The sequence below is a fragment of the Maylandia zebra genome, linkage group LG1, assembly GCF_041146795.1.
Source record: "Maylandia zebra isolate NMK-2024a linkage group LG1, Mzebra_GT3a, whole genome shotgun sequence".
Classification (NCBI taxonomy): domain Eukaryota; kingdom Metazoa; phylum Chordata; class Actinopteri; order Cichliformes; family Cichlidae; genus Maylandia; species Maylandia zebra.
Window position 1 is genome coordinate 39113795 of NC_135167.1, and position 285437 is coordinate 39399231.

General features: G+C 41.2%; 16 protein-coding genes and 2 long non-coding RNA genes across 29 annotated transcripts; 9 read left to right on the forward strand and 9 right to left on the reverse strand.

Moving 5' to 3' along the window:
- Positions 1–12284: 12284 nt before the first annotated feature.
- On the reverse strand, positions 12285–21167 carry LOC143419401 (uncharacterized). Of its 4 annotated transcripts, none has more exons than XM_076885952.1 (8): positions 21067–21167; positions 18033–18188; positions 17991–18002; positions 17764–17877; positions 17111–17167; positions 14979–15290; positions 14736–14858; positions 12285–14014 (listed from the first exon to the last, which is right to left on the reverse strand). In XM_076885952.1, exons 2-8 carry the CDS (start codon positions 18165–18167, stop codon positions 13949–13951), a joined length of 819 nt encoding a protein of 272 aa, XP_076742067.1. In that variant the 5' UTR covers positions 18168–18188; positions 21067–21167; the 3' UTR covers positions 12285–13948. The 4 variants fall into 4 exon arrangements, with proteins under 4 accessions (XP_076742067.1, XP_076742060.1, XP_076742057.1 ...); XM_076885945.1 differs by adding an exon at positions 18347–19124 and having other exon boundaries at positions 17991–18188; positions 21067–21158; XM_076885942.1 differs by having other exon boundaries at positions 17991–18188.
- Positions 21168–29110: 7943 nt separating this feature from the next.
- LOC143421787 (1-phosphatidylinositol phosphodiesterase-like) lies at positions 29111–30503 on the reverse strand. Its single transcript, XM_076891751.1, has 3 exons — positions 30419–30503; positions 30202–30274; positions 29111–30109 (listed from the first exon to the last, which is right to left on the reverse strand). Exons 1-3 carry the CDS (start codon positions 30447–30449, stop codon positions 29263–29265), a joined length of 951 nt encoding a protein of 316 aa, XP_076747866.1. The 5' UTR covers positions 30450–30503; the 3' UTR covers positions 29111–29262.
- A 1906-nt stretch (positions 30504–32409) lies between these two features.
- Positions 32410–36361, forward strand: LOC101464976 (ragulator complex protein LAMTOR2). Its single transcript, XM_004573542.4, has 4 exons — positions 32410–32632; positions 33764–33926; positions 34072–34161; positions 35818–36361. The coding sequence occupies exons 1-4, from the start codon at positions 32565–32567 to the stop codon at positions 35872–35874; spliced, it is 378 nt and encodes a 125-aa protein (XP_004573599.1). The 5' UTR covers positions 32410–32564; the 3' UTR covers positions 35875–36361.
- Positions 36362–36723: 362 nt separating this feature from the next.
- Positions 36724–49040, forward strand: LOC143419406 (ras-related protein Rab-25-like). Its single transcript, XM_076885973.1, has 6 exons — positions 36724–36835; positions 36927–37029; positions 43887–44082; positions 46148–46341; positions 47077–47157; positions 48410–49040. Exons 2-6 carry the CDS (start codon positions 36993–36995, stop codon positions 48523–48525), a joined length of 624 nt encoding a protein of 207 aa, XP_076742088.1. The 5' UTR covers positions 36724–36835; positions 36927–36992; the 3' UTR covers positions 48526–49040.
- A 3581-nt stretch (positions 49041–52621) lies between these two features.
- Positions 52622–67301, forward strand: rab11al (RAB11a, member RAS oncogene family, like). The gene is made up of 5 exons (XM_004573545.4): positions 52622–52912; positions 58215–58410; positions 60222–60415; positions 62231–62311; positions 65583–67301. The coding sequence occupies exons 1-5, from the start codon at positions 52873–52875 to the stop codon at positions 65720–65722; spliced, it is 651 nt and encodes a 216-aa protein (XP_004573602.1). The 5' UTR covers positions 52622–52872; the 3' UTR covers positions 65723–67301.
- A 526-nt stretch (positions 67302–67827) lies between these two features.
- On the reverse strand, positions 67828–80262 carry LOC101466035 (RNA-binding protein MEX3A). Its single transcript, XM_004573546.5, has 2 exons — positions 79751–80262; positions 67828–76596 (listed from the first exon to the last, which is right to left on the reverse strand). Exons 1-2 carry the CDS (start codon positions 80160–80162, stop codon positions 75446–75448), a joined length of 1563 nt encoding a protein of 520 aa, XP_004573603.1. The 5' UTR covers positions 80163–80262; the 3' UTR covers positions 67828–75445.
- A 3886-nt stretch (positions 80263–84148) lies between these two features.
- Positions 84149–87822, reverse strand: LOC143419408 (uncharacterized). Its single transcript, XR_013099366.1, has 3 exons — positions 87610–87822; positions 86681–86721; positions 84149–84294 (listed from the first exon to the last, which is right to left on the reverse strand). It is a non-coding gene; the product is annotated as an uncharacterized LOC143419408 (long non-coding RNA).
- A 57-nt stretch (positions 87823–87879) lies between these two features.
- Positions 87880–127499, forward strand: LOC101466330 (lamin-A). 3 transcript variants are annotated; one of them, XM_004573549.6, is made up of 14 exons: positions 87880–88058; positions 93801–94015; positions 95484–95863; positions 115712–115868; positions 116718–116843; positions 117416–117586; positions 119155–119280; positions 119401–119621; positions 121527–121839; positions 122117–122224; positions 122920–123039; positions 123127–123189; positions 123507–123671; positions 124996–127499. In XM_004573549.6, the coding sequence occupies exons 3-14, from the start codon at positions 95529–95531 to the stop codon at positions 125029–125031; spliced, it is 1941 nt and encodes a 646-aa protein (XP_004573606.2). In that variant the 5' UTR covers positions 87880–88058; positions 93801–94015; positions 95484–95528; the 3' UTR covers positions 125032–127499. The 3 variants fall into 3 exon arrangements, with proteins under 3 accessions (XP_004573606.2, XP_004573605.2, XP_004573607.2); XM_004573548.5 differs by lacking the exon at positions 87880–88058 and adding an exon at positions 93178–93614; XM_004573550.5 differs by lacking the exons at positions 87880–88058; positions 93801–94015 and adding an exon at positions 95126–95222.
- A 48-nt stretch (positions 127500–127547) lies between these two features.
- LOC143419407 (uncharacterized) lies at positions 127548–187608 on the reverse strand. Its single transcript, XM_076885994.1, has 23 exons — positions 187367–187608; positions 163083–163193; positions 162377–162478; positions 162182–162282; positions 154065–154157; positions 147127–147373; positions 144353–144455; positions 143893–144029; positions 143246–143458; positions 142160–142334; positions 141951–142071; positions 141706–141869; positions 140740–140842; positions 139092–139244; positions 138868–138999; positions 138636–138767; positions 137947–138069; positions 137505–137723; positions 135685–135794; positions 135328–135454; positions 133589–133651; positions 131614–131817; positions 127548–129734 (listed from the first exon to the last, which is right to left on the reverse strand). Exons 1-23 carry the CDS (start codon positions 187372–187374, stop codon positions 129583–129585), a joined length of 3093 nt encoding a protein of 1030 aa, XP_076742109.1. The 5' UTR covers positions 187375–187608; the 3' UTR covers positions 127548–129582.
- Positions 187609–191966: 4358 nt separating this feature from the next.
- LOC143419409 (G patch domain-containing protein 4-like) lies at positions 191967–197230 on the forward strand. The gene is made up of 8 exons (XM_076886010.1): positions 191967–192102; positions 194150–194228; positions 194326–194399; positions 194490–194582; positions 194858–194968; positions 195545–195660; positions 195773–195823; positions 196020–197230. Exons 2-8 carry the CDS (start codon positions 194150–194152, stop codon positions 196675–196677), a joined length of 1182 nt encoding a protein of 393 aa, XP_076742125.1. The 5' UTR covers positions 191967–192102; the 3' UTR covers positions 196678–197230.
- Positions 197231–197362: 132 nt separating this feature from the next.
- LOC143419410 (uncharacterized) lies at positions 197363–203809 on the reverse strand. 3 transcript variants are annotated; one of them, XM_076886028.1, is made up of 8 exons: positions 203560–203809; positions 203130–203201; positions 202229–202300; positions 201860–201964; positions 200073–200267; positions 199230–199384; positions 199007–199056; positions 197363–198788 (listed from the first exon to the last, which is right to left on the reverse strand). In XM_076886028.1, exons 1-8 carry the CDS (start codon positions 203621–203623, stop codon positions 198641–198643), a joined length of 861 nt encoding a protein of 286 aa, XP_076742143.1. In that variant the 5' UTR covers positions 203624–203809; the 3' UTR covers positions 197363–198640. The 3 variants fall into 3 exon arrangements, with proteins under 3 accessions (XP_076742143.1, XP_076742141.1, XP_076742136.1); XM_076886026.1 differs by having other exon boundaries at positions 199007–199122; positions 201860–201961; positions 203560–203806; XM_076886021.1 differs by having other exon boundaries at positions 199007–199122; positions 203560–203805.
- A 606-nt stretch (positions 203810–204415) lies between these two features.
- LOC101468290 (CD209 antigen-like protein C) lies at positions 204416–210543 on the reverse strand. 2 transcript variants are annotated; one of them, XM_004573555.5, is made up of 7 exons: positions 210289–210543; positions 209972–210052; positions 209785–209892; positions 209510–209704; positions 209146–209306; positions 207932–208056; positions 204416–206781 (listed from the first exon to the last, which is right to left on the reverse strand). In XM_004573555.5, the coding sequence occupies exons 1-7, from the start codon at positions 210347–210349 to the stop codon at positions 206634–206636; spliced, it is 879 nt and encodes a 292-aa protein (XP_004573612.3). In that variant the 5' UTR covers positions 210350–210543; the 3' UTR covers positions 204416–206633. The 2 variants fall into 2 exon arrangements, with proteins under 2 accessions (XP_004573612.3, XP_004573613.3); XM_004573556.5 differs by having other exon boundaries at positions 204417–206781; positions 210388–210543.
- A 3741-nt stretch (positions 210544–214284) lies between these two features.
- On the forward strand, positions 214285–219338 carry LOC143419411 (tetraspanin-13-like). Of its 2 annotated transcripts, none has more exons than XM_076886045.1 (7): positions 214285–214634; positions 216007–216174; positions 216286–216366; positions 217446–217556; positions 217650–217760; positions 217889–217973; positions 218682–219338. In XM_076886045.1, the coding sequence occupies exons 1-6, from the start codon at positions 214572–214574 to the stop codon at positions 217961–217963; spliced, it is 609 nt and encodes a 202-aa protein (XP_076742160.1). In that variant the 5' UTR covers positions 214285–214571; the 3' UTR covers positions 217964–217973; positions 218682–219338. The 2 variants fall into 2 exon arrangements, with proteins under 2 accessions (XP_076742160.1, XP_076742159.1); XM_076886044.1 differs by having other exon boundaries at positions 214291–214634; positions 217889–217989.
- A 3285-nt stretch (positions 219339–222623) lies between these two features.
- Positions 222624–247668, reverse strand: LOC143419415 (large proline-rich protein BAG6-like). 3 transcript variants are annotated; one of them, XM_076886051.1, is made up of 25 exons: positions 247538–247668; positions 238456–238543; positions 238245–238362; positions 237050–237264; positions 236720–236791; positions 235483–235605; positions 235189–235394; positions 234934–235066; positions 233737–233937; positions 233432–233654; positions 233128–233178; positions 230486–230832; positions 230338–230410; positions 229366–229712; positions 228678–228945; positions 228398–228567; positions 228149–228202; positions 227230–227338; positions 226967–227091; positions 226216–226350; positions 225157–225213; positions 224832–225056; positions 224487–224594; positions 224248–224394; positions 222624–223155 (listed from the first exon to the last, which is right to left on the reverse strand). In XM_076886051.1, the coding sequence occupies exons 2-25, from the start codon at positions 238534–238536 to the stop codon at positions 223060–223062; spliced, it is 3684 nt and encodes a 1227-aa protein (XP_076742166.1). In that variant the 5' UTR covers positions 238537–238543; positions 247538–247668; the 3' UTR covers positions 222624–223059. The 3 variants fall into 3 exon arrangements, with proteins under 3 accessions (XP_076742166.1, XP_076742171.1, XP_076742162.1); XM_076886056.1 differs by lacking the exon at positions 247538–247668 and adding an exon at positions 241444–241591 and having other exon boundaries at positions 233564–233654; XM_076886047.1 differs by lacking the exon at positions 247538–247668 and adding an exon at positions 241444–241591.
- LOC143419421 (glutaredoxin 3-like) lies at positions 241626–243128 on the forward strand. Its single transcript, XM_076886058.1, has one exon. The coding sequence runs from the start codon at positions 241626–241628 to the stop codon at positions 242598–242600; it is 975 nt and encodes a 324-aa protein (XP_076742173.1). The 3' UTR covers positions 242601–243128.
- Positions 245505–258313, forward strand: LOC143419422 (apolipoprotein M-like). Its single transcript, XM_076886063.1, has 7 exons — positions 245505–245833; positions 246195–246334; positions 248811–248881; positions 257495–257632; positions 257915–258010; positions 258111–258138; positions 258220–258313. Exons 1-6 carry the CDS (start codon positions 245720–245722, stop codon positions 258122–258124), a joined length of 573 nt encoding a protein of 190 aa, XP_076742178.1. The 5' UTR covers positions 245505–245719; the 3' UTR covers positions 258125–258138; positions 258220–258313.
- A 10037-nt stretch (positions 258314–268350) lies between these two features.
- Positions 268351–276071, forward strand: LOC143421910 (uncharacterized). The gene is made up of 5 exons (XM_076892115.1): positions 268351–268430; positions 269981–270104; positions 271636–271717; positions 271807–271860; positions 274870–276071. Exons 1-5 carry the CDS (start codon positions 268372–268374, stop codon positions 275190–275192), a joined length of 642 nt encoding a protein of 213 aa, XP_076748230.1. The 5' UTR covers positions 268351–268371; the 3' UTR covers positions 275193–276071.
- On the reverse strand, positions 269735–271961 carry LOC143412459 (uncharacterized). Its single transcript, XR_013092975.1, has 3 exons — positions 271818–271961; positions 269970–270078; positions 269735–269842 (listed from the first exon to the last, which is right to left on the reverse strand). It is a non-coding gene; the product is annotated as an uncharacterized LOC143412459 (long non-coding RNA).
- Positions 276072–285437: the final 9366 nt, after the last annotated feature.

The following is a 285437-nucleotide window of genomic DNA, read 5'->3' on the forward strand; positions in this document are numbered from 1 at the left end:
ATACAGAGTCAGACTGATACACACAGTAGCTTGTTTACATGTTTACTTCTTCTCTTTATTAACATAACACAGAAGTTACACACACACATAACTGGGCGTGGTGCCCCCTACTGTTGATAGCTTGTACAGCATACCATAAATCTTGGTTCATACATAATATCTCAAACCCAAAATACAGGCAGTTGACTGGTGATGAGCGTGACGTTTATTTACAGAAGTGGCAGTGACAGAACAGGCAGTGAGGAATGACAGATGACTGGAGAAACCTAAACTGGGAGAACTAAATGACAAACCTGAGAGCAAAAGAAACAGGGTGCGGGGCAGAGAGACGCAGACAGAGGAACTGAACACAGATGAACCAGCAACAGGCAGGAGAACACACAGGGCTTAAATACACACAGCAGTAATCAGGGGACGAGAGACAGGAGGGCAACACACCTGTGAGAAATCAGAGCTGACGGGACAGGGGAAACGTAAAGTGAACACACTCACATGAGACGGGGACCTTCAGAATAAAGCCGAAACTCAGACACCGAGAACCAGACAAGACACTGAACTAAACAGACAGATTCACAAACAGACAGTGTGACACCATAGACAGACAGAACACAGAAGTGGGACCAGGGCAGGCACAGCACACAAACCTAACAAATGGCAAATTATAAAAGAATATATACTCAGAATAAACAAAAGCATAAAGAAACACAAAACACTGAGTCTGCAGACTCAGGACCATGACAATGTGACCGTGGCACATGACGTTTCCACACTCCTTGTGCTCCCACATTCACCACTGGCCCAGTCTTCTCCAGTACGACACCGTGCGTCCACTTGTCCTCTCCCTTCCTATAGTCACACACTAGGACAGGCTCGCCAACAGTGAACCATCTGTCCCTGGAGTGTTGCTGTCGACGCACTGCTCCGACCACACTGGGCTTCAGAAAATCCAGCCGAGAGCGCAGCTTGCGTCCAATGAACAAGATAGCTGGCGTTTCTCTAGTCATTGCATGGGGAGTGTTGCGATATGTCAAGAGGAACGCATCAAGGTGCTGCTGCTGCACAGGTGCTGTACCCCTGGAAGCTTTCAATGCATGCTTGAATGTCTGCACAAAACGCTCAGCAAAACCATTAGTGGCAGGATGGTATGGCACGGAGTGGATGTGTTTGACTCCATTAGCTTTCAGGAACACCCTGAATTCCTCAAAACAGAACTGCGGTCCATTATCACTCACCAGGACGTGAGGGATGCCATGGCGACTAAAGAGACCCTGTAGCACTTGTATGGTTTTACCAGCTGTGGTGCCATCCATAATATGCACCTCAGGCCACTTGGAATATGCGTCTACCACCACCAGGTACATGTGACCTTCGAATGGACCCGCAAAATCCACATGGATCCGTTCCCACGGACAGGAAGGCTACAGCCAAGGGTGCAAAGGTGCTAACCCAGGCTCTTTTTGCACACGCTGACAAGAGTAGCAGGCTTTAGCTTGAAGCTCAATTTGTGACTCAATGCCAGGCCACCAAACATAGCTGCGAGCTAAGTTCTTCATCCTTACTATCCCTGGATGTGCTGTGTGGAGCTCTTCAGGACACGAGAGCGCAGCTTAGGTGGCACAACCACCCTTATGCCCCACATGAGGTATCCCTGCTGTATTGTGAGTTCTTGCAGCAGATAAGGTGACAGGTCTTGATCTGTGTCCTTTGCTGCTGGGAAACGTCCAGTTGTTACCATTTTCAGGACATGAGACAAAGTCACATCAGACACAGTGTCACATCTGATCTCTGTAACACTGACCGGTAATGTGTCCAGTTGAGATGCGTAGAATACCTCAACCGCTCCCGGTTTCTCTTTTTGTGCAAGGGGCAGAGGTAAACGTGACAGTCCGTCAGCATTGGCATGATGTGCACCCTTCCGGTACTGCAAGGTTCAAATTCAAATTCAAATTTTTATTTGTCACGTACACAGTCATACACAGTACGATATGCAGTGAAATGCTTAGACAACTGCTCGTGACCTAAAGAGAAAAAAAAAAGAAAAAAGGGCTATGAATAAGATAGGAAATAAATATGAAAAATTAAAGTGTAAATTTAACTAGGAAGGAATAAAATATAAAAAATTAAGGTTAAAAATGAAATAACTGTACAACACAAATTAGAATGAAGGGTAAATTTAACTGGGAAAGAATAAGATAAAATATATAAATTAAAGTTGAAAATAAAATAACTGTACAACAAAATACACAATACACAGTATAGAACTATATAAGAATGTATGAGGAAATATAAATAAATAAATATATGCACACACACACACACACAATAACAGCAGCTGTACAAGTATTAACTGGAAATGAGGAATATAGTGACCAGTGTTGTGCAATCCACATTATGTCTTGTGCAGTGCAAATATGCTTAAAGTGATTTAAGTGATAACAATGTCCAGAATGTCCAGTGTGTGTGTAAGAACTATATGTGTGGGTCAGTACTGTGTAGGGGTGTGTATTGGCAAGAATCTGGCGATACAATATGTATCATAATACAGGGTAGACGATACGATATATTGCAATACTAAAAGCCAGACGATATTTGTGTTTAGTAGGACTAAATTTAATTAGGAAAACTCAAGTAAACAGTCCAAACTGTTTAATGCTTGACATGAAACATCTGAAACAAAAACACTCTAAGTTCAAAATGAATGGAGAAATTAACATCTGCCTTATTAGAAGTCATGTCAAATAAACAAACAAAAACTACTTTACTGAAATATCAAGTATTTTTTAACATGAAAAAAGTAAACATGTAACACTGAAGTCTTTCTAAGTACTATGATTGTAAAATACTTATCCAAAAACTGCTCTATGGAGCATCAAAACAAAGCACTTTTTATGTGACCTTAACATAAACAAATATAAATCAAAAATGAAATTGCTTGAAGAATCCATCCAAGTAAACATTAACAAAAAATGTAAAGTGCTATTACAATTAAGTGTTAATAAAATAAAGTACAGCTCTGCAGTGTCCATCAATGGAACACTTTTAGTACAACCTGAAAAAAGGAATTTACTCATCTAAATAAGTGCTTATGAGACTCAACCAAAATGTCAAACATTCTCATATCAGAGATTTTACATGTGTAGTGTTTTCTCAGTGTTTATTTTTCAATTTCCAGATTTTTGTGCAGGAATACAAGCTGATCAACATGGTCAGCTCTCAGGACACTTCTCTGTGCATTTACTATGTCTCCTGCAGAGGAGAAAACTCTCTCTGCAGAGACACTTGTTCCAGGAATGCATAGGAAACTCCTTGCTACTTTGGATAGCTGAGGGTATTCCTGTTCATGGTCCTTCCACCAACTGAGAGGATTTCCTGTGAGAGGCAAAGGGGTCTCATCTCTATACCTCTTGATCTCAGCTGCAGCAACATCATGTTCTGATTTTGGTGCAGTATTGTCACTAGTAGAGGCAAACGTAGCTCCGAGCAAGTCCACCAATGCACATGAGGTCCTCTGTCTTTTTAGGGGTGGCCGAGGGATGGAGTCAAACTTGTCTTTGATATGTGGGTGATGAGCCTCCTCTGTGGCATTCTCTTCCTCCACCTGTTTGTCAGTCTCCTCATTCTTTTGCTGCTGAAAAACATTAAATTCAAATAGTATTAATGTCAGAAAGTCAAAATTCAAACCCAAGATTCACCCTGTTTTTCACTAATATTTGATGACAAATGTCATCAATATGCTTTTTTTTTTTTTTTTTGCTTTTTACTCTATTCACTTGCTTATAACTTCAGTTGAATTTTTCCAAATAAACTAATTTATTTACTTACATTTTCTTCCTTCTTTATCACAGTCACCACAGTGTCCAACAGTCTGGAATAGGTCTCACTGGTCTCTGCTTCAGACAGGAAGGGCAGGTCCTTAAACCGAGGATCAACAGTTGATGCCATCCATAGTGTCTCCCTCTCATTTACATATCTCTTTCCCAGATCTTCTGCTATGGCAGTCTTAATGTCCCTTACTGTCGGTGTATCATCAACACTTTCTTGTGCACCCATCACAAGCTTGGCATGAAGAGGAGCAATGATGGACAGGGTTGGCATACTCTCCTCTGACATCACCAGGGTGGCGTCCTTCATAGGCTTGAGTGCCCTGACAACTTCTTCTGCACATGTGATGTCAGACTCACTTAATGTGAAAATTTCTTTTTCACTCTTCCTAACTTCTGCAGAAAGCAGAGCTGCACAGATGGCTGGTTGCTGTTCTAAAAATCGTTCTATCATATCATAGGAGCTGTTCCATCTTGTAATTATGTCCGTGATCAATCTGTGAGCTGGTAGCTGAAGGAGGCACTGTTTCTGCTTCAACTGGTTGCTGGCTGTGGTGCTGCGCCTGAAAAAGGCTGTTACACGTCGGATCCTCCCGAGAAGTCGCACCACGGATTGTATTTTCAGTGCTTTCTGTGAGGCGAGATTCAGACTGTGTGCAAAACATTGTATGTGCGTTATGCCTGCAAGTCTAGCCGCGAGAGCCATGTTTGGTGCATTATCGGTAACAACAACAAGGTCCTTTGCGTTCAATCCCCATTCAGCCACAGCGTCAGTTAGTAACGCTGCAATGTGCTCACCTGTGTGACTGTCATGCATGGCTCGGGTTTGTAGTACATGAGACTGAAGGTTCCACTGGTCTGTTATGTGATGTGCTGTAACAGTTACGTACGATTCAGTGGCTCTCGAAGTCCAAGCGTCGCATGTCAGAGCAACTGTCTCAGCCGAGTTGAGAGAGTCCAGCACTGTCGCTTTGACTTCTTGGTACAACTTTGGCAGAGCGATGTCCGTGATGTGTTGTCGAGAAGGAACGGTGTAACGGGGCTCCAGCGTTTTAATCATATTACGAAATCCTTTATTCTCCACAACACTCAGGGGGCGCATGTCTTTGCAAATAAAAACAAGTACTGACTGCGTTATTTTTGTTGCACGAGTTGAAGTTGCTGGTAGTTTCGAAAAGTTAACTTCTTCAATTGTCCGTTGAGAGGAATCACCTCGTTTTGTTTTAAAATTAGCATTTGACGCTACGTCGCTATGGTGTCTAGACACGTGTGTTCGTAAATTTGTTGTGTTACCGGAATATTTGACTCTGGCGGTGCAGATTTTACAGACTGCATAGCTCTTGTCATAGTCTTTACTGCCTTCTTTTGTCCTAAATCCAAAATAAGTCCACACATCAGCTTTGAAAGCTGCGGGGGCCGGCTGTATCCTCTCCTCTTCAGTCATCAGTTAGCTAGCATCACACACGTCCACTGACTGTTCTACTTCGTTCTTTTGGCAAACTAGACGCTTCTACAGTTATCGCGAGACCTCGTTTTTACGTCATAGTAAAGGCGGTGAAAACTGCAAACCAGTGGCCGGAGTTTGAATTCCAACATACAAAAGAAATAAACAGTAAATGCATGTCATTTTTCAATTAAAAAATCGATAACAGTGATTTTAAATATCGATTCAGTATCATTGCGCGAAATATCGCGATATTTCGTTGTATCGATATTTTCTTACATCCCTAGTACTGTGTGGTGGTGTGATTGAGAGACCCTATCGCCTGCGGGAAGAAGCTCCTCCTCAGTCTCTCTGTGTTGGTCTTCAGGGAGCGGAATCGCTTTCCTGACCTCAACAGAGAGAACAGTCTGTTGTTGGGATGGCTGAGGTCCTTCACGATCTTCCTGGCCTTGGTCCAGCACCGCCTGCTGTAGATTGAGTGCAGGTCAGGGAGCTCGGAGCGGATGGTGCGCTCAGCTGACCGCACAACCCTCTGTAGAGCTCGTCTGTCCTGTATGGTGCTGTTCCCGAACCAGGTTAAGATGTTTCCCGTCAGGATGTTCTCTATGGTGCACGAGTAAAAGTTCCTGAGCACCTTGGAGGGCAGTTGGAAGTCTCTCAAGCGTCTGAGGTGGTAGAGACGCTGACGGGCCTTTTTCACCACGGTGTTGATGTGACAGGACCATGACAGGTCCTGCGTGATGTGAACTCCGAGGTATTTGAAGCTGTCCACTCTCTCCACTGGGCACTCGTTGATGACGGGGGTCTGGTAGTTCCTCTCCTGCTTAGTGCTGAAGTCCACTATCAGCTCCTTTGTCTTACTGACGTTTAGAAGGAGGTTGTTCCTCTGGCACCAGTTCTCCAGATTCTTAATCTCCTTCAGGTAGGCCGTCTCGTTGTCATCAGAGATCAGGCCCACCACGACGGTGTCGTCAGCAAACTTGATGATGGTGGTGGAGCTGGTAGTGGCCATGCAGTCATATGTGTACAGAGAGTACAGCAGGGGGCTCAGAACACACCCCTGGGGGGCTCCAGTGCTGAGAGTGGTGGAGGCTAAGACATGTCCGCCCATCCTTACTGCCTGTGGTCTGCCAGTTAGGAAGTTGGAGATCCACTGACACATAGATGAGCTGAGTCCCAGATGCTCCAGCTTGGTGGTGAGTGTGGAGGGAATTATGGTGTTAAATGCAGAGCTGTAGTCTATGAAGAGCATTTTAACATAATTCCCCCTTCTAGTGTCCAAGTGAGTGAGTGATGTGTGGAGGAGATGAGAGATGGCATCGTCTGTGGAACGATTTGGACGGTAAGCGAACTGTAGTGGGTCCAGTGTGTCTGGTAGTGAAGAAATGATGAAGTCTCTGACCAGGCGTTCAAAGCACTTCATCACTACTGAGGTGAGGGCTACAGGGCGATAGTCATTGAGAGAAGCAGGGTGGGGTTTCTTCGGGATAGGAACAATGATGGACTCTTTGAAGCATGTGGGGATCACCGACTGAGATAAAGAGATGTTGAATATCTCAGTGAACACAGGAGCTAGCTGGTATGCGCAGTCTCTGAGGATACGACCTGGGATGCCATCTGGTCCTGCTGCTTTCCTGGTGTTCACTCTCTTGAAGGCTCTCCTTACTTCATGCTCGGAGATGACGAGCACGTTTCCGGTGCTGGCAGTAAGGTGTAATTATGTGCTGACAGAAGGAGCACCCAACGCTGCATCCGCACAGCTGCCATTGACCTTGTGTGTACCTTTCACTGGACTCAGAATGGAGGTCAGTGGGCGATGATCAGTGAGCAAGGTGAACTTGTTACCATGGAGATACTGGAGAAACTTGCACACTCCAAAAACAATTGCCAACGCCTCCCTCTCGATCTGAGCATAGTTTCGTTCTGCTTTACTGAGAGTTCGTGAAGCATAAGAAATTGGCCGTTCGTGGCCATCTGGCTTGACATGTGAGAGCACGGCTCCAACTCCATATGGTGAAGTGTCACACGCCAAACAGAGGCAGTTAAGGATTGTAGTGGGTGAGTATTTCTTGTGAGGCCAGACGTTCTTTAGCTTTTTGGAAAGCTGACTCACAGGCTGATGTCCACTGCCATTTCTTCTCTTTACTGAGCAGCTAATTCAGCGGCTTCAGGACCGTAGCTAAATCAGGTATGAAACGTCCGTAATAGTTGAGCATTCCAGGAAAGGATGTTACTGGCTGACATCATCTGGTGCTGGAGCTTCCATAACAGCACGCACCTTTTCTGGTGATTTGTGTAACCCTGCCGCATCAATTATGTGGCCCAGGTATTCCACTGATTCCTGGAAAAACAGGCACTTCTCCTGTTTGAGATGCAGGCCATAGTCCTCCAGCCTGCTTAAAACTGCCTCAAGGGTTCTCAGGTGTGTCTGTTTGTCAGGACCACTGACGAGGATGTCATCCAGATAACAATGGGTGTATGGCAGGCCGAGAAGCACTTGATCCATAGCCTTCTGAAACAATGCAGGTGATGACGCTACTACAAAAGGTAAGCGATTGAAACAGAAAAGCCCCATTTGAGTCGAAATAGTCAACAGCTTCTTAGACTCCTCTTCTACCTCCATCTGTAGATAGGCATTTGCTAAGTCTTGCTTACTGAAATGCTGACCCCCTGCTAGAGAAGCAAACAGGTCCTCAATGCGTCGAAGTGGGTACTTATCCACACCGAGCTGCGAATTAAGAGTGACCTCGAAATCGCCACAGAGTCTCACTGAGCCATGCTTTTTGTTGACAGGGACCACGGGCGTAGCCCAATCACTATGCTCCACTGGTGTGATCACCCCAAGCTCAGTCAGGCGTTTCAGTTCTGCCTCCACCTGAGGGCGGAGGGCATAAGGCACGTTGCGTGGTGGACAGAATTTGGGGACACTATCAGGCCTAAGAGTCAATCTGGCTTTAATTCCTTTCATTGTGCCCAGCTCCTTAGAGAAAACGGCAGAGTGTTTCTTTAACACAGCCTCCAGATTGCCATATCCACTTTGCTCTCTGGCATGAACCATCTTTAAGTCTTTCCAGTTCAGCCTGAGTACTCTCAACCACTCCCTACCAAACAGTGGTGGAGCATCCACCTTTACCACGTACAAGGGTAGTGTTGCACACTGCTTATTCAGTTCAACTTGCACCTTGATGACCCCTTCTGGTGCCAGCTGTTCCCCAGTGTATGTTTTCAGCATGATGTCATTGGATTTCATGTCATTGGAGCGGCAACTGACTCAGCATACTTTTGTATTGTTCCCATGGGATCAAAGATACAGCAGCCCCTATATCCATCTCCATTTTCTTCCCGTTAACTACAGGAATTAGGGAGATACGTGAATATTTCTCTTTTGGAGACAAAGAATACAGCTCAAACTCACTATCAGTGTTGGGTCTGGTTCCTTCACTTTCACTCTCCTCTGCAGCAACATGATGAACTCTCCTCTTTTTGTCTTTTCCTCTGTTTTTAACTGCATTGCCTTTCAGCTCAGGTTTTCCCTCTTTCGCTTTCCTGTTCCAATCTTGGCTGCTTCTGGCTCTACCTTTACACATGCATTTCATGTGGCCCTTCCTCCCACACTGGTGACAGTCACGGTCTTTGTACCAGCAGTCATCATCAGTATGATTCATTTTCCCGCAGCGGTGGCATTTATGACCTTTTTGTGACAGCACCGCATTCAATGCTCAAAACGTTCAATATATGTTGCCCATTGCTCACCAACATCATCAAAGGGGTCAATCTGCCCAATCATTCCAGCCATGATGTATCCGCTGTCCACAGCCAACACTGTCGCTTCTGACTCGTCGGAGAAAAAGCAGCTAGCTGCATCCACAGCTCCGATGCTAATTCACCACGCGATCGTCCATTTTCCGTCCAAACTCAGCCACGCAGTCAAAACATGCTCAGTAGACGGCCAAGTCTTCCAGACGTCACAACTCGTCGCCAATTTATGTTATATTCCCTCTATGGTGTCAATACACTATTAGGGCTTATACAGAGTCAGACTGATACACACGGTAGCTTGTTTACATGTTGACTTCTTCTTATTATTATTATTAACATAACACAGAAGTTACACACACACACACACACATAACTGGGCGTGGTGCCCCCTACTGGCGATAGCTTGTACAGCACACCATTAATCTTGGTTCATACATAACAATTTTATAACAATTAATTAATTAGGACAATCAGTCAAACATAATTAAAAGAATCACCTGTTAACAAACTTGGTGCGTTTGCTGCACAGTTTGGAAAACGTAAACAGGAAAGAAATACAACAGCACTCTCTGGTTGTCACTGCGACACTCTTACACCTTTATTGTACAATTACAAGAACAAAGGTTATGAGCTGTGTCCACTTCTCCACAGGCAACTAGTGATGGGAATAACAGCGTTAGAAGTAACGGTGTTACTAATGCCGTTACTTTTTTCAGTAAGGAGAATACTGTAGACTCTCGCTCACGCTTGCCTGGGATAAAGTAGATAAGAGGGGACCATCTCTAGTGGAAAGTTACTGAGACACTGTTGTTTAGACTAGAATGAGAGAGCTTCTGTAATAAAACTGTTAGGGGCACACCACCATTTTGAGATCCGCGGCACCATGTCATGCAGGACGCATCTCCCTTCTAGTAATTGTGTAAGAAAATAAAGTGTGAAATGGTGTACTGAGCAGGTCTTCCATTGGATGCCTTTAAGAAATCAAAAGAACTCAGTGAAGTGTTGATATTTAACAGTAACTAATTACTATCTCTATCGTTACAATGTCGTTACCGTTACCAACAAGAAAATGCGGGGCGGTCACGTTACTATTTTTCAGCAAACAGACGGTTAACCTGAGTAGCGAAAGACCGCGAGGGTTTGAAAACGATGTGCCGGGAGTTTGCTCTTCTCGTCGGCTCACATATTTGAAGTTTGAACAGCTACATTCTCGCCTGAAAATATGTTATAGGTTTATTTTGTGACCCAGAAAGAGTAATAAGAGTAATATTAAAACTAAGTAGCTGCAGTAATAGTAGCCATTGTTGGAAACTGGAATTGGCTGGGCCAATCTGGGATATGGTTTTTCATTTTTGTTGTCCGGGTGAAAAATCGGGAGAAATTCGGGAGAATGGTGACTCCGGGAGATTTTCGGAGGGGCACTGAAATTCGGGATTCCCCCAGAAAAATCGGGAGTGTTGGCATGTATGAGTGGAAGTCACTGAGTGACTGCTGTTCACTGGAGGAAATTTCTTCAACGCTGTTCTACACAATGTGGGTGCATATATTGTATAGGGCTATCTACTGCTACACATATCATGTACAGAATTATGCTGTGATATCTACACCAACATTTTCGCAACAGGTCCATTAAGGTCCTGTAAGTTGTGAGGTGTGGCTTCCATGAATTGGAATTATTTGGCCCGTAAATCCCACAGATGCTCGACTGGTTTGAGATCTGGAGAATTTGGAGGCCAAGCCAACATCTCAAAGTCATTTTTGTGTGGCAAACCATCCCTCAACCATTTCTGCTTTGTGGCAGGGTGCTTTATTCTGCTAAAAGTGGCCACAACCACCAGGGAGCACCGTTTCTATGAAAGAGTGTACATGGTCTGGGGCTTGGGTAAGTGGTCTGTGTCAAAGTATCATCAACATGGATGGCAAGGCCCAAAACATAACACTACACCCACAGCATTGCTTTCTTCCCATAGTGCATCCTGGTCCTACATGTTCCCCAGGTAAGCACACGCACCTGGCCATCCATGTGATGTAAAAGAAAATGTGAAGATTATCTGGTTCCACCTGATTAGTACTCTAAGCGACCGGCATGAGTAATGGCCTTTTGTCAAACTCACTCAAATCCTATTTTTGCAGCTAAACACAAATTCAAATCCATTCTTGAGTTTTCCTCCATACTTAGAAACAATAACACCATGCAACAGCTAAAGATGGCATCAATTTTGTGCTACATGTTCCAATTTTAAATCATTTTTAATAAAAAACCTCACAATATATGACACATATTTGTGACCTTCACGAATAATTAATATAAAACACTACCCACAAAAAACCTCACTGTAGCGATAAAGAAGAACACCAACAATGATGGAAAACTGACTGTGTCAGAATCAATTAATGCAAAACGTCAGAAACACAAGACACAGCAGGAATGCACTCTTCAAGCAGTGCGGTGGCAGATTCCTTTTCTCATGTATTAATCACATATTTTCACTTTAGTACAGCAAGACCACTCCTGTCACCAGTTTGTATGCATGTGGAATGTGATCACAAGTAGGGCCCAAGTTTTATTGCACCTTCACAGCAGACTCATTTTCCTCTTGAGGGCTCTGGACATCCTGTTGCAGATGAGGTGACGGTTGGTTGGAGCTTTTCTTAGACTGAATAGTTAAGGATCTGCTAATAATTGATCTGCTGTGGAATGTTCTTTGTTTAAGAGTGTCTGCGTCTGCGTATATAGGATGTAAGGGCAACAATTCAGAGATGGTCCTAGTGTTTCAGTGGGATGCTCTCTCCACACTGCAATGTGTTTATTAAACCCACTTCAAATCAAGCTCACTGAGCGTGTTGCAGGTTATTGTTAGATTTTCCACAACAGCAGCACATCAAGAATACTGATACTAAGAAAACTTTGTTCAACTCAGTGACGTTAAAGGACAGAGGCCACACATTTAGGCTATAAGCTGTGCAGTGACTTTCTCCAGCAGTTCATGTATGTTTCCATGAGTCTTTTAATGAGTTTGAACTTAGAACACAGCATGTAGCTTATAATAAAAAGCTTCTAAACGAAACGAAACTAAACTCAGACTGGTTGCTTGCTGTGCAGTTAGAAAAACAGAAACCAGGAACTAAATGCAGACCTGTTACCAGGAGTGGCTCCTTGCATTTGGAAGAAATGAGAATGTGTTTTGGTCTCGATCTGATTCACAATTACAGGCAAACAATCTGAATTTAAAAGAAGAAGAAGAAAAAAAGATAACAGCTGAACTTTTCATGTTTTATTGAACACACCAAGAACTCATTTACAACACAGGCTGGGAACAGTAAAAACTGGAGTTTCTTAAAATTTCAAACCTCATTTAAAAGTAACAACCTCCACCTGACATTCCCTGTTTAAACACTTCTGTAAAAAAGAAAGAAAAGAGTTACTAGTTTTTATTTTGACTTAATAAACTTCAGGTTATTGCACAGCATCTGAGCTCAGGACTATGACTTGTAACAATTATTTTTTTCCTTTGTCAATCATTTTTTACATAACAGGTGGTGGGATCTAATTAAACATAAGATATACATCGCTGCGTCAACACACAGTCATAATTCGTATATTATCAGTCAGTTATTAGTAAGAATGTGTGTAAATCGTTGACATTTCAGTTCAGTTCAGTTCATTTTTATTTCAAACATATACATTCACCAACATTTCATAATATCATTCCATGCAGTTGTTTGAAAAGGAGTAGGCAGAAGTATATACTTATTTAGCTCTACCCCCTTAGGTTTACATCTTAATCATTTCCTCATCATCTAAATTTGAACAACAAAAACTTATACAATGGTTTCAACTTAGAACATGACGTCACAAAAAATATTTTCTCATATTCAACCAATACTATGTTTAGATTTACTCATTTGCAAAGGAAAGCAAACATCACTTTGACTGCTTTCTTGGGTTAATTGCGTTTTCTTCATTCTTATACTTATTTAAAATTTCTTTTTTGAGTTTTATTTTAAACTGGTTTATATCACTACTGACCTTTATTTCTTCTTCTAACTCGTTCCAGAATTTAACTCCCGCTATAGAAATAGACATTCTTTCCAAAGTTGTTCTTACTCTTTGTAATTTTAAATTCCACTTCCCTCTAAAATTATATCTCCCTTCTCTCTCTAAGAACCATTTACTTATTTCGATTGGGAGCATCCCTTTCCTTGCCTTATATATTATTTGCACTGTTTTGAACTTGACCAGATCCTGGAATTTTATAGCTTGCGTCCTAATAAAGAGTGCATTTGTGTGAGCCCTATACCCCTCCTGATTTATCAATCTAATAACCCTTTACTGCATTATGATTATAGTCTGAATATTACTTCTATATGTATTTCCTCAAACCTCTACACAATAACTCATGTACGCTAATAGTAAAGCACAATATAACATATACAATGTTTTCCTATCCAGAAATTGTTTTGCTTTCCCCAAGACAGCAATGCCCCGTGCTAACTCTCCCCTCAGTGATGTGTGATTTCCAACAGACCTTATGATCAATGATCACACCAAGAAATTTTATAGTATTAACTCTTTCTAGATATATATTATCAACACAAATTTCAATGTTAATGTTTTTTCTTATAATTTCCAAATAAAATAAATTTTGTTTTATTTAATGTTAATGACAATTTGTTTCTATCAAACCACTTCTTTAATATCTTTAACTCCTGTGCGATCACATCCAAAACCTGTTGCAATTTCACACCTGAACAAAGTATATTGGTATCATCTGCAAAAATTACTTTAGTATAAAACTTTAGTATCTTTGATACATTACAAATATCATTTATATACATAATAAACATTTTCGGACCCAATACTGATCCTTGAGGTACTCCACATTCAATATCCATCAATTTTCCATGCACAGAGTGAAGATGTTTATGCCACAGGCTGTGCAGCGTCTTCCTCCAGCAGAGGTTTGTAGAGCTCTGGGTCGTCAGTGCTCTAAAAGAGAAAAATAATATTTGTAAAGTGCATGAAGTGTCGACTCCCTCCAGTCACAAACCATGACTGCGCACACTTTGATGACAATTTCATGCAGGGATACAAAAAGGAATCAACATTTAAGGTGACGTTAAAAATAAAGTGCAATTACAATTTATTTTATTGTTATTAAAACAAACTGTGGTAAGCTGTTGTTGTCCACACTAACAGAAAGTTGGGCACAGCTGTTCAAACTTCCTCTGGTCTATTTTTTTATTAGTCCCAACAGCTCTTCTTCCTCATGGATCTCTCTCTCTCTCTGCAGCAGTTCCACCATGAAGCTCTGATTCACACAGTCTCTCCCTAAAATCTGCAGCCTGAACTCTGGACTTGCTGTCCTGGGCCGGTCCACGTGGGAGCCAGTTTCTACAAAGAGTTTGAAGTTCCACAAATATTCTGGACTGACTGAGCTTCATGCCTTAAAGTCATGATGGGCTGTTGTTTTGTTTTATGTTGTCATCCTGCTCTCTGTCTGTACATCAGATATAAACTTTAACTGACTCACTCAAACTGGTAGAGAGCATGAGAACACTGCACAGACTCACTGTTACCTGGTTTCACTGATATTCAGACAAAACAAACAGAATTCCTGCAAGAACACTTCATGTGTTCAGCCAACATCTTCTACTATTTAACATGTTTATCAGAATGTGTTTTAACCATTGTGTTGTCCATTATCTACCTTGTTTTGTCCTTTTTCTTTGTTCCTCAGAGCCTTGATTCCCAGGACAGCAGAGCTTATCACAACACAGAGCTCCAGAACAGACAAGGTGATCATCACAGCACTGATGCTTCTCAGGAGCATCTGATGGGATACAAACAACAGTGCTTCATCTAAAGTCTCAAAATGATATATACTGCAGTATATAAGATAGTATCATATAGTGTATATGTGCGATTTTTCTTTCTGCTCTCCCTAACTTACCACCAGCATTGCTCGGCCCTCCAAGCATTTCTCCTGAAGGAGTTTTTCCTCCAAAGATGGAGACCTTATCGTTTCCCTGCCATACCCGTAACCATTGTAGCCATTGTAACCATTGTAACCATTGTAGCCATTGTAACCATTGTAACCATTGTAGCCATTGTAACCATTGTAACCATTGTAGCCATTGTAACCATTGTAGTATTCATAACAGTTCCACCAAGAATCAATGTATCCTAAATTAATGCTGTACAAAGCAATGGCTGTGATGGCAAAAGCAACTCCAGTCAGATTCAGAATCACAGTAAGGATGACCTGAAAAACAAAAATGACCAGTTAATGTACAAGAAAATATCCAAACCATAAATGACACTTAGTGCATTCTTAGACTAAAGTATCATAGCCTCTGTGAGTACGCATGTTTTCATAGTCATGCCTGGATTCTTCATTAATCTAAACGTTGGTTTCTGTCTAGTTGCTGCTTTACGATATGATGGTTGTTATTTTCATGTTAAGTTTGGGTTTCTGTTTTTGGTTTGTTAATGTTATTCCTCACTTCAGATTAATGAAGTATCTGATTCTGTCTGTGAATGGAATTTTGTATTTTTAGTTTTGTGGGGGTTAACTTTGGCTAACTTTAATCTTAGCCAAACCGATCTATTCAGGAACAAACAAAACACTGAAAAAATTCAGTTCAGTTCAATTCAATTCAATTTTATTTATATAGCGCCAAATCACAACAAAAGTCGCCTCAAGGCGCAAAAAACAAACAATAATATTTTTAAGTTATCTAAATGATTTGTATATCATGTTTAGCGAAAGACCATGGGTGGGTTTAAAATGATGTGCCAGGAGTTCGCTGTTCTCGCCGGCTAACCCTAACCCCCGGCTAGCTGTCAAGCTGGTGGTAATATATGTCTTAAAAGTTTAAAACTAAGTGCTATGAATCCTGGGATAGGTTGGGCCACGAAGGATACACCCGACCCATCCTTCAAATCTGGGGAAAAGGAGGACGCATTTGGAGGAGTCTTTGAATTTGGACAGTTTTTGTTGCATCGCTGTAACGTAATCGGCCTACAAATGCAGCCTCTGAAGGATGTGGCCCCTAAATTTGGACACAGCTACTTCTTCTTGTTCTTCTTCTTTGGCATTTAATGGCAGCTGGCATCCTTGTACATACAGTGCTGCCATCTTCTGTTCCAGTCCATTATTACACTCTTAAATCCTACTACTTATTCCTACGTCTTTCAGGATCTTACAAAGTTTCAAACGACGTGCCCACTATTAAATTAGTTGACGTAATCATGACAACTCGACTAATCATGGCAGCCCTAATCTGGATAAATGTTTTTGTCATGTAATTGGATTGCACTTTTTAAGGCCTCTACCCTAAGACCTGGTGTCATGGTCCTGGTTCGGTGACCCAGTGTTTTGAGTTTTGTATCATTATTGAATTTTGATTTTGTCATAGTTTATCTTTTCTAGTCTTTTGGTTCCTCTGTTCTATGGTCTGCTGTATTCCCTAGTCAAGTGCGCATCTGTTATGTTTCCTATTTTACTTTGGAAGTCTGTGTCCAATGTCAGTGTATTTAGTTTCACTTCCCCTGTTCTGTCTTTAGGTTCATGTGTGTCAGCTGTGCTCCCATGTGTGGCCACTTCCCTTGATCATCCCTTATGTGTATTTAGTCTCTGGCTGTATCCCAATTCAGGGTCTGCAGCCTTAAAGGCCGCATTTTAAGGCCAATTACAGCACAGCGACGCGACAAAGGCTGTCCCAATTCGAAGGCTGCTTGAAATGCGGCCCTCAAATGCGTCCTTCATTTCACTGAATTTTAAGGATGTGGCGGTGTAGACTTCGTGGCCCAACATATCCCAGAATGCTTAGCGCGTCGGTGGGTGTGGATAATTTTGCCGGAAAAAAAAACGGCGGAAAAGGGGCGGCCGAAGAGTAAACTTTTAAAAGTAAGTACTGCATATTATGTTACTTATTTATGTGCGAATGTTTAATAACGAAGAACATTAAAACATTACTGCTGGCCACATGTCGGCAAAGTTATGTGACATTAGTGATGTCACATGACATCAAAAAGTCCTTTAGAGATCATATGAAAATGTTTTACAGCTGAAATACTCACCAAACATGGACTTGGATACTTCTCAGACAAAACGCACACAATGCCGAACATGATGAACTAGACAAAAGACAAAATAAATAAATACATAAATAAAAAGTTCATGTCCATCTTAAGAACAGGAGAGAAGTTTCTTCAGTTCCGGAACTGAAGAAACTTCTCGGATGAGAGGTGAAACGTCTTCAAGCAACCTAAAGAAGTCCAGATGCTTTTCTTTCCAAGTTGTAAATAAAACCTTTCATCATGAGAGAACAATTGTATAGTTTGTTTGTGTAAACTGCTATTTTGAACTATAGCTAATTTTTTAATGTAACCTAGCAAAACTATGAATCGGTGTTTGTAAATGTGCACTGGTGTCATCACATGTAGATATTACTTGGACATAACTTGGCATTTAACCTTTCTGTCACATATTTAACACTGTGGAAAGATATGTTTGAACCCCAAAATGATCTTCTCTTAAAGCTTTCCAAGTCTATTCAATGCCTAAAAGTAACCAATGAGTGAGCAAATAAAGAGGTTCAAAAATCATCCTAGCTGGAACTTGAAGATCAATCTAAGAGTTTCGATCATCCACAAACAGAGTACTGACACTTTTTTTTTTGTCTTCAGATTTTTTTTTTTATATATACATATACCCATGATTATTTACTTACCAATGCACCCAACCAAAATGGAAAGCCTAAGTAGTTTAAGTAAAAGGAGGTCCAAGTGCTATAGAGTATAGATCCCAATCCAATGTTGAGAAGCCCGATCATTATCTGCAGAGTCTGCGAAAAATGAAGTACAGTATGAACAGTGAACATTGTGCAGTTTAAGAAAAAACTACAAATTAAAAAATAGGCATAATATAAAATGTGATGTGTAGATGGTTGTAGCTCACCCCCAGCACTGTCTGAGAAGCTCTGTTGAGACTTCTCAGGCGCTGAGACACAGTGCAGCACACTGGACTGTAGCAAAGGTTCTTGAAGATCTGGCACAGAGGAGGCCAAGGACTTTGGGGGTCAGTGGTCAGAGTGAGTACAGTGACCCCATCAGCCTTGGACACAATCACTGACATCCTGTCTTGAGATCCTGGAGACTGAGAGACAAGAAAAAGCTGAAATAAGAATCAGATTAAAGTCTTAGTGGAAAAACAATTTGACCCAAACACCTCACTTCCCTTCACTTAACTTCACTTTCCACCAAAGGAGCTTTAAACAGAATTTTAAAAGTAATCTTTTAATTAATTAAACCGACTTGATGCTGGGAGGCTGTCACATCACTGGACGCTCTCAAGTTGGCTTTAACAGGTGACACTGGTTCTTCATATGGATAACACTGTGCTGATACTAGTTTACAAGAATGTTTTACATATATAGGCAACCTCCAGGTGCTGAAAATGGAATCCCGCAGTGATGTACCCAGTCACTTTACTGTGTCGGCTACAACAGCAGGTCACATGTCATAAACTTCTATGTTAAAATTTTCACTTCACAGCAGAAAAAAGTTTGTCGTGTGCTACAAAAATGGGTTTGGTCTCTATAGATAATTTCTGGCATAATAATGACAATCAGATTCATAGTAAAAGTGTGATGGTCCGTAGTCGGGTGACTTGGTTTTTGTTTATTCAATGTTCTCAGTTTATGTGGGATTTTCATGATTAGTTTTTTTTTTTTGTATTTATTTTTCCTTATTTATTCTTTAGCACCGCTGTGATTTTCCAGCCTTTAGGTTTTGTCTCTGTGCCTCCCTTGTGTTCCTTGTGTTGTGTCTTGTGGTCCTGGTTCATGTTCATTTTATTTCCTGTTTTACTTTGACAGTCCCATGTCCAATGTCAGTGTGTCTAGAGGGGTGTCCAAATTCATGGGCTGCATCCTCCTGAGGACCCGTCCTTCGCGGTCTTCGTGGGCCGGGTCCTCAGAAAGTCGGGTAGGCCGGAAGTAAACGGCTGTGAAATTGGACCGTCTAGCCTTCAGATTTACGTCACCGCTGTCTCGGTGGAGTTTAATAAACTCGGCCGTCTGCTCCTTGCTATCTAAAATATAACAGGACACTGGTGTAAATTCCCGACCATCTCACACTTCTGTTTAATCAGTTTTCTGTTTGACGTTTAGTCAGCTGTGTGAAAACCAAGGAGGAGGGGGATTAATAAAGTTTTATTTTATCTAATCTAATAACCTTAATCTCAGCCAAACCGATTTACTCACGAACAAATAAAACACTGAAAAAAGCCAAAAAATTACATTTTTAGGTTGTCTAAGTGACTTATATATTATGTTTAACCTGAGTAGCGAAAGACTGCGGTGATGTGAAAATGATGTGCCGGGAGTTGTGCCGTTCTCGGCGGCTCTAGTGACCCTCGAGCTCCCGACTAGCTATCGAGCTGGTGGGTAACAGATGTCTCCGAAAACGTCGAAGCACTTGTGCAAATATGTGATGTCTTGATAAATCGAGCAGATATTTGAAGTTCACACAGCTACATCCTCGCCTGAAAATATGTTAAACGTTTACTCTTTCTGGGTCACAAAATAATAAGAGTAATATTAAAACTTAGTAGTGGCCATTCTTGAAAACTGCAATTGGCTAGTTTTGTTTCCCCTTGTCTTGTTATGTCTAATTAATCCCAGATGTGCTTCCTTCTGGTTCCCCATTCCCTCATTATTCCCTTGTATATTTAAACCCTGTGTTTTCCTTTGCCTTTTGTCCTGTTGTACCTCCTTGTGTGTGCAAGTCTCTCCGTGTTTCCGGTTTCAGTCCTATGTTTCTAGTTTCCTGGAGATTTAATTTTAGTTTCCAGTGTTCTGTTCTTATTTATTCTCAAGGTTTTTTGGTTTGTTTTTCTGCGAGTTTATTTTTATGAAGGAGTTTCCCCACCAATAAACCTGCCGACCTAAGTTACTTTTTCGTGTTTGAGTCATGAGTTTGAGTCCACTTCCTGCCTCTGCCTCACATAAAGTTGTCATGATTATTTATTTAATCATTCATTTTTGCTGAATTGTTTCTCCTTGCTCCTTCAGTTTTTAAATTAAAATCTCTTTCTCTCTCTCTCTCTCTCTCTCAATAATTTTCACCACATTTATATCAGCAAAGCTAGATAATAGAAACTTTCTATTTAATGTAACACATTTTAAAAACTCCAGTGAAGTCAGCACCATCCCCCAGCTTTATTTACTGCACGCTCTTGTTCAGGAACAAGGAAGTAATGTTAAAATTGGCCAGTTGCCTCTTTTGTGTTGTTTTACATCCATAACCTGGAACACCTGTACCAATGGATAAATATATGTACTATATTTTATATTAATGATTAGACTAATATTAACTTTAGAAGTTGTATTTTTGTTACCCAGAAATCATAAAATTAGTTTCAACCTGTGTCTTTTCTGATGTTGTTTAAACTTACAACATGGAGATCGATGAAAAACGATTAGCTTAATCAACATTTTTTTACATAAAGACACAACTCTTAATTAGTCTGAATTACAAGCTGAATATTACCGCGGAAGCACCCGCTGCTAGTCAGACCGTACACGTGTTCTTGGGCAGTTGAAAAATAATCCACAAAGTCCGCTAGTTGAAAACAAGCATGCAAACATTTATTTCCAAAGTCTGGAATTCACCGTAATCACCCTGAATGTCCCTGTACACTCCCAAACACGGTGAGAAAACTGACTCCGAAGCAGTTTAACCCTCCATTACTACACTCCACAATGCCGTCGCCCTCTGCGCAATTAACATGTATTAACAGAACCATATGTAAAAAATTAAATAAGGCAAGAAAACACTACTTAACGGTAAATATTACACTAAACCGAATTGTAAAGTAAAAACTGAAAATCAGCATTATCTTACACTTTATCCTCATCCAAAATAATTCAAGTCAAAATATTACCAAATACACATTCTGCGAAATGCGAGTAAAGTAAGACAAAATTTGGACTTTTATCTTTTACTGAATCAAACATGACTACAAGACTTACCTGTTAGTGAAGAACAAAAACTTAAACAACTGCCTATGAAAAATAAACGAGTCTGATCGAGTAAGCGGTACACTGGAAAGAGGAAACCAGGAACTGGGCAACACCGCTACCAATAGCACCTCCTCTTTATGCTCTCCGTATATTTAAAAAAAAAAAAAGATGTATAAGATTAAACCTGCAGAAAAGGTAGCGGTGACATCGGAGGAGCCACAAGTTTACGTCAGTTCATTTCAAGAATCAAATATGTTCAGCAAACATGCCAAACTTAAACTTTAGACAGTCACCAAATAACAAACTTGACTAGTTTAAAACTGTAATTTTATGGTAAAGATTTAATAACAATTAATTAATTAGGGAAATCAGTCAAACATGACTAAAAGAATCACCTGTTAACAAACTTGGTGTGTTTGCTGCACAGTTTGGAAAAAAAATAAACCAGGAAAGAAATACGACTGCGCTCTATGGTTCTCACAGCAACACTCTTACTGTACCTTTATTGTACAATTATAAGTAAAAGCTTATGAGCTGTGTCCACTTCTCCACAGACAACACAAACAAATCTTTTGATGTTGATTTGATTTACGTTCATACACAAACACAATCTGACTCAAATAATGAAACATTTGTATTTTTAATGCTTTCTTGAACACGCCACGTTGTTTCTCTTTGTTCAGCCCAGGCTGGTCAAAGTAAAGGAACTCTTTGACTCTGCACTTCCAGATATCAACTATTCATTAGATACCCAGCAGATATCTTTTAAAGTTTTCTATAAAGTTCACTGGAAAAAAATCCAAGCATTAATGAATTATGTAAGAGTTACAGATGATTGCAGTTGAAGTGCTGGAGGCTGTACAGTCAGAATGTAAGAATGTAAATCGCTGATATTTCAGTACACAGAGTCAAGACGTTTATGCCACAGGCTGTGCAGTGACTTCCTCCAGCAGTGCTTTGCAGAAAAGATACTGAAAAACTTCCAAACCACAACCAGCATCCTTTGTCTTCATTGATGTTTTCATTATGAATGTCAGCTGATATTGAGCTCTATCTTCATCTTTAAGTCAAGTCAAGTGTTTTTATCGTCACTGCAGCCATGTAAAGTGATACAGTACGTTGTGAAACAAAACAACGCTCCTCCAAGACCACGGTGCTACAAATCACATATAACAGACAGTCAACACGGGACTACATAAAGTGTAATGTGCAAAAATTGCCAAAAATAAAACAATCAGTTCCTTTCCTGTGCTGGTCCACATGAGGGCAGGTCCCAGCAAGTTTGAAGTTTTTTCACTTCACCTAACTGAGTGCTACTCATGCTGTAATATGGATTACTTGATGTGCTGGACAGCTGACCACAACTCGGCTGTTGTCATGGCTGGGTAGCCAGTGTGTTGAAGTGTGGACTAAGAAGCAGACACACGAGAGGCAGGACTGAACTTGACAAAAAGTGAGCCTTTATTGTGGCCAAAAAAAAAATACATAAAATAAACGAAAACACAAACAGGACGAGAACTAAGAAAACCCTAAACACTGAGAAACTAAAACAATGAAACCTGGAAATATCTGAAAACATGAACCATGGAGACAGAGGGGAGGTTAGCAGATGAACCCAAAAAAAGAGGAAAACAAACTGGAGCACAAGAATCCATTAAAAACAAAGTTCTGGACAGCTGGGAGAGCAGTTCAGCCTCCGGACCTGCTCCGCCGCTGCTGCGGTCGCTCCCCTTAACTCTCTCCGTGTGCCTTCAACCTCCAACCTCATTACAATTGTGACAAGAGAACAGTGCTCCCTGGTGGACAAATTGTGTCACAGCAACAGTGTCGCAAAGGTTTGATCTCACATTCTCAGGCAAACATTGTTGTGTGTTTATGTCTTTACTGAACGGGTCGAGTAATTGATTACAATAAAAAGTAACTAAGTCTAAGTTCGTCAGTAACAGAGTAAATATACACAGTGCTATAATTCATATATTCTACACCATGACACCTAAAAATGTTAGTAACGGTAATCTTCAGACATGTTCCTGTTTTCACACAAAAAGCTTAATGTTGAAGTTTAATATAAAATTCTCTAAAAATAAAATTTCAAAAATACAAGCAAAATGAATTATATAACAGTTACAGGGGACTTCTTTAAAAAAATTAAATATGATTATTTTTAGGAACATTTAGAAAACTCTCAGAAGTTGGAGGCCGTACAGTCACAATTTTTGTTGATCGCTGATGTGACATTACACAGAGTCAAGATGTTCAGACCACAGGCAGCGCAGATACTTCTATCAGCACTGGTCTGTGGAGCTCTGGGTCATCAGTGCTCTAAAAGAGAAAAATAATGTGCGCTAAGTTCCTGACAAGGTGCTGACACACTCAAATCTCAAAGAGCAGTGACCACACAGACTTCATGTAGAGATACACACGTCACTGTTTGTTGTCCACTGTCCATATTCATTCAAAACTCAGTGAACTAGGCAAGGCAAGGCAAGTTTATTTGTATAGCACAATTAAACAACAAGGTGATTCAAAGTGCTTTACAGAGACATTAGAAACAAAAACAAAAATGAGATACAAAATCATGTTGAGTATGACCTAAAATACAAGACTTGTGTCACTTTATGCACAACAAAATATGCATTTAACACTCAGACAACTTAAAAAGCCAACAAATGCTTCAACTTTAACAGTTTGTCTCCACAGTGGAAGTCACTGTGTGACTCCTGTTCACTGGAGGAAATTTCTTCAACGCTGTTCAACACAATGTGGGTGCATATTTGGAGATATCTACTGCTACATGTATCATGTAGAAAAGATGATGGTGTAATATTTGCACCATCATTTTAGCCACAGGTCCCTTAAGGTCCTGTAAGTTGTGAGGTGCGGCTTCCATAGATCGGAATTGTTTGGCCAGCAAATCCCACAGACGCTCGACTGGATCGAGATCTGGGGAATTTGGAGACCAAGCCAACACCTCAAACTCATTTGTGCTCCCCAAACCATCCCTCAACCATTTTTCCTTTGTGGCAGGGTGCTTTATTCTGCTGAAAGTGGCCACAACCACCAGGGAGCACCATCTCCATGAAAGCATGTACATGGTCTGAAAGAATGCTTAGTTAAGTGGTCTGTGTCAAAGTATCATCCACATGCATGGCAAGACCCAACACAGAACAATGGCCAAAGCATCACACTGCATCCCCAGCATTGCTTTCTTCCCATAGTGAATCCTGGTGCTACGCGTTCCCCAGGTAAGCACACACACCCAGCCATCCATGTGATGTAAAAAAAAAGAAAAAAGATTCATCATACCAGACCACCTGTGCAGCCATGCAGCTCCATATGCAACAAACAGTGATGCACTGTGCATTCTGACACCTTTCTGTCACCTTTTGTAAACACAAATGTTATGCTTGCTCAGTATATGTATATATAATAAAGCTGAATTACTCACCCCAGTTGGGTGCTTATCAAACAAGAGGGCTTTGATGCCAAGCACAATGAACTAGAAACACACACACACAAAAATCAATATTTAATCAAGTTACATACTTCCGTTTAAATACTCTATACAAGTAATTCCTTTATTTTTCACTGAGTAAACAGCAACTTGCGCACCAACATGGCCCCCAGGAGGTACCGATGGAGGCAGATGGTGAACCTCAACTGCTGCCCTAATTGTGTGTGATTAAGTGTGTGTATAGTAAAATGATATGAATTTTAACTAGTTGATAACACTATGTAAATGCATTATCTTCCATGTTCTCATTATCCACTTGTCTCTAATGTTGCCTGAGAACTAAAAGATTTAGCTCAGTTAAAGGTGATTGACTCTGATTCGCATGTGAAAGAAAACACTGGCCAGGTAGGTTGACCTTTGTTTGATAAAGCGACATCTAAATGATTTTAATGACATCTGAAACTGCAAACTGAACCTAGACATGGAGAGTGATTTGTACAACTGGCTGTAAATTCTAAAAAGTTATTACAATACATTTTTACAGCCCTTGAGTTAAAATTGAATGTCTACACTTCACTGATTACAGAGGCAACATTACTGATTTTGTGCCTGTCCACATTCTTATGGTCCTCACTTTATGTTGTCAGTACTATGTTCCTGCATGAGAGGAGGAGTCAGATGTGATTTAACAAAACAGCCCCAAAAAGCTGTAGGGGTCTGGGAAGGAAATGCTGTTTGGTTTGATGGTCACACAAAGTTTCTGAAATAAATAAAACACTAATTAAACATTAGCTTTCTTACCATTGCTCCTGACCAATATGGGAAGCTAGAGAAACCAAGATAGTTTAGACTAGTACATGAAAAGATAACGCCGAGTCCAATACTGAGCAGCCCAATCCTAACCTGCAGAACCTGTGAAACAGGAAGTAAGATAACTGTTTATTGTCATTGAACAGTCATACATGGCATAATAGTACAATGAGCACTACTATTAGTAAACGTACAGAATGAACAGCAAACATAAGCATACTTCTTATGGCATGTTATTTTCTTATGTTTCCATGCTGTTTGTTAAGGTGGACCTATTACTTCCATCTTTGTTGGGACACCACTAGGGTAGCGTTGCAGGAGTCATGGTTCAGGCTAAAAAATGTTTATCTTATTGGCCTTTATTCAGTCCTTTGGTTAATCTGCTGTATAAAACAAACCATTTTAGCTCCCTTTAAGCTAGAATAAAGACCTGCAGGTGACTGCAGTTTCTGTGCTTACAGCCAGTATGTATGAAATGACCATATAAGTGATATCTATTAGAGACCAAAAGTAAAACAAAAAAGCGTAACATTAAATCACTCAAAGTTTTAAAAGTAAAAAATTTTACACAATAATTTGACTGTTTGAGGTTTTCTCACCCCCGACACTGTCTCAGAAGCTCTCTGGGCCCCCTCAGGTGCTTGGACACAGCGGAGAACAATGGCCTGTAGCAAGGGCTCTTGAGGATCTGGAACAGAGGACGGCAGGGACTTTGGGAGTTGGAGGTGAAAGTAAACATAGTGATCCCAGCAGCTTTGGGCGCAGACATCTTGCATAGAGATCCTGGAGACTGAAACTGAAAGACAGTGATAATCATTTGAATTTGAAAGTCAGCACAGCACAAACTTTAACTTTCTGTCCTTTCCTGTTTTACTCTGATCATCTTGTGTCCTGTGTTCAGTGTTTTGAGGTTTGCTTCCCCTTTGTCTCATTATGTCTGTGCTCTCCTCCTGTGTCTCATTCCCTCGTCATCCCTCTGTGTATTTAAGCCCCGTGTCTTCGTCTGTTTATCGCTGATCCATCTGCTTATTACCAACTGCATGTCCCATGTCTCAGGTTTTTATTTTCTTTGTTGTTGTTTTTTCAGGTTTCTCCCAGTTTAGGTTTGGCTTGTTTGGTCTCTGTCCCCTTTTGCTTTTGTTTGTATTCTGCTCCGCCGTAATAAAGGCTCACTCTCAGTTCCAGTCCATCTTCAGTGCATGCTGCAATCTGCTCTCCATGCCTCTGCCACAGCAGACGTGACAACTTTTGGCAATAAAGTGTAGATTTTGATTCGCTGCGTCACTTTACAAACAAAAATCTACTAAATTAGAATTAAGATTTTCAGTTATTGGTCAAAGTGCAGACTCCTTTAGATATAAAGAACAACAAGAAGGGATGTGTGTAATTTAGATTGCCTGCTATTTAATTGATTTGCATTGTAACCCAAAGTAAATATGAACACTTAGCTGTTAAAGTAGAAACAAAACAGAAACACAGTGAGGAAGGAGCTTAACAGGCCAAACCTGTTACCTGAAGTTTCCTCCTCTGTGGGAGTCATACAGAAACTTTATCAAGTTCAACTGAACATTCAGCTAAACACAAAGAAAAATAAACATAATAAATATCATGGCATAATGCATTTAGTCTTTATTTTTTACTAGTTTTTATTCGTTTTACAATACTTTTAATTATAAAATGGGCATATTTGGTGTGAGATTAGATGACAGCTTAGAGGCTAAAGTGCAAGATTCCTTTTGACAACTATCAGTATTTGAAAACTATAATCTCCGTATTAAATGTCACATAATAACTTTAAAAATATTTTAGTGCCCCATTAAATTTAGGATGCTGAAAAGAAAAACAGCAGCGCTCTCTGGTGGAAAGAAATATTACAGTTTTATTCAACTCAAAAAAAATTGAATACATTGATTGATTGATTGATATTGATTATTCTTAAATGTGTTTGAACTCAGTCTGATTAAACTCACAACACTCTGTTATTGTTGAACTTTTCAGGCTGATACTTTGAATTTATGCAGCAACATCCTCTGCCAGATATTTCCTGTTAATTATGAGAGTTGCACAATGAAAATACATGTTGGGCCATTGTTTTATAAAAAAAGATGGTTCACCTCATCAGTATTTTCATTCTGTCTCGATTGAAGATCTCGCTTCAGGTTATGCTACAGAATCTCAGCTGGGTTGTGGTAACCTGGGTAAAACTAGGACCATGTCAGGGACACAGCAATGACAGTGTCTACTTTCTACCTCGTTTCTTCTCTGCTGGAGAGCTTTGATTTCCAAAAATTAAGAGCTTACGGTAACACCCGTCACCAGATCTGAATCAGACACTCAATCTGTTCTATGCATGTGTATAAAACGACCTTCTCTTGTTCTTTTATTTCACACTGATATGAAGGACAGCGTGACCTGCACTCAGGCAGGAGTGGAGTGAACTCTGCTCAGTTGCTGATCAGAACCTAAATAAAATATCTCTGAGAAATTTAAAGCAGATTTGAGCATTTAGGTAGAATTTTTCTTTGGTTTTATTAGCTGTGATAAATGTAACTGTTTCCGTTTCCTAGACGATGTTTATAAGGTTTTGTTATTTTTGTGAACGTCTATAATAAAATAAAAGACTACATTAGTTTCCCTTTCGTATATGAAGATAACTTTGCATGAAGTTTCATGAAGAACTCCCCCCCCCCCCCCCCCCCCCCCCCCAAAGTAAAAATTACAATTAAAATGTTCAAAAAAAAAAAGAAAAAAATTATGAAACTAATTTATGTAATGGATATATGTTGTACAGTTGATTGAAAAACTCACACTGAACACTTTAGTAATATTTTTGTTTAATTTCCGATTATCAAAATAATTTGCAACTTTAATTCAAGCTTTTCCTTTTCCTCATCTTGTTCCTTTCTTTCACTCAAACACTAAATTAAAAGTAAAATATGTCATTTACGTCTGCTTAAGCTGCTTAAGCTGACCCAAGAGGGTCATTAGGAGGTACTTACAGAGGTAGAGTACGATGCTGAACCCCAAAAATTCCCTACTGTATCAAAAGTTTGTATTTTTGTGTGTCATTGTTAAAGGACTGTATGTTTATGGTAAAAGTGCTTCTGAAATTCTTTTTAATAATATCCCCAATTAAGTGTTAGCTTGCTTACTAATGATCCTGACCAAAATGTGAAGCCTGTGCAACCAATTTGCCACAAAAACCCTGATTCGGCACATGAGTGGATAACTCCAAGTCCAATACTGAGAAGCCCAACCATAATCTGCAGAGGGAGCACTAAATGAACAACAAACAGTACTTTATTCTACACCTCGTTCTCCTATGCTTTTAAAGAAGAGCGATTAAGCTCACTTCCAACTTCTTTTTAGTTTGGGGACTCTGCAAAGTAAGTTCATTTATCTTATGAACCTTTGTGCAGCCCCTCAGTTTATTCAGGCAGAAAATCTACAAATTTGCACTTTGAGCTGGTGTAAAGATTTAAACAGTAGGTGTGTGGGGCTTATATATATATATATATATGTGTGTGTATGTGTGTGTGTGTGTGTGTGTGTGTGTGTGTGTGTGTGTGTATGTATTTTTGCACTTTTGATCTTTGTATATACAATAGTTTGCAGATACCTTTACTGATTTTTGAACTATGCACTTTTCTTTACATTTATAGTGTTGCTTTTACCTACTATAAAAATCAGATTAAACCATATTCAACTGTCACTGAGATGAAACAGCCTGAAACAGGCTTCACTGAAAAACAGGCAACAAAATAAGATTGATTGATTTATTGATTTCACTTTCATCAAAGTTAACATCAGAGGTTGTTGTGCTGTTCAGGAAACACTGCCTTACAGTGAAGAATGACAGAAATGTCATAGGAACAATTTCATAGTAATGCATGTCATTTTAGCTCTCGATCTTTTGATTAGGAGTTAAAGCTACTTAACCTCTACCACCAGTTCAAATTGATAACAGTTTGAATGAGGTCAAAGCCAGGGAAGTCCATGGCAATAATCCCAAAGCATGGTCTGGGATGATTGGGATAAAACTGCCTGAGGTACTGATTGAGCCATGGGTTCACCTTTTCTGCCACTCTTTTTGGGGTCAGAAACATTCCTAGGAAAGTCCCAAAGCCAGTGCCACTTGTGTAAGTCAAAACAACGTTATCACCCCCACAAGCCTCAGTGGCTTGGGCCAGCTGTTTGATTAGTTTGTTGTCCTCTTCTTTAACTCTGCTAACCTTGTTGCTGCTATTCTCATCCGTCTCTGTGAGGGGAATTCCTAGTGTGAAGGTGCTTTTCTGCAAAAAGACCAATTTCCCCCTCACCTGGCCTATATTCGGCATGCCAGAGGTCACCCACACGTGCTGGTCATTGCTAATCAGATTCTGCACCATTTCATTTACCTTATTCTTGTTCAAAATCGCTGGCACCACTCTAATGAGCACAGCCTCACTGTTAAACTCAGACAAGAAAGCTTTAACAGTGTCCAGAACATCTCTGAATGTGCTGCGCTCATATATCACCCCATGCATGACGTAGAGGGTGCCTTCCAGTTCCAACACTTTGAGATCCAGGAAACGAATCCCAGCTCTGAGCTGGTCACTCAGAGACAGGACCTGGTATTCTGACTCAGGGCCTCCATGCCGAGCCATGCTGCTGTGACTGCCGGGGATGGTGATAAGAGACAGGGGGCGGAAATCCTCAATGCCAGCCATCCACGGAATATTGTAGGACGCCGGAAGTATGAGGTTTTTATTATCATTGAAGAAAGGATTGTTGCCATGGCATGAAACCCTGAAGATTTTGAAGATTTGTTGAAGTTACAATAAAGCCAATGCAAGTTAAAAATAATGTATTCCTGTTTTTATGATACATATGATACCTACATGGCAGACAGAAGAACACAATGAAAAAGAAGACGCTTGTCACCAGCACTCATCTTGAAGAAATGTGAGCCAACTGGAAAATTGCAGAAAATACAAGAATAAGTTATGCATTTTTTATGTTAACATCCCATTTTTTAAATAAAAAATACCTATGCAACCAAATTAATTGTGCAAGATAACTGAAAGATTTCAGTTATGTTACAGGTTTCAACTGTACCTTGTAGCCAGGGAAATTTCACAGCCAACATCCAGAGCAGCAAAAACCTGAGACTTATATGGTTCAGTTATCAGAAAAATTCTAGGTGTATGCCACAGATTGACTGATCTCGATAGGTCTTTAAATGTTTGTTCAGATTGTGATGTTTGAGAAGGTGTTCCCTAAAATCCAAGCAGTCATCTGAACAGATTGTTCTCTTCATAAAAACAGGGTTAAAACTGATAAGATTACAGGGCATTTTAGTGCAGATCGAGGATTTGAGTAACTCCAGTGAAGGTAGTGTTTGCAAAGTTTAATCAAAAGCGATACCAAGTCTGTTGTTCAGAGAGGGAGGTGGCTGATGACTAAACTTATCACTGACTGGGTGTAGCGCTGTTGACCGAGCTTACTGAGCAGATCTGTTGATAATCATCACCCACGCTTTGAAAATATAGAACTATTTACTGACCTTTTGCACTGTAAGTGAGTCCCTCTATATGGTCTCAGCTGCTTGAATGATCTTTAAATAGATATCTGGCAGTTCAAAGCATGTTGTTTTAAAGACATGTTTATTCAGTACGATTGAATGACTAAAATCAGTATCTCCTGTGAGAATATACAGAGGAAACTGCCCATAACAAAAACAAAATTCTAACAGGAAAAAAAACAAGAATGTTGAAGATCAGGGTGAAAATGATGTCGTAGCTATTTGGGCAGAGAAGAAAAATACAATAAATGTCAGCTCTTACAGGTTTCAGAGAGAACTTGTGCCAATAAAATGAAGACCTTATGGTAAATGTTGCTGTAGTCTGGCAGACTCGTTAGGTTGGCCTTGATTTAGAGTTGATGTTGCAGGAAAGTTGTCCTGACTGGACTCGACTGTTTATTCTTTCAGTTTAGTCTTCCTTTCTTTGTTCTGTTGATAGGAAAATGAACCCAAGAACAACTTGATTAGGTAAAATGTGTAGTAGCAGAACATGGGCAGGCTTTCTTTGTTCTTCAGATCAGGTGTAGAAGGTCACTACTGTGACAGGAACACCCAAGAATACCTCACCGGTTCCTGTCCTCTAAGAAGAGAAATAGTGTGTTACTAATGACATTCAGATTGATCCCAGTGTTTGTAATTTTCCATGAAGATGCAGAAATCCAAACTTTTAGCAGACACTGATTCTGAGAGCACTGTTGATGTTGACCAACCCAAGACTATTGGTGGATGCAAGCCAAGTCATACAGATTCAAGGAGCAGGTACCAGCTGGACCTCTAATGTGTATTATTATTTAAATCAGGAAAAGAAAAATGTTATGTATATACCACGATCTTTGTAATCTTATCAGTGTTAGACATGAAATTGTTAGAATCAAGGCTCTACATGTCAAAGTGAGTAATAAATAGGCAAATTAAGGGTCTCTTTAATATTGTAATGTTGGTAAACATGGGATAGCAAGCATGGTAAAAAAAAAAATGCATATTTTACAAGTGTGTAACAGGACACTGAAAAAACGGTTAAAACGCCATAAACACATACACATTTATGAGGGTCAAAGACAGCATAAAGGATATTACTGGACAGGACTATTGATGGTCTTCTAATTTTGTTTTCTTTGAAAATTGAATTGAGGTATTCAGTCTAGTGTCGGGGGGACGGTTCATGGGGCGAATGACAGGATACCCTTGGACAGATTGCAAAGCTCATCAAATAAAAAAAACAACACAATTTTCCATGTGTTTTTTCACAAATTTGCATCTGATCTAAAATCTGATTTTATGATATTTATATTTATCAGAATATTTGATATTTTGTTTAAAAGGTGTTTTAAAAAATTGTATTAAAAAAATGAAAAAATAATTTTCTTAATGATTTTGCTCCCTCACGACGTCCATCCACTCACTCCCTTTTTCCCTGGTCTTTTTTTAACCTTCACTGACCCTGACGCATGCGTTGTGGTCTGTGTGTGGTATTTATAAAAGAATTTAGGGGTGAAATAAGGTTTTGAAATACCTACATTTCCCGTGATGCATTGCGATCGGACCCGGAAATGAAAACCGAATCAGCTGACTTGGTTGTGTGTTTCTGAGCAGTTTGGGCACTTTAAAGCTCTTTGTCGCGTCCCGTAAATTCAATAAGTGTTATTATATTCGATCTCTTATATCAGAGGGTGCACAGCCATGTTACGGCCGAAGGCGCTGACGCAGGTTCTCAGCCAGGCGAACACAAACGGAGTCCAGAGCACTCTGTGAGTACGGCGAGCTAGCCGCAAGCTAGCCACATGCTAACTGCTGCTGGAGTTTCAGCGGTGCATTTTTTGACGATTACATATAAATTTAAAGGCAATACACATGATAAGTCTTCTGAATATTCGATAAAACTGAATATAACCCCTGCGGGGCGACTAAAACGTAATTATATGAAACAGTGTGCATCCTGCATAAAGGAGCTTCTAATGTTTCACGACCAGCACAGTCTGTTTGAAAGTGCTCAACGCAAACTTCAGGGTACTTTATTATATAGTCAGTGTATCGGATCATCATCTCCGTCTCAGTATAATGTCCCAAATAACTGATAAGGGTTCATGTCAGGCATTTTTCCCCACAGGGGTTTAATTTCCTTAAGCATAAAATAAACAGTTGTTTGTTTACCTACTTAGTTTTGTAAATTTGACAATGTTGTCCTAATTTTATATCAAAATAATACACAGTTACAAACTAAAATAACCGTTTATGTAATGATATTTTCCACTAAGAGGAAAAAGGGCATCAGATATGTACTAAAACGATTTTTTTGTGTAAGATAATACAGACGGAGACTATATGTTGATCAGTTGTGTTTACCTGAGTAGGTGTCACCAAAATTCCTCTTTGAAAACGAAAAAGAAATCACACCTATAGAATCAAGTAGTCATCACTATTTCTGTCATTAGTTGGTATATGACACCATTTATATACGCTTTTAATGGGGATAATAATAATTAAAAAAAACAAACTCTTGCCACTGCAGGGGTCCTTCAAGCTCCCAGACCTCTACCCTGGGAGGCCTGGGAGCTTTTAGGGTCCTGCACAGTATCTTTGCTGCCCCGAGGACTGTGCTCCTCTGGACAGAGATCTCCGTTGTTGTTCCTGGGATCTGCTCCGTTACCACTGGGACCACTGTACATATGGTGTTTTTGTCCTAACTTTCAAAGTAGTCCTAAACTACTTAAACAGACTTGCCTAGTAAAATGGTGTAGTAAGAAATCCTATACAAATAAAATACATTTTCGTGTAGTATACACCTTAGAGTATATATTCTGTTTAGTTGGTAACTTTGTGCTCTGAAAGTTATTATATTAATTTAATATTAATCTGCTGGTTATGTGGTTTCTCATCAGCTTACTGAATAATGAAGGCTCACTGCTGGCGTACTCTGGGTACGGGGACACCGACGCTCGAGTGACAGCTGCTATCGCCAGCAACATCTGGGCAGCTTATGACAAGAACGGCCATCAAGCCTTTAACGAAGACAAACTCAAATTCATTCTCATGGATTGTATGGTGAGGCATGCTGTTCCATCATCTTTTATTACTTTTTTTTCAGGTATATGTGAAAGATTTGTGTGATGTGAGAAAAAGTGGAGCGATCATTAAGTAATAAACTGAGATACTGTGGTCTTCTTCCCTTTAACATTGTCGTTCTCAGGAGGGAAGAGTGGCCATTACTCGTGTCGCCAACCTGCTGCTGTGCATGTACGCCAAAGAAACGGTGGGCTTCGGGATGCTTAAAGCCAAGGTTAGAGGTTAAACTCCGCCTTTTCATGAGATAATGTTTCATATCCTGAATGTGGATCATCAACAACTGTTACTGTTTCTATTAATGATTTAGGGCCAGGTTTGAAAATACTGGAAATTTACTCATATAAAGTAAAAGTTCTCTTTGTTGCCAATTTGTGAGTTGTTTTTTTTAAGTTAAAAAAAATCAGAAATGTAATTAATTAATATTAATATTTATTAAATCCATAAGTCGTTAATTATATTATTAAGCATCTGAGACAATAACTGATTTCCCAGCATGTTGTTTTACTATTTTAAGTGGACTTTACGCGCAGACTAAGTGTTCTAGTCAAATCTAAATGGACAGAAAAAATAGAAACCTTAACATCTGTAGCATATTGAATTTGGCAGCCGGCCGGTGTCTTTGACGCATTGAATCAACAGTTTAATATACTGATTCTGTAACTGGCAATTATTGCCTGTCATGCTTTTCTAAAGCCTGTGAGATGTCACTAAATACTTTTATTTTTTCCGACTGGCAGGTTTAAATTCAGTTTACTGTAAAGTTTAAAAGAAATCTTCTTAAATCAGCGTAAACATTGTAATAGTAATAAGCAGCTTCTTTCAGTAGCTGCTTATTACTCTTCTGCTATTGTCAGTACCTGTGACTGAACATGAATGATCGCAGTACTTTTATGTCTCTTTAAATCATATAGAAGCTCTCGCATGCAAAGACAAAATAATGAATAAAAACTCTTATTTTGAGCCTCCAGACCAGCTGAGAATGGATTTAATATAGAAACAGCTGAGGGTAAAGTGTGGCTCATTATTTGTTTGCACATAAATACATGAAACAACAAGGATTTTTATTTATTTTTAGCTTTTTGTGTTTTTAATTTTACCTCCGCTTTACTTCAGAGTTCTGTTACGGAGGCAGAGGATTTCTGCTAATGAAGGAAGTTCAGCAGTTTGATGTAATTTGGCAAAACATGCTTTTAGTTTAACAAAAGTCTGACTCAGAGGTAACAGTGAACTAGTGCCTCTTATAATGAGTTCAGTATTGTTTTTGTTTTTTTAAGACTATGTCCATCTTTTTGAATGTGCTTCCAATTTTTCTTAGTCAGAACTTTAGCCACTTTTCCCAGTCAGCTAATCTGCTGACACAGCCTCCGGAGGCTGACTAATCTCGTGTTGTATTCAGGACGTCCGGGTAACAGATAACAGATGTCTGAACAAGGCAAGGCTTTCTGTTCCATTTGTTTTCCATTGTGGATAGATTCAACCAAGCTGATTTATAAAAATTAATTAATTAATAAATACTACATCACTAAATTTTCTTCTTCCAAGAAAGCAAAATTTTCTTGCAAGTTCATGACATGTCACAAGAGACATTTAAAATTTAGTCTCAATCACATTCTCAATGATAATGATTAACATTTATAAGCATCATAAAACATGTCACCCGCTCATCATTTAACATTTATGTTGATCAAAATTAAAATTTAATGTATTGAGTCAAATATCATGTCACAACGAAATACAGGTTGTCCTGTTCACATCAGAAGGTTGTTATGCAAGTAGAATTTATATTGATTATTTATAATAATACTTTGTTATGCTGAAAAGATATGTATTTATTCCAAACATAACTGTGCTGTGTGTGTTGTGATTGTAGGCAGAAGCTCTGGTCCAGTATCTGGAGGAACCTTTAACTCAAGTGGCAGCGTCGTAGTCGAGATGTGACTCACGCTCTTCTGGATGCTTATGTCATGTGATCCATGTGATCCATTCATGGACTACTGTGCCACTCTGCTTGTTCACTAAATGCATAATGCATATATGTCAATGAACGGGCAAGCTTTTGTGTGTGTGCGCGTGTATATATGTATCTATGTGTGTTTGTACTAAAAAATTACCAGCTTGTATGGTGCGTAACTCTTTCCGCTCGCTTGTGAATACGTTCCCTTCAAAATTTGGCTAAATTTGTCTGTTGAAATGATTCCATTATCAAACGTTCCCACAGTCGAGTTGTTCATTTGCAGCTTTCGCTCAGGCATGCTGATCAAGGCTACACAGAAATTTGAGCATTTTGAAACTTGTCAGGAGCTCAAATCTCATGAAAAGAGAAATATGTGTGGAAACTTTGAACTTTCTTGAGCTGCAGTTAAGAATGATTGTATTATTTCAGAGGTGTTAAATAAAAGAAATGTACATTCAAATTTGCACAATCTTTGTTCTCTACGCTGACGTGACAGAGGAATGATGGAGGTGTAGATGTATATTAAAACTAACAGTGTGATGTACAGAGGGCTTTAGAAAATAAAAATGTGGTCACGACCTGGAAACAGCATGCCAAAAGAAAAAAAACTTTAAAAATTTCCCTGGAAAAAACTAAAACTAATCCCTGGAATTAGTTTTAATGACAAATTCTTAAAGGGCAGTTTTCGCTTCCTGGAGCCGTCTCCTCCACCAGGAGGCGTTTGAGAGTCCGCCTCTGCTGTACCTGCCACTGGCCCCACCTGTCCAACCTGCCCTGCAGTGACTCCATTATTTGGACACACCTCCACTGCTGCTCTGCCTTTTCCTGACTCAGGCCCCGCCTGCTGCAGGAGAACGACCTGGATACGCTCCACATGTCCTGTTTAAACAAGTCAGCCTTCTCTTAACTCACACGGGAGGGGAAGGATGTGAAGGTCAGGAAAGCTGTTGACTGCCACTCGTGTTAAAACCTTTTTTGCTGCCAGTTTCTTCCCTGAAGTCAAGCTGATTTTGGTCTCTGCTCAGTGTCATCTTACATCCTGTGATCAGACTGCTGTAAACTGGGAGGAGGCAACACTGAATGGACAAAACATGGGGTCAGATGAGGCTTACAACTTTGTCTTTAAGGGTGAGTAAATATCCTTCTGCACGCTTTAGTCAATCACCAGGCATATTCCCAAAGTGTCAGAAAGGTATCACACAGTAATGTCCAGTTGGACTCTAATTATACTTCCTTGTTTATGATTAACTTGGCAGTTTCCAGGAACAAGAGCAGAGGAGTATGCATGATTGTGTGTCAACAGAATGCCACAGATCAGTAATAAACGGTACACAGTGATGCACGACAGTGTGCACGTACAGTAGGTCTCTGGATGCAGCTCAGTCAGCTGTTTGAAATATTTGCTCCAGGTGAAATACAACAAAGCCGAGCAGTACTGTAGTGATATCATCATTTCAGCATATTGTTTCTGTGGGCGGACATGCATAATAGGGGCCATTGTTTAAATCAGGATGTGAACTTTCATTCCTGCTTGTCAAGCTAGAGTGTCAACAAGAGCCAGTCTGCAGATGTCACGTTAGTAAATCTTCACTGTAAACAAATTATTTTCTGTTATTAAAAAAATCACCCGCTTTAGCTTTGATAGCACATTTTAATAATTTTATTTAGAATTCAGTCTGCACAACAGAGGAAGTATTTGCTCTATCGTGCTTTTCCACATGGTAGCATTTAAGGACCAGCACGTTTCAACCAAGTGGACACAACCGGGGCTATAATAATAATATTAATAATAATGAAGACAACTAACAGCCAGACCAAAGCGCTAATGTAGAAGCTTGGAAAAGCAGAATGGAAAACCAGTGGGTGACCTCACCATGCCTGTAGCCATCTTTTATATACAGTCTGTGGATTCAAATTTACATTGAAAATTTACATTCAGGAAGTTGGGGCTGTTGCTATGGGCAGAGAACTTTTTCTCTTTTTTTTTTTGCTTAAGTCATTTCCATACACACTGACTTCATTTATTCCAACTTTTGATACCGTCTACTTTCACAGACTCCCAATTAATGGAAAAACTAATATCCTGCTGCTTAAGGTGCTGAATTTCTCTTAATGAGCTCATCTTTATTCTTGGAATTAAAGTAGCTTTGCATGAGTCATGCTTGGGCCTTGGATCAGCCCCTCAGTTTTAGCTTTAATACATTTTTTTCTGAACGTCTCCCCTCTCGGAGGAGGGTGGAACAGCACAGTGGGTCTCCTGCATCCACAGCCAGAAAGAGCAACCCACTCTCTGTGACATCATATCCAAAAAAAGAAAAAAAAAACCCAGTCTGAAACGTACTGTCATGCTAGTGTGAGTTTCCACTTCCATGAATGTGAGAGTCCGAATCAGCTAGTGAACACGAAGCCCTGCAGACGCCCACGCTTTTTGTGGCCAGATGGACACGACTGCAGAACACTACAGTGCAAAATATACTTCACCTTGTACTTCAGTATAATAGGCAGGACAAGTCATAATAGCAGGCTTTTTATTTATTTAGATGCTACAGCAACTATTCATTGTCCACACACCGACCCCCTACCTCAGGTCTACATTTGCCTCCAAAGGCACTGGGATCACACACAGACTCACCCAGCAAATGGTATTATTGTGGATTATAGAGCATTGTGGTGTATGTCCTAACGCTCTGTGTCCATATTCCCAGATAAAATCAGAACAACCGAAAAAGAATCTTAAAAATCACGACACAGCTTTGCCACAAAAACTCTGTCGGTATGATAAAGACTTTAATCTTTAAACACTTCACAGGACAAAGGGGGCTTTATTGTAACCAAAGCATGCAGGCGTGTGTTGGCTACTCCTTCCACAGTGTTTTCACACCAAACATTTTAATTTATCAGCACGCAGCCACAAGTGAATTCATCACATTAATGACTCCTGTCTTCTGCTTAAGGAGAGCCTCAGCACTGTGAATGCTGGCTCACTGGACCAGTTTACTGAAACACTTAATGAAGCTGGGGTCATTGTTGGTGTAGTGAAATCCATACCTGTGCTTTTCCTGCTTTGACAAGACAAATAATCTGTTGTGAAAAAGGCCTACAGGCAATGAGATGCAAATGTGACTCATAGTAACTCTTACAAAGGGGTAGCACGGTGGTTTGTGCTGCCGCCTGACTGCATCAGTGATCTGGGTGTGAACCTGCTGGTCTGTATTGAGATTTTTCCAGGTTCCCCAGATTTCTGCCAAAGTCCAAAGACATGTTAGTCAATTGGTTAATTGGCCTAAGGTGTTAGCAAACGTGGGTGTATCTTCAGATATTCACCAAGTATCATTATACCCTAAATAGTGCACTAAAAGTATCTAACTGTGCCTCATAATAAGTAGTGTGCAACCAGTGGTCACCATCCAGACACTGTAAACCATCATACATCCTGCTGTAGGACAAATTACTGCATGCACGAGGAGCGAGAGCAGCACATCACCACCAAGTTTTTGTGTTTCTGAAAAGAGCTCTCACCAAAATGAGGTTTTAAAAATCATTTTTCCCTGGAAGTTTTGCTTCTAATGGACACTCGTTATTGCAGTATTGATCTTGACAGTGAAGGGATGTTTCTCTGGCTGATAAACGTTAACAAACTTCCCAGGAAACCAAATCTACCAAACCAAAACTAGAGGCCTTTTTCAGCATGTGTGCAGGCCTCAATCCATCCAACGATAGCTCAAAGAAACTAATCAGTGAAATCAGTTTGAGCAGATTTTTGGAAAAGGAGGTATTGTATTAGTGTTCAATTCAATTCAGTTTTATTTATATAGCGCCAAATTTGGTGTTCCTGTCTCTTCATTTTGCCTAAAATGCTTTGCTGTATAAATTTAAATAAAATTGAATTGGTAATTAGATATTAAAATTAATTAGCAGGCTTATGTACATACTAATATTGACTCTTTCAAATGAACATGTAGGATGCCATTATGAACATTTAATGTGGTTTTGGTATTGTTAAGTATAACTGTAGATCTGAAGGCAGGGTTGAGGTGACACGCACACATTTGTCCCCCAGTAAAATTAAGAATTATGATTACAGAGGTGCAAAAGTAAATAAAACAATATACAAGAAAAGAACACTACATGCACTGTATACATGATATTTGGGTTACAGGAAACATTGTAGGGTGTGTACCATGGCATCTTAATAAAATATAATAAATAATGTGGTGGTGGAAGCGCTATTACTGAACCTTTTGTGGAAAATGTAGTTAGTAGAGTAAGTTATGCAATAGTTTTTTCTCTTTGTTCAGAAGTGTTTTTGCTAGGTTGCTGACTAATCTTAAGATAATGTTGCCTGTCCTCCTTAGATTTAAAGCCAGTTGAAATGTAAATGATTTATAAAAATCATCCAAAGCATTTGCAACTGCAGAGAGTTTTGAGCATGGACACAAATCCTGCAAAATCGTATTTGAGCTATAAAGTCCAGGTGTTTAGAAATGACAGCAGGTTTGGCTCTACGTGCATATTGAAACAGGCTGCTGCTCAAACAAAATAAAACTGATATCGGACAGAAGCCTCAGCTCTCACAGGGACCAAAGAGTTAATCATACCCACATGTGTGCTAACTCGGGAGGGACAATATTAAATAGAAAAGCTGAGAATAATTACTTGACAATGGTACAGAATGCCAGAGAGCTTCACGCCTGATTTTTATTTTTCTTAAAGAAAGAAACAAACAAAAAGAAGCCTTTCCACCATAAACATGTAAAAGGTCCTAACTGGTGTATAAAACTTCAGCAAAATTCCCCAAATGAAGTGTTTCCTGGGGGATGACCAGCAGACCACAAGCTCCTCCCACTGCTGTAAGTGAACCCTACATTCACCCGTTAAGGTGTTTAGTTTCAACCTGCAGCAGAACTGTGTACATTACACCAACTACATTTCCAGGCCTGAAGGTCATGACAGCAAAGTAAAGCAAAGAAAGTGAAAATTTAAGCTTTTGGCCTCCTGAGGATCAAACCAGACCGGCCACATGCTTGAAGGCCGCTTGTCCTGTGTTGCTATGGAAACATGAGGCATTGTTTGATTAGAAGTTACTCAGTAGACAAGGAGAAAAGGGGGGAGCAAAAGCAGCGCACTTATCTTGGTGAACAATAACCTAAAATATTCTTCAGCAGGACCTCAGACTTCAGGTCAAACATAGGCACAGCTTACTTATTTGTCTTTTTAGATTTTATGGGACTCAGCCGGTGTTAAGGTGCGGAAAATAGCACTTTTTATGTCCTGTGGCTCAGAGAGTTTAAAAAAAAGGAAAACAAATTATTTTCAAACCCTGACTGATGTTGATTCAAGGAAACAGCAGTGTGGAGAAAACAATCTCCCAGAATTTATTTGCTTTTCTGCAGCTTTCAATAAATCCAAAACAGCAGATGGAGTTTTGCTCAGTTGTTGTTTGGTTTTGTTGGAGTTCTTTTTCACATTTTTGAAAGCTGTTGGCCATGTTAGACAAGGTTCAAAGTTCCTTCGCAAGACTTAGAAAAGAAGATAAGTTAAAAAAAAAGTGTCACTCCACAGTTAAATTAGTAACTGCTCTGACATTGTAAATCACACCGGCTTTTTCAGCAGATGGAAGTGGAAAATTAACACGTTGCATTAATGGGCAACCCTGATGATGAAGAACAGTTACGAAGAACTAGATCTTATGGTGAGATTGTTTTCTCAGCATTTAGCGTGGTAATGGAACATTGCTACAGCTCCAATAGCGTGTTCATGCAGTCAACAATTTACTGCTATCAAGGTGAAGAACTGATCACGTCTTTACTTTAAATATCTTCAACCCTGCTGAGAGTCTGTCTCTAAAAATAACAGTTTTCAGCATATGTGAGTTTAAACTGGCAAATGCTGAATTTAGTCTCGTGATAAAAATCTTTAAGTACTTTAGATTTCCCGGTAACTGCACATATACACAAAAAAATTTATCTTTTGCTATTTGAGAATTCTTGATTTAAATTTTCCATGCAGTTGCAGGGAGAAATAAGCTCTTCACGTTTGTAATAGTTAGACTGATGAACGGGGGTGGGGAATTAATGTTTCCAAGGAGCCATATGAGAGCCTGGGACTGCTGTGGAGGGCTGCACCACTAAGCTGAACTCAATTCTGCCCAAATTTATTAAATTGAACTTGTATAAGCTTACTGGTATGGCCCTCCTGGGACAACAGTCCCAGTTTACTTCACATCCCTGTTTCCAAAGGCAGACTTACCACTCAGCAGCTGTCTGTGTAGAGCTCCATGGAACTTATTTGCGCAGTAATTTTAAAACATTATTAAAATGTAACTTTTACTTTAATATTCACTGGGACATCATAGACTCACTAGTTATTTATGTAATAAATAAATAATACTTTTGTAGAATCCTCTTATTCTTGGACATGTGTACACCCCGACATCACGCATTTCTTTGTTGTGGACGGCTGGTCACTATAGCGGTCGGTCCAGGCTCTGGTTGCCCAGGTAAACCATCTCTGTCATTGGTAGGGTTTTTAGCTCACCTCAAACTTAAAAGTTTCACTAAACCACTGAATAACTTCTTGCATTGATGTTTTTTTATAATGTGCATGGACAGAAATTGCTTGCCAGCTGACTCTATCCAAAAAATCTATTCACTACCACATCTAAAATTTCACTGATTTATCCCTTAAAACACCTTTAGAAACTCTTTACAAAATGACATTTGATGCACTGAGTAGGTTTAGTTTTATGGGACAACATTGCCAGGCTAGTTGTTTGCCTCTTCAGTATTTATTTACACTAATCTAGATAAAGATAAATACAGATAAAGATACAGAAAAACTACATTTTTTAGAGCCACATCCGGGCAGGAAGTATAGACATCAGGCTTGTATTTCCTCGTTAATAATGAGCTGAAGCTGAGATTAGGAACAAGATGGGGTTAACAAATATCAAAAACAGTATGTCATAATTAATGGCTTTGAAGATGTCATAACACCTTGGCTCACTGAATCTACAGCAGTTACATGTAACTTCATCTTATCCAGTTATTCACTGGTCTCATTTTTTCTGTTTTCTTTGTGTGGTCATACTTTTTTATCTTTGTCAATTAAGCCAAGCCTCTTTTTTCTCTCTGAGTCAGCTACTTAACAACTGAAACCCAAATATTAGTCACTGACATGTACACAGGGGGTGTCTGTGTTACTTCTCCTGTTTACTCAGTAGGTAGGTTGCTCTGGCAAAAAGGAAGTAGCAGTTGAACTCGTTCCACCTGATTTGGAATAACTTTGCAGATGGTTTTATTTCCAAAAACAACGGCTTGTTCGTGGAAAAGAGAAAAAGACCCCAAAGGCTTTCAGTTTTCCAGGAGGGAAACGTGTGTTTCACAGAATTTATAAATGAAGGAGAAAAAAACACAATCTGCAGCGCATTAAAAGAAAATACATTTTAAAAATATTAATCAGTCACACCAAGAACAATGAACGGCCCAGAAAAAGGTTAGGATCTGTGTGCTGCACAGCTTCACTCAGAAATAAAAACACTGCCTAAAGCCAAACTGTGAAAGAAAAAATAAACTGTCACACTTATTTACTGCTGTTAATAAATCAAATAAGCAGCTGATTGTACAGCCACCCTCTCGTCCAGTGTACACTGAGATATACTCAAACCCCACAAACTACAACTAAGCAGAGGCGTTTAACTCTGTTTGCCCTCTATCTGCATTCTTTCCTCTGCGTGCTTTAGCTCAAATAATTAACTCTTTCACCATGAAGTTATTTCCTGATTGTGCAATTAGCCCAATGTCAGACAGCAAATACTGTGGATTTATGGAGCAACTACAGGAGACACACCTAGGCATAAGACAAAAATGGTTGTAAAGGATGAAGTGGATCTCGGGGGATTGGCTTTGTTAGTTTTGCAATGGCTGAGTGCAGGCTTTCAACAAAAAAAGAAATGTCTAATTAAAATTTCTCTCTGTCCTCTGCAGTGGTTCTAATAGGAGAGTCTGGTGTAGGAAAGAGCAATTTGTTGTCCCGCTTCACCAAAAATGAATTTAACCATGACAGCCGCACAACCATCGGGGTGGAGTTCAGCACACGGACAGTGCTGCTCAACAACTTCACCATCAAAGCTCAGATCTGGGACACTGCTGGGCTGGAGCGATACCGGGCCATCACATCTGCGTGAGTATATACTACTAATATCCCACTAATAAATGAGAATAATTACAGAAGGTTATGGTAGCTCACTACCCAGTAATTATATTGTAATTATAAAATGCACATGCATAATAGGGGTTATTGTTCAAATCAGGATGTGAACTTTCATTCCTGCTTATCAAAATACAACGTCAACAAGAACCAGTCTGCAGATGTCGTGTTAGTAAAACTTCACTGTGAACAAGTTATGTTCTGTCATTTGTTAATTGACAGAAAATGTCCTTTTTTAAACTGTTGAGTTGTAAAAAAATCACAAATTTCTATAGTAGATAGTGAAAAGCACTTTCTTTAATTGTTTCTCTAATATTTAATTACTTTGGCATAGCCTAAATGGCTACAGGGGAAGTCTTTATCAGTAGGAAAATCTGCACAACTTATGAACATCCAGTGTGCCGGATCGAAGTCTGTGCCAGGCCAACTCCGACCCCCTGGCTTCATGTTTGCTTTACGTCATTTTGATCAGGTTCCTGTAGGAACTACTTTCTTTCTACTCAACTACGCATACCAACTGTGTCCTTGTGCAGGAGCAGGCGTGACAAAAATCCTGTGCTTAACAGGACACAAAGGCAACTCCCTCAGATGATCTGTATTGACAGTTTGCTTCCCACTTGGCCAGCGTAGTTGGGCTGAAACAGCTAAATTCACTAATGAATAACGCTACAGTCCAGAAAAAAATCATTACATTCTTTTTCCAGGATGTCACATAATGCCTTCTTGTCAGCTGTCACCACAGTCTCACCATTATGCACAAGGTGTCTGTCAACATCAGTGTTGTCATACAACAGTCCCATTTTATAGACCTACAAAGTCCACATTAGGAGGCTGTAACCTAGTCATGTCATCTTGCATGACCCTATTTTATCTAGGTCATTGTATCAGTCCATATGGGATAGGGGGAACTAGAGACTCCAGTTTTCATAGGTCAGGGCAGGTTGCCATTCTATCTGAATGCTAGCACATGCAGAAAACTCTGCTGCAATCAGTGTTTGTTAAAATCAACAATCAGTATGTGCAACTCTTGTCTTAAATCAAGTTTATTAATCTAAACTGGTGGGTATAAAATAATGGTTCACATTGCAATCTTCTTTTGTCACTAATATGTGTTCTTCATTAAGAATGCATCTTAAAAATGTGTGACTTTTATGCACACCTGCAAACCGACACGCACAATGCTTTTGCAGTCCACATGCCTGTTTTCCTGCTGCTTAGTTGTTGAGCAAACCTGTATGTCGACATCTTAAGGCGGTGCTGTTATCAGCCAAAACAGCCACGAGGACAGGTGCTGATCCTCGGTTACCTCCCGCATTACCTGAAAAACCACAAGCACATTCTTGTCTCCATTTTCTTTCCAACTGGCACATTTAAAATCCACTTGTTAGGACAGTGATGTTCCTTTGAACACTCAGTGCTTCTCTCTTCCAACTGATTCAGTATTTTTTTTCTTCCCTAATTAAACTAGAAGGATTAAGAGTGTGGAAACGGGTTTTAAAACAATAGAACCATGTCCGTTTTATTTTTAAGACACGGGGAAATCTGAGGATATGCTACACCACTGGATTAGCTCTTTTCTGACAGCGTGGCTTTTTGAGTAATTACTGGCCAACTTATTCCAGTATGCAAATTCTCACTCCCATGGAATTTCCCATTTGTGCTGTAACAAGCAGCTAAAACCTATTAAAGTGGAATTAATTATGCTGCTGGAAGAGGAGAGCAGAATTGTGATTGTCGGGGAAGTATTGACTGGTTCGTAACTTCAGAGCAATCAGAAGTCATTAATTAATTTTTTTCAATGGACGGCGGCAGGAGCTGCCTATTATGCTTCCATACTGGCGACAGCTGAAGCTAATACCATAAGCACTTGAGTACATATGTCCATCTACTCCCTCCTTATGAACACGATGTCACTCTGATGATTTTTAATCTGATTTTTTTTTTTTAAATCACTTCATAATTATCGCTGTCATTTAGCTGCTTAGTTCAAGCGTAAAGATTTCTGTGTGCAACTGTAAAGGCTGCCTCATCCTAACAGGTATTACAGAGGTGCTGTTGGAGCCCTGCTGGTCTATGACATCACCAAACACCTCACCTACAAGAGTGTGGAGCGCTGGCTAAAGGAGCTTTATGAACATGCTGACCCCCACATTGTGGTAATGCTGGTAGGCAACAAGACTGACCTGGAGTCAGAGAGATCAGTGCCTAATGAGGAGGCCAAAGACTTTGCAGGTACAAAGTCAACAAGTGCTAAACCTAGAAATTAGTGCATGTGTTCTGTTCTATTTACCGTTAATGGGAATTTTTTTGTGTTGCCCCAACAAAACTGAGAACAGCATTTCACTTGAGAGAAAAGGTACAGAAAGGATCTCTGTGATTTCACAGAACCTGTCAGCTGCATGTTTCCTGTTTTTAGCAACAACTAAAAGCAAAAATATGATTTTTGCAAGAAGAGGAGATTGAGATTTTAAAGAAGAACATGTTGATACAGAGTGAAATTCTATGTTTCCAACATATAATGATGTTCAAATGCAGCTTCAAACCCCAAGACGTATGTCAGAGAATTATAAAGACTAAGAAATGTTACTCAAAAATGTTGCGCCTGCATTTCATTTCCAAAGCAAAACATCTTTGATGTTTTTGAAATGTTATCAACTTTTGTGAAAAATGATTATGTTTTCACTTTTGTGCTTGCTTTATTCACATCCAGGACTGCAGCAGAATTTAATTTCTGATAATTATGGAGACTATTACTGTGTCTATGAAATCAAGTCAAATTCCTGTTCAATCATTCTTTGTGGCTCTAATTTCCTATTATTTGATTAAAGCTAGAGTATGCAATGTTATTACAGAGCGCATTTCAAACACCCCAATGTTAAAACTAGAGACACAATTTGATAAAAGTGAAAAATAAAATAAGCACAGATGTGAATTTAATCATGAATGTTTGTATCATTATTAATACAGAGAAGAAAGGCCTTTTCTTCCTGGAAACCTCAGCCTTGGATTCTACAAATGTAGAAGCAGCATTTACCACTGTCTTAGCAGGTAATATATATATTTATTTATGTTTACACATGCTTCATGTGTTTTTATATTGCTGATATAAATGAATGCCATTTCTCCTTGCCTTTCCTTTTCCTACATTTTGTGAATATTTACTATAAATTATGCATCTGTTACCCTTACTCTTACCAATTTTTCCACTCCTGTGGTCAGTTCCTCTTTCCAATATAGAATATGTTCCAGAAACAGCAGGAAATCCAGTGATATCTATTTATATCATGCTTTTCACAGGCAAATGTTTTACAGAAGACAAACGTAACAATAAAAATTTAATAAAGAAAAAGAAAAGCAGGAAGGTAAGGGATTAAATAATCTAAAAGAATACATTAAATATACAATAAAAAAAGGATGAAAATGATCCCAATTAGAAGAAAAGAGACACAGTAAACAAAAGCCAGTGAAGAACAATGATAGCATTATACGACAAAAGTGTAAATATAAGCAGAACTGACAAAACTTAACCCGTACTGCTTTTATAGGAATTAAGAGGTTGTTGCTACTCAAATGCACTTCAGCTGTCAGCTATCAGCTGATCATCGGCGAGTGTGAGCACCTGTATAAAAGGCTCGCAGGCCTGGAGCATTCAGCTGCCATGGAGGAAAGACATTTTGGAGAAGCAACTCCTGAGAAGGGCTATAAACCCGTTTACAAACAATTTAAAGTCCATCATTGTGCAGTGGAAATAATTCAAGGCAGTTACCAGATATCCCAGGAGGATAGGTCTCATCAAATTCACCCCAAGATCAGATCATGCAATGCTAAGAGAAACCACAAAGGACCAAAAGCTACCTCTGAGACTACAGGCCTCAGTTAGCATGTTAAAGGTTAAAGTTCATGACAGTACAATTAGAACAAGAGTGAATAAGTGTGTCTTGTTTGGAATAGTAATCAAAAGAAAGCCTCTTCTCTTGCATCTGGACAAACCACACATTTTCTGGATCAATGTGCTTTGGACAGACGACCCAAATCAAACTCAATATATGAGCACAAACACCTCCGACCAACTGTCAAGCACAGTGGTGGAGCCACATTTTTGAAAGGTTTGAGCGCTGCTTATTACATAGCATAGAAAATCATGGTGGACGTGCCAGTTATTAGTAAATTTCTAATCATAGCCTTCTATACTTTTGTGCGGCCCAGAACCATGGTATTACTGTGTTTTATTTTGTTAACCACTTTTCTACTTTTTCATTCTTTCTGCGCCATCATATATATATCAATTTCATGCCATTAGAGATTCACAAGAAGGTAAGCAGTAAGGAAGTGGTCCGAGGCCCCATGAGTGCAGTTACCCTGAACAGCCCTAAAGCAGAAGACACAGAGAAGAAGTCCTGCTGCAAGAACATCTGACCCCACCATCCTTCAGGACTCGGGCGTCACGGTGGGGAACTCCTCCTTTTGCCCCAAGCTGGAATTTGTTGGAGGCAACCTCAGGCACCAGTATAAATGGTTCTGGCTTGAATGCTGCAACTTTGAATTGACTGATTTAAGAGTGGTAGAGCCGGCATGGTGGTAAGATGCATTAAAACGACAGTTGAAAATGTGAACAGATGGAGCTGGAAACCACCAGCAGTCTTTTAAGTTACTTCTTCACTACTGAACAAAGGTCAAAGGTGAAACTAAATTGTGTTACCTGTCAGATTATTCATAATCCATTCAGGGAATTGAAAACACATCATAGTGTGTATGATGTCTAAAATATGAGGACGCATGTTTCAATGTTTTTTCTTATAATCAGCAGCTTGATTGGTGGAAATGTTTGTATTCATTGTGAGTGTTGCTGTCACTGCTGAGCGTGTGCTCCAGCTGGTTATCTATGATGAGACTGATTACATATCTGTTAAGAAATAAATGGAGACAAATTACCCACTGTGTATTTTTGTGTCTGTCCCTTTGTGGGTTTTGTGCACCCATCTTCTGATGTCTGCTTCCAGCAAGATAACCTGCCATGACACACAGCTCAAACCATCTCAAACTGGTTACGTGAACACTAAAGGAATTCACTGTACCCAAATCCCTCCACAGAGGAATGGGAGATTAACATCACTGCTGTGGAGCTGACAAATCTCTTGATGTTATCATGTCAATATGGATCAAAATCTGAGAAATGTTTGCAGTACCTTGATGAATCTCTGCCGCACCGAGGCAGTCCAAGCTAATACTCACAAGGTGCACCTAAAAATGTGTCCACTGAAGCTCTAAGCTCTGGAAACAATGAGTGAGCAGCTCTGAGGGCTTTACCGTATATGTAAATCAGCAAATGACAATAATTTACAGAAAGCACATTTACATTGTTTTCAGTTTAATTTCAACTTCAGCTCGAGACTGAGACCATAAAAGCATCACAGAAATGTTTAAGGTTGAACTAATAACCCAAGTGAGCAGCAGGACTATTTTCTTATAAAGGTTTTCTAACCAGAGGAGTTGCCTCCTGCTGGCCATTAGACAGAATGCAGGTTTAAGGACCCTCCATATTGACTTCACTGTTTAAATGCTGAGCCACATCAAATTTTTGTAAATGTTTGTAACATCTGTGGTTTTCCTTAACGTCTTCAGACTATATTGTGACTATCCAATTCAGCTTTGCCAGGGCGATGGAGCTTATTCCAATCAGGCATGAGTCAGGGTACATCCTGGACAGGTCACAAGTCTATTACAGGAGTAGCACAGAGGCAGACACCATTAACACCTACAGTCACTTTACCATCATCAGTTTACAGAATAGGCATGTCTTTGGGCTGTGGGAGAAAGCTGGACTACCTGGAGAGAACCTCAGAACAGAAAGGCCAGCCAGAGGATTTAAACACTTACTTTTTATTTATCATTGTAAAAAAAAAGAAGAAGAAATAAAAAAAATTTAAAATAAGATGAATGGAGCCACTGTGATGTCACCCACTAGTTGTGGACCTTGCATTTTAAGGTGCAAAGTATCCACAGAGACCCTGACTCCTTCTTGTACCGCTCTGTCAACAAGAGTTTTAATGCTGTTTAACAGGAATAACTGATGAGACTGTGGGGGCTGACCTGCTTTTGAACACAGAGGAACTGCAGTCATTGAATCTAAAGGTTGCCACTTGCAAAAGCATTAATAACATTTATAATTTCCCAATAAAACAGTAGTTTTTAAATCACAGAAGCACACTCCAGTAAAGTGAGATCATTCCTTGTAGTGAGCTCAGCTCTCTTGGAAACTCTGTGAGCTAGAGTACTAAAACATTTGGCTGAAGTCTGTGTCCGACTCGGACTTGCTCATTGCTCCACATGAAATGCTTAGCCGCACCAAGGGTCATAACCTCTGAGGAAATCTGTAATGAGGTCTGAAAATTTCAGAAACTTCAACACATTTGAAGACACTAACACGTGGAAAAAGTTCTGGGGGAAAAACTCAAATGAATTTTAGATGCACAGCAGCACGTCCGTCTAGCAGAGCAGGTCAGGGCAACCTTTTCAACCGTGACATCGTCTTTCCTCTCACTGGGTGCAGATAATTAACTGGCCCAATCAATGATGGTCAGATGATGATGCATGGAGATTAAAAGGTGATTTCTTTCCAGATCAGCTGTTGTATGGGAAGGTAGGGGATTGCCTGATAAACAATGAGCTGAACCAGCAATGACTCTTTATCAACCACCGAGTATCAGCTGATCTGTGCTGTTAATGTGTGGATTCATGTCTCTGACCACATTGTTGAAACAGTATGAATAAAAAACAATGCAGTGAAATCTTATCTGAACATATTGTTGATTAGTACACTGCGGAATTTCACAAGCTTTCTCAATCTGAGTGTTTCATTCTTTAACTGGTGGTTAATGTGCTTAGGCTATGTGGTCTGTTTATTATTATCAAGTCTCTTTTGGCACTGAAGTTTATACAGAAAATAAATGTGGAGCAAATCTTTATATCTTACACATGCAAGTGGATTGAGCTTTGTTAGATTAGGGGTTTGACGGGCCATCATAAAATCAGGATATTTGAGTAGAAATAGATTTAAAATGTGACTTTCAGTCTTATGAGTAGCCCCATACCCTAATATATAAGGAATTACATGAAAAAAGAGAGTTAAAATATTTTTGTCTATTGACTAACCATTTTTCAAAGTAGCAAAATAATGTATTTTTAAAGACCATAAAAACTTGAGAATAAGTAGAAAAGTCATGATTCTACTTGAATAGCCTAATTGGGTGAACATTTTAGCATCAAAAACTCCATACATACAGTAAAAATTTTCATTATGCAGAATGATATATAGTACCTAATCACAAGTACTGATTAATGTATGCAGCATATCATGTTAATATTGCAGCTGGAGATTATTTTAGTTACTTTTCTGTAGTTTTATCAATAATGATACCATATAAGGTATCTGTCGATTTGTATTTAACAAGTAAAGCTTTCAACTAACTTATACAGAGAACAAATTGCAATATTTGCAACCAAAAGGCTGTACCTGACTGGATCTCTGAAACATGAGGCTTGATTATCTTCCATATATAAAAATTTTTTTATTAAGAGTTAGTACCTGGTACCACGGACTTTTAGCACCTACTTGGCTTGGGTTCCAAGCAACCTGAGTCCGAAAATGTTACGTCTACAGACTGCACGCCTCCGATAGGCCAGTCAGTGTCGTTGTTGAATGAGTCATGAGACCGACTCTTTCACACAAGTCCAAACCATCATTTTTGACCCTACAAACAAGGGAAATGGTTGCACAAAAACCAATAAAAAAGCCATAGACTGAGCATCACCTCCACATCCTACATTGTTGTGTTTTTTGTCACATACAAATGACCCCACACAGATTGAGTTGGTAATGGGAAAACGATTGAAATCAAGCAGAGTCAAGTGGAATAGAGGCTTAAGATTTCATAATGCCATGGTGTATGTTGCAGGTGTTTTAGTGAACTGTAATAACCTTTCTCCATGCTCCCCCTTCATTTCTTCTCACTCATCAACCAACCCAGATAGCTGCCCCTCCCTCAGCCTGGTTCTGCTGGAGGTTTCTTCTTGTTAAAAGGGACTTCTTCCTTCCCACCATTGCCAGGAGAATGCTCATAGGGGATTATATGACTGTTAGAACTCTTTCTGTAGTATCATAGCATTTTAACCTTACAATATACAGGCATCTTGAGAAGACAGATGCTGATGTAAATAAAACAGGATTTAACTGAACTGGATTTGGTTATTTAAACTAACATTTTAAATACCTATTGGGGGAAAGGTTATTTTTGCAGGCTAAAACTTCAACTGTCAGTGCCTGCTTAAAAGTTACCTTTGTCTGGGGCTCGGTATTACCTGTTGAGGCTTGGGGCTGCAGACGTCATCCCAGTTAACGACCGGCAACTAAATCGTGAACGACAGCACAGCGGACCAATCACATCAACGGCCGTGACAGGTGTCGAGCAGCTATTGACCATTGGGAGAGAGCGGGGGGCGGGACTGATGACTCGACGTGACGTCACAGCTTCGGTTATGGCAAGTGACAGAGAGTGAGGAAGAGGAGGCGAAACTTTCCGAGCTCGGAGTTGTGCTCGCAGCTATTCATGTGTGACACGAATCGAGCCTCGCTGTCGTCGGAGTGACAACTAATCGCTGGTCGCGCGAGGTCGGAGTCGTGAGCGGGTGCTGGGTCGCTGTCGAAGTAAAAGTGAATACGCCAGAAGTTTGTTCGACTTCGAGTAAAACAGCAGAGGAGACACTATGACCAACAGAGAAGACGAGTATGACTACCTCTTCAAAGGTAAGCGGCCGCTAACCTGTAGCCTCCTGGCTCTGTTTTCGCGTCACCTGTGAGCGGCTGTCATTTGATGCCGAGCGGCGTGCCTAACAACAAGGTGAAAGGAGACGCAAGCCACACGTCGACTCGACGGCACCTGAATCGACCTGTAACTTCGAGTGCTTTTAGTTATAACCCAAGTTATGAAGTGGGCTTATAGCCTCACTCGTAGCCGTGGTATTGGAAGAATGGGAGGCAGCTCAGAGCTCTCATGTATGGCGTTAAGCAGCATCTGCCGGGGAGTCATCATCTTGCAGGCCTATGATGCAATCGTCTTGGGATGCGGCGTTGGTCAACAGGGGGATCGTACGATGTGGCTCGGAGGTCTCTTATAGTCAGGGCTGAATACTTGAGTCTGAATGTACACAAAGTTTCGGAAAATCTCACCAAACCGCTTTCTGTGACAATCACACCCTTTCTGTGATCACTAAAAGTTGCTAATATGCTCTGGTTCCTCCCTGGATACCTTGAAATTACAAGTCTTTGCTTCATTTGTTGTATTTGTTTTGCTCTGTCCGACTTCTGAAAGCCTTAATTAGGCACAGAGGACATGACTGAGACAGACAAGACAGTTTCATTTTCAAAGAGTACAATTTAGTTTTGTATATTGGAACAAAATGTCTACCCACCCCACCAAGGATGAGCAGGAAATGCTGATCCTGTATTTCCTGCAGGTGTACAGATAATATTTAAAGTGTATGTCACTGCTCTGCAGATGTCTGACAGACTTGATTAAAAACAGATTAACAACACATCCTTATTTTCATATATATGTGTATATATTGGCACAAAATGTCCGCCAACCTCTAGGAAGAGGAGGAAATATGACCCCTGTTTTATTGGCATGGCCTTCACTTCCTGCATGTGTGCTTATGCTGCTGTTCATAGGATTTTAAACATATATTTCTTAAAATGAAATAACCTTAGAAGTTGTCTGCCTGAAAGGCACCAAGGCCGTAACAAAGAAATCAATACAAACATTGATACTTGAGGATGGGACAAACGTTCATGTTTGCTGGCACATCATACAAAGCAAAATGTCACATTTTTAGATTTGATTTCTTGCTTTAAATGCCAGCAGAGCTGTTAAAAGGCGTGAAGAGTTAAAAGTACTCGCAGCTTATAAAACTGTAAGCTTATACACTTTCGTAGATCGTGTCACCAAAGTGCCAAATGCATTGTAACTGGAACCAATTGTTTAAAGTTGTCTTGTCATCGCCCGTGATAAACGACGCACTCGCAGGCTTATTTAAATATAGAAGACCAACCATGCACGTGTTGTCGAACTGGAAATACCTGCACGAGTGGGCCTCAGAGAAACTCCTCGTCAAGGACGAGGAAGCAAAGACTTGCGGGCTCACTCACCCTCCTCAGAGTAGCCGTGGTTTTTGGTGACCAAATTTATCTGAATAATGAGCAGCAGTGTGGGAACACTGATAAGTTTATCAGCCGCCACTTAAACCAGGGAAGGGTTTTTACTGCACTGCTTTCTTTTCTTCTTCCCCTTACAAGCTCCTGTTGCACCTTGCTGCTGGACAGCGTGAGTCAGGTTGGGTGAGCTCGCAGTGAGTCACATGAGCATTGTCATACTGACGGAGACATCGGCACAGGAAGTCGTCCTGCTGTCCTGCTGCACCTCATCCTTTCACAGACATTTTGACACGTATGAGTCTGAATTCTGGGGTTTTCTTTGCACCTCGTGCTACTTCACATCTTCACCTCATGTTCACGTTTCATATGTATTCTCTCTTTTTCTTATCTCATCCACTGATTTCTTAAAAATACTGATGAAAAAAGCAATTATCCTGCTGGCCTTCAGCATTAAACACTACATTAACTTCGTGTATGATAATCTAAGCAGGACTAGTTCACTTATGTAAGGTTAAGTTTGGGGTCTGTTATCATAAATGTAGGCCTTTCTTTCATATTTCCAGGCATTTAAAAACAATAAATTAACTTCTGTTTAAAAAAACAACAACAAAAAAGAAAAGTATTTTTAATACTATCATTTTATGGCAAGAACAAGCCTGGCAATCCTAATAATAGTCATTTTATTCTGTGTATTGGCGCTCGAGGGGATATCATTATATTCATTAATGTCTCTGAACAGACAGACTCGGGTTCTCAGTATTATTTTAGCTTCGTTCTTCACTCCCACATGTACTGGGTGCAGGATTGTACAGTATAATAGACGGCTGTCATATCTTTTTTTGGAGGAATTTGAGCTCAACAATAGGTGAGTGAATGGGTGTGTAACGCAGCCATGGAATTACCTGTCTGTTGGCAGAGAGAGGCCTTGAAAAGGTTGCATAATGATTTCTTGTCCTCCGCCCAAGATCCTTTGTGCAAGACAAAATGGAGTAACACCGTCATCTTTTTTTTATTTTTTTTATTTGGATGCCCGCACTGTTCTGATGCATAGTCCTTGTGTACTTCTGAAATTGTCATTATTCCCGAGTATCTAACTCAGGCAGGAAAACATGGAGCTGTTTCTACTTCTGCCTGTCACGTGCTGGTAAAACTTGAATACACGGTTTCATTTTTGAAAGAACAGCATCGCTTAAATGCGAGTGCAGATGCAGCGGTTGATTGGTTATTGCAGTTTGAACTTTCCAAACAAGTTCCTGTTACCTAAGAGTAGGAGTGGCGAGCTGGGGTGGTAGGTTCCTTTTGACAGAGTGACGCACCTGACAAATGTGGAAGTGACAAACAAACAAACATCCTGGTTCCACTTTTTTTTAAAGTATAAATGAAACCCTGTTTAGTGGGAAAGTTGATCTAATATGCTTTTCTTTATTTTCTGTCACGTGTCTGAAAACTGTAAGTCAGTAATCCTTGTGAGCCAAAGACTCGGGCTTCAAAACGCTCAGTTTCTCAGTTTTTTTTTTGTTTTTAACACTCTTCAATCTTCATGATGTCACAGAGAGGGTGTCCCGAATGGTGTGTTCACACCAAACATGAAGCCTTGTGTTATTCACACAAGTACAGTCACTGGAGGGTTTTTGGAGACGATCAAATATTTACCCGTAACAGCCAACAAGAGGAGGAGGAGAGTACTGCCAGTAGCTGGAGTGGAGTTACAGTAGACTTTCACTTTTCACCAACATCTGCTACAATTTTGATAATTTTTTTGTCTTTCCTGTGCAGCATGAAGCATTTTTTTTTAAACTTTTGTTGGTTTGCCTCCGTTCGTGTTCTTGTTTGGTGTAAACACATCATTAAGACTCCACCTGAGACTCGCTTGTTTTCAGTTCCTAATTTTCTCCAACGAGACATTGAAGTTAAAAGCAGTTTTCACACCTGCACTGCACCACTTCTGAACTTTTCTAGATATCACCAGAGACCGATGCATAAGAATGTGCTAGATCTGACATTAACCACTCTATAACCTGCCAGCTCGCTAGTACAAAGTCTCAGATGTGCGAGTAGTAGAGCAGATACTGTGGTGCAGTTATCATATAGCAAGTCAGCATCATGTGTGGTGCCTTCTGCACACCCTACTGTCTACTGATGTGTGCGGCATGTGAGAAAGGACCACTGTGGGAAATTCTGATAGATCATCTGCAAGCGCTCCCGTCTCTGCTTTCTCTACAGCACAGACACGGAGGAAAGCTTCACTTTCAGCTTCACCTTGAAAAAGACAAGAGGAGATGAATGAATGTTGGAAAGGTGTTCAGCTGACTTTAAGATTTAACTCTTTAGTTTCAACTGTTGACAGTTTTGCTTTAACTGTAGTTTATAATGTTTGACTTGAGCAGCGATTCCCAACGTACGGGCAGTGAAGGTACTGCAGGTGGGCCTCAAGAAGCCATTCGCCAAAAATACACTTTACCTTTAAAAAGAAACAGAGCCATGAAATTGAAACATCAAATCATATATCGTAAATGTTTCCTTTGACTCTGATCTTATCTTGTATATTAGTATGAAGATTTTCATATTTTCAGTCATAAGTTTTGTAGTGGCTCAGTGAAGAGGTCTCTTTCTTCACGTTTTCATTCTGATTGTTTGGCACAGATTTGATTTGTCAATGTTTGGGTTTTGTAGTGTTCACGCTGTGTCCATTAGTTTATTTGGGATATTATTGCACCGTCTTCAAGGCTCAGAGACACAGAGGGGAAGGTAAAGGACAGAAAACCTACTTTCTTGTCTTAAGTGGCTCATTTCTTTGCTTTTGTTATGTGTTGTAATTGTCAGTTTAACTTCTGTTGTTATGTACTTATCTTCTTGTTCATCTATTTAGGATGCACCAGCCACCAAAATTTGTTCTACATCTCTTATGTCTAAACGTTTACTTTGCAATAATACTATTAAAGACGATCGGGACAGCTTACTGATGCAGTGAATGCTACACATGTGTGCTGTAACGCATGTTTCAGCTCTGTATGTTTAAATGGTAAATATGGTAAATGGCCTGTATTTATATAGCGCTTTTACTAGTCCCTAAGGACCCCAAAGCGCTTTACATATCCAGTCATCCACCCATTCACACACACATTCACACACTGGTGATGGCAAGCTACATTGTAGCCACAGCCACCCTGGGGCGCACTGACAGAGGCGAGGCTGCCGGACACTGGCGCCACCGGGCCCTCTGACCACCACCAGTAGGCAATGGGTGAAGTGTCTTGCCCAAGGACACAACGACCGAGACTGTCCGAGCCGGGGCTCGAACAGGCAACCTTCCGATTACAAGGCGAACTCCCAACTCTTGAGCCACGATCGCCCCAAAGTGTTAAAAGTGTTCTTCTGCCCTTCAGTCTAATGCTGCTGTGCCTGACGTGTATTTGATGAGTGCACGTCAGCGGTTTCACCTGGATTTCTGTGCTCAGCCTGCGTGCATTTCCTGAAAAGAGCAGGTGGTTCTGATATTTTGTGTACTCAGTGGGAGTCCCCTGAGTTTCTGCTGTGCTTTGCCTGGGAGCCACACATGTGCGTCACTGGCGAGGAAGGCCATCTAACAGAAATGAGGATCAAATGTAATTAAGAAATGAAAAAGAATCACTCCATCTTGTTCAGTTTAACGTCTTTATGGCATAATGGACTGTTGGCCTTCTGAACTTTTGCTTTTCCAGCTGCAGCTGTAAAGTGAGCTGTGGTGCTAAAACACGCCCACCTAATATCCACTTATAGAGTAGTGTAGTTTATTTTCCTTATGCATTTTTTTACTGTAGCATTAAGACGAGCACAAACAACCCCCTGCAGGCAGACTTAACAGTACACGTTGTGACTCTGCTGACTGTTCCTCTTGTTCTTTATTTCCCTGCAGTGGTGCTGATTGGAGATTCGGGCGTAGGGAAGAGTAACCTGCTGTCCCGCTTCACCCGAAATGAGTTCAACCTGGAGAGCAAGAGCACCATTGGTGTGGAGTTTGCCACACGTAGCATCCAAGTAGAGGGAAAGACCGTAAAGGCTCAGATTTGGGACACAGCTGGACAGGAGCGATACCGGGCTATCACTTCAGCGTGAGTTCATCACACACACATGCAGAGATGCACACTTCACACAAGTAAAAACCTTTTTCTTTTTACCTGTACACACACAGGTCCACATGCATCAGTTAGAAGAATCATATAGAATTAAGTGGCACAGGAAAGAAAAAGGCTTTTTTAAATGTTTCCTTCCTTTTAACTAGGAAAACATGATCTCTTCACAGCAAGTGTCTCTGTCTAATCAAGTGGTTACTTAGACCAGTGTCTCCCAAAGGGTGTGTCCTGAGACGAGTCTAAATGTGCTGTAGCATTTTGTGACACCTGCAGTTTATTATTGCAATAAACAACTGCACAAAACATTATAACTGAAGGGTTGATTTATTTTATTGGTACTGTGAATGCACTTGTTTCCCATACAGAGGCAGAATCTTATACCCTTGAACAATGATTTTTGCTTACCAGTTGCTGAATAGTAGGAACCTAAATAGGCACTGGGAAACAAAGCGGCTCTTCTGAGGGAAACTTGTCTAATTTAAGAGCGTTGGATCTGAATCAGAAGCAGAAAACCATTTAGGAGATTTGAAGTATCTGAGAAGGCGACAGAGACGAGGTGCGCGGTACAGGAGTGTGGAAAACCTCGCTGAATAACTGCAGCAGTCCAGAAACAATCGCATGTTCATGCTTTGTCCAGATGCTGCAACTAGGCTTTAAAAAGTGCTTTTGTGTTATGATAATCTGAGAGCATGTCAGGTGATGTGAAGGCTATTTTGGGCAGATGTTACTACAGGTGTGCCTTAATATTTTGGGTTTGATGCAGGGTGTGTCCTAGACGCACAAAGTCAGACAAAGTGATTATACACATGAGTGCACACGCAAATGCATGTGCACAAGAAAGTGTGATGCACCGAATCTGTAGTAGTTCCCTAAGATTTATTTAATTTTACTGCTACTTTCAGGTTTTTTTTCTTTTCTCTAAATTACAAGCTACAGAGCTCAAAGTCTGTAAAGACAGAGTGAATAATTCTTGGGACCAAACATCACAACTTCTCATACTTTGATGGCTGTAGGGGAGTAAGAGAGACGGGAGCAGATCAAGAATAGCCTTTTAAATAAGAATATAGCAGCGGTTGAGCCCATGGAAGGACATTGAACCCAAATATATAAAGTAAAGTGGTGAGTAAGTAGGTTTAACTTTAGTGCCCCACTTTTTTTCTTTTTTTTAATAACATTCTCAAAATCCTGAACATTCGTAAAGAGATGGTGACAAGAGTGTTTCTTGCCTCATTAGAAATGCAGGGCTGGGCTCTAGAATACAAACGTTAAAAGTTTTAACTTGTGACTGAACTTTTTTTCTCGAAACCATCATCTACAGCTGCATGACACTGGACTGCATTACGAGTGTGTTATCAGGGCCATCCATGAATTCTGTTTAGTCCATTTCTCAATTTTAAAATGGCTAGAAAGTGATTATCAGAAGTAATTAAAACTCCAAAATGTACCTTTGTTTGCCTTCAGACAGGAAGCCTGTAGCTCGTCATCTCTGTTCCTAGTGGGGTTTTTTAAAGTTATCTTCCTTGATGCTGCGCTCTTTACCAGCATGAACTTTGTGAAGACCCCACAGGCTGTGAGGAATCGAGCGCACTGAGTCTTTTAAAACAAGAAGTCAGTGCTCATTTGCATTATGGGCTTTGTGTGCAGTCGCTGTAGCTTCACAGCTTATTTCTTTGTTCAGAGCTGGCTGAGTCAGTGTGACACACACAGTGAATCCTGATAGCTACAGGCTGCTGCGACAGCGAGTCGCGTCCTGAGTTTCTAACTTGTTTGTCTGATCTCACGTTGTCCAGGTACTACCGTGGAGCCGTCGGAGCTCTGTTGGTTTATGACATTGCCAAGCACCTGACGTACGAAAACGCAGAGCGCTGGCTGAAGGAGCTGCAGGACCACGCAGACAGTAACATAGTTATCATGCTAGTGGGTAACAAGAGCGATCTTCGCCACCTGAGAGCGGTGCCCACGGACGAGGCCAAGGCCTTTGCAGGTAACGTAACTGTAACAGCGCTGCAGTGTTTCTCCCAGATTCTGTTTGCAGAAGTCATCTGTAAATATTTTCCAGGATACTTAAAACACGAGAACCAGCTGAAATCCACAGGATGTTCACAGATGCAGATCAGCTTCAGCTCCATGTGTCAGGACACCTGTCAGTCTAGGTGGTAACTCCACCTAAGTTCCCCCATCATATAGTTGTTATGAAGGGGACTGTCCATAGGGGGTAAAAGTGTTTTGTAGCAGGGTTTAAATATATTTTTTCTAATGTAAAGTTGAGGAAAATCTGCATTGTTGGCACTTTACTCAGAAAGCAGCTCAATGATATCCATCACTTCCAACAGTCATCTGGTCAGTGAGCTATGTCTCTTCAGGTGTCTGCACTTTCAAAATAAGAGTGAGAGGTTTGTCCACTAGTAATTGAATAATGCTGCTAAAAATAAATTTCCAGTATTTCTAGGAGGTCATTAATAAATGGCAGGCTGCACTAGTGAAGTGTTTGTGTGGGGAAATGCTACACCTTGTGTGCACAGAGCGTGTGCTGTATTGATTTGTGAGGTTCTAGGACACGGCCTCATTAGATTATTATCAGGTTAAAGCTGCGATAATGAATGCATGGGATGAAGTGATCTCTAGCTGCTTTAATTGGGTCCTTAAGTACTTTTCAACATGCCGTCTGTGTTCCTGACGGTTAATATTTTTACATCTGTCAAAGGTTTTATTTCAGTTCTGTTTACACTGTTTGTGTTTTCTTTTTTTTCTTTTTTTTTTTTAAACCCGCTCTGCCTTTCAGTGCACACGTTTGTTTTTGCCCATGTCTGCAATGCTTCTGATGCTGTAAATTCTTTTACTTGGATGTGTTTAAGTACTTTAATGAAAGAACACAAAAAGGATTTGTTAACACTGAAAATGTAAAGGCTTCTGTTTGCTTTTGACATGCTGATTGGTTTTCAGCAGCTGGAGGTTTCTTTACTTCTGAACTTGAACTTGATGAATTTTTTTTTAACCTGTGTTGCTGCTTTCACTGAAGACACTAATCCTGTTCCTGTCTGTAGTCACGTAAAGAGTGTGATTGTTGCTGTGAGAGTTTTAACAGTCAGTGCTGCTACTTTTGTATGCAACTCTGACCTAATTTATGATGCCTCGTTTACATGAAGACCATGTGGTTTACACATGCATGCAAAGTGTGATAGTAAAGGCTTCTCTCAAAAGAAGACAACACACAGACTAGGTTGCCTCTTATTATTATTTAACTATGTGTTTTATATCTGTAGCTGATCAGATTGGCAGTTGATTTACCCAGTAAACCACTTTGCATGTTAGCTGACATGATTCATTTCACTTTTTATAATGTAAATTCAACTTATTTATAGAGGCTAACATTTTACCACATGTACAACATTCAACACCCTCTGTTCTTAACTGGAAGGAAAACTGGAAGAAGACTTGGAAAGGACTGAATGTACCGTGTGCTCACGCACAGAAAACAGATTTGTGTCATAGACAAGCTGGATTACAGTTACAGAATTTATCTGACATATTCTATGTATCACCAAATGTTGGATAAACGGTTATCAAAATAGTTAATTAATATTCGTCAACTAATAAATTTAATCAAAAACATCAAACTACGACGTGAGCCGTCAAACAGGAAGTGGCTGAAAGAACTGCAGAGGCCCTGTAGTGAGCACATAATGCAGGGGAAAAAATCAGTCCCAGTAAAATAAACCTAAGCTCAGTGACGATGTTGAAGCTAGAATGGTGTTGGCCTTTAACACTAATTGGTCTTTTGTACATGTTTGTTTTCCAGAGAAGCACGGCTTGTCTTTCCTGGAAACGTCAGCGTTAGACTCGTCTAATGTGGAGCTGGCTTTCCAGACGATCCTCACAGGTGAGTGTCACGTTTGTGGATATTTTCTACTGCATTTACCTCATATCAAAATGTGTTCTGGTACTTAAGAGAAGCACCGTTTAATAAAAGGTTTTGTATGCAATATACGAGAATACGTAAATATTCTCGTCTTTGAGTTTATCTAACAATACCTTACCTTTGCCACTAGATGGCAGCAAAATCCATCTAATCAGTCCTTGGCATCCACGCCTGTGTGCAGAAATACCACCTTGATCGTTTTTTAAGGTCAAAAACAGGAATAATTGCTACACTGAAAGACCAGTCGGTTTTGAGAGATGGCACAAATGCGCCTTACCAGATGCATCTACAACTTGTTCAAGAAAGAAAATGTGATGTGGGTTCGCAAATGTTTCCCTAAGTGAATGTCTATGAGCCGTTTCCCTAGGAGGCATATGGCCACACTAACAAGTGTAAGATTGGATAACATGGAGAAAAACAGCAATTGTTGTGACTCAGTCAACCCCTGGAGTGCCTAAAGGGACAATCCAACAGTGAGTGGTGCTTCCACTTGAATTGCCCCAAGGGCTATCAGCCTGCACGTATGCGCCTCTTCCAGTTTGTATTCTTACTCTGCTCAGGCAGTTTGAGCCTTTCTTCCGCTTTATCAGTAATTTCTAGTTCACGTAAACTTCAAACCAACAAGCCCCATTTAGGTAACATTGGTAACTGGCTCATTAAGAGAGAAGAGTAACCGTGCATCAGCAAGCTAGTAAGAACTGAAGTTTAGACCCACTGGAGCAAAGAAGTCATCGCTCATGTAGCAGAGGATAGTTCTTGGGTCATCATGTGTATATGCACTGCAGCTGGGGCTGTGTATGGTTCGTAGTAATCAGTTGTGTTTTTGCCACCTGACACGTCACATCAGAGCGCCGAGCCTTGCTTTGCTTTAAATGTTCTTGCTTCATAGGCAGTTTTTATTTCAGGACCATTTTGTTCCACATCTGGGTGCAGTTTAGTTAAAGAGGGAGTATGCAACAGCAAGCCAGAGGTGTTTGCACAAGTCCTGACCACTCCAGTGACATCCAAGTCAATGTTTGGTTGAAATATTTTCACGTAGGCTTGATTGATTGTGTTCAGAAACCATAACTATGATGCTTTTGGTCAATAATTGTTATTGTGATTATTCAACACAGTGATTCATAAATTAAACAAATGTCTTACATTCATTGAACTTTAAAAGCATGGGACTTTTTGCACGAGTTTTCCTTGGAAATGAAAATGAGGGGGACGTGATATGGGGGTTATCTGGTAGGGAGTAAGTTTTGACTAAGCCCGTGTTGTAAGAGCACTCACTGTTCCCTTGCAGCCTCTGTAGAGAGATATCTGTGGGTACCAATGGGACAAGAGGCCCACGTGCTAACAAACTATGTAGAGCCTATTATATAGCCTGTGTATACTTTAATTCAAATGTATGGGGGGGAAAAATGGGAGGTGAATCCTGTAGGAAGTTGGATCCAAACTTGCAAGGCCCACTCCCTTCTGGTCCTCTGCCTCCATGATCCGCGCACATGGGGAGAGCCAGCAGCCGACCAACACCTGAGTTCCACACTGGTGAAAGTGGACCACATTAAAAACCCTCGATAATCAGACAAAGAAAGCTGCAACCATTAATGATCTCTCCATAGCTTCACATACGGAAACCAGACTGAAAGACCACTCAGCCAAACAACATTAACTTCTTTAAGAAGGATCTTTTTGTCCAAACATTCCCTTCCATCATATTGGTTCACGATGAACAAAGTGAGCGTTTAGGAAGGACACACCAAAATGAGGCCTTTTCTTAACGGCTTATTTAGGTTTTTGGCCCTGGAGCCTAAAGGTGCCAATATACCCTCTGCAGTGGTCACTTCACTCGTTGCTGTGCCATCGTCACAAAGATTCAGCCATGTGTACCCACGTTAAGGCACAAGAAGCCGCTCCCTCCTAAACGATAGGCGTCGCGTCTCAGACAGTATCGCATCACACACGCTGATAAAGAGGACAATGTTTTTTTGCAAAGTTCTTTTTACAAACTCAGGTTTCCAAAGAGTTGCAAAATCTCCCTCTGTGTGTCAGTGTGTCTCTGAGCTTCTCTGCAGGAGTATCATTAAAATCATGGTAAAAACCTGCACCATTGTAGAGGCGCGCCACAAAGATTGTGCCTCACAACACAGGATATGACGTGAAAATCATCACGAGACAAGCATGAAAACGGCCTAACCCAGCTGTCACGGGGTGAAAGACAGTTCACTAGTCCTTCACACTCATGCAGTGACAAGAAAACCACTCACACCCACATCCACACCTGTGGCCGATTACCCTAGCTAACATACACATTAGCTACAAGAAGAACAAATAAACGCAACAAAGAAAGGGTCTGGGTGGTAGGAAGGTTTAAAACCAGGAAGATGAGGTGACCACTAAACCACTTGAGCCTTTAAAAGGATAAATGAACTGCTATAAAGATTTGTTACTGCTCTTTAGGAAACCTGCCCCCCCAAAACATTTCTAGTTTAAACTATTCATCCATCATCTTCCCCTTATCCGATTCAGAGTCGCTGGGAGGCCTAGAGCCTATCCCAGCCGTGAGGCGAGAGGTGGGGCGCACTCTGGACAAGTTACCAGTCTGTCACAGGGCTAACACAGGAAGACTGGCAACCATTCACACTCACATTCACACTTATGAACAAATTAGATTCACCTCTTAACCTAACCCCACTACCTGCATGTCTTCGGACTGTGGGAGGGAAGATGGAAACCTGGAGAGAACCCACGCAGACAAAAAAAATCTGAATCAATTATCTGTTAACTTAAACACATAAAGTTAGTAACTGAAATTAAAATCTGATTACTCTCACAGCCCTGTTTTGAAGTGTAGTAGAAGCAGATGGATGAGGAGAAGAACCGATGCTCGCTGTGTGTTGGAACGCTTCTTGTGTATCGCCTGTGAAACTTGGTTGCATTCTCTGCTTCTCAGCATGAGCATGCAGGATCAGAGGAGCAGATCACAGTTCTTGCAATTTTAATATAAAATGTATTGCATCTTGCAGCTTTGGGGAATGCCTAAATTGAGACTTGATTCTGCCACATGACATAACGATGCCAGTTTAGGATGGAAAGAATCCGTCAGTGCTGCCAGGAGTCTGGATAGAGCAGTTGTTGTTCAGTTTGCCATGCTGCTTGTCCTTATCACAATATGTCCCACTGTTGGCTGGATTTATAGGCATCTACACGTAACTTACTCCCTCTCGCTCTCTCTCTCCCATCACAGCCATCTACAACATCGTGTCACAGAGGCAGATGTCAGGACGCAGCGACTCAGACTTCTCACCAGCCTCCAACGTAGTGCCCATCACCGTTGAGCCCACCCAAAACTCATCCAACAAGGGCGCTTGCTGCCAGTCTAACTGAGACTTTCCCGCTGACCTCCTCCTCCTTCACCTCCAGGCAAATGGGGGAAACAGCCAGATAGGAAAGACAGGCAGATGGACAGGGAAAATGGAGACAGGTAGAGAGAGTCACACGAGGACACTTGGGTCTGATTTGTCTGTTTGATACAGTGAAGAGGAGGGGATGGTGAAGTTTAAATAAGCAAGCGGGACGTTTTCTGAGGGAGGATTGGTGTCGATGGAAAGAAAACGGGTGACTTGCACTGTTCATTAAAGACGCACATGATCAGAATTGATTTGCAATCTAAGAAAAAAAATTTATTAAGGTTCCTTTCGTGTCCTTCCTTTGAAAGCTCTATTTTACAAGCTAGTAAATGGTTCCTTTCAGTTTCACTCTAGCGGGATATTGGGCTGTAAAAATCCTCTTCCAAGAGACTGAATTGCAACCACTGTCCTTCCCATTTTTGCAAAATGTAGATTCTTCCGAAAAGAATGTCCCCTTCTAATATTTATTGAACACTAGATTGATGTCTTGTTTGGCCAAAGGGTTTAGTTGGTTTATAGTTTTCACTCTGATTTCTTCATAGCAAGGGGAGCTCGCTCGTTTTATATATGTTTTGTTTTTTTAATGCTTTTGCCTACAATCCTATTTGCGTATGTTTAAGGGTAATGCTCCCTCACTGATGTAGGGGCAAGGGGCTCAGGCCGTTTTTCCTAAGTGCACACGCTGGAATTTGGTTGTGTTCCACCAGGCCTCTCAGAGCAATAACATCCCTTCCCAACACTGACATGCAATTTCTTTTTTGATTGCTTTTGATCTTTGTTTGGAAGGCTTTCCTGCTCTGTGCACACTTTGTACTCCACAGATGAGTCATGCTCCAAGCTTTGCTAAGCGTTAACTCTAAATGAGATGGGATAGCTGCGTCGCTAGTGGACGGGTTAACTTCCTCACACGGCACTGGCTCTGCCCGTGACCATTTCACCCCTGCCCTGAACCCGTGGAGAGGGAGAGATCAAGGAATTGGTTTTAAATGCACGGACAGCCCTGTGCTACCGCTGCCTGCTAGCTAGGATAGATGGCTGGATAATATTTCAGGGGATGAGGTAGTGAGGGCACTCAGCCCTGCCCTGCTCCCTTGGTCTCTGATGTACCCGAGATGGCTTGTTTTACTGTAAATGAAATCCTCCACTGCCTGCTCACCTACTCCTTTCCATCTCTCCCTGTACACTGTATGTAACTGGAACAGGACTCTGCCTTCTGGGATCTCCCCGAGGTCTGCCCTCACTTTCACTCGTCTTTATTTCCTGTGGAAGGGTGGGGCGGGGGGTTGTATCGGGAGTCAGGATTGGGTTTGTTAGTATCTAATAGTTTAATAGATGAGAAAAGGGAGAAAGGACGGTAGCGTTTGGAGGGGCTTGATTAAATCCAAAGGTTATGGACACAGATGGTGTTTATCCTGCTGATGTGTTTCCACATCAACACAGACTTCTGTTGAATTCACAGGTCTTAAACTGGGTGGTGTTAGGTTAGGGCTTTTAAAACATTTATTCTAATATGTATATTTGGACTGCATATGTATAAATAAATCTCATTTCTTATAGCCTTTGTCTTCTCGTGTCTTCTCGGGATTTTGTTAAACACGGACAGGTTGAAGCAGCTGGCTTCTTTATTGACAGAAAGGCAGAATTCATTGAGTGAGTCATGTAGGCCGGGATAGCTCTGTAGGTAGAGTGGTGGCCCCATGAATCAGAAGGTCAGGGGTTCGAATCCACCGAACAGCTACCCTGAGGTACCCCTGAGCAAGGTACCGTCCCCACACACTGCTCCCCGGGCACCCAATGGCTGCCCACTGCTTCAGAGTGACTGGGTTAAATGCAGAGAGAAATTTCCCCACAGGGATCAATAAAGTATACATTATTATGATTTTAGCTACTGTGTGATTGCTTTGTGCAGATACATTAACAGGGCTATATTTTAGTAACCTAATCCTTAATGTACGCTCTAATTTAATACGACATTTGCACAGTGCTCTAGAATGACACGTTCCTCTGATCGCTGAAATTAAAATGTGACAATTGAGAACTCCCGTTTCAAAGGGGGGAAAAAACGACTGGTATCGATTGGAGGTCATTTCATTTTTGTTTTATTAGAAACATTTACAATACATCTTGAATCTTGAAAAAATAACAAAGAACCAGAACTAACATGGCGCAGATACAATAATAATAATAATTATAATAATAAAAATGTCTCCAAAAAATGTAATTCACAAAAAAACATGTGCTATAAGAAATAAACCTGCAATATCACATGCCTTGTAGGGCATGGCACACTGTAACAGAGTTCAAAGACTTCTTTATTATTATTTTTTATTTATTTTTTTTCCCATCCATCAAAGTTGACGGTCAGCCACAGAGGGCCGCAGTGGCAGCCCTCCTTCACTGTTCACAGAGAAACCAGAAACTATTGCCAGCTGATGCTGGCCCAAAAACTAATGCACTACAACCACTATTAGACCGGTATGAAACACTTCTACTGTGCTGGAAAAATTGGAAACGCTACCAAAGACAAACTGTCAGACTGCATCGGCCTCTCTGGAAACGGTTGCGAGTTTCACCAGCGAGCGCCACTTCAGTCCCCGACCTCTACATGCAGCAGAAAACGTGCATCATTTTTGCCAAGTTTTTAAAACTATCGTGTCTTTTACAAACCAAGAACTTTGAGTTAATTCCTGCGTGTCACAAGCAATCTTTCATCACTAAACGGGGAACCCGGAACGTTGACGTGGGGACTGAAATGGACTTTGTCTGGCTCCAAACTCAAGTCAACTTTCCACTTTCCAAAGAGGCTCCAACTATGAAAATCTACAGAGGAGAAATGGCCCAAGTGTTAGTCAGGCCTGCACCATTTCTCCCATCTAAGTGACCATACAACATACATGCAAACTAGCACGGTAATGAATCTGTTGTGTGTGTGTGTGTGTGTGTGTGTGTGTGTGTGTGTGTGTATATGTGTGCATCTAGTTACATAGATCTACTACACAGTGCACTGTTGTCCCCTCCTAGATGCTGCCACTTGAACTTCACCTAGTTAACCCATAAGAGAAAGCTTTGCTCCTTCGTCGTTGATCTCAAACTGTCTGAGTAGCAGATGTAGAAAAAGTATGAATGAAAGTGTGTACAAGTTGTGTGTGGCCCTATTGGCGAGAGGGTCACAGCTGCTCATTCATCCCAAGCGCTGCAGTTGTAACGTGTTTTTTTTTTTTTTTTTTTTTTTTTGGTTTTTTTTTTTAAACATTTGATAAGTAAAAGCGAGTTTAGATTACAGAGGAAATGAGTAATGTGTTTCAGTCAGTAACATGGGGTTAGTTGAAGAGGGGAGAAGGGGGTTACAGCAAGCAGCACCACACAAAGAATGCTGATGCAGGAAAAATATAGAATTGAGGCACAAAATTGATGCTCTGTGACTAAAATATCTCCAAATTCTAAAAAATATTATATTATTTTCTGTAATTATTCCATTGTGAATGCACTGGTGTTGAAATAGTGCATGTCTGAAGTTAAAATTTAAGCTACGGAGAACTCTCGCTCCATTCACGTCATTCACCACGAAGTAAACGGACGAAACGCATTCCCGTAACTTTCATAAATAAAACTTCTAAACATCTTTTCTCATTTTTACTTATTAGTAGAAACTGACTTCCCTGTGTTTAGAAATATATTAACTTCTTGTAATTTTAATTAAAAAACAAAATGTCTTGAGGTTACTCATAAATATGTTGCTTCATTTTTTTTTTTTTTTACTTTTCATAAATAACATCCAGATACTGACTTTTTTCCTCTGCTTTCTATGAAATAATAACCCATGTTAGCAAAATAGATTTGAGAAACTGTAATATGTTTTTTTATTCATTTTAAGTTACTTTCTATAAATGTATGTGGAAGAACTCAAATATAGTCTACGTTGAAAAAAAGCTGTTGCAAATTCTGTCCAAAAAACAAACAAACTTAAAGCTCACTTGCAAAACTGACTAAGAGATAAGGAGTGCATTAAGGTTTTTTTGTTCCTTTTTTTTGTTGTTTTTTTTCGTTTACATTCAAATGCATTGCTTGCTCAATGTGTGATTTAGACAGGTTGGTACAACTGTTTAAGTGCATCCATTGAAAATAAGGATTTCCTATCACTCCTTAAAAGGGATTCTACATAAATGCATAAAGACCTTTTTATATCAAGAGAAGAAAAACATCAACAGTTTCTACCATTACTATAATAGTAAGCTTAATACAATATTGTAAATAATACTAACAAGAACTTAATGAATCAAATCTCACGGGAGTCGCCCCCACCCCTCTGTACCTCCGCTTGGCTAAAATGTCTTTCATACTGGGTGAGCTGGACAAATGAAACTTACACTTTAGCATAATCTTAAGAATCATAATTAAACTATGTATCACTTAGTTAAACTACACGGTAAATATACGACTTTAAACCAATGCTCACTTTAAGGTCTTAAAGCTTTTTATACACTCCAGGTATCAGGCTGATGAATCCTTTATCTTAACTTTTCCTTTCTGATAAATCTTACCTATTGTACTATATTTTTACTAGCATGCAGTTAAACTTCAGGATACGGCGAATGGCTCTCTGAACTAACGCGTAATCCCGTACGCTGTGAATTTCTGCTGGTTTGTCAGTGTCCGCACGATTCTTTCCATCTACTTGAATTTTCTTTTTTACCTTTTTGTCACAAGATTGGCAAAGTTTTGTTTAGTTTTTTTCAGAAAGATTAAGAAAATCCCTGAACTGGGTTTTTTTTTCCTCTTCCCAACAACCAAACTCATAGAAAAACTACACAAAAGACTGAGGAAGTGCCAGGATGTGCTTTAAGCTGCTCTCTTTGGGGAGAAGTAAGTCTCTTAGTGGTGTCTCTGTAGTATTAATCCAACGACACTGAAACACGATATGCCTTCGTTTTCACCGATATCGATTAATTGGGCTTTTGGGTAAACTAACTAGAGATTATTCTTCATTTAGTAAACTCTTATTCTAAAATAAGTTAAATGATAAGTTAGCTCTCCTTGTATTTTTGTTCTTTGGCTATGTCTGACCCTCTTTTTTTTTTTTTCCTTTCAAAAATAATGCAAATGAAAAGCGGGCGGTGCAAAACAAACAGAGCCAGAACTTATTACAATGTAAACAAAAGTCATCTCAGGATATGCTGTGAGTTCTACGCCTGCCCCGTATAGACTTTAAAAAAGAGCATCAAGTGTAAAAAATCTAAACGTGTAGACAGCGTGTCCCGTCTCACTGCCGTTTGTTCATTCGCTCTGTTTGCGACCAAAGCCCTCACACACGAGCCTGTCCCAAGTTCAGCCAGCAGCTGCTGCTCTTTCACTAACAGGTCAGACCTCGTGCTGTTCGTGCTCCGGACGCTTTTGTCATTTTTACACACAGTGAGATTTCCTCCACGTTGCAGAATCTACAGTTTTCAGTGCTTCTGAGGATTGATTGATTATCCAAATAACAAATGACCCTGATGATGAACACAACAAGAGCAATTACTTATTCCGAAGCTGTCACCAATTCATCACGCCTGTGTTTCTACACTGACATTAATCTATAAGGAGATTGAAGCAAATATAAGACAGAATATACTGTTATTATCCTAATTTTATTTTATTTTTTTTAAAGAACTGAGCCGGCTCCTCTTGTTTATTGTCCCAGTATAGTCCTATTATTGCTTTTCGTCCTAATATACATACAGATTTCTTTCTTCATTAGGGGTTAGCTTAATACACATACTATTCATTTGAGTTTTTATTGGAGATTGGATTTATACATCAGCGACTTCATAATAACGTAGTGTCTGGTTAACTTTTCATCTATATATTTGGATGAAATACTAAGTTTAAATAATATTCTTACACGTATGTATGGATCTATCTAATATACTATTATAGTAAATGGGATGATGGGACGCATATATAAAAGATTTACTCTCCCTAAACTCAAACGTTTTGAATTCCTTACGCTAAAACATCGACACTTTGTAAAAAATAATCCAAAGCTCACTCGAAGCAGGCTTTTGTCTGGATGTTTGTAACTGATACACATACTGTATTTACATAGATGCTCAGAGCGCCTTCCCATTTAAAAGTACTCATTAAGTTGTACAGCGTCTAAACTGGGAGAATCTCCAATAAGCCCTCTCTTCATTAAACCAGTGCAAAACTCGAAACAAAAGTCAACAGCATTGACTGAATGGATGAGAGGTCTCCCAAATTGCCACTAAGTACTACTGTAGTATTAAGAATAACAAGAACCACCATAACACAATGAACAAAAATGATAGGGAATCCTTATGTGCATGTCTTTCAGATTCTATGAAATATATTTCACCATCAGCGGTCGGTTTGGTATTAATCAGATGCGTGTGTTTTGTAATAAGGTGCTTTACTCTGTATTTGATGTAATGTGTTTAAAAAGCCTAATTTCCTGAATCCCTTTAATCCCCCACCCAAGCAGTTTGATTCACATTCTTATTTTTTTCTCCAAAAATAAGTACTTTAAAGGTTGTTTTAGGGAGTAGCAGTAGTATCAAATGTAGGGGTGTAACAATTCTCCAAAATCACGGTTCGGTTCGAGGGCAGATGCCAAAAAACGGGGGGAGGGGGATGGGTTTTTTTCTTTTTGCTAGTGACCATTGGATCACAAAAAACGAAACTAGGCGTTATCAGCTCCACGTGGGCATCACAGTATGGGAAGATGGAGCTGCGACGCGATACTCGTTTGTATCGCACTCTCAGAATTATTACACCCCTAATCAAAGGCCAAAGTTGCTACCTTGTACGCCAAAGTAATGGCAATATTTCATAAAAAATATTAAGGCAGAAAATAAAACATTTTTAAAAAACAGAATACGAAGTTCAAAGAACAGTGTCATACTGCTTTGAATGTGACGTTGAAAGCTTAGGCCAAACCACTGTGCAACTTGTCCATCCATAAAATCCTAACTATTCTTTGTTCCTACGTCTGACAGATTTCAGGGTTTCCCCCGAGTACAGTGCTTTCCCTGCAGTCCACACCTCATGCGAGTGGTCTGCCTTGTGTGTTGTTCTTTGTTTGTTTTTAAAGGAAAGGCCTTCTGTGGCCTGAAGACACAATTTGATATTTTTAATCGGGTTTTTCTTTTTATTTGAGACGGAAGCCGAGTTTTAATTGTTCTCCGGTGCGATCTGAGAGAGGCCTGCTGAATCACCGTCGTCACCACGCATGGCGCACATGTGACAACAGCTCGCTGAAAGAGTCGAACGATCAATAAAACAGCACGATCTGCAGGGTCTCGTGTTTTTTGGAGCCTACTTCTCTCCTTCTCCAACCAAAATGAAACCCCTCCACCCCCATCATTCAACAGCTTTAATCCCTACCCCCCATCCGCTCTCCTCTAGCCCTCCGAAATCCCCAGGCTGGGGCTAAGGCAGACGCAGAGGGTGTGTAATTTGATTCAGCATGAGTGCTAGTTAAATGGGGCGTTTCCTCTGCTTTTCTGTCAATTACAATTGTCTGATTTCATTCTGGAAGCTTAACACAAGTGAGGGGGGGAGGGGGGCTGAAATCTCGGTGTCCATAGTGAAGGGGCAGTTGCAGGATGTCCCATACAGTAGCGAGCTGACATGGGGAGGGAGCCCAGAGGTAAAGGGGGCGGGGGAGCTTTGTGGAAATTTCGATTTGGACTGGTGCCGTCACACAAACAGGACCCCATCCAAAATTCAGGGAGCTGCAGCTGGATAATGAAGGCAAGGGTGGGGGGTAAAATCTGTGTTTTGCAGGTGAACATTTTCAAATTGTGTCACATCAACAGTAAAAACGTGTTACTGTCGTGTCTCCCGATAACTGTAGATTTTTTTTTTATTTCTCTCCTTAGCCTCCCCTTATTTCACAGGCGCTGCCAGATTCAGCATTCAAATTTTGTGTGTGTGTGTTTTGGGACAAAAGAGTCCCCCCTTTTCCTCACTGGGGATGGCTCGGAGCAGCAGAAACGGAGAGGAAAAGGGGGGCGGAATGGGCAAGGGGGAGTGGAAGACGGGGGGCCCTCTTCACCCAGCTGCACGCGGACCGTCCAGCCCCCTCTGTGCTGGCTAACATCGGGGTGGGGTGGTAAGGGGCTTGCCGCGGGACCCTGCCACACGGTCCGCACCTTGTCCAGCCCATTTGCCTAATTATGAATGAGTGGTTCCAGGCCGTGTCCGAGCTTTCTGCAGCCCACGCTGTTACCGGGCCCAGACAATACACCTCGCTCAGAGAGACGCCTTCGAAAGCAAGCGATCGAACTGTAAAAAGGGGGAGACATGAAAGCCACTCCCAAAGAAAAGGGAGAAAGAAAAGGGGGCTAGGCGAGGCCTCGAACTCGGGGTCACAGCCACAGTGTGTCATGAAACACCTGCTCCTGTACAGCTTTGCTAATTACAGGGGAGACAGCAGGCCCCTCAGAGCTCGCACATAATGCTGTTAGCGGAGGGCACGAAGAGTGGGGATTACTGACTCGGGACTCTGTATTTTACAGTGTCAACTATTTTAATGTGCTGCTGATTAAGGGAACACTTTTACAATTTTTACTCGGCTTCTGTCCACATGCTAATTCTCTTCCTTATTTACAGTGAAACGCTCGTTGACTGGAGCTCGTGTTTTGTCCTACATTGTTCGGCCAAATGACCACCACAAAACAAAGCGCGGTTAAGGTGGCTTTGAGACAAGTCCATCGGGGAGACGGATATCGAGAAGCAGCCAACTGGATGAATTCCAAGGCTTTCCGCCTCACAAATTAAATCAGTGCTTTAAGCCAACCAAGGAACCACATGCTTTTCAAGTGCCACGAGGAGCAAGCATTACTGAATCTTTTCAACAAACTGCAGTGGCCAAAGTTTAATCAATGGCTACTGGAAAGAGACTTTTACTGATACTTTGTACAGCCTTCATCCATCTCTGTGATTAATGACGCCGATAAAATTCCACCAATTAGTATAAATAAATCATGTAACGAGCTATCCCTTTTTTTTAGGATTATCTGGTTTCTAAGACTCTAAAATAAAAGTCTGCTTTTTGTTTCTTTTGACTAGAACCAATCTATTCACATTTTCATTTTTGCCAAAATATTTTGGACCAATTATATCAAATCACAATCACAGTTCGAGGCTGAATTCACCTTCACATCTGCTCCAGAAATTTCAAGGTATGATTGACAATCCTATTTTAGACCAAGATGATTGTAAGGTGCAATGAGAAATCTTTTTTTTTTTTCCTTCTAATAACAACAGTGAGTTTCTGGGTTAGTCGGGTGCAGACTGGGTACCTCAACAATCATCTTCCTCCTTCAATATAAACCCACTTCACGGTAAAATAAAAAATTTGAATAATAAAATGTTCACATTACTGTCTACCTCTGCCTTCACTGTGATTCATGAATGAAAAACAGCAGCAGTCAAAAAACTGAAAATGCAAGGTACTATACTTCTCTTATAAACAAAACTTTTATAAAATATATATGCATATATATATATAAAAGAAAAACTTAAAAATATTTCTTATACTTTTTAGTAAAGCAAGCAGTGCCTTCTAAAATATCTGCTTGATTGTTTTTAAATTTTCTGAAAAACCAAAATGTGTATTATAATAATAATCATAATAACAGTAAATAATTATTGAACAAACACTGACAAAACTAATGATAAAAACTGACATGGTTCCTTAAGAGAATATCCGGATGGCCTGTGTGACCTGGGTGTGGCACACTGGGCACTCCGGGTGGTTGAGCTCACAGATTCGGATGGCACACTCCATGCAGAAGAGGTTGTGGCCACAGGGCACCAAGGCAGCCGTCACTTTGCTCTCAAAGCAGGTCATGCAGTCCCGCACAGTGGCCGGCGGCGAGTCCGGCACTGGCAGACGGCCTGGAAAGCCTTCGCCGGCTGAGGTGGGCTCGCTGTGGGCGCGGCGGGCCTGGGCGTGAGGTGAGCCGGATATGGGCACAATGCTGGTGACTGAAGAGTTGTTGGTGGTTCCGCCTCCACAGGACTCGGGTAAGCCAGGGGAGAGTCTGGTTAGGGGCAGCGGGAGGCCTCCGAAGCTTTTGGAGCGCTGCTGGGCGTAGAAGGCCACCTGTTTGGGGTAGTCGGGGTCACCCCAGCTCTGGGTACCGTCAGATCCAAAATAAGAGCAGGGCTTCTCTCCAGAGCTGGAGAAGTTGCCTTTGTTGTAGATCCCCCCTCCCTCGCTACCTCCTCCCCCTCCTCCAACCATGGCATCTGAGAAGTTTTGGCGGTAGCTGCTGGTGAGTGGCTTGCGCTGGCCCCCCTGCAGCCCCCACACCTGCTGTAGCCGGCTCTCCAGACCACCGCTGCTGCCCGCCGGGCTGCTTCCACCATTCGGGCCCAGACAGTCATTCTCGTTGTTGTGGTCGTGCAGGCCTCCCGTTCGAAAGGCGATATGTGCTTCGATCTCCTCGCGGGCCCGCTCGGCGTTACTCGGGGAGCCTGTGATCTCAAAGACCGGGTCGCGGTCTCGACTCGGAGTGACAATGTAAGTGCAGGTCTGCTGCTGGATGCGTTTTATGGTGGAGCCTTTAGGCCCCACCACCAGCCCGACAACACGGTATGGCACTCTCACCTGAATGGTGGTCTGACCTGGCAAAGGTGTGGGCGGGGAGCCGCTAAAAGACACTCCCAGCTTGTTGCGGGACGCCCGCAGCATGGAGAAGTGCTCTGCAGCAGAGATGATTTCACGACGGGCCAGAGCAACGTCCTCCTTGCGGCCAGTGATTAAGAACACAGGTTCCTCTCCTCTGACGGGGGTTTTGATGTAGGTGTTGGTCTTGGCCCGCAAGGCTTTGATCTTGCAACCTGCAGAGACACCAACATACATTTTAAAATGAGTAAAGACACGCCGGCTCAATTCGGGGACACAAATCAAGTTAAAAGGGTTACAACCAGGAACACACTTGATCAGCCTGAGCTGAAAGAAATGCTCGTCTCTGCTATGTCCAGTGAAAATTCTGATGTTTGAGCTGCTTATGACCACTTTAACCTAATGTCTTGCTGAGTAATTACCAGGATTTATGAGAGTTCAAGGGTGTAATCATTAGTGTCTTTATTGAGAGGGCCATTTTATTTGCACTACAACAAAACTTACTAAGACGCATGGTGCAGGCACCGGCCAGCGTGGACACGGCTGTGGCAGATGCCATGTGTTTTCACTGTACTGGTGAGCAATTACTTTCTGACCTCTCCTTGAACTTGTTTCCAGACAATACAGACAACCCACATATGCTTCATTTTTGGGCCACTTATTGCTCTGCATTGGTCCTGTTTCTGATCAGCGTGGAATAGTTTACTCTGTTAAATGCTTTTAAGGCAGACTCTTAATGTGAAAGAGTGCAGGTTAATGTCATTTCAGGACGAATCACCTGACAATGTAATGGGACAGAGGAGGATACAGGCATATAATAAATCAGTAATTATTTAGGAGGATTGCCAGGAACACCTGAGGTCAAGAAGACAATGGTAAGAGAAGACACAGCAGTTCTGTTTGGATTACACCTCATTAACCTCACACAGGTTTGTATTCAAACTCTGCCAGCTTCCTCATTAAGATTTCTTCCTTTATTGACACATTAAATGTGCTTTCCTTGTGTCACTGTGGCTCTCTGGACAACATCATATTTAAAAAAGAAAAAACGCCCTGATCTCACTGTAACAGAGTCCAGGTGCTTCAGAGCTCGCAGCGTGTCATAACCAGCTGAATAGCACAGCAGCAGGTATCAAAAGGTTTAAAGACACCTGAAGGTGAAGCAGAGTATCTCCCTAATGCTACTACACTGACCCACTTTGTTCAGGGGCACTGGCTTCCCAGGAACCGCTGGTACACGCAGAAGTGTGGTGATAACATTCCTCATGCCCCAAATTTGAACATGCACTCTGCGGTCATTGCCCGGCGTTGGCCTAACAGACCTGCTCCTGGCACGAAAGGCTCAAAGAACAATTCTTTCTCTCAAACTAGATTTTAAATTTTAATTAGCTGAAATTGATGTCTCGATGAAAGAAACGTATGTAAACAAAGAAGGCAAAAGCCATCACACCCAGAAATTAAGGTCGCTGTGAAGAAACGTAATTTTCAGCTGCATTAGCAGTGAAGTGTGATTCAAAACAAAGCCACCCGTGATCTGACGAGCTCCAGCGTAAGGTGGAGAATCAATGCCTGCGCCTCTGACAGGAGAAAACAATCATACCCACCCCTTTCTCCAAGACAGGATGCTTCGTTTGCCAGATTCACCAGACGGGCTCTGAGCGGAAGGGGATGTGTATGTAGTGCCAGCTAACGAAGGGCCCAGATCAAAAGCAGCTCATCTCAAATTCCCCCCACCCCAAATCAGCACTTCTTCCTGGTCTAGGCTAAAGGGCCCTCTTGCTGCACTTGTGCACACTGGATCCACCCTCTGTCTGTCTTCGGTTAGCCCATTAAAATTCAAAACTTACACTTCAGGGTAAAGAATGGGAGCCGACATGGGAGATGTGGGGGGGCTCAGCAGCACACACTAAAGCCACGTTACTACAGCAGCGAAGCAAGAAAGGGGAGTGTCAGTGAAAGGAGCTATCACAACTCCTGTTTGTTTTTGTTGGCAGATAAATCGGGATTTGCTGATGGGACCTCACCCACCCTGCAGTCATTGTGCTCCTCTCTCCATCCAACCCCCTGATTTCTCCCCTATCCTGACAGACAACCATGTGGCATTGAGAGTGTGCAGTGAAGTGGGGCTCATGAGGAGTCCCTTGTGTTGAGCTCCAAGGCGTGACTCCCATTCAGCTTTCAGACGCCGTACCCCCACCCCCCCACTCCTTGTTTCTCCCTGCCCCTCTCACCCATGGGTTCATCACAGCAGTTACCAATGAGTGCTCCATATGAACACCAGGGTCCCTCCTTTTTTTCCTTTGTTTTTTAAACTTAAGTTCAGGCTTGTTTGCAACTACACAATGAAAAAAGCATGTATGCAACCAAACAACCGCACAACTGCAAATAACCACAAACAATATCAATATTCTGCTTTTTCCCCCTCCAAAAAACAAAGAAGGATTCCCACCTTCGGGTGCAACTTCTCGCTGAGTCACCCCTTTAAGACGATCCCGTGTGCCAAGCAGCAACACTGTGTTAATGCGCCCCTCCCCTCATCCCCCGACTCACACCTTTGTTTGACAGCTGCTGTCATTCAACTTCAGCTCTTTGTTCAAGAAAAAACCTCCAACTGTAAGAAAAAAAACCTGCAACGTGTCTGGAATTGAACTTTCCAACTCCCTCATCTGAGGAAAAAGAAAACCCAAAAAACAAAAACGGTGACCACGCTTCGCTCTATTGTCCAATTGTGTCACTGGGGCAGTGCGCAACATAAACAACGAGCAGAATAAATTTAGAAAGGAAGAGGGGGGAAAACATCCACTCGATTTTTGAGGCCAGATGTGTAATTTCGCTGATTTTCCTGGCCATCGGCTCGCGCCGAGAGACATTCTTGTGTACACCAGGCGCACGTTGCCTTTTTGAACAGTCTGGCGCGTCTCAGACGACAAAGGAAGCAAGTGCTCTCCCTGCTCCAGTGTGTGTCTGTGCGCTGACATTGATGGCGTGGATGTAGAATAATTCGCCCGGGAGGGAACGGGTCTCTCTCCTGCTCTCTCCCTCTCGTGCAAATTTAGTCCAGAAAAACGAGGCTAAAGCTGCGAAACGCCTCGTTTCCGACTCTAATCATGAGTGCACGAGAACTTGTAACAATATAAGCAGGAAAAGTGGGAGGCTGGCTGATGTCTCGGGGGAGTAGGGAAAAAACACACACGCACACACACACACACACACACAGACACACCACTCCCTTTTCTTTGTCAAATAACACCAGGTAACAGTTGGAGAACAAACAACAAAGCACACGGGGACGCACGGCGGGGCGCATGCACTGCTGTCTGATAAAAGCTCAAGTTTGGAGGGAAAATGACCCGCGAGCCAGCGGTTTACCTTGTCTCCCCACTATCTCGGCCACATGTTCAGAGCTGGGCACTGGGACGCATTCTGTTATGTTGCAGCCTCGTCCTTTCGTCTCACTTGAGGAGCTCTCGTACAGGGCGCACAACTTGCTCTTGCCTTGCAGAATCGCCGTGTCCCCGCCGCTGTTCGTGTGGTTGTGGTGGTTGTTGTTATTGTTGCTCCGGTCCTGTACTCCTGTTGTTGGGGCTCCGCCGCCGTCCTCGCCTTCCCCGAGCCCCAGCAGAGACAGCTGGCCCAGCGCGACCCTGAGGGCACGGGAGTCGTCTTCCTCCTCGTCGGGCGGCACAAGGAGACCCTCGCTTCCGAAGCCGGAGCCGGCCAGATCCCTGCCGTAGCCCCCATTTTTCTCCATGATCCCTGCTAGAACCAGCAGGCTAGGCATGGCTAACAAAAGAGTGTGTGAGACAAAGACAGGGGAAAGAGACTGGAGAAACAGCACCCGTGCCGCCTCCTCCTCCTCGCCCCCTCCTCCTCTCGATTCCCCCCTTTGCGCTAGCCCCTCCCATAGACCGGCCCCCTCTCTCTCTATCCGCCAGACTCTCGGTACAGTAGTCTCTCTCCGAGCTCCGGGCAAACGGGACACAAGGCCGTCTGCACACAGATGGGGCTGGGCGATGCTTTGCTCCACCCAGTCTGGTTTACACAGCTTCCCCTCCTCGCCGAGACAAAACGAGCCGCCCTCCCGTTGTACCATTCAGTCTCAGGTTCACGAACATGTGGCAGCTCGCGTTCCACGCAGAAAGCAGAAAGAAAGAGACTCGGCTCCTCATTGCCTCACAACCCCGCACTGCAATCACATGAGCGGAAAGGTACGGCTCCGGAGCCGCAGTGTAGCCCGAGAGCCGCATTTTTGTTTGGCCACTTATGTAAGGACGGGCAGCCGGGATGTAAACAGTTGCGTATTAAAAGGTGCGGGCACAGTGCGCACATGGCGCTCAACGGATGATGTCAACTTTATGATGAGGAGGTTTTAGAAAAAAGCGGCGGCATCTGAGATGAATTTAAGGAGTTGGTGGCATTTTTCTTTTCTTTTTGGGGGGGGAGGGGGTCCGCCCACCTCGGTGTAGCCGTGCTTTGCGGCAGGTCACCGCGCTGTTGTCTCCGGCGCCGTTGCGCATGAGGATGTTATGTAGGCTATATAGGAGGCGCGGGGGGGTGGGGGGGGGGGCGTCTGTTGGGGGGTGAGGAGAGGGAGTTGTCAGACAGGCGTTGCAGACCCTATGCAGTGGGGGGAACATGAGAACAGCATTTCCCCTTGTGTTGTTTTTAAAGCACGGAGCCGCCGCGAACAAAGAACCGCGCCGACTCCCCAAGATGTCCTCGACTGAAGCCACGCCGACGGCTCGCTTGTAGCTCGGCGCAGCACAAAGATCCCAACTGCAGCGATAGGAAATCAAATCATTATCCTGAAACTGAAATCACAGCCCACGTGATCGGTTTCCTCCCTCCTTTGTGAAGGTTTCATGTTTCACTCAAGGTTCAGCAAAGTACCTGCAACTTCAGTTAATTCGATTGAGGCTGAAAGCAGATTTTTTTTTTTTTTTTTACAGATATCCACAGTAAACAAGCCAATGAGATGAGTGGGAACCCGTTTAGATTTATAATTATTTTATTGCAAAGTTCTACGTTGCTGTTTAAGTTGTGTCAGTTGTTGGTGTCTGAATCGCGGTACAGTGCTGAGCAGCAACTGATGTCCATGTTTTCAGCTTCCTCAGAGTGTCAGTCTAACTCAGGCTGTCCTTACCATCTGTGCATATATGGGCTGTACAGTGAGGATGTGTTGCGTAAGGCTACCTGAATGACAAAGCGAACTATGGGGATGTTTGCTCTTCTGCTTTATTTCCACTCCACAATAATTTATTTGTAATTCAGATCTTTGGCCTGTGGGTTCATGGCAAGTTCAGGTTCAGCACTTGAAAATACAAGAAACAGCTGATGGGTAAAATTCCAGTGAAGTCTGTTGATGTGTCTAATAGTTTTCCCACTGTGGAGATTATTCTGCATTTAACCCCAACCATTAATGTACTGTTTTCTTATTCTCCATCGTTCATGGTGTTTTCCCAGACTGCAACTGGGCTGCAGCTGTAATGAAATAAACAGTCTTAAGTGACAGGCTGAGCATGGCATGTGACTCTTCAGCATGAATATTTTTGCATCTCTAGTGAGAATGCCTTCTGCCTTTTAATAACACGTAGAACAGAGCAATAATATAATCACAAATATCCAAACAACAGGTCTGAGAATAGAAACAATATCTGTGTCGTGATAAGACTCTGTCACACTGATACGGCAGGTGTATTTACATGTGTAATCATAGTCTAGACGCGCTCTCTGGGTGCCAATCAGGAAGGGGTTTGTTCCCTAAGGACGTGTTGCAGATGAGAACTCACAGGACAACTCCTGGTATGAGGCCAGGATTAAAACATCCCCCACTCCAGCCAACGACGTGGTTAGAGAAAAGGGGAAAAAACAACAAAAAAACAGCACCAGCAGGAGGAGGAGGAGAGCATGATGGCGTGATCTATGAAGGACCACAGTGTAGGCCCAGGGGGTCTGCTCCCAATCCCCACCCTTTGGAGAACGCTGAGGATTGGGTGAGAACGAGGCTGTGATGGAGAAAAGCACCCACACGAGGACCAGCCTTTCAATGAGCGTCCAGGAGGTCGTCTGGCTCCATTAAAAGGGGTCTGCTGGGAGTCCAGAGCCCCAATCAATAAAAAGCATGGATCTGGGATAGTGTTTCCCCCCCCCAACATCCACACACCCCGTCTCTGCCTGAATGTGTGAGTCTGGGTGTTGCCCACTGGTGATGCTGTTGTATCACATAATCTTTATGACCCTAAACGAAATCTTCTCTGGCTCTGAATGGACCGCAGCAGGTCGAGATTTCATTCACATCTTTCAGCTGTAGGCTACAATTGTCATTTGTCCTTTTGTGCTTGCGTGTGTGTGTGTGTGCATTTGCTACAGGATACTTGTGAAACCCAGAGTGCTGAGGTCATGTTACTTGCACATAAAAAAACTCAGTGATTTTGACCATCTGTTCGTCACAGTAGTGCTGTTTCTCCTTTTTCCTTTTTTCCTCCCTGTGCTTAATGAAAGGCTGACTGGCATGTTTGGGGAGATGCTGTGGTTTTGTGTGCTGCACACCCATCTCTTTGTCCAAGAGCTCATGCAAATATTGCTTTCACCTATGGACAGTATCTGTCTCTCTCGGAGGACGAGCTTAAAAGGCTGTAAAGACATGTCCGAGAATCCCTAAAGGACATCCCTTTGACTTCCACGGCCAGATGTCCTTTTCAAGACTTTTCTGGTGCCCCGCTGTCACTTGAATGAGGCTTCTGCGAGCACAAAGGGACATGTTGGCTAAGCACCACGTGCTGATGCCACAGTGAACGGGCACTCTGAGATGATGTAAGACCTCATGCAAATGATACCACATCTTGTGTTCATAAGCCAACGAGAGCCCTGAAGACGATCAGCTGAATAAATAACATGCTAAATGTAGAGGCTACTCTTCCCTGCTTTATTCTTTTTTTGTAAGTTTTCTTTACGCGTCTGCTAATTTGTGTGTTTTTTTTGAGAGCAGGCAATGCTGCAGCAGGTCTGTACGTGTAGCATTGAAATACTGGTGTCCAATAAATCCAAACAAACCAAGACAACCAAAACAACTCTGAGGAGGCTTGAGTTCTTTGAAGATAATTACTGTAAAATTCCCTTATAGAGAAATAGTTTAAAACCTTTCAAAATTGACTAAACCGATTTACAGAGGCGACAGCTGCGACCTCAGAAATATCTGCGTTACTGCTGCAACACCACTTTATACCAAAAGATGGCGCAGTGAGTCAGTTTAGACTTTTTTTTAAACACAAACAGTCATAAAGAGCACATTATTTTTTTAACACCTGGGAAAAGAAAAAGCATGTTGATGAAATTGGGGCAGCTCAAAGGAAACGTCAACAATTAAACAGCAGCACGCAGACAGACTTCTGAAGGCACCTGCTACTAACACGCTGCCACCTGGTGGTGAGAAATAGAACATTTTGTAGAGGGTAACTACAAAAAGTAGCTTTGTGTTCATAAATATTGGTTTATTTAGTTTCTTTAATTTATTTAGAATAAAATAATATTATGACCCTCCCACTTAAAAAATGAGTCTGTGATGCATCTTTGGACGTTTGTGGTAATTTAGCTGTAAAATTGTGTGGTTGCTGCTCAGGACTTGAACTTGAAATCACTCTCATTTAAATTGGATCAAGTTAAAATGGCAGTTTTTATTTGTTCTTTTGTGCTACTTTTTATTTTTTGCAGTGCTCTGGGATTTATTCAGTGAGCAGTGTGACACACAAGTAGCCAACAAAATTATTATTGATTCATATGTCAGTTATTTTTATTACCAGTTAATCATTTAGCCTTCCACAGCTTCACTAAAAGTGTTTGTTTTGTCCAACAAATTGTCCAGAACCCAACGAGTGTTTCAGCCTTCCCGTGTACACAGCAGACTTTATTTCTATCTGCAATCACAAAAGTGCAAATCAATCACAAAAGTATTGTACAGTCATCTCACCTGCTGTGAAAAGCTTACATGCATAATGAAGCTGTTGACCGGCACACACATACACACCTCTGTCAACGAACACACTGGGGATGCTGTGATTGGGAGAGCTGGTGTCAGCTGGGAATATGAGTCAGGTTAGTATGACTTCATTTCTTTTTACGGGTATTAGGTCATCTCTCTGCCTCACTTTCCCCTATTTCCACCCCCTTCCCTCTTGCCTCTCCCCTCCCCCCGTCTGTGTGTCTAATCATATTGATGCTGTACAGCTAGTGACACGCCTAGTGATGAGTAAGGCTCACCTCACCGCTCGCTTCCCGTATGGCAGTGATCTCACAGAGCGCTTTGAACTCAGGAGCCCTGCTTGGCCTTCTTGTGATTCTTGGCATTAATGTCTCATTTTATTGAATGTATTGCAGACAGCTGGGTGATTTGGATATTGCTTTTACTGTTCACAATGAAAGATTGTACTTTTTAATCTGCAGAAGGGCAGAATCACAAACTGGGTCAAATTTCATTAAAAATGATGATGGCTTGATACAAATAAAATGTCTCACGTCGGATGGCTCTCAAGTTGAAGCTTGAATGCACTTTAACATTTATTCAAGGGTAAAATGAAAAGTCTATGAATTGTAAAGGGATCTATTATGCATTTCCTTATTTTCTGTCGCATAGATACTGATATAAGGAGGATGCTCATATTCAGTTTTATTTATATAACACCAAATTATGACAATGGTTGCCTTCATATTGCAAGGTATGTAAGCCATGTTTCATATCTACAGTAATAGATATGAAGAATAGTTAAATGTGAGGATAAATCATCCCTGTGAGCCCAAAGCTCAGACTGCTCTACACACTCACTTTCAGATATTTTCTCCATTCTTTCATTTCAGGTCTCAGAGAGTGAATACCCCCGTCAGGCAGGTAGCTCAGGCGGTGAGCACAGAAGCCCAAATCACCTGATGTTTGCTTTATTTTTTTGAGAGTGGCAGCCAATCAGAAGAAAATGAGCTTAGAGGAAGCATGAAGGAAGCTGCAACACAGGATGAGACGAGTGACTGCATGAGTGGCACAGTACAAGAAAATAAAGGATCATACAAAGTAACTCACTGGCTTCCATCTTCTTAACTGCTGGTTTTTCTTACGGATCTTTGATAGTTAACAGAGGTGATCAAGCCTTTGTCATTAATCAAAGAAAAACTTGAACTTGAACAGAAGACATTTATGGATGTTTGATATGTGGCAGTTTTTTTTATGATCTCCTGTTGAGCAGTTTTTTAATGATCTTATTTTGGACGTATTTAATTATGGAGCAGTCTGATTATGGTGTGGTTAACGCTGTCATCTCGTCTGTCCCCGTGTGAACCTCCCGGTTGGGTGGGGCCTTTCTGTGTACAGTTTGCATGTCCGCCTTGTTGCTGCAGGAGTTTCCTTCCTCAGTCCAAAGACGTGCTTTGCAGGTTTGCTGATGAGTCTAACGTGGACGCGCAGGTGTGTGTTTTGTCTGCGATGGACTGATGACCTGCCCAGGATGCACCCCACCTTTTGCCCCCCCCACCTGAATTCTTGTTAATCTTATTAATAAAAGTGTCGTAACTCTTCCATTTAATACTTCCATTTAACCTAACAAGTACTTTTAAACTGGAAATTGTTGAATATTTTATTAATAAAAATGATTTTCAGTGCTTTCTGGATTCAACTATATTATTTATAAATAATTTATTTGAATTAATATAACTAATATGCCACCCATAAGGTACAGCATTAAGACCAGAGGAGTCTACATCACAGTGTCACGATGCGTTCGAGTGACCCAGAGTCCTATTCCATCATTTATGAACGTTACAGATGTAAACAAACCATTTACAGCTCAGTAACATAGGTCATGTAAAATTCATGCTCAGCCGTTACATAATGATAAGCAAACCCACCAAGAGCTCTGTAGAATATCTTTCGGCAGTACACTCGAGTTGTTTTTAATTTGTGTTTTTTTGTTTGTATTTAGAACAAGTTTGGGATCGCAGGGAATTAAACTGACTGCAACATTCAACTGGGCCATCTGTACAGCTTGATGATGGCAGTCGTGCTGCTATAGTCGGCTTGAGGAAGGCTTGTATGATGCTCCCTGGATGCCACTTTAATTAAATTATCAATTCATGGAAAGCCCGGCACAGGTCAGTGTATCAATCACTAGCAAAGTGGGGTCCATGGAGCTGGGGGGTCCCTGAGGGCTCTCCGGGGGTCCCAAGTGAAATGAAAACCACAGTTATTTAATTCATTAAAAGTGTATTGCTAACCGCTGTAGTAACAGGTGTATGAAGTGTGATGTGAAGTAATTTTACCTGAGCATCAGCTTCAGTCCAAAACAAGCTTCAGTGGGATCCTGTGTGGAAAAAGAATCAGGGCCATTTCAAGTTTTGAAAAAAAAAAGAGATTTTGAGGTATTAAAGATTTGTTTTGCCATCTAATATTTTACTTTAAACTTATAGCAACGTAATCTTGGCTTTTTGGGTCTAAACAGGCCTAATATGATGCCTGACAGTAAAAATGTGAACGACACAAAAAAGTAACATGTTCAGATACACAGCAGCAAAGTGATTACTTTAAAGTGTACGTTTATTTGAAAACCACTGGGTTAACTTGTTTTTTCACTGGCACTCCAACCATCTGGCCTCTTGCAGTAAATTGAGTTTACATCACTCTCATATCACAGCATAACTAAAGTACAAGCACTTTCTATTTTGCTTGTGTCACTGTTGGAGATGAATTCAGAAATTAAGGCAGCACTTAAACACAAACATAAAGCACAACATCCTGCAGACTCTCATTAATCTTTAAAACCTGAACTCAGTGGTGCTATCATCAGCTGTTCAGCAGGAGGAGAAGAAAAAAGCCATCCGTGCTCTGGGAGCGATGTTTGCATGGGCTATTCCAGGAACAAGAAACATGACTCGAGTAAAAGTCATGTCCTCATTTAAATACTAGCATACACATCATTTCAAAATGTACTTAAAGTACTTAAAATAAAACCATGTATATCACTTTGTTGTTGCAGCTTGACTGTTTTAATCACATACAACGCTCAGTAGCTTTGTCTACAATAACCCAGCATCATGTATTAGCAGAATCATAGTTTAAAATCATTAAAATACATGGCAGGGAGTACACAGTGCAAGGAATTCATCCAAAATATATTGGATTAGAGGAGGATAGCAGCATAATATACAGAAACAGAGTAGCCATGCTCTCAGCACTACTCTGCTCTAGTTACCTTAGTGGGGGGCACCATGAGGGGGCTGTGCCACCCCTCATGCCGGCCCTCTGGACACACCCCTGTTCCGTACCCCCAGTATTAGTCACCCCTTACACACATGTGGTTTATTTTCTCCAAACATTCCTCGCTCGATTGAAGCCCTCACCAGCTAAAAATACTGTCACTACCGAAGCGTTAATCATGGTCGCCAGGTGGCGCCTGCAGGCTGCATTGTAATTAGCGGAGATTGGCAGCCTAATCAAGTGTGTGGATCTGCAGGTGGCTGCTGGCCCGGGTCGACTCGACTCGGAGCTCCGCGGCTCTCCGATTTGTTCAAAGGAAACGCGTCCCAGCGGATGATATCGCGATTAACTGGGACTGGCGACATTTGGAAAGGTCACCCGTGAGCGCAGAGACAGGAGACGCGTTTTAAAGCGCTGCAGAAGAAAAGGCAGAAGAAGACGAAGGTAGGACGGAGAGCTGAATGTGTTTCAGCTGGAAGATGAAATGCATTTATTCTGCTTCTTATAGTTTCTAACAGGGAGCAGGCAGAGAGTTCAATCAGTGCATGAACTCCGTGACCCATGCTGACAGTTTCCATTCAGTGTGTCAGCCAGTGGATGGCGTGGATGTGCTGTGCTTGTGAATGACTTCAGTGGAAGGCTGTGGGGTTCTATTTATGTCATATGTACTAAGTGGTAGCAGGGGGCGCCAGAGAGGCACAGAGTGAGAGCGTCCTCATAACTCGTGACGAAAGCATGCATGTACACCGAGTGAGCGCTTTGTTAGAAACCACATTAGAATCAGCCAATCACGCGGCAGCAGAGCGGTGCGCGACACCCGCTTCGCCCAATGATGACATCATACTCCAGAAAATAGGAATAAATGTGAGGTTTGTGTCAGCTGTCCTGGTTTGAGTTTTCCTGAACCTGTTGATCACCCGGGACTTCCGGAAAATCTGCACTCATACTGATGCTCAGAAAACAGAAGCCACATAGGTTTAACGGTAACCGAAGTCAATATCGATTGTTCAGTTTTGTTATTTGTTTCTCGACGTGAACCGGGGAAATCCCAAAGAAATCCACGCTGTGAAATCAGTCAGAATCAGAATACTTTATTAATCACGGTGTGTGGGTGAGGTGGAGGGATAAATGAAAATATCAATATGATGTAAAATATGAAGCTAGAAAAATGTAAGCAACATATATGAAAATACGTTTAAAAAGGGCCACATTCAAGGTACAGTAAGTTAAAATAAATACTCCAAAGTTTAATGATACTACAGACAATAAACACAAGATATGGCGAGTCTAAACAGTCCAGATGTCATAGTGGGTAGTTGTAACGTTTGATGGCTCCTGGCAGGAATGAGTTCCTGTGCCATTCTCTGCATCAGGATGAACACAGAGTACTTGTAAGCCTCCGGTGTCTGCACATGGAAACGGTGCCAATAGAGCTGTAATTCTCTTAATGTCCACAAACAGCTGAAGACTGTTCTGGTTGTACTATGTATTACAGTTACCCACCACAGCCCCGTGCTCCTTGCTTCTGATACGTAACACTGCTGCAGAGTTCAGGAGACTGCTGAAGATGTAGCTGAAGTCTGCAATGTAGAGGCTGAAGAGGAAGGGGGGGATGAAGACCTCAGTCAACTCCAACTCAGGGTCGGCAGGTGAACTGGTCCAGGATGAGGCTCTGCAGGGTCTTCATGATGTGTGATATTGTGTTTGGGCCGATTCCTGATTTTTAAAAAGACGGCTTGTCAGAGACAAATATCAACTCTATTTTAGAAGCAGCTCATTGCACAGTCTGTTTGGAGAGAGTTTAATCCAGGACATTTTGTTACAGCTATAATTTACAGATTTTTCCTGAATGACTCACACAGGCAGTCGCAAAGAGGCTATTTTGAAAAGCAGACAGCTAAAAAGATATATTGTGTTTGTGAGAGCGAGTGTGTGTGCGCGGACTTGTTTTTGTGGCTGTGCAGCACAGGGAGTGTGTTGCAGCTTTCTTGAGAATCATTCCTCCGTGAAATTAAATAGAAACTTGTTCTGTCATCTTTGTGAGAGCCAGTTTAAGTCTTAGACCGTGAGAGAGATTACATATTGTAAAACTGACAACTTTTTGTCCAGCTCTCGTTTTTCCACATCCATTCAAACACCTGTTTGAGGCTTAACGCTTCATTTTAGGGTTATATTTGAGGTTGGGATAAGCGTTTGGAAGCTAAATGAGACGGTGAAACCTTGAGTTGAGAGGCAGTCCAACAAGCCCGGCTGTATTTTAAACGAGTCCTTCTTTCTACACAGAGTGGAGCAGGCTGGACTCATTGTAGGAGAAACACTGGTAACAGAGAACAAATTCAGGATAAAATGCTGAAAACACTGTTGTGGAAACACTTCTGTGCACATTTCATGATGAATATACAGAGCGACAAGAAGGCAGTGTATATTGAAAACAGCTCTTTCATTTGTCTGACTGAATTTGAATCTGTTTTCAGTGAACATACAGATGCTTTTTCTGCTGCATCATGAACGTGCACTCTTTTCATTGAAACCATGTTACAATGGGATCTTTCGTGGCAGGAGGATGGAGGGGATCATGGCCCTCGTAGTTTACTGTACATGCAGGCATGTGATTATTTAAGTACGTCTGATTACGTTTACATCAGCTTAACTAAAAGAACGATTTATGTGTTCTACGTTGTTAAAAGTGTAGAACATAAAATTAATGAAATGATGGTACATCTGTACTGTAAGAACAGTGAAGTATGGGACTAATTCTGCTGGTAACAGGAGACACTGTTGTAAAGCTGTTGGTGGAAACACATGTGACTCCATAGCAAGATTTTCTGTTGTTGTTGTTCCCACGGTGACAGAAATGTCCATTGTAGACATCAGGTTGTTAAGTCTGCAGTAGTTGAGGATTATTCAGCCTCCAAGCGACTTGTGTGTCATCTGCAGTTTCCCCGGTGGAGTTTTACTTCCTCATGTTGCTGATTGAAATAATGAGTCAAGCTTTTGATCTTCCTGGTGGTTTCTATCTGTTTAGAATACTCCCTCATCAGAGATGGCGCATCGTGTTTCCCGTCTCGGCAATATTTTTTTCACATCTCCAGCACACTGTGAAAAATCACGAGGCGAATTTACATAAGACTGAAGGCTTTCAGATAATTTGCACGCTAAGCAAAACAGAGGCTCATAAAGAAACAACTGTTTGACATGACGCTGATGTTGCACTGTAGTTGTAAACAAAATGTCAAACTAACGTTCAGCTTTGCCTTAAAAGATTTGAAAAAATGAATTTAGATAAATATTATTCTATTTCCAGGCTCGTCTACGCTGGATAGAAACATTAGGCACCAGTCTTCTGTTAATGATTCAGGCAAAAATAGGAAGATGAACAATGATCTCTTAAGCAGCAGAGATGACGTCAGACTGTATGTAAAAGATGGACACGATGCTGGTCCTTAAAGCACTGAGTGAGAATTTGTCTTCGTTTTCTTTTTAATGTGTCCAAATGTGGTTTGACCACATTTAAAAACAAATGTAGCGTCATCAGCCGAGTCAGCAAGCTCAGTTACTGAGGTGCATCCTAGACTGTGTGGGTGCGTATAGTTGCCAATTAGCCTTAACGTGCTAATAAATGCTAGAATTTTACAAGCACAGGTGCTTTGTACAATTTTCAAGTATTTCAATCAAAATGCTGTAAAATGTAGCAAACATGTCCCTGAAAATGCAAACTTTCAGCTTCAAAATGATGTAACCAGGTTATGAAAATGAAGCGTACAGTCAAGGATATTTTCTGGGTGAGGGATTTTTGGCTAAAAAAACAAACAATATAAAATATGTGTGGTTATTTTTCATTATCTTAAACGTGCACAATCCAAGATGTGCTCCGCAGGTAGTGCAATTTAAAAAAAAAACCCAGGAAGCATTAGTGTGTACTGCTGTGCATGTTTTATGCGTTCCTCAGTTGGAGGAACAGGAATGAAAACGATCTAGTAGCTTTCCTTTCGTTCCCATGCCAGATTTTCTCTGGTTCAAATTCTTCTTCATTGCTGCTCTTTTCTCCTAGCAGAGCAGTAAGTCAGTAGCTCAGGATGGGGAAATATAATGTCAGGATTGCACAATGGGACGGCACGCCTTGTGGGTTTCTTTCTGTCTTTGTGTGTGCGCCTGCATGGAATGCGGTGAGGGTAGAAAAGGAGAGCGCGAGTGAGTAAAGTCTGGGGGGGAAAGCTGACTGATAACATATTGTTCTGTACTTGTTTTGGCTGCTGAGTTGCATCCCAGTCTGTCATGCTAGCTCCTGTTTTTGGACTTGATGAATGCATCTGGGAATCAAACTGTGCACCAGTCAGCGGCTGAGGGGATGAAGGCTTAAATGCTTTGGGTGTGCTTTACTGGGCGTAAACATGATGGTTTGTCCAAACCACATTTATAAAAGAATAGTGTCATCTGTTTGTATTACATAGACTGTATATGTAAGATGGAGGCACTTAATTACTGTGACATAACTGAAATAGATAAAAAGCTAAAATTACCAGAGATGGGGCTCAGACTTCAGGGTGGTCTGTGAGTACAATTAACTACTAAGTGAGTCATGTATTTTTTTTCTTCATACATTAAAAATTCTCCTAAATGTCCTGACACCACATTTACTTAAGAAATTAACTCATAGCCCCATAAATAAGATATTTAACAATGTCCGCTGTACCATTAATGAGTTTTGAGGCTTGTTCACACACACACGGGGTTAAATCTGATCCAGTGCTGGTACCTGCACATGTGCAAAGGAGCACATTACACAGTTATTTTTGACTTGCTCATAGACGCTGAAAAGAAGTTGATGAAATTGCTACATGTGAACTTTCACTTAGAAAACATTAGGTTTGTTTTCAAGTATTAACAAGCTGAGAATTTTGTAAGATTTTGAAATTGTAAGTGCTTATCAGTCACCCATCTCCAGATTTGTTCTGGTATGGTGAAAAGAAATTCCAGTTAGGACCTTTTTCTGCTTCGGGGTGCTTTGCTGTCATCATGTTTCCATGTGATGGCATTTTAAATGAGAAATGCTATTATTGTTTGTGCCCTTGAGAAAAGAGTCTTACTGAAAAGCTATCTGGGCTGCCAACCATGCATTCCTATCTTTGTGTGACTTCCATGGAAACATGAGAGCTGAAAAACTTGAAATGTGGACATGATGATGAAGAGAAAGAGAAAGAAAAAGGGTTAAAGGAAAGAAGGGCTAAAAATGTGAGCTGTTTGTAGCAGGGACGTGTGACTCAGACTCTGACGGCTGCTTTCCACTGGAAGGCCGCGCTGTAGCCGGGATACTCCCTTAGCTACTGGACCTGCCCCATGCCCAAAAACAGAGGTGCTGTCTTGCCCCCGTCTAACCACATGCGCATACACAGACGCACACATGAATGGACAAACGTTTATTTCCATGGTGAGAAGATGTGTGCACCCACAGAGACACACAGAAAATATCAGAGCTTGATTGGACCTGTGGTACCATTAACTCCACCCCGCCGAAACAAATATAAGTCCAGATGAGCTCCGGATTGAGTGTCAGACTTTTAGCTTGTCAAGATGCCTTTTGGGAATTATTCTCTTATCATCTGGGGTTATAATATGAGAATTCCCTGGACGTTTTCCTCCTTTAATCCTTTGGATAACCTTGCTGAAAGGCTATTTTTCTGCCATGGGTAAAACGAGAACTGTGGACAAAGGTGATGAATCATATGCATGTACTCTGGATTAGTTTCATTGCCTGTGTTTATGGTGCGTTACAAGGGCTCAAGGTCACCTCTGCGTCGTTCTGCAGCAGGATTTCTTGATGGAACTGGAATTCTTCATTCATGTCTTTGGCCTTTCAGCTTGAAAGAATGTGTTCTTCAAATCAGCAGGGAGGAGCAGGGTGTAATCCGCACATTCACACACTTTCACCCACCTGGGAGCTGCTCGGTATCATCAGTGTCGCAGCGTTTTATTGACAGACCACTTGCACCAACTGCTGAGGTCAGTGTGTCTGCGAGGGCTCAGTGTGAGGGGAAAAGAGAAAGGAAAAGATAGGGCCAGTGCAGAGCGAGATAAAGCTCAGCAGCTGCTTTCTGCATGCACACACACACAGTCTGTCCTAGCCTGACTCCTCCTCGCTACCCCACCCTCTTCTCTCTTGTGCTCCCGCCCCGTCTCCCTCTTCAGCGGTAGGTACATGTGCAGTGAGCTTCGGCTACGAAAGCAGTCCAGGGCACGAGCCAAAGGAGCACACACCCACCAGCAGACAGCATTCTTCAACAGATCTGGGACTGCGATCATCTGAGGCACTGAAACCAGCAGATAAACTTCCAGAAAGATCCTGTGCTCGCACTTTTACACCCTTCAGCAGGCTGCAGTCAAAAGGCTCTCACACAGCTAAGGTAAGCTTCAGAGAGTTTCCTCATGTTTGTCTCCTGTGAGGCTTTTTCTTTATGTCTCACTGACACTGCTGCTGTCTGTGCTTCTAGTATACTTGTCATTTTGAGCTGGTTAAACTCGTTCAGTCAGCTGAAAGCTGCTTTCATTTTCCTTTTCTGAGGCATAACTTTGTCAAAGTTGTAGCTCGTTTCAGTGGCTGAAGAGCTGAACATCAGACAGCACCTGTTAATGCTCAGGAGCTGCTTTTGGAAGCTGAAATGATGCTTCATTTATTCAAAGTCAGTCCAGAGAGAGTACTCGTAAGTGTGTGCTCCTGTGGGCGTGTGCATGCATCCCACCCACGTGCATGTTCTCGCGTGCACTTTTGGTAATGAGCGAGAGGGGATGGATGGAAGAGTTTGGTGTGTCCACCCACTCCAATCTGGAGAGCCCATTCCCGCCATTTGGTGGGACAGGCTTGTTAGGCTGTGAGTGGAGCAACTGCTGACAAGTAGAGTAGTTTTCAGTCTCACCTGTTTGGCCACAGTTACTGATAACAGTGCTGATAAGTCTCGTTGAGAAGTTTCGTCAAAGCCTCATAATTTGATTTGTAGAGCTTCTCCCTTTGCGTGTTTCGTTTGTAAAATTCTCTTATATATGTATGTATTTATTTGTGTGTGGGTGTGGCTTGCTTCCATGCATTTTTATTTTAATTCATTTTGTATACTTTTCCAGTGAACTGTAAGCTCTGAAGCTTTTAAGGTTTCGATGTAACACTCCTCATATTAGGATGGATACTTGTCCATATCAGGGCATCCTGCAGCAATCGTTTAGATTATGAGTCAACACTTTGGAATTATATTGAGCGCTGTTGCTAGTGGCTGTGGGCAAAATGATCACCACTGAACATTCTGATCTCTAAACAAATAAAAGCATTTTTTACCAGAGTCTCTGTGGATGGCAGAGCAGCATGGTAATGCCTTGTTTTAGTGTCCCTGGTTACAACTGCATATTTTCACTGTAATTATGAGAGTGTTTACAGCCTTGCAAAAGGTATGTGGGTTGGTCTTTGTGGGAAATGTGTTGAGCAAGCTGCGTAAAGTGGTTTAACAGCACCTACAGCAGTTTAATGTAGCTGAAGCAGAGCGGACGGTGAGGTTATCACAGTGGGTTAGTTTGTTTTGGAAATATCGACATGAATGTAAAAGGGAGCAGGAAACAAGTGAAAAGGTAGCTGTGATAAGTTCAGCATTATCTTTTTTAGCATATGCTTCCCAAAAAAATCAAAACGAGTTAATAAAACAAATCTGTGAGCAGACGGAGGACTGGAGGCGGACAGATAAGAATCACTGTGGTGCAAGACTGGAGCCTTTCTTCGCTTTCACCTCAGTTAAAGTTTAACTTGTGATTCAGCCATTAAATCAGTGCAGTGTGTTTCTGTGGAAGGCAACCTTGATACTCTTCTCATTAAGTCTTCCTCCTCTCCCACAGCCAGTGACTCACCCCATCTGCGTCTCTTGCTGAGCCATTATTACCATGGAAACCCCGAGCCAAAAACGCACCAGCCGCAGCGCCGTCTCTCCGGCCCGCATCACCAGGCTGCAGGAGAAGGAGGAGCTGTGCAACCTCAACGACCGGCTGGCCGTGTACATCGACAAGGTGCGCTCCTTGGAGTCGGAGAACGCCGGGCTGCGGTTGCGCATCAGCGAGTCTGAGTCCTCGGTCACCCGTGATCTGTCGGGCATCAAGACGGCCTATGAGACTGAGCTGGCGGATGCCCGCAAGACTCTCGACCAGGTGGCCAAGGAGCGAGCACGCCTGCAGCTGGAGCTCAGCAAGATCAAGGAGGAGCACAAAGAGCTCAAAGCCAGGTAAGAAGAGCAAATGGGCGTGGACTTTCTTCCTAATAGCCAGGAGGGGGCGACTGCCCTGGTTTCAAGAATTGGTCCAGTTGTATAGAAGTCTATGAGAACATGCCCTCACTTTTTTCCCTGTTGTTTATGTTCCCAGTCGCTGATTTTAAGTCCTATTTGATACAGCATCACGCTTGTTGTGGGAATAAATGCCTACTTTGTTACTAACATCTGAGCATGCAGAGTCCTTGTTAGTCAGATCCAAGAAGGACCAAAAATAAATGCTAAAATGCAACCTTCAAAACAAATGTTCAAAAACCAGCTGGTCGGGATAGCTACACCCATTTATCAGACAGTTGCTATTGTACTGACATCACATTGTGGATGTAAACTACACTGTAACTTATTTCATGTGTAAATAAGTTAACATATCAGAAGCACACACTGATGATTTTGTGCATGTGTCATTTCTCTTCAGAGGACAGATGAAAACAAACACTGATGCAGTTTTGCTTCAGAGTCAGGGGAACCACTGGGAATGATCCATAAATCTTTCAAGCAGCAGCACACTGATGATGTAACGTTTATCTGCCGTTGTGTGGGATCTGTGTGGGGGAATTCCCTGACTTTCTGCCAAGTGATTCCACAGTAACTTTGATATGTTCTCGTATTCCTCCTGCTGCATAAGAATGATGCTTTTCAGATTATAGGTCAGCAATTTTTACTTTGTGGTGCTGTAAAAAACGATGAACCAGATTGTTATATGGGGACGCGTTAAGGATTCCCTGGCGTTGTTACTGCTGAGCGTCAGCCAGCGCAGGTTTGTCTTCTTTTAAAATATGTCTTCAAACCCTGTCGGTGTGTCTCGTAGCAGCTGGTTAAACTACAGTGAATGTGATGTGAACGTGTGGATGCAGCTGCTGTGATTTTAACTTTTGTGCTGCAATACTTTGAATTCACACCCTGTGTTGCATGAACAGCTGAGGAGGTGCAACACCCTGTCGTCTGTGGAATGCGGTGTGAGATGTGCAGCCAGATCCAACATCAGGGTTGTAAATGTCATTCCTGAGTTTGTCAGTTTTCAGGTGCAGTCATGTCACTTCAGTCCCCGTTGAAGGAAAGGACACACCTCCAGGCAAACAGGCTGAACACAGCCTGCTCTGCTGAGCTGGAATCACTGTCCCCGTGACAGAATGTCGACTCACAGCTTTACACACGGCGAGATTACTTTGCACAGGTGCATGAAGACTTTAGAGTTTTGGCATTTGTGAATTGAGTTCGTACTGAAGCATGAAATTGAATGAAAATGCAGTCTAATTTTACTGTTTTTGTTTTGTTTTGTTAAATTCTGTTGCGTGGTGGAAGTGAAGAACACGCATGTCTGTCATTCATCCTTTATTTGAAACTTTCAAAGCACAGGAGGAATGGTGGACAATGAACCAAACCACTGTGAGGCACATGAGAGGGAGTCATTATTTCAAAACTTACACAACTCTGTACTAAAATGAAGAGTTTTCTGTACATATTGGTATATTATTTAGCATTGTGTCATATTTACAATGATGCATTGAGCAAACGGTATCCATGGCTGCTTGTTCCCAGATACTAATCAAGCTAGGCTACAGCATTCGTCACTACATCTAAATGAGGTTAGGAAGCGGAATGGAAACGGTTCCATTACAGTAGGTGGTTGACGCTGCATTCATTATTTGAAAACAACATTTAGAGGAAACCCTGTGTGTAGCTTGGCATGCAGGCTGGTGTTATTGGAGGAGTGTTGGAGCCGAGGCCACATTATCAAGCAGCTCTAACAGCTTCAGCTAGCTGAGGAGCTATTAGGATTGTGAGCAGATTTTTTCCCCCTGTAAGTCGCCCGAGTCCACAAAATTTCCGACTCGGTGCCTTACTGAATGTCTGCGCGTCTTCAGATGTTGGGGGAGTCTGTCGGCAGATCAGACTCGGCCAGCAGTGCTGCCCAGGAATGTGTTGGCAGCAAAGTTCATGTTAGAGAAAGAGAAAATGCAAAATACCGACTCGCTGCACTCTAATTCTTTACAGTCAGCACTTTGTTTCCTGATTGTTCCTCAAACCAAAATCATTTTTTCAGGAATAAAATAGGTGTGTGTGTGTGTGAGTGTGTGTGTGAGTGAGTCCACAAATTTAATGACTCTTTGATCTGATTAGTTGCTAATTGCTTCCTTTTCAAAGACTTGACGTTTTATTGCATCTGAACCAGAGATGTAATCAGATTACTTTTTCAAGTAACGAGTAAAGTAAGGGATTACTATTGGGGAAAAAAAAAGGTAATTGGATTACTGTTACTTTCCTGTAAGCACGCTGCGTTACTGTGTTACTAAAGCCGTGGGTTTTGTTTGTTTTTTTTTTTTTGCGAGAATGTCTCATGACAGTGACGTAAGCGAGTGCGACGTTCGTGGCAACAGCTGTGTGCAGATCAACAATGGATAATATATGGAGTGCGGGAGAGCGTATGAGCGTGCAACATTTAAAGCGTGGAAGTACTGACCTTACTTTGAGTTTGAGTCCATAAAAAGTGACAAAAACATTAGCGTCAAAAGTAACTAATTACTTTTGAAAATAAGTAATCAGAAAAGTAACGGGATTGCTTTTTCAGGGAAGTAATTAGTTACTGATTACTTTTTCCAAGTAACTTGACCAACACTGATCTGAACTATGAAACAGTGTGACTGTGGGTGTGGCCTGAGCTGCCGGCTCACTGCAAAGAGAAACAAGAACAAGGCTGAAAGTTTCCTCCACACCATGCGTGACTGGTGTCCTTGAGTCTAGTAGAATATCTACATCAATGATTTTCTGATGTGTGTCTCCCTTTTTTCCCTTATTTTTATTTGATGTATGTTTGTAGAAATATGTCTACAAATGCAAGTTTTTCTGAATCCAGTTCCATATAAACTCCCAAAGTTTGGGAGCACATCAGGTCTCGGCTGGGTCCTGTTGAAACGTTTCACACAAGTCCCTTCTTAAGTTTTTAAAAAATCCTGCTAAAAGGAAAAATAAGCACACAAATCAATCGGCTAACCTCCACAGCAGCGGTAATATAAGATCCATAACTCTGCGAGAAATGCGTCTTTAGTGTGGCTTACCTTTCTTTGAGTGGTCCTAAGCTCATCAGCTTAATACATATTGCATTCAGCAGTCTTTGCCTTATCACGGTGCTTCTTGCCTGCAGGAGCAACCACGGCTCCCACAGCAGTTTTACTTTCCTAAGGAGGCAGATTATTTTGATGCATGTGTGCTGGAGTCACTCAGTCCGGCTTGAGCTGCCTTTATCTGCTAGACTTTAAGTGGCGTGTTTGCTGTTTGGTTTCCATGGTGCTGTGGGAGCCTTGGTTCGGCTGTGTGACGGGGTTGTGACTCAGAGCCTTTTTTCAAGGCCTCTGGAATGGGCTGAGTGGACTCTCTGTGACGGGAAGTCGGCTTTATTAATACACACCGACGGGCTGCTGTGACGCTGCTGGGCTGAGCGTCAGGCGGCGACAGCAGCAGCAGAACGAACATGCGGCTGTTAAGTCTCACAATGTGTTGACTTTTCGCTGGTGTCCTTGCTTGTTGCTGCCAAACATGACACAGCAACAGGTGGAGCCTTCAGTGCAGTTCGGCTGACAGGACACGCCTGTTCAGCCCAAAGGCAGACACACACACGCCTTTGTATGCAGAACAACCGCAGGGGACACATGCTTTCATCCCCTGAAGCGAAGCAACAAGGGGTCAGAACGACAACCTCTCTCATATATAATTTAAAATTGTGGTGAAAAGCAGGTGTGAGGGAAATTTTAAAACGGGTCTAAACTTAAAGCCTGGAGCCACTTGAAATGGCTCAGGTTTGAAAACCAGGCAAAGCTACACTAAAGAGGAGACACGTTACTGTCAAGGTCTTTTTCATTGAATACTTGGAGCACTGCGGGTGTTATTGCAGGGTCATTTTTAATCCTTAACCAGGCTGATAAAGGAATTATTGGTCATCATATTACGTTTTATTTTAGCTTTGTGCTGCTATGCAAACTACACTAATCTAAGCATTTATATAATAAGCTCTTTATTTATAGACGACCTCTCAAAATCCACAGTACAAAGTGTTTCACAGGGGCAACAAAATACAGTCATCGACCCTGAGGTTAGATATCCACGATTATCCCCTTGAACTTCGATTATCCATTAAAAGATTGCTTCAGAATGCCATTCAAGTGGAAACTGACAAGACAAACACTGGAATTGTGTTTTAACACTGAACAGCAGAAGGCTCTGAGTTAAGTTGAAGCGTCAGGTCTTTGGTCTGCTGCAGGAAAACACAAAGAGGGAATTTTGTACTGTGGATTTAAACTTAAGTGAATGAAACCTCATATAAAGCTCATATTTACTAATGATTACTCACCACAATACGAAGGCTCTTCTCCTGTATTGCTGTAAGAGCAGGAGAAGTTATTACAGCCAACAAAACCGTTTTTCAGTGTTTATATGGAAACAACTTTAAATACTGTCAACTGTAATGATGTAAGGTTTATATTCACCCATCAGCCACGACACTAAAGAAACACCACCTAATATTGTCCCAACATAATAGCATTAACACAGGATCTCTGGGCGTGTCCTTTGGTTTTAGTGTGGAGTGAAATGGAAATGAAAAGTAAATCCAAGTGTGGAGGAAAGAAATTAAACTAGAAAAAATAATAAATAAATGCACTGACTCTGCATGCACAGGCTTGAGTGTTGTGATTGTAGCTGTAGCATTATGCCAGCATAACCAGCAGCCATTTTTAACAGACGTTTTAAAACACTCAACTTTGAGCTGCTCAGACACCAGTGCAGCATTTGAAAGTAAATAGCTAAGTCCTTTTTCAGGATCAGACACAAAGCAGGGATTTTCCATGGAGGAGTTTGCCCCACCTGTCTGAACGATGTGCGTGAAGGTGTGGCAGACACTGATGAAGCGCTCAGACTTCTTTTTTTCTTCTGCAGTCTGTTGAAACGGTACAAAAACCAATTAAATATACTGTAGCAGACGTGGCTGAGCACGTCTAGGAGCAGCTGCAGACTGAAAGGCAGTACAATACAAAGATGCAGCAGATGCACTAACACTGCATTCATGGACTGATGTGCAATGTTGAGTGCAACTATGACAGAACGGCTATCAGACTGCACTGCAGGAAATGCACTTATCACATCACACATCCCATTTCCTCAACTGTGAATACTTTCTTTTACAATTTGCCTACTGTATTATGAACTATGACTTGCGCATGTTTCAGACATTTGTTATGTTTATGGTCAGTTTTAGGCGTTTGTTTATTTTCTGATAAACTAAATTTCCTTGTTACGCTTCATTTAGATTCAAAGCTGTATTTACTGCAGTCCGGCGCTGTTGTTTCCCCCTGTGCAACATGTCACATAGCTGCACAGTACATGCCAGCACCCTGAGCAACAACAGTGTGATAAACAGAAGCTTTTCAATATCTGACCAAACTCTCTCCTGTGAGGAGAAAACGAGAAGTGAAAGGGGGAGCCCGCTCAAGTATCGGACGTCATAGGAAGCCGTCTAATATTAGTCACAGCTTGAGTTCGCGTGAGTAAAGTTTCTATATTTATCTCGGGGTAAATTCTAAACCTGTCGCTAAGGTAACGTGTTATACATCCGCTCTATTAATGGGTGATGATGTGTAACAGGAGGATCCATTCAAGCTGCTCCTGTCAGCTTTGTTGAGATAAAATGTTTGCTGGAAAAGTTCCTTCCTAAAATGGAAAAGAGCATCTGTTCCAGATCATTCAGCCTTTCAGGGCCTTTAATTTCTTTAGTTGTCTGCTTGAAACACCATCATTAAACTATTGGTTTGCTGAATGAGCAGGAGCCTGTCAGGAGGCTCGTGCGGTGGAAGATGTATTTTTTTTATTTGATTCTAAGAATTAAATGTGGAGAATAAGTTTTATTTTGATTTTATAGTCAAACCTAATAAAAAAAATCATCATTAAATCATATTTTTCATTAACAAGTAGAGAATGAAGCCAGTCGGTGATGTGTTGAACACAGCAGTTTTCCTTTCTCAACATTTTTGACTTTATTCTCAAAATAAAAATTAAGAAAAATGACAAATCCTTTCAAAAATACAGAAAGTTCTTTTATTTCTTTCATCTTTACTATATTTTCTTTATTATCGTTACTTTAAATGATTTAAATATTAAAAATGTGGATGTTGCGGCTGATTTTTCTCTATATATATTTTCTCAATGTTCCTTGCAATCTCTAAAATGTTCAGCTAAGAAAAATGTTTGAAAGGTTTGAAAATGCACAGTGTAATATAAAAAACCCCAAAACAAAAACCATCAAATGCTTTAAACATTTCTGTTTGCAGTAATTTAAAACTGGGCTTTTACCAAAAGACAAAGGATAAAATTGAAAATTATAATAAGACCCAAAATTCCCCTCCCAACCTCTTAAAGACTGATTATGGAGACTAGTTAATAATGAATGCCATTAATGTGCTGTTATTAGGTTAGAGCAGGATTATTTTATTTTTTAAAAGGGTTTGATGCTCATGTCACTATTTAAATTTCGGGAAAAACCCATTTTGGAGTTCTCGAATGTGTCTGGACACAAAGAGAGAAGCACGAGGTCTGACCTCTTCATTCATAATTGAGTGCATCACCATTACACCATCGCAGCTGCCATTACAAACCATCTCCATCATGAGCTTCAGTAATCACTGCATCAGTGGACCTTTTGTTACAGCAGACATTTTAACTCGTCATATAAAAGAATATAAATGCATTTAATTCTCAAATCCATCTCTCCAGAAACCTTTTTTTCAAAAAAAATACGAAAGGTTTTCCGCTGTATTAAGGCCAGAAGCGGGCAGCGGACCACCATCCAGCACCCGCAGCAGATTTCACTGCTCGATATCTTTTCTCATGTCGTTTGATCACATCCTCCTCTGTTCTTCTGGCTGCCTCGAAGGGGAAGCCCTGCGTTCCCTTGTGATGATCTCAGCTTGTATTACGTGACAGCGGACAATCGTCTGTCACACTGAGTCATGCCGGGCAGATAAGAGCTCGGAGAGCAGTCCAGGATTTTGGGTGTCTTCCAGCAGGGATGTAAATTGGATCATGCAGCTCTTTGTGTCGCTGTGTCACAGCTCTGAAGACGCCCCAAAAATGCCCGAGAGTCATAACTCATTTATACCTGAGCTGTCCTAAAGAGACGTAGTCGTTGAGGGGCATTTCCATTTAAGCTGACTTCAAACAGCAGGAGTAGCTTTTGATTCATTTTACTTGCTTTAGATTAAGAGATTTGTGTTTTATCTTTTAGTTTGATTAATCAAGAATACTTTAAACTATGGTTAATCCTGTGTGTTTGACTTGCTTTTTATATTTAGCTGTAAACATTTAAAGTCTATATTCAGCTCTGTCATATTTACACACTCAGGGAAAAGTTGCACATAAAAAGCAGGAGAAACGTCAGCTCTGCCAATAATTTACACTTTCCCTTATTGATTAATCTAAAGTGTTTTTTTTTTTTTTTTCATAAATTGGAAAAAGAAAACTTGGGATCCTTTGTGTTTCTGTCATGTTGACTGTTACACTGGTGTATAGACATGCTGACCAAAGTGTCAAATAATGAGCTCAGTGTATGTGTGAGTAACGCTGAGCCAGAAATAATCGAAACACTCCGTTTCAGCAGAGATGGGATATCTCTGATGTGGTCATATTAGACACAGAGCACATTAGCTTCACTCTTACGTTTCAGATCTTGTATTTGTGAGGGGCAGCCAATCAGATGAAGGTTGGTATAAAGGAAGCATGCCCTTAAAAGGGGAAGAGAGCTAAAACGGCTTGGCTGAGGACCTGCACCAAGTATAATGATAAACACGATTAGTTTGAACTGTGAATGATGCAAAGCAGAAGAGTGAAAACACGTCGCTGGAAATGAGCATAATAAGTCACCTTTAGAGGCTTAAAGAGCCCCGAGTAGAGTTTGTAGGTGTGGTTGTTTACAGCCACACTTCCTGTTTTGCTTTTTTTGACTCAGTCTGATTTGGTTGAGGCACTAAAAACTGAATGGTTTCTTTGCGGAAAGATCTTGGTTTGGTTTCAAATACGGCCTGTTACAACATTACCCTTTTGTCCTGCATTTAAACGTGATGCTGACGAGTATTTATGAGCATCCCAGTACTGCCAAGTCTAGTGTGTTGTGGGCTGAAGTGAAGGGACAGCTACGCAGTGCCAGCGACTTTGACAAAACCATATTTTATGCTTTAGCAGTGAAATCATTAGTCTCCCAAATCCCTGATATGAAGCTTCATAACTTTTCATTTGAGAAGTAGGAAAATCCCATAAATGTGTAATCGCATAGATCAGAAAAGTGACAAACTTCTTGAAAATTTGCATTTTTTCTGATGCAGATATTCTGCAGATGAAGCTTGTGAGTGCTGGTGGTGTTTTGTTCTCTCGGGCCCTCGCAGAATACTTTGTGATGGAAAACAGATGCAGTAGGCCTGTAAATGTGCTGAACGGCGCTCTACACAGCTCTCTGCTGGCTTTATTGGTGTGCGAGTAATGAGAGACTCGGCCTTGGACTTCAGTGGACCAGAACTTGGTACCAAACTGAGATTTTGGCAGGCTGTCGTACTCTGTGTGTTTTAGTGATGTTTATAGAATGAAAGTTTCCACAGAGCCTGCAGAGGCAGCCAAACCCTCGATGAGTCACTCACACATGGACAGGCTAAATCGCTTTAAGATGGTGGGACACCAAAGAGTCTCTCGCTCTCTCTCTGTGTCTTTGTGTCTCTAGCTCGCTTTCTCTCTCTGCCCAAAGACTTTCCCGTTGGGACGTAGACTGAGTGGCCGCTCTTCATCCTGCACCGTTCCATTCCCACCTGGTTACTTATGTAACAATGCTTCAGTTTCCAGACCTGTAAAATCTCATTTTCTCTGACATAAATTGGAGCAGTTGTGCTGTATAATCTAAGCAGGGCACTGAGTTTGTGAGGGATCTCGTTCAACTATCAGGCTCATATGTTCTGCATTAACTGCTGCGTTTGTTTATTAGGACTCAGGACTGACTGGAAGCCAAGCTTTGCCATCTTGATTTTGTTTATCTTAGCTTGCAGTGCTCTTATTGTTCAAGAAGCTGACCAGTTTCATTTAAAAGTATCATTAATTGTGTTCCGTATGTGTGAACTGCTTTTGCATTGTTGCGTGTGACAGAAGTGGCCGTTAAATTTTTTTTTTACAAACACGATTCTGGCAAACTGGGAAATAGTTTGCATGTTTTGGTTTGTGTTTTGTAACTTGTGGCACATGGGTGTGGCTTGCTAGCATCAGAGTTTACACAATCACTGGAAGCAGAGTTGTTTTTTAGAGCTCACCTGGCACTACTTGAGTCTTCCTGAAGCAAACCCGCCTTTTCTTCCTTTTCTGTCACTTTGATCTGTTGCACACTCACAGCGAGCGCTCCTGTGTTTCCTGTCCGCCGGTACCAGCCTCTTACTGTTTTGCGTGAGAGCACCCAGTCGCTAGACTCGTCCCACAACCTCAACTTGGTTTTACTCCAAGAATAAATTCTTTCTTTTTTTACCCGCTTAAACGCTAGCACAAGCTACAGAACCCTGACTCATTAAGTCCACATGGGTTTTATTTAGCTCAAAGCTAACGATAGCTGTTTCTGGCGTTTTCGTTGTAAGTCAGTGCAGCTGGAGAAGCAACTAGAAACAGCCTGCTGTTACAACTTGATGCCTATATGAGGCTGAGACTTTTTTCTTTTTACTTAAAATGGGACTCAGCCGGATGATAACTGTCGCACAGTTCGGGCTGGATGCAATAAAGTGTTTGATCGACTTGTTGCAAGAAGTCTTGTGAAGCAGCAGGATAGTCTTGTTTAGTCAAAGCACTTTAACCTGTTGTCAGAATGCCTGCAAGCTAATGAAGGAGGACTGCTGTGATTTTATTAATTTTTTTTTTACTTGGAATTCACACGTCTAACAGGTCTGATTAACAGGAAGCGCTGAATAGTAAAGAACATGAACGCTTCTTCGTAATCTTATCTTAAGATCTATTTAGCTTTTTGTTTAATGATGGCTGCAAAAACCCCTGAAAGCAAGGGGCAGAAGAGGCAGTCGTGTACCAGCGTTGCTCTTTATCGTGTGAGTTGTTCTGATTCAACACCAGTGAAGAGTTAGCGTAAAAGCTGACACAAAGAGCAGCGACCAGCATCTGACTCACCCACTGATGAGTCATGTACTAATCGTGCAAAGGGGAACAAGAGGCGTTTCATGTGCTCTTTGGTGTCTGCGGTCTCACACACAGACTTTCTAACAGGCTCTGTCGACGGGCGGGACTCCGCTCTCTTTCTTCATTTGTTGACTGATGGTGTGTTTGAGCTTTAGCGAATGCAAATTTCTGCAGGCACGAATCAGACAAAGCGAGTGCGTGGAACTCATTTCCACGTGCAAATTTTGCTTTGGTGACAGCTCAAACAAAACCGAGTTTGATACGAGAGAACGTCTCTTGGCTCTCTGAAGCCGATTAGCCATGGTCACCATTTGCTTTGCTGTGAAAAAGCAAACACTAAAAACTCTGTTTCCATCTGCCACATGTGGATGCGAACGGGCGGTCTCTGGCAAAGGCCGCATTGTTGACGGTTTCTGCTGATTTATCCCACACGCACACACACAATCCCTGTCATTGTGTTCTTCATCCCAGAAGAGACACAGGAAACAGTCAAGTACCAGCCTGTTTCACTGAAAAATGCAGCAATAGAAAGTTTCACAAAATGCTGCAGAGCTGACTCGAACCATCAGGCTGAAGGCTGCAGAGTTTTTCTTTGTTGTTTCACAGGCCACACTCGAGGTTCTCTTCAACAACCGTCGTATCTGATATCATCTCAGAGCCTGCAGGGAAACTCTTCTGCTATACGTGTGAACGTGTCAGAACACCGTCTGGTTCCTCACACACGCCAAACCTGTTCAAAGTTGCATTTACATGTCCACAATTAGTGCGTGTTTTAAAAGCGTATAATAAATCAGGCCTCCAGTCCTAACTTTTTACATTGGTTGCACTGGTGCATTTTTCATTTAGGTGTAGCACCACATAGTTTTAGTGCCACAGAGTGGCAGATGAGTGGCAGTAAATGATAGGTGCTGTGTTCGCATTGTTGCCATTTTTACCATATCTGATGTTATGTGATTGTGGTTCAGCTCATTGTGGTTACCTCAGCAGTTCATGTCATGTCTGGGCTGGGCATTTCAGGGACGCGCGTAACGGCCACCACAGCATTTCTGCTGATCTGTAGTTCATTTAAATGAGCAAAATATTTAAGGTTTTGATTTATTTTAAGGATGAGTACAGGATGCGGTTTCACACACACTGCTTCACATCCAGGACGGCCGCCATCATGACATTCAGTGAGAGACGTAAGGCAGAAGAATGAAATTGTTTATGGGTTGATGGATTATTTGTAATTATAGATTCCAGCTTCTTAAATGTGTGTGGATTTACTGTAATTACCGTTTCTACACTTTAAGTTATTGTGCACAAGACTAGAAATGAAAACAACTCTTTGATGTCTGCTAAAGGCAGAAATCGGGCTTTATTTCGATTTTTACCTGCGTGTTGTTTTGTGCTGGATAACCGAGAAACTGTTTCCTCAGTGATGCGGGAAACTTCAAATGATTTGACTTTGGCCGGGATTCAGCTGGTTGTTGTGATGAGTAAGTCGCCTTTGGAGAATAATTTATGCAGTTAAATTTTGTTTGAACAAAACAATTTATTTATTTTTATTTGTTGCTATTTTAACATTTGACTTCTGAAAGTAAGTCATAACCAAAAGCACATTTGGATACAGGCGCTATAATAAAAAGCGTTTTTATTTTAAAGGCCATTAGCAGAGGATCATGCTGTACTCTGGCATGTTTTCCTGGTGCCTCATTATTCACCAACCTTCCTCTTAGTCACCTTTTCCCCACAGTGCTCTCCACATAAAGTGGCTTTGTGAATTGCTAAACTAAACGTGGTGAAGCTGGAAAAAGGAAACACTGGGCTATAAAAGGAAAAGGGAACATTTTAGATGGCCTATAGGGAATGTGGAAGATCCCCCTCCTCCTGCCCCCCAATTTCTCCTCTGTGTTTGAGCAGTGAGTCATCAGGAAACCCCACCCACACAGACCGTAGCAAGCTTTGCAGAAGGGGGTGTGTCTGTGTTTATATAGCAGCATACCATATAGTTCGGTGGACACTTGCATAAGTTGGCGGTTTAAACAGGGAAAACCTCAGTGGGTTTCCTCCTGCAGCCTCTGATGTGCACGTGTGCAAAGCGCTGAAGCCCCTACTCCTGCAGGGGAGCTGCTCCTGTAAACACTGCAGTCGTAGTGAGCAGCTCCCAGCTGTCGGTGTGTGCACGCTGCTGTCCAAAGCCTCTGCAGCTACTTTTACATAGAAGCAATATGTTGTCCAGGTTTCCTGCGAGGAATTTGGAGGGCTTGTGGATATTTTTTTTTCTTCAGCACAAATGACAGAAAAATAACATTAAAAAATCTTGTTTTTAGAGTTTAGTAACCATTTGATTTTGTGTCATTAATTTAAACATGAACACACACAGAGTGTGCTACCAGCAGATGAAAGCCAGACTTTCTGGAAACGGATGTTATGGATTTTTTTTTGTTTTGTTAAATTTTTCCAATACTACAGAAACCACAAATTCAGAACTGTCAGTATGGATGGATGAAAGGGTTGCATGAGGAGGCCCCCAACCTTTTAATCTGATTGTGCGCAGCCAGGAAAATGATCCAGGCTGCCAGATCACTGCAAAGAAGGAAAAACAAAGGCGGCTCAGTTCATGGAGAGATTAGACAATGACGTTGTACAGTCTCAAATATTTTGTCTCTTAAAACAGCACATTCTGCACACATGGGTAACTTGCATTAGCTTTTATTTACTACACACTACAAACTGTAAATAAAAGATAGAATAAAAAGTGTTAGCTTTGTTACCTGGTGCTCACCCACCAACTGCCGAAGGAGCCAAATTAAAAGCCAAAAAGTTGTTTTAGCAGCGCTTTAAAGGACATCAGAAGTACAAGTGCGACTTGAAGCCTAGCAGACAGCTAACTCTCACAACCATAATAATGCCTGACTAACCCCAGCTGGGTTATAATTTGTTAATTTAAAAAAAAATTAAAAAATCTCCAGAGCAGCCTCAAGTGGCTGTTGGAGGTACTGCAGGTTCTGCTTTGGCTTTAGTTTCTGGTCCCTGAGCTTTCTGCCTTCTTTTAGTAATTGCAAGCGACACACAGAAACACTGCTTGTGCTGTATCTTGCGCACTGCGCCACAAAAACCAAATCCTTTCCATACTTAAATGTGTTTCTTCTATAAAATGTCTAAATTTAAGTTCCAGATTTATAGGCCTCATAAAGGTCTTTGCATAGCCTCTTTTCTGGCTCTGGTCACAGTCATTTTTCCTTCATAGCTTGTAGGAATAGAAGGTTAGACTTTCCTTCGGGGCTGCACGCAACAAAGCACCACACTCAAAGTCCTGAGGTGTGTTGAAAATCTGCACAGAAAACTCTACACCTTTTTATTCCACTGCGTCCACAGCGTGCTGGAAATGTGCACGCTAGCAGGCCTGACGACAAGGCCTTGGTTGCCATGGCAACGGCATAGCAAAACAGGGGAGGAGGGAGAGACACGGCGGGCTTTTTTCTCTCTTTCACTCCGTGAGGCGGAGTTCGTTTCTTGTTACTGGGGTGGACAAAGATAGCTGTGAGTCATCCTCGAGGCTCGGAGCGGAGCCAACACATTCCTCCTCCTCAGATTTCTTGTCTCCATTATTCCCCCTCTTTCTCTTTTTCTTGTTGTCTCAGTCTTTTTTTTGTATTTCCATTTCACACCACCATCTCCTACTCTCCCCCATCTCACACCAACTCCACTGAAAAGCTCCCATTTTGTCTCTGTGCCTCAGCATGTGCCAGTTTTAAATCATGTGTAATGAAATTCCTCCAAAGAGCTGAAACGTAAACAATACCATTTTTTATTTTTTTTTTTTTTTTTTACGATTTTATGTTTTTCCCTTCTTCTTTAGGCTGTAGGTATTAATGTGTGGAATAAAATAAAAAGAAGTGTTTTACTGTCTAGAGACAAGAAGAAAGCTTGACAAAATTCAGTTTTTGATCTAATTGTTTTTTCTCTGCAGAATATAAAACTTTTAATTTTAATCGAATCTGCATTTGTTTGCTCAGCTGTTAGATCAGTACCACCTTGCTTATTCCCCTGCTGATGATGTTGTAAATATTAATTATAAGTTTCTTAAAAATAACTGCTGAGTTTCTCCACATGTGTCCTGAGAACAATTTGAGTCTTCAGAGATTGAATATTTATGTGTTTGCTGTCTAATTTATATATGAACCTGTAATTCTGAGCAAACGGCTGCATGAAGAGCACACACGACAGATCGCACATGAACGTGGAGGGACCGGCATGCACATTTCACATTAGCACACACTGAGGTCGTATATACAGACGTTGGGTCCACAGATGCACGTACTCTGTCATGTTTGCAATTTTTGCATTGCAGAAGACTTAAACTCCACAAAGCCACACAGATGAGGTTTTCCAATGCTGTTCCATCCTCCACAGGCACCGCTGGCTGTTTTAGCAGACATCCAGCAACAGCATCCTGGAGAGGTCCCAGTCAGAGAAGCGCATCATTGAGATGCGTTTTGTAATGCAGTAATCTTCTGATTCCAGTTTGTGATTTTGATTTTGTGATTACATCAGGGGGAAAAATAGCTTTTGCAATATTTTCGTTTTTTTTTTGTGTGTCAGAACTTCTCAGTTTAAAAAATTGCTTATAGTCAAGGTGCCAATCTTACCTCCCAGGAGCAAAGTTATTGGAGTGTATTTAATTTGCAATTTTTATTTTCACTTCAGTTTCTTTTTACTTAATTTCCCAGATGGGTTTTCTCATTTTAGTTCAGTTTTTACCATTAAAAATGTTTTTAGTTGTACTTTTCATTCATGTCAGTGGAAATTTTGGCATTTTTAAAAATTCTACATAGAATTGTTTTCATTTTTCTGCAGATTGCAAAATGTAAAAAGTTCAGAATTGATGTTATAATGCACTCAAATCAGTATTTATAAGCAGGGATGAATCCATGAGAACCTGCTTATACAGGTCGCTTTGAAAAATTTAGCAAAACTAACAAAGACTAAAACTAAAGAAATTTCCTTTTGTAGTTCATAAAATCATTCTATTTATTTAATGTAATTTATTTATTTATATATTTCTTTGTTTCACTTAACTTCATCTAATTGTAATACGTAGATTAGAGTTTGACTATAATAACTGTAGTCGGGATGAGTCAGTCGTGCCATTTAATCCTGCGTCCTAATGTTCCTGACTTATAGTAAAATAATTACTTAGTTCCTTTTTCTTTTGTAGTTCATATAATAGGAAGTGAAGTTAGAGTGCAAACGGCTCAAACGTTCTTTACCTCACATGCGTGCCTTTTTTGCCTATTTAAAGCTGAAATTGTGCTCGAAGTTTTTACGTTCAGAGAAATGTGAGTAAATTAGTAGTAGTTGCAGTTTTGCAGACAAATGTGCACCTTTGCACCTCCCTGTTCAAAGCCACTGACAATACTCATTTAATAAAACCGTTATTGAATGCGATCCTATTGTGAGTTTTTGGTTTAGTCCCTCAAAGCGTTGCACAGTACAGAAGCTGCTATAAAGTAATTAAATAAGTGGGTTTTCCCAAGCCATTAGGGATTCTCGTGAGTGTCTGTATGTTTTTTCACTCCACCACTTTGCTTCACACTGAAGTATCTCAGCAGCAATCGGATTACTGTGAAATTTCTGTACAGAAATGCTTCAGAGTGCTACCAGCAGAAATTTTCATTCAGCCTGTGAAGGGTATCTTTCGATTATCTAGTAGATGGGATTAAATTCATTCTGCCACATCTAGCCTGCAGACTTTGATCTCCAGCCTGTATATAAAAGATGGCGACACGGTGAAATCAGCCATTGGTCACGTTTTGAAAGCTTAGGTTGAGCACCTTGGCTGGATGTGACTGAAAGTCAAAGGACACTGCATTCACATGTAGTCAGCTTATCAGAGACAAAATAGGGCCATCGTTAAATCAATAACAATCAAACAAGACTTAACTGTGATCAAGAACATACATTTGAACTGTTTTGATTAGAAACAATCCTTTTGGCCTGGTTTGAGTGTATATGCCTCCATCCATACAGTATGAGGAGTCTCTAAACGAATTAAGGACACCTAATGAGGGTGGTAATAATAAAAACATCAACACCACCACATGTGTGTCCGTGTTGGTGCTGGTCTCCCTTTTTATAGGAAGGTCCTGAGAGGTTAAGCCACGGACCCGTACGTTACATGATGGATGGAGCGTGCTCGTGACCTCCTGAGTTTTCCCCTCCTGCTGTGCCCTATTTAGTGTCTGCTTGAAGGAATGTGAATGTCAGGAATTTGAGCTGTTTGCAAGAAAGAACCTTTCTTTGGAAGGAGAGATGGACGTAGTCAAACTGTACAAAGTTTAAAAATGCTTTCTTTTTCTGTAACGTCTGTTTTCTCCTTTTAATCAAACATTTTATTTGAATGCGTTTTATAAATATACCGAGCCATTATTGTCTTTGTTGACTCATATCAACATTTAAATGCCATTTACAGATATCAGGGACCTGGGATCTGTTATGTCAAATTATTTTTGTTTTTATTATTTGTTCACATTAAGGAAGAAGTTTTTGATTTTGAGGATCTCAAAAACAAACTGGAAAAAAAATCATCATTGTTTTTTTTTTTTTGTGTTTTTTTTTTAAAACATCAGCATGGATGCTGTCAGCACTGACCTGCTTTTGTGTCTACGAGGGATTAAAACCAGAACAAAACAAGAGCACTACTTTCAGTAGACTTGTGACAACTTGGCTGCACAGGGTGACCCAACATCTTAACAATCACCCCAGTTCATATATAATCTAGTTATAGTATAAAGTCACAATATCAAACACCCGGCCTGCAAGTCTTTTAGCTCTAAGCTTTTCTTATTCTTTTATGTGCGAGGAGAATACAAACTGCAAAGCAGCATGTTGATACAGTAGAGGCACATCCATCCATTAATTCACTGCTGAAGCTGATCCACTGGGCCCATTAGCCTTAATGAATGTCACAGCAGACACACACACACACACACACACTCGTCTGCTGCAGAGTCACACTGTTAAAACAGTCTGTTGGAGAAAATATTAACATCCAGACAAAGAGCTGCATACTTTCTGGTAATGTTTATCTCCAGCTGTAAACAAATGAGTTTATAAGTGAAATGAAAAACACACCTCTCATTGTCTCCTTCTCTCATTACAGCCATGTTTGGGTTATTTTTCTTTCTTTTATAGACGTGCACTGGGTATGTTAATGAGCATTGCGGTGAATTTAAAATATCCCACAATAACATAAAGCAGCGACTTTAGTAAATAAGTTTCCAGAAACGTATATGAGCCTCGAGGAGCATGGCACCTCCTCATGTTGTTAAGCTATATTATTGTTATTACAGTCACAACAGTATAAGCCATTAAGACATTTTATAGCAGTTGTCACGTCTCTTTTTACACGAGTTACTAATCTGTCCAGTGGGAGAAGCTCGGAGCTCTGTGATGACTGACATGTCAGAATGAGGCAATAACTTTGTTGGTCCAACAACTGTTGTAGGTGTTAATAGTGCATTTTGTGCTGCACTACACCTGAGCCATGAAGTCATTCTTTGACAAGTCAAATATGACAAATAGTTGCGACACATAAGCAGGAACCGATATCGTTCTTCCTTCCTACTCTGGTGCAGTCATATCAAACAGAGGTTGATTCAAAGAAAGGCAGAAAGGCAAGCTGCCCATGAGCAAGGCTTTTAACTCCAGCAAGTATTTGTGATGTTTATAGAAAGCGATGTGTGGTCTGAACATCAGGCACTTCAGTTCAATAATATCTTTATTAATATTAAAAACAAAACCAAAAAAACCAACAGATCTGAAAACAGTGAAAAATCTTCTTTGATTCCTCAGCTGTTCATAAAGAATGAAATGCTGTGTTCATGAGCAACAATAAAAAAATGTTGTGCTGCAGAATTTTGATGATTATTTTTTTCCCAGAGTGTTATTTAAAGAGCACGTGTGAATCAGTCTCTGCTTTCTTCCCTGAGCTGCGTATGTCTGTGTTTGTGAGCAGGCCGAGCCAGGACGCTGATTTGATTTGGGCCCATCAGAAACTGGGCGGCCCTCCTCCTCCTCCTCCTCCTCCTCCTGCTTCTTTTTTTCCCTTTTTAAAATTTTTTTTTTTTAAATCTGAACATAATCAGTCTTGTAGGCTCTTTTTTTCTTTTTTTCCTAAATCCGCTTCGGTTTTCCGCTTTCTGCCTGTGATGCATGTTTTTTCGGTTGGCCTGCTGTTTGTTTTGGCTCTTTTTTTCAGGAAAACAAAGTTTCGCTTTCATCCTCTTAAAAAGAAGTCCTGGGTTTTATTGAAAGCAGTAACGGATATTGATTGCTGTGTCATAAACGCATTTTTGCTTTGGAGTTTATATCCGTCAGTTCACTCTGCTGTGGGGTATCTGTGTGTCTTTTTGCCTGCTTCTCCATACACTGGCTTTCCTAACAGCCTGCAGTCCATGACTAGAGGACTCTGAGGTCTGTGTGAGCAGCCTGGAAGCCTTCTCCTGCAGCAGATGGTCATTATTAGTGACAATGAAGCCTGGCCCACAGGGCCAAATAGAATAATAGGGAGCCCATTTCCTCCTCAGTCGTGCATGAGCCTCTGTCCAACCCGTCCCCTGTCTTCACGTTGTGCTGGAAATATATAGTTTTTCCACAGGCAGTTCCAAGATTTCTTTTACTTTTTCCCCTCACACAGTTCTCTGAACAAACACGAGTTCTCTAAAAACGCCACAGGTTGTCTCAGAGAGAAGTTCATGTGTAGTTTGGGAGTCCAATAACAGCACAGCGTGTCATCCACAGCTTCTCTCACTGCCGTGTACTTTGGTGCTATTTATCGCTCGGCACAGATAAAGAACAGATTCTCCTTTTATAACTTTGTAGATTTTAACCTGAATGGAAGCTAACAGGAAATCTATACTGCAAGTTACCAAATACATTAACTGATGGACTGATGGAGGGTAATAAACCAGTCGACAGCTAAATAAATACATAGAGAAATAAATGGCCTAATAAAAAAATATGTTGGATTTAATGTTATGCCTGTGACCTTCTGTTACATGGAAGGATTTGTGGTGAGGACCTTCTTTCACCTTCTCCACTGAAATACAGACAATAGCCTAAGTGGAAGTTGATTTATAGAAAGCATTTATATTTGTTCTCTTATTTATTTCTCCTCTTTTTCTTGGGTCACCTACAAAAACTGTTCCATGGATGGCAAGGCAGCTTTGTTTTATATAGCACCTCTAACACAGCTGCACCTTTTTAAAATGATTTAGATTATAAGAGGCTGTAGACCTAATGTGAGTGTTTAGATGAGAGGATGGAGAGCTAACTTGTGTTTATTTCTGCAACATGAGAATCTGTGGGGATCGACTCACTTTCAGGACCAGCCTCAAGTGGTGGTTAGCAGAACTGCAGTTTTTGGCATTTTTGATTAGCTTCTTTTCTCAGTACTGGATGCGGCCACTTGTAGTGCTTCAATAAGGCTGATAAAATGCTTGTCTGTGGGGAATAAAATTACATTTATCAGCAGGGATATGATGAGCACAGTTAGAATACATAACAACGACACATAAAGTACCAAAAAAATCTATAAATGACATCCTGTCATCCTTATCGTCACAGGAACACCAAGAAGGAGTCTGACCTGGAGGCAGCTCTGGTCAGGTTGAGGGACTTAGAAGCTCTGCTCAACTCCAAAGATGCTGCCCTCAGCACTGCCTTGGGGGAGAAGCGAACCCTGGAGGCAGAGGTGAAGGACCTCAAGGCCCAGCTGGCGAAGGTAAAAGACATTTTTATCCAAACTTAAGTCTTACATGGTTAACGTGGGCAGGACGAGTACATTTCATTTTATGGAGTCTGAATTGTTGGTTATTTACTGCTCAGTTTTTTTTTTCTTCTTTTACTCTGTTGCTTTAGCATCAAAGTAAAAGAAGTTCCCTCTACATTAATGAAAGACAGTGAAAGCCTCGTGGTCCTGTGGTTTAGCGTACCTCTCAGAAGTGGTTTATTCGTGGTCTCAAATGGGGAAAATCCCACAAACACCAATGTGCGTTCTGTCCCGCCCCCTTGAGCTGCGATTTGATAGGCAAAGAAGTAGACTGCGGTTTGAAGCTTAGCCTGAAATTTGCAAATGGAAGAGAGATGTCCGTGTAGGCTGCTTGGATATTTACTGCCCATTTTGCACCGATAAAGCAGGAGTCGCTCTTTAATATCTGCAGACCTGCACGGATTGTTTAAAGCTATTTATCAGCTGAACAGCAGTCAGAGGAGTGCAGAGCCTCTTTGGCTGTCTGTGTGGTGCTGATCTCAAAGCAGAAATACCCCAGTGGAGTTGGTAATTTTATGTAAACCCTCCAGCAGCTGATTATGAATGAGGATGTGGAGGCGAGACAGACAAAATTGCATCTTTTGCTATTTGTTTTATCAATGAACGTTACTCCTGAGGTTGTGGCCTTGCTCCACCTACTGGCCAAATCAAGGAACTAAAGGTTTTTCTTTAAGAGAGGCTCACAGATTAAGCAGCACAGATTGGACCTTGTTCTGTATTAGATCTCTTTTTGTGTGCTTACATGCTTCGTCTAAAAATCATTTCTCTCATCTCGTTTCTCTCTTCGTGTGTCCTTTCCAGTTGGAAGTAAACTTGGCTGATGCCAAGAGGCAGCTGCAGGATGAGATGCTGAGGAGAGTGGACGCCGAGAACCGCCTGCAGACCCTGAAGGAGGAGCTGGAGTTCCAGAAGAACATCTACAACGAGGTTCCCGCTCTTCACCTTAGCACTTCTATTTTTACAGAGCTGTCTCAGTAATCTGTCCTACTTTTCATCGTTTCCACAGGATATTGATTTGCTTCCAACCACCTACTTGTTGTTTTTGCATGTTTCCCTTCAGATCTGTCTCAGAGCTGTTTCTTCTCCTTCTAGTAATGCAGAACAGATAGAAGTCTGCACAGAAAGAGCAGATATAATGATGCCATAATAGAGCTGAAATGTTCATTTCCCAAAGTTGGCAATTTTGTGCTTTTTCCAAATGAGGAATATCTTGGAGATTTGTTTTCTGTTGGCCCTCTGAACAAAGAATTCGTGCACAGCAACCAATTAATTAATACAATTACATTAATTGACAAGGGCAGTTTTTTTTTTTTTTTGGTTTTTTTTTTTAACAGTTGGTGACTGTATTATTGTTTATGGTGCATGGACCAAACATCAGTGCGGATCAGTCTTTTTCGAGCATCATTCATACAAGTCGCGTGACAAAATCAAACAAGGATGGGAACTGCCACTCTGAGTTTACATGTGTTTGTATCTTACACCGTCGCCTCTGTCTGCAGGAGCTGCGTGACTCCAAGCGTCGCTTTGAGACCCGCATGGTGGAGATTGACAGCGGGCGGCAGCAGGAGTTCGACAGCAAGCTCGCCGAGGCTCTGATTGACCTTAGAGGCCAGCACGAGGAGCAGGTCCGCCTCTACAAGGAGGAAATCGAGAAGACCTACAACTCCAAGGTAATTTGCTCTCTGCCTGGGAAAACGGTTCTGTCACCACCTAGAGTCAAAGTATGACATCATTTTCACTTCATATAATTCAAAGAATTCATTTGTCACCATCTTAGCGTACAAAATGCTTCATTTTTGTGTACAAGTATATTCATTAAAAGCGAAGCCGAAATGAAACATTTTTTTTTTTTATCTGGCCTGTAAGGCTTTCCATCTGTGTTGTCATGGTCCAACCTGTTTTTTTTGTTTTGTTTTTGTTTGTTTTTTTACCCACCAATCGCATCACTGTGGAGAAGGAAGGGTATATCTACCTGTGATGAGATGCTCATGCTTGTAACATTATGACAGGATGTAAACATTTATGGCCAAACTGTACAATTTCTTTCTTTTCACACTAAAAGAAATGACACATCGTGGCCTGTACACGGGCAGAGGTGGAGTATCCTCATGCTGATCAGCAACTAAATAAAACATCTGAGAAATGTGTCGGAGACGTTTGCAACACATTGTAGGATTTTAGATCTCTTTGGTTTTGTTAGCTATGAAACAGATCATGTTTGTTTCTTACAAAATGGTAGAAGAAGATTTTGCTGATTCTGTGAACGAAGATAAAAACAGGACATTACATTCAAACCTGTATGAACTTTGACATCCAAGAACAAAACAGTAAGATGCTTAGGGCTAAAAAAAATTAAAGTTAAATTTATTTAATGGATATATATATATTGTACTTTTCTGTTATTAGTGATATTGAAAAAATCACATTTTAATCATTTTAATGTTCCAATTTTCAACATAATTTGCAACTTTAAGCTTTACCTTTACAAATTTCTGTAACACACACACACACACACACACACACACACACACACACACACACTGAGATAACTGAGGGCTCTGCAGTCGCAGAAATTGATCTTAACAGTAAGTTGAAAGAAAACCTGTTTGTAGAAAACACCTGTTGATATGAAAATAACATCCATGTGGTCAGTAACAGTTACTTTAGTGCAACACTATGAGGGAAAAAATCCCCTTTGAATTCCAGGTGTGACACGAGGTAGGAGTGTTTTTTTCAGATGCTCAGTTTGCTTCCTGCACAGATCAGGCGGCTCTGCTGGCGAGCTTTTAACTGTCGATGTTGGTAGATAGAAGGAAAGAGACACATTTTTTTTGGTTGTTACATTATTGTGGGGTGTGTGTCGTATTTATTATACTTCATTCTTTTTACCTTTTCAGCCCCACGAGTTGAGTGTTACTCAGATTCATTAGATGGAAAGGTCAACATTGTAACAGCTGATATTTCCAAAACTGAGCAACTCGTACAAAAAGAACCCAGATGGATTTAAAGCACTACAGACCAAAGGGTGAACTGTCCTGTTACTGTGACCGTGGTTATGGCGGGCCTTGTGGTTTAGTTTCTTTTATAAGTAATGCTCCTTCATCCCATTACTTTGAAATAACTTTATTTGGGTTTGTTCATTCGAGCTTTATTAAGAAGGTCAGACTGAAGCAGTGTAGTTTTTCTGCTGTAGTTGAGCCCTGCTGGGAGCTGACTGCCTCTTCTCTCTGCCCGACAGTTGGAAAATGCCCGTCATTCAGCTGACAGGAACAGCAGCTTGGTGGGAGCTGCCCACGAAGAGCTGCAGCAGACCCGGATCCGAATGGAGAGCCTGTCAGGCCAGCTGAGCCAGCTGCAGAAACAGGTACTTCCACTCGCAGCGTGTCAGTGGATTGTTAACCATCAGGTGGATTTCTCGGATCCAAGACAAAGCAGTGGTGAAAATGTAACTGGGCGTCCTTTGTGCGTCTTCTCTCTGAATCAGCTGTCGGCAAGCGAGGCCAAGACGCGGGAGCTTGAGGAGGCTCTGACACGCGAGCGCGACCTGATGAGGCGACGGCTGGAGGACAAAGATCGGGATATCACTGAGATCCGAGCCCGGATGCAGCAGCAGCTGGATGAGTACCAGGAGCTGCTGGACGTCAAACTGGCCCTGGACATGGAGATCCATGCTTACAGGAAGCTGCTGGAGGGAGAGGAGGAGAGGTGAGGTTGTTTGTAAAACAGCTCTACAACCATGTAGATGCCCACAAGGCCAGAAGTTGTTATGGGAAAAGAGGGAGCACTAACAAGTCAGTGAAAAATTGGTTTGTGGGGATAACGAGTGAAAACTGAACCCAGTGCTCCATAACCTCGGCGAGGACTTCTGTGCTCCAAGCAGTGTAATAAATAACCAATTAGAGTCACTGCCATGCTGCAGGTGGACACCTGTGGACCAGTCTTGGGTTCATTTTGTTTTTGGTGCTTTTGCTTTGGGGCTGTTTGTCTTTCTTTTTTCCTTTTTCTCTTTTTTAGCGTAACGAGGGTGTAAATAGTCCTTCTAACTTTGAGGAAAGTACTCTTTCTATTTTAAAACCCTGCCCTTAAACACCTCGTCAGAGCCATAAAAAATGGTTTCACCACGCACCGCAGCATTTGGTCGAGCTGAAATGCCAACAGCGAGCCTTACTTCATCACCCAGCGGGACTGTTGGCTGATTGTGCGGAGGAAACAAATATCACAAGGACTCATGCAAGTAGAATATTATTATAAATATGAAGTGTGTTTATCAGTGCATTCAGTACGGGCGTTGTGAGGTGCATCGTGACGTGATATATAAAGTAAACAAAAACCAAGAAAAATGCCAAATTGACTTTAATTAACTACCAACAACAGCTGAGTTTCAGGGACACATAGGAATCCGAGTACTTATCCACACCCACAGAGGGAGGGTCGTGGGGTACACCTTGGACAGGTTGCCACTCGTATCACAGGGCACACTTGGCAACAGTGGGAAGGGGAAAAAAAGCTTCCTTTCAAAGGGAAGAAAGCTCCAGCAGAAACAGGCTCAGGGAGGGCGGCCATCTGTTTGGGATAAGAAGAAAACACAAGCGGAAAAAGGGACAAAGAGACGACAGACAGGACAAAACATAACTAAGGTAAAGAGAAAGTTAATGGCGTGCAGCCAGCAACGCCGGTGAAACGTGACTGACCGAAGTATATTTACAGTCACAAATATCTGCATGAGAGCTCAATTTGTTTCGTTCAGTTTATATATTGTTCATTTTCTTATTTGACTCGGATTTTTCATGAAAGTTTTTCATGAGTTTGAAGAGCATAACTCAGATATTCTTCAAATGTGATTTGGGCTTGTTTTTTTTTCTAATGACAAATCAAAATTAATGTGGCTTTTATGTCGCTGTAGGTAACCTACTGCTATCCAGCCAATACAGCTCATCGGCTCCTCCTCATGAAGGGCTGACCTGAATGTCTTGACATGCGTCTCTTGTGGAGAGCTGCTAACAGACAGAGTTTAGAGCCGCATTTCATCCTGGAATAAATCTGTTTCATTGCAGCCGTTTGTATCACATGTGAAGAGCTTGCACCAGAAACAAAGTTTTTCTAAATATGAAATAAAAAAACAAAACCTATTAATAATGTGTAGAAAATCTGTATTATTTCTGATGGCCAGCAGGGGGCAGCATGTGTGATTATGAAAACAAGGCAAACTGTATAGAGGTTTTTGAGAAAATGACCCTGCTGCTCACTTTATCCGTGACCTCAGGAAACAGTTTTCTGATAATTTCATGGTGTTGGGCACGAGTTTTATTTCTTATAGTATACAACATATAAAGTAAAAAGGACGATATGGGACCATATGAGTTCAGGGTGTTGTTGGCATTGGTACCACAGTCTGTTAATATCATAAAAAAACAAACGGAGAACAAGGTGCAGAATCAGTGAGAGATATAATTATATGGCGATTATGACACGAGGCTGTTGACTGTCTTTAACCTGATGAGGTTTGATGGAGTACCCGAGCAGTAAGGATGTAATCCTGGCACTTAACCAGCAGGTGCATTTGCACACTCACTCACCTCGTATGTATCCTCTCCCACCATCTTTCCCCAGGCTGCGTCTGTCACCCAGTCCTCCACCCACAAAAGTCACGGTGTCGCGGACCTCTGGCTCAGGCCACTCTCAGACCACCCGGGTGCACCACTCCTCCTCCGCCGCCGCTGCCTCCAGCAGCCGCAACTCCTCTGGGATGAGCGTCTCAAAGAAGCGCCGCCTCAACGACAATGACAGCGAGACCTCCAGCGTGACAGGAAACACTGTGACCAAGACTCGCATCAGTCAGCAAGCCTCGGCCAGTGGACGCATCACGGTGGACGAGGTTGATATGGAGGGAAGATACATCCGTCTCAGCAACAAGGCTGATGAGGTAGCTGAGATTGTGCATTACTATACAAGCACACCGAAATGGGCGGCGAACTCCAGGCCTCGAGGGCCGGTGTCCTGCAGGTTTTAGATCTCGCCCTGGGTCAACACACCTGAATCAAATGATTAGTGTTGGATCACGGACACATCTAAAACCTGCAGGACGCCGACCCTCGAGGCCTGGAGTTCCTCACCTCTGCTATAAAAAATATTTCCAGTGTCTTTAGGTGAATTATTTGTGACTCTGCCTAATCATCATTCTCCAACTTTCTCTTATGCAGGACCAATCACTGGGCAATTGGCAAGTGAAGAGACAGGTTGGGAATTCAACCCCAATCATCTACAAGTTTCCCCACAAGTTCACTCTGAAGGCCGGCGGGACTGTGACTGTACGTTACACCAAGCCTTCTTCCTTTCTTTGCCTCTTTTTAGAGACTCTGTGAATATGTTTGGACACTAATGATGCTGCGATGCTTCGAAGGTGCCATTTTTGTTTTAGTCATGTTGTGATGAATTACTTCTCACCTTTCCTGCCAGTGGCTCAAAATGTTGTAAATGAAAGATGGGAAACACTGAATGTCAGCACAAGAATTTCTGTTTAATGCTTCACAAACATTTTAGCAGTTTAGAGAGACCAGTTGTGTATAAATGAAGTAAAAACAAAGTGATATAAGGACAAACTGGTGCATGCATGAAATGAAGGTCTGCACCAAAAAGCTCAATATGAGATTAAATACGTGTTAAGCTGGAAATTGTCGAAAGCTTCTCTGGCGGAGTTGAAGAATAAGAATTATGGAGCTGAAAATGAGCAGAATGGGTGACACACGTGGAATCCATCATGGTTACGAACAGCCAGCAGTTGTTGTTGCAAACACAATCGATAAAAGCCCCAAAACAGTAAAGTTGTATTTCAGTTTTCAACGAGTGTAAATGTATCAAAGGAAAATCAAGACAAGTAGAAATTTGACTGAGATGATCACCTCAAAAAGCACAAACTAGCTGGCAGATATTCCTTTTGCTTCCTTTTTCAGTCCTTCACTGGTTCAGTGCAGTTTACAAATTCTCTGATGTTTGACTTTTACAGGTCTGGGCTGCATCTGGTGGTGGAACCCACAACCCACCCACTGACCTGGTGTGGAAGAGCCAGAGCTCTTGGGGTACTGGCGACCTGCTGCAGACCTCCCTCATCAGTGCTAATGGAGAGGTCCGACTTCACTCACTTTGTATTGTAAAGTTTTCTTCTTCTTTTTAACTGCAGTGTCTGACTTGAGTTTATTTGATTTGCCATCAGGAAATGGCCATGAGGAAAGTGACCCGTACCCTGTTCCGTGACGATGATGAAGATGATGACATGGTAAATTCCTCCTGTGTTACTCTGTTCAGCATGTTACTCAAAGCTGCCACGCCTTTAACCCCACCTTCTTTTATTCTGTATTAATTTTAAAAATGATGTAATAAACAATACCGAGATCATAAAATAAGACTCAAAACAATCCGACTTCCTGTTGCGACCAGAGGAGGCGCCCCCTGCTGACCGGATGCAGGTTTAAGGCTTAAGCTTCACTTTTCAGACCTGAACACTCTGCCCATCTTTTATATACAGTCTATAGTAACCTGACCACTAAGCAGTTAAGCAGCAGTTGAGTAACTGATGTGTGCCGCCCTCTGCAGGGAGCTCACAGCACAAGCGGCGCAGACAACGAGTACAACCTGCGCAGCCGCAAGGTGATGTGCGACTCCTGCGGGCAGCCGAAGGAGCGCGCCGGTGGTTGCAGCAGTCTAGCTGAAGGCCTCCCAGGACATTCCTACTTCATGGGCACCAATGAGCCCAGACAGGTACTCCACAGTCAAAACATCCCTGCAGCAATTATACAGCATCATTAATAACTGTGTTTTAGGATCAAAGCGTATAATATTTGGTTCTATTAGTGATTAAAATTGTTGGCGGCGACTACGCACAGAAAACGGACAACATGTGTGGGTTTTTTTGCTTATTCATCTATAAATTTAGAGTTTCCTGTTGCACAATAATGCCCAGATGTTCCACATGTTTTGGAGTTCTGTACTGTAAGATGTTTAAGCATCTGAAACAGACTTTTGGCGTGTGGCATCTGCAGTTAATTTAATTACTAATCAACAAAATTGGAGTTTAAATGGGATCCAAGATTGCAAATACTCCCTCTCTCTATTTCCCAAGAACTGTTTTATGATACAAAGTGCAGTTTAGAGTCGCAGAAAATTTTTGGTTTGCGCTGCATTTTGACAGATTCCCAAACATCAAACATGAGCAAAAAAAAAATGTTACTTTTCACTTTGCAGACTTGGAATTATTATTAGATGCAAAAACATAAATGATGATCACAGAAACAGCAAACACTGAGGTGATGAGAAACAACAGGATGTGTGTGGATTTGCTCATGATGGTGCTCAGAGCAGCAGAATCCTAGATGCAGGTAGGAGGTGGTGGTGGTGGTGGAGCAGAGTAAGCTTATGGAGACTTTGAACATGCATCAATCTGTATCAATCTCTCTGTTACTCTAGACCAGGGGTGGGCAACTCCAGGCCTCGAGGGCCGGTGTCCTGCAGGTTTTAGATGTCCTTGATCCAACACAGCTGATTTAAAGGCTAAATGACCTCCTCAACATGTCTTATAGTTCTCCAGAGGCCTGATAATGAACTAATCATTTGATTCAGGTGTGCTGACCCAGGGTGAGATCTAAAACCTGCAGGACACCGGCCCTCGAGGCCTGGAAATGCCCACCCATGCTGAATGGTGAACACAAGTCCTCCACCACTTCAGGGCTGAACAAACGGCTTCTTTCATTTCACTTTTAACGGTTGTTTCCCCCAATTTACCAAAAGCTTCAGAAGATAATGTAGCAAGAGGCGAAACCGAAATCGGATTTAAACTGAGACATGTGGCTTTTAAAAAAGGACATTTCTAAAGTTCAGCTGCACAATTTCAGTGCAGAAACACGGCGCTCGTTTTCCCCACAGCTCCCATTTTAACGCCTCGTAAAGACTCACTATCAATAAAAAGTCACCTTTATTAATCTGTATTCTAAGCATCAGGACCACAAATGAAGCATTTGGTGTCGAATTACACAAATAGTTGTTTTTGTTAAACAAAAATCAAATATTCCTGTCGTCTCCTCCTCAGGGCCGCATGAAGCCGGAGAACTGCTCCATCATGTAAAAACCAGACAGCACCTCACCTGAACCCAGCACCTCCTGCAGCCCACAGGGGAGAATGATTTTTCTACCGTCGGGATGTTTGTCTTTATTTTTTTATACGATTGTGTCTTATTTTGTATTCAGATTATTCTGCGGGTTAGATTTGCTTTGAGGTTTTGGCAGAGGGCGTAGGATTTTCACATATAGCTTTCAAGTTTGTATATTCAGCTTATTTTACTGCATGTTTGCTGTTTGCTCGTGCTGTTCTCCGCTCTGCTTGCACACGCACACACACACACAGCTCCAGTGACCAGGGCTTGTGCTTCGATCCGAGACGGGGTTTCACATTTAATGGCCAGGCTGTCAACACTCAACACGCACAGCTAGTGGACCCTATCAGGAAAACAGCCGTACAGGCGAGAGGAGGATGGCTCCTCTGGACTTTGTTAATCATGTTTGTTTCCCATCAAACAGATCAATTCTTTGTTTAAAGCCAATGTTTACAACTAAAACATTTTTTGGAGCAGTGTTGTGCTATATTTATGGATAAAATATTGTAGGAAAAGTCTCCAGAGAAAGCCAAAGCGATGTAAGCTCAGGGTTTTTTGTTTGTTTTTTTTCACCTTAGCCTTAAACAAACGGGGTGATGATATGTTTTCTATGTGATGCTGTCGGGCAGCTGTGGTGCACACAGAGAAAATGAGTACTTGAGATGAATATATGTACACGGCTCGCTCCCCAACGAATGTATTCATTATGTTTTTGGAATGTTTAAAGAAAGAAGGGAATTATTGGGTAATGTGTCTGGTTAAGTGCTTCTTGGCTTTGAGTGCGTTTAATCATGATGGGAGAGGTTTATTTTGTACCTGGGGGAATGTCAGCAGAAGGTACTGTTTTTTGATAGATTGGGTGCCATATATAGAGAGTATATATTAATAGGCTCTGTTTCTATTTGCAGTAGATTTTGGACATGACTGTTTAACCGATTAGAAATACAGATGTGCCTTCAGAGGCAACATCTGCAGTTTTTGTTTTTCCCGCTCACATGCTTCATATGGGAGTCTTGTGACCGTCAGCTGTCCTCCGATCCGTGTTGCTCCTAAAAGCTGGTCATAAGGGCTTTGAATTTTCTTTCTTTCCTCTAAGCTTTACCGACTTTGCAAATCCCTTGATCTGATTTTGGGACCTCTGTCAGATTGAGGGGTTTGTGTGACTTTGTAGCTTTGGCTTCATGCACTGCTTTTTGCCAGTTATGCACAGCAGGTAGATTTGTAGTCTAGTCTGGCAGCTTAACTCATTTATACTCCAGTGGAAAGCATATCAAAGCATTTGTGGAAGATACTTGATAGCTGTCGTGGTATTGTTTTTGTGTGGGTTTTTTCTTTTTATACTTAAAAAAAAAAAGAGGCAATTTCTGCAAAGTTAAATTTTTTTAATTTTTCGGCCACAAAAGGACAGTTCACCCCTAAAATGAAACTTGTGTCCTCTGCCCTTTAATGCTGTCTTGGTGTTTCCAGGGTTGGAGACGGCTGCAGAGATGTCCGCCTTCTCGTTAATATAATGCAACTCATGTTGTGGTGCTCAGAGTACTGGAAAATGCATTTGAACAAACCAGAAATCATGACCTTGGTACTCAGAAAAAATCTACAGACCTTTTATGAACAGTTTCTTGTAGGAACGACTTTCTTTCTAACTTCATCCACCAACCGAAAGTAGCGTGCAGCTAGCTGACATGAGCTGCTCGTCAGTGGAAGATGCAGCGTTTATCCAGCAGAGTGAGGAAAGCATCAGATGTAGTGTCGTACAAAGAAAGAACTTCCTGTATCAAACTGCTCAGTAGTATGACCCGGTCATGATTTTTGGAAACATTGATGCTGAATTTTCAAATGTTTTTTGGCACTTTTAATTTCAACATATTGAAGAGAAGTCTGATATCTCTTCAAAACTGGGCTAGATGCACAGAAAAGCTACAGGCAGGAGAAAAACAAATATGTAAACCTAACTATGGTTTGAATTGTGCTTTTTAGGTAGTTTGATGCTCAGCGTGTCTCATGAAGTCACTGACAATCAGAGAAATGACGTCTACAGTATAAATGTGTATTAACAGAAATCTTGTAGTTGTCAAATGTCTATATGTAAAGTGATGAGAAATGATAACTGTAGTTGTGCAGTATATTCACAACATAATGCTTCAGATCAGGTCATCGAAATGTCAGGGGTGTAATTAAGAACCAGAGTAACAAGGACTCGCTGCAACCACAGATGCACAAACACACCGTGAGGTCTTTGTAAACTCCGGCCTTCCTCGAGTCTTGGTGGAGATCTCATGAATCCTTTGAAGGGCTTGAGATTTAAAGATATCACCCAAAGCCATTAATGTTAAAGGTTCTTGAAATGAGATTTGTGTGAGATCATGAAATCATTAAAGCCACACTTTGATGCAATTTATTTTCTAAAGCGATGCTGAGTAAAAAGTATTTTTTCCAATGAGTGACGGTTGTGATTATTTCCTTGTTATTGAAAAAGGTCGAGTCCATGAAAAGTGCAGAGAGTTTTTATTTACATCATACAAACACATGTTCCCAGGATTACATTCAAAAATAAATGACTGCACAATATTGTAGCACTAAAAGCACGACGTACATTCTGTTTGGCTTCTGTTAACAACTTGACAGGAAAATGAACTTCACAGGTCAATATTTTTACATTAATACACCAATTTCAGTATTTCTGAACCACAACACAATCGGGACTACAGTCTGCTCCCCAGACACACACACAGAGTTCAATAATCGCCACTAATTTTAGCCAATCACATTACATTTCCACTCTCATCATTAAAAATGTCAATGATTTTTTATCGGGACTAACTTGACAAAAAGTAGTTCCACTGAAACCTATTGGTGGTGAGGTCAGGGTGAAGGGAGACGTCTTAAGACTGGGTGTGAGCTGTTGCATATTTGGACAAATACTCTGTAAACCTTTAACTGCAGCAGAGGAGGCCGCGTGACGCTGAATCTCTGAACACCGCTTTGTACCCAAAGTCTCCACAGTTTTGTCCAGCGATGGAGACAATAGAGCTCAGGCCTTCTGTCTGGCCCACAATCTTCAGTAATCCAGCCTTCCCAATGTTTAATGCTTTGTCCTTAAAATTTGGGATTCACTTCAAAGGCAGCTGTCAAGTCATCAATCACTATGCACAATCCACTCATAGTAGGGTAACGTCCATAACCTAAATATGACTGTAAAATCTATAGACGATGAGCTCTGGTACCCAGCATGTTGAGGTTTCCATTTCTAGTCCTCTTGAAGTTGTATTGACCAATCATGTTTGAGCAAGCTGTGCTTCAATTACAATAAACAGTCAACGAACTAATTCCCCAAAATGCAGCCTCATAAATCTGTCAGCCAGCAACACATTTAGTTTTTTTATTATCTTTGTCTTTGCATGTGTAAAAAATGAGCAGCAGAAGACCTGGCCTGAGTATCTGGTGGCTATCCTTCAAAAGGCGATCCATTCAGAGAGATTGCATTATGGGTAACACAGGCACCAGGTCTAAAAAAACAAACCGAAACATAATAAAATCTTTGTGTTTTGGGTGAAATGGCCCTTTAATTGTGACAAAAAGAGGCACTGCACTGATGGCTTTATCATAATATCTGTGCCCAAACTCACACTGACCATTTAACATCTATTAATATATACACAAGAAGTTCATAAGGTGTCCTATGAGACCCATAACAGCATCTTTATTTGAACAGAAGAGCTGCGCTTCAACAATACTCAGAGGCTGACAATATATTCATTTCTGTATTTACACAGTTTTCTTCAGACAGCAGCAATAAGCCACATTTCTTTAAAGAAACACACTTCAGTCCTTAAATGGCATTTATTTTTTGAAAAAACACAACATGAACTTTTGTAAAATGCTGCTCACTTTGGCTTCCAGGTGTTAAAAAAGAAAAATCTGTGGTATTTTTTCTGTTTATAAAATTTGGTTTGTCATAAGACGTCTTTTTTCTCAGCTGAAGCTGCCTTTTAAAAAAAAAAAAAAATGTTGAAAATGTAACGCACTGAAATTCAACTCGAAATAAAAACCCTGAAAAGCGAGACGAAGGAAAAATCGAGCTCTGATAAAAGAGGCCCGTTAAAAATGCATCAGCAGCACGCAAAGGGTGTGGAAAACAAATATTTCAGCATGTTTACAAGAGTTCAAACACACAAACATTCCCAAGTCGCTGCTTTTAGCCATCAAATCCTCTGGTGGGTTTTGCCCTCGGGAGTTAAAAGCAGCTGAAGCCCCGCGGGCGTCACCACACAGCCTGCTGGCTCCTCAGTCTGGATGACAGGTCTGTGACGGAGACGCCAGTACCGCTCTGCGCACACAAGGGGGCGGTGTTTAGTTGAAAGCAAAGCATCCACTGTAAACAAAGGTTCGTCTGGCAGGACAGACTCCTCGCCCCTGCTGTGTTGGTGGTCTGCAGCTCTGATTTTCAGAGATAAAATTAGCCGTTTCTTCATCAACCCCGGAGCGAGCAGAAGGGAACAATTTGCTCTGCTGCTCTGACGCTGTCACTGAGGGCTTCTCCTGGGGGAGGGGCAGGGCGAGGGGGGGCGGCGCACCGGTGGCAGGTCGTAGTGTCCCGGGATGTGGCTGTTCACCGGCAGGTCGTAGTGGCTCTGTGGGTCCTCATGAGGAGCGTGGCCGTGGGAGCTCTGACACTCTGAGGGGGAAAAGAACTCGCTGTGAGGACCAAACAGGCTGCCATTCTTTGTTTTAGTGCTGGAAAATATGCTGACTCTATTTTTTAAATAAAAACCCATCTGTGCATTCAGTCCTGCTGCTTTGGACTTGACTGGATGAGTTGGTTTGGCGTTACAGTCTGAGCTTACTCTGTGCTCAGTGTTTAATTCAACTTGTTGAACTCGGTCCTAAATAAAGCTTTTTAAAAGCCCACACACTCCAGGGTGGAAAAGCGTGCATTCACCCTCTGTTTAAATTTAAATAACATCATCTATAAATCGTTTAATAAGAGTCTAGCTCTCAGATGTGGGCACCCTGAACGAGGATATTAGCAAATAAACTAAAAACATCAGTAACAAACAGCAGTGTCGCATAATCACGTCGATGTCATGCCATGAAGTGGAAACACCTCCCTGTCTTTACTCTTTACTGTTCCTTTTATGTTTATAAACCCTTTATTACATGAAGTGTGTATTTTCTCTAAATGACTCATTTTCTTAGTCATTGTGTTCTGGATCCATGCCAGAGTATTTAAAGACATTAAAGGTAATTTCGTTTATTATGACATGCGTACTTATTGTAGAATATACTGCAGAAAAAGTTGCTGCTCAGAATCCATCTCATCTACAATCGTTTGTATTTAGCTGCAAAATGTGCTGACGCAAAAAGTTTTTCCAAGCTTAATTTTCAACATCAATTTTAGTTAAATTAGGCTAGACTGGATTTGTTTGCACTTTGCTTTTCTTCATTTCAAAAGTCTTGTCTGGATGTCAGATCTTAAAAACCAGCTACAAATGTTGCAGTCATACAGAGAAGAGAATCAGTGATTTAAACAACAGAGCGGCCACAAAGCTGGCTCTGTCATTACAACCACAGTCTTCTGTTTCAGGTAGAGTGAATGCAAATTGCAGTGATTTGTCTAAGAAAAAAAGACTGGACTCAATCCAATATGTGGATGAATGTAAGGATTTGATCCCGCAGACCTACACTTCGTTCCTCTGACTGCATATTGATGCATTACTAGTGTCCACAATACAATAAAAGCTAGGAAGAAAATCCTTCGGCTTCCTGTTTTTCCCTCTCCTCTCCCCTGCCCTTCCTCTTCCTTTAGTCTTTTATTTGTGGCAAACAGATGTTGATTCATTGGTCCATGACCTGAGGAAGTCTGGCCTGCCCAGCTGTCTAACAGGCCACAGACCTGTTTTAAGGTTTGACTGATAAGGACCTTAAAAGAGTTGCTATTTTTTGTTTTTTCTCCCAAAGCGGGTGGATCCATGGTGCCGTGGGTAGCACTGTAGCCTAATAAACTCAAGTTAATCCAAAGAATTATGTAAAATCAACTACAATATTGGGCCACACCTCTTAATCTTTGAATTCAGGTGTTTTTGTCCTGTTGCCGCGCTTGTATAAAATCATGTAGTCAAAAGAACGGATTGTTCTACAGATAAAAATTCATAACATTAAGGAGTGGGATCAGCAAGTGCTAACGCTCTGCAGGGTTCCACGTCTCCTCTGGCAGTAACATCAGCACAAAGACTGTACCAGGAGCTGCACGGCACAGGTTTCAGCTGCTGTAGGTGTAATGTGGTCCAGTATTTTTGTCCCTATAGTGTAAATCGCAGTTAGTTCCCACCTTACGATTACTTTACAATTCCTAATTTTAAAAACTCATAGTTCTTATTAAAATTAGCGTTAGAGTAGCTGGATCCAAATAGACTGGTTCATTCAAAAACACAAACAGACCCACTGATGTTTGCATGATGGAAATATTGGACGTTTAACCATAACAATAACTAAGAAGGTTGTGGTGAAGTGTAAAACACTCCTCGGACTTGCTTGAGGTCAGAAGTGTTGCTTACCTCTGCGTAAGGTGGCCGTGTGGAACGGCGGCGGGGGCGTAATCTCGGTGTACGCGCGCTCCCTGGGCACGGCCGACTTCATCTCCATGTAGCTGCTCTCCGGGGGGCAGAAGGGCAGGGGCAGCCCGGGCAGGTCTTTGATGGTGGCGTACGGATTCTCGCTGTTCAGAGAGCTGCTGCTCACGGCTGCCGAATCCTTCAGCTCTGCAGGAAACAAATATTGAGAGATTAACTGCATATGAAGTCCATGCAGAGCGAGAATGGAGCATGATTGAGAGTTAAAGCCTAAGCCTACTAGATGAAGCATTCACTCCATGAAAAGTGAGATTTTCATCAGTATGCAGCTCTGTAAATTGCTGTACAGCTGCAAGTTAATGACTGTTGATGTAAATTTGTAGGCAGCACAAAGGACTTCCAGTAACTGTCGAGTACTGACATAGAAATTGAAATTTCTAGCAGTTTTACAAGCCTGAGAATTCCTCTGGGCTCAGGAGACAAATCATGACAGTAGAGGACGACGACAGCTTCTGAAGTTTCAGCTTTCTTTATAAAGTGCTGATGATCTTTTACAGCAATAAGGAATCAGCTTTAGTTTAATTGTACGCTGATGAAATTGTAGGCTTAACAGATCTGCCTAAAGTAAGTGAGCCTGTTGAGACGAAATGTGTTTTTTTCCATGAGCAATATTCAATAATGATATTTAAATAATCCAAAAAGCAGCTTCAGACTTCTTTGTCTCTTTATGGAACGATGCCGTGTTAGCAACAAACAAGATGAGAAAAAATGTTCCCCAGTGACAGCAGAGGTGCAGCATTTAAAGAGCCACAAACACAGAGACACTGAAAAAAGACCAATTACAACAGAAATGTTTCCAGGGGACAATAAAAAAATGGATGTAAGCTTACGGTTTGTCTGATGGTTTCTTTGTTTTATCACTCGCTTCATGAGTCACTGAATTTTGCAACAAGCACGTCTCAGCCGTCTGCTGCGTCTGTGTTTTCAGACCAGTCAAAATGTTTTCTCAGTCTGCTTAAATGTGTTTGCGCTACGAGGAGCTCTCAGGACCACTACACACAGCCCACGGCCGAGCATGTTATGAGCTTACTGTCTTTGTTTAACATGCATTTTAACATTTGCTAAATGGGACTAAACAAACAGTCCAGCTGAGGATGATGGGAATGTCATCAGTAAACAAGCAAGCCAAACTTTATTTGTACAGCACACTTGATTCGACGTGGCATTCAAGGTCAAGTGTGAGCTGAGGTGAGTAAAAAAAACAAAACAACCTACAGATAATGTAAAATGAATGAGATTCAAATAATTTAATAAATGCAAAGAAAATAAACAATGAAGAAGATAAAATCTGACTGAGTGTGCAAATCATGACAGAAGGCTTGATCTTTTGTGTGGCCTGGGTCCAATTCCACCCAGACTATCAGAAAATAATAGAAACTAATAAATAAAAAAATATAAATATAAAAATAACATTTAAGCAATAGAAGTGATAAAACATGGAAACAGGAATAAGATCAAATAAAAATTAAAACAACAATATGCAAGTAAAAATGTGGAAAACAAACATTCAACATGTCACAAGCACTAGAAAAAAAATGTGATCACATGGCGGCGAGAGATCGAACGCTACATTTTTCCACAAGTACATAGAGTTCCCCCAGAGGGGGCCTTTGAAACCAATTTACATGGACATCTAATTCACTCAAAGCTTGCTGTTAAAAAATTACACGGGTGTTAGAAGAAAAGTCCCCACAGTTAAAGCCTCTGTGGACCATGAATGTCTGTGTAAAATTCATGAAAAGCCATCTGATGGATAAAGGTGTGACGGTGGAGAACACTGTCATCCATAGACTGTCTAAATAAAGCATACTTTGTAAGCATACTTTGGACAGCTTTTCCACAGCTAACCTCAGACTTCAGCAGTAAGTAAGAAAAGAGAGAAAATGAGGTGATAAACTACCTTTGTTGTAATATTTTCCGAGGCTGGCGCTGTAGCTGTAGCTCCGATCGATGCCAAAAGCTCCTGTTAACAATAAAAGACAAATCAGATGTCTTCATTTTGCTTTATAGCGAGCTAATCAAAAGCAGATAAACTGCTGTGGAAACCTGTAAAAATCAATCCCAGGTGAGTGATAGGTGCTGGCAATGCAACTCTCACCTTTTACGAAGTCCTTATTATTTTTATAGTCTCATATCGAGTGTGCCACGCTGACTAGGAAATGTGATGGTCGATAAACTTTGCTCGAGATTATAAGCAGGAACTACTTAAGCTTCTTCCTGGCCTGAGGCTCTCAGCCATTACCTGTTTAAGCAGCTATGCTGGCGCAGTTACTGAAAAGAGCCTAAGAAATATTTGAAATCTAAACTTTTGCACTCCACTCCAAGCTTCACGCACAACTCTGATCAAGACCCTAAAAAAAGGGTTAAATTTGACTGAGACACTTTGATCCCTGACAGTTCAGCTTACCGAGGTTATTCTCCATTATCAGCTATGTTTTAACTCTTTCATTACCAATGAGGAACTACAGCAGATGTGTTTGGATCAAAAATAGATAGGGACTTATTCTTCTCATTTATATTCCAATTTTTCATTTTCAGATACCAATAAAATACTTTTCATTGTTCAAACAATAATTTCCAGGTCTGTCAACAAACTGTTTTAGCTCCTATCGCTTTAAAGGCCTCCCCTCCCTAAAAACCCCACTGTCTTCTGATTGGCTGCCCCTCCTCTCTCCTGCAACCAGAACCCTGGTGCCTGTAAGCCAGGCTTCTCTACTCATGTGCCTTTGGTGTCCCTGAGATGACTGTGTAAAAAGACCACACTGAGCTGATGTTAGCTCAGCACAAAATTACAAGAAAATGTCAGACTTTAAAAAAGCTTTTGGCTCGCAGGGATTATTTTACATTTACCTCATAATTTAAAACTTTGATCATGATTGTAATCATCTAACATCAGGACATGAGAGAAAATGAGAAAAGCATGACATAGCACCCCCCCCCCCCCCCCCCCTTCATATATAAGGGTGGACAGCAAAACTGTGCAGCAAGCCTCTAGTGGGCTTGCTGCACAGTTTAAAAAGGTTTAACTCTGTGGACATGGCCATCAGAGGAACAGCAGTTCTTTGCTTTCTCACTTTGCCAGAGGTCACCACTTAGTCATAATAATATAATATTAAACTTTAAATATCATCAGAAGTCTGCACAAATCCTTCTAAGAAAGGACACGTATGAGATCTTTGCACTTCAGCTTCATACTTGCTCTTCAGTGAAAATAAAGACGTTTGGTTGATCCCACATGAACTCTGATTAATGTTGCACAAGACGTTTTCTTTCCACCTGTTATGACCGTAATTAAAGAATGCATTTAACTTAAGTGACATAACTGTTTAATTATTGACTACAATTTGATCACTCTGTTATATTACTATGAGACAGGCAAAGATAATGTGATGACAGTAATGTCTTATTTTGTAACATCCCCCCCCCCCACAGACACACACACCCCTCACCGCCAGCCAGCAGTTGCAGATTTTGCTGATTACTTTAATGCCGCTGTGGTCAGAAGGTCAGGAAACCAGGTTCTTGCTTTTATAAGCTTGTAAATGTTAATGTGCTCATTTTATTCTAGTCTACAGCTGCAGGTGTGCCCTCTAAATGATCCTTATGTGAATCACGCAGTGGAGAGTCACCTAGACGGACCTGAGTCTTTGCGAGGCTCGTGGTGTTTCCAGTCTGCAGGCAGAGTGGCATTGGTCTCGACTCCAAACAGACCTCGTCTCTCCCTCTCTGCGTTCTTCACACTGCAGAACAGCTGGTTGTTGGTGTTCTGTAAGGCAGGAAAAATGATAAACCGTCGCAAATGTACAAAAGCCAAATGAAGCGCTGAGGACCAATGACCTACTGCGTCTACACGTTTTGGTATCATATGATTTCCCAACCCCCTGAATACATAGCCAGCTGTTGCTGACTGTCCAAATGACATATTCCTCCCATTGCTGCCCTTCAGTTGCAATGAGGCATGAAGCTTTCTCCTTAGATATCAGAGATGACATTCACCTTGATGGTGCGGTCGTGGTTGTTGGGGAGGTGTGGCAGCGGAGGCCTGTTCTGGCTCAGTGTGTGGTAGCTGGGGTTGGAGTAGTAATGGTGGTAACTGTGAGGAACATCTGCAGGACGAAAACAAACACATGGCATCACGTCTGCTGCTATTAAATTACCTCAAGGTCAATAAAATGCATTCCACAATCACACAGAGTGAGATAGACATGAAACCGCACTGTGCATACAAACGACATCAACATCACAGTTCTCCAAAAATACTCAATATCCAGCGTAGATCGCTGACCGGCTGAATCTTCTTCTGCAAAGGCATGTTAGCAGTCAGCAGTGACAGCAGTCACAAATATAAATATTTACAGGGATTCAATAAGAATCCTCAACAACACCACAAAATCTGCCACAGTCCCACTTGTTGCAACATTTAATTTATCCCTTATGTATAAGATGACTTCAATTACTGCAGTTAATAAATGGCTGACACTGAGCATGATATCTATCTAGTTTACTGCACCAGTTTGTAAAACAATCAAATACGTTTGGCTGAATTAAATGGAAGTTTGAAACATATCTGACCATGCCTTCTTCTTCCAATTCTAACATACTATATGAAAAATTTGTTCAGTGATTTATTTTCATAATAAACCTTATTCAGGTGGCCTTCAAGTCCACTTAAATCACATTCGGTCATCAACTGTTGTACCAAAAGAAAACATATTTTTTTTAAAAATATAGTTATGTTGATTTCTGACATCCTGCTTTATATTTTTAAGGCTTAAAAAGTAAAGTGTTTTAGTGTCAGTTTAAACCTCCAGCAGGGAAGTCAAAAAGTGAAAATCAGCCGTCACATCAACACATTAATCAAAGAGTCAAATTTATATCCACAAACACAAATTTTCCTTTTTTTTGGCTGCAATGACGATTCTCCCATCTACTAATTTATGTCTATGTACACAAAATATATAATATTTTCCAAAAGAGTGAAAAATCCACACGTTTGAGGGTGGAGTGATTGGCAGTGATGTGACCTATGTTGGTGGAAACCACTAGAACCATAGTGCTGGTCCCTCACGAAAGATCAAAAACTACTGTTCGATTTTGCACAGGGTAAGATTTAGAAAAAGACCCTGGTTTTGGTTCAAATACAATGACTCGATTTTATTTTAAAGGCGGTTTGTTGCGTGCCGGGGTGACGTGTTCCAGCTGGACAGGATCAACAACATACGTGCTGCAGACACAAAACATTCTTCTCATTGAAACACGTTAGCTTTACTGCAAACAAAAAAAAAAGTTACTCGTCTCCAAGAACATGAACAAATACATTACTTCTCCTGTTTTGCCACAAAGTGCATAAAGTGTGTTATTAGCCGTGCTGGAAAAAGAAGAGCAAACGTATGAAAGTAAAGATGAAAGCAGTTTCTAAGGTGACTGGATTTTCAGGTGCAGCTGCCTGTGCACGCTCCAGCATGACAGTAAAATACTGGGTGATTGTTCCCACTGAACATGTCAGATTGTCATTATCCAGCGATGTTCTCGTACCCCCCGTCTGCACTTACCAAACCTTACTGGAAACTGCATGGTGCTACACACTACCACATTGTAGGTTTAAGTTCAGTGCTAAATTATTGTTGCTGTAATTCAACCTCATATCCACAGGAGATGAATCCTGTGTTGAGATTCTGATGTTTCAAACTCTGAACAGTCTGACTGGATGTGTCAGATTTTACTTTGAATCTGTGTCCGTTTTATGTTACGCATGCAGCGCTCAGTGGGATGAGCCATTCTCTGCATGAGCAGACAGAAGCATCTTCAGACTGTACCTGGAACGGCATATTCAGAGTTGACGGTGCGGCTGGTGGAGAAGGAGACAGTCGGGGTGTTGTTCTGCTTTTCCTTCTGCCTGCGGCGGTAGAGCAGCAGCAGAGCCAGCAGCAGGACCACCAGAATGACAAGCACAACGATGCCGGCGATGGCCCCCCACGACTCCCTCTCTCCAGGATTAAGACGACTCATGACGCTCCCCGTCTGCTGAAAGGAGTCTGACAAGCAGAGGGTGGAAGGAGAGCTCAAGTACAACAACCAGAGCAGCTTTCATGATTAATTCATTATTATTATGAACACATTACAGGTTACATGTTCAATTCGGTTTTATTCATATAGCACCAAATCACAACAACAGTCGCCTCAAGGAGCTTTATATTGTAAGGTACTGTAAATGTCAGTGTTATAACTCCCAAACTTCTGCTAACATGAGGTCCGTACCTTGCTTGCAGTCGTCGCCTCTGTTTTCACACACACAGTCTCCAGTAAATCTGTCACAGAGGAGGTTGGCTGGACAGGAACAGGTCTGAGCACAGAGCTGGCCGAAACGTCCCGGATCACACGCTGGAAAACAAAGTACATTTCTCTGACTTATTTCCCCTTCAGCAGCATCTGTATGAGATATCTGTTGACGTTTTACAGGACTCACTTGATTGCTCCTATTATTCTGTTAGGCCTCATCTCAGCGAATCTGAGTCACTGAGCTGGTCCTGTGTTTGTGCTGCTTTTTAATGCAAATATCTGTTTTGTTTCAGTTGTTCTGGTGAAAATTCTAGTATTTTGTTAGTCGAGCACTAATTAGCAGGTGTTTGTTTCTCTGTGATGCATCTGGACAGTTTATGATTGCTGCTTGCTGACTAAGCTAACTGGCAACAGCTGGTAGTTTAAATATGGTCACTTCCAGCTCTAAAGCAAAGCAAGATGCTCAGATCAACGCCTCACATTGGCTGCTTCCAATGATTAGAGTGGGTCTATGGATAAAAGCAAGGCCCTGGCTGCTGGGAAGTTAAAATAGTGATTAAAATCAACAGATTACCACTTCAAGTTCTAACCCTGTAGATACTCTAAACAAATCAAAAGCACCGTACTGTCCACGCTCTCATCTCTGCATGAAATCCTGTGGCACTCACGTTTGGAGCAGTCGATAGCGGTCCAGCCTGGTAAACATTCACAGTGACCGTTCCGGTGGTTGCACGTGGAGTTGTTGGCACAGGGAAGACACACTTCAGAGCACTGTTTTCCAAAGTAGCCAGCTGGACAAACTGTAACCACAGAAAAGAACCTGCTAAATGTCCTGCACTCACTTGTAAATGAAAGATCAGCGGCTTTTTGTGATGACTGCTGATTAGTGAGAAAGCCCACCTTGGTCACAGTTTGGCCCAGTGTATCCAGGTAGACAGTCACACTCTCCTGTCACATGATGGCAGCGGTATGATTGGCCGCAGGACTGACACGTCATACTGCACTGGTCACCGTACGTACCCGTTCTGCATTCTGAGGGAAACAGTAGGGCTGATATTAGACAATGCATACAGCGAGCGAGTCTTTAAGTCGTTTTTTATTAACTCATCAGATACAACGCTCACTGTTTTGGCAGGTGACTCCCCAGTAGCCTGGGCGGCACACACACGCTCCAGTTTCCCTCAAACACGTGTCGCTGTTTGGACAATGCTTGAAGCAGGTCTGGTTACAGTGGCGCCCCCACAGGCCCTCTGAACACGGCTCACTGCAGCGGGGACCTAAAGGAAATGAAGCAGTGAGCACATAAACGAAGCAGGAAATTACAACTTTTATTGACTCTAATCACATCATTTAGTTTAATAAAGGACCTACAGTTTTACATCTGCTAAAGCAAAGAGCAGAATGCCTTTCACTATCCCAAGTGTAAATCAGTTACTGATCTAAATACATAAAAACATGGTTATAACTGTATAATAAAAATGTAGTTGAAATGATAAGCAGGAACAGAGAGAAATGGGAACATGAGGGGTTTTAGTGGTTAACAGTTTCAGAAATGTTGCTGCTGAGCAGCCAACTCTGAAATATTTGGTAATTTAGTGTTCTCACCAAAAAGATTTTTCAAAACTGTAACTAACACGTTTTCCCCAAAACACAAAGAGCCTGTTTTATTTGCATGGATGGGAGGTGCAAAACCAGAAAAAAGTGCTTTTCATACTGGGCCAGTCTAGCAGCCTTTACGAGGCTGCACTGGGGTATGGACGTAAGAGTGAAACACTAACATCAGCATGTCAATGTTCACCTTCACTAGCACGAAACACACACGTGTTAGGTTAACAGAGTCCTCTCTAAACCCCCAAAATATTAGTCTCATCGAGTCAACAGAAGAATTGTTGGAGGTCAATAAGAGTGCAATATGTATGACTTTAACCCTGTGAGGTCATAAACATAAGCCAGATCATATCTCTTAGACAGAGCAAAAAAATGACTTTCTTGGAACAAATGTAAAAAATATTTCATGCATGTTAGAAGGTTTAGTTTTTGTCCCATATTTGTTAAAACACAGGAGAAAAATGTATTCACAAATGAAACGCTCTGTTTTCAAAGGCTTACAGTTTAGACCTCACAGGTCGAGTCAGGTGGTGTCGCGACAATCAGAAAAATGAATTTCAGATTGAAAAAACTTCATCTGGACAGCTGAGTAAGGCAACAAATGTTTAAGATCACCGCCTTCCCTTTTTAAATGGTCATATATGAAAAAGAAGGAGGAAGGAATTGGTGTTTAGTAATTCAGTTCAATTCGGCTTTATTTATACAGCACCAAATCACAACAACAGTCACCTCAAGGTGCTTTACATTGTAATGTAGACCCTACAATACAGTGAAAACCCAACAATCGTATGACCCCCTATGAGCAGCACTTTGGCGACAGTGGGAAGGAAAAACTCCCTTTTAACAGGAAGAAACCTCCAACAGAACCAGGCTCAGGGAGGGGCGAGGCCATCTGCTGCGACCGGTTGGGGTGAGAGAAGGAAGACAGGATAAGAGAGACAGAGATTAGTAACTGATAGTAAGAAACTTGATTAATTGTACAAATCTGATTGGCTCTGACACTGCTTACATTTACAACTAGACTTTCTTTAAGTCACACAACAATGAGAATAAAGGAGAGCAAGGATGGTTTAAAACCTGTGGCTCACAGTTTATCAGACCAGACTCATCTGTGACACCAAAGCCAAGCTGGCAGCGATACATCAGCAGGACGTCATCACTTACCAGACCAGCCTGGCAGACAGTGGCACTCCCCAGTGGTAGCTTGGCAGCCGTCGGCATGAACACAATCACACCTCTTCAGGCAGCCAGGCCCAAACGTGCCCATCTGCACAATGAACAAGTGCCAACGGGCAAAGAACTGTCAGGGGAATCTCCTCCACATTTGGCCAGCCCAGTCAGAGTGAGACAAAATACTACACTGGCAATGTGATGTTGTGTAGACAGCCTGGTGGGCTGGCATCGCAAAGACAAGAGGGGTACTTTTCCAAAATGCAGATTGAAGCATACAGAGGGCGAGGTAAGGGATTCAAAGCTGGACACTTCTACGGGCTGCTTAATCAGAAAACAGACAACCCCTAGAATTATCAGCCGTATGATTTGAGTGTCAGTCTTATCAAAGACGCCATTCGTCTCATCAGTGTGACATGGACTAAACACAGACCAGACTTTTCTTATCTTGGAGAGCATTTATGTTACACAGTGACAAAGTGACATCTGTGACAAAGTGACAACCACTGCTTTTATTTTGTTTATATTTTATATGCATTCAGTGTGTTATTGCACACTTATTAATTAAGATCTCCATTTACCTTTATCTGCTGATTTGTTGTGACAGGTTATTTTTATTAAATACACAATAACAATATATGTTATATATTTGTTTACATTCCAGTTTCCCCATCGAGCTGAGTCATAAAAGCATTATTGCTGTTACTCTGTGCACTTGTGTGCAGGTATGGTGTCTGACAACATCCGTATTCAAGGTTCAAGGCTGTTTTATTGTCGCCCTACAGAGAAAACTGTCTGAGACTAAAGACACTGCTGTATAGGACAGACGTGTCACAAAAACAGCGCTCCCTGTTGTCTTGTAAAAGGATGAATCTATTTAATACCTGGTTTTCCAACATCTTTTACAACTTCAAGGGTAAATATTATATATAACTTCTGCCAGTATCTCCAGATACTCACCGGGCACGGTTGGTCACAGCGCGCCCCCTGCCAGCCAGCCGTGCAGGTGCAGGATCCATCTGCAGGGTTGCATTTTGCTCCGTTGGCACAGTGACACGTGGCATTGCATCCTGGACCCCAGGTTCCTTCGGAGCAGGGGATGGAGCAGTCCGGACCTCGCCAGCCTGCAGACCCACAATCAACTGTAAGTCTTTGTTTTCCTTTTGGCCAGTTTTCCTTCATGATTGTTTTTCTTTATTCATCACCTTCTTTGCAGAAACAAGTTCCATCAATCGGTGAGCAGTCCACATAGTTTTTACAGGAGCACTCCAGGGAGCAGTTCTTGCCATAGGTGCCACTTTTACAGGGATTTTCACAGTGAAGCCCCTGCAGTAACCCCCAAAGTTTGGTTTACATGAAGACACAACAGGTATAGAAAGTGAGTCATGAGTCGTTAATCTACTCTACCACTGACCGTGAAGCCCGGGGCGCAATGGCATCGTCCTGTGGCCCCATCACACACCCCTCCATTCACACAAAGACACGGCTCCAGGCAGCCATGACCATAGAAACCATGAGCGCAGGTCTCATTGCAGTATAGTCCCGCCCAGCCCGGTTGGCATGTGCACTCTCCTTTCATTGGATGGCAGCTGGAGAGTGTAAGCAGACATAAATATGAATGGAGCAGTGAGAAACAGAGGACCTAATGCCAAAGAAAACCCACAGTCAGCGCCTGTCTACATGTACTTCAGTACTTGTCTTCATACTGCAGAGGGGCATGAAACCACTTTAAAGAAATTATATTTGATGCTGCCATTTTTCTGAGCTGGAGAATAATCTCATTGGTTGACTTTATGGTTGATGGAGCCACTGCAGCATAAGATGTTAATCAGGCTCCGTGATGCCCACAAAGGCCTGAGAAATGAAAACATCTGTGGCTGTGTGGTCTGCTTAAAGCAGCTCTTTAATTACATTTTGTGCTGCAACATTATGATACGATATGATAACATTTAACCTATACTTGGGAATTTCCAGGTAAACCTAACTGGATGAAGATCCTGGAATAGACAAGATTATTATAGGAGATCTCATTTGGTCTCATTTGGGAAGGATCCCTCAGAAGGACTTGGAAAACATGGCTTTCTGGCTTAATATAAGCACTGATGGATGGATGGTTGGATAATATAAATAACATGCCATCAGCCTCAGTTAAAATGGTGCAATACTATGCAGATAAAGTAAATAACACATATTTATGAACCAGTTATTATAATATTATTGTTCAGGATCTTTTTGAGAAATATCTGAGAGTGTTGTGAACACGAACTATATAATTAATAAAACTGTGTGTCCTGTAAAACCTACAACATTATTAAAAGAAGAAGAAAAAAAACACCCTTTGGTTAAACAGCGCAACATAAAGTGTAGAACAAGGGTAGCGTCAAATATGTGAATTCAAATTACAAGAATGTTTTTTTAATTTTTCACTTCACACTGCATGCATCACTATTCAAAGCAGTAAATGAAGCTTTTGCCAGACTCATGTAAGAGCTGCTCTTACCTGAGTGTGTGTTTGTCCTGACAGAGACACGTGCGCTCACAGTGCATGCCATATATGCCGTCTGGGCACATCCTGTCCCTGCAGTGCGGACCACTGAAGCCCGGCTCGCACAGACAGGCTCCATCGATGTTGTAGCAGCGCGCACCGTTAGCACAGTCGCACACGCCTTTACAGTCCTGTCCGTAACTACCTGCAGCACACTCCTCCTTACACCTTAATGCAGGAAAACACACAGACAGAAAAAAGCTGGGGCAATGGGATAAAATATACAAATGTGTGTTTGAGCACAGTATGCACAAACCAAATCTAAACGTTCTGCATTCCTGTGCCTCTGCTGTTTGGTTTTGCCTGAATTTTGGAGAAAAACATGCTCAAATTACTCCTGTTCACTTACAAGAAATCATAACCAGGCTGCCTTTTAATTTGAAGACAAAAAAAATGGATGACAGTGTCAAAACAATTTAAAATGCTTTCTCCAGTCAAAGGTTTCAATTGTAATGTCGAGAAGACAACTTTTCTCTGTCGGTGACTAATCCAAACATTAGACGTGGCACCGGTAAGCATACTGGAGAGGCACCTGCACAGGAAAAGCAAGAAAAGGCGGAAACAACCACATGCTGTCCAAAGATCCACTTTCACTTGCTTACCTGTGACCAGTGAAACCTTTAGCACACTGACACTGTCCAGTTTCAGCGTCACATTTTCCATTGTTGTGGCAAACACACTCCTCAGTACAGTTTGGCCCAAACCTTCCTTCTGGACATCGCTCGGTACAGACTGGACCCTGAACAGCAGAATGGAAAAATCATTAAGCACACAGAAAAACAAAAAAGACAAATGGATATAGATGCGTTATTGCAAAAATATGAACTAAAATGCCATCGGCTTCTGCACTCACTGAGAAAATAATGTGCTGTCAGATGGGCTCGCAATCAGAACAACATGTGCAAGTCATGCAAGTGCATCCTTTCAAAATGTCAGTGTTACAAAAAAGTGACTGTTTTTCCAGAATTCGAAGCCAGCTGGAACATGAAACACGAGCTAATTTAAAACCTGGCAACCTGCATGAGTAACAGAAAAGTGTGAGCTAAAAGCCTCAAAATATACCGTCCATCCAGGTGGGCAAGCGCAGATCCCTTTGCCTTTACAGATGCCACCATTCTGGCACGGGCATCGCGCCTGGCATTTCCTCCTACACGAGGTCTCACAGCTGGGGGGAGAAAAAAGATGGCTTAATGTCTCCTGACTGCAATTAACTGCTTTTAGCGACAAAAGACTGCATTTGTGTTGGTACATTACTCAGAAACCTGCAGTACTCATTTTCAGCTCCATTAAAAAAAAATTGTAGAGCGGTGTTGAATATTACGCAGTTCAAAATAAACCTTATCAATCTTTAAACTTTCCAGGGTGGACTTGCAGACTCCATGAATGTGGAAGAACTGAGATGAAAAAGGCAGCTAGTTTATTCATCCTTTTGAAAACTGATTGATGCTCAATAAAGAAGAAACATATATTTCACAAGCTATAGGACCTTCTGCCGTCTGGCAAATTTCACCGGAAATGGGTTAAAGGGCGTCTTTCACTTGGACTTATGGTTCCAGCTTTTTTTTTCTTTAATCTTGGCGAATATTTTTTTCTTTTCTTTAAGTTTCTTTTCAACTTAAAGAAAAGAAACACTTTGCAGGCATGTTCTTTATATTGTGGTTTTGTCAGCTGCACATCCATGATTTAAATCTCCCGTTTCTCTGCATCCCAAAGATGCTCTATTAGACTCAGATCTTGGGATCATTTAAACGTTGTTATGCTAAATAAAAGCTGCTCAGTATAACCTGAGCTTTGTTACATGGTGCATTATCCTGCCGGAAGCAGTCGTCAAAAGAAGGTTGCACTGTGCTCATAAATACTTGATGTTTACTTGATGCTAAGGGCCTCAAAGTGCGTCAAGAAAAATATCCAACACATCATTACAAAATCAACAACAAGCTGAAGCTTTGATCCAAAGCAAGATGGATCCATGCTTTCATGTTGTTTACACCAAACTGTGACCCTGCCATCCAAATGTCACAACAGAAACTGAGACTAATTAGATCAGGTAATATTTCCCAAACTGTTGTCATCTGATTTTGTTGGGTCAGTTTCCTGTTTTTAGCTGACAGGAGCAGCATCCAGTGTGGTCTTCTGCTGCTGTAGCCCATGTGTGTTGTGCATTGTGAAATGTTGGTCTGCGTACTTTTGTTGTAACAAGTTGTGAAAATACAGAAAAACATAATAGATCAACTTCTGGACTCAATTTTAGAATTTTTCCTGCAGTTTTTATGTCTAAAAGTAGCTGAATATGTAAAAAGAATCAAGATGATCCATCAATTCCTCTTCCGGTAATGCGGAATGTGTCTTTAACCAATCACATTAGAGATTACAACCATCGCAAGGATATTACATTTTCTAAAACGGATGATATGAAAATGCTACAAATACACACAATTATTGACCCAGATTTATCCCCTAATCTCTTTTTTATTTAGCTCAAAGTGGAGTGTTGTGCTTTCACATTGGCAGAATGAGAGTTTCCACTAATGTGTAGTGGGGAAATGTTTTTACTGCTTACTCATCCTCAGGGGCATCTAAAAAACAGGGCGTAACAGATGACTCATGGAGTACAGAGTAGACCATCGGGGTCTCTTTTCAATCTTCGAATTAACTCACGGAAACAAATAAAAAGATGGATCAGCAAAGAGGAAGATGAGGGTCTAACATACCTCTGGAGAACATTCGGGTAATTAAGTAGGGTCTAATCAAGTGCTGTAATAAATGTCTCCCAAAAGAAATAACTAACAAAGTACAATATTCTAAAAATGGCTCATAATGAAAAGGAAAATACACTGTTAACTTTTAGCAAGAGCGACTCGCAGAAGGCTGCTAAAATATCCGAACTGTTAGATGGATTGCAATCTAATTTTATACAGGCACTCATGGCTTCCCAATCCTAAATTCATCCCACCGCACCTCCATAATAAACGGGACCCAAAAAATCTTCTGCCAACGTCTCACAGAGGTCCAGGCCCTGAGGGGTCGGAGCTATTTTGGTGTGCATCTCTTCAGCATTTCTAATTAGTGTGTCAGGCATCATTCTGATTTGATTAACTTCTTGGTTACCGCTAACACAACTGCTAACAAGGTATCAATCTTCAAGCTGTATATTTTCTTGCATCCGATAACCTAAATATAGTCCCACAAATGTCTAGTGTGATCTTACTTTTGCTCACCAGACGCTTTCAGCACATTAGGATGAATATCTGCTTCGACTCTTAGGATTAATCAAGAATCTGACCATATTTCTCCATCAGAATTTCTTCCATAGCCTGGAGCTGAAAGTCGATTTTTGTACCTTACATTCCCAATAATCATCTACTAACATTTCTTCTAGTGTCACCACAAGGTTACTCACAGACTTTAGATGTGCTTTCAATATTTATTCCCCAAGCAGAAATGTGAAATAACTGCCTACCCTTTGAGTTTTAATCCAGCACCATCATGGGGCCAGAATTTGTGAGATAATTGTCAAAGTATGCAATATATACATATACAAAGTACAGACTCGGCTGCTAAGAAAATGTTAGCATTAACAGATGAAGGAAAGCTGGTGAATATGGTTAATGTCGGCACTTTGGATTTGTCATTTTGTCATCATCGTGCTTGCACAGCTGTGGTGTCTGTGAGGTGGCCTCATGCAAATCTCACCCAAGAGTCAGATTTTGAATGAAACTGAAAAGTAAGTTCTTCATAGAGAAACATTGCCAATGTCTGTAAATTTTTATCACTTTTTACAAAGTCAGTGTTGGATTTTAGAAATTTGCTAAGCTGTTTTGTTTGTTTGGACTTACTAAGTCCCTGTGAATCCATCCCGACAAATGCACTCTCCTGTTGCTTTATCGCAGGATCCTCCGGTTGCACACTTGCACCTCTGCAGACAGCGCTTCCCAAATGTGCCTGCTGGACACGACTCTTCACAGTAGCGTCCATTGAACCCTGGAGGACAGCGACATGATCCCTTCACAGGGTCGCAGAGAGCTCCGTTCTCACACTTGCACTGCTGCTTGCAGTTCGCTCCCCAGTGTTTATCGTCACAGTCTGAAAGGTCAAAGGGCAAACTCAGTATACTGAATCATGTAAAACATTAGCCTTTTCCAATATTTTTATATATCTTTTGATTTTGTTTCAAACTGAAAGAGTTAGTTCCTATATAGATCTATACCGCAATCATGGTATTGGCTTGCTCAGATCATACCTTCAGATCTCATATGGGGCACATGTAACCTGTTTCAGCCTGCTGCACAGCTTCTCCTTGTAATTGTCTGACTTAATGTCACGTCTGCTGCCATGCATGCTCTGTCATCTACTGGGGCTCTTGTTGCAGCTCTCCACGTATGACCATAGCTTTTCTATAGCTCTTAACTGCAGCCAGGGGGGTAGTAACGAAATAAATACAGGAACCTGCAACATGGGCTCCTCTTCTTTGTGTTTGTGCCGTTGTTGGTGTTTAGCTCTGGGGAATATAAAAAGATCTCATCTGGAGTGGAGTGAGGCCAAGTGTTAAAAACTTTTTTGATCCTTGATGCTTCATCTTTGTTCCCCTTTTCAAGCCAACTTTTCCAGCCATGAGCATTTGACCCACACATAACTCTCTCACCATAAGGGGATGAATCGCTGGCTTTTTTAGGACTTCCACAAGCTTGTCTCTGCATGGGCTGATGTCCCACAATCCCTTTGTGTAGACAAAGACAAACTGACGCAGGACCGTAAATGGCGCATTGAGGGGTGTTCAGAAAGAAGAAGACTAGCAACTGTTCAATGACCACAGACCCTGGAATGTCATTGAAATTCACCAATTTGCAGAGATGAGTCAGAGTAACACTGACCAATGAGAAGAGAGCACACCCTGAGATATGTTCTTCTCAACTTTGAGGGAAGCAACTGAAGCAACTGCCAACAGGAGAAATTGATACCACTGACTGGCATGTGATGAGGTGAGAAATACAAGTACAACATACATAATGATGTTCTAAAGTCTAAGTGAAACAAGCAATCACTTCATATGTGGATGAGACTTTAGGAAGAACTGGCAGGATGCAGAGCAGAGCCACGCGGCCCGATTACAGCAGATGGAAACGATGATCTTCGTTCTGCTGAAGTGGTCCTGATTGATCTCAGCTAAAAAAGGATTCAGCTCAGCTTTCAAACACGTCTTTCCAAAAATCAGACTGAGCATGTGTTTATACAGGACATCGCATTACTGTATTTATTCTGAAGAAAAGTTGTCCTTTTGTTTTGTTTTTTTCCACAACCCCCACAGCTCGTGCAGTCACACGACTGCACACACTCACACGACGGAGCTTCTCACTTTCATTGCCCACATTTTCCAGTGATTTAAACCAGTCGTTTTCCAGTAAAACCTCCTGCTTCTCTAAACAGTGAGTCAAAGCTACTCTGCGATGCTGGAAATGAAATAAAAACACCGAGTCAAAATAAAATTACACATGATTATTGAAACTTGCATACGGTGCAAGTATGATGATTTTGTGTCCGTTCTGTTGCTCCTAATTGATTTTCCTCCCCACACACTGTTATGTACGCTCAAATATATGATGTCATGGGAAACAAACAGAAACAAATGTGATTAGATTCTGTGCCCTGTTCAACAACAACAAGAGAGGGAGTGTCTGATGCCATTCTTCCTCAACCAAATCTATCCCTTTAGCTCGCAAATGTTACGTTACTGGCAGATAATTTGGAATTGGCAGGGAGATCTGCATGGAGAGGATTTTAATGGAAAATAATGCAGGAGCCTGGTGATTGGCTCTCGAGGCTTGTACACAGAGGAAATTCACACAAGGTTTGGATTTCAGTTCATGATGAAGAGATCTTAGTCCATGGCGAGAACCCAGATTGGTCATGGGTGCATTCTTAAAATTTCTCATCAATTACCTCGACTATCTTGGACATCGGAGAAAACGTGATATCCAATAACACTGACGTAACTGATGGATGGGAGTCGGTTATCTTCTCCAGAGCTAAAAGTGTTTCCAACAATTTCACGCTGACCTGCAGTGAATCATCCTCTGCTCTGTGAGCTACACTCCATGCGTGTACGTGTCTCACTCCCACCTTTGCCGGTGTTGAACATACGCCCGAGCACGGCTTAGAAAAATACAAGGAACTGCATTGACTGTTACTCTCAGCATGTACAGCCAAATTTGTCGTGGAGCAAATCGCGCTGCCACAGACTGTAGAGTTTATTGCACTTACTCGAAGCCTCTTTTGTTTAAAAGAACTTCACTTGTTCTCTGTGTGGGCATTGGAGAAGGCAGTATGTCACGTTGAGTAACGAGAAACTCAGCTGGAGCAGCGATTATGTTTACACAGACATTCTCCAGGGCACCAGGGCAGATTTACTGAAGGGCTCTGAGAGCTGACTGCTGATACAACCAGCAGTTGTTTGAGTGAGTGGATGAAATTTACCAGAGTGGACGTGAACAGGAAGCTATAATCCCATTTTTATTAGTCTTACTGTGGAAATTGATTTTCAAGAGGATAAGTAATCTGGATATATGTGAATTTAAACTTTCGATACAATGATTATAAATCCCTTTTGCCATGCTTGTTACTTGGGCTTTCAATATCGGATATGGACAATTTATTCTTGATATAGCTGTATAAGAGGTATCAAACATGCAGTGGTCTGATAGTGCTGCTACTGTATCAGCTGCATTCGCTCAAAGAAAAAGAAAAATGTCTTCAGTGGAGACATTGGCCTTGTTTCTGTTGCAGGAAACTGTTTCATCTGTTGCATGTTTGTGCATGCTCTTACTGCAGAAACCAGCCTGTAGGACCTCTTTCTGAGTTCTTGCCATGAGAGAAAACAAGCGCAGTCACCATTTAAGGCATGTCTGAGCTTCCCCCAAAACTGCTGAGTCTTGCTCAACGCTGATTATGAAAACTCAGAAAAAGCTTTCTTTCATGTAATCACATCCTCCTCCACATGAATGCAGTCGCTTTGGGAACCCAGTACAGCTTAAATCAAGTTATGGAAACATATTTTCACATGTTAACATTAGTTGCTATGACTTTGCTCACTTGTCTCCGAACCCTCTCTTTTTCTGCTCTCTCTTTACTGCCCTCCTAGCGTAAGGGTTTTCAGGACATACATGCAGCAAATGTTTTGCTCATGTTGACATGTCTTAATTTGCACAAATATGGATTTCCCCAGCTTCCATGTAATCATAGCATGTGAAAATGTTTCTTTGCTTTGGTGTGAAAGAACAGTGAGTGCAGGCTGCTGTAATATCAAACACTAACATTTGCCAAATACAGTAGTTGGATGTTATAACCGACAATACAACTTATTAAATTGTCTCACTTTTTTTAAAACTGAACTGAACAGTCAAGCTGTTGCAGTATTGCTGCATCACATCATGAGACACATGGTTTCAGTGGAAACAGAACAGCCAAAAGGCCCAAACAGGGCTCCGTTACTCTAAATGTTCGCACCACCAAGTCTCTGCCAAACCTGCAGCGGCCAATAGAATTATCCAAAACATGATTCTGTATGTCCTTAAACACATCTAAAAAACTATGTTTGGATACGGATGCTTTAGATTTATGTCTAGTAATTTTGCAACTGTAGATGTCCACAACTGGATATTTGCTGACAACAGTTTGCAGTACAACAATGGATTAGAATCAAGTACTGCTTCCAGTTGGGAACCAGCTCTCGATTTCCATGAGAATTACATGACTCCAAGACTATCACCTCCGTTTATCAGAGCTGGCATAGTTTTCCAACAGCTGCACATTGCAAAACAATGACTTCAAACTGAGCCATTAGTAGTAGGCAGTAGAGCCTCTGCTTACCTGATTCACATGGAAGCATTTTTATTCCGTTTCTACTCAGTGTTACGAGTTTGAGAGTTAGCAGGCTCTTCTCCACACAAATATGATAATGAATCGGTTCATAATATGACACATAACAAGAATCAAATGCTATCAAACAAATCTTATCATCACTCCCTCATTGGAGATGTGATTTCTGAGCTCCCAGCTGGCTGAGTCCTTCATCAGTTAATTATTCACATCTGTTTGTTTCACGTACTTTAGCCAACCTATGTCCAGCACTGATTTAATCATTATAATAGAGTCAAAATTGCCCAAACGTTGATGTCAAGGGAGCATTGAAGGCCCATTTTCCTTTCTAATTGTTTGCATCTGTGAACCTGCCCTGTGCCTGATAGGTTATCACAGTAACACATGCAGAAATGATGGCCTTCAATTTTGAACTATGAAATATCTGAGAAACACATTTTCTCAACTTTGATTAGAGAAATTTATCCTACAGAATAAAAGTGTGGCGGGGGAGGCTGGGATGAAGTTGGTACGGAGGAGAGCTGGTAAAGGTGGTTGAGTTTAAAAATCTAGGATCAACCACCCAAAAAACAGACAGTCCACAAGAAAAATGAAGAAGACAGTGTAGGCAGGATGGAGCTGAGTGTCAGGGGTGATGTGTGACAGAAGGACAGCTGCAAGAGTGAAAGAGAAGGTTTCCAAGATGGCAGTGAGACCTGCTGTGATGTTTGGTTTGGGGATAGTGGCGCTGACAGAAAAACAGGAGGCCGAGCTGGAGGTGAGTGACCAGGATGGACAAGATTAGAAAAGACTGGTGTTAGACAGACAGTTTGAACAAGTGCAGAGGAGAGAGTGGATATACTGGACAAAGCATAATAAAGACAGAGCTTCCAGGCAGGAGGAAAAAAGGAAGACCACAGAGTCATGGATGTAGTGAAGGAGGACATGGAGAGACTTGGTGTTACATAAGAGGATGCTAATAATAGGGTGAGATGGAAGCAGATGAGCCCCTGTGGTGACCAATAAAAGGAAGCAGCCATATATATATATATACAGTTTTTTTTAATCAAAGTGACATTATCCTAAATTGCAAACCTTAAATATGGATTTTCACGGGATCACACGGCTCTTATGCACCTCACACTTGCATACATACACATGAATGATCCTATAAAACAAACCTTGCTACTCAACTTGTGGCAGTAAAACTACAAAACAAGCTTAAATTATAAATTAATTTGAGTTCTTATTGATATTTCAGTGGCATTGGCGTTCTGTCCCTGCGTATGTACAGCATTAAAAATAGTTAATCTTGTAAAAAAGAATTTCTAAATAAAGTTAAACAGAAAATCCTCCTCCCTTCTGAGTTGAAGATATGACTATTTAGCCACAGGACGAGTCATTAATTTGACCACTACTGTGATTCAAACTGGAATCTGCATTACTGCATGCAAGTAAAGCCACTAACTGCTGCACGCTTCAGAGCTGGCATGTGTTCAGTGTCCTTTATGAAGAATGCAGACAGACACGATGGGAACATTCTTCCTTTTCCCGTGTGTATTGTCCAAGCAGCGCCTTGGGTTTTGCTTGCATCCAAAGTCCACATAATCTCCTGATCACCTAACAAGCAGCACTCACTGGTGATTTTTGGAATTCACCCTTCAGGGTCCCTGAAAAACCTGCTGGGAGCTAGAAAATCTATCCGTGAGGAATACCAGAGGCTTCATTGCCTGTTTGTCCATTTCATCCCAACCCCCTCCTCTATTTTTTTGTCACGCTGAGCCATGTCCCCTTCTAAATCTAGTCTCTATATTCAGAATGTTTTCAGTATGAAAACATTAGGCCCCTCTCCTCTTTCCCACAGCTAACTAGCTCAACACACAGGCATCCAGGAAGTGTGGGGTCATATTTTGCCAAGAAAGACTCCATTACAGGAGCCAAGAAGAAAAAGGAGTGGAAGAGGAGAAAAGAAAAGAAGAAACTTAAAGTGTGGGTTAGGGTAGCAGGGAGGTGTAAGAAGAGACAGAGAGAAGTGAGCCATGCAAAAGAAGGAGAGTGGGGTAACATTTTCCATTTCCTCTTCCCATCATCCCACTGTCAAGGCATCAACCGCTACCCGCTAAAGCTAATTCCTGCTCTCTGCAAACGAATGGGGGAAAACAGAAGAGGGGGGGCTGTGTACTGTTGACCCAGCTGAGTGCGATGAAATGGGCCTGAATATAGTGGAAAACGGGGGAAACAGGAGCCCCTTAAAAATGCAGCTCTGAGTTAACACTCCACTGTTTGGATGATCAAATTTAAAAAGATTTCAAAAAAGGCAAACAGGGTTAGATTCACGACTCTCAGTGGTTATATAACCATTTCTGCTGACTTCAGTTCTGTAACAGGAGCCAAAAAGTGCAGCAGGATCAGCCTTAACTCTTCTTTATGGACTCCTTTCTGTGCATGAAACAGGACTTATCTTACCACCTCTTCACTGCTTGTGTTTGTAGGTAGTGATTGTTTTATTCCTTTTATTTTGACAGCACATGTCTGCTTTTTTAAGAAAAGCTGACTTGACATTGCTTCTTCTTTTTTTGTCAGTAACCGTGAACGAACGTTGGAGGTTCAGCTCAGCCTCCTTGTGGACTAGTAAACTGGTTTCTGGACTGAGTCTGATATAAATGAGTCACTGCTGTGCATGCGGTAATGCTCCCTTGCTGTTTCCATTGGAGAGGCTTCAGTGTGTGATGGAGAGGTGTATGTGAAGATCAGCCACTTGACTAATGGCCATTGCTCATTTCCTGTTGTGAATGTGAAGTGTATTTTTTTCTGTGGAGCTGAAGGGAAAGGGAAAGAGACGAAAGCAACAGGAGAAACAGCAAATGAGAGAAGAGACGAGAGTGAGGAAATGTCTGTAAGCGAGAGGAAGGCTGATTCATACCGCTGGAGCAGTCATCTCCTCGCCAGCCTCCCTCGCACTGGCAGCGATCTGGAGCGACACACCGGCCGTGGACGCACTCCTTAGTGCAGCGAGCTGTTGGTGAGAAGGAACAGAATTAGAAACAGATTTGTGGAGAAGGGTCAGGGTTTTAAAGAAGCTTTAATGTTTACGTTATCTCAAGCTTTTGGCCAGAAAATTGGATAATGTCACAAAAGCACAGTAGTTTTTTATTTAACCAGGTTCCACTGAGGCTGGTGACCTCTTTTTCCAGAGAGACCCGCCAAGTGCTTTCAATCAGGACGATCCAACATCAGGCACGCAAATAAAACTGTTGTAAAAACCAGGTTACAAAGTATGAGGGCACAAAGAAAATGAAGACTTACTAAAAGACAGGTGTGTGTATGAAAAATTGACATGGGCAGTTTTTAAAAAGCAATGCATAAACCTGCATTCTTTCTATCTGCAAGCAAGGGGTGATCAGTCTGGTGCAGGAAGTAGTCCGTTTATAAATGAGAGAAAATGACGCTCACTAAACACCAGATTATGGTCTCAGCGGCAGGTTTGACTTCTGCATTTTATTGTAAATTTCAAATCCATCTCGTCACATACAATAGGCCCCATCGTATCTTAAAGACCCATGTATCAGCCCAACACTTCACTCTCAGACTGCTTGTGTTTCCAAGAATTTCTAAAAGTGGAATGGGAGGCAGAGCGCTCAGCTATCAGCTCCGGGTTTGGTTTCAGGAGACAAACGCCCTCTCTGAGAGTCTGCCTTCTAAAGAATAGCCTTCAAACTTTCCATGTTTGATAAAGCATATAGTTAGGGTTGGATATAATGACCCTAGACCATCCCGTAGTTATGCTGCCATCCATTCAGCCATGCCCAGTGACTTCCCATGACGCACTAGGTTTTTCTTCTCCACACCTATTTCATTCTCCATGTGTTTATATTACTACTGGATATCATCAGATTTTATCTTCTGACAACCGTGTGTGTTCTTTCCTGTCTCTTTATGTCAACCAGTGGTGGCAGATGGCTGCCCCTCCCTGAGCATGGTTCTGCTGGAAGCCTCTTCCTGTGGAGAGGGAGTTCTTCTTTCCCACAGTGGCCAAGTGTTGCACTATGAAACTGTCTGATTGTTGAGGTTTTCTTTCTAATTCTGTAGGAGCTTTACCGACAATATACAGCACCTTAAGGTGACCATTGTTGTGAACTGGCTTTATATAAATAAAACTGAACTAAACTGAAGGTTTGGGGTTTATTTTAAAAATTATAGACCTATAAGTTACCTTCCAACTTAACCTTTCAAATCACTGCAAAACAACTGATCCTAAAAAAAACTAAAAACATATCTTTCTTTATGGTACAGACTGAAGCCATTCACATGCAAACAACCATTTATTTAATTAATAGTCTGATATGTTGCTTTTTTCAGTCAGTCTGGTATCACTGCAAAATCCCTTCACATCATAGCTCAGCCAAGGTATCCTTGGTAGAAGTATCCCCATGCGCTTACCTGCTGCTCTCTGGCAGGTAGCTCCAAGCCCTCCTGGGTTTTAAATGCACCTTAGAACACACATGCATCAACACTACAATGAGCGGGTGGAGGGAGGTTTGGAGTCTTCTCTCACCCCCGTTCTCTGCGACCTGCTGGAGCGGGGGGGCTAGGAGGAGGAGTTGGCCGTCCGACTGCGGTCTGGAGTGTGGGGCCTCCCTGCTGCTGCGGAGTCGGGGCGGTCTGCCTCCCCCCACCGCAGGGAAAAGGGTAACACCACCTGGGTCTGGGTGCAGTTCCCCCCCTCCAGGGGCAAGGGTACCTAGACCCGGGGCTTAGAGTACGCTTGGGGAGTGTGATCGTGTGTACAGCGTCTCTTTATGTCTGTCTCCACGTTGGTTGAGTGTGGAGTAAGTGCATATGAGAGCATGAGGGTGGGAATGGATGTTTGTATATGTGTGTGCCTGTATGTCTGTGTCTATATGTCAGGTTGGGTATCAGACGCCACCTCTCTGGGGACATCTCAGGCCCTCCAAGGTTTGGAGGCCTATCTCCCCCTACCACCACTTCCCCTGCCAGTGGCGGACTCCCTCAGACATCGGTGCGTTGGTGGTTCTTTGTATCCGGGGATGGGCGTCCAGGTACATACCGGCTCACTCCTTGGCGGCCGCTTATCGGGGCCTGGAGCCTGGGGCTCGCTCGGGCCACTTCGGAGGTGGAGTGCCCCCGGCCTCGGGGCCTGGGGCTCGGTCACTCAGGCACGGCTGGCTGCCGAGTGAGCCCTCATCTGGGACTCTCCTCAGCTCTTTCTGGGACAGTGGCGCAGCTGCCCCTCTGTGGGTCTTCCTTGGTCTCTTGTGTTCTGGGGGCCTCTGGATGTCTGGAGTTTTGATCTCCTCCACACCTGCTTCATGCCCTGGAGGACGGGGCTGTGGCCCCCCCACACCCTCTAGCAGATCATTACATGAAGGAACCTTTTAAAAAACAAAAAACAAGCGCGTCCATGCTCACAGGTGTACACACGGGTGATCACACCCACAAACTACACCCTTTTTGGCTCCTACCTCAAAGCACACTGTGTTCTGTTGATCTTATGTGCTGCACAATAATGTTTAATATTTAGTATTTACTGTCATATTCCCATATATCATTGTGATGTTGTTTATTCTATTACTCTTGTTCTCTTCTGCTTGCTTTCTTTTTTCTTTCTCAGCAGGTGATCCAGGTGATTGATATATGCATTTTTTTTTTCTCTGCTCATTCTGTTGGTTTTTGGTTTTTGCCCTTCTCCCCCGTCCCTCTTCTCAGCTGTTTCTCTTTCCCTCTTTCTTTCTCCCCTTCTTTCCCCCAGTCAAGTCTGTCCCATATTCAGTAAGTGAAAATAAAATAAACAATAAAAGGTGAATCAAATGGACCATTACGGCAAGGCTGGGATGGTCAATTTGGTAAAGTAAATCCGTTGGGCATCTTTCTTTGCCTTTAGACAACAATTCTGATGGCAAAAGAGCCAAACGGGACAGGCCAAAAAAAAAAAAAAAAAAAAGAAGTATCCCTTGTTATCATGCTTGGTTTCAATAAACCGAGGTGGTGATGATCAAAATGACCAACTCAAGGCTTTAAAACCAGAGTCCATTAACCAGTTGGTGATGTTGCATTACCTATGTCCGTCTTTTATATACAGTCCAGACTAAAAGAACAATTTACTGCTAGGTTAGTTAAGCCTTTTACCTAAAGGATACCACATATTTAACTCAATTTGTTTCTGCAAACTCATACTGGCTGCAGTAGCAAACATACTGTTTTCTCTTCATACGCTGGAACAGGCAGCGGGAGATGTGTCTTGGGAGATTATGATTGGACGATGAGCTCCATGAAATCACTCCGAAGATATGAGGGTAGTTTGTCCAGCATGGCCTCGTAAATAAAAACATACCCATGACTCAAGAGCGAGATGGCCGGCCAACAGCAGACTACAGGACACGGCGATGAGTTATTGGTTTAAAAGTTAGACTTGATGCGCTGTGATGAGTCCGGTTTACAGAGACATGGCAGTGATATGTGAATAAGACGTTGTCGTAATCAATGGCAGCAAAAAGCTTTTTCCTGGCTTTGAAAGAACAAACTCACTTTCACTCAAATCAAGTTTGAGTCAGAGTCACTGTCTGCCACTGAAGACTGCAAGAAACAAGCTGAAGAAAAGAAAACAATTAAACTGCAGATTATTTTGTGGAATCATTGTGTAAAAGTCTGCAAAATCTCTTTAAAGTAAAACAAATAAAAAATAACAGATGACTTTCTAGAAGCTGGGACGACATCTTCAGACGTCTTCTGTGCAGCTCCAAAGATATTCAGTTTGCAATGATGCAAAACAGAAGTGCAACAAATCATCACAAAAATGACAAATTGATTTTCTACTGCTTGGTTCATTGATTGATTAATCCTTGCAGCTAAGCTTTTTCCATTTCCATTTTTTGTAAGATTCCAGAGTTACTAATTATGCTTCATGTCGGCATGATTTTGTTCTTTTAATCATTAAACACCATGAAATAGATTTCAAAGCAACAAATCCGAGTTGTTTATACAATCAAAATCTATTCAACTGTATTATTTCCCTGTAAATGTATTCCACCCATCGTAAGCGGCGCACGAGCTGCCAGGTCGACAGCTGGGCTCAACCATGCAATTGAAAGCTCCAGCGTTAAGATGCCATTCAGACTGTCAAGGAGCTTCCTTGTAAAAAGAGTCTCTCAGCTGTGCGCAAGCCAACATCATAAACGGCTCTGCTGTTAATTAAGTGAATTCAAACATGCATTTATGACTGGAGACTACAAATCTCTTTAATTTTTTTGTTACAAAAGCGTTTTCTCTGCTGACAGCAACGTGCTGCGAATGCACATGTTTTTCTTTCAATTCAAACTCAATAAACAGTAATTTTACTGATTACTTTTTCCCCTTTAATTGAAGGCGTGCGGATACTGGGGGAGGGAAACTTGGGGATCTAACATGTCATCAAACGAACAAGGTAAACATAATTATAGGTAATTATATATATTTAGAAAAAAAACACTACATTGTACAGAAACTGGGTTCAGAGCTATAGATGACACGTCGATGGAGGATATTTCAATTACAAAGCTCAAAACACGCTCATCTGGTTCCGTTCTGGCCTTTCTCGTGTCAGTCATGAAAATCAGAGGTTGGGCTAAAGGTGGCACACAATAGGCAACCGTAAACGCATATTATCTCTGCTGGGCGACAAGCATCCGTCTACAAAATGTCAGTTTTTCAAGCACAAAGCACGCAAGCCTTCTTATTATCATACTTTACTCCTAAGATCATCCAGCGATGAATGGGAAGGTCTGTGAAGCTACTGTAGAATTTCCTCAAACCATGCAGCCTCACGAGTGGTTTCGTGTTATTTATATCTGTCGCTGCTGTTTGTAAGCAATAAGAGAGTGTCAGTGCGCTGCTGACAGCTGCAACAGTTTCAACCTATGCGACGACACTGATCAGTCACATTGTTTAAACCAGCCAAGAAGAGAGTAGCAGCCATGTGGAGAGAGACACAAAGCTCCCGATTAAACCTGCGTCATGTTTCAGGCAAGTGATTGAAGCAAATACCAACAGGACTGAAGAAACTGTTGACTGTGGTAAATACACTACACAGCGTCACCTTTGCAACATCAGTTGGTTACTAACTAACCATCAGCTACAAAGTGATGCACAATGGGTGAATTGCTTTGCAGATCAGGGTTTAAATGTGCACGTATTTACTGCTTTCTTGCAAATTTTAGCCCTTTGCATTAGAATACTTCTTAATAAAGAAGTACTATAACCTTATGTAATATTTACTCATGTCTTAAATTCAATGTGTTTCATGCCTGAATTCCATTATATCAGTATGTCCAGAGAGCTGACATACTGAGTCTGGACCAATAGAAACATGTCCTTGTATGATGACAGTTGGGTCTCTTCATCGGTGGTAATACACTCAAACAAATATTTTAACCCAGAATGCTGACTTTAACTAACTTTTCATTTTGTTACATAAGTACAATGGAAAATGTTACATTTAATGATATCTGGTCAAATTAAATTGACTTGATTTGTATACATTCAAATCATATTTTCCTTAATGATTAATTACTTGATTTAATATATTTCAGTTTTATTTCACTCACATTTATTGCTTTGTGTCCATGAGGGCAAAGAATTATTGTTTTGAGTGTATCATGAACAACTTTTATATTATTAAAAATACTTTTTTAATATAAACTGACAAACTCAGGCGCCCCACCTTTGTGTGAAAAAGCCGATAACTTCAAACTTCCACCTACAGAGTCTTATTTCTACAAGTGGGGTTAATATTGTGTCTCCCTTGTACCAACAAACCCACTCTGCCCCTTCAGGGCATGGATGGTGGATTTCTGAGTCGTGTGGCTTGCAATGTGAAGCCACAGAAAATTGGGTTTGTACCAGTTTATTCCTTGGATGCTCAGTCAGACGGGGATCTTGAGAGGTTGGAGGCAGATTTGGCATATTGGGATCTTTGTCATGTTCCTCAAGCTGGTTCTGAGCAATTTACATTACATTGTTGGGCAAACTGTCCTGGTGGGAGAGGCTGCTGTGGGTGATGAGCGTGTCACACTGTTTAGGTGTACATACACCTTGAGTAACATCTTCATGAGCAAGAAGAACCATGTTTTTCAGCAGAACATTAGATAATGATGAGATTATGAGTTTACCTGTTAAGTTGTTTTGTTTTTGCAGTTCAAATTGTGATGGCATTTAAAAGAGCACCAAATACTTCCACGTATATTTAAGTTGGGGTCATTTAGATGTACAGCAATTATAAGACAACATGATTATACAATACCTGAGGCACAAATCAAATCAATGTGGATGAAAGTTTTAACTTTAATTAAAATGAAGCTGTAAAAATGGATTGGTAAAATTGCTTCACTACTCTATAATGTAATTTTTTTAATGAATTTATTATACTCATTTCCAGCGTCATATTTTTACTCTCTGACTTTACTGAAGAATCTTTGTATGATTCAGGTTTTAATGGGTCTCGGTGCAGCCCGTCAGTTCATCCGCTACCAACAAGCTGCTTTAGCTCCTCTTACTTTAAGGCCACCATCACTAGAGTAGAAAAAATTAATATATAGGATATAGAATACTTACTTATTTAAAAAATGAGCTTACATACTTTATTTTTGCATCATGATACATGAAAACAAGCTGATCAAATGCTGAATTCATACAAATGATGACACTGATATGGAGCATTCTTTGCTTTGAGCTGCAGAGGCAGCAGTGCCGCACGTCTGAACTCAACAGAAGCTTAACTATTGTAACAAAAGTTCCTAAAATGATGTGAAATCTTGGAATGAAAACACATCAAATATATTTTTCTGAAAAATTCCAGCAATTACTGCCAGCAGGATGAGAAACTCCAGTGGGTAGTGAACCTACAATTTTGGTTATTTGTGTGCCACGTGCTGCTCATACTGACGATGCACACTGCATGGAAAAAGAGGAAATAAAACACTTTCTTCGAGTAATGTGAATGAGTTACTGCGTGCACAAATGTAGCACAGTATTGCTTGCAAACTAATCAGTGTGTTGGTACTGACTGACTTGGTTGATGTTGTTTTTGTCTATAAGCCAGTGTCAGAATGCTTTTCCTTTTGTACTCTTCGTTTCAGTGCCTTAACATTAGTATTTTGGCTGCTTCCACGTCAGCTTTTTTTTAAAGACAAAAGGTGACATATTTGGATGACAGGGCAGAGCAAAGCAGCAGCCACAACCTGTACAGATGCACAGACACTTATCTTGTCCCTGAGAAACCTGCTGGACAGGCTGTGCCTCACAATAAGCTGCACAATAAGCTGTGTGCCTTCAGATAATTCTGTTAATCTCTCATCCTCGATAGATTCAGTGACTTGAATTTGAAGATGAGGCCTTGCAGGGTGCCGGCTAAAGCTCGAGTTATACAACCAATAATACGGTTGTTATTATGGTGGGGGTTGGGAGGGGGGGGATGCTGTTTTTAACACCAGCTGTTCACAGTCAAAGGGGATTGGGCTGTTTTTCAAACCAGTCACAAGTGGCCACAAGAGGAACTGCAGTTTTCCTGAGAGCTGTCTGGTGAGGTTCTCTGCACAGTGTTCGCTGTATTCCTGTTTTTAAATAGAAGTGCAACAAAATACTCTTAAATAGAATTATCTAATAAATTTCTGTCTATGACACAGCCTTGTATTTTTATCAGCCTGTTGTGAGACACCAATTAGAAGATAACTGTGTCCGTGCATCGCACCTGCTCCACTTGTATGTAACTTGCTCCACTTAGCTAATAACTTTAAACTTTGCTGCCTTGTTAAGTGAAACCAGTGAGTAGCATCGCTGTGGCTGTACATCTTTAGTATAAGGAAAAATGTAACAGTGTAATCATTACTCACATCTATCTTGTTTCATTCTTGTAGCGAGAACTTTAATGTCGGTTTTGGTCTCTGTTAAAAGTTCTCCAGACCGATTTGTCTCACCTTTCTGTCTTAGTAACATGACACTGATGCACGAGTAAGAGCAAAGAGTGCAAAGGTTTCCACAGCTACTTACGGACACATTTGCCTCGACTCTCGTAGTAGCCTGGACAGCACTGGTATCTCTTGCGGTAATCAGTCTTCACCGCCTGCCTGTAGGCTGTTTTGTAGGTGATCCTGAAAGAATAACATAGGGCCCACATTATGTTTTGACTATCCCCTGGCAGGAAGAGGAAGTCAGGAAGGAAATGAGTCATTCTGCTTCAGCTACCTGTGGCGCATGCATTTGTAGGAAGTCCGTGGATCCGAGCAGGGCTCCTCTCCCACTTGGTCATAAGGATGCAAGTAAGACTCCTTTACTGAGGTGGTGAAGCTGTAAGGCAGAACAGCAGAAGCAGTGTAAATACTACACCCACTCACAGGAGATTTTTTATGAGTGGCAGTGCTGTTCGTCATCATCATCAGTCCTGTGTGAATTATCTAAATAGCTATTAGATGCACTTTTCCACAGAGTCTGTGAGAAAGATGGAATTGACAGAATTGAAGCACACACCCTGGGTGTAGATGACATCAACAACACTCGATGCCATTGTAAATGTCTGCCATACTGTGGCCTCAGTTTAGTAAAGACATGTCATGTATCTGTTTTACAGTAAATTGTCTGACTGAACTCTGTTTTCTTGCATTTGATTGGTCTGTTAGTCACCCAAATAGTTTTATCCTAAACACAAATGACTAAAGCAATAAAAGTGATGCTGAAATTTAATTAGAAAGTTGACTTTGAGCCTCCACAGAGGAGGTACCATAAATAACACCAATGTTCTTTTTATTTGGCTGTTTTTGTGTCCTAATGTCTCGTCTGACCACTTTAACTTTTAAATTTAGTAAATTGCATTTTTTCATATATGCAATGTATGATGATTACATTGTATCATAGCAGTGACAGTTGTTTGTTTGTGTGTTTAAGCAGGCCTCACCTCTCCCACGTGCTGCACACATTGGGGTCTCTTGGGTCCAGAGAGCAGCTCAGTCCAATCAGGATGCTAAAAAGCAGCAGGACGGCAGAGCTCTGCAGGGTCGGCATGGTCCTGAAGGGAAGGAGAAGCAGAGACTTACAGTGGACATATGTTACATATGTGACTGGCTGATGGAACAAGCAACAGTGACAAATCTGAGCTTTAAACCTCTTCTGTTCAATCACACTGTGGAAAATATTCTACAGCTGGAGTTTTACACTCGTTGTTTTGTTTTTGCTTTGCTATTATTAACACTTCACAGTTTGGAGGATGGAAAGATTCATTGAAAGACTGGTTTGGGGCACCCACAAATTCTAGTTAAATGAAAGTAAAAGACTTCATTAAAGCTCAGCAGAGGTGAGGCAAAGTGCCAGACTTGAGCGTAACGCTGCCCGCTGAGCTCTGTGCCGTCTCAGCCGAGAGCATAAAACACAGGCGTCGGGAGACACCGTGACAGCAGACGCGATGGCTGGGTATGGTTAGAACATTAGGAGGAAAGAAAATGAGACAGAAAGCGGGATCACAGTCAGGAAATGCGACTCCTAACTTGATCCTGACCCCTATCAATCAGTGCTGCCGTGAAGCCTCCATGCTCCTGTGCTGTCCCCTTCCACACTCCAGCAGCATCTGGATCCGATCAGAGATCAGCCCGAGAGAGCGCGCCTCGGCTCGGGCGACCCTGTCAGGCTCTCAAGGAGCCGAAGGAAGATGATTTCCCCCTAAAAATATCCTGAACACAAGTTCAGAAGGCTGGTTGTGTGAGCCTTCTGGTGAAAGCATCGTGGGAATATAACGAAACAAGGACATTATGTTGCCATCGGTCCAGTCCTCACTGTTTTCTCAACAATTCCCCTCTGACAGAATTTTGGTCACAGCTTCTCATATCAGCTGCATGTTACCTTTGAGAGCTCTCTGATATGTTGAGACGGTGACACTTCAACCCCAGACTGAGAGTATTTTCAGTCAAGCAGCTCATGTGGAAACATTTCAGATTTCTGACGAGTGGAAAGAAGTTTCTTTCTTAAGATTCTTAGTGGACAAAATCTCTTCATTGTTGTTTGTGATTAGACCTCACTTAAAGTCACTAAAGCTGTGAAAGTGAATCCATGTTCTCCAAGAACACGGCTGTATCCATACATGTAAATTTCATAATCCACTCAGGCCTCTCTGCAACCTTAAACCTGAGAACTTGGAGGCGGTCCACACAGCAAGCACAGAGCGTGACGTTCCTTTTCATGCATGTTGCAGTATGTTTTCCACATCCTCAGTCCTGTTCTGGATTGCTCACACTGTTCTTGCTATCACTCTCAGGAGTTGTATATAGTCTGCAAAACCCTTTGAAATCCTGAGGGAGTCGTGCATGTTTGTTTAAAGTTTCATGACAAGAAGCTGAACTTGGTGAATAGCTGTAGCATGACCACCAGTGACTTCGGCAGAGTACACATCCACTAATCAAGTCATTTTTCCTATGGGAATCGTGAATTCCCATCCAGAATTTTAGGAACATTATGTCACATCAAAATTTGTTCTGAAGAGCTGTCACATGAAGTGCGTCACAGCAACGTAACCATTTATTGTTGCTCGTTTCGGCACATTGGACTCACTCTGAAAATATCACCCCTTCAGTGCTGGCATAAGAATAAAAAATGACAAAAAAAGGGGCTGTGGGCCTATTTTTACCCCTAAGTTTTCACAGCACCATCACCTTTAACACCTGCTGCAGCATCTCTCTGTGGTTTAGGCTTCTCTGTGCTCCTGCACTGAGTCCTCATTTAAAGGCAAGTAGAGATCAACCAGTTCTTTCAGCTAAAAGAAATCCAAAGTTTTACAACAAGCTCAATAAAACGTACTCGTGCACTGGACTGGTGACTATAAACTGTTAAAGCTACGACACTACCTTAACATAACTGTACACAATATACAACAACCACAATCACACCTTAACAACTTCAAGGCCAGAACAGACAGCTGTGGGCTCAGAAGGATCAAAGACACTTAGGAGAGTGTTAAGATAAAACAACAACATGACCACAGTGACGTATTAAAAACTACGTTTTTTTTAAAACTTCAACTTAATCAAAACTTTAATTTAGAGAATAAATGACAGCTGTGAAACAATGACCAGATAAATATGGTTACTGGGCTGTTCTAAAAGCTGTCACCTCTAATACACATGGAACAATAAACAGAGCACAGCAATGCTGTATCCACTGCACTGCAAGGACGCTTCTGAAAAGTGGCAGGAGGTTGTGCTTGAATAACAGCTGCAAGCTGGTCCTGGTACTGGGAAAAGAGTATCAACTTTCAACCCAGATTGGATTTTTAATGGATATTTTAACATGTTGTCACATGAAAAGATCTGTTGTCATAGTTTAAGGAACTAAAACATTGGTCAAGGTTTATAATGTAAACTCGAAGCCAGTGGAAAAACTCTGATTTGCAGATTCGGCCTCGTGGCTGGCTGTAGTTTCTATCCCGCCTTCTGTATGTCGCTTATTTGTGGTTTTGCTCACTTTTCATGTGCATGTTTGTATTTCAAGTCACCGCTTTGGAAATTTTGGGATGTTTCCTGAAACGAAAAAAAAAAAGATTTCCCTCCAGCTTGATGAATAATGCATGCCTCTAATACTGCCAAGGTCAGCTGTTCATTTCCCGTCAGAGCCACCTCAGATATGTTTACCAAATTGTTCTATATGCTAACGTAAGACCAGGAAAAAAGATAATGTGACGTGTTTATCGAAGCGCTTCAGCATAAACATCTCAGTTCAATGAACGCCTTTCCATAAAGTCCAGCGACTGGTTATCTCTGCTGGAGATTTGGCACGGTGACGACTGCAGCACGAATCTCCTGCTTCTGATAAACTGCCTTTTACTGCTCTCCTACCCACTGTCAGGAGTTAATTCACTTACTGGCACAACAGCCAACGCCTAAGAAATGTGTGCCACAAAAACAGGATTTTATAAGAACAGGCATATGGCTTTTATTAAGAGCAGTCATCAACTTCCCAAGGCACTTCATTGGACTGGGGGTAAATATTTTTCATTACCTTCTTTTCATTTTAATTGTGCTTCATTAGAGAAAAGCTTCAAACCGCATGGGAATTCTTAAACAGTGAGAAAGAGCGAGTAATGAGCGCAAATGGGGCTGTTTGGAAGTCGCTCGCTGTTTGCGTTGCATGTTGAAGTTACCTACAGTGGAAAGGTGGAGCAGGGAGACGCCTAGAGCTCCAGGTGGTAGTATCATCATCTGGAGGTCTTCAGGGAGGCAACCCTGCTTGTTTTAGTGCAACAAAGAACGGCAGGTGCTTTTAGAGAAAGCACCTCCACTTGACCAGTGGACAGACTGACTCTTCTTCTCTCCTCCTCCTCCTCACATAATGGCCTTTACTCCATTACATTCAGCAACCATTATTTTCCTTGAGCTTCTTCCAGACTGCAGTCCTGAACCTTTTCACTTGGACAAGTTTGGCTGCAGCACAAAAGCGTGCTTTATGTATCCTAAACCTTTTTCCACTCCTATTTGATGCATTGAGCTTACAGCCAGCTGGCAGTAATGTGTCCACACCTCCACAGTTCAAATCCACTGGACACATAATGTAAAATCTGGACCAGGATCAGTAAAAAAACCCATAATAGTAGCGACTGCGCCAACATATTTCTGGTTGTGTTTGTGATGAAAAAAACAGACAATCTTACTGAGCGTAGGGAAACTTTCATGTGGCTCTTTAAACAATAGAAAATAAGCAAAGTGCCATACACGAGCGTACACACACACACACACACACACACACACACACACACACACACACACACACACACACACACACACACACACATGTCTGGAGACATTACACATCAAATGAGTCCCATAAGCTGAAGTATTTTTAGAATCCGAGGATATTTTGTTAATTCGCGCGGCCTCTCTTCACTCACACTGTCAACAGCGTCCCGCTCGTGCACACACGCGTTGCACCGACTGCAGAATGCTGTTAGAAGTCCAAGCAATGCTTCTTCCACCACCGCACAGGGGCTTCAGAGAAAACAGAGCCCAAATGAAAACAGATGCACTGCTTTTATATTAATCTCACCAGACATTTGTACTCATGTTATTACCATATTCAGTTTCAATCACAGGCCCTTCAGGATCTGTAAGTGCTGACAACCCTAAAATAATTTTCATTTGACTTCATGCAACAAAGCCATTTTATTAAGGTAATATTCCCATCAGACTGACAAGATAATAAAGAGTAATGACAGTGAAGGGGCTAGCACTGGAGGGGACACACTAAGCGGGTTTGTGAGAAACCCTTTTTTCTTTGTTCTCGTGACATTTATGAAGCAATTTACACCTTTTTACAACAATTATTAGAGAAAATGTTGCAAAATTTAGGACCCAGTTCAGCATGTTCTGGACTATAACCTGGTGAGGTTCTCATGCATTCTGTGTGGTTTAGAAATGAGCTTATTTTACTCTTTTTGGGTTCGATTGGCTTGTGAAATCAGCCTACTTTTGTGTCTTCTGTTGTTTAAACCCCTAAAGTATGCAAAACTGTAAAAACCTAGTCACACCTGGTCACATCGATGATATATTAATCGATTTTAATTTATCAGCTCCTGAATGTAAAAGCAAAACTGGCCTATTAAGGTTGTTTAACCTTCTAGGACCTGGAATCCACATATGTGGACATCACAGTTTGGGTTGTCTGGACCAAGATACTAAATTTTGCTCTACAAGGGCCTGATATCCACTGACATTATACTGCCACTGTTCTATAATCAGCCCAAATAGCAAAGAGAAATTAAAAATTTATGCCGTGAAAGATGTACGGTCTTAGGAGGTTAAGGTAAGATTTAAAAAAAATGTGGAACTACCAGAAAATCTGAATGTTTTAGATTAAAGTCAGAAATTTATGAGAACAAACTGAAAATTAAATAGAAAAAACTTAGAAATGTTCAAGAAAATGACTATTTTACCAGAAATCAGCTCATCATTTTATGATGAACACATCATTTGGGAGCTTTTCTTGTAAATGTTTGAGCACATTTTTTCAGCCTGTGTTTCAGCAAGATTTCGACTGCTTTTTAAAAAACTTTCTCCTCTTTTAATAAAAGAATACACTTTGCTGAAGAAGCAAACACGTGACCCTGCGTCCTCAGCGTTATATGTCTGTCAGTAATGTTATTGTGTAGCTTCTGGATGAAACGCATGTATGTAAGCTATTCTGTTTGTTACGCAGGTAAAAGAAGGTAAAGCTGTTTTCATGTGGATAGCTTTAATGTTGCAGCTAAAGCTGACCACAGAAGAACACACTTTACATGCACTTCTTCACATGACTGCTATCAGCTGCTTAATTTTAAGACATAACTCCAACTTGCCTGAATGACCTTTACAGGAAGACGGTCTCAGTGAGTCTATCTCAGGATTGATGACGGCGCTCGGTCTAAATCACTCTGGATTTTAGCAAATAAGGGAGTGAATCCTCTTCTAAATGAGTTCCTGCATCACTGTAAAGGCAACAGGCAGCGGTGCTAATATTAATAGTAAGTTTAATACTAGAGTCTAGTGACATCTGAAGCAAGGCACATGACGCCAATTTCCATCTAACCCCAGATTTCTGTCTCTGCATTAGTTTCTGCACAGTTGCAGAGCTGACTGAGGTAGAAAATATTAGTCAGGCACTGGAAGGGAAAGTCAAAGAGGAAAGGAAAATCAACTTAAAAAATAAAAATAAGAAAAGCTGATGATATAACTGACTGGCCGCAGCAAAGAGAACAGAAAGCTGCCAAATACACGCTGTCGGGGTGCTGTGATGTCAGATTCAGACAGAGAATCTACAAAATATGCCTCCTATGTCAAGACTTTTTCTATTTTTTAAAGCTGTGTCTGGGTTCTCCTGGTTTTCCACACTTCAAATCAATAGCATAAAAACTTTAAATGACTCTATCCTGAACAATATTTTAAAGCGCTTGACAAAAGTCCACGAGGCTACAAAAGGAAAGCAGCTCGGTGAAATACTGAAGGCTGTCTTCCCGACTTTCCCTGCAGAGTTATGAATCCTGCAGGCGGGATGCATTTTTGTGTGGCAGAGTCGCATGAATCAAACTGCAGGTAATTTATGTCTTGTTTCATGCTACCCAGGTACTAAGTAAGTAATATCAAAAGCAGATCCCCACCACAGTTTAATGTTCGATGTAAAACTGTTCACAATAAGATCACTAATAAAACCCGGCTCATCTGACGATGCTGGAGACTTTTTTAATAGAAATCAAAAGTCTAACTACATGTTGGTGTATAATACCAAAAAAAGATGCATTTAATTAAGAAAGTTTTGGAAAACATTAATATTAATTTTATTTCAGAAATTAAATCTAAAACTTGGAAGCCCATTTAAGTAAAGGCAGGTGCTTTTTATTACTTTTTTTCTGAAACAGTAGAAAGTAGAAATACAGTAGAAAGTAGAAAAATAATGAATTATCTGAGTGTTTCTAATCTCTTGGATAACTGATTGCAGCTCTAATGAGACAGTAAGTCCCTGCACTGGTGGACAGCTTGAAAGTAAGCACAGCGTAGCTGATGCATCTACATACAGCTGAAGTTTAGGGAGTGATTTAATCAACCAGTGGTTCCCAAAGGGAGGGATAAGGAGTGGTTAAACTCCATTATAATGCCATTAGAACAATGAGTGAGCAGAAATGAACAGTCATTAGTGCTGTATCAGACTTTCTTCCCCAGCTCTTTGTCTGCTCGCACAGAAAGAACAAAAGTCAAAATCTCCACAAACTGAGCTCATAGAGAAAAATTCTTACTTACGGGAGCCTGTGGCTAAATGCAAGCCCTTTAAAGGCCTTTGACATTAAAAAGTCAATTTTTGAGAATTATAAACTGGCCAAACCTCCAGCAAAAGACAAAGACACGAAGACCAAAAGCATAAACATCAAGTCAAATGTTTCCTGGCAACATGTTGATCGCACTGCACATGATTAAAGGGCTGCTGTGCACCATTACACTTAAAAGTTGGCCAATAAAGCTGCGGTGTGTGTCGCAGTCTTAAGGAGGTTTAAATGATCGCCCTCTGATTGTGATCATCGCGAGTATCACAAAATACCCTCCACAGGAGACGAAAGCTGCAGCGCTGCAAATTTACAGTTCAGCTCCTGCAATAACAAATGTATGAAAACTGCTGGAGGGCAGAAACTGACAGAAACCTCGGTGTGACACATCGACCGCAGCCACAGCCCCCTCTCCCCCAGCTCCCCATCCCACCCTCACATTACACCAGAGTTACTGTAAACTGAATATAAAACCCATAATCCCTTGCATCTGGGTTATCGTCTTGGCTCGCAGGGTCGCTTCGACCGCGACGAGCCTGGCACACACTCTGCAGTTGATGCCATGCCTCATGTTGGGTGGGTGTTGGTGTAGGGGGGGAGGGCAGAGACCCTTAAAAATCTACAGTGCCCCACCCAAAACTTTAGTGTCAGAAGAACAGCTTAAAAACACACCCACAGATTTTGCGGTAGTTGTCAGTTCTGCCACATTATTAATGTTATGCAACGCCTACATCAACACATTTCACTCTGGCTGCTGTAAAGCCTCAGTATACGGTAAAAGATGGTACCCTGGCACAAAAGCAGAACCCCCACACTGGAAAAAAAAGTGCTTAAGTGGAAAACTCTTGGCAGCTCAAATGCAGCTGACGGATCTCGGGGGAGTTGCATGACAAAAGGATGATCTAGTGAGGGAGAGTGGAGGGTTGAGGCCTTGCAGAAATCTTGGGAAGTCTGAATTTTGCTGATTGAGCTCTAGGCTGTTTGCTATCTGTGAGATTGATGCAACCGGGTGCAGAGTTCCTGAACTGTAGAAGTTGCACCTTTGCAAAGTCTGTTTCTTTTGTCTGCTTTTCTCAGGCAGTTAAATTGTCTTCATTTGACCTCATACTCTGCAACTCAATCTTATAATTATGTCAGCAGATCTTAAACCTCAGTTTTGCTAGAGTTTCCAGTAATAACATGGGAATAAATAATTTGAATCCTCCTCTGCAAAAGACTTCTTCTTACCAACAGGCTCTTTGAATGCAACGGCAGATGCCCAGCGCAGGCTGCCAATCTGTCCTCGGGTTCGAGTCCCTTTAAAGCGCTCTTAATTAGGGGAGCTGCTGGAAAATATAAAGTAATCATGTCAGCCCTGTGTCATCTGTGTGCCAACATCAGGCCAGTTTTCATTTGGCAGCCTCGGCTTGTGGTCTGGTGTAATTTATTTAACTGAGAAAAGCAGGACTCACTATGTACCCCCTCCTCGATCTTGGCCCCCTGTTATATTCATTCAGGTTTAGATTCCCAGAGCTGAGGTTAATTGTGTCTCTTGAACATTACTTTACTTTCTTTCACTACTTTTCCTTCAAGAGAAACTCTACACGGAAGCAAAGCATCAAACTTCTGAAAGGCAGCTCTCTGATAAACTGCAGGTTTATTGTTAAATTACAGTAACGTTACAGCAGCTGGATTTGTGAGTTCACAGTGTCTGTCGTAGTGTTGTACTCTGTACAGGCTTTACCATACTGTCAGCTCCTTGGTGGCCAATACAATAGAATAGAATAATCTCCATGACCAGTTTGTTACCATGCAGGAAAACTGTATTTCTGCGCACATCTACTCATTGACAGAAAGCATTTGTATCAGCTCCCCTACAGACTCGTGGTCTGTGCTATATTTGTTGTGTTTCTTCATGTCTGCATGTAAGTCTTTGGGTTATGCTTTAGTTTGAAAGTTTTCTCGTGCCTTGTTTTGGTTTTACATCCTATTATTGCTCCCGTCCGCATGAATTTCATCTGTTTGTGTATGTTCCCACACGTATCTCATCTCCAATCATGCCTACATATACATACATATAGTTCTGCGTTTCCCTTTGTCCTCATCAGATTGTCTGTTGCTCTCTGTGTGTCTATTATTAGTTCACTGAGCTCCTTGTCAGACTTCTGTCTGTTTTGCCTTCTGGACTTTGGGTATCTTGGATTTTTAATTGCCAAAATAATCAAAACTCATCAAAATCTGAACTCCTATATCACTTTAACATCTTTCTAAGCCAGACAAATACTGAAAACTGCATCACACAAACACAGATATTTAGATTTAAACATAACATAACCATTAATAAAAAACTCCACAATTATAATGAAATCTTTTGTAAGTTTGTAACCTCAAAGCTTGGATACAAAAGACACAAAAGTTTAATCTATTTATGTGTTATAAAGCAGAAACAGATTTAAGACTTGACAACCACACCTTTTCCCTTTATTCCGTCAGAATAAACTAGTTGTTAGACACGATCTGTGTGTGTTTGTGTGTGTTTTTGTTGGACAGCCACTTCACGAGCGAGCTCAGGAGGTGGTGCAGTTGTTGTCACAGCCTCTGTCACCACGCTGACAGAGAACAGAGTCAGTGGATAACAGAGGTCGGTGTGATAAGGTCACTATAGTGCTGCTTTTGTTTTGGCCCACTTGTCGAGCACATCGACACAAGTTCACACAGAGTTGGAGGCCTCTACTAGCAAACAGCAGCAACTGCAACAACACTGAAAGAACCTGAACTGATGGTGTTTCTGTAGCAAAACTTTATTCTGAAAACAAATTTAAAGCGTAACAGTCACAAGCAAGAGTCACCCTTTTGTCAAAGTGAAACATTTGATGGACCCAGCAGTTCACAGCTGCCTCCTTCCCCTGCAGGCTTTGATAAAGTCATCTGGCTTCATCCTTTTGTTATCTGAGGTAAATCCAAGTGATACATGAAGGGACTGGTTGGTCATTTAGGTAAAAAACCCTGCTCGACCCAAACAAATGGTGTTTCAGAATTTTCATCTGGAGTGATATACTCTACTTGGATTTCCCACTCTAAAAGCAGAAGCAGCCCCACCAGCCCCGAGGTAACAATGTAAGCAAACGTAAGCATGAGTGAAACTTTAAAACTTTTAATCCATCCTGCCACATTAAGTCCTGCAGCGCTGTTCTTAAGCATGAACGGCTACCTTGCTGAGAATCAAAACAAATCCTGTTTTCCTTCTTTTCCAACTTTCCTATTAGAATGCATTTACTCAGGAGTTATGTCACCTAGACGATGACACCGGATTTGATCTGAAGCGTATCTGGGATGTAACAACAGTTATTTTTGCTGGTGTGGGTCTTGCATTCCTACTATCACAGAATAAGCCCTTTTAGACTGTTTTTTGTGACGGGCTGGGCTTTTTGCCAGTTGAAGTCCTCTTGCTCTCCCTTCGTTCTCCCTGCTGCATTGCTCCGACACGTTTGAGGCTCGTGCACTCGTACATGGAGCCACAGTGTAAACTGCCGCCTGGTCCGCCACACTCCACACCATAACCGCAGGCAGGATGACTGTGGTTTCATTGGTCAGAGAAGTCAGAGAAGTCGGCAAAAACAAACAAAAACAGTGTGACAAATACCCCGACTCACCTCTGTGGACCAAAATAAATACAAACACAGACTTGAACACCTTGGATTGAAGTCATGTCTGGCTTGTGTTTAAAACAAGAGTCTTATGCAAACCTTAGTGAGTGAAAATGGTGGAAAACCCAAAATGGAGGCTTTAGCTGAGGTTTCTGGGGGACATGACCATACAGCGCTGTAATTATATGTCCTCTAATGCTCTGTGGATCATGCTGGAGTAAAGTCCTTGTAAAAAAAAAACACAAACTGTGACCAAAAAGCATAGCTTTGCATTGTAAATGGGCACAGTAAGAACAGAGGAGAAAAGCCTCAACATTACAAGGCTGCTCGTAAGAAAAACGAACACGAGGAGCTTTGGAAAAGTCACTTCACGTGCAATCACCAGAGAATGGTTGTTTTATGTGGGAAAATATGATGTTTGTTGCATAAGACATCTGCATCCACAGTGAGTCTTGGATATGTATTCAAACACGAGTCTCTGACCTTTGATGTACAGCTGTTTGTGACTTGGTCATTTAATGAGACGTAAAGAGTCAAAAGGCCAACTCAAAGAAGTTGGATTCAGCAATATGACACGTTTTGTGTCACTTCTTCCTTTTGTTCCATGCTACCGTTCTACATAAAATTAAAAATCTCTGTACTACAGAAAGCACTCACTGAGATGTGGGAGCAACAAAGACGAGTGCCCTGGATGGATTGTTTAAACCACCTTCAAATTCTAAAGATTAGAAAACATAGAAAGTAATTTCATTGGCAGAATATGTTTTCTGAGGATGACTTTGGACTGACTGTGAAGCATCCCTGTAGCCACAGAGTCTTGAACTAAATCCAACCACTGACCACATAATAGGAATAGTAATTTCAGACGTCAGTGGCTCTTGCTGCAACTATCTGAGCTGGATATTTCTAATGGCGGTGGCACCTGGCTGATCTGGTGGACTCACGGGCCAGTTGTTGATTCAGATGTGCACCTCCTCTCCATCTCGTCCTGCTTACTACTGTCTGTCTGCCGACTGCAACCATTCAGGAAATGCTCTAAACTTCGAGTATTAAGTGTTTTCCTATAATGCATTGTTCTGTAAAAACACATCCCTGAATTGAATCAAATCTCCTCTTTTTTCCTAGTTTACTTCAAATTTTATTTATTTCTACACTCCAAATATCTGCTGAATGTTTAAGGAACAAACTGCTGAAACAGAAAAAACAACAAGAGAAAAGACCACTCTGTAATGACTGGGCTAATCGAACTTAATTTCATAAATCAATATCAGTGCGATTAAATTATATCTGATTAGTTTATAGAAGCAGAGAAATTATAAAAGATTTACACTGTAATTACTCAGTGACTCAATATCCTGGAGCCTAAGCTTGACATCCTCAAGACTCCCTATGTGCCAAAATATTTTTTTTATAATGTAAATTCTCATATTTGAGCCTTTTAGCTAGAAAAATAGCAATAATTTAAATTATGGCAGCTCTAAAATGCCCTCAATTGTTCTTCAGTGATTTATCAAAAAGGACCTGATTTCCAAGGCTAAATTTTCAACTTTTAAATGTATGTTTTGTAATCATTTGGTTGTGTGACGTTACAACGGCACGGACAAAACGATCACAGCCACGTGTAAACATGTTGCAGTTTCATTGCCTTTGATGGCAGGCAGCAGGTCTGCGACCGCTCGCAGTCAGCTGCCATCTTGGAAGAAACTGCAGCAAACAAAAAGAGCAGCAACAAAACGCAATCAGACCAAAAGCGGTCTGTGAACGGTTTGGAATTCAGCAAGATGAAGGTGGCAGTTACATGCAATTAGATCTGTTTGTGACAACGTGGCAGTGATAATCAATAGAGCTGCAACAATTCAAACTCTATTGGTCGTAGAATTCATTCAGAAGTTCAGCAGTTCCTCTACAAGCAGTGATGCTGTAACGTAACTGTGAAATGACACAAGTGCTCAGCATCCTTGCTCTTACTGTCTATGAATATAACAGAATAAAACCAGTTAGAAACCACTTGAGTTGGGTCCACTGATGAAATGAGATGTGTTGCAGATGAGTTGACTGACTGACTTCCCTAACACCGTATTCTTGTCCCTTTCACCTCCTGGTGCTCCCTTGAACCTCCCTACCAATGGATAAACCCGGTGGCACCGGACCTCCCGACTAGGTCTTCCATCTCAGTCACTCTCGATCACGCTGACTCTGTCTAACACCAGCTCAACAGCTAACGAGGTCTTCTTCACCTCCCAGGACTTGGATTTTTTACTTGTGACTGAAACTTGGCGTATTTTTGGTGAGTTAAGCCCATTTTCTGAACTCTTCAACCTTACTGTCATTTTTTCCATTACCTACAGATAACTGGTCATGGTGGAGGTCTAGCATCTGTTTTCAAAGACAGCTTTAACTGCTGGCAGCTCACAGAAGATGTGCACTGATGTGAAAACTCATTTTTATTAAAACCGAGCCTTGACATTATTTTTTGTCCATCCGTTTTTCTACATTGTGTTATTTTTATTGCTTTTGTTGTCTTGTTGTACCGCACTTTTGTCAATGCTTGTTATTTTTTAACAAGCTTATAAATAAACGGACTTGACTTGACTCAGATGGCAGCAATTTGAAAACTTTCTCTAAGAGAGTGACTGCAACCAGTCTGAGTCAGAGTGTGATTGATGGCAGACAGGTTGCCTCCCACCAGGCAACCTGTGCAATCCCCTTATAAAGCACTCAAACCCTGGACAGCGCTCACAGTTGTTCCCCAAATTAAAAAAACATCAACAGAATCAGCAGCAACCATTGATTTTTTCCACTTCCAAGAGGGTTCCCACCTTTGCGGGTGTTCATTCTCCACCACATACAATCACCACACTGCAAAGGTTATTATGTAGAACTTAATCTGATTTGTGGTGACACCTCCCTGACACTTCACACTGTCCCCAGGATCTCAATAACATTTAATCACGCTATCCTCTGATGTTTTGGTCCTAATTCTCTTTAAACATCAGAGGCTCTGCTCCATTGTTGTTTCTACACCATGAAATTTGATTTCTTTTATCTTAAGATGTTTCTTTTCACTTAATTACTGCCTCAAACAAATGTTCTGTCCTCTTCGTTCAGGGTCAGAAAGTTGTGGGAAACAAAGCTGCTGTGTCTCCATCATGAAGCTACAGCCAACACTTCTGATTCATTTTTATTAGCGCGCTGTATATATAGAACAGGGCACAGGGTCGAGCGCCTTTGAAATTTTTGGATGAGCCAATGAAAACAAAGAAAGCCTCAAGGGAAGTCTTAGAGAGTTCATCAACTCTCGTTGTTAGTGATGTCTCTGAGTAGCTCCTTTATCAGAGAATAACGTCTCTAATTAGATTAAACAGACAAACAAGCACCGATTGAATGTGTCACTTGTTTAGGCCTCTCTCTAATGCTTATTTGGGCTTGGTGTTGATCTTTGTCACTGTTGGACAATATGCTGGATGTCTTCTTAATTAATTTTGTGTGGTTCCATTACAGCACTGTTTACATTCATTTCTCCCCACCAGTACAAACATCAAGTAGTGTTTTTAATGTATCTGACAAGGATCCATTTGATAATGTTAAATAATTTTCTTACTGTAATGTAGAAACATCCAAAACCAACAATGAGCTAATATTACTACTAAATGCGTAACCAAAGTCTATGAAACCCCCTGTTGTCCAAAAACTACTACAAACTGAGCCACACTGTTGCACTAGGCGGCATGCTCCCTTCATCAGAGACTCAACTTTAATGCGACTTCGTATTTGGTATAACATCCTGCTCCATTACAAAAGTACAGTTTGTTTTTAGCCCTACAAAAACAGTCCCAAACTAATTACCTTTTTACTCATGTTTTAAATATCATCTGCTGAAAACTAGCAACCAGCTGTTTAGACAAGTTCTGAGTCCTCTTTATTCATTTCATCTATTAACAGCAGACTCCAAGACTCTGAGATGACATTTAATTTTTTTAAGAGGTTTAGAAACATTTCAAAACACAATAAGTTTTGACATGTAAAACATATAAAACTGTAAAGATGAAGATTGTGATCATATTAACTCATTTGTTCAAAACATCATAATTTAAAAAAACTATTTAGCTGTTCCTCAGCTTCCAAACAAACACTGCTGAGCAACGGACGGAGTCATAGTGGGAATCAAAAAATGTGTTAAAGAAAATGTTAGACGTCTGACTGCCATTCTGCTTCCCCAGAGTCAGAGAAGTGCTGGACTGAGGGTTTGTGAAGATTAGACCCAACAGCACAAGATCAGGTATCTTAGAAATGATTACACAATCAGAAGAAAGATGAATTATTCAGTGAGAAACAGAGACTTCCTCAGAGACGTGCATGTCAGTGGAGAATGGTTCAGGAGGATAAAACACACCAAAATCCCCAAAAAACCTCAAGGCTCTGAAGAAATACTAAGAGCACAGAGGACACCAGAGTCGTTGCTGAACTGTCCTCCACAATAAGTCAACTAATCTTTATCAAAGACTCCCTGTCCAGACTTACAAACAAACAAGAAATCAAACAAGCCCTGAAAACAAATAAAAAACTGAATAAAGAACAAAAAGACAGCTGTAGAAGTATCTCCAGAGCTGGGATTAGTACAGGGTGGTACTAAGTGTTATACCTGACAAACACACAATGATTTGATTCACCCCCCAAACACTCTTGGAGAATTTAAACACCAAAAAAGCCAAACATTCCTGACATGACAAGAAGCTCTGCACAATGCAGTCAGACGACCATGCAGGGATAACTTTCGTTATCAGGTCTGAGTAGTCTGCTGGTGCCCGTGCATTAGAAGACAAGGAAGTCTTCAAGTGCTGTGAGTGGAATGCTGTTTGTTCTGGCTTATTTGGGGTAAGACAATTAGCTTCATAACACCAGCCTCAACATTTCTTGAGGCTGGTGTTAACAAATATTTTACTAGCACATCAAATATTGACATGCTTTCCTAATGGCTGTAACACGAGACTCTTTTATAATAGCTGTAGTCTTTGCATTGTACACATCTGGATGTTTATCAAGTGCAGTGAGATATGCAAACTCAATCTCAATCTGTTTTACTGACTGCTGATGTATCGCTGGCATGCAATTCTCCAATCACTTGTTTGACTTGTAGTTTCTTACAAGGGGAAACGGGCGATCACACCGAAGCCACTAACGGAAAACTCTGAACCACAAAGTGCCAAGTCAGCACGAAACTCACCATTCAACACCATCATAAACACAGATGTGCACGCACAGACCTGGCCTGCTTCCATGTATCTCCGTGCACCCAGGGACACGGGCTTTCTCTTTTTTCCATTATGTCTTTTGTTTTGGCTGAAGAACGTGCAGCTTGCTTACAGCTTGCGGTCTTCGCCCTCGTGGTGGCCGAGCTCGTTTGGCGATCAATCTCCACAACAGCTACAAGCACAGAAGCTGAACAAGTTTCAAAATTATACAATTATTTTAAGGCTCTCGATAATACAGATCAGGACCCGCTGTTTAAAAACAGTTGTGACAAGTCTTTTGTTTTTTATTATTTCGGGTAAAATGTGCCTTCTTGGGGGGTCTGGTGACCAACAACATTATACTGATCCCTCTGAATGTCTGTGGCGTCTGAGTAACATCATGGGAAGCCTGATCCTCACTGTGACAGTAGATTTAAGAACAACATTTTTCATACTGCGGATAACGTTCCCATGCAGCAGCTTTTATGCAAGTCTTTGAGTCACTGCAGAATGAAACAGCGAGCCATTTACAGTAACAGATTTTAACCATGCCACATCTGGTTTTGATTAAGACAACACATCCAATGTGAGTGGATGGCAGCTTTTTTCTCTTTGCAGCTGCTGCAAGCTGGAAACGATTTGAGCTCTAGTGGCTATCTGTTTCTGTTGTTGTTGTTGATGTTTTTCTCTGCTATTTGTTCCCAGGACTGACCTGAAATAAGACTTAACTTGGTGCTTTCAAGGTTCACCACATTCTCCTCAAAGGGAGTTTTCTATCTACGCCACATTTCAAATGTGTCCATTTACAATCATTTAAAACTAAATCTGTACTTCGTTCATTTATCAGTGAGAATGTGTTATTATTTTTGGCTTGAAAGTTTCACTTTTTATCCAGTAAATTTTGGAAACTGTTTGTTCATCCAAACTTTCAGCTAAAAACTTTAACAGCCGGCCGTACTGTTAGCTAATAAACTTCTTTTAATTAATCATTTTACCTAGTTTAGCTATACCCAAACCCAAAATACAATTTCTTCATCCATACCTTTATCTTTTAATTTTACCTCCTAGCTGCAGAACTTCTAGATAATGATTTTTAAGCTTTTATTAATAATTTTTATCATCATTTTCTTTTTGTTTATCTGACATCTTGAGCTAGCAGTTTCAGTTGTTTATTCATACTTCAGCTAACAATTTGCAGCATTACATTTATCATTTTAACTGGAGATTTTATATCAAGTATGTTTAGCTAACAATCCGTCCATCCATGCTGTTGACCTGATCTTGACCCTTAAATTTGCAATTTTGTACATTTATATACAACATTATAAAACTTCATACAATATAAACAATTTTAATATTCCGTGTTCTGTATATATTTCCACTGTGACAGTGTTGCATAACTACTTACACTTTAAATTCTCGAAAAGGAAGAATTTCATTGCTCTGCGTAACCACTCGTGTTTTGCCGTGTATATGACAATAAACTTCTTGAATCTAAGAGTAAGACCAGTTTTAAAGCTACATTTATCTCGTATGCACAATTTTTGGCAATTTTTTGACTTTGGAGTGTTAGTGTATTTAAATACTTTATAAATAAATAAATACATTGGTCTAGTGGCTATCTTTTTAGATAAATGTCAACTTTTCAAAACTGTTAAGGTCCACTCAGTTCTTTTTTCTCCTGCGTGATTACTGAGGCACTTGTACGCCCAGCTGTGAATCAGTTATTTACCAAACAAACCTGTGTGTGAAGGGTGGTAGAGGGGAGTCGGAGCTGCATCCTGGAAGACAGATGTGCATCTCAATGGATTCTCAATGTGGTCCGACGTATCTATGGTACCCAGATAACACTAAGGTCCTGGACCAATATGCACGCAGCAGCAGCAGCAGCAGCAGCAGCAGGCCAGGACAGGTACAGTTCACCAGAGTCATTTTCAGTCATTATCTCTTCTGACTTTGCTTCTCTATTTGTATTTTCAGGAAGTCCAGCTGGGGACAGTAAATTCCTAAAAGTTAAGAGCGTGATTTACAGTCCTACCACTGGCACATGGTGTGCTGCCTTTTTGGAGGACTAGGTGGAAACCTGTAACTTATTAAAGTGATCACTTTAGAGCCATTTTTTCACATATAGCCCCAAAGCTCCCTCTCTCCAGATGGGCCCCATTCTGCAAGCATCTGGAAGTTCGAGCCTTATTTTCTTCACTGAAAAACTTGAGCCACGTGTGCTACCCTGAAGGTGAACTCTCCAAGATGTTCCTTTACTTAGTCTGTTTCTCCGTGCTTTCCCAGCAGTGTCGCTAGACTGAAACTGTTTCAGCCCCCACAGGTGGTGCCATTAATTCACTTTGTTTGGCTGCCTCGCGGCTAACGAAAGATGAAAGAGGGCTCTGCAGAATGTGCTGTAGTTAATTGAAAGCCCTGGCATGGTCATCTGCATTGTGCAACACATTTGTCTCTTGGGGCTTCTTGCAACGACACACTCATATCTGTTTAACACAGCAGGAAGACGGGGAGCAAAGAGGAGACAAGAGCCAGAGTCAAGCCACCGCACAGGACATCCTGGGCAAACAACACTGTGGGAGGGCAAACACTGAGGATGGCAGGAGGGAGAGAGGTGCAGGAGCCTGTCATCTTGTGATGATGTTCACGACTGGAGGAAACCAAGTCGAGGGAAACTGTTAACACTTTTTCTTTTTCGGGATGCCCAGAGGCAAACAGAAGCAGCAGGAAACACAGCAGGTTGTCTGTGAGTCACTGGGGTTTTTTTTCCATCACAGTGAGGATTCTCCAGGCTTTTCAACTACTGCTGAAAATTAGTTTCAACTATTTACCAATTAACGAGCAAGCCAAGAGACCACTTTTGTGGTTAACACACTGCAAACTCAAAAGCTACCGCTGAGTATCTTGTCAGCACTTTACTGATTATTATGTCTTTGAAGATAGCATGCTTTTCTTATTACTTTTTAACTGACTACAAATCTCTGGTTCATTATCATCTGTCTGCAGCTAATAACTTCAGCTCTCCAGCTCTTAGATTTTCATGCACAGGGCAAAAGAAGCCCCACAGGTCCACTCTGCCTCTGCTCTGTCTTCACTCATTATGGCAGAGCACCACAGGAATGAAAACAGGGACAAACAATAGGAAGCAGATAGGAAACATCTTGTACATCCAGGGCTGCATCTCTATGTTCGCTTCCTCCGGCATGTAAACAAAATAAATTGGGGTTAGAAAAAAGTGCGACACATAAAAGAGAATCCTTGAAAGGTGTTATCAGACCTGCTGCTCTCGCATTTTCCAACAGCAAGCGCCACTTGGCTTCTAAGTGTCCTTTTTCCCCACAAAGAACTCTTTTTTCCACACAGAGCTCGTGTTGTTTTGAATAATGGGTATGCTGATAATCTGTCATCTTGTCTATTTTGGGGCCTAGGTTTGTATTTCAGAAGTGGCCTGAAAAAAACAAAGTAGACAAAAAGAAGAAAATACGTCTCTCATAAAGCGCAAGATGGACGACTCGGAGCTTAACGCAGCTGGTGGAGTGGATCTGGGTTTGAACTCAGGAAAAGCATCGAGAGTTCTAGCAGTTCATGTCCACGTGGTGCCAAGCATGACATAAAGGCCATTTGTTTTTCACATGCAAACCTCTCATCTTGCATGGTTAAGTCATATTTTCTCTTATGGCTGACAAAATAAACACTGTCTGCCATCCGCACGGCTGATTTCAGCGGCTATGAAAACAAACAATAACAAAAACATAACCTCGTTTTCATCACAGTGGTGGAGACAAAGAGCGAGAAGCCTCCTGGGCTGTGAACTTGGTACCATATTTCTTCTAATTCTACATCTCAAATTTCACTTGGTTCCAGCCGTCCTACAAAGACACAGACACCAGCAAAAGCCCACGAAGTCTTAATGAACAATGTCTCCACGGCTGCTCCACCCACCACCCAGAACAACCACCGACATAAGCAACTTCAGGAAAGACCCTCACCACAGTACAAGTAGTCTGTGGTCACTCCATCAACCCGCCCCTGGCTCCTCCTTCATTTCCAGCTCCAAACCCTTCGACCTCTACTTTTTATAACTGGTTATTTGAGCCGAGGCCCAATGAAGCTGTTCCGGTGCCAGAGCAGAGCGAGCGACCCAAACCCCCTGAGCTGGAGGGCCGCGCTCCAATCTGCTCCAAATTATTTGCACGGCTGCAAAGCACATGGGGTTGAGAGCCTTATATAAGCCTGTGGTAGGAATATTCAACCAGCGTCACCTTCTTTTGAATTCCCTTTGCTCTTTGTTGTTTTCCTGACGACTATTTTTACATCAAAAATAACCTTTTGAAGTTCATACAGGCCACTTTTTACATCTTCTGAACTTTAATAGGGAAGACTCTGTCGCCAGTGCGTAAAAGGGAGAGCATGAGTAGAATAGTGATTTAACATAATCATAGACGGTGCTTTTAATGATTTATGTGAACGTATTTAACCTCAATCTCTGGAACTGCTTGAGTGAAAAATGTAGTATTAAAATAATGTTATAATGAATTGACTTCCCAGTAATAAAAATGCGAGGCATAATGGAAATTATTCAGCAAGACATGAAAAAAAGAATTCAGTTAATCAATAATGAATTAGAAGAAAACTTCTTTAGTTTGAAAGTTTCAAAATTCAGAACAAATCCGCTCTGAAGAAGCTATTTTCAACCACTTCTGACCACAGAAACTGGTCCTGGTCATCATCCTGACACTAAAATTTCCCATTATTGGTGGTTTGCACCAACACAGCACCCACCGCTGTTCCACTGGCATCATTTATTAAGCCTAACAGATCCACAGTTAAGTTCATAACTTGCAATGTTCTGATGGCCATGATGTCAACCATTTCAAACCTTCACTTTGACATCTGCCTTTATGAAATTAGAGACTAAGTGTTGCTAGTGAAATGCAGACTTAAGCCTCGATTCTCTGTTACAGACAGCTGGAGATAGCACAGCAGGCGCAAGCGTATTTGTTGTATTGTAATCTGAAATCTCAGCAGACCAGTCAAAGACAACAGACAGACACACGAAATCTCAACGTCACGTTTACATCCCTTTGACCCAAGAAGACTTGCAGATATGGAAAGTAATCAAAGTGTTATCAGTGGACTAGAGAATAAAGTGAGCAGCCCACTGCTTAGTTTTCTAATATGCGCAAACACAACATTGCACCAGTCTGCAGACATATTATTTCTACTGTAAAGTTGGGCAATGGAAGTTTACGAGGACTGACTCACTTTTGGAGCCCGACTCTAGAGGACGAACTCGTTTGTAGCACTTTCTTTTTTTTCGCAGCCACAGAAGTTTCTCCTTAAGGCGTACATCGCAGTGAGAGCCATTACGATATTATTAAATCACCTCATGAGTCCACTACACCCAGTGTAAAGAGTCACACCTACAAATATCTGCAGTAAATGTTGTGTGATGTTGAGATATATTTCATATAAGCCCAGGTAAAGTCAGGGCATAACTCCTGAAGATGGCATCAGTGTGCAAAAGACTAATCTGCGAGCGTGCACGTAACTCTATATGGCAGCAGCCGTGCTTCGATGGATAATGCAAACAAAGCCTTCAGACTGTGATGTTACATTGTGCTGTGTGGCCATCAGGGATGACTTTGTCAAGAAAAGGAGTGACATTCAAAAGACAATGTGCAGACACTCTGGCTGCCCCATGCAGTCGCACAATAAATTTTAGAAAAGCCCAAGCACCGGGGGATCCAGTAACTTAAACTGAGCCCTTTTTTCTCCAGTTCCACTTCATCTCTTTGTGTCTCTAGCCGGTGTCATCTCTAACCAAAACAAATCCAATAGCCTGCCTGAAATCAAGTCCTCTCCTGGACAAACAGATGTTCAGTCAGCCGGATCTCCAGCTGTCAGACTGGAGGCGATTTTTGTTGGTTGACCAGAGAGAAAAAATGGGTCACTATTATGCCACTGATAGCCGAAACAGTCTGCAAGAGGGCAGACACTCTGTCAACCAATGAGGATTCCATATGAGGGCACTGACGGAAAACAAAGACGCCCCATTTCAGTTCGTTTTTAACAGCCAGAATATAACTTATTGATTAAATATGAGCTTTAAAAATGAGCTTTTAGGAATATTTGTAGACACACAAAGTTCAGTCTGCAGTCAGAGACTTCCTGAGGTGTTTCAGTTGCCAGAGCAGATGTGAGGTCAGGAGTCCAGACCAGGTGGCTGAGATTTACTCTGATAGTTAATCATATCTCGCCTTCCATGCAGATGTTTATGAGTCAAAAGATGTCAGGGCCCCTTAATCAAAAAGCTTTTCATTCACAAGTCACAGACAATAACTGCTGGATTTACGGTGATTTACGGTGATTTTACATCTCCACAGAGGAAAGGAAACGTGCATTTTGTTTCCAAAACAGTGCACATGCATGTGCAGGAGTTCAACATTTCAAAGCTCTAAACTATAAACATGTCAATTTGTCATCAAGCCAGGTTTCTACACTGGTTTCTCTTTAATCCAGCGGCTCAGCTAGTGACCCCCTCGTCTCCCGCCCTCCCGAAATGTGCTGCACTCTCTCCTTTTCAGTGTAATCAAACTCCTTTTAATCAACGCGCTCTTTCATATCAGAGTGCTATAAACATCCATTATTGTGTTACTGACTTCACACATGCCCAAAAAAAGAGAAACAATCCACTGCACCCGCTCACATCTGCAGAGAAAACACTCCATCTGCCTCATCTGATTAACTTCACTAACAGGACACGAACGCTGACTCACACACCATCACATCAGGATGTGTGCGCTGTACACACACGCAGCACTACTGGCTGCAGCCACCTTGCCGCCACGTTTCACTGGCTTGAATCACGGCTCCTCTGTGACCCAGAGGTGCTCCAGAACAGGGATGAAACCTGAACGGCTTAATGAAGATCAAACAGAACAGAGGAAGATGAGAAAAGAGCAGAACTACTCCCAGCAACTTCCTTTGCCATGAATTGATGGAGGAAACATGCCAGACGAGCAGAGCTTTTTTGAGTCACGCTGTCTCTTGATAGTAGTTGGAAACGTTTTCAAAGCAGAGGCAGAGACGCCAAGAAAAAAAAACACACCCGGGAGGAAAAGTGTGCAAGTGCACGAAGCGGTGACACAACGGCAGGAGTTCATTTAAACAAGTGCTTTAATTAAAAAAGAAAAAAGTATGACTAATATGTGACAGATGTTATGTGACATGACTGCTGGAGGTTTCTTCCTGTTAAAAGGGAGTTTTTCCTTCCCACTGTCACCAAAGTGTTTCCTCATGTGATTGTTGGGTTTTTCTCTGTGTGTATTATTGTCTATCTGCCTTGAGGCGACTGTTGCTGTGATTTGGCGCTGTTAAATAAAATTGAATTGAACTGAATTGACAGTTTGTAAGTAGGACAAGAATAATCTTTTCTGATTATTCTTGTCCTACTTGTCCTACTCCTCATCTGTCTCAACATTTAACATTGATGTTTTTGGACACACATCCAGTTCTGGGTTCAAGCCTTCCTGAGATTTCCTGGGGTTTGAACCCAGAACCTTAACAGTCTGAGGTTACAGCAATCACTGGTTTACAATAAAGATACAGAATGGGACTCGTCAGGATCAATTAAATGCTTCTCATTCAACTTTAATACACAGTTAGACTTTAAAATCCAATTTTTTCTTTATATATCTGGTTAAACACAGGCTGCCTTTTCATATTTCATCTTGTGCTACAAATATTGACCAACAAATGTGGACCTTCAAAGGTATTTTATGTCTAATAATCAATCACAAGTTTGAGTAGATTGTTCCAGTATAGTTTTCAAAGCTAAGTGTACACGATGCATTTCACATGAATGAAGACAAAAATGTAAAAATGTGATTTCAAATCAACCGCAACAGCAACCACATAATTCAGCTCCAACACCTTCATGGTACCCAACAGACGACTTTACTGTTGGTGATTATGATTCAACATAGAAAATACATTCAGGACACAGAAACGTGAAATCTTATTTAGAGGACAAGTTCACTAATAATGTTCACATGTGTATTATGTTGTAATGTAGCAGTATGAAAGTGGTCGTCTGCAGATTTACGGGGGATTTTATTGAATATTGATGCACATTATCTGATGAAAGCAGTGGCAGCCGAAGTATTCAAAGAAATGTAAAGACACGTTCAGAAACATGAATAAATGAAAACACGACCAGTAAAAGTAAGTACGTATTGTCTGAAAATGAAGTACCAAAAGTAAGACTCCACGAATATTATATGCTTAAATTATAGTGATCTATAATCGGTATTTAACTGAATGAATCATATTTAATTTATCCTTTTTTTTTATTTCATGAGATTAACTGACGTTTTCGCCGTCTGGGGTGCAATAACAGCACATGCCTACACGCTACGTGTACGAGTAAGCAATTAAACAAAGGTGCATTCATTGACAGGTCAATAAGCAATAAATTATATTTGTTTTGTTTAGTTTATGTTTGTTTGTTTGTTTGTTTGTTTGTTTGTTATCTCGCTGACAGCCTGTTACTCACCTTGGCATCCAGGAACACGCAGACTCTCTGCAGCTGAAATATTTCACCTAAAAAGCGACTTCCGAGGACGAAACTGTGAAGAAAAACGGCGTTTGCTTTAGAGCCCATACACTTAGAAAAATCTTCAAGCCGGATAAACATTCACAAGTGAGAGAGAGAAAAAATAACGAGAGCAGTTTCTTCCAAACGAGGGAGGGTCGTAAAGTGGAGCCAAGGAAAGTGGAAAAACTGTGACAGCGAGGGGACCGAGAGAGGAGGAGGGAAGAGAAGGAGGGATAGAGCAGAGAGGAGGTTTAGGAGAGAGAGAGGGGGGGAGGTCTGCAGGGAGACTGGGAGTTGTTTTTGCCTTCGGTGGGCCTCCAGACCTTGATGTGTAAGTGTGTGTGTTTTGGAAATTTTCAGGAATAAGCGCTCCAGAGGGATAAAACCTGGAAAAAAAAGTACGTTTAGAGTGAGTGTGCAGGTGGAAAATACAGCTCAGATAGATCGTTGTTGAAATCAGAAGAGTTTCAGCAGGCAGCAAAGATAGTGAAAACGTGGAAACAAAATGAACAAGGTCGGGGGCAGGGGTCTTATGAAGTTTCAGCTGGTGCACGACAGATGACAAAAATCCAGAAATAGTCTAAAATATGTGAATTGATCCATGAAGGATTGAGTCTGTTGATCTAACCTCCGGGGGCAAGTGTCAATTCTTCACGAAATCTGCTCCGAGATTTTCTCATTGTTCAGAAACACACAATATTAATGATCATTAGCCATTTTTGCTTTTCACACATAGACTGTATACAGATGATGAACCTAAACCCAGTGACGTCACCCAAGATGCTGCCATGTCAGTTTTATGGTTTCCCAGAAGTCACTATAGTTAGATGGCAGTATGAAGAGTTAAAAGCTCTCGCTAACACTTGGTGTGATCGGACAAAAGAGCCTAGAAACAGAAACCAAGCAGTTTGTCACATGTACTCATTCATATGGTATATTCTTCAGTATCTCTGACTCCCTGTGAATGAACTGAAACTGAAAGTCCAAGAAGTCACTGCTTTGTTTGTTTTCTGAATTTTAAAAAGAAAATCAAACTAAGAGCTTCTGTCTGCTGCCACCTTCACAAACCCTTTGGCTGTACGTGCAAGTCTCTAGAATTGTATATGAAAGAAATTACACATTGACCAATATGTTATATAAAAAACATAAATAAGATTTTCGATGTAATAAATCTACCTCTCCCAAAATGTTGGCAACTATTGTAAAAGAAAAAAAAGAGTGTTTGTTTTATAATTAATATAAAGTCGATAGCTTTCCAGATGTGCAGCGGATGGATTATGTATAGATTATACTGAGGATGCTGATGATGGAGATGTCAGACTGACAGCATGAAAAGCACTGACAGTGGCTGCAGTGGACACACATCATTGTTTTAACCTTCAGTTTACAGTTTGCTCTTCTCCACAGCTGACTGAATGACCAACTACAGCACAGGCAAGACTGGTTGTTTGTCACACTGCCCCCTAGTGGTACAGCATATATAGACTCTGCACATCAATGATGAACAGGCAGTTTGTGACATTTACTCATTCATATGGTATATTCTTCAGTATCCCTGTCTGCCTGTGAATAAACTGAAACTGAAAGTCCAAGAAGTCACTGCTTTGTTTGTTTTGCATTTTGAAAAGAATCAGACTAAGAGTTTCTGTCTGCTGTGAGGAAACCACATTCACAAGCCGTTTAGCTGTACGTGCAAGTCTCTAGCATTGTATATGAAAGAAATTACACATTTGCCAATATGTTTTGTAAATAACATAAATAAGATCTGCAGTGTAATAAATCTAGTCATCAGGACTGGCTTCACTTTTGAGAGCCAGGATGTTCATCCATCCTCTATAAATACTGTGTGACTGATCAGTTCCTTCTGCAGTATTTGATGGTTAATAAATTCCTGTGTGCGCATCATATAACCACGGTTAATGGTTACATGTGACGAAAAAGAAAGCACCTGAACAATTATAAACAGATTTGTTTCTTTTATGTGTTGAACATGTGGTACAGTGAACATAGAAACAATTTATACTTACAGTGTAAAGTTACAATCTGCACAAATATATTAATACATAAATATGTACAAAATAGATACATTTGCAAATAAATGTGTAAACATATAAAAAGCATTAAAAAGTACAAAACAGATTAAAAGGTAAGTTTCTTTAGCTTGAAGTCAAACAATAAATGCTGAGTTGAATTCTCTCCTTCCTTTTTCTTCTACTTTTGACTTCTGTCTTTTGGGGGTCACCACAGCAGATTTCACCCAATCCCTGACATCCTGCCCGTCACACCAACCCTCTGCATGCTCTCCTTCACTAAAACTACCAATCGTCTCTGTGCTCTTTCTCTTTACTGCTGATTTTTGGAGAATCTTTGTGTATCTTTCTGCATAAGCAATACCATTGCAAACAAACACAAATGCAGTACTATAAAAAAGGCTTCAGGTGTTTGAATCCTGAACTCTTTCTAATGGCCAGCAGGGCTTGACTCATATGATTCTCAGTCAGATTCACTCCACACTGGTCACATCGCTGTCTGCAGGGGTTTACTCCCAGTCAACTACCAGAGCTATTGTCTACAGACTTTTAGTCATGTGTCTTCTCTTTCTTCACCAGTCTGCACCAGTCTCTCACAGACAGCTGTGTAATAGCCTCCTGCTCCCCAAACAGTAGGCCAGCTGATAACCAGAGTGTTCAGGATGCCTGTTTCCCTCCTGCTGGGTGCTGACACAGATAAACAGCTCATGGATGGAGGCCTGTTGGAACAAACATCCTCACTGTGAGGAAACCAGTGCAGAGGCTAAATAAAATTGTTTCCTGCCGTCCCACAGAGTGGACACTGATGGATGGCCGACATCATTTAAGTGTCGCTTTTAGCTTTCCCCGGTAAGGTCAGAAAAGGTATCTGAGGAACGCAAACATCTGCTGATGTGAAGCAATCCTGGGCGTAACTGCCTGTTACACCCGGCAAACACCATTCCCAACATTCAAGTCAATTCGGTTTCTTCATCCTGAAAACATGCTACTACCAACTGCAGCTGATGATCTCTGTCAGTTTTATGGTTAAGTTTCAGCTGCTGGTTGAAATATGATATCTAAAGAGTCAGTGTTGATCAGTTTGTATGTAGAGAGAGGCAAAAAGCACTGTGTAGAGTAAAAAAAAATCTTTATTTGGAATTTTGAGTCCTCCCAGAGAAAAAAGGACTATCTGAAATTATTATCAGTAATATAGTAAATGCACAGTGCATGGTTTGGGGTATTTTGACAAGTTAATCTCATATAGGGAGATCTTGAATTGTTAATTCTTCTTTAAAAAACGTATTCATCAGAAAGGAGTGCAGCCATTAGTCAGTTTTTCCTCTGTGTGCAGGAATAAACCTGGAAAAACATCTGTATTAATACCAATTCTTAAAATATGTCTCATTTTTAATGTCAGTAAGAGAACACATTTGCACCACCCCAGGCTTAACAATTGATTGTTTTCTTATTCTTTCTGGTATGTAATGCTGCCACCTACTGACACAGAGTCAGTCATTAAAAACATCAACCCTGCATGACGTTGTTTGAAAGGCCACACACACACACACACACACACACACACACACACACACAGAATACAAATTTAAATTAAATTAAGCTTAAAATCCTAGAAGCACTGAACTGATTTGATTTTGTAATAAAATGGTTACATTTGTACTTCCATGTGCCTCTTCACCTCACTGTACAATACCTTTTGTGCAATACTTTTGTAAATAGTCAACAGTGCAATAGACTCAATACTTGAAATGTGCAATTCACTTGTATTTTTATTTTTATTCCTATTTATTCTATTTATCCCCTTCGTATATTTTATTTATATTGTCTCTGTATTTATATATATATATGTGTGTGTGTGTGTGTGTATTGTATATATATATATATATGTATGTATGTGTGTGTATATATATATATATATATATATATATATATAATATTCTGTAACTCTGTAACTTCTGTCGGTGCTGTGCTTTTTTGGAAATCAAATTTCCCAGAGGAACCCACCCGAGGGATTAATAAAGTTCTATCTAATCTAATCTAATCTCTAATCTAATGTGGCTCGTTTTCTGTTATTTTTCCATGTATGAAATGCTGATATTATAGCGTTTCCTGAACTTCCTCATTGAACTGGTTTTATTTATCTATGAATTTATTCATTGGGATAATCTTTTCATTGTCATCAGTGTGGTACTCTGATTTTAAATACACAGGTGTCATTTTCACTTGTTGATAACAAGTACATTCAAACAAACTGTGTAAACTGTGTAACCACATGTTTAGGGGACAAAGTGGCCATGAATACATAAGAACATGGAGGACAGAAGATTAATGAAATTTTGTGGTGACAGAGACATTAGACTATAACTATTTTTTGTTTGATTTTTTATGCATCATTTATTATGTGTCTCTGTGTGCTGTGATATAACAGATGTGAATACAGCAATTACTGGGTTTTTGTTTGTTTGTTTTGGTTCCTTTAATTTATGCACATGTTAATAAAGTTATTGGGAAAAGGGGGGGGGGGGGGTTACCGCCTCCCTTCCGTGACGTGTTTCCGGTGTCATGTCAGCGGTCTGCTGGCACCGCATGTTTACACTCTGATGCTCCTGCACGGTTCCAGTCCTCACGTTTTTCAGTGAAACAGTTCGACAGAAACAAACGGAGGTTTGTGGACTTGTTATTTCTGTTGTGTCGCCGAAGGTTCGGGAAACATTGGTCTAGAAACGGCCGTGAACATCAGGTGTTTAACGCTAGCTGTTAGCATCAGCTCGTCCAGTGTAAAGAGCGAAACCGGTTCAGTTAGCATCCCAGAATGCGCAAATTCACCAGTTTTAACTTCACTCTTAAACCTGCTCAGGTCCTGAGATCTGCTTTAAACCTCTCTGCAGTTACACGGCAGCTTATAAGAGAAGCAGACTGGTTTTATAGGCCAACCGTGCGCGACATGTCTCAATCTCGTGGATAAAACGATTCCTTTAAAATATATTGGATGTTTAAAACATTTGAAAAGTCTTTAGATCAACAGTCAGAAACACAAAGTCAAACTTTTATTTCTGTTGCACGTTTCAAACCGGAGTTGAGTCAAGCTGCTCTCCATCAAATACGTCGATACACCAAGTCTCCAAAAACACAGATAATCAGTGTAATTATTAGGAAATGAGAAATCGGAGCTTTTTAAAAAAGTTATCACTAATGAAGTAAAATCTGCGAATGAAAACAAGAACTGACTAAGAAAAGCAATAAGAAAATGTTTGCTGTGGACAAAAAGCACAATCAGACTCTTTATGAGGGAGGTGGGATAGTCAGAGCTGAAGGGCAATAATAGGGAAGGTCTCGTCTCCTTTAGGGTCTTTATATTCATAACACTGCAACTGTTGCACAGTAAGAACAGTAGACAGGACCCTGTAAAACTCACCAGTCACAATACATACAGATGTGTGTTTGTGACTGACCTGCTCCCTGAGTGCCATTTATTTTTCAACCATTACCTGAAAATCTTAATTTATTCTCTCCATCACTCCTCCACCTCTCCTGTGGGTGATTTGTCTTACACCAAGTGAGGAAAAGAAGTAGGACTGGGCGATATGGCCTAAAATTCAAATCACAATATTTTTTAGCTGGATGGCGATACACGATATATATCTCGATATTTTTTTAAAGCCATTAAATAAGAACAAAAAGAGTTCTTAGTCTAAGCTGTGTCCCAGATGTCACACGGGCACTTTTATTCACATACAGCGCAGATGTACATGAAAAAATTACTCAGAAATAAATTATCAGCATTTATTAAATAATAATGCTCCATAAATAAAAGAAAACAGTGTTGTTTTTGTGCATAACAAAAAGCTCACAATTGTGCAGTCGAAATGTAAACTAACAGACGCTGAGCATAATAACAAAGAGACAGATTTCACAGCTGCTCTGTTCCCAACTTGTACTGCGTGACTGACAGCCTGGAGTTTGAAATCCTCTTTGTAACCGTGTCTCTTACAGGTGCCATTTATGGTCCTTATACACACACAATACGGTAATATTACGTTGAAGCACAGTACGTATCACTCCGCGAGGCTTCTGACTACGCTAGCCGTAATGCTCCGACAAACCATCAAGCGGTGCAGTTTCGTAGCTCAGCAAAGTCGTACTAAAGCATTTTTGGCAGGTTGCTGAGCGCCGTGTAGCACATAAAATCGGTTCGCGGTCAGTAAGGAGAACTCATACATGTCATACTGTCGATCTTTGAGAAAATGACAGCATTTTAATGTAAGGTTATAGCCCGAAAAATACTGTATACGAGTTCTGTAAGGTGGTTTGTTTCGGGGCGGGACGCAGTTTCACACATTCTTTATTTTGCACTTTATGGCACACATCTCTTATCTCGTATAAAAATATATTGATATATTTAAAAACTCGATATATCGCCCAGTCCTAAAAGGTAGGTAGACATTACATATTATTTCTGATAGGAAGTGTGGGAGAGGGAGTCCTGCAGCATCACACCATGGATGCTGTGCTGAGAGCATCCAAACATACAGCCATGATCTCAGCCCAGCAGGAAATCAACTAAGAACACACGCTAGGTTTTCTCTGCATACTTAACTGTTTTAAGGGTTTAAGTTACTCAGGTGTAACATGGTTTTTATTTATCAAATGTCCAGAAATACAAAAAAAGAATTGAATGGGTTTGCTTACATTTAACTGTGTCTGTGTGCAGATGGCAGAAGTCGTTCAAGAGAAAAGTCGTGGCTTGAAGTTTGCGGAGCAGCAGCTCCTTCGCCACGGCTGGGAGCACGGTAACATACTTTGAACTTCTTCATTCAGACATTAAAGCAGCGCTCGTGAGGGTCGGCGCTCAGGTGCAGGAGTCTGATCGGCGCTTTCTCTCCTCAGGTAAAGGACTGGGACGAGCTGAAAACGGCATATCGGAGGCCATCAAGGTGAAAGTGAAGTGTGACAAAGGAGGAGTAAGTGCTGTTCGTCTTTATGCAGCAGACGCTTGTGTTGACGCTAAAACAGGTTTAAGCTGAGAGGGCCATTTACATTTCTTCTGCAAGGTTGGCCATAAAGAAGGGGAGCAGTTCACCTTCCACTGGTGGGATCATGTCTTCAATAAAGCCTCCTCCAGCCTGCAGGTGGAGTCTGATCAAGTAGGTCGCTCATTTGTTTTATTTTTTAGGTTTTGCTCGTACTTATTTATTTAGCTCGTCCACCTGAGTGCAGCTGTTTTTTCAGTGTGAGAATAGTTTCAGGATTTTAGGAGCAGTTTGACGTTTCAGAGCACCACCTCTGAGGAGTGGATGGAAGCTGCAACAAGGCCCAGACTCAGTTTAACGTTCACATCAGTTCCATTCAGGCTCCGAGTGGAAGCAGCTGGTTTGTTCACTTACACAGCGTTAACGTGTTTCCTGGTTTTCTGATGCAGAATGGGATTAAGCTGAAGAAGACTGCAGAAGAAGAGGATGGGATGATCTCCAATAAAAAGCCGAGGAAAGCGACACTGGCTAAAGATAAGCTGTATGGATGCTTTGTCAAGGTAATTGTTTGCTGTCTTTCAGCTGCATGTCCCTTCTTGTTGTACTTACTGCAGTTCAGTCATCACACTGCTTGCCACTCATTGCTGGTCACTGGCGTTACGCGATGAGTCATGAGAGCGTCTCGTTCAGGAAAATCAAAATGGCTACAAAAACAATGCTGCGGTCCCCAAATCTGACTGAGCAGCAGGTATGTCGTCGCCTCGACCTCCACCTTTGTTGTAGCGTTCGTGTGCGATTGCAGAAACTGAGAGGACATGAAGGAAAGTACAAAGAAATGTAAAAATGTTCACACCCCAAAAACTGACCGTAACAAAGAGCAGGAACCCGTCTGGCACGGCTTATAAAACACGGGGACACGACCACACAGTAACAGCAAAAGCATAAACAGCGTCAACGACGTCGGCCATTTATGTAGTTCACATCGTAGGCTCTGCAAAGTTTCCCCACATTAGTCTAAAGCGGGCCTTACAGTGGGACATTACGACACTTTTGTGCATGACATGGACGCTTATTGTGTTTTTAAATGTAGTTTATTTTATTCACACAAACAAACAAACGGCTGGCTCTTCTTTCAGTCTGCCACGCTGCTGTCTGGTCAGGAGCAGCCAGAGCCGAAGGCCTCCAGCTCAGATGACTGCAGCAGCTCTGATGAGGAGGATGAGCAGAGGATGGATCTGTCCAGCACCACCAAGTAAGACTAACATTCACAACATCTGATCTCATCAGCAACTGAGACTTGGAATTGTATTCGGACCTTTTATCTGATAAGTTACATCGTGAGGTTTCTGTCTGACTCTCTGCAGGCTTTCTGACACTGATCTTATGAAGGTTTGTGGAGGACGCACAGCTCACAAGTAAGATGATACGATTTGTAGAATTCAACATGGAAAAAAACATCAAAGTCAAAGGAGCTTGCAAAGAAAAGCGTCTGGACTTCTTTAAGTTGCTTCAAGAAGATGACCTGGATGACTGAGAACCTTCACAGACATAAAAAACATCAAAGAACTGTAAAAAAGCATAACCCAGTTTTCTGTGCTTCTGTTATTTTAGGGGAGCCAGGCACGGCTTGACCATGAGCGCCAAGTTAGCCAGGCTGGAGCAGCAGGAGGCCGAGTTCATGGCCAAGTATGGAAAGAAGAACCAACCAGCAAGTGCTCCTCCTCCAGCCTCCCGTTTAGAGACGCCGGAGGAGATGATGACAAGCAGAAAAAAGATGAAAATGAATGAGAAGAGTAGTGATGGAGTGTGTGAAACTCCCACAACAGATGTTCAACCTAAAAAGAAAAAGAAGAAGAAGGAAAAGAAGAGCGCTGATCCCGAGGAAAGAACTGATGAGGATTTGATCCATGTAGAAAACTGTGAGGCAGATGATTCGCACAAGAAGAAGAAGAAGAAGAAGAAGAAGCAAAAGAAGAAGAACAAAGTGGAGGAGAACAGAGTCGAAGAGACGCATTCACCGGCTGCAGAGAGCGAGGAGGTGACTGCTGAGATGCATGCTGACGAGGGCAAGAAGAAGAAGAAATCCTCTAAACCCCCAAAGGAAAATGACAGTGACTGTAAGGAGCCTAGCCAATCAAATCACACAGGACTGGAGGACTCAGACGTCACAGAGTCAGTGAAGAAAAGGAAAAAGTGCAAAAAGGACAAAACGTGTACACATGAGGAGGCTCCTCCTCTGAAGAGGAAGAAGAAGTCGTCTAAAGACTAGTGTGTGATTAACTGGGAATCTAATTCCATGTCTGAAGAGGACGTGCTTCCCAGTGTACTCGTCTGTGGTGCTAAACCTGAATCATCAATGTCGACCAGCAAGAATAAACAAGTGAAATTGTGGTTTAAAAAAAAACAATCAGCTGAGGTTTCATGTGAGAGCTTCCTGTTTAGCTTTGTTTAGTCGATATTAGAGGAACTCGGTGAGTTACAGTCTAAACGTGGACTGTAAAGGAACTTTGGATGTTTTCAGCAAACTGGAAAACATCTTTAACTACATCCAGCAGGTGATGCGCATTACAAGCCCGATGCTGTTTAGACAAGTTGATGATTTTTTTTTAAAGATTGCCTTTATAACATGAAATGTGCCCTAAATAATCCATCACAACCAGACGTGGCTTTTCTAACCTCAGCGATTGTAGCTGGAGTCAGTTTAGTTGTTCTGGGAGGTAAACATGACGGAGACCCCAGCTGTTTTTACAGTACTGGTGCAGGACGCGGAGTATTGTGACACATGCTGGTTTTATATGCAAATTAAATGATCAGACTCAGCAGACTTTTGTACTTTTGATTCTTTTATTTAAAATTGTCTTTGCGTAAATAAACATTTTAAACAACAAAGTAAACAAATATACAACATGTTTGTATCTTTTGTAGGAATTAGAAAATATTCATGTGCGTAGATCATTTGCAGAGTTTTAGTCACCTGACAGGTGTGTCAGCGTGTTCCTGGGACAAGACGCACACACTTGTGACAGATGTAAACTTTGATGAGATTCTTGTTTCCTGAGCTGTAATGTTGATTAGCTGTAAGCTTTTTTGTGAAGATGATAGAAAATAAAATAGTTCCAACGTTAAAACGCCTAAACAAGGAATTTGTTTCCCTTCTTGAGTAACCACGAGTGATCTCTAAAAAGAGATATTACTGCTGAGTTTTTCAAATGTTTTTCAGCACCACAAGGTGAGTCACATGTACTCCCACTGTATTTAAGAGAAAGCAGATGTGTCTTCAGTGGATATCTGGAAAACCTGGCAACTCTAACCCAGATGGATAAATAGCACTACAGGCCAGAGGGGGAAAAGATTTTTGGGTGAACTGTTCCTTTAATCAAGATGTGAGAAGAATGCGTCCATGGTAACAACAATAAATGACCCTTTTGCCTTCAATTCCAACCAAATATCTTGGTTCGAGTCACCAAAGATTAAAAAACTGAATAGTAGAATAAATGTGTCTTTTTATGATCTTTTGGATCATTTCATTAATTAAATATATGTTCGACCTTCATTTACCTGAATTTCAACATCAGTGTTGGTTGTGATTTAAATGTTTCTTTAAACTGACAGCTCAGTGAGTGTTCAGATGCTGAACACTATCCTCACTTCACTATTAAAAATAACAAAACGGTTGAAAAATCTTGTTGACTCGACCCTTTGTCATTGCTACGGTGGCTCAGAAAAATCCTTAAAGTGTTACTGTATCTCAAATTTCTTCCTAGATGAATCAAAAAGTTAAAAAGATAAATATGCCTGCTGAACATGTGAAGTGCAGTGACGGTCTTTCCATCAAAAAGGGCTTTAAAACATCTGCATCACGCTGTTATTTTAAATAGATGATTAACAAAACCCCAAAAGTTGAACTTTCAACTTTTCCTTGAACCTCCGTCACTTTACAACAGAGACAGATGGAGACAGCGTTGAGGTTGACACGGGATGGAACTTGCAACATGAATTATGTAATCAATACATGCAATGTTGTGCGGTGTAAAAGTACAGTGTTGCATTATTTCTGCCTTTTGGCGACACACACACTGGTCTGCTCAAAGTCTGTTTTCATAAATAGTTGCAGCAGCTGAAAAACTACAAGTTCTCCATCCTCCATTATAAAGATGAGAAACGAATAATGCAGACAGTATCTGGAGCATGGATGGCAACGTGGAAGAGCACACAGAGAACGGCAGCTGGAACTAAGTGGACAAAAGCAGGGCGTCTATCTCACAGATGAATTTGTTCTGAAAGTGACCGTTCGCTTTGACCCAGCTTTTTGTGGCATTCGTCCCAGGGATGATCAGCACATATGAGACTGAAGTGTCTGACAGCTCCTTCATCCAGTAACTATAAAAGCAGGACATGAACGTCAGCATGTGTAAAAACATCCCAAATATTTTATTTCTGCATAATTTCTTTCATAATGCATCTTCTTTTACTGAAATCACTTTATCCAATATTATTATTATTGGCATATAAATCACGATATTATTTTATCATTAATCATTCAGTCATTCCCACCACTGCTGTAACTTTGTTCTGTAGCTGTAAGACAGTTTTCTTACCTCAGCGTGTCATTGTGTCCATCAATCCAGACCCAGTTATTTGCTGTCTTCTGTAACCCAATAAAGTATCCGTGGTCTTTACTAAAGTAAGATTTTATGTGACTACTGAGAAATTCCTGTGGGTCATATCATTCGTCATTCAGTGACATTTATGAATTATCATCAGTTATGTAAGAAAATATCATGGCTGTAATTGTGCTGTGGTCTTGTTGTTAGAGCTCACCTGCTCTTTGAGATCGTCAACAACAACCAGATCTGCAGCTTTGCCTTTGCAATACACTCGGCTTTCCTCCCAAGTTTTCCAGGGGGCGTTCTCATTGTAAAACAGGTAGCACTTGTTCTTAAATAGGATCCAGCCACTGCGGCATGGCTGGCACTCTGCAAGGAGATTAGAAACTAGACTCAACGTAGGCTCATTAACAACATTATCAAATTATGTAGCAAAAAAGCTAAAAGATTCACACTGTTTTCTTTTCTACTTTCCATTTTAAAGTAGCTTTGATGAGTCGTTCTCTGGAAACAATGAGAACACAGAGATTCCTTGATTTTGCTAATGAGAAATTCTTAAGCTTCCCTTAAACTTAATGGACAGATCCTTAGTTTTAGAGAAAGGCAAAAGACGGTGAGGTGCTGGTTTGCTTTATTGGTTTTGGTGTGGCAAATATGCATCTATGCGTTATCGCATGTTGGGTGAGCCGTTCACTCCTGAGAATTGTAACAAACATGTGGGACATACTGCCAACTGATGCGCAGGGGTTGAAGGTCAGTTCAAAGGAGAACAGATTCCATGTGCGGTAAAGTCAAAATAAATTGTTGTACATTTTAGATGATATTTGAGGCTCTTTACCTGAAATATAACTCTTTTCCTGGGTTTTGTGACCAGTTCAAATCATCTCTCCCAACCTGCACGCTTACTTGTTTTGTGGTTTTCTATTTAAATTTGTCACATAAATTCTCCGTTCATACTCTCATGACTCTATCATACTGTTGATCATCTTCAGCTCCTAATAAAATTTTGACATATGAAGCTTATTAACTTCTGAGACAAGCACAATGAAGCACTCACGTTTATTAGGACAGTAATCTTTTACTGGAAAGTTATCAAACTTCAGGATGACTTCCAGCGTGCAGTTGAGATTGTCTCTCTGTCTTCTCAGCTCCCGAGTTTTATTGTCTGAGATTTCCTTCTCCATGGCCAACTGCTGATGTTCTGCTGTGAGGTTACTGAGGTTTGCTGCCTGTACCTTAAATAGCAAACTCACTGTGAAGGAGAGAAGACAGCACAGCACTCATCATCACAGCCGACCAATGAGGGTTCACATCCAGTCCTAACAGAGATGCCTCCTCTTCCTGTCTTCATTGTGAGACAAAGCTGAAGACACCAAACACACTAAAACATGAATGTATAATAAAATGTTTTTTTAACCACCAGTAGAAGGTAATAAATAGTAAAAAGGAAAATTAGCCTTAAATTAAAATCCAGGCACTAGAGGTACAGAAAGCTCGAGTAACAAGTAATAAAATGCAGTTTTGTATTTTAGTGGGAAAGAGATTAAAAAAAATAAATGGTTCAGGTTATACGGGGAAAAATTAATCTCTGTTTTTTAAGCCACCTTTATAAACAGCTTTGAAGGTTTTTCCACATACAGTGAATATGTAATGAGTACGTTTAACTAACTGATCCACAAACAACCATTAAATCAAGACAGAAGCTAAGTAGGAATAAATATGTGTTAGAAATTAACAGGGTTTGCACAGGGAGGAGGATGGGGTGGATGGATGGGTTTGATGAATTTCAGGCTACGTCCACAGTAGCCCAGATAGATTTGAAAACGGCCTTTTCATCTGAAAACGCTCTGCGTCCACACTAGCATTTTCAGTCATTTTCACAGAGTTGTGAAAAGTTTTCACAGAGTTCACACATTTTTGCAGCTAACCAATCCTTTCTTTTTTCATTGCCACATCACATGATGCCTATAATGCCCTGGAGAAGCAAAACAAACCACATATATGGTTTTTTAGGCTGGATAGAACCATTACTTCCTTCTTTTACTCTTTAATGTCACTGTCGTTACTCACGCAGCAGGTCGAGCTTTTCACAAAGCTTCACTATGTAACTTGAAGCCTAAAAATCACCCCAAATTAGCCAAGTTTCATTTACTCAGGAATACTACTACTACTAACAATAATTATAATACACCTTTTGTTCATAAAACTTCAGAAATAACATGAGGTTCTGCAGTGTTCTGTAAGGTTATTGTGGACTGCTCAGAAACAATAACTTAACACTTAAATCACACATCAGATCTTCAAGAATAATTCAAAAATCTTTACTGGCATTTATTATGTAATGTGATGTAAAGCAAACTGCATAACAGCTGGCACTGAAAACTCAAAACCATCAAACCTTTGATGGTTTAAAAACACCAAATATCAAAGTAAAATTCTGTTGAGCAGAACCAACACTAAACAGAGAATTAGAAAATCAATGCATAAAAATATTTTATTTACTTAAAATAAAAATGAAAGCTAGACTTTTGGGAGAACATGAGAACTAAATGTAACAATAAAGTTGAAAATAGGACGAAAACTGTCTTTATTTATTTTTTATTTCTATTTTTTGGTCAAATTTGTGACTCAGCTGCTTTCACATGGTGTTGTCTTTGTATTGTAATATCTGCCCCTGTTAATTACCCTCCATATTATAATAATTAAGAAAGGTAAACAAACAGTGAAACTAATAAAAAAAACAACAGCTGAAACGAGCAAACCCACTCTCTGGAAACATGCAAAAATCCAGAACAAAATAAAACTAAAACTAAATAGAGTTTGGTGTGCTGAACTCAGACTTACTGTAGATGATGGCGATGATGCCCACCAGCAGGAGGACACAAAGGATCTCCAAACATGCCAGCAGTAGACGGAAATTGGAGCATGCAGCTGCTTTGCCTTCTGCTTCTAATGAGAAATTTGACGTCATTATTATGAGAAACTGTCACATGGACTTTTACTGTTGTGTGATGCTGCAGCTCATTCCTTTGCTCGTGTGTTGTCTGTTTTCTTAGGCTCTGTTGTGTTAGCCTCTCAGGACCACTGAGGCACCAGATGTTCATGTCAGATGTTGTCAAAGACATACAGGTAGTGAATACATTTGTTCCACTGATGGTCTAAAACATTTTGCTGCTAAATTAGTGAAGATGAAAAAGGGATTTTATAACTTACCAGGTGCAGGAGGAGGACCAGCTGGCGCTTTAGATTTAACTTCAGAATAAATGGCTGGGTCCTCGTTTTTTTCTGGAAGACAGAAATAACTAAACGAATGGACTCATAGAGATGAGTTTGACAACAACACAACCCACAGAATTACAAAATGCGCAGTCATGTGTCATTAAAGCATATCATTGATCTCTTAGGTCTCTCTATGTTTCCCTTTTCTTTCCTTCTCCTTCCCCTCACACACCACACTCTGCAAAATCACCACTGTTAAATTAACACAGTGAGTTTTAAACCTGACACTAGAAAAGTGTCTATATGTGTTGACTCCTTTAACTGTTAAATGAACACTTTTGAAAGTGAACTGCTTGTCCACCACTACTATGTTCGTTAGGTTAGCCTCCACTGGTTTGTAGTCTCACTGGATCTGTTCCAACATAACACAGTATTTTATTCTATGTTATTTTATTCTATTCCATGTTTTTCTTAATTATTCCTGCTTGTAACTTTGCACTGTTCACTTCCTGCCGTGACCCAACAAATTTCCCATGTGAGGACTAAAAAAGGTTTATCTTATCTCTTATCTCTTATACTGTGCCGACCACTGGGTTATGGCGTTCCATGTATGTCCCGCCTGCTAGCATCTTGCACCCTGCAGTTATGTGCTGGATTGTCTGAGGGGCATCTTTACACAGGCTGCACCTGGGATGTTGCCTGGTGTGACAGACCCCAGCCTCTATGGATTTTGTACTACTCAAGACTTGCCTTAGTCTCTGCAGGTGGTTGCAGTATTTTTGCATTACTTGTGTTGGTCTGTTTTCTCAGGCTGTGTCATTGTCAAATACAGAAAGTTTAAAGCATGAATTTGCTTTGTTGCTCATGTAATATCTGCATGAACGTTATAACTTACCAGGTGCAGGAGGAGGACCAGCAGGCGCTTTAGATTTAACTTCAGAATAAATGGTTGAGTCCGGGATTTTTTCTAGAAGACACAAATGACTGAATGCAGGGATTCATACCAACAAGTCTGACATGTGTGCCATGTGCTAGTTTTCAAACTAGCTTTATCACATCATTTATGATAAAGCCAAACAATGTGATAAACTCAAAAAGATAAGTCTGAGCTCATGACTTGGCGTATAAAATAGAAATGTTGTGCTTTCTAGTGATTTGAATGTTTCCGAATTTTAATGATAAATAATCTTTTTGTTGTTTTTAAATAAAAACTGGATGATATGATGTGAACAGAGCAGCGTTCTTTCATCAGGCAACTTCACAAAGATATAAACAGTCAGACTTATCAGTGATTCATTTTTGAATGAAGGAGGAGAGTAACTTACCTTTTGTTAGTGAAGCACCAGTTTTGAAAACCATTGTGGAATAATTGACTTCTTCCTCCATCATTAAAAGCCAAATTGCCTTCAGCGCAAAGAAAACTAAAACTGGCCTCAACAGGAGCGGACTGTTAAAAGAGTGTTACTGACACCCCACCCACATGCCCATCATGTGGGTGGGGTGTCACACGCACCATAAAACAATATGAAATTCCAGCTGTAACTGGCACAGAACAAACCCGCGGTTCCTCTTCCTATTACTCCTCAACGTGTTCATACACATGCCTGATCTCGGAATTATGTTGCTTCTGTAACACACCGTTACGCTAAGAGCAGTTAACACATTTGGGCTTTAACCCAACAAACCAACCTGTCACATATCTGTCTGGTGCAACGTCCGCGTTGTTTCTTAACTGATGATCGATGTCGTTGTGAGACATCGTGTTAGGTGAAAACGTTGTGATGAAAAATGTCTGTCACAGTACGAAAAAGGAAGAGGCGAGTGATCGCAATTTTTGCAACTCGTTTGGCCCAAGGAGCAGTGAGACTCTGCAGTGGTGAGGTGTCTGTCATCACTGCACCTCATAAAGAAAAATTAATCAAACCTTCACACAGTAATCATGGATCAGCCAAACCGTTGTCCTGATGTAATGAACAATATTCAATTCACACTATTTAGCAAATTTATTGACTTAACATTCCTCAAAATGACGACAAAAGAACTCCATTAAACACTAAATGATGTGATAACTTTGCCACTTGTATCCTGTTAGACAGGGAGGATCCTGTGGATCATAACCGTGGAGAGAGTGGTGGTGTTGAACACAAACACTTTTATTTGGTGATGTATTTGATGAATTTGTCCGGGAAGTTACTGCGAGCCCCTTTTAATTCTCAATGAACTTTAATTCTCATTTGTCTGTGCAGTTTACCCCAGTTTACAAGTTCTTTCTGCACTTCACACGCTGCAATAACCGGAGATGTGATGAACTACTACATCATTTATATTCTGGTTATTTATTTATATTGCACTTTTTAAAGTCAATAAACAACAACAATAAAAGCATAAGAAATTGTAGTAAATTATTATGAATGGAAACAAAAACTTGATGGGAAAAAAGAATTTGACCAGAACTGTAAAACAGACAAAAAACCAAAATGTGTAAAAACTGTAAACTGGTCACAGACAGATTTCCATTCAACGATTAGTTTTATTAAATGCATCAAAATACTGCGACAGGCACAGCTCAGTGGAGGCGAGGCCGAGCACACAGCTGTTGCTCCAGCTGCCTGTGTTCTTAGGTATCAGCCTTACGAGTGTCCAGATGAATGAGTAAATAAAAGAATCACAGTTTTTATGAAGGTGGGAGCTGTCCACACCGGCCAAACCACTTTAAGCTGGAAACACTTTTTTTCATAATAACATTGAACATTTTAACACGAGAGTCTCTTGTAGGATAAGCCAGTTAATTTCTTACACACTGTTTTAGTTTTAGACAATAGGCACAACACACACACACACACACACACACACACACACACACACGCACGCACGCACGCACACACACACGCACGCACACACACACACACACACACACACACACACACACACGTATTATTATTATTGTTCAGATTCTTGGTTTCTGTTACTATAAAAGGAATAAAGATGCTTACAATTTACGCCCAATGAGCATGAACAGACTGTCACTTCCTCAAGTGGAAAGGGAAGTTTCACAAACATGTAGTATTACAGTTTTTGCCCACTGCTTGAACACATTTTGCAAAACCCCGCTCGCTGTGCCAAAACTGTACACACAAGTACACATGACACAACACTGGGAAATATACCATTCACATCTGTGCCAAATTGGAACTCTACTCCCAAAACCTAAACTCTGCTGTCAAAACCTAACATTCCTTTGTCAAAATGTAACTCTGTTGACAAAATGACACATACCTGCACCATATGCAAACACTCACAGATCAGGGGGAACACACTAGTCTGCTGTACATAAAACACTGCAGTCCTTGATTCCCATTGTTTATTCAGAAGGCACATTTACAGGGGACACATTTCCAAACAACCATAAACGCAAATAGACCTACTCAATACTGTACATTGCAGTACCATGAATACAGGTACAGCAAATAAAACAACAACAACACAATAGTACTGCAATAGAAAAAACACTATACTGTAAACACAAAAAACCATGACAATTGTGCATAAGTGGGCTCATGGATCCCGCCGTCTGTTGGGGTCTGGCCACAGGACCTCATCAACATCGCAAGCAATGTCCTCTCCCGCTAGGCACCGGGGTAAATATCCTCTTGCTCTCCCTCCATCCATGCTTGCAAAGTTCTTGGAATGGCTACGCTGAGGGCTTTTTGTAGTTGGCTAATTGGTGTTCGGTTTTGCAAGTAAGTGCCTTCAGGTGTGTATTTGAGTGGTTGCAATTACCCGATGTGTTTTGTATTTTGGATACATGTGTTTTCCGAATGGCACCCTGAGATTTCATTTTGTGAGCGAAGTGTCTTATGTATGAAATAGAGTGTAGCATGCAGGACCATGTGTGTTGCATGAGGGAGTAGGTGTGTTGCATAATTGGTACTGGGGTGCAAAGCAGCGCTTTTGTTTAAGGTAGGGGTACATGTGTTTGAGGTATGGTAACAACAGCTTCACGTTGTGTTACTTTAGTCTAAGCATGGGTTTATAGTGTTCAAGCAACGGGCAAAAACTGTAATAAATAGTAACATAAACACATTCATGCCTGTCTCTGCATTTACATGCATCGGAATATGTTTCTTTTGCCATCTAATACATTAGAAATCCCATAGTAATGACAAAAGAGCACATATGATTACAAAAAAGTACAAATGCTTTTGCAGTGCAGCTCAAACGTGGTGTGTGATTCTGCAGCATTTGTTTCAAAATGTAACTGAACATAAATCAAAACAAAGAAATTACTTATTTTTTACAAAATCAGTTTGACACAGAAAAAAAACTCATTGCCTTTAATTCAAAAAACACAAGGAGTTACTGTCACATTAAATAACAATTCTATTACTGGGACTGATTCCTAATCTGCTTTAATTAACGCTCGTCTTTCACAGATCCAACAGTTTCTCATGTCACAGCTCTCTTTGCCCCAGTTGGCCAGAGGGGGCGCTTTTGGTAGGCTTAAAGCACAATATCTTCTGTTGACATCTTGTTGCATTTTCCAGTACCTAAAAAAGTCACATAGTGTCAGTCTGTATGCCTACTCAACATTTCAACCTTTGACAAAATAATCTTTATTGTATTTCTGAAATTCAGCACGTGGAGTGCTTGGGTACCAAAAATAAGTCAATGATCTGTGTCAGTCTCTGCACACACAGCATTCCTGATGGTAACAGGGATCGAGGCAATTTAACCAACACAGAGGCCATGAATGCACACTTGTGTTTGGTCTCGCAAAAGTCAGACACTTAGATGTTCTGAAAACCACAACCGAGTCCATCACGGATGTGGAAGCTTAAGAAAAATGTCAAAGGTCAAAAATCATCTTTGAGAAACAAGCAATGGATGCAGTGAAGAGTTTTTAACAGCTTTTATTTTTTTTCACTCTGCTACAAATAAGTTTGTTGTTTATTAGGACTTGTGTGTTCTCAGTGGTGGGAGCTGAGAACACACAAGTCACACAACAGTGTTAGCCAGGGTTTTCCTTACTTGGATGCATGCAAGACGTCTTTTTATGTTGAATGAAAACACTTTGTGTTTTTTCATTTCACAAATGAAAAGAGAAAATGCAAACAGAAAACAAGTCTGCCATCAACATGTGCTGATTCGACTTAATCGTCACTTCCTTGAGCTATTCCAGCCTAAAGGTTGTTTTAACTCAAACTTATTTGGAATTGGTTCATACTGTAAACTTCTTGTGGCTGTAAATCTTAAACTTCTTGTTATTAGAAGAGGGAATGTTGAAACAATTTTTTTGTTCTGCTTTTTACTTCCATTCCATATTTTTTAAAGGGTATTTACAATGTGTGTGTGTGTGTGTGTGTGTGTGTGTGTGTGTGTGTGTGTGTGTGTGTGTGTGTGTGTGTGTGTGTGTTTGCACTTATACATCTTTGTGAGGATCAAACTTTGACTGTTACTATACTTGTGGGGACCATCAGTCCTTATGGGCCCAAATTGTAGGCCTCATGAGTTTGAAGGCATTTTTGAGGCACAAATGTGGTTTTAGTGTCAGGGTTACAGTTAGGTTGTGGTTAGGCATTTGTGATGGTTAGAGTTAGGCTAAGCAGCTAGGGAAAGCATTATGTCAATTAGATGAGCTAAGTAAGATATAATAGGCAAGTATTTGTATGTGTGGTGGTGGGCGGGGGTCATGCTTACGTCACAGTGAGGTTACTTCCATCTACCCACGTCCACGTGTCCTTTGGGCTCTCTGCTCTCAAACCGATCCAGTAGCCGTGCTTATCATCAGCGTGGTAGTCCTTAGTGTGGTTGCTGATAAATTCCTAAATTTGTAATACATGTGTTATCTGCCACATAATAATAGTCGGGTTTTAGTTTTCCTTTGAGATAAAAAGAACGATGACTCGTCTATAACAGCAAAATATAAAAACAAACAGGTTTAAAAAAATAACAACCTTTTCCTTTTTTGCACACTATGTTTACATTTTAAATGGATAAAACTGGCTTTTGTTCCCTCAAGAAATCAACACTCAGTACCCATATTGACAAAGTTTACACAACTATCCAGACTGCTGGCTGTAGTTACAGCTGCTGGGTTCCTTGGCTAAGACTCTGTGGGCTTGTTAGACCAGATTGCCTGGGAGGTGTTGCTGAATTACCTTCTTCAGATCTGTCCACAGATGATCTCTCCAAACTGCAAACTCTGATCTGACGCTTAGAGTTTGGAGCTCTTCAAAATGAATTTAAGTTTGTCCAATCAGATTAAAGAACATTTTTCTCTTGGTCTTTTAAACTCTCAGCCTGTGCCTTTTACTTCGACTATCTTTTGTCTGATGTATGAAGAGTCGTTCTCACTCTCTTTTTAAACACGCTGGGGACTCTGTAGGAATGATCGCTGGTTTCTTTTCCACAGCTCTGACCAAAGATCATGTCATTTACTGAATTTGGAAGTGAGGCCACAAAGACTATTTTAAAGAGAGCAGCGAGCTAGTGGGAACACTCAAAGCTTGCAGTTCCTTTTTCCTGAATATTTCTCTTTTCTTTTTAAGTACAAGTTGAGGCCTGCTTGAATCAAAACACAACTCAAATATAAAGCAAACCCCAGTGCACTTCAGAGAACAAGAATCTGAATAGTTTTAAAATAAGAGATTTCAGTTTCCATTTTTACAGTATTTTTAAGTGTTGAGTGAGGAAGAAATATGTTTTCTTAAAATCCAGTCAAATGGCAAAGAGGTGGGAAAAGACTGAACTGAAGGAAGGTAACTTTGAATTATAGTTGCATTAACTTCCTCTTCAAACCTTCCTGTCTAAATCGCTTGAACTTTGACACTGTTTTTCCTCTCTGTGTATGAAAACGCTCTTTCACTTTATTTAAACTTTAAAAAAATCTATACAAATGAAATCTGGCTCACCTGTTCTTCCTGACTTTCGATCACTACCAGAGCCGCCTGATACATTTTGCATTGATCACGACTTTGATCCCAGCTCCTCCAATAAAACGAATATTGATGTCGGGAAAAAAAGTAACAGCTTGACTGAAACAGCACCCAGCCATCCAGGCAAGGTTTACACACTGATCAAAAAAAGAAAGGGACAACAAGACCAGAATCATTTTAGAAATCCAACTTTACAATACGTTACAAAGAGTTTTTTAGATTTGAAGATTTTTAAACAGTTTAAAACATTAAACCTTCAAATAAAAACATGTTTGTGGGAGTCGTGACAGGAAGTGAGCAAAAAGTAACATAAAACTATATGAAACTAAGACATGTTCACCTTTCTGTGGGCAGTGTTTTTCCACTGAAAATTCCTGATATTCCATGATGACTCCGATGGTCCAGTTGAGTTGGTCTCTCTGTCTGGTCAGCTCCTCTGTCTGTCGCTCTGAGGATGTTTTCTGTGTCATCAGCTGCAGGTTCTGTGCTGTGATGTTGGCCATTTCTCGCTGCTGCTCACTCATCACTGTGTTAACTGCAGTCAGATAAGAAACAGATGTTAGTGTTATTGTCTGATTACACTAAAGTCCTTGAATACACAGCAGGTGGACTTACAGCGGAAGTTGAGGCCGATGATGACTGACACCAAGATGAGGCAAATAATCACCAGACCTGTCACAACCAACGCAAGCCGACTACAGGGTGGAGCTAACTCTTTATTCTCTACAAGAATAGAAAAAAATGTTTATTTTAATGATTGAATAAAAAATATCATTTATTTGTTCAGAAAACCACAAATAACCTGTTATTACAAGGGATGCATCCAATTTCCTGTCCTCAGTGTTCACCTCGTCGTAGATTGTTTCTGTGTCTTTTGGCGTCACTGGAAAAACAAAAAGAGTTTAAAGGAAATGAAAACTCATTTGTAGTTTGTTCTTTGTGGGGATTATTTATTAAACTTTACTTTTTAGATCACCAAAAATAGCAGTGCTAGGAAAGAACTGACATGCTGGGTAGCATAACATCGCCAGAATTAACCAACTGGTATTGATCGTTCCCCAAAACCACATACATCACAGTTTTGGCGATGAAAGGGAAGAAAGTAAGTCTGTCACTCACCGTATGTTGGATCTCTCTTTGTCTGAAATATCACTGTCACATAATTCTCTTCTTCCACCATTATTTATGTGTTTGCTGTTTATTGTCAGCGGTACTTACTTTGTTAATCTCGGAGTCAAACAGCCACTGTGGGTTTACTGGTCAGTGTAAGTGAAGTTTAGAGGCAGAGAAGTGGACCGTTGCAAGATCTGCACTTCTTCTTTTTGTCAGAAAGCGGGAGGGTTGTGGTTATTAGAGGGACATTTTTCTTTTTTTAGATAGTTTTGCAAGACGAGAAAAAATATGTCAGAACAAAGCGACGGCTGTCGCAGAGTGGAAGACTCACATTTCCAGGATACTAGTGGGGTCATTTTTTTCATTTGAGTTTAACAAACAATTACCTTCAGTGAATGAAGTGTGTGTGTGTGTGTGTGTGTGTGTGTGTGTGTGTGTGTGTGTGTGTGTGTGTGTGTGTGTTAATTTACAAATGTCAGAACTAAGTAACTGCAGCATGAATGTTATTGTAAAAATGATGAATTTCATCAGTTCACCTCGACACTGTTTGTAGGCAGATGTCAACCAAAGCTAACTTTTAACTTCCAGTTCATTTCCAAATTATCAGGCACATCCAGCTCAAACTGATCTAATACAGCAGTGAAATAAATCAGCCACAATAAAGCTTAATGTTTTGGATCAGTTTGTGTTGAAACTTCAAATGTGTGATCAATTTTTAGGCTTCACATTAAAGGTTAAAACTTCCAGCACACTTCAGTTAACCTACATGGCAGACGTTGTACGTACTGAGTACAATCAATCATCACAGTTCAATCAATGCCACTGAAACACGGAGATGCTGATGCATGCTTTTATTACCAGTCGCATTGATTACTGTAATGCCCTGCTCTCTGGTCTTCCTAAGAAGAATATTTCAACTTTACAATTCTTGCAAAACTCGGCAGCTCGTGTGCTGACGAAGACCAGAGGGCGGGCCCACATTACACCGGTTTTAGAATCGCTGCACTGGCTCCCCGTGTGTTTCAGGATCGATTTTAAAGTTCTTTTATTGGTTTTTAAATGTCTTAATGGTCTTGGGCCTTCTTATCTCTCAGATCTGCTTTTACCATACGAACCCTCGCGGACCCTGAGGTCCTCTGGTACTGGCCTTTTGATTGTCCCTAAAGTCAGGACACATACTCACGGAGAGGCAGCGTTTCAGTGGTATGGTCCTCGTCTGTGGAACAGCCTGCCGGAGGAGCTCAGGGCCGCAGAGAACGTACATGTTTTTAAGAACAGGCTCAAGACCCACCTTTTTAATTTAGCTTTTACTTAGCGTTTATTTATTTTTTATGCTTATTTATTCTATCCTGTTATTCTATTATTAATTTAGGATTTACCTAATATTTTTTGATTTTATTCTTATTCATTTTTTAATCTTCTTACTCTATTTATATTTATATTTATATTGTATCCTGTTCTTATTTATTTTATCATTTTACCCTGTATATATCGTATTGCGTCATATCTCCAGTGTTTCCTCGGAGGGCGCTCTCTGCACCGGGGCTGTTATTGACCGTGGCTGCTGGGTCTCTGGGGTCCTCTCAGCCTGGTTGGGGGGCTCCTTGGCCTCCCTCCGGCTGTGTGCCCAGCCCGGAGGCTGCGGTCTGTGACCGGCTCCCGGTGCAGACGGCTCCCTGTTATAATGTTTCCTCACTTGGCTCATGCGAGCCCAGCCCAATTTTTACTCTTTAAGTGTGCGCGTGTGTGTATGTGTGTGTGGGTGGGGGTGGGGGGATATATGTGTATTGAGAGTGTGGGGAGTGAGTTGGAGGGTGGGGTGGGCTGCTTTTAACTATGTAAAGCACTTTGTGCTACATTTTTTCTGTATGAAAAGTGCTTTATAAATAAAGATTGATTGATTGATTGATTGATTGATTGATTGATTGATTGATTGATTGATTGATTGATTGATTGATTGATTGATTGATTGATTGAAACATTAAAAACTACAGTGGCATTGCAAAAGTATTCGGCCCCCTTGAACTTTCCCACATTTTGTCACATTACAGCCACAAACATGAATCAATTTTATTGGAATTCCACGTGAAAGACCAACACAAAGTGGTGCACACGTGAGAAGTGGAACGGAAATCAGACATGATTCCAAAGATTTTTTACAAATAAATAACTGCAAATACATGTAGAGTGTGGTTTAAGAGTTCAACGTGTGTTTCATGCAAACATGCAAATAATCAGAAACTTTAAGGACTTAAAAACAGAAATAAAGACAAAAATCAAATATTTTATATTCTTTATTATAATTCAAATTTTAAAAAATAAAATTGTTTAGAGTAATTTAAAAAGTTAACTGACATTTCTTTGACTTGGATCTGTCCACTAAAGACTTGGGGGTAACTGTAGATTTGATCATACATCAATCTTTTTTGGCTAAATCAACCTGCAGTCTTTGTTCCCCTGTTAGAAATATGGGTGTCCTTCAAGGTTCAGAAGATTCAGAAGCACTGTGACAGAGGGAAACATGACAGAGTCTGAAACTGTGTGTGAAGTGAGATCGCTTGTTATTGGGGTTACTAGGAATATGATTGTTAGGGTTTTCTCTGTTTACACTTCAATTCAATTAAGTGTAATCAATTAAAATGTCTTGATGTATGATCAATCATCCAGTTAAGTAAATCTCCAAAAGTTGATTCTGTTCATCTGGACGTAGCGTTTTCCCCAATCTTATAAACAGGACATTTGCATAATGACTGAAACCAGCCCAGTGAACCTACAGTCAGCTGAGACTGAAGACGTCACTGAAAACGTCCAGATGAACAGAATCAACTTTTGGAGAATCAATTAAAATATAAGTATATTTATATAAAATTAATTCAAATGGAATAATGTTAAGAAAACATGGATAACCCAAACAATCAGCAATCTCTGCTTCTTTGTAGGGTCCTTACCTTACAATATGAAACACCTTGGGGAAACTGTTGTTGTGAGCACACCTCGAGGCTTTGAAGACCAAAGAAAACCAAAGATTGCTGACTGTTACTGGACTTTCCAACACAATCATGTTCATGCATGAAGCTCTGAAGAAAAAAAATGTCAGAACATACTAGGATAATGTGACCTATGACCTATGAGACTGCTGTCATTTAAACAAAAAGGGGAGACAACTAAATACTGAGATAATCTGAAGCTCGTGTGGATTTGACACAAGCTGATGTTATATATCTATTGATATTATCATTTGTAATGAAGCTCTGCTGGCACAAATAAAGAAGCAGCATTGTGTTGCTCAGATGGTTTGTGCATGTGCAGAGGAGAGATGGAGGACATAGTGGACAAAGAAGCTGCCAGGCAGGAGGAAAAGAGGACCTCAGGGAAGTTTCATGGATGTAGTGAAAGAAATGAATGGTAAATGGCCTGTATTTGCTTTACTAGTCCCTAAGGACCCCAAAGCGCTTTACACATCCAGTCATCCACCCATTCACACACTGGTGATGTCAGCTACATTGTAGCCACAGCCACCCTGGGGCGCACTGACAGAGGCGAGGCTGCCGGACACTGGCGCCACCGGGCCCTCTGACCACCACCAGTAGGCAACGGGTGAAGTGTCTTGCCCAAGGACACAACGACCGAGACTGTCCAAGCCGGGGCTCGAACCGTCATTCAACAAATAAAGAAGCAGCATTGTGTTGTATTATAATGCATTTAGTATGTTTTATCGCTCCATCTCTGAAACAGGAATGAAAATACACAGATTCATGTAAGTCAGAGATGTAAACAAACATGCAGCAATTTCTAATTTGGCCCATTTGAGATCTAAACGAGCTGTTTTTGCTGAACGTGGTGGTCCGCGAATTAAGAAAACCTCGATACTCTTCATCTGTGATATACTTTTCATCCACAAGGGGGAACTATAGAGTAACATAGTCCCTACTGTGTAGAGGATTTAACTCCAAATCATTGTAGCAAATTAAATCATGTCCTGTGAGAGGACCTTTACTTCTGCGTTATGAGATGTTAATCGTTAAAATGAATAAGTTACCATGAACCAAAGTAACTTTGTGAAATCTTCTTGTGAGATCATCTCGAAATTTCTGCAATCAACTGCTTGAACAACAATCAGTGAGTCACCTCAGCTGACAAATCAGCGCGCAGGATCTCTCCAGGAAGCACCTGTCGGGTCTCCACCTGCAGATCAGCAGGTACAGCCACCCTTAACGTCAAGAGAGGCACGCCGAGAGAGCTGGAGGAGAAGAAATCTCGTTTTTAAACGTTTTGTCCCGAGAGCAGCGATGGTTTGCGGCGGATTCGTTTGCACCAAGAACGCACTCAGCGCGCTCAACATCCTTTATGTGGTGAGTTGAAATATGTTGATGTTTGCTGGAGGGTAAAATGTCTCCTTGAGGGCCAGTTGACGTGAGACCTCTCTAGTCGGTTAATTTACAACTAAGAGCGGAGGAAAAAAAATGCGTGTTTGCCATGGCAACGAGGTGGCATGCGTAAATGATTACTTTTTAGGTTATTTATTACTGTTTTTATTATTTTTCTACTTCAACTTTTATTTCCAGTGCCAAAAAAGTGCGTAACATGACGTTTTGAAAGCTGATCCAGTATTAGGCCCAACTTTAATATATCAGCAGTGTTTATGTGGCCTTTTCTTCCTTGTTTTGTTTAATAATCAAACTGAGTGCTGTTTACTGCTTTCCCATGAGCTGTAAAACATTTAAAAAAGCACACAGGAAGCGTCAAATTGTTAATGTAATGTCATAAAAGGAAATTCCTCAAACGGGCTTCACACAGGAAATATGATTATTTCATCAGAAATTTTAAAAAGTGTAGCATACACTGGGTCAGGTGCCCTCATACATAAACAAGTATTTGCACTCTTTTAGTAAAAATTATAATCCTGCTTAAGTAATAGTACAAACAAACAAAAGAATTTAAGTAAAAGTACTCATAATCACTTACTAGACCAAAATGATTAATGATTAATTGACTTTAATGGTGTAGCTGTTGCTAAGCAGCTTTATAATGACACACCATGATGTCATAGTAGATTTCTAGGATAAGCTCTGACAGGCAAAATGAATGAATCAATGATCAAATTGATTAAAGCTCCATAAAATGGAACAAAATTAAGAGCTCATCAAATCACCGTCTAGAAAAAAAGTGAAGAAAGATTTTCAGTGTTGCAGTGTTCAATTCTCTCAGTAAGTGATGCAGACGCTGGGCAGGATCCTCCACGTATGAGCCACGGCCACTCAGTTCAAGCAGCAGTGACAGAAGAGGCAGTTCAATCTGAAATGTTCCTTCACGGGAACATCTCGAAATAGAACTTTTCTAATCTGCAAAAAATAAACAACTAAAGCTTTAAAGTAAATAGTGTTGAGACCAAAGTTCAAAATTTTTATCAACACGTTGATGTAGAAACTAATATAACACAGGAATACTTAAATGGCTACTGTAGAGGAGAGATGGAGGATATAGTGGACAAAGAAGCTGCCAGGCAGGAGGAAAAGAGGACCTCAGGGAAGTTTCATGGATGTAGTGAAAGAAATGAAGGGAGAGCATATTCCGATTTTACTTGCTTAGTGAGCTTAGTTTCATTCTGCAATCAGCACCTTGAAAGTTGATTCCTGCCCCTCCTTAAAAACAGTTCCTGGTCCAGACTTAAAAAATGAGACTTTTCCTTCTTTTTCCTTGTGTTATCACACCTTTCCCCCTCAGCTGGTGAGCCTGTTGCTGATTGGCGTGGCAGCCTGGGGGAAATGGTTTGGCCTGGTCTCCAGTATCCAGGTGGTGGCAGGGGTCATCGGCGTGGGAGTCTTCCTGTTCTTTGTTGCCTTTGTGGGTCTGTGCGGTGCCCTAAAGCACCACCAGGTCCTGCTCTTCTTTGTATCCTTCACACAAATCCAGGATTTTATGCTCTAGTGGATGTGTGTCCTGAGTTTTAATGGCTCGTAGGCATAGCAACAACACGCTTTAAACGTCCTCAACTTGGTCCAGTACATGATGGTTCTCTCCATAGTGTTTGTGCTGCAGTTTTCAGTGTCCTGTGCATGTCTGGCTCTCAATAAAGATCAACAGGTAAGTTTATTTAGTCTTTTCTCAACAATCCAAACAATATTTTGGACACCATTTGGCTTTTAGACAGTTACAGGCAGACAAACGTCTTTAACGGCTCTATTCCAGTATTGTTTTTATATTTGAGTATTTCCGCTATGTTTCTTCTGTATTTTGAGAGTCACTCTTTGATATTTTACTCAGTTATAGATGCTTGATTGTAGTTACTGTGCAGATTCAGATGAATCATTAAAAATATAAATCATAATTAGGTTTTTCAGGTTTTAAAAAACACAAATGGGACTTTTAGTCCCAGGAACAAACTTGGAGAACTGCTGGTAGCTTCAGTGTTAGGGACTGTAGTTAAAACAAGATTGTTTTATGTGGAAACGCAGTATTTATAATTGATTTCATGTCTCTGTTCTGGGACCTCCACAACGGTGAATACGAATATGTAAAAAAACAAAGTGGTAGAATCAGCAGGCAGAAATTTGCACTCAGGCTATTTACATTATATTTAGCTTTGTACATTCAGACAGTTAACAGCAGAGCTGCACCTGATTTACATGCCAAATAAAAATCTGAGTTTAAGCAACATTAATGTTAGATCTTACTGTGCCTTAACAGTGACACACTGATATCTAAGTCTTCTAAATTATGTTGTCTGCAGTGTTGCAGGCTTTCCTTCCTCCATATAAAGAGCCTACATGTTTTATAGCGCTTATAATGGCTTCCTGATCACAGGACAACATGTGTAGACTCAGGGTCAACACAGTGGCCTGCTTGAACTGACACTGTTGAGACTCCTCTACCAGATTGCAACATCCTAAAAATAGTAGAGCTTAATGATAACAATTTAGGAATATACTCTAAAAAGCAAACTTATTCAGAGTTGGTCATTTCTGTTTAAGGAGCTACTGAATGCAGGACTTTAATTAAAGAATGTTTGCGTGGCTCTGTGAGGCACATGCAAAATTCACTGTGGAGCAAAGCGAGACAAATCAATGAGAATATGCAAGGTCTAAATAAAGGATCATTTCAGGATTACTTTTAAGTCTCGTATACATGAATTGAGCTCCAGTGATGCTGATTTTCATCTGCAGAACTTGCTGCTGGAGGCCGGATGGAACAAGTCTAAAGGCACACAGAAGGACCTGGAGAGGACTCTAAACTGCTGCGGCTTCTCTCAAGTGGACAACAGCTCGTGTCCTGCTGTGAGTAAAACACTCTGAAAAGATTTCCTAGATTTTCTTCTAAGAAGCAACTTGGTCAAGATTGTGTTTTGTTTGCTTGTTTTGTTCCTCCAGGTCTGCGTTAACACTTCATCTTGTGTGGCCTGCGCAGACATCCTCCAGAATTATGCCGGGCAGGTGCTGCAGTTTGTTGGCGGCATCGGCCTCTTCTTCAGTTTCACAGAGGTCGGGAAAATGTCATTACAGTGAAGCTAAAAGACTTGTAGTCTGCTGTGAACGGGTGCTGATGTGTGCTGCAGGAGGTTTTTGTATACTGAGAAAACTGACAGCTGCTCATTTGTTGTTGATTTCAGGTCCTTGGAGTCTGGCTCACCCACAGATACAGAAACCTCAAAGATCCTCGATCCAATCCCAGAGCCTTCCTGTAACCGATCGCATGTAAATCAACCCAAAAGTGCGCCGCTGAATCATTTTTTTTCTCTTTTGTTTCATAAACCGAAGTTATCTCTGTGTTTGTAAGTTCTAAAACGAGTCTGCAACTTTTGATGCACAGTCGGGATTAAAATCCTGCATCCTTTGAAAGCACGAAGCCTCACAGCTGAAATGATTCAAACCGTATCATACTCTGGCCTTACCTAAACTTTGGCTGTTTAATATCTCCACACTTTTAAAATTGTACGCATTTGACAGGAAATGAGGAAAAAATAATGGATCCAGCTTTAGCTTAGATATTACTCGTAAGAAAAGATGCCTGCTGTGGCTCTGGCCCAGGAGCTTCTCACTGTGAGGCAACAGTTTTACCTACGGAGTCCCTGCCATGTTTATTACTAATGACACAGTGAATCAACATGGCATAAAAGCTCCCTGTGTAAATGGTGCAGGCAGTAAAATGTTGTGCAATGTTAGAAAAGTACGATTGCAAACAAGGTTTTAATTTTATTAGACGTCTGTGTTATTCAATGCTTCGCTCTCTGTAAGCTGACATGTCATTGTCACAAAGTGATCATGAATTCAACTTCTTGCTTGAATTATTTCATCTTTAAAGGTTTCAGTCTTTCTTTTATAACTGCTACTTAATATAAGAAGCATGTTTTGTTTTTTTCTCACTGTGAACATTGTGAATTCTTCTTCTCATTTAATTTCTAGGATGAAAACACCGATAGGACTCGTGTACTGTATATAAGCCGGCTTGTGCTGAAACATGTTAATCAGCTGTGTGCTCGTATAAGGCACGTGCTGTTTGACGTGTGCTGGACTTTTCTCTTTGTCAGGACGTCACCAGGAGCTACAATCAACTTTGGTCTCGAGTGCGACATAAGCAACATGCTGCTGCTCACACTTCTCTAAATGAACTGTTCTTTTTTTCCCTGTTATGCTTCTGTCATTACTTTCTCACAGATATATTTGAAGTCAGGATTCTTGTCTTACTTATGTCTCTGTTAAAGAAGGAGACCAAGTATGAGTAGTTATTTACTGAAATGGAGATAATCTTATGTCATGTGATCGTAGTAATCCAAGCTTCTGTTGACTGTGGGCTTGAAAATGATGTCTTTTTGAAGGATGGTCAGTCATATACTTTTCTTTTTCGATGCATGTTACTGTCATAACTCTCACTGGTTCTGGTATTTATGTGAAGGCAGTCATCAAGTTAAGCTGATTTAACACTCATCAGGCCTCTGCTGACTCATTTACAGTTGGAGTTGGGGTTTAGGTTAAGTTAAAGTCTCCTGTTTGTTTTTTAGAAAACCAAATGTGAAAGCTGTTAATGGAAAAACGCTGTCAAAATAAATGTTTAAGACTTCATTTGAAACATATCTTCTAGTTTTTGAAGCTTACTTACACGCTAAGCTTACTTAACACGTGGCAAAAACAAAATCCAAGCCTATCCCTATAAAAGCCACCCAAGCCTTTCTGGCAGTAAAGAAGAGTAAGGCTAAGCATGCACTGATGATTACTTTTAATAATGAAGGCCGGGGAAATACACGCTCCTCATCACGTAACCTATGTTGTTTCCCTGAGTGAGCGACTCTTTGCTCTGAACATGTCATGGAGCGTGGTGGTCTCGATGTGATGGAGAGGCCCGTCAGTGAAAACTACAAGCTCCTGGTTTGTGCTCCCGTCTTTCTCTGGCTGAAACAAATGAAGCATATTTGCAGCTCTTTCTTGGCAGACAGTTTGACTTGTCCAACAGGAAATGACAGCTGAATAAACTGCTCAGATTTTGTCATTTTGAGTGTTATCACATTTCCTTCCTGTTTCCATTCTTTATACTAAGCTGAGCTGACCAGTCGCTGGTTAAACAGACTCCTTCTTGAACTTTTCCTCAAAGAATCTCAATGATTATTCTGTCTCATCTTGAAGCGCTAATAAAGAGAAGCTGTGTGAGCTCCGCAAACAATACACCTTATGCAAATAGCACAATGCTGGCTGGATGAGGACACACCACTGCCTGAGACGGGCTGAACGTGTACACTGAATTGTTTTTTCACAGTGGGTTTGGCTGTTTGCAGCGCTAACAAATTAAGATTAGGATCAGATTAAAGTCGAACCTGGCAAAGCTGGTTTGTTTTCACTTGTTTAAAGCACATCCCAAGTCACTGGAACAGCTCTCCTTCATTTTTCAAATAAGCAGCAGGACTGAGGTGCTGGCACAGACACGGTCATAGAGCTTTGTTTGCCAGATCCGTGCTGTTGCCGAGGTGAAGGTTGCTCAGCCACGTGACTCACTCTCATTCCTCACCCTGAACAGGATGCAGATCAGGAACTGCAGTCCTCAGGCGGTCAAGCCTGTTCATCAACATGTTTGTGAACTCAAACAGCTCGGCTGCTGATTTGGCAGGTGAAACAAAATGCTTTGTGTACACATTAAATAATAAAGGCCTTCTGTATTCAAATGTGCCAATGCAACTGTAGAAAATGAAATTCAAACCTCTGTCTGAACGGTATGGGTTGTTTTGCAGCATATCTGACTTAAATATCAGCTGTTTGCTTTCTGGACTTTGTTTCTTATAGAAGTTTACATCTCAACACACAAAGAGTAGTTTGAAATGTCTTTCTTAAGAAGGAGGAGGAGGAAGAGGAGGGGAAATCTAAAATCAACATTTCTGGGCAGGAAAATATTAGAAATGCTTTCAGGGTCAAAGTTCATTTTAAAGGAAGCTGGGAGGAAGCACATGGTCTGTGTGTTTTTCATGATTTTTAATGCCTGAATTATAAGAACGTCAGGTTATTTTGTTTTTGCAGTTAATTTTCATTCAGTGCAACAGTACCAAAAATAAATGAAAAAAGCAGTTTGGGGTGTAAAAGGACAGAACTAAACTCTCACATTTAGAAATACTGTCAGGGTGGATTCAAGAAAAGTCGTCCAAATGACGATCGCATCTCTGACTTCACTGAGATCCTTCACCTTTAACTGTCCTTCTCATCTGAGAAAGTGTGGAGCATCTGCAGCACTGAGGCTCTTGTTGTGACAGCATTTATCACATTGTCATCTGGTGCTCTCTGCACTGGCGCTTACTGAGATAGGCTGTGATGGACTGATACACTGAGATCCTCTGGATCTGCAGTGAACTCAAACCTGTCCAGGTGCAGGAACCAGAACTGAAGAAATGCTAAAATATGAGCCGTGGCTAAAAGGCTCCATTTTAAATTAGGAAAGGCTTTTATCATTTGTTGGTAACAGCACACATATTTTGACTGACAGAGCAAGGACTGGTCTCCAGGACTGCTAAAGGACACTGTACACTCCTATAGTATCAAGTCTTCATTTACAAGATAAGCCTGACCTAATTCCCATCCTGCGTGGCACCCTTTTGGACTCTAATGGGACTCGTTTCCAAAATAAAACCAGTGCTGTATTAGGTAACACTCGAAACTAGTGATTGAGACCATAAACTCATCAGGATTTTATTGAGGTCATTGATCATGTGGGAAGCATCAGTGTTGTCTCAGACTTCTGTACAGTTACACATCCAGAGAAGATGCCCCCTGCTGGTGATTATAGGGGATGCATGATTTTGCTACTTCTCTTTTCTGACTGTAGTATTTACACCCATCTTTTATGTCTAGTCTTTGTATTTCAAAGTATCATCCGGTCTTCAGCACCCCCTGGTGGGCAAACTATAGAATAGTCAGGTCATTTATTTCATTTTAGTCCTTTATTTATTTATTTCATTTCGGGATTTTTATTTTAATTTATTATTATTATTATACTTTATTATACTCATGATAGTGAGATTTAGATACACGTTTATAAATAAAAAATTTTATATATCCAGGTTTCAGTCTTTCAGGTCAGTTCTTCTATCTGCGGGTGATGATATCTCCCCCCCAACTTGTCATCCTGGCTCCCCCTTGTCGTAGCATGTGTGTTGTACCTCATCAATCTATAGCTCTGTGAAAGTCCCTTCTTCCAAATGTTGGAATAACTAGTGTTGTCTATTAAGGTTCTCGGGGGGGGGGGGGGGGTTAGGACCCTTACAGACGCCCCGGGTGGGAATCAAACTTGCACCTCCCGGTGTGTAGTTTTACCACTACACTATCCAGCTATGTTTTTTTTATGATACTGTAAATACTTTCCAGGTAGTTTCCACAAAGCAGTTCTGTTTGAAGGACACAAAACATTTAATCCCATTCTTGACACATGGGTATTTGCACTTTTGCCATTCGTGTAGGTTATTATATCTCTTACCGTTTTTCTCACTACACAACTCACCTTTTAACCTTGGATTTTAGAGTTCAGTCCTATCAGGTTTTCTAAGTTGTGTCTTTCTTTTAGGGTCTGCTTTTAGTCACATTTATTTTATTGATCTGTGGTTTTCTCTTATTTACTAACTTGGTAAATGTTGTTCCTTTTAAAATGAGCATTTCATGAATATTACAATTGTTGCATTCTGCAAAATGTAGTTAAGTGCTCAACTTTGTGGCTATCATTAACACAACTTAATAATGTACTGATACACTTAAACTCATACTCAAGTGTACTTAAACCTTTTTAAAACAGGATTTTTCTTTAGTATTTTCGTAGTGTAGAATTAATACTTTAGGAACTTCTTTCCTTAAAAAATATGAACGAAAAGAGTACTGTACTGTAATTATCAAGATTTTTATTAAGCATACTGTACATTCATGTACCAAACAGCATCACATGAAAGTCTTCTCCTGTGCTCAAGAGTACTGACAGGAAGGCCAGAGTCCGCTAAATAATGAGGATTCAGGCTCCGCATGAACAAAGCGACACGAGGGGGAAAAAGAAAGCAAACAAGACTAGAGTGACTAGATTTAGTCTAACTTAAATCTGGTGAAACACCTTTTTCAGTGAAGAACATTCTGTCAGCAAAGGTTGGACTAAAACAGAGCAATAAATAGGCACTAGGGAAGTAGCCACATCAGCGCTAGGCCATTAGTCAGAGAGCTGTTGAAAAAGTGGACAGGCTGTTCGGGGAGTGAAGCTGTGCTGACTAGTAGTCAAATCAAAGTCCCAAAGGAAAGCAGGTGGAGGAGGAATCGGCTTCAGTGTTTGTGATTATGAGTCTGGTGAGAAAGCTCTGTGTGCGTTGGGGAACTGCTGAGAGCTGAAATCCGGGTCTTCCCTCACTCGTTTCTTGATGTCTGTTTTAACCTGAAAAACAATTGACTTCCATCATCAGTCAAGAAGGTGAACGGGCAGTCGTGTGACTGTGAGCAGCTTCCCTAAAGGCTACAGTCATAGTGGAGTTTAAGGTGATGTTTTGTCACTCATCCAAGTGACTTCTTCAGCTACAGTCTGACTTGGATGAGTGATGAAAGGTAAGACTTTTACTTTGAATGCAAACAGTCTCTGTTTACAGTTCGTGTCACAGTGTCACTCCTATTTAACTAGCAGTTACTGAGTGTTTGGAGACGAATTGGCATCTTTCAAGCAAACTACAGGTGACTGCAGACTGTATACCTCTTTGCAACCAGTTTCATCTAATGAGTGCCAGCAACCATTCACCAACTAATTGAAGAATACACATCTTTCCCTAGTGCTGTGTGGTTCCCAGCACATCTCTAGGCCTGTCTGGCAGTAGCGGCTTTAACCACTCTAGTAGTTTTCTACTAAAGGAAGTAGCTCTCCAATTTACTGGTGTGTGCTAACTGCAGGAACTGACCCTGCAGGACAATTGTCTTTATTGCCGGTTACCAGGAAAGGAAAAAAAGCAGCTACTCTGGTGCCGGGAGGTCTGAAAAATATTTTCAGGGGTCTGATTGCTAAAAGTGGCATGCACAATTTTCCTCTTCACCAGAAGGCCTGTGATCAGTTACGTTTTTAAATTGCATAACAGCAACATAGAGGGTGCTCTCTGAGACAGTGTTTTGTGAGCTTGTAAAACGTTAGAAAGCCAATTAACTGGGTCACAACATGACATTGTAACTGTGTGATCAGATGCAGCCACTGTGTCAAACAAATTCAAGTCATCACTGCTGCATTTCTCCATAGTTTAGCATTGAGATGGACATTTTTAATCTTAGTGTCATTATGTTACAGGATTATTTAAACTGTGAGTTTCCTTTGTATCATCCTGGTGTGCTTTCACTCATCCTTCCTGTCCTTGCTCTTAAAAGCCCTCCTCATGATTTCCCAGCAGTTTTCCAGTTTGCCAGATCTATGAAAGCTGCGCTAAGTATGAACATGAACAATGTTCGATGTGCCTCTGCTTGATTTTTGCCAGTTTATGTAAGATGTGGTTACCTGTTCTGAATAAGCTTCCTTCACCTCCTGGGTCTCCAGGTCTTCCTGCAGCCGTTCAGCAGAGGTGATGGGCTTCACTCCGGCCGTCCTGGCTGCTTGACTCACTGCATCAGAGAGGGAGAGGAGGGCCGCACTGCCCTGTCCTGTCTGAAATCACACACACAAACATGCAGCATAAAGAAAAGGGAGAGAGGCCAAATTCTTACGTGATGACAAAAAGTTGCACCTGATTTTATTACCTTTCTGCGTTTTGCTGGCATGCCATGCAAATATGCATCAGACAATGGAGGCTGAGCCTTCATCTTCCTCTGAGTCATTATATCACACCTGATGATGGGAACCCATTCCTAAAACAAAGACAACGGAGAATATAAGGATTAAGCAGAAGTAGCTGAAAGGACAGAGTCATAGTTTAGGTCAGCTGTGTTACTGTGTTGCACTACAGCTAAGCAAAAAACTAGTGCCAGTACAGCAACAGCACACGGTAAATGTAAAGCAGGCACACAAAGAGTTAAACACTTTTTCCAAATGGAGGAAAAAGATGACAGTTAAAGCAGTAAAAAGCGGTGGGAGGAAGCTCTTACAGGAGGAACAGCAGCAGCCCAGCCATCCGACTCTCCAGCAGACTCCTCCCTCCCTCCCTCCGCTCCCGCCGCTGCCATGTCGCCACCTAATGGCACGGCTCCTCCTGAGGCTCCCAGGTCCCCAGGCAACACCCTCGTGTCCCGTGATGACACCCTCGTCTCCTGCGACACCGACATGGCCTCCTCTGCTGTGGTGGCTGCAGCTGGTGACAGGTTGTCCCCGATCTTTGGAGGTGGAGAACAAAACCATGAGGAAACTAAAAGGAAAACACAGGACCAGAACTGGCAAACTAAGGTCCTCTGAACTCTCGCACACCATTCTTACCGTTGCACTTTGTGCCTGTTCAGGCTCTTGGCCACCAGCTGCAGAAGACTGATCTCTCTGTGAAAGAATATCATTAATATTTATTAGCCATTTCAGACGTGCAGTTCAGAGAAATGTGATATGGAGCAGCCATCAGATAAGAGGGACTGCTCTCTCTGCATGTTGCACATGTGCTCTGCACTGCAGGAAACACACAAGGACAGTAAAACCAGATTCTGAGTCTTATTGCAGATGAATTATTGGCAAAGGCTTGAAAAGAGTTTTTGACTGACCTGCTTTGTCAGTATCTGCTTCATGTCACTTGGAAAGATTTTATTAATATCAGAAGAGTTTCTTAAAAATATTTTAAGTTATTTTAACTATTTAGCTGCACAGTTTTGTTTCATGTTGTACTTAGATGGTTATGTTTTTGATGTTCAAGGCCATTAATTATCTTAGTAAGCCTGCACTGTTTCTCATGGCCAGCAGGGGGAGAGCTTCCAGTGAAGTCTATGACCTCTGATGACTTCATGGTTCCATTCTCAACTTTTACTGAATACAACATGATGATCACTTTGTCCAAAGTCCAAATTAAAGTTAAAGACGAGGATAAAGCTGCTGTATTCCAGGATTGGGTGATGAGCTGCTACTGTGCAGGTGTGTGGTTTATGTATCAGATACACTCCTCGCTTGTCACACACACAGCAGCAAATGCTCTGCTTGAGGCTTCTACACAATGACCACAGTGTCTGTGTCCATCTTTCATATCGTGTTTGGTAATAGCTCAGTCAGGCTGTCTTCTTACATGAAATTTGTACAGATCTGCACACATATGTCGCAACGTGCAAAGATTTATCTGTAACTGCAGGATTTTGTTTGCTGTGAGTCACAAAAAATGATTTACAGTTACACAACTCTAAACACACACTACAAAAACAGCCTGAAGCTTGAGCGGCTGCATCATGCAGGTGAGGCATGGGGATTTGCTTTCCTTGAATTTCCATCACGTCCAATTTTATTCTGAGAATTAGAAATTTAACATGCATGTGTGTGTGTGTGTGTTTGTGTCTGCTGCGTTACCTGTGTGTGGACTATGTAGCTCTGGATCTGCTCCTGTGTGATAGGGATGTGCTCCAGAATCACCTGCAGTCTCATCGTCATCATGCTGGTCATCCAGTTAACCAGACTGGGGCTGATGTCACTTGACATCCTCCGCTGGAACAAAACAAAGTTTTTTATCTCACAGACACATTTTCTCCTGTATTTTGTGACTTTTTAGGTTACATCCTCTCTTTAAATTGTTAAAGTACACCACTTTTCTTAGTTTATATCTCTGACTATTTCTATTAACATCAAATGACAGAGCAGCTGAATTCTTCATTCTTTACTTCTAAGTTTATAACAGTGCACATGACACTTTCTCTGCATAAATTACTTTAAATAAAAAATTTGAGTAAATAAGTGCAGTACGGTACTTCTGAAGTGTGTTTAAATTCTGACTTTCATATCTACTGTTAAACAGTGGATCTCCATATTAAACTTGAACTGTTTCAAATAATGTGTAAACTGTATGTTTTACCTGTAATAGCTCAGAATTTACACTAGTTGATGCTAATTGATGATGCAGTGATAGAAAAATATAGATAAGAGTACAATGGAACTGTCTCCTGTCAGAAGCACTCAGTAGCGCCTCTGTGTGACTTCTCCTGTAAATGTGTGTAAATAAAATTGAATTTGTACAAAACACCAAATTTGACCTTCTTTGACCAAAATGTACTACTTTCATTTGTGATAAGTATTTTTTCTTGCTGAGTGGAAATTGTGTACATACAATTCGGTGGTTGATAACAGCAGTTAGAGCCCTCTGGTCTCCTCTCAGGCAGTGAAGGTTGAGAGCAAGACACTCGAACAACGCCTGGTTACACATCTGTAACAGCTGGGGCCCAAATGTTTCATCTGGAAAACACAATTTAAATTGAATAATAAAAAAAAGTGAATGTATTGCAGTTACAAGTATAACATTTCCCACAAATAAACTCTTTAAGCTGCTGTTCGACACAAAATGAGGAAACAATGAGCTAAAGTTGAGTTTACCATTGCAGCGCAGAATGTGTGTGGCGATGCGAGTCAGCTGCTGTCTGAAGAAAGTCATGTTGGTCTGGGTGATATCAACGCCCTCCAACACGTTGACTGAAGACTCTCTCTGTTGGGTTTCAAAGGAGAAGATCTCTTCAGAAGTATTTCAATCAAAAGCAGATGGCACTTTAACATAACTGGCTATTACTCTAATGCTGTGCAACGGACTCAAGGTCTGCTGCTGCTTACCCTGTTTGCAAGCAACTAACGTTTTACCTACAGTGTTATCACATCCCATCTTCCTATCATTGAGTGTGGCAAAATTCGTTTGAACACTCCAGACTACATGCCATGCCAGCCATGACTGACTAGACAGAACATAAACATGCAAATGGTATAAATCGTAATCTTTATCCGCGATAGCAGCTAGGCTAGCTATGATAGCAAGTTGTTTCATCTAGGTGCTTCAGTACTGATGAGTCTGAATACCAGTTCAATACTTGTTGCTACTATCAGCAATTCCAAACACTGTCTACCTTCATCTACTGCAAATTAAATAGTTTTATATACTTCACATCTGCTTTGCCTATCAGACAAAATAGCCCATTAATATTAGTCAAAGTCGAGCACAGCCTGAGCTCTGATGGATGTTACGCATGCGATGTTTTCCCTCGACAGTTTAAAAAAATAAATAAATAAAACAGGTGAAATGATTTTGGTGTCCGGTTCCAAATTTGTGTAAGGTCAAATTCATATTCTTATCGTTTTTTAAGGATTTCAAACTGACAGCATACATGACAATTTTTAAAACTTTTCTTTAATACAAATATCTGCAGGCTGCATGAGATGCAGATATGTGCAAAGTCAATCTATGGAATTAAATTATGTGCTTGATCAAATCCTGTTGTCATGAGAAGAGAGTAAGTGCAGGACTTACAAAGCTTTCAGTGATATATTCCTCCAGTTCATTGACAAGACTGTCAGCAGCAGCCTGTGAAAGAAAAAGAAGACAACACGCAGAAGGAAAGAAAACATCAATTATTGATCACGTTCACAAAAACATAAAACAACCAACAAAAATGAGGGATATGTTATGAAGTAAAATAGCTGCGTCTACTTGTGAAGTACCTCTAAAATTGCCAACAACATTCTAAGAATAATACAGATTGTGGTGAGTGGTACTGACAGCAATGTTCTGATCGGTGGGCTCTCTGCCGTTGAGGTAGTTCTGGTTGAAGAACTGGGCCAGTTGTGGCTGGATGCGGCTGAGAGGCTGGTGCTGACCATGAAGCAACATCACCAGGTCGGACATGGTGAAAGTCTGACACACCAACATCAGCAGCTCCCCAAAGAACCCTGGACCCACGATACAAAAAAAAAAAATAAATGTACACAATCAAGAGGGAGACAACATATATAAATGAGACTGTATCTGATATTATAAGTAAATACAGGTTATTACTTACCCGTTGGTTCCTCGGGACTGATGAAAATGTTGGTTGACTGCGACAGCCTCTGCATGAACTGGGCGATACTCTCCGTGTCGTTCTGACCTTGGCCCAGAGAACCCATCATGGTACTGAGGACACCGCGAACGATGCCCGTGAACAGCTCCGGGTCGAGGGCTTCAGCTGCTGCTGCTGCGCCAGGATTAGGTGTTGGGTTGGGCCTTGCCCCGGGTGCTGGAGTGGTACCAGGGGGAGGAGGGGGTGGTGAAAAGATGGGCTGGGAGGCCTAGAAATAAAGCGGAAACAATATGTTGGGGTTTAGTGACAGTTTAAATGCAGCTGATTCTTGTGAAAATGGAAAGAACTGCACATGACTCACTTGCTACCAGCCCTTCCCTTGGAAGATATTGTGATGAATAAGAACTCATTTAAAATTATGTGTGTTCCCCAAAACCTTTTTCCTCCTTATGTTTGACGGGAATCTCTTGACAGCCAATAGAGATCGAGGTGATAGAGTTGTGCTCTCTGAGTACTCTTTTGCTTGAATATATTCAGTTTCCAATCATCTAAATTTGGACATATTTCAACAAGGCAATCCCTCCATCTTTGTATTCATTTCTTGCACAACAGAGTGCAGATCAAATCCAAAGGTAATTTGCATGTGGAGTGCATTGTGTGCACACTTGTCAAAGACAGGAACACTTACCTGCTGCATGAATTCAGCCATTCCCTGGATGAAGGCTGGGACTCCAGACGTGGTGACAGTTATTGAAGGGTTCCCCGCCGCACCGCTTCCAGTGCCGCCAGCTACCCCCAGGAGAGAACCTAGAAGCTGGCCAAGGTCTGAAGGCATCTGCTGAGGCTGGGGCTCACTGTTGTTGGTCTCGTTTTGGTTCGGGGTGGCAGCAGTAGTGTTTGTAGCAGGAGGTGGTGTTGGACCCGAGGTGGAGAAGGAAAAGGAAGAGGAAGATGAAGAGGTGTGAGAAGAGGAGGAAAAGGAAGAAGAGGTGGGTGTGGATGTAGAGGAAGAAGAGGATGTGACCGTTTGACCAGCTGCAAAAAACAAACAAACAAAAAAATCAAAACAAACAACTAAAATACTGTTGAAGACTATGTTAACAGAAACATATGCCTGCATATTTTTACTAATGAACTTTACTAAAGTAGCTTTGCATGATTTACGGTTCAAAATAATGCTTATTTATCTTATCTAAGAGAAAGAACCCTTCAATCCATCCTGTGTGGAAAAAGCTGTTTTAACTCCTCCCCTTGAATGTCATCTTCTCTTTAAGCCAACTTTGGTTTGATTGGCTGCCCCTCATAAAAAGAAGATTTAAATAAAGGTCATTATAGTTAATTATTTTTTCCAAACAGTTTTAAAAAATATCTGAAGTAATATTGTGCACTTTTAACAGTAAAACAATAGAGAATCTGTCTTTAATTGTAGTCTGCCAATTTCAACAATGCAGTAATGATGTTGTCTGTTTATTAAGAATACAGCATCTACATGACTGAGACTCTGAAGCCTTTTAAAAGTGTTGCATGCACTGAAATATCTGCTCAAAATGTCTTTGATCCTGACCCTGACAAAAACACCCCAGATAGCATCGTACAGATCCAGGAGTACAAAGGAAAAGAAACGTTTAATATGTCTCCTTTACTGAGTAGATCATCTCACCCATTTGTCCAGGGAGCAACAGCTGTCCAACCAGTCCACTAATCATCTGGTTGAGAGCAGCGGGGTTGAAAGCCTGTGAGGAACATATTATTATTCATTGATAATGCTTAAATATCTCATGGAAATCATCACACTGCATTATCCCCACCTGTCCCGGCTGCTGGCCTGGCATGGCAGTCCTCATATTTATGGTGGTTCCCCGGGTACCAAAGGCAGGAGGGGGCATGTTGGGTGCAAACGGGGGTCGGGTGAAGACAACCCGTGCCTGGGGTTGGGGGCCAGTACTGGGTGGTGGCGGGGGAGCGGTAGGAGTGGTGCTGGGTGTATTAGGGCATGTGGTCGTGGCAGAGGAGCTGGCTGTGGAGCTGGGAGGGGTAGGCTGCGGTGGGGTTGGTTGGCCGGTGGCAGCTGCGGTGGCGGCGCTGGTTGCTACGGCAGCAGCATATTGGCTGATTTGTTGCATGAGATTCCTCATAAAATCAGGAGGGAGGGCACCTAAGAGTGAAACAAACGCCAGGGAATTAGCATCACATGATTTAATTTAGTGTATTTAGAGGATTTTCAGCAGTTAGCAAACGAAGGCTTTCGTTCTCAAAACAATATTCAGTATCCCACTTGAACTGCGGCATGACGGAAAAAAATTAAGCGGACAGAAAGCTTTTCTACATCATGTGGGCAACCCCAGCTCTTGGTACTTTTTCACTTTAGGTTTTAAAAGTACTTTGGCCCAAACAGCTCTGTAGCGAACATAAACCTAAACAGTTTAAAGTCTCTGCTGTCTCAGCCAGCTAGTTAACTTAACACTCAAGGTAGGAGACCAGCGAGTCTATATCTTTCCAGCGACAGTTTTCTGGCACAAAAATTTACGGATTAATTTCATGATCACAGATTTTGTTTATTTTCCTAAACCAATGAGAAGTGATGTTCAGCCATGTAAAAAACTAAAACACGGGGCACATAAGATTTAAATATATCCAACAAAATTCATGAGCTATGACTTTGCTTTTAGAGCAGGATAAGTTTAGTTAGATGAAATATAATAAAATTTTATTACCGTATTTTCACGACCATAAGGCGCACTTAAAAGTCTTAGATTTTCTTTAAAAAGTGCGGCGCGCCCTATAGCGCGGTGCGCCGTATGTGTTGTAAGGAGGACGTAGTAGAGAACACCATGAGAACGTTAAAGGGTGAAGTGTGGGCGTTGATCGTATATACCGGGACAATCGCACATACCTGTATAAAAGAACAGGACATCGTTGTTTTAACAACCCTGAAAATGGCAAAGAGACACGCTTACGAAGCACAGTTTAAACTGAAGGCCATCAGCTACGCGGAGGAACATGGAAATCGAGCAGCGGCGAGAGAATTTAAGATTAACGAATCGATGGTTCGCAAATGGAGGAAGCTGGAAAACAAGCTCCGGCAGGTCAAGAAAACGCAGCTGAGTTTCCGCGGACATAAGGCGAGGTGGCCCGAGTTGGAGGAAAGACTCGAGCGGTGGATCATCGAGCAAAGCGCGAGCGGGAGAAGCGTTTCGACGGTCACCATTCGGCTAAAAGCAGTTTCACTAGCTGAAGAGATGAACATTGAACATTTCCAAGGAGGTCCGTCTTGATGCTTTCGTTTTATGAAACGGTGCCATTTTTCCATCCGGACCAGGACTACGGTAGCGCAGCAACTTCCAGCGGATTATAAGGAAAAGCTGGCCATCTTCCGCTCCTACTGCAGCAAACACATCGGCGACAAAAACATCCAACCCAGCCACATCACAAACATGGACCAGGTCCCGCTCACTTTTGACATCCCGGTGAGTCACACTGTGGAGAAGCAGGGGACCAGCACGGTAGCGATACGCACAACGGGGTATGAAAAGTCTTCTTTTACTGTTGTGCTTGGCTGCCATGCTAATGGACAGAAACTGCCGCCTATGGTGATTTTTAAGCGAAAGACTTTGCCTAAAGAGAAGTTTCCAGCAGAAATCATCATTAAGGCAAATGAAAAGGGCTGGATGGATGAGGAAATGATGAAAGACTGAGGCTGAGGGAGGTGTATGTAAGGAGACCAGGTGGTTTTTTCCACGCAGTTTCACTAAGAGTGGAAGGCAGCGCCGGGCGAGTTACGCCACAATTTGCCAATGGATTGTAGATGCTTGGGCTAACATGTCTGCTGGCACTGTTGTTCGAGCTTTCGCAAAAGCCGGCATCGTTTCCGAGGAGCCGCACGGCACGGAAAGTGACTCTGACAGTGAAGACAGTGAACCTGGCATGTTTGATGGAGATTTAGCGCAGCTGTTCAATTCAGACACAGAGGATGAGGACTTCGATGGGTTTGATTGATGATAAAAATGTGAGTACCAAACTTTGTTTTGCTCCTGCTTTATTTTTAAATACGCACACTTGTATGCTTGTGTGTTGTTGATGATGACGATTACCGGCAATAGAAATGTGAGTAAGGTACCGAACTCAGGTTTGCTCCCGCTTTATTTTTAAATACGCATACGGTACTTGTATGCGCCCTATGGTCCAGTGCGCCTTATGTGTGTGTTAAATATAGTAAGGGCACACATAACTGAGACTGCGCCTTTTAGCACAGTGCGCCTTATGGTCGTGAAAATACGGTAACACTAATAGGTGTTTTTTGTGGAATGGTTGAAGAATTTACATGACTGAAACATGCCAGTAAACTATATATGTCCAGCCCTTGGTGTGACTTGAGTGAAACCGAGTTTGACACCTGTTTTACATGAAGACACTGGAATGCTGTACGCAGTATTTTTTAAACATGCTATACCTGGCTGTCCAGTCATTTGCTGTCCAGCTGTTGCCGTGTTTGCACCTGGGCCTGCACACAAACAAGAACACTCTCAGTTAAAGCTGGTCAGACTCTTCATGAATGTAACATTTGCATTATCAGAGCCATTGTGTAACAGACACTGGAAAGACCATCTTGCTTGTAAATCCCGAGTTAAAAGTCCCATTCTGCAGGTCTCTGCTTGAGCCAGCAGTGCAGATGTGGAACTTTAACTCCAGTGCAGTGACAGACACACACAGCTTGAATGGCGCATTCAATCAGTGGCGGGTAGGGGACAACACACCGTCCGTGTTCATCTGCATCATGACCACCGGGACTGCCTGGTGGCTGATCCTGATGACCCGGTGGCCAGCCTGTCCCTGTCCAGCCTGCTGATTGGACGGGGAAGTCTGTGTGGGGGAGGTCTGTCCCTGACCTGCCTGTTCCGCCTGGCTGGTCGGCTGAGTGGGCGTGGCTTGTCCCTCAGTGCTGTTAGCCGCAACAGTCACTGTGGCACCCAGGTTCATCTGTTGGTGAAGACGTAAGCAGTCAGTCTGGTTTCCTAAGAGATTTTCACTTTAGTGACTAAAGTTGCTTCCATTCACTTACTTGCACTGGGATGTGGTGGTGCATAGCTCCAGGAAGGGAGACCGGGTTGGTGTAATGAGAAAATGGCCGGACTACATGCAGGTGACGGGGGACGGGACTCATTAGGTTCAATCGCAGGTCGCTGAGAGCTACTAGTGTGTTACCAAGGAGACGCAGACACTCCCACGTCAGGGCGAGTGTTCGCTGGTCCTCCTCTCTCTCCTGTAGCAGGAAAGAAACCAATCTTGTTGAAATCTTACCTCATCTCAAATATAAGGACACTGTATAGAGATCACATTTACTTTATTTTTAATTACCTGCTTCTACTTATTTTATTGTTTGGGTTTTGAAATCTTTACATTCTACCTACCAGAGCATTACTTTACTAACCAATTAGAGCTTATTGAATACTTTACATGTTATTCTGTCATGTCTCATCTTCTTAGTGTACTTTATCCAACATTTCTTTATTAATTTTATTTTAGTCTTATTCGTATTATTTCTATGATGATGTGTCAATATAATTATTTTATTTTCTCCAGAGTTTCTAATCATTTTCTTTTTTTAATTTGTTGTTTGTCTAATTGCAATTTATTAGCATAACTCTGACGCACTTGTCAGAGGAAGAGAGGGACGATTTTGGAGCTTTAAAGGACACCACATTTGAGTATGAAGTCAGCAGAGTGAGTTATGGGTTTTTGACTGTTTAAAGTAACTTGCAGGTTTCACTTACTTTAGTCAATGTTACTACTAATCATCTATCATATATATGAAGTCTTAGTATCAGCAGTGTTTCCCATACATACACTGTACTTAAATGGGATACCCGGATATATTGACAAACACCCAAAAACATTTTACAATTTACATTTTTCATCATAGGGATGCACTGATTTGATATTTGGATCAGCTATCAGTCTGATCCTGACTCAAAAAGCTAGATCAAATATTAGTGATGCAGTATTTTCAATTCTGTTTTCACTTTGTTGTTTTTGTTACAGTTTTTCATTTAATTGTAAACCGGTTAACATCAGTGATAGCTGCAATGATCCATTTCCCCAGTGTCTAACATTAAGGACACCCGCTTGGTCAACCAATGCATCCCTGGTTATTCGTCTAAACAAGGATTTATAAGTATCAAAGCATCTGTTATACAAAGAACTGATTAACAATGTATAGTAAAGATTTCCAGTAAATTGTTTTTTGTTTGAATCCTACTGTATTGTTGTTATATTCTGCCGTGGTGGCTGTCTCGAGGATGGTGTGAGCTCTCTGGATGAATGGTTGCAGTCTCTCCTCAACCCTCCGCAGCTCAGACAGCATCTCTGCCAGTTCAGCCGGGCTGGGATGACTGAAAGAGGAAAGAAAGGCAGACTAATTAGAATTACACATCATGACAGAGACATACAGAGAAATAAATGCACAGTTTGACCTTTGTAGAAATCTGAGTTAGCAAGCTAGATTTTGTCTCACTTGGGTCCAGGTTGCGGTGTTGGTCCCTCAGATTGAGCTGAAGAGGAGGGTGGAGGTGGGGGAGTTGTTGGAGGTGGGGAGGTGTCCATGGGCTGAGCAGAGGGAGAAGGAGTAGAGGTGGTGGAGGAAGATGATGGAGGAGGGGGAGCAGCGGCAGCAGCAGCATCGGTTGTCTCTGTTTGAGAGGACGAGTCAGTTGGTCGACCCTGAAAACCGACACAAGAAAGCAACAGAACTGTTACTGAGAAAGGCAGAGTTTCTCTACTGAGGTATTTGGGGGGGATAAGTGCTCACCTCCATTCGTTGGATGACATCATTGATGTCCCTCAGCAGGTTCTCAGCTAAGACCAGCCTCAGCCTTGGCTCACTCTGCACTGGCTGGTCCATATCAATGTGCACATTCACAGACCCATTGCTCTGTAACAAAGAAGGAAAGGTGACAATAAACAAAACAATTCAGTGTCGTGTGTAGCTGTGTACTATTATGGCATCATTAGGATGAAGTTAAAACAATGTTACAGTTACAATGCTTTAGACTAAAAGCCTTATTTAACCATACGTGGTTTTACTTTATACGCTTTAAGCACTACATCTACAAACCCAATTCCAGCAAGTTGAGACACTGTGTGAAATGTAAACAAAAACAGAATGCAATACATTTCTTAAGCCCATACTTTATCCATAACAGAACATAGAAAACACATCAAATATTCAAACTGAGACACAATTTCATGGAAAATATTCACTAATTTAGCAGCAGCAATGTGTTGTTAAAATAATGAAAAAAAAAAAAGTTGAGTGGGGACAAAAAAGGCTGGAAAAGTAAATGGTACTAAAAAGAGACAGCTGGAGGAACATTTTGCAACTAATTAGTTTAACTGATTAGAGAACAGCATCACAGGGCTGCATCAGTGCCTGTGGCATCATGATGCTGAAAAGTATATACAGGTGTTAGACACATTTGCCTCCAGCCAGATGACATTTTGTTCAGGGAAAGCCTGTTTCAGCAAGATGATTCTAAACTGCATGCTGCATGTATTACAACAACAAGGTTTAATAGCAGGAAGTTCCAGGTGCTGAACTGGTCTGTCTGCAGTTCAGGCCTTTCAGCAAATAAAACCATTAGAAAACCATTAAAAAAATATGACATGAGCCGGCATGGTTGCAGCAGCTAGTCTCCTCATTCCCAGATGTTTATGGACTCTTGTTAAAAGAAGAGGGAATCCTCCACAGCAGTAACATAGTCCTAGATTTCAAGGCCATGTTTTCTAAGCTTTCTCTGAGACATGTTGTTGCTAAATTTAAAACGAGTAAACATTTTCTCAGTTTAACATTCTGATATGTAATGAAATTGCAAATTATTTAATTCTGCTTTTATTTACATTTTTACATAGTTACCAAAATTTTTTGGATTAGGACTGTACTTTTATATTTCTGACTAATTGTCAATCAACTATTAATTGAACATCCATGATTTGGGGGTGCAGGAGGAAGGCGGTGTACCACACAGGGAGAACATGCAAACTCTCACCCCAGTGCTGGTTGTGACTCTGGCATTCCTGGCATTCTCTCCCATGCTGGACACCATTTGCTGGACTGACATCTATATGAAGAGATTCAGGGATAGAATGACCAAAATGAAAACATTATTAAGAGAAACCAACAGAGGGAATATTGCATATAGACGTTAAATTCAAAGCAGAGGATCTCTCTGCTACATGTCATAATAATCAGTAGTAATCAGTAATGGAATAATAACATCAGTTCTCTGAGTTGCTTTTCATCACCCTTTGGTTATATCTGAACCTTTGCATGTGACATTGGACCATAAGTATAACTTGAGAAGATAAAGCAGACCAACCTGTATTTGCTGGGGATCCATGATGTTGACAGGGAGGTTGAATGTGCCAAGCATTACGTAGCTGTTAGCGTTGCGATCGTGTGGAGGCACTTGCGATGTTCCCTGGGAGGAAGAAGATGGCCCACTCTCAGCTGAAGAGCCTCCTGACCCTGAGCCGGGCTGTGAGGGTGGAGGGGGCGCTCGCTCCACCAGGTGGATCACTTTCCCACCCACATCTGGTAGAGAGAGTCATATACAGTTACACATCTCCAATCATACTTCAAGGAAAAAAAAAAAAAAAAAAAAAAAAAAAAAAAAAAATCGCATTTCTAACACGGAGACTCTACTTGAATGCACTACCCAGGTATTCTGCTAGCTGCTCGACTGTCTACTAGATAGATATGATGCTTGTCTGAGTCGGGGGGTAGCAGTCTAACCAGGAGCCCAGTCCTCTCCCTCTCCATGTCTTCTGGGGGGGAACATGTGGCATCAGGGCATTTTCAAGCCAAAAAAAAAAAAAAAGAAAATCTCTCCAGTGCATTCTGGGTTTGTTTTGGAGGCCTTTTCCTGCTATGACAGGCCAAAAACATTTGACCTAAGAGGCGCTCAGGACGCAGCCTGGTCAGATGCCTGAACTGGCTCCTTTCAATGCAGAGGGGTAGCAGTGCTACTCTGATCCCCTCCTGAGTGATGAAGCTCTTCAACACATTTCTAAGAAATCCTTTAGAGCAAGCCCATTTCAGCCATTTGTTTCAGTTACTACTCACAGCTTGTGGCCATAAGTGGGGATAGGACTGTAGCTTAACAGCTAAACTGACAGCTTCACTTTGAGCTCTCTTCAGCATAAAAGACCAGTACTGACCAACATATAATTTATTATATACGACTGGATTCTATGGAGAACATTGTAACTGATTATCAAAATGACACTCATTTTCTGCCAAATACATCTTGCAGTTAATTACACATAGCTGTTACATTCTTTTTCAGCAATGGCCCACATCATCAACACAAATCTTTTTAAAAAGCAGCAGCAACTCTTGAAACACCATAGTAAATTCAAATTTATCTGTAACCAAGTGTAACCAAAATGTTAAGAATTCATTCTCTGTGTAATACCAAATACCCAAAAAACAAAATTTCCTACTTTCCAAGAGGAAGTACAAAGACCAACAAGTGACAATCTAGTTCTGCATTTCATTCTTTATTTGCTTACTATAGTCTGTCAGAGTCCTTTCGTCCTGCAGCACTCTGCCCTGGTAGATCAGCCTCTGTTTATCCACTGGTATACCCACTGATGGGGCAATGTGCTCCTTGAACTCTTTCACCGTCAGCTACAACAAAGATTGAACAGACATGAGTAACGCCACAGGAAAGATGAACTAAGACTGAGAATTTCCTCCTGAGTTTGCAATGCGTGTACTTACCTGAGCGCCAACAGTGTAGGTTCTGCTCTGGGAGTCTAATGTTTTCACCGTCACCTCTATGTCAGCAGTTTGTTCTTCCATTGTGTTCCTGTAACAGAAAGATGTATTTTCCAGTGTTTATAGCTCAGCTGAAACTGGATTCTTAAGGTAAATATGATGACTGTTATGTGAGAGTTTAAACACTTTGATGATTTGAAATCCTCTCATATTTCTTTCTTAACATAAACATCTACTTTTAAACATCTCTGTGAGATGTCAAATGGAACATTTGGGACTAATTAGGACAATTTACAGTATAAAACAAAGACTCTCACTTAAATTATCACAAACATATCTTTTGTCATTTGATTCTTGCTGACTCAAAGGGTCTGTAAAAACCTGATGTGCCAGCCAGTAATTACCAACTGGTACTGCTCCTACAGCTATGGCCAATTATAATGTTTATTCTCAATTAATGTGTTAATGTTTACTCACAGGGTCTATAAAATGTAAAAAGAATATATCAAAATAGCTACAAAATATTGTGGTTGTTGTAACTCATAGGTAAAAAATATATATATTCAGAAATGTAGAACATAAGGAAGCAAAACACTGTATCGACCTATAGCAAAACTAAAAAAAAACAAAACCACCATAAAATGTTAACTACAATACTTTTCTTTTCAAAAATATGTGCATCCTCTTGTAATAATAACTAACAATATTTAACTATTTTATTTATTAACAGTAATTTTTCCTCTACTACTGTTTTCTCAGTTATTTTCCTCTTTATTGGTGGACCACTCATGATGTTGTGGCACTAATGTGGCAAAATACCGTTTCCTCACTTATCATTTTAAATGTTAAAGTTCATGATAGTAAATTTATTAAAAGACTGAACAAGCTGACAAAAATGGCCATAGCCATCTCTCTCTAACACAATTAGATTTGCAAACTTGCATCTGAACAAACTACAAGAACAGTGTCCTTTGGACAGACAAGACAATTGTGGAGATACTTGGCCATAATACACATGGCAGTGGATTAAACCAAACACAGCATATCAGCACAAACGTCTTATACCAACTGTCAAGCATGTGGTGGAGGGGTGATGTTTTGGGCTTGTTTTGCAGTCTAGGATGTGGGCACCTGCAGTCAGTGAGTGGATCATAAATTTCTCTGTATGTCAAAGTATTCTAGAGACAAATACGAGGGCATCTTTTCAATAACTAACTCTTGTCTACAACAGAACAGCTGAAAAAGAAAAGAATCAAGGTGTTTTAATGAGCAAACCAAAACAAAATCTAAAGTTCATACTGCAATCTGATGTAATTGACAGGAGAGCTTTGTATAAATGAATGCCTGTCTATCTCAATGAACTGAAGCACAAACCATATGTAAAGAAGAGTGAGACTGATAATATCATACAGATAAAGATTACTTCAAGCTGATGCTGGTAAAGGTGTTTCAATAAGCTACTGAATCATGTGTGTACTTAGTTTTTCAAAGTAGGGCAGTGCGATATGACCAAAATCTGATATCCCGATATAAGAATTCTATCGTTGATAACGATATAAATCACAAAAATGTAACATTTTCTGTAAATTCTGTGAATCTCAGAAAGACTAACGTTTGAGTCTAAGGTTTATTTATTTTTAGCTTTTTTACTTCTCATTCGTAAATAATCTGCTCTTTCACGTGATTCGGTTTATTTTGAAAAGTCTCAACAGGATCTTGAGCTTTATTGTGAAAGGTTTATGTGGAACATAAACAAGCGGACACGCATAAAAACAGGCGCTTGTCCGTCTATAGTGTGGTTATATTAAATATAAGAGAAAGAGAGAATTGTAAGAAATTAATATAGCCATACAGTGACCATCAAAACGATGAAAAAAATATTGCCGTAAACAGTTTATTTTGCGACACCACGAAACAAACGTTAGTGTAAAATGACACGATAGACGTTTTTATATCGTCATCCGATATATATCGTTATATCAAACAGCCCTATTTCAAAGGACACATTTACACATAACACACATGCTTTGTGATCAAGGTCATGGTAATAGTAGACAATGTAACACGTAGGAGAAGATATGTGAGAAACTGATAATGTCTTACAGAAAACCATTACTTCAATGTAATGATGCTAAGGGTGATTTTACAGGCTACTGGATTATTGGGACTCCATAGTTTTTCAGACACTACTTCTGCATTTTGAGTTAATTGTTGTTAAACTTTAACACAGTGTCATATGTCATGTAAGTATGTTATAATTTTCATGCGTATTAACAAACTAGTTATTATCACCGGATTTGCAAAGCCTTGAAAATAAGCAGAAGATGCATTATGCTTATACCATGGTTGTAAGGATAAGGTGTGTCTTGTTTTCCCCTCTCATTTCGTTTGAAATGTTTACCTAAATAATATTTTTTCGCCACCATCTTACTTGTCTTGACAACTACACAGAATATGAATTTATAAAGAAAGTAGTGCCACCCGCAGGTGCAGAAAACTTCAGTTGCATGTTCCTTAAAACCAACAACAAAAACATGCAACGATTTTTTGTACAAACCACCGATGTAAAACCGAAGGAAACAGCTGAGTCCGATCAGCTAAACACTTGCTCCTGTTGTTTTGGACTTTGCGTGCTCGGTAACATCGTAATGTTGAGTAGTTAGCCGAGGAACCGAGGCTGCTTCATGCTGGGCCAGACACCGACCTGCATTGTCTTTATTTAAGCCTTTTATTAATTTAACTGTTAGAACTGTGGTATTTGACTCTACTTCTATTTAACAGAAATTACATGTAACAGTAGCTTACTTAGCCGCCAAAGGTTTGCTAGCATGAATTAGCTTTGCTTAACTTGGAAACCTGGCAGACGTCACGAACGAAGCTAACTTTGAGCTAACTAGCTAATGCTACTAAAACGGAACGTTAAAATTAGCATAGCAATCCGAGACAGTGTGAAATTTAGTTTTAATTAAGTCTGTGTCGTTAAACAGTTACCTTAAAAGTTACTATCCTCTCGACGTATCCAGTGTATGCAGCTGTTTTCTTATCATCAGCTAGCATGCAAACGACTTCCCTGTAGCTTCTCTGGTACTTGCCAGAAACTGCCAGGCTACGCGGATATGACGTCTAGGCGGCACCGGAACCACTGCGCGTGCAGAGGGTGAAAGGAAAGAAAAATGGCGAATCTCGTGGAGGCGACTACCCAACAGCAGTTTGAAGATTTCTTAGCCAAAGCTGGAAAATGCCTGACCGTGGTGCATTTCCAAGCGGCGTGGGCTCCTCAGTGTGGCCAAATGAACGAGGTGATGGCCGAACTAGCCAAAGAACATGCGCACACTACGTTCGTGAAGCTGGAGGCGGAAGCGGTCCCGGAGGTGTCGGAGAAGTATGAAATTTCCTCCGTCCCCACTTTCCTTTTTTTCAAGGGGGGAGAGAAAGTGGACAGTCTGGACGGGGCCCACGCTCCGGAACTGACTAAGAAAGTGCAGCGCCTCGCGGTGAGCGAGGGTCCCGGTGGAGCCGCTGAGGGCAGCGGCGCAGATCTGAACCAGCGGCTGAAGAAGCTGCTTAACGCCGCCCCCTGCATGCTCTTCATAAAGGGGTCACCCCAGGAGCCCCGCTGCGGATTCAGCCGACAGATAGTGGCGCTGCTGAAAGAGCACAAAATCCAGTTCAGCAGCTTCGACATCCTGTCCGATGAGGAGGTCCGACAGGGGCTGAAGACCTACTCCAACTGGCCCACCTACCCCCAGCTGTATGCGAACGGGGAGCTGGTGGGAGGACTGGACATAGTGAAGGAACTGGCTGAGTCCGGAGAGCTGGAGAACACCTGCCCGAAGGCTGTCACCTTAGAGCACCGACTGAAGACCATCATCAATCAGAGTCCAGTCATGCTGTTCATGAAGGGCAAGAAAGAGGCTGCCAGATGTGGCTTCAGCAGGCAGTTACTGGAGCTCTTGAACGGTACTGGGGTGGATTATGACACCTTTGATATCCTGCAGGATGAAGAAGTGCGGCAGGGGCTCAAGACTTACTCTAACTGGCCAACCTACCCTCAGCTCTACGTGAAAGGAGAGCTTATCGGTGGTTTGGACATTGTCAAGGAGCTGAAGGAGAGTGGAGAGCTGGTATCAGTCCTGAAAGGAGAGTAGTAGATGGATCTGCATTGGCCATCTGAGGGAGGGAACAAGAAGCTGCTGCACATATCCAGATTAGCTCCAGTAACCCTGCAGAAGGGTCAAAATTTTCTCTAGTAACTAATTGTATTGTAGCAGGGGGATAGATTCACTATAATTACAGACAGAAATGAAACTGCTGTCAACAGTAAGAATTTACATCTGTTTTCCTTTCTGGTAATGGTCATTACTGGAAAGTTGGGCTACTAGAAATTCACTTAAGTAAATACTTCTTGCTGTCTGATTCTTGGAAAACTAATGACGTTAGTTCACAATATCTGCATTTTTTGGGATTATAGCTTTCCTTCCAGTGTTGACAGCCTCACGCTTCAGTACGCTATATAAACTTTTATTTTCCTACCCAGGCCAGCTGCTCACTGTTCACACCGTCCTGTCTGCACATTCTCCTCCAAGCTGTTTTTAAGCTCTGTGCAAGGATCACTCTGTTAACAAGCTATGCGTGTTTGTCAGTAAGATTACGATTAAAAATTAAAACAATTTAAAGTGTTTTTTCTCTTATTGTTTAATCTGTAAGCATTCAATCTATTCACCCTGTAAGCATTAGGAAACTGAGGAGACAACTGTTGTAGATTATTTATTTACTCAGTAGAGGAGACGATACAATAAGAGACGAGCCGCCCTGTAACAATGAAGCAGCTACATTGAAGCGCAAAATTTGACAGCGAGGTAATAGAACTAACAAAGTCTGGTTAAATATGTGTGATTCTCCTGAGGGGTAGAAGAAAATTACCACTTACACAAATCCTTTGTTTACAACACAGTTTCAGGGATGGATCTAGGTTTCTACATGGTTTTTCATTGACGTGAAACAACACCATCATGCACGCTGGCTTTAAGCTGGCCTCTGACACTAATCCCTTATGGACCTTCTTTTATTCAGGAGGATTTCTTTTTGTTTGGGTAAAGGACATTTTCCCACTTCTTAGTACAGCTTAACTGTGCAACATTTCTTGTATAAGCCTCAGACTCACAAGCTTAGAGACCAAAATTCAGTTTCATTTTAATGGAAAGAGCCCAAATAATTAATCAAAAGTCCAGAAAAAACACACTATATAATAGTTTTATTGAGTGAAATATGTATTTAATCCCCAAGAAAAACATCACTCAGTATGTGGGGTATTTTATAAGTACATGAACTTTGACCTATTGTCAATGTGGAGAAGCCTTCCCTGTATTTACTGCTCAGCTTCAGTGAACATCTCACCTTTTTTCCCCCAGTTTATTTTTTTTCACCATTGCACAATATTATTCTTTTATTTCGATGTCAAAACTTTTTTGAAGCATGTCTAAATATACTGGTTATAAAATGAAACTTTAAAAATGCATCAAATCTCAATTTAGAAAACAAATCAGGTTGGTTATCTACACAGCAGGAACGACAGTCTATCACCGAGGTTCATGTGTGTTATTTTGAAATTGAGTTAGAGCTGTGTTACACACCTGCTTCCACAAGGTGGAGTTGTTACACCTAATTAACTTTCTCCAGATAATTCACACTTGAAAACAAATACATAAAAATCAGTTTTTCTACATCGTAAGTCTCATAATATTAGCTTTACCTGGCAGCGTCAGATAGATAATGTCCCAGAGGTGTTCTGTTGACTTAGGTCAGGTGAGTGTGGGGCCCAGTCAATGGTATCAGTTCTTTCATCCACCAGGAGCTGCCTACATACTCTTGCAACAAGTGGTTGGGCATTGTTGTGCTCCAGGAAGAACCCAGAGCCCACTGCATTAGTGTACTTATTAACTTACAACTCTGTAGGATCCTTGTATTGCCTCCTGCTACCAGTAGTGACAGTGACCCTAGCCAAAAGCTAGACTAGTGTAAAAACAGTCAGAAAAGATGCAGAGGGAGAAATGTCCTCCACCCTTAAAACCAATCCTGTTTTGGGGCTTTCTCATTGTTTTCCCTCTAGTGCACCTGCATTTAATTTCATTAACACCAAAGCGGCTGAACCCGATTAAAAATTCCCCAAACTGACCAGAAGTTTAACTGACTTGTTTTTATACTCTACTCATTATAGTTTATCATCACTTTATTGTAGGAAACAACATAATTTGATCGCAATTATGTAACCGTATGCAAAAAAAACCCCAAATTGAAATGAAACTAATGTGATGTGATTTTTGATGTAGGAAAAAAACTTTCCTTATTTACTTTGAAGTGTGAATTATCTGGAGAAAGTTAATTAGGTGTAACAACTCCACCTTGTGGAAGCAGGTGTGGAACACAGCTCTAAGCAGAATTCAAATGAACACACAGCAGAGACTTCTTCATACATGAGACATGAAAAGGTCAGTTATTCAATTAGCTGTTCAAAATATTTTGGCAATTATTCATAGTCTTTAAAACTGGTCATTTACAGGGAATGTTTGCTTAGTTTTGTTATTTATTGATTATTGTTTTGTTAATAGCCTTAAACTAAATATTCTTTGTTTTTTGATACAATTGTTTTCTTGACTTTTTTTTTTTTTTTTAAATCAGAAGCAAACCTGATTGAGAGAGCCGTGTGTGATTCTTAATAATTCAGTAATTTAGTTCTCCCAAACCTAGTATGGGAAGACGAAACAGGAAGTTAATGATTCCTAGTGTGTGTGTGTGTGTGTTGACAGAAGGTGTGGGACGCGGGGCAGGATGAACACAAACAAAGTTAAAACTTGGGGTTGTTGTTTGTTATGTTCGTGAGAAAATTTGGTTGGTTCCAGTTTAGAAATAGCCACAAACACCTCCTACATATGATGATGAGTCAGTGATGGTGAGTTTTTAGCGAGTTTATTCCTTTCAGAAAGTGTTGGATGAGTAAGAATACCTGTGAGAATAAATGTCTCAGTTTCCTATAAATGTATTTTATCCTGACGCTGAAGTTTTATGTTCATGGATGCAAACATCCCATTTCCAACCTATTATTTACCTTTAAAGTTCAGGGGTAATGCTGCTGTGCAGATTAATCATTTACCTCCACCCACACTGATAAAGTGGTCTGTTGGAGTATTGCACACATTCAGAGACAATCCTGGGAGTTTCCGGGCATTTTGATCAGGATTACTACAAAGTGTTGACTTAGACTGCAGCTATGTTAAAAGAAGTCTTCTCTCTTGTTCTGTCTTTGTACACTTTGTTGTATCAGACCATTGTTCCCTGCTTGGAGCCTGAGATGCTGTCTGTGAACGCGATCGACCGGCAGAAGGTGAGAGTAAAAATCAAAGGTAGAGGTTTAGATTTATGAAAATACCAAAGGCACTTCCCTCACTGGTCTGAGGGTTTTTTTTATAATAACCTCAGTACGACGGGATTTACTGTTGACCTTATTGCGTAATGTTCTGGTTAAGTGCATCTTATCTGTACAGGATTGGTATTTCACACTTACTACAACTGCAGAGAGATTTACCGAGATAAATATTAAGTACAACCACAAAGATGCACTTCCTACTCCCTCTGGTCTTTCCATAAGTGGTCTTCTGACGTGGGCTATTTTAAATAGCTTTCGTTCTCATACAGTTACTGCTACCCCGCACTGTCATGTCACACTGTGTGTGTGTCTGTTGCAGCATCTGGGGACATGGTACTTTAAAGCTGCAGTCAGTCACAGAGAGGCGGACATCCAGAAGTTCAGAGTGCTGGACAACATTGTCTTCACCATGGAGGAAAGAGCAAACGACACACTGCTGCTGACTGGACACATGCGCATGTGAGGCAGCAAGTTCAAGCACACACACACACACACACACACACACACACACACACACACACACACACACACACACACACACACACACATTTTCAAATCTTTCATTTCTTTCTGGCCTTTGACACCACATGAGATGTTGGTTTTTATTTTTTCGTTTTATTTTAGTTGTTTTTAGTTGATTCTATGCTGTTTTATGTTGTTTTCTTTTTTAATATAGCGCTGTTTTAATTTTTATGTATTATGTGTTTTATTTATTTATTTTTCCTGTTTTCTGTTATTCTATTTTTTTCAACTTATTTTCTGCACAGCACTTTGGTCCTGTGCTGGGTATTTTAAAGTGCTTCATAAATAAAATTGGATTGGATAACTTTGTTGGGACATCTCATTGACATAATGCTTTCCATAACTGCATACCCTAACCATTACAAATGAACCCCTAACCCTATACCTTAGCCTAAACCTAACCATAACCTAATTGTAACCCTGACATTAAAACCACATTTTGAGTCTGAAAATGTCTTCATGGGGATGAGCATTTTGTCCCCATAAGTGACTGTTGATCCCCGCAAGTACAGTATGCCAGTTTTCTTTTTTCACAAATAATAATAATAATAATAATAATAAAATAACTCGATGTAAGGGAAAAAATGAAATGTTCTTGCAAAACTCAAAGGGTATGCAGAAGAGAATTTCTGAATGTGAAGCTAAGTTTAAAATTCAAGCTCACAAAAACTGGGTAATAGAAAACTGGAAAGATGTTGAGGTCTGATGAGTCTCAGTTACTGCAGACAACATTTAGGTTTGACAGTGTTTCTAGTAGGTAATGGCAGAAAAGCTGAAGAGGGTGAATTGAGGCTGTGGTTTGGGGAAGGCCTCAGGATAGCACACTGTGTTTGAGCTCAGATCAGCTCAAACTGGTTTAGTGAACATGATGATGATGAGTTCGCTGCAGTCTAGTGGCCTTTCACAAAATTACCAAATCTCAATCCAACACAGCACCTTTGGGATGTAAATAAATCTGCAGCAATTGTGATGCTATTGTGTCACTATGGACCAAAGTCTCTGAGGACTCATCTATGCCACAAAGAATTAAGGCAGCTCTGAAGGTAAAAAGGGGTCCAGCACAATAAAATCATGCTATACTCAATAAAGTGGCCTGTGAGTGTATATGAATGCAAATAATGAAAAGCATAAATAACCCACTTCAATGATATTCTCTGGACCAGGGGTGGGCAACTCCAGGCCTCGAGTGCCGGTGTCCTGCAGGTTTTAGATGTCCTTGATCCAACACAGCTGATTTAAAGGCTAAATGACCTCCTCAACTTGTCTTAAAGTTCTCCAGAGGCCTGGTAATGAACTAATCATTTGATTCAGGTGTATTGACCCAGGGTGAGATCTAAAACCTGCAGGACACCAGCACTCGAGGCCTGGAGTTGCCCACCCCTGCTCTGGACATTGAAGCTAAATGAAATCACCTGTGAAATTGTGAAATCACCTGCATCAAAGCAAGTTGAAACATGTGATGCACACAATTATTTAATAAAATCGTATCCCGAAAAAGCACGTCAGCTTAACAGCACAGAACATTTCTAAGCTGTGAGCTATAGTTTCCTCCTCTGAAATGCAACAACTGTTCATTCACTTGTGTCATTGCACTTAGATTATTGTAATGCCCTCTTTACGGGCATAGAAAAATCACCTCTGTGACACCTGCAATTCAGAATGCTGCAGCCAGACTCCTGACACATTCTGGGAAGCAAGCTCACATTACCCCTGTTTTATTTCCTTTACATCAGCTCCCACTTGATTTCAGGAGTTTTAAAATCCTCACACTTACATACAGATAAGCAAATAGACAAACTCCAGACTATTTATCTCAACTTTTTCCTCAAACACACTGCTGGTTGCTATCTCACAACCTCGAACTTTATTAGCTGTCCCTCATCCAAGGCTAAAGACTAAGGGGGACAGAGCTTTTCAGTCTGTGGCACCGAGGCTCTGAAACAGTTTACCACTGTAGTTCTGTTTAGCTGACTCTGTGGAGTCTTTCTCTAATCCAACCTTCTGCTGAGATTCTTTTGTTATCTGTTTTTAACCTTAAATTCTGTTTTTAATATGGTTCTTTGTTTATATTGCATTGTAATTGTTGTTCAGCGCTTTGTGATTCTGATTACAGTGAAATAAACTTTACTTACTTTCAAGTTAGTTAAAAAATAGAAATGTTCCAGTGGAGTGTTCCTGATTTTGGAGTTTGACGAAATGGATAAACACGTGCGTGAAACTGCTTAATGGAATGGTCAGAACAGGAGAAATTAACAGAAACAAGAAACCCCACAAGCACAAATAGATACTAGAATTAGGGAAGTGATGTGTAGAAAATGTAACAGTTGTCAGTGCATGTTTCAGAATGAAACGAAAGTCTTTCTTCTATGTTTCACTTGCATTTATAAAAATTGCCATGTTCACTGTTTTTCAGGGGGGATAACTGCATAAAGCAGACCTGGACCTATCATATAAATCTTGAGAGCAATGATTTGGAACTGGAAGGTATCTGCAGCACCATCTACTTACACAGATGCTTATAATACACACATACACACAGTAAATATGGGTTTCCACAGGTCAAAGTAAGTTAGATTTTTAAGATGGTAACTTTGTGCTCATAAATAAAAAAGAATAAACAAACTGACAACAAATACAGCAACAAACTATGCAGCAGCTTCCCAGAGTCCTGCTGTTATCTGTTTGGGGAAACCCTTTCTATTACCCTTTCTAAGTATTTCTTAAAAATGTCAGTGCAGGCAAGAAGAAAACACCGGCAGAACTGTTGATGAAGTTAAAGAAAACAAATTTTTTTCTAACTTTTCTAATTTTAATGGTGTTTGGCTCATTGCTACGGGTCATTCGATCCTTATACAACTGTTGCAAGAGCTTGGTCCACATAGCCAGCAATAAGTCAGACTCGTTCCCGGTGGGTGATGGGTCCTGCCAGGGCTGCCCTTTGTCACAAATTCTGTTCGTAACTTTTATGGACAGAATTTCTAGGCGTAGCCAAGTGGCAGAAGGCTTTCACTTCGGTGGTCTCAGGATCTCATCTCGGCTTTTTGTGAATGATGTGGTTCTGTTGGCTTCATCGGGTGATGGCCTCCAGCTCGCTTTGGAATCGGCACCTCCAAATCTGAGGCCATGGTCCTCAGCCGGAAAAGGGTGGAGTGCCCACTTGGGTCAGGGACAAGTTCTTGCCCCAAGTGGAGAAGTTTAAGTGTCTCATGGTCTTGTTCAGGAGTGACGGGAGAAGGGAGCGGGAGATTGACAGACGGATTGGTGCTGCAGCTGCAGTGATCTGGACGCTATATTGGTCTGTTGTGATGAAGAGAGAGCTGAGTGTAAAAGCAAAGCTCTCAATTTACTGGCCGATCTAGGTCCCTACCCTCACCTGTGGTCACGAGCTGTGGGTAGTAACCGAAAGAACGAGATCACGGATACAAGCGGCGGAAATGGGCTTCCTTGGAAGGGTGATTGAGATAGGGTGAGCAGTTCGGCCATCCGGGAGGAGCTCAGAGTAGAGCTGCTGGTCCTTCATTTCGAAAGGAGCCACTTGAGGTGGTTCGGGCATCTGACAAGGATGCCTTCTAAGCACCTCCTGAGTGAGGTCTCCAGGGCATGTCCCACCAGGAGGAGGCCCCGGGGCAGACGCCTGGGAACGCCTCGGTGTTCCACTGGACAAGCTGGAAGAGGTGGCTGGGGAGAGGGACGTCTGGGCTTCTCTGCTTAGGCTGCTGCCCCTGCAACCTGGCCCCAGATAAATGGGAGAAGATGGATGGATGGATAAATGTTTTAGATGAATACGCAAACACATTTTCATTATTTGAAATTCTCAATTAAATCTGTGTTGATATAATTGCTTTACTTTAGACAGACAAAAGTACATTTATTACGTTTTGCAAATTAAATTACTGATATTCAAATTTAGCCGTCAATCATTAGTCTTGTTTTGTAGAAAGTTTATAGTAAAAGATAACACAGACGTCAAGTCAACTTGAAAATTCAAAAGTTAGATCAAAACAGATAGCAGCGTGCAGTAATGCTCTGCACACTCCTGACTGTGCTATCACCATAACGATCAATGACCCAGCTACACAGTTCACTCACTGTGTCACAGCTTTGCTTATCTAACATGAACACACACACACACACACACACACACACACACACACACACACACACACACACACACACACACACACACACACGCAAAGAACAATTCAGTACACAGAATGCGTATCATACCAGCCAACTGTCAAATTTTGCTCCTGCAAATGCAGAACTTCTTACAGTCCCACTAAAATTTGACACATAGTTTTACACTCCTTACGTTTGTACGGAGCCCCGCAGGGGACACGGGAGAAAAAAAAATTAAGACGGATTTTTGCAAGATCTCGCAAAAGTCCGTCTTAACTCTGTTACCTAATGCAGATGTTTGAGAATACTGGGTTAAGTGGATTAAAGTATCAAACAACTCGATCTCATTCTAAAATATTACAGTTTTTCTTGATTGCATTGACCTGCCTAAAAAAACTGGGATCCATTCAGTTTTTAACATCACTATCTCAGCAGAGCAAGTATGTTAACAATTTTTTCACTGAATTGACACATTTTCCCACCAGACTGCAAAACAGTTATTACAGATGTGATTCAAGTAGTCCAAACCCCACTGTTTTAGCTGTAGTAACCAAACAGAAATATGTATGAAACCCCTAAGGCACCTGTTTGACACTCCAAGTTCAAGTTCAAGTTCAAATTTTATTCGCCACATGCAGTGGCAGGTTGCCCTGCAGTGGAATGAACCCGCCCCCCGACCTTACACACACAACACAGACATCACATGGGGATACAAGTCAGAGAACGGTTGCATTACAGAAAAACACTGAAATGTGCACTACAATGGGAAAGTACAAGAGGAAAAAAAGAGACCTCTGCTCATGCTGAGCTTCTGGGAGGACAGCATGAGACCAGGAAACAAAAAAACTCCTTCTCACAGAAAGCACATAAATGTCGAAGCGTCGAAGGCGTTTGGAAGGGGAGGAGGGATGAGTGAGTGCTTATCAGTGTAAGTGTATGTGTGTGCGTGTCCATAGTTCAGCTGAGACATTGTCCCTCGCCCTGCCAGGCTAAGTAAACAGACTGCCAGCCAACCCAGGTGGCCTTGCATGGAGTGGGAAGAACAGTCTAAACAGTCATTATCAGGGAGTTTTTGTTCGGCTCCAGCCTTGAGACCACAGCTGGCACCAAAGGGATAGCCACATTATGATGGTGATTTTTCTTTAGTGCAAACAACTCATGAGAATTTCAAGCTGTTCTTAACAGTCTGACACTGGTCTCTCCATCTCCTGTTGGAGAGCCGCGAGCTTCTCCATGATGTTATCAAACTTGCGCTCCGTGGTCTTGTCATTCTTGTGCTCAAAGAGCAGATTCTGAGAACTCACGACCGCAGTGAGCTGCTCCAAGATGTGATCCAATTTATTCTGAGTATTCACAACAGCCGTAAGCTTCTCCAAGGTCTTATCCATGCTGCACTCAGTGAGCCCATTCTGCGAAGTTGCACCTCGTCCCATCGTTTCAATCCCAGCGAGCAGCCTTGGGGGGGTTTGAACAGCCGGTTCCGCTTTCTTAATTCTCCGATAAGCCAGGGCCAAGCCAGCTCCGATCAGCAAGAACCCTGTTATCATGGTTCCGAATAGGTTGATATCTTCAGCGTCCTCGATTGACAGTCCCGCCAGGCACACGACCCTCCATGTCTGCCACCCGTCCATCGTGTATCCGGCAGGGAAAGTACCTCCAGGACACTCGGACTTCTCGTTGAGAAAAGGGTGTCAATAGCATTCAGGGACCAGTTGATCAAATCCATAATTCTCTTTTAGGTTTTAGAAACAGACTGTGAGAGAGTGTTTCAGGGAAAAGTAAAAACACGAGACAAGACAAAGACATAAGAAGCTAAGCAGGGAAGATAAGGGAGAGCAGGAGAAAAGTGTGACCGCCTTCGCCAAGAGCCATCACAATAATCTTCAGTCTGCAGGACTTAAAAGGTGGCACGTCTGTGTTGTTCTTTACCAGCACGGATGGAGGCGGTCTGAGGCAAATGAGAGTGAGAGTAAGAGGTAGAGGGGTGCAGGTGTAGTTGGAAAGGCCCAAGTTTCAGAAGAAATTTGGGCAGCTGTTGTTGATCATGTTATCAATCATGGCCTTTTACTTAGAGGCTGGACAAAGAGTACAGCTTGTTCTAGACAGAAACACTGCTGCATTCGTTGTCAGAATTTTTTGACTGGAGAACAGATTGCTGTGCAGTATATACAGAGATATCTTCAGTGATATACTTTGTGTAACTGTTTCCTCATTCCCATTACAACTTACTATACATCTTTATAGAATCCAAAGGCTGCCATCCTCTGCATGTTGTGAACATGGTCGTTACAAACAATGCCATAAGCCTGACCACCACTGACCGCGTCCTAAGAAGTAACCATGTGGAAATGAAGCAGCAGTTCCATCTCAAAGGAACTCTGATGCTGTGAAGGAGGCCAGATGAAAATATGTGGAAATATTACTATACTGTAATGCCTTGTCATATCATACAGTTAGAGTCAACTGGAGACACCTTTCATTGTAAGTTTGTCCTTTTTTACTGAGAGAATAATGGGGCTTGAAGTTGGGGGCACATCGTGTCTCCATTTATGTTGTAAAAGAGGAGATGTGGAAAGAACCCCACTGGGTACAGCCCCACTTTCACCGTTTCAGGACAGAGGGGCGCCAACATAACCGTGCGTGCTGCCATCCCCAGTGATGGTGTCCTATGCCATATCCCCACTATTGGCCCGTACAACACCGAGCGCCTCATAACATTCCTGAACGCACTTTGTGAGAAGCTGATCCCACCTGAGGAGAGACGGCTGTTGAGGCCGGTCATGCCAATCTTGTAATTATTTTGGAGAATGTGGTGTTGCACCACTCTCACCTTGTCAATAAGCGGTTTGCAGTACACCCTCGTATGATGATGCAGTTCCTCCCAGCATATTGCCCATTTCTGAATCAAAGCATTTCTGATTCTGCATCCAGTTCATTGCCAGAAGACAGATTTGGTCCAGGCTATGTAGAAAGTTGACAACTGGCTACAATGACGAGCAATGGTGCACTGATTTGCACTGAGGACTGTATTTTGTTGTCCATTGTGTAATGATTGATTGGAAGAGCTCATACATGTGTTCGCAGATTAGAATCTGCTTTTGTTTCATATTTTAAATGTTTTTCTACGGTTAGAGTCAGTTTGCACTTTGACCATGAGCGCCTCTGTTTAGGCCTGTGTGCGCTAACTGTTTGGAAAGTGTGGAGTTTGCTGTCATGCAGTGGCCAACTCAAAAAAACAAACCTAAAAAAGTGTCACTGCTGTGTCGGCAGATGTTCAGGCAGAGGTTGGGATGAGGAGTGAGTTTATTTAAGTGGAGATGGGGAGGACAGGAACCAAGAAATAACTAAACTGGGAAAACCTAAACACATGAAACTGAAGCCAAAACTCACAAGATAACATGCAGCGGAACACGGGGAGACCCGGGGAGACATCACAGAAGAACCAGCAACTAACAGAGGCAAATACAAGGCTTAAATACACATAGGTGATAACGTGGGAATGAGACACAGAAGGAGAGCACAGCTGGGAGTAATCAGACATGACGAGACCAGACCTTCACAATAACACAGGAAATACACAAAGACGCAGACCAGAGGGGAAGAGAAAAACACTGAGGAGCATGAGGGAGAGCACAGACATGATGATAAACTAAACTAAACAACTTAGGACCGATAGAATAACTCCAAAAACAACAAATGAACTTCACAGTCTACAGAAACACAAGGAAACAAAGAATACTGGGTCAGAATGACCCAGGACCATGACAACAAGTATAATGATGTGGGTGGTAATCTGCGACTATGGTACCAAAATGATTACCATCATCATCAACTACTTCCTGCCTTTACAGCTGGACTTTTTTGCCCTTTAAAAGTGGCAAAATGTGTGCCTATCTAACCACCTACTGTGGCACTGTGGCATATCATGTTAAATAACTTTTAACAGCTGCACTGACCTAGTTTTCATTTCTTCACAAGTTGTTTTTCATTATGTGTCACATCATTTGGTGACACAGTTGTTGAAGCAGCAGTAGGTCAGATGTTTAGGCTCCTTCAGTTGTTGAAATCTCCTTGGGCATACCACTAAACCCTGTATTTCCCCAAAGCAGCTGTGGCCATTGGTAGATCTGGGTAATAACACTTGTTGTAAAGTGGACTTTAATGTTTGTTCATTATCCTGGTACACCAAGATTTTCTTTAATTATCCCATTATGTCCCGGCTCTGCTAGGCAACAGGGAAGGTAACATAAATGAGGCCACCACGGAGGGAATCAGTTTAAGAAAAAGGTTTATTACAAAAAAAGTCAGAACTGAAAACTGATAGCAAACCACTAGGCAATTGGCCAACACAAAAGAACTTTCTCGTGTACAGGTACAAATTAGGTCTAGCCTCACAGGCAGGAATACGACTGAAGGCTATTCAGGCAAAATTCCACACCTTAAACAGAGTTCAACAAACATGGTACAAAGACAGAAGCTTGAGGGACAACCTGCACATTCAGTCCAAAGCAGTGTCCACTGAATGAAAGTTCTTCAGCCTTTTGTAGTCACAGGTGGGTACAATCAGTCACTCATTGGTCCCTGGAGCATCACAGGTCAACAGCCAGCCAATCGTCTGTAGGTCCTGGCACACTTGGGTTTCCCTACAGGGAGGCCGGCCCACTTCCTCCAAGGCCAGGGGCCGTAACATCAGCCTCAAATGATCATTTCATACACCCACAGGGGATCTCCTCCTGGTCAGACATTTCTTTTTTTTTTTTTTTCTTTCCTGGCTCTTGATGGAGGTGGTCACACTTTCTCCCTCTCCCTCAGTCCAGGCCACCCGCGTCGACCGAAGATTGTTGACTTTTGCCTAACTGAGTGAAGGGACACTTTCTCTCAGCTGAACACGGACACACGCACACATACGCATGTACACTGACAGAGACCTACACTCACCCCCCCACCCCCACCCCCTCCAAACGCCTTCAAAGCTTATGTCTTCTATGTTGTGAGATATGATGATTCATGTGTCATGTGCTGAGGTGTTTTTTTATTAAACTGATCTCCCCGTTGGAGCTCAGTCTGGGGGGAGTTCGTTTGTCTTTCATCGTGTTGTGCACTTTCCATTGTTTCGGATCGGGTCGCTGCTCGTGCGGTCGACCGTCCATTGCTAGCCTGACCTGTCTCCCCAATGTGATGTTTGTGTATTGTATGTGCGGTTGGCAAAGTATCTATCTTAATTGCCCCTTGAGGATAAATAAAGTCACTGTGACTCTGACTGAGACATGCTTGAAGCACAACACCTAAGTGGTGATCAGTAGGCCAGAACCACCTCAGCTGACTCCTTTGGATGTGGTAGAGCAGCAGCTCTAACCAGACTCCCACAAATGACCCGTCTCAAAGAGTGAGCCCAAACGTGATTTGGAAGAAGCTCATGTCTACCACTTGTATTCCGCTGAATTTTAACCCAAACCATAACCTTTTTTTTTTTTTAAAGAACCTAACAATGTAGGACAAGTGTAAAGTTCACTGAGCTGTAAGGTGAAAGTCACTTCTGTGAAAGATTGTTTCATGTTTTAGGAGCAAAGTGATTAATATCAGCACAAACCCCCTGGCTTCTGTGATGTATTTACCCGTTAAAAGGGAAAATATTTGTGACCATTTCACCAACAGTATCCTGTTCAACAGACTGTGGGTTTGCATATCTGATGTCACAGGGATTTGCAGCATGTATTTGCAATCGGTGGTTTTTTTGTTTCGTTTTTTTGCTTGTTTCGTGAGGGAAGGACTCGTTTGTCTCACCTCAATGGCCTTACATTCCTCAGGGTTCAATTTTAGGGCAACAGTTCAGACAAGACCTCAGATAGGAATGAACTGTTCAGAATTTGATTTATAGGCCCTTCGAGTCTGATAGTAATGCAAAAGAAACCAAGGTTTTCTATAAATTACTTGTAATTACTTCAAACACATATAATTGACAGTTTTCATTGTAACACATAAATTACAAAAAAAAGTCTTGACCCATCCACACGAAGCTGGTCAAAAAGTGTGAAAGTCAGTCATCATTTTCTTTTAGTTTTAAAACAGCAAAAATAAACAGCTTCTTCTCAGTGTTTAACTCGTGCTGTCTATGCCCATAAAAATTTATAGTTTCTTTGATCTAAATAAAACTGCATGTGCAAAAAAAGCAAAAAGAAAAGACACCAGGAATGGGATGAATATCTTTCCAGAGTATTGTATTTATCAGCCCAAAAGAGAATTTTATGTTCTCGTCCCTGTGAATCCCCTTTGCTGTAACACGTCATGCTATACAAATAAATTGACAGTGAACATAAACACTGCAAATAACTACAGTGCCCCAGAAATGACTTTAAAAATGTGCTGGTCCTTTTATTTGATGGTGAATTGAGTCTACATCACAAAAAAGTGGTTAGCAACAGCATAAAGGCAGAAAGTCCCACATTCAGCACCTGAAATGACTGTAAAGTTTAAAAATCAACCCTGCCACATTATAGGGACAAGTGAAAATTTCTGCCACCTGTTATGGACTATTTTTATAATACCACATTAAATGGGAAACCACAATGGGACTCTACTGAATGCACTATTTTATTCCACCTTAGGTCACAGCCATGTTCTTGTGATTTAGGATTTTGACAATTTCTTTAATGACAAATCAGTAATTTCTTATTAGAGTTGACAAGATAACTAAATTCAGATTTAGCTTTTCTAACTGACCAGCCCCGTCACCCTGTTTTTCTATGCTTTAATGTACCCAGGGCCCAATTTCCACTGTAGAATTCTGTTTATTTGATCCATTGAAGTAGCATTTTCTGCAGCACTTTAGCTCAAAACTGACAGAATTCTGCTTCTTAAATTTAGATTTTTACACGGAGACCCTATTTAAAGCTAAAGTTTGATTAGAAGTTTCATTAGAAGAGAAAATTGATATCACAGTCATTATCTGCTTTGCTCTTTTCTGTGATTTTACTACAGGAAGGCCACAGCGCAAGAACCTACTATGGAGTGGCAAGTGGGCCGAATGCTCCGAATGCATCATTTTCCAGGAAATAGAGCCTCCACTAGACAAGGAGAAAGGAACGGAAGACTCCCTGCATAGACACATGCTGTATTGTAAGCTATTTTAAAGAATTAGAAGTTAAATGCAAATAAATGATTAAACAAAATGAAGCATTGTGCTTGAATCAAATGTCAGAAATATTAAGTCAGCCAAGTGATTACTGTAAGTGTGTTAACCGCTGCACTAGAGAACCAATCTTAAAGATGACAAAAATTACAATAAAAATTTAAACCTTTGGTTATTTTAAATGTTTGACACAATTCCAGCTTTCTGCTGAATGCACACACTAAACTTTCTTGACTAACTTACTTTTCGGTAACTATTTTTCTTTCAAGCTCGCAGCAGTAATAGCTCTGACATCGTGGCAACATTTCTGAAAAATGCAGCCTGTCATGACATGCAGGCGAACGTCACACCACGTCAAGAGAAAGGTGAGCGGTTTAGATATTATCTCTAACCACTCAAATAAATTTGTTTGTGCTTGAATGCAATAGTATTTGTCGACCTCTAAAGTTATACCTGTATTTACAGAGTTTTGCACGTAGTTATCAAGATTACGGTGAGCACATGCAGCATATACATTTTTCATATGTATGTGTCTATGTATGTATGACTGTTAAAATGTTCTTGGTTTTTACAGGTTACTGTTGGATCCACTGGCATCCTCAATTACAAGAATATTTCTTTCTTTTTTTCTTGAGTAATTGTTAACCAATTAAAACCAAAACACCTAAGTCCTGTCTCCCTCATGTGATTTGCTTTTCCATTTTTAAATTTATAAGTATATCAAGTTACGGTGCATCAGAAAACATCACAAAAAACACAGTGATCTTTATTGTTAAAATGAAACAACATCTATCAAAGATCTACACAGAAGGGGGCCTGCCTCACAGTACGTCTCTGCAGAAAAAAACTGGGTGATTTCCATGATGCTTTTGAGCAGAATGAGCTGTTCACAAAAGTTGTAAAGTAGGTGTCAAGGTTGTGCTGTGGCAGGCAGGATGTAGAAACAAAACAAGATACAAGAAAGAAAACATGATAACCGGGAGCTCAGTAGGAACTCAGGAGACCAGAAACTAGAAATCAAAGAAACTAGAAAACTAAGAGCTGATGAGAAAACAAACACAGGAGCAAGGAGGAAACATACAGCACAGAGAGGGTACGACATGACAACAGGCAGAGGAAAACACCGTGCTAAAATACACAGGGGAGAAACAAGAGAATGGAAACAGGAGGGAAACACAGCTGGGATTAATCTGACATTAAAAAAACCCTATTTTTATTCTCTGGCTTTTAACTCTGTGGGTAACTGATATTTATCATTATTTTTAATTTTATTGATATGTCTGGTTTTATTACTATGTGCATATTAGTATTGTACAGCACTTTGATCTACCAGGTGTGTTTTTAAAGTGCTATATAAATAACTAAATGATGATGATGATGATAACAAGACGGGGAGGAAGCAAAATTGAATACACTGAACACAGGACAAGGAAGCTTAACACAGTGAATGGGGAGACACGGTGAACATAGGGACAAGGGTGACTGGGCATGAAACATGGGACATGGGAAAAGCACCGAGTAGACGTGGGAACAGAGACTAAACACGGGCTAACATAAATACTAAGGAGGAAGGACTACAATCACTAAGAACACAAGAAATAAAGAGAACCAAAACCAGGAATAACAATAAACAATCAAGATTAAATCAGAATCTGAAACACAAATACAGTGACAGTAGGATTATTGTGTCCACTTTATTATTGTTTTACTCAATGCATATTACATCCACAGTCATTAAAGGAATAGTAAGTTTGCTTAATACCACACAGTAATTTTGCCGTCATCAAAATTCTACCATCATTGTATTTGATCTTTCCTCAGGGAAACAAAGGGGAGTGTGATTGTGAAATGAGTGTTTGTAAAAACCCAGTCACTTAGTAACTTGTTATTGAAGTAATTCAGGCAGTTGCAAATGCCTTGGGGAATCCATCATAGGTAGTGACACACAGTAGACAGAGTGAATGTTTTTTTTGTATTTTGTTTTTTTGTTGTTTTTTTTGGGGGGGGGCACCAAAGGTTGGTTCTAGAATTGAGTGAGTTACTGAGCACACCTCATCAGTATATGAGATGTAGTAGAGTATAATAAGTCTCTCGCATTGTTCAATTCAATTTTATTTATACAGCTCAAAACCACAACAAAAGTTGCCTCAAGGTGCTTTGTATTGTAAGATAGATCCTACAAAAATACTTGCTGAGGAAAACCCAACAATCGTATGACCCACTATGAGCAAGCGCTTTGATCACAGTGGGAAGGAAAAACTCCCTTTCAACAGGAAGAAACCTCCGCAGAACCAGGCTCACCGGTGTCCACATTGTTGTGGAGAAATTTTTACCCACTCTTCTTTACATTCCTTCAGCTCATTGAGCTTTGTGGGCATTCTCTTATACACAGCATTTGTGTATACAGATCATTTTGTTTTAGATTTCCGGATTTTTTTGGGATCAACAAAGTTTCAGCCAAGCTTTGTTTGTCAGACAGATGGTCTTACATCTAGCGCTATAACACTAAGGTCCATGCTTGACTGTAAACTGACTCCATCCATTGGGCCAAATCATCACCCATTCATCACAGTACTACCCATTTGGTATGAAGTGTTTACTGAGATCCTGTGTTTGGTTTTCTCCACATGTGGAGCAATGATTTATGAGCAAACATTTTCTTTTTGGAGATGTTTGATGTTTCAGTCCAAATGACATTGTTCTAGAAATCTTGTGGTTTGTTCAGATGCAATTTTACAAACTTAAAATATACCACTATGTTCTTTTTAGTCAGAAGAAGCTTCCTCAGGGCAATCAAGCCAACTTTTCTAAAGATAATATCATGAACTTGATCTAACATACTAAGTCAGACCTATAGAGTCTAAGATGTGGCTCTTGCATATTTTTGCCATTTCACTGAGCATTGCATTGTCGGACCTTAGGGTGAATCTTCTGGAATGTGCCCTCCCAGGAGGATAATTCACAGAAAACAATCATGGCACCTGCACTGAAGGTTTTCTTCTTGTGAATAATCCTTCTTGGTAGGGACGGGTATCATTTAGGTTTTATCCGATACCGGTGCCAAACCGGTACTTTTGAAATGGTGCCGGTGCTTAAACGGTGCTTGAACCGGTGCTTAAAGAATGGAGAACACAAACTTTTTCCAAAAGCCTCTTATGTTTTTATTTTTAGCAGTCTCTTTTTTTTCTGCAAAATGATAACCAAGTTAGCCTTTTCTGTTGATACAACATGAAGGGAGTATTTGCCATCAAACAAGAAGACAGCCACATGTAAATGGTAAATGGCCTGTATTTATATAGCGCTTTTACTAGTCCCTAAGGACCCCAAAGCGCTTTACATATCCAGTCATCCACCCATTCACACACACATTCACACACTGGTGATGGCAAGCTACATTGTAGCCACAGCCACCCTGGGGCGCACTGACAGAGGCGAGGCTGCCGGACACTGGCGCCACCGGGCCCTCTGACCACCACCAGTAGGCAACGGGTGAAGTGTCTTGCCCAAGGACACAACGACCAAGGCTGTCCAAGCCGGGGCTCGAACCGGCAACCTTCCGATTACAAGGCAACTACGACGGTGTTTGCTAGTTCGCCTTACGTGCATTAATGTAATAACGTGGTTAGCCTACTCAACGTAAATTACACACGAACAACATTAAGCTACTCACGCAGAGAAGAACGGCTGCTGCTGCCATGTGTGAATGTGTGCGTGAATGAGTGGATGACTGGATGTGTAAAGCGCTTTGGGGTCCTTAGGGAGTAGTAAAGCGCTATACAAATACAGGCCATTTACCATCATCATCCGTCATCATTTCTGCTACACTGGCAGGGCTAGGGGCCAGGACTCTACTCTTCATGTTCTTGGAGGATGTTGCTAACTCCGGATCCGGTAACAGGCACCACACAGTAGATGTGCTTGGAGTGAGGTCTCGCAGCAAGCTATCAAATACGGTGCATTTCTCGGCTTTTTAAAAAAACCCGCTATACGTTGCCAGGTGTTTCATCAGATTCGAGGTGTTACCTCCTTTGCACAGTATCACCTTAAAGCACTTGTTACAGGCTGCTGAGTTTGCATCTTTTGCTGTGAAGTACAGCCAGACTTTGACCGCTTCACCTTGGGCATTTTTAATCTGTAGCTCTGCTCTAAAAAAAATGTACGTACCTGGGCCCGCCTAGTACCCTTGGAAAGGTATGCCATAATAATGGCACTGGATACCGGTACCCATCCCTACTTCTTGGTGCCAAAATCTGCCAATCTGGCAATCAAACTGGAAGCAGTGCTGTAGTGGCTTGTGACAGCAGCTATTAGCCACCTACCATCAAATCGTTGAGGTTCATTCAGGTAGCGATGCAGATGACACCCAGCTCTATCTGTCCATGAAGCCAGATAACACACACCAATTAGTTAAACTGCAGGAATGTCTTAAAGACATAAAGACCTGGATGGCCGCTAACTTTCTGCTTCTTAATTCAGATCAAACTGAGGTTATTGTACTCGGCCCTGAAAATCTTAGAAATATGGTATCTAACCAGATTCTTACTCTGGATGGCATTACCTTGGCCTCCAGTAACGCTGTGAGGAACCTTGGAGTCATTTTTGACCAGGACATGTCCTTCAACGCACATATTAAACAAATATGTAAGACTGCGTTCTTCCATTTGTGCAACATCTCTAAAGTTAGAAATATCCTGTCTCAGAGTGACGCTGAAAAACTAGTTCATGCATTTATTACTTCCAGGCTGGACTACTGTAATTCGTTATTATCAGGAAGTCCTAAAAACTCCCTGAAAAGCCTTCAGCTAATCCAAAATGCTGCAGCAAGAGTCCTGACAGGGACTAGAAAGAGAGAGCAGATTTCTCCTGTTTTGGCTTCCCTTCATTGGCTTCCTGTTAAATCCAGAATTGAATTCAAAATCCTGCGCCTCACATACAAGGTCTTAAATAATCAGGCCCCATCTTATCTTAATGACCTTGTAGTACCATATCACCCTATTAGAGCACTTCGCTCTCGCTCTGCAGGCCTACTTGTTGTTCCTAGAGTATTTAAAAGTAGAATGGGAGGCAGAGCCTTCAGTTTTCAGGCCCCTCTTCTGTGGAACCAGCTTCCAGTTTGGATTCGGGAGACAGACACTATCTCTACTTTCAAGATTAGGCTTCAAACTTTCCTTTTTGCTAAAGCATATAGTTAGGGCTGGACCAGGTGACCCTGAATCCTCCCTTAGTTATGCTGCAATAGACGTAGGCTGCCGGGGATTCCCATGATGCATTGAGTTTTTCCTTTCCAGTCACCTTTCTCACTCACTATGTGTTAACAGACCTCTCTGCATTGAATCATATCTGTTATTAACCTCTGTCTCTCTTCCACAGCATGTCTTTATCCTGTCTTCCTTCTCCCACCCCAACCGGTCGCAGCAGATGGCCCCGCCCCTCCCTGAGCCTGGTTCTGCTGGAGGTTTCTTCCTGTTAAAAGGGAGTTTTTCCTTCCCACTGTCGCCAAAGTGCTTGCACATAGGGGGTCATATAATTGTTGGGTTTTTCTCTGTACCTATGAAGCGCCTTGAGGCGACTTTTGTTGTGATTTGGCGCTATATAAATAAAATTAAATTGAATTGAATTGAATTGATACACCATGTCATGTATGAACAAATACTTGAGAGTTCTTTTTTATTAATGTACCTCAGTGTGTAGCATTGCGGTTTATGGGACCGCAAAAACAGAAGTGTGAAGTCCTAAATGAAGGAGTTTGTTTTTTTGTGGTGTAGTGTTGGAACATAACAACTGACCTATTGGTGGGAAATATTGTGGAGGTATTTTGAAAGAAGGACTCATACCTGTTAGTTTTACCATTTTACTATTACAGGCTAGGTGTATAGGAAGCAATGGTGAAAATGTTTTCTTGTTTTGAGTGGGGACAGCACCCAGTAGCCCACATACTACTTTTTCTTTTTCATGTTGTATGTGTAGGTGTGTCTGTATGTGTGTGTTTGCTCTCAATTGAAATAAGGTTGGAGAAAGTTTGTGACATTTAAATAATCCAGGAGAACACAGACTGGTTGGTTGGGGATGTCCCATGGAACATGAAACCAAAAACAGAAATGGAAATAGACCCTCTCGCTCTCATCTCTTACTGCTGTCTTCACAAAAGGCAACTTTCACTACTGTTTTCATGCTGAGTCTCATCCTCATAAGTGGATTTCCACTTCAAATGCTGCTATATTATTCTATCAAAACAACATCTTATCCTTACAAAAATTGTAGTTTGATTTGGACTTTTTCTTTAGCAAAACAGAATCTTTCCAAAACCAAGTCTGAGCGAGCACAAACATGACAGTTTGTCACAAGAAGCCATACTTTGCTGCAAAGCAAGTGAAGAATGTTCTCAGTGAGCCAGTTTGTATACTTCAGAATATTTGCTCATCATGGTAATAGAAACTTATCAAATTCAAACACATAGTGGCTGAAACATCAGAGCACATGAACAGAAACTACCGACCCTCATTTATGGCCACAAGCTGTGGTAAGACTAAGATCACTGACACAAGCAGTGCAAAGGAAAGTCTTTCCACAAGCGTCTGAGCTCAGCCTTAGAGAGAGTAATATAAAAAGGGGAAATTATAAAACTTCAAAAAGATTCAAAAACTACACACAAAAACCAATCTCTACAGGCAGATTTTTAATAACTTTCAAGTCGGGGAACTCACTGAAAAGAGTGGAGTCTCCCTAAAAACTCTGACATAAAATAATAATAATAATCATTTAAAATACTCTTACATTGGGGATTGTAATGGAAGCCTCATTTTGCTATGTAGGGCTTAGGTCTTAATACAACTCAAAAACGCATGTTATATAACTATACACCACTTAGAGAAAGATGAGGATTGGTCTTTAGAGAGGCCTCAGAGAGCTCTGGTTGAGTTAGTTTGAGCATCTGACTAAGTTTCTCCTTTGCTGCCTTTTAGGTGTCAAACTATGAGGCGACCTTGGGAAGGACCCAGAGATGAGCAGTTCTGCCTCTTGGTTGGCTTGGTTGGTGCCACTGGTGCCTTCCTCAAACGAGCTGGAGAAGCATATGATGGAAAGGGAGAAAAATCTGCATCAGACAGGGATGCATTGAAAGGTCCCTCCCTGGTCGGATGCAAATCAACACGTATTCCAAAGAAGGACTTCAGCAGCCTGAGGTAGTCAGTCATTTAAGTACCCATCTGCTGCAAAGAAACAGTGCAGGAGTGCGACTCTACCTTTGGGTGGTACTTATTTGATTTCTCTTGGGATAGTTTTATGAAACAGTTTATGCCTGCCTTGGAAAACATCCACAGGTTTCAGTGCAAGAAATAACACCAAACTGACAGTGACCTGCATGCAATTTTTAAATATCCTAAAATTGAGGCAGCTAAATATAAAGAGCAAAATGAGAAACCTTGGATGAATTTTGAAAACATCATTGGGCCTCCAAAAAGGAACCCAGACTTTGGTTAAGCTGCAGAAGAAGAAGTAATGTTGTGTGAGACACTAGATGAGCAACAATAATAGATTAAAAAAACAACAACTTTACAGCCCAATAAAATGAGTTGTTGGGCTGGACCAGAAAACTATACTATCATTATCTATAAATAACACATCTTAATGTTCTCTCAGTTTTCTTTTAATATACAGAAGCACATTTTGGAGAAAAAAACATCATGAGTCATCTTCATGTCTCAGTTTTTCCACAGCCTGTGCCAATCTACAGCGATAAATGAAAGCAAACAAGTGGCACAGATTCTTGACTAAAGCTAGTGTCATCTCACCGCTTTCTTATGTTTGTTCATAAGTAAACTGCAAAAATGAAAAATGATTAAAAAAACAAACATGCTTTCACTTATTTCCTGTTATGTGTATACTATTACAAATATATACTTACAATAAAAATGAGCTGTTTTATTTAAGAAAAACTGACATATTCCAGGTAATGAAGTCTGAATATTTCTTTTTTTTAATTTAACCTTTATTTATACAGGTAGTCCCACTGAGACTCATGGTCTCACTTAAAAGAGAGACCTGTTTCAGACAAACATATTATAATTGTTAAATAAAAAACAATAAAATAACTATCTAATGTTTACACCCATCATATCAAAAACAAGGACAAGTTCATGTCATTTGTCTTTTAACGTCTGCAAGAGAAATCTTAATACCCCGGGATAAACAGAGTCCAACAGAGGGAGAGAATGAGCAGGGTTTTCATGGAAATGATATCACTGTGATCAAGTAGGGGTAAAACGATGTTAGCAACAAGCTTTTTCCTTGCAGTGAAAGAGAAACACAATCAGTTTTGGAAAATGAACTCCAACGTCAGCCTCTTTAACCTGCTAAAGTTTCTTTAACTGGTAGTCAATATGTGGCTTAAAGATTATTATCAATCACAATACCCAAGTACTTCCGCCACCCTCCTATTTAAATAAGGAGCAACATGACCTTGTTTTTTGTGCATTTAAAAGCTAGCTGTGTGAGCACAACAATAAATGATTGTATCATATGCGTAAAAAATTAATGGATGGATTTACATTTTATCCCAAGTCATTAGCATAAATAGCGGCACTCCATTAGTTGCATTTAAAAAACTAGAAAAGAGACCATAGAACTGCACATGGTACTGGTCTATGGCATTGGTCTATGGCATTGGTCTATGGTACTGGTCTATGGCATTGGTCTATGACATTGGTCTATGGCATTGGTCTATGACATTGGTCTATGGCATTGGTCTATGGCATTGGTCTATGGCATTGGTCTATGGCATTGGTCTATGGTACTGGTCTATGGCATTGGTCTATGGCATTGGTCTATGGTACTGGTCTATGGCATTGTTCTATGACATTGGTCTATGGCATTGGTCTATGGTACTGGTCTATGGCATTGGTCTATGGTACTGGTCTATGGCATTGGTCTATGGCATTGGTCTATGGCATTGGTCTATGGCATTGGTCTATGACATTGGTCTATGGCATTGGTCTATGGTATTGGTCTATGGCATTGGTCTATGGCATTGGTCTATGGTACTGGTCTATGGCATTGGTCTATGGCATTGGTCTATGGTACTGATCTATGGCATTGGTCTATGGCATTGGTCTATGACATTGGTCTATGGCATTGGTCTATGGTATTGGTCTATGGCATTGGTCTAATTGGCCAAGCAGTTGGGTGGCAGCCAAAAACACAGACTTCAGACTCACCTTAACACAGTTTTTAATACATGTGGCTCTTCATGTTATCAATGAGAGATGATATCTTTAGTATGGCCACAGAAATTGATGAAAAAACTGTCTTACAAGATGCCTGAAGGAGTTTAAAATGGTTGTTTGAAATGGAAAATGAGTTGCCCAGGCCAAGTGTTGGAAAAAGAAAGGATTCCTTTGAACTCATGCGAAGAAGTAACAGTAAGAACGAATACAGAATACACGTATACACGAATACATGTCAAGTGGATTTATGTTGTATACTTGTATTACAAAGAAAAGACCAGACAAGCCCCCCCCCCCCCCCCCCCCCCCGAGCAAGTGTATGGTATCAACAGGGTCTCTTTTAAAATTTTTTTTTTTACAGGACAAGCTCTCTAGCAGAAGTTCTTGGACAAGCATTTGTGTGCCATAACTAGTTAAGGAGTAAGAGGAAGGGGAAGTGAAAAAAGTAGAAATACCACAAACAACAAAGAAAGCAAAAAGCAAAAAGCAAAAAGTAACCTGGAGCAAAAAGTCTGTCTCATGAAAATATGCAGTTATGGCATTTCTTGCATGGAGGGGGGGTGAAAAGAAGGCAACAGAAGAGAAGTGCTCAGTGCATCATGGGAAGTCCCCCAGCAGTGAGAGGCTGCAGCAGCATAATGAGCACTAGGCTCAGAGTCATGTGATTAGCTGTATCAAAGTGAAAGTTTGAGGCCTGATGTTAAAAGCAGCGGGCAATCGATTCCTTTTTCAACATACAGGAAAACGTAAAAATAACACGTTGGCCTTCTAATCTGCAGTCAGTTATCTTCAACACGTGAGCCACCGAATGGCCCGATGCAGCTATATATTTCCCGCGCTTTTATCTACAAGCTGCAATTATAAATGCATGAATAACTCTCACTCTCACCCTCTGAATAGCCTTAGATCTAAATTCAGGCTACATTCAAGCTGATTAGTTGTGATTAAAATAGACTCTGTAGAGTGACACAACGTGGCCGCAACTCATCAACAAGGAACCTGTATAGCGTGCTTTATTGCACACGCACTGTATTTCCTCATCACACATCAGGTCAGTTAAGAAGAAGAAAAAAAAGCCCCTGTCATTTGTTTGGGTGTTAGAAAAGGGTGACTTTGACCTATAAACGTGGGAAATCACAAACCACCCACAACACACATGAATGTGTCAGTGAGGGGCCGCACCACTGGAACGACGCTTATCTTTACATCTTTTACGGCATTTTGCACCTTTTTACTCGTCTGTTTTGTAAATATATGTTTCTCTTACTCTAAAGTCATTGTGCATTGGAAATGCATGAAACTGCATGTAATTTTGGTTTTTAGGTTTTATTCAGTTTCACACCAGGCTGTATGAGCTGGTTTGTAGCTCTGTGCTGTTCACCGCCCCACCACCTACACCACAGCCTCCTTCCTCCCATCTCTCAAACTACTCTATAAAAAGAAAAAAAACTCCATCTAATCTTCACTACAAGCTCATGTAACAGGGAAAACCCTGACAACCTGACATGTCTTTGAGAGACAAGCACCACATGAATTTGGACAGTGAGAGTGCAACACACACTAGGTGAGTCAAGATTGATTTAGATCCTATTGTATATATTGTCTTCCTGTGATTTCTTTGTGAATGTTTTCATTCAGAGGTCTGTGGTTGAGCTCAGTGCTGCCGCTGTGATGCTTACATGACAGAATATAGAAAGTTTTTACAGAAAAGGGAAGGCGTGTTCGGGGATACGATTTTTCAGCTTTCACACAGAACTGTGTAGAGCGTAGTAATGTAAAGAGCCCAATAATATGTCCCTTTGTTTATTTTTCGGATTTTGTAGTGATTTAATGACACTTTTTGACTAATTCCCCCCCAGAAAATGAATTGCTATCCATATCGATTTTAGAATTCAGATTAAAGAGACAAAATCGTGAGCGAATTGCAGACTGAGTGGTTGAACCAGTGTTTTCACTGTCTAACCCAGGCACAAGTGCAACTATGTGAAGCCTGCTGTGCATCCTCACTGGAATGTAAATTAAACCATAGCAATGTGCATTGGACGCACAGTTCAGGGTCAGTGGCATTTTTTGCAATCACTGAGTGGTTTCTGTCTATGTCATTACAAATAAACAAGCAGACCACAAAATGTTGAACCATAGAAACCCTGTGTACCGGACAAAAAAACTCCCACTGAGGTAAAATCCCAGACAAGCAGCAGCATGGTTAGGTTAACCATAACACGGCAAGTGCAAAGCAGCCATTCTAGGAGCCATGTAAATGATTTCTGTGGGGTCTGGTTTAAATGTGTGTGCTTGTGGTCACAGGATTATTGAGGCCAGTTCTTCTTTGAGTCATGTTAACATGTCACATTGACTTCATCAGGGCAAGAATTCAGTGACTTCTCTTAGAAAGTTGTCATTTCATAAGACAGCGAAAGTGAGAACTTACTTGCAACTCATCTCACTGTCTGGCTTTGCACTCTGACCTAATGGAAGAGGTGGAGGTGTACAAGTCCCAAAAGCACAATAGGTGAAGCACGCTGAAGAAAAAATGCGCTCTTTCTGCAGAAATATACTGCGATAGTTGCTCAAGTGACCCTCCCAGACCCCACTCACCCCTAAAGGGGCGCAATTTAAAATTAAAGGGGTCATGACATCACAAATGAGAGGATATATTGTTGAATACTAGGTAATAAAACTTTCTTGGAGCTTTAACAATGGTATATTTGTTCTCAGTGTCTACTAGAGTGGCTTTGCATGATTCGCTGTTCAAAATAATCCTTCTAGTATATTAACATTTAAAAGATGCGGATATGATATCAAGAAAACTTTGTAATAAAAGTAAAAAGGTTATTTTTGATCCTGATGTTTATTTAACTAGGAAATGGAAGTCTTGATTTTTTTTTATTTGAGGGTCCTGGGTCAAAGTGGAGCTCTGCATGCTCCGCCACCTTTGAGGCCTCAGTGACAGAGCCAAGAGATGAAGAAAGAAACCTGTGAAACAGAATATTTAGAGCAGTCAAAATCTTGATTAACTGGTGTTAACTTATGCCAGAAGATATACTAATTAAAGTCATTCTCTCAAATGAAAGGCCGATTTGTTAAATGGTTTTGTGCGTACTTGTCTGACAGAATGGAGGATCAGCCAAGGTCGTCTTATAGGCACCTGCTGCTGCAGGCTTGGTGCTGTCTCCTCACCGTGGCCATGGTGATTATGGCTGTACATCTCGCTACAATGAATCAGAAGCCAGCAGAGGTCAGTATGCCTGCCACAAACACAGATTTCACTGAGATTCATGTTGACTGCTAGCGGGGTCATATCTTAGTTTGCATATCTTAGTTTGCATCAAGAACGCGCTTGTAAAAGCACATGCTTTGCTGCTTGTAATTTGTGTAAATACCATATTTATTACGGTAAAGTAAATAAAATGAGCCCCACATCTACCCTTATCGGTTTATTCAAAGACATTAAGTCAGCTCTAGATACCCAGTTTGTGCCTCTAGATGGCAGCAACACCATGAGTTCCTCTTGCTTGCTCAACAAAAGGAAGAATGCTTTAAGCTCTTGGGTTCTTTTAATTTCTTTTTTCTTCTTCTAAAAAACATCCCCAGAATTAGAAAATAAGGCCAACAACATCTGCCTCGCAATTACAGGGCCATTAGTCACTCTTTGTTTCTAGGTGGAAGTGAAAACCTTCATCTTTGATGATTTTGTCAGATAGCACTCTCATGGGAACACAGAAACTCATTGTGTTTGAAAAGTCTCTCCAGTGTCTGTTAAACATGGCAACTATAAAATAGAGCCTTTAGAGAAGTGGAGCTGTTGCAGACTGAAACTGAGAATTTCTCTATGTGCATCCATCCATCCATTCTCTTACGCTTATCCTTATCGGGGTTGGGGTAGAAATGTTTCGTCACTCATCCAAGCGACTTCAGTCTCAGCTGACTGCAGGTTTCCCCAGCCTTTAAACAGTATATTTTCATAATAACCACTACCATTAAAATGCAGGTTCTCATGGCCACCTATCCGTGGCCATGAGAACAACATACAGAGTGTTGGGGAATGACTGCGATCACAGTATTTGAAGACGGTGAAAGATGTATCCTTCCTCATGGGTACATCTTTCACCTTCTATAATACTTTGATTTTAGTCATTCCCCAATTCTGTGAACTCTGTAAAAACTTTTCTGGGATTTCCTTAAGTGGAGTATTGATCGTGCATAAACACAAACAATTCCTATGACTTCATGTTCAAAACATTTTCAGGATATTGACTGAAAACGAAGCAGGCTGTAATTTCCTTTAATTCCAGTTTGTACTGCAAGAGCACATCCTTATTTACAATAGTGGAAAAGGTAAAGGCTAAAGGGAAATGTGAGTACTTGAAAAACAATATAAGACAAACAGCCAGGAACAGTACAAAAGATGGATATAGCTTCACTGACATCATCTATTAGATTCAGAAGTCTTGAGTTTTGAAACCTCTGGAGGATTTTTTTCACCATATTGGTTACAAATAAGTCAGATTTGACCAGGAAGGCTGGGTCTCACTGTGAAGCCGCTTGTTCAGTGCTTAACAGCGGATGACTGACACGTTGTTAGCCAACAAGCATACTGAAATGAGAGATTGAGCTCACAAACTGAGGAGTAACTTGTGTATAGAGGTCAGCTCACAGATTTCTATAGAAATTGAAGTCTTTTTGCAACCACAAATATCTATGGTGACCTTCTTAAAGAAAGGAGGTTTACGGCACACTTGTTGAGCATGTTTTGATTTTTCCTCAAGGTTGGAGTCCCTACACCAGAGACCATCAACTCAACTCATTCAGGTCGCATACAAAGGCAGACTCAGGAACCTTTTAAGTCAGGTAAATATCATTTGTCACATTTATCATGGACAATCACATAATCGTAAGACTGAAAATGTCATAATCCTTTAAATTATTTTGCATTTCAGGAAGCTCTCACCCATTCATCCAGATTTCCCACCATAATGGACGTCTGTCTGTAGGTGAGCTCACGTCTTTTCATGTGGGAAGTTGGCATGCTCTGACAATCATGAGTTTCATGAGAAAACCGTATCCCTTGTTCTTACTATGTCTTTTTACACCAACTTTTAATGATCACACAGACAAATCTTAACTCTGCTACACATCCAAAGAGACAACTCTCACTTGTTACTGATCTCGTATCACGATGATGCCTGCCATGCATAAAAACTACTGTTAAACTGGACGCCTACAGATGCTGAGTGCAACGAGCTCAGACATGTCAGTAGCAGCTGAAAGTCATTCTGAAAAACGTGGGCAGCCTTCAAATGAGGCGCACGAGGACACGGCGGGTTGAGGGGGAGGGGTGTGAACAAACAAGTAAATAACAAAATAACACCTAATTTGAATATTTCAACCAACCTGGGGTTAACTAACTGAGTCTGTTTAGACTCTGTGAAAGAAAAGAAAAAAAGGTACAACTTTCTACAAATTCTATATGAAGGCACATGTTCTCAAATACTTAGAACTTAGACAGGAAACTGATATACTGCTGTGTTTCTCTGTGTTTTATCTCTAATCTAAAGTGGATGGGTGATAAAAGCTGACGTCATGTTTCAGTTAACCAGTCTGACAGTGGATGGATTTATTAGTATTTCCTTTTTTAATACACTGCAGGTACAAGTTTATTTCCCCTCCAAAGTGTTTTCATGTGTTACTACATTAACAGTCTGATAGGAATCCCTTTATGACAAGAGCAGGCCATATCTGTTATTAAAACCACTAAGTCAAGAATACACCAGCTCCGGTGTGGGTGAGGAGGAAAGAAGCCAAACGCAGGAACGGCATTGGGAATCTGGTCATGTTCGGATCCTGCTGTGATCTAAAGTTGTGCAAAGCTTGGAACAGAGATGCGACTTTAAAGACGCCTCGTTTTCTCAACGCCACGCTGTATATGAAAGATGGATGTGGCCCCTGTGAAGCTGGGTTGAGGTATTTTTGCATTGGCTTCACTTTTCAAACTCAGAGGCTACTTCCATCTTTTATATACAGATTATGGGTTAGGTAAAGACCCCTCTTGGGATTAACATGGTTATTTCTTCACACGTTACCCCTTTTTGTTGGGGTTTACCTTCCACATTGAAGAGATCGTTTTATTTAATCTCTTTGTCAGTTGCATCAACATTATTTTGTGAGCAGTTTTCTTCTTCTTTTTCAAGATAGCATTAATATGCAGTGTGACCATCTACAAAATGCTAGGTTGGACTGATTATTTCACATTATCTATTTGACATTTGAGATGTCATCAGTACAGGTATATTGTGACACGTTTAGTTGTGAGGTTAATGTGCTCTTTAGTTTATAGTTTTGACAACAGGCAGAAGTGAAGATGTTACTTTTTTTCAGATCCCATTGTGGTCTGGCAACGGCACAAAGAGACATATTATATTTCATTTTCTGTCCCACGGTTCCCTTTATAATTCACTTTGGTCTTATAGCTGTGGAGAAGTTACTGGCTACATTTGGAGAAGGTATTTTTTATGCCAGCGGTAGAACAGATTAAAACCATGAGGTTTATTGTGTTGAAGAGATAAAAGTTATCATACTTATCCTGCTGACGAATAACTATTACATCTACGTTTTAAAAGTTCACCACATCCACAAAGAAATCCTCTGCACGGGTTAAACCGTTGAGAAACACAGAGCCGTGCAGCCTCATTATGTTTCCAATCTCATTTACTGTTTTCCTCCCACTATGCAGCAGTTTTCCTGTGTGAAGTGGGTTTCTAAAACCACAAGAAACCCGAAGCAGCTCTGTAATGTGGGCTGCACCGACTTAATGTATAATTACAGCCCACAGCAGCAGATTTCACAAGTTCGTCAGGTGGTATGTTGCAGGAAAATTAGACACTAATTGGAAGATCAGCTTTGTTTACCTGGTGTATTTATTCAGCTGTGATTATGGGGCCCACTGATCTGAAGCAGAGAGGAAAAAGCACTTCCTTTCAGGAAATTCAAGAAAAAAAGACACTTTTTGTTAGTCATTAAAAAAAACAAGTCGGTTGGAGAGTTTCCTCCATTTCCTCTTTCATGTGGTTTTCTTCACTTCAGTTGACAGATTAATAAGGCATGGGTTGCACACCCACCGGCATTCAGCGTGTCAATGTTGAGCGCTAAAATATTCATTTATTAATAGTTATTATTATCCCTGACTCGGGTATTCACCCGATTCTTTTCTGTACGCTCAAAGAAAACGTGTGTAAAGTGGAAAAACCAGCATTCAATTACCGTAATAACGCTTATACCGATTTACTGTCAGATATCATTCTATATTTCACATTTAAACGTACTGAACTGATTTAGACAACAAAGGTTAACCCAGCTCGCCTCTGTCTTCTGTTTTGTTTCCCTCTGTGGAAAACTGGTCAAGCACAGAAGATTAGATATTAATCTGAGATATTTCACTGCAGTCCACAAGCTATAATTAACCTTCAAAGCTTCAAAGAAAACTTTCCCACATACAGTGAGAAACTACTCCACTGTGAGGTCTGAGTCAACAGCTACCAGTCTCTGTGTTCTCATCACCGGATCCGAGAGACATTTGGAAGAAACTCCAGCAAAAGTTGACATTTTCCCGTCTGCCTAATCAAAGATGTAAATTAGAGAGTAATTAACAATGATGCAGTATTTATCGATGCTGCTGAACATCAGCTGCAGCGCTACCATCAAAAATATCAGATATGAAGCGCAATGGTGCATCCATTGAACTGGACATCACGTGCTAAAGTTTCTGAATTTTTCTTACTTTTCTGGAGCCCCTTACCCTCCCCCCCCACATACTGAGAAGGATAATGGTGTATACGTTAACTCACTTGATCCACCCTTCCCCTGTGGCCTCAAATCACACCTGACGTGAACATTTGGGTTGATTACACAAAACAACAACAAGAAAAAAAGGTTAAAAATCAATTATTAAAAATGAATTTAAAGTAACTGAGTGATTAAAGAAACGTTCTCCATATTTCCTACAGATTCTGTTTCGAAACAAAATCGAAACAAAACCCTTACCCTGTGTGGAACGTCCATCATCGTCCAGGAAAACGGGACCTACTTCTTTTACGCCCAGGTGACCTTCAGGGAAGATTCACGGGAGAGATGTGTGCTTGTGAAAAGAACTGGCTTTCATGATAAGAAAACTAAGACACTGGCTAAGGGCATCTACCCGGCCTCATCAGAGAACTCAGTGTGGTTGGCCAAGATTGTCAAACTTAGACCGTTGGACAGTGTCAACATAAACATAACAGGTGAAATTCTAAATGACGATACCTACTGGGGTGTCATCAAGCTTCAATAGAACTGGAGGTCTGGTTGGACTGGTATGTTACTTGTGGCCCTAAATAAACAAGTTAGAATAAAAGCAAACTGGATTTTTGAGCTAGATATTTAAATTGGAAATATTCTGCTCATCTCCAGCTGCATATTTTTATTCTTGGACTCACGTTTTTAAACAATGTTTATTTTTTATTTTGTAAATTATTTGTTTTAGCCATTTAGCGCCATTCACTTCTGTCCAATAATAAGTAGTTTGTGAGCGCCCTCTGCTGCACCACCATCTGAACTGCAGACAGTTTATGTACAGCGATAGGAAGATTCCCTCTGTCACCCCTGATATGCTCATATTAGGAATGACTGCCTTATATCACGTCACACTGACCCCCAATAGAATGTAATATACGGAATAATTATACATATTCTGACCTCATTTTTTTAAAAACACTGGTAATGTTTAACATGTTTAAACTATATATAAATATATATAAAAGGAAAAGGAATGGGTCCCCTTTAACTCTCACAATATAAAAAAATACTGCAAGGATTTGATCATGGTCTACAATTATTAAAGACTCTGTGGCTAACATGGAACACTACAATAAAGAAAAAAATCTCCATTATGCAGGTTTTAATATAGACTTTACTAACTGGCACCTCGTACTCTTGATAGGCCACATCTTCATAGTAAATAAAGGTCAAACAATCGTATACTGCATCAGTCCAACCTGAACAGAGTTTTAAAAATGCCAGCTGGTTCTGAGTTGTTTTTGAATTTTTAGGCCGACATGAATGTAAACTGTGAAAGTCATTGGAATAATTATGTTCCTTTTCACTGTTATGTGCTTCTGTAATTTATGTAATTGAGTATTCTATTTTGGTTGTTGAATTCTGCATATAGACGTTTAATAAAGATTATTGTAAACCAACCTGATGCACTTTTTATTTGCACGTTGCACTGCTGACTGGCCACACGGTGGTGCCACTTCCCACCTAATCAAAGGCAGCATGAAGCCTTCGCACACCACAGCATCGTCTGTTCGGATGATCGTACACATCCTGCTATGACATTTCATTCAATGAAAAATGCTTAACACAGACCACAAATGCATTCTGAGAAACCTCAGAAGTGACATTAAAAAACATAAAACACGGCGCTGTTCATCTTTCGGGCCTGACATTAGTTCTACTCACAGGTATTCAACCGCTGTGATATTTACTTGTGTGTGTGCTGAGCAACAGCACAGGAAGCCACATATTTGGTGCAACCGTTACACTGCTTCCCCTTTACAACACCCTCAGACACCTTTGAGTTCACAGCACCCTCTGACCAGCTTCCCCTGAGGCAGTTTAGCTCATCTTAATATCATTTTTAGAATTAGAATGTAAAAATCATGAAGCTAGTCATACGTGAATGTGTAAGTTTCACCCTTAATGTACTGGGACTGAAACTTAATAGAGCTCAGAGGCCGGAGTACATTACCCTCCGGGTCATCCACACACATGTGTTGTTAATAATCGTGACTTCTGAGGGCCAAAGAAGTATATTGGTAGATATTTGTTATATTCCTCCTAGATCCTAAAGGTGCAATATCATGAAATAAAAAGTAATTAGATAACATGTTAATTTAATTCTGAGATTTCAAGGTTTTACTGTTTATTTCAGTTCAATTTTAAATGAAAATCATCAAATACATATCATTAAACACACAGCAGTTAGCGCTGTTGCCTCAAAGCAAAAAGGCCCAGAGTTCCTCTGTTTGTTATTTTTAAGAAAGTCTGTTTTTGTACATTGTGGAATAATAGCCCGACCGAGCTATTATACATCATTTTGTGAGAGTGCATATACATTTAAGCTCATTAAATAATGGAAGCTCTGTTGACATACACTACTTTCCTGTCATGGTTTCTACTAAGCATTTCTCGCTCCTGTTTTGTTTGTCTCTGTAGAAAACTGGTCAGGCATAAATATAGGATGTAATGCTGACACTTCTCTGCAGTCCACAAGCTACACACTAATAAACTCCTAAACAATGAGGCTTGAAAGAAACTTTAAACACATAGTAGTCGGTAACTTCTCTGAAACTGCGAGGCCAAAGTCGGCAAGCTTGAGCTCCACGGATGAGACACGCTGGAGAATTTTGAAATACAATGAGTCTCTGTGTTCCCATCACCGGATCAAAGTGACATTTGGGAAAAAACTCCAGCAAAAGTTGACATTTTAACTTCCGCCCAATCAGAGCTGTAAATTAGAGAGTGAATAGCAGCCTCATAAAAAGCAGGGTGTAAATATTGATGTTATTGAACTGGCTCTAAAAAAGTCTCTCCTGCAGTTCTACCAGGCCTGATGCAACACAAATAAAGTACAATGAATGCCACATCTATTTTAATCGAAGCAGCACCGGACAGACTCGGCTGTGGGAAAACTAGAAAAAAATGACATCAGTTTGCTTTTTTAATAACAGTTACCAATCAGGTGGCAACCTCTGGGTATGAAAAACAAAGCCATCACACAAGTGCCGAGAGCTACATTTGCTCTAATGGTCATTGGAGGCGGACTCCAACCCCCACAGACTACACATAAAAGAAGAATGTAGGCACTGTCATGTCACCAGCTGGTTTTATGACAAATTCCGACCCTCACATGTGAATATTGCAGTGGAAATTGAGAGTAATTCAACCAGGAAACATTTTTTTCTTTAACTTCATTGGACAACGTTTGTTGTAGAATTCACCAATTATGGTCATTTGTAGCCTTAATCTTCTGTCGATGGCTGACACCCGGTGTGGTCTTCTGCTTCTGTAGCCCGTCTGCTTCACAGTCTCATGTGTTACGTGTTCAGAGATGCTCGTGTCCGTACTTTGGTTTAAGAAGAGGTTATTTTAGTTACTGTTCCCTCCCTCTCAGCTCGAAGCAATTTGGCCATTCTCATCTAACCCAGGCATCAACAAAGCATTTTCACTCTGAGACCTGCGGCTCACTGGATATTTTCTGTCTTTCAGACCATTCTGTAAACCCTGGAGATGGTTGGTGTGGGAAAATCCCAGTGGATCAGCAGTTTCTGAAACACTCTGATCAGCCTGTCTGACACTAACAAAAGTGCCACGGTCAAAACCACTTAAATGTGCTCAGTTTGAACTTCACCAGGTTCACATGACTACATGGTTAAATGCAAAGTTCAACCGTTCAACAGCAGGGTGGACGGGTGTACCAAATAAAGTGGCATATGCCTGTTGACTAAGACTAATAAAATACCAGAGTTTGGGCGCTGCTATAGCAGATGATCAAAGGTCACTGCAGGCACCTGGGTTTGAGTCCACTCTGGACCATTTCCTGTGTGTTACCCCAAACTCTCTCTCTCTGCTTTCCTGTCTTTTCTAAATAATAATTCTCTAAATAATGAATGAATGTACAGCATTTCACTGCAGTGTTATGGCGTCATCATCCACATATATCACAGACGTTCCCCAGGCTCTGACTCTACTGTTCAGGAACACACTCACTATGGGAGTGTAGCAATGACACCTGCTCAACAAGTTAATATTCACTTGAAAATGACAGTATCCACCTTATTACATCTTTAACACTGACTTCAGTCAACAAAGAAAAAAAATCCCTTCACCTTATCAGTGTTAACACCGCCCGCCTCTGGGTTTGGACAGAAGCTGTAACATGACATCATGTCTAACAGGTATCTCAGCTGTAATGTTGTCACGCTTTCTTACGACACTGGCTCCTTTGTTCTCTTCAGCCTTTGTTTATGGGGCTTGTCATTTGTATTAGCTGATTAGTCAGGCCTCTAATGGCATTTCGTGGCCCACAAAGAAACAGGAGCACTCCTGCCTGAGTGTGGAAAAGGGGAGCACGTAAAGTGTCTAGTTTCAACACAAGAGTGAGATTAGATCTAAGAAAACAAGTGGAGCTTCTAAGAACTCTCATTAAGAATTCAGGAAGCTGCTGATGGGGCACATTTTTTCTTGTTGTCCTGAGAATTTTCAGCACTTTATGGTAAAGGGTCAAGTTAGATTTTTTTCTGAGCTTATAAACAATGCTTCTTAATATAAAGGGCGTCTAAAAATCACCGTGAGAGTTTTTTCTGTTTGACATTTTAGATTTATAGATTTGACACCCACTACGAGTTCAGGTCTCGTCACCTAGTGGCAAAAGCATGTGACGATGCTCAACCACAGAACTGAGATAAAACGATGCTGTGTGTATACGATCCCGCGTGCATGTGTGTGTTTCTATATTACCTTCCCTTTTGTGTTTGTGTTGTTCTGAGCAGCCAAAGTCCACCTACACAGACCACCTGAAGACTTATTGTCTACTCAGCCCACAATGACACATTAAAAGTATCCAGACTGATGTGTATGACATCTACACAAGCTTATCTCCACTCATTCTTCCTGTCTGATATTGGCATGCACCATCAGATTGGATGAGAAGCGTCTTCAGGTTTTCTCTCAGATGTTCTGTGAGGTGCTCAGATCACTAATGGAAAACCAGAAACTTTTGCATTTACTGTTCAGTTCAGATCAGCGTAGTGCCGAAAGGCGAACCATCTGGAGAAAGATTTCTTTAAGAACCTCTCTGCATGTGGCCACGGCTATCACTAAATTTACCCCTCACAGCATGAAGATACCACCACCGCTCTCCTCTGGAGGGACTGCATCAGCAGGGTACAGGTTGCTGGGATTTAACAGATACAGAGTTTGAAATTCTGCCCAGAGAGGGCAGTTTTTGCAACATGACATCAGAGAAAACCCATTAAACACAGAGAGTCCTTTAGATGTTGCTTGGCAAACCAGATAAATACTCCTTTTACTCAGAGCTGCTACTCTTTAGCTGCTCCAAGATGAAAGCATGATTTATAGAGTGCTGCTCAGGTACTCTCACCTCTGTAGGAGAGTTCTTAAAGCCTTAAGATGAATATCGGGCTCTTGGTCGCATCCCCGAACAAGGCCTTCCTGCTCAGTTACTCAGTTTCACTGCGAAATCCAAATCTAGGAAAAGTCGGGTGGCACCAAATTTCTTCCAGTTCACATTTATTGAGGTCACTGCCCTCCTGCGAGCACTCGGTGCCGTACAAACTACAAAGAGTTCCTTGAACGTCATAGCTCAATATTTGTCCCAACATGCAGTATGAAATACATGGTCATGCCCAGTTAATTTAATCTGCCACAGATCGACTTTAATCAAGTTCTCGAGACACATCTGACAAATTAAAAGGAAAAGGAACAGGATGCACCTGCCCACCGTCTGGAGACTCAGCAAAAGCCTGAAATAGGAGATAGTTTTAGTGCCAATATGAACATTTGTCGCAGTGCTTCACACAACTGCAGTCAGCTCAGAAACAGTACGTCCATGTCTGTTCTAACAGTGCATGCCAATACACAAACTCACTCTAACAATACAACTACAGTCCGTACATCAGGAGTGGGTGTTCTTTTTTCCTATAAACTTTTTCGATCCACAGTAGAAGTGGGCTGTGAGGCTAACGTTTCTGACAATAGGAAAATATTATACAGACGATATAATGTTAACGTGATTTCGCTTCCTTCATTCAGCTGTCTGTACCTGTAAAAAAGTGAAGTGGCTGAGACAGTCAGCCCACAGCGTCCCAACATGACAACTTTAATGCATTGCCATCAGGCCAAAAATACCAAAAGGAGCACAAATGCCAGTAATCCCAGTTACAGGGATCACCGCTCCCATTACAGTGGTTTGTAGATGTCACCTGCCCCCTTAAAGTGGACAGCTTTTCATTGTTACAGTACAAGAGGAAGTCTTCACAATACAGCTAACCAAATATAGCCATCTCATCGAAGAAACTGATGATGCAATAATTGAGCCGTCTGCGTGGCCTAAAAGGGACTGGTGTACTCACACAGTGTTGCAGTACATCTGTACAGCAGTGTTTGGCCTCTAACAGGAAGCTTTCGACCTTTAGCTGCTTGTACCTGGGGCCTCATTTGTAGCCTAAGTGGATGATCTAAGCAGAATACACGCAAAAGTGGCTATTTATAAAAGCGCTGTTTGATTTAGAGATGATCGCACAGGCTGAACTTGTCTTGCAGTTCATCAGTTCATAAGAAAGAAAGAAAGAAAGAAAAAGATCCTGTGGAGTTTTCTTATTATTGTTTCCTTCATTTCAGTGAAACCCGTCATGAGGTCAGAGAATTTACACAGGAGAAGACGGTACCGTCGTGACTACTCCTACATTATTGATGTTAGTCTGCCGGGTTTAAGCTACAGTTTAGGATAAGCTCATCTTGCTTCACCACGTGAGTTCTCTCTCTGCTTTATTCTGCGGGCTGATGTAATCACAACACTATTATGTTGAGAAAGCTGCAGTTAAATAAGAAAAAAACCAATAAAGCTGAATTGTTACTCCTCCCTCTGAATACATTTATTAGAAGTTTCAACTTGCCTGAAGTCAAATTAGTAATGTAATTGAAATTCTTTGTATTAAAACTGGAAATTAAATCCACAAATAAATTACACACAATCACATCACACTCAGTTTACCCTCACTTCTATGTCTCCCCACATGCTTTGGAATAGATTCTAAGGTCTTGCTGCTGATGCTAAGGCTCTCCATGGCCTCTCTCCGGGTTATGTATCTGACCTAGTTGCATGTAAGTGGGTACGAAGCCTGAGATCCACAGTCAGAGGCCTGTTTTCTAATAACTAAAGCAAAGCTTTTCTGTCAGAGGCCCAAAGCTACAAAATCAACTGCCTTAGGCTATCAGGTCAGCAGAGTCAGTGACCTCTCATAAATATGCTTTAACCAGCTGATTGATTTTATTTATCTGACTTTACACGGGATAGAAACACAAACAAACAACAACAAGACCTTGAAGGCCTGAAGCCAGATCTACAATTCTTCCACAACTTTTAATCCAGCTTGAGTTGAGACCTCTTTATTATTTATTTTACCTTAAATTAAAAGAGAACAATGACTTCCCTGTTATTTGTCATAAGAGCCTTTATTAAGAAATCCGAATGCAGAACAATGGTTCCAGGACTTAAATTTGACCAATCTCCTGTTCACGTCCAGACACACCCTGCTGCTGCTGCTGCTGCTTGTTTTTTCTCTTCAGTATCTGATCTGCTTGTTTTCATGTGAAAGAGCTTTGTTTTGAAAAGTGCTCTTTCTTCTTCATGCTTTTGGATCCTCTATGTTGTCATCGGTCATTTTAGCCTTGAATTACAGTTCATCCATCAGCCATCATTGAGATGTTGTTTCTTCATAACAGTCATATTTGTTATTTGGCTCTTGTTGCTACAACCAAAGCATGTTGTAATTATGAACTGTTGTATCATATTTTTAGATCAAGGAGGAAGGAAATGTACACTAATGCATTATCACCTTGTCACACCACCCCTAATGACAGCATCGGTAGTTTACTATGACTAGTTAAAAATACTACAGATGATAAAGCTACGAGCAGTAAGCCGTAGTATTTTAGGCTCAAGAATGATTATTAACCTTTTCCACAGAGTTTAAACACTGACTGTAAGGACTATTAAAAATAGCACCGCACACAGTGGTGAGGTGACTGTTTTTTAAGCCATCCGGTCCTGTTGATTCCTCTCACACATATTACTAAAAACGGCCCGTACCTGCTGTGGTCACACTTTTAGCCTGTACGAGGAAAGAGGTCACAGTGTACATCTTCAGGCTCCTCCCGAGGGAAGTCCTGTGTTTCAGATCCCCTACACAGTTTATCAGCTCTGTATTGCTCATCCACTGGGGTAATTTACTTCCTTTTAAGGTTCATCTTTGTGTTTTTCATACCTTCACATAAGGTTTCCCACGGTGTTTCACTCTTGTCTTCCTCATAAGATAATGGGTTTTTTTGTGCTGTATTTCTAAAAGTCAACTTCCTTCTGTTAACAGTTTTCATTCTTCTTGGTGATGAGTGACATTATGTGACATATTGTAGGGAAAGTGTAAAAAAGAACCACAGGATAGGATAGGATATGTATTCACCGGGTGATTAGTCAAGCCATCCGAGTGTGCCATCAGAAAAAGATTAAATGTCTTACTGTAGACACTAAATTTGATATATACATATACATATATATATATATATATATATATATATATACATATATATATATATATATATATACATATATATAATATATATATATATATATATATATATATACATTATGTGTGCTTTCACCATTGTGATTTTAAATCTATAAAAAGATAAAGTCAAAAGTAAACGGCCTGGATGTTTTCTGAAGTAGACACCTACAGCTGCCTTGGCCAGTGTAAAGTTATTTTCAGTTTTTGGGGGGGTTGTCCTGCCTCTTAGGCTCCATGTTGCATTAATGTTATTCTTAATCTGAAGTCTACAAGGTGAAAAAACAACAGACAAAGAAAATTTTCTGTTTTTGTCCCAGAAGTTCCCCATTCTGCTGAGTTTGCGAACATCCTGTTTTGTTAAACCTAAGCTTTTTACTACATTCACACAAGAAATTAAATCTTCAGCTCACCCTTAAAGAGGACCTTTTAAATATTGTTTTAATGACAGGTGCTTATATAAGACAAGTTTAAAATAATTAGGTCAGAATATGTACAAGTGCTCAAGGACCCACTCACATCCTGGGCCACCTGACCTCAGGAATTCGCATGATAAGGTGGGGCCAGGTTTCACAATGAACTCACCCGAAACTCTGGCTGATTGGGACCCACACCCAGTTTCACACCTTGGCTCAGGTGATTAGAGGATCATCAGGGGGTCCTTTTGTCCCTCTGTGGGGGGAAACTCCCACTAGGTTTAAATCTGGGACTCTCCACCATTTGACCTTAGAACTGAAGAAGCTTCTCGGATGAGAGGTGAAACGTCTTCAAGTAACTTAAAGAAGTCCAGACGCTTTTCTTTGCAAGCTCCTTTGACTAAGTGCTCACTTATTTTCTACATTAACCCATGTATGTAACACCACGCAGAGGGGATATCGCCAATATGGTCATCTTAGGACACGTAGGGGCTGAGGACCAGTGAGCAATCAGCTGGCAATCACAGGCCGTACGGGAAAAGTGTGTATTCCTCGATCAGTTTGTGAGTGAGTCTCCTCCTTTGTTGCCACAGACACCAGCAGTTTGCAGACGGCGACTACAATACTCTCAAAGCACCAAGCGCAAAACCTTGCAACAAAATGGAAAATGTTCACCTCCAAGTAAGAAATTATACCACACTGGTCTAACCAACGCATTTCAAAAGGCACAACTTTTACTTTGTATTCTCCCATTCCTGGTAATACTTTTTCCGTTAAACACTCTTTCCGAGTTTCACTAGAGCTCAGACAGAAATTTCTTCCCGTGCAAACTATGGGCCACTGAAGGATTCTGTTGGTGACCAAAAAAGTCACAAGGAAATATATGGTGCTGCACCCAACCAGCTGACCTCGTTCACCTGGCAAGCAGCAGCAACAACTTGCCAGCTAGTAGGAGAATACACATTTTCCCCTTTGACACTTGTTGCCAAGTCGGTAACAGCTCGCCAGCAGGAGGTGAACTCAGCAAAATTCTCACAAAAGTGAGTACACCCCTCACACTTTTGTAAATATTCTGTTATATCATTTCATGGGACAGCACTGAGGATATGACACTTTGATACGATGTAAAGTAGTAAGTGTACAACTTGTACAACTGTGTAGATTTGCTGTCACCTCTAAATAAGTCAACACACAGCCATTATGCCTAAACTGCTGGCAACAAAAGTGAGCACACCCCTAAGTGAAAATGTCCAAACTGTGCTCGACTAGCCATTTGGTGTCATGTGACTCATTAGTGTTACAAGGCCTCAAGTGTGTTGAATATGGTGTTATTGCTCTCACACTCTCTCATATTGGTCACTGGAAGTCTAACATGGCACATAATGGGAAAGAATTCTCTAAGATAAGATAAGATAAGATAGAACTTTATTAATCCCTCGGGTGGGTTCCTCTGGGAAATTCGACTTCCAAAAAAAGCACAGCACCGACCAAAGTTACAGTTACAGAACTGTTATATATACACACACACACATATATAAATACAGAGACAAATATAAATAAAATATACAAAGGGGATAAATAGAATAAATAGGAATAAAAAATAAAAATACAAGTGAATTGCACATTTCAAGTGTTGAGTCTATTGCACTGTTGACTATTTACAAAAAGTATTGCACAAGGTATTGTACAGTGAGGTGCAGAGGCACTACAGCTTAGTTGTTCCCCCCTCCTTTGTCCTCCTGTTTCCCCTCCCTC

Coding starts and splice junctions, on each gene's coding strand:
- LOC143419401 (XM_076885942.1), bottom strand. CDS start 18,167: ATGTCAGTGATTGTGTCCAAGGCTGATGGGGTCACTGTACTCACTCTG. Junction 15,291..17,110: donor AGTATCCAAGTCCATGTTTG/GTGAGTATTTCA, acceptor TTTGTTTTTCAG/GTCATCCTTACTGTGATTCT. Junction 14,015..14,735: donor AAGAAAAAGGACAAAACAAG/GTAGATAATGGA, acceptor TTTCTCTTTTAG/AGCACTGACGACCCAGAGCT.
- LOC143421787 (XM_076891751.1), bottom strand. CDS start 30,449: ATGTTGGCTGTGAAATTTCCCTGGCTACAAG. Junction 30,275..30,418: donor GAAATTTCCCTGGCTACAAG/GTACAGTTGAAA, acceptor GCAATTTTCCAG/TTGGCTCACATTTCTTCAAG. Junction 30,110..30,201: donor TGTGTTCTTCTGTCTGCCAT/GTAGGTATCATA, acceptor CAAAATCTTCAG/GGTTTCATGCCATGGCAACA.
- LOC101464976 (XM_004573542.4), top strand. CDS start 32,565: ATGTTACGGCCGAAGGCGCTGACGCAGGTTCTCAGCCAGGCGAACACA. Junction 32,633..33,763: donor AACGGAGTCCAGAGCACTCT/GTGAGTACGGCG, acceptor GTTTCTCATCAG/CTTACTGAATAATGAAGGCT. Junction 33,927..34,071: donor TCATTCTCATGGATTGTATG/GTGAGGCATGCT, acceptor TGTCGTTCTCAG/GAGGGAAGAGTGGCCATTAC.
- LOC143419406 (XM_076885973.1), top strand. CDS start 36,993: ATGGGGTCAGATGAGGCTTACAACTTTGTCTTTAAGG. Junction 44,083..46,147: donor TACCGGGCCATCACATCTGC/GTGAGTATATAC, acceptor TCATCCTAACAG/GTATTACAGAGGTGCTGTTG. Junction 46,342..47,076: donor GGAGGCCAAAGACTTTGCAG/GTACAAAGTCAA, acceptor TTATTAATACAG/AGAAGAAAGGCCTTTTCTTC.
- rab11al (XM_004573545.4), top strand. CDS start 52,873: ATGACCAACAGAGAAGACGAGTATGACTACCTCTTCAAAG. Junction 58,411..60,221: donor TACCGGGCTATCACTTCAGC/GTGAGTTCATCA, acceptor CACGTTGTCCAG/GTACTACCGTGGAGCCGTCG. Junction 60,416..62,230: donor CGAGGCCAAGGCCTTTGCAG/GTAACGTAACTG, acceptor TTTGTTTTCCAG/AGAAGCACGGCTTGTCTTTC.
- LOC101466035 (XM_004573546.5), bottom strand. CDS start 80,162: ATGCCTAGCCTGCTGGTTCTAGCAGGGATCATGGAGAAAAATGGGGGC. Junction 76,597..79,750: donor CGAGATAGTGGGGAGACAAG/GTAAACCGCTGG, acceptor GTGTCTCTGCAG/GTTGCAAGATCAAAGCCTTG.
- LOC101466330 (XM_004573549.6), top strand. CDS start 95,529: ATGGAAACCCCGAGCCAAAAACGCACCAGCCGCAGCGCCGTCTCTCCG. Junction 117,587..119,154: donor AGAAGACCTACAACTCCAAG/GTAATTTGCTCT, acceptor TCTGCCCGACAG/TTGGAAAATGCCCGTCATTC. Junction 119,281..119,400: donor TGAGCCAGCTGCAGAAACAG/GTACTTCCACTC, acceptor TCTCTGAATCAG/CTGTCGGCAAGCGAGGCCAA.
- LOC143419407 (XM_076885994.1), bottom strand. Junction 162,479..163,082: donor GTGTGCAGCACGTGGGAGAG/GTGAGGCCTGCT, acceptor TCTGCCTTACAG/CTTCACCACCTCAGTAAAGG. Junction 140,843..141,705: donor GCTGTGACCAACCGTGCCCG/GTGAGTATCTGG, acceptor TTCATTGTGCAG/ATGGGCACGTTTGGGCCTGG.
- LOC143419409 (XM_076886010.1), top strand. CDS start 194,150: ATGGCAGAAGTCGTTCAAGAGAAAAGTCGTGGCTTGAAGTTTGCGGAG. Junction 194,229..194,325: donor TCGCCACGGCTGGGAGCACG/GTAACATACTTT, acceptor TTCTCTCCTCAG/GTAAAGGACTGGGACGAGCT. Junction 195,824..196,019: donor GGAGGACGCACAGCTCACAA/GTAAGATGATAC, acceptor CTGTTATTTTAG/GGGAGCCAGGCACGGCTTGA.
- LOC143419410 (XM_076886021.1), bottom strand. CDS start 203,623: ATGATGGAGGAAGAAGTCAATTATTCCACAATGGTTTTCAAAACTGGT. Junction 203,202..203,559: donor TGGTGCTTCACTAACAAAAG/GTAAGTTACTCT, acceptor TGTGTCTTCTAG/AAAAAATCCCGGACTCAACC. Junction 199,385..200,072: donor AGATTACTGTCCTAATAAAC/GTGAGTGCTTCA, acceptor ATCTCCTTGCAG/AGTGCCAGCCATGCCGCAGT.
- LOC101468290 (XM_004573555.5), bottom strand. CDS start 210,349: ATGGTGGAAGAAGAGAATTATGTGACAGTGATATTTCAGACAAAGAGA. Junction 209,893..209,971: donor TGCATCCCTTGTAATAACAG/GTTATTTGTGGT, acceptor CTATTCTTGTAG/AGAATAAAGAGTTAGCTCCA. Junction 209,705..209,784: donor CATCGGCCTCAACTTCCGCT/GTAAGTCCACCT, acceptor ATCTGACTGCAG/TTAACACAGTGATGAGTGAG.
- LOC143419411 (XM_076886045.1), top strand. CDS start 214,572: ATGGTTTGCGGCGGATTCGTTTGCACCAAGAACGCACTCAGCGCGCTC. Junction 217,557..217,649: donor ACAACAGCTCGTGTCCTGCT/GTGAGTAAAACA, acceptor TTGTTCCTCCAG/GTCTGCGTTAACACTTCATC. Junction 217,761..217,888: donor TCTTCTTCAGTTTCACAGAG/GTCGGGAAAATG, acceptor TGTTGATTTCAG/GTCCTTGGAGTCTGGCTCAC.
- LOC143419415 (XM_076886051.1), bottom strand. CDS start 238,536: ATGGAAGAACAAACTGCTGACATAGAGGTGACGGTGAAAACATTAGAC. Junction 228,203..228,397: donor CCACCGATCAGAACATTGCT/GTCAGTACCACT, acceptor TTTCTTTCACAG/GCTGCTGCTGACAGTCTTGT. Junction 227,092..227,229: donor ACACATTCTGCGCTGCAATG/GTAAACTCAACT, acceptor TGTGTTTTCCAG/ATGAAACATTTGGGCCCCAG.
- LOC143419421 (XM_076886058.1), top strand. CDS start 241,626: ATGGCGAATCTCGTGGAGGCGACTACCCAACAGCAGTTTGAAGATTTC.
- LOC143419422 (XM_076886063.1), top strand. CDS start 245,720: ATGTTAAAAGAAGTCTTCTCTCTTGTTCTGTCTTTGTACACTTTGTTG. Junction 245,834..246,194: donor ACGCGATCGACCGGCAGAAG/GTGAGAGTAAAA, acceptor TGTCTGTTGCAG/CATCTGGGGACATGGTACTT. Junction 246,335..248,810: donor CTGACTGGACACATGCGCAT/GTGAGGCAGCAA, acceptor ACTGTTTTTCAG/GGGGGATAACTGCATAAAGC.
- LOC143421910 (XM_076892115.1), top strand. CDS start 268,372: ATGTCTTTGAGAGACAAGCACCACATGAATTTGGACAGTGAGAGTGCA. Junction 268,431..269,980: donor GAGAGTGCAACACACACTAG/GTGAGTCAAGAT, acceptor CTTGTCTGACAG/AATGGAGGATCAGCCAAGGT. Junction 271,861..274,869: donor TAATGGACGTCTGTCTGTAG/GTGAGCTCACGT, acceptor TATTTCCTACAG/ATTCTGTTTCGAAACAAAAT.